The 288,358-nt window shown below is 42.1% G+C and overlaps 1 protein-coding gene across 1 annotated transcript; it reads left to right on the top strand.

The window, feature by feature from the left end:
* Positions 1-56,170: 56,170 nt before the first annotated feature.
* Positions 56,171-285,908, top strand: LOC126163903 (ovarian-specific serine/threonine-protein kinase Lok-like). The gene is made up of 8 exons (XM_049920194.1): positions 56,171-56,358; positions 114,211-114,477; positions 177,284-177,411; positions 178,750-178,875; positions 189,163-189,366; positions 209,763-209,968; positions 240,379-240,580; positions 284,880-285,908. The coding sequence occupies exons 1-8, from the start codon at positions 56,220-56,222 to the stop codon at positions 285,003-285,005; spliced, it is 1,398 nt and encodes a 465-aa protein (XP_049776151.1). The 5' UTR covers positions 56,171-56,219; the 3' UTR covers positions 285,006-285,908.
* The last annotated feature ends 2,450 nt before the right edge of the window (positions 285,909-288,358 follow it).

Here is a 288,358-nt window from a genome sequence, read left to right as displayed (position 1 = left end):
TTCACACTGACGGATTCTTTTGGCTATCCGAATAATCATATGGGAATCATAAAAGTGTAATTGCTAGAACGCTCAACTACCTTAATAACACCTCATTCTGGATTGAATATGACTCGGAAAGCGACGTTAATTTGACGTTTTCATCCATCTCCTGACGTCTCACTGAATGAAGTCTGAAGTGCACGCACAGTTGTGTTGCCTGCCGCAAGGATTCTGTGAAGTGTTGTGGCAGCTGGCAGTCATTGCTGAATACACACATGTGCAAATATCCTCACTGCTCTAGCGGAACTCGTCTTTGTTGCATTTTTTCCATACCGTAATTAGCACAATAACATAAGGCTTGTTCTGCTGAAGAACTTGATGCCCACAAGTCCTTAAATAAGAATCTCCTAGCGGGAGTAATACATGAAAGGAAACAGACTGTTGGACAAATGAATGGACAGCTCCCTGCTTTTGGCGTTGCCGATAGCGCCTACGATAAGAATCTGGTGTCATATTATGATTCAGAACTCTAAACTGTTTATCTTTTTACTTCATACTAAAACAAAAGTTGTGATATGAGAAGAGGAAATGACTTATATGCTTCTCAGGAACTTAAGTTTTTCGTGTTTATTTTCTCACTTCATATTAAAACAAGGGCGTTAATATGAGAAGAGGAAATGAAATATACGCTTCCAAGACATAATATTTCCTTGTGTGCTATTACTGCATACATGAAAGCCTTGCAGTTAATTTTTGTATGTCGGATAAATTTTGATATCACCTCACATTTCTTTGTGAGAAGGTTCCTATTTTCTTGGGATTCAAATAGAGTGGACATTTCATCACTGGTTAATATTCTGATGACTAATGACATGATACCCGTTGCAATTGCTCCGTGGCTCCTGTGAGTAGAGTCTCACGTTGGTTACTATAAGAACAGGCAGGCAGTGATATCCGCTCGCTGCAGTCAGAGCCAAGGTGATTTCTTTCTGTTTAGGGCGAAGCGTCTGCTGCAGTATCCACGCTCAGCCAACATAAACAAATCGCGGCGGCATTGGGCACTGCTAATCGCTGCACTTGTCACGAGCCTCGACAACAAGAGCGCACTGTCTCTGCTAACGATACTACGGAGTTAATACATCTTACTTAACGTAATACGCAGGTCGTGGGGTGGGTAAAAATTCAGTTTGTAACTTCCCATCGCATTAAAATACTTTACAGTCATATTTGATGCAATATTTATTGTTGGTTGTCTCTCTAATGTTAATAGTATTGATTCAGATTGGGCGTGAACACGAAAAACACACACACACACACACACACAAACAGTCATTAATTCGAGTGAGGGTGACAACTACTGTGTGTTGAACAACACATGCACCAGTCAGTTCCTCAGCTGGCGTCGAGTGGATGAGATTTTTCAATTACCTTGCATTGCAAGAATTTTAAGCAGGGGACTGAAAGTAAATGGACTTGCTGTATGCTAAAGACCTGCGACAAAGCAAAGCTTGACCGATTATTAGATAATTGTCCACATGGGTTTTGTGGACGAGTATACTTTCAGTAACCAACCGACCCACGATCATTATTTAAGATTTCTCGACGGCGTAGGGGAATTGCTTTCATTAAGTCGTCGACAGTGTAGCGTGATGGTTTACTTCCCACCATACGTTTTCTATATTCGTCCAAAGGTCGCTCGCATTTTTAGGGACACATGGCAATGACCTTGTTACCTCTGGTTGATGTTCGGTGATCGTGGAACAACCGGTTACAGCTTTATCCTCTCTTGGCCCTGTGTCGTCGTAACTGCCGTCTGCTTCACGTCTGCTGTGCAGCGAGCTACCTTACTTTAAGTATTAACTGTATTTTTCTTACTTGTCACTTCTTATTCCGTGTGTATTTGCTTTTAGAAAGCTTTAATTTTCGAGTGCTAGTGATAGTGTTCCATAGATTTCGTGTTTGTTTTGAATACAGTCAGAGAGAGTCCCTTTAGTCAGCCATAGTCAGTGTCAGTGTCGTCGTAACTGCCGTCTGCTTCACGTCTGCTGTGCAGCGAGCTACCTTAATTTAAGTATTAACTGTATTTTTCTTACTTGTCACTTCTTCCTCCGTGTGTATTTGCTTTTAGGAAGCTTTAATTTTCGAGTGCTCTTAATAGTGTTCCATAGATTTCGTGTTTGTTTTGAATACAGTCAGAGAGAGTCCCTGTAGTCAACCATAGTGCCAGTAGTGCTAGTGTTTGTTTTCAATACAGTCCAGAGACAGGTAGTGCTATTTTCATTGTTTTCTACAAGAAGTGGCTAGCAACCACAGTTTAGTGAATAAGCAGCCGCTTTTAGTCAATTAGCAGTCTAGTTAAAGGTTGATTAACTATCTTCAGTAAATTGTTTCCTTAGGATGGATAGGATGTGTGACTGCTGTGTACGGACGCAGGAGGAGCTGGCCACTGTTCGCGAACAGCTGAGCGTGTTGATGGCCGCGGTCAGCCGTCTTCAGGCTGCTACCTCGGAGTGTAGCGGCAGTGGGGAGTCTGGTGCGTCGCAAGGTACACCCCAGGTGTTACATGCTTCACCCACTGTCCCTGCTGTCGAGACATCTTCGCGGGTACCGGGCGCGGTTGGGCCACCCTCTCCCCAAGGGGAGTGGCGGGTTCAGCGGCGTTCGCGGCGCACGAGGCGGAAGGTCAATGTGGAGGCTGGCCGTGTGGCATCGCCCGCTCTGCCTGTGAGGGGACATGTGGCTGCTCCTTCAGCAAGGTCCGAGCAGGCACACGGGGGGAGGGGTTTATTAGTTATTGGGAGCTCCAACGTTAGGCGGGTGATGGAGCCCCTTAGGGAAATAGCGAGAAGGTCGGGGAAGAAGGCCAGTGTTCACTCTGTCTGCTTGCCGGGGGGTCTCATCCGAGATGTGGAGGAGGCCCTACCGGCGGCGATAGAGAGCACTGGGTGCACCCGACTGCAAATTGTTGCTCATGTCGGCACCAATGACTCCTGCCGTCTGGGTTCAGAGGTCATCCTCAGTTCGTACAGGCGGTTGGCGGAATTGGTGAAGGCGGAAAGCCTCGCTCGCGGGGTGGAATCAGAGCTAACTATTTGTAGTATCGTTCCCAGAACCGATCGCGGTTCTCTGGTTTGGAGCCGAGTGGAAGGCTTAAACCAGAGGCTCAGACGATTCTGCGGAGATCTGGGGTGCAAATTTCTCGACCTCCGCTATCGGGTGGAGAAATGTAGGGTCCCCCTGAATAGGTCAGGCGTGCTCTACACGCCGGAAGCGGCTACAAGGGTAGCGGAGTACGTGTGGAGTGCACATGGGGGTTTTTTAGGTTAGAGAATCCCCTCCCTAGGCCCGACAAGACGCCTCCTGAGACGCGGCAAGATAGGAGTAGGCAAAATGCAACAGGGAATAACAATATTAATGTGCTAATAGTAAACTGCAGGAGCGTCTATAGAAAGGTTCCAGAACTGCTCTCATTAATAAACGATCACAACGCCCATATAGTACTAGGGACAGAAAGTTGGCTGAAACCAGACGTAAACAGTAACGAAATCCTAAACTCAGATTGGAATGTATACCGCAGAGACAGGCTGAACAGTGAAGGGGGAGGCGTGTTTATAGCGATAAGAAGTGCAATAGTATCGAAGGAAATTGACGGAGATCCGAAATGTGAAATGATTTGGGTAAAGGTCGCGGTTAAAGCAGGCTCAGACATGGTAATTGGATGTCTCTATAGGCCCCCTGGCTCAGCAGCTGTTGTGGCTGAGCACCTGAAGGATAATTTGGAAAATATTTCGAGTAGATTTCCCCACCATGTTATAGTTCTGGGTGGAGATTTTAATTTGCCGGATATAGACTGGGAGACTCAGACGTTCATAACGGGTGGCAGGGACAAAGAATCCAGTGAAATTTTTTTAAGTGCTTTATCTGAAAACTACCTTGAGCAGTTAAACAGAGAACCGACTCGTGGCGATAACATATTAGACCTTCTGGTGACAAACAGACCCGAATTATTTGATAAAGTTAACGCAGAACAGGGAATCAGCGATCATAAAGCGGTTACGGCATCGATGATTTCAGCCGTAAATAGGAATATTAAAAAGGGTAGGAAGATTTTTCTGTTTAGAAAAAGTGACAAAAAGCAGATTTCAGAGTACCTGTTGGCTCAACACAAAAGTTTTGTCTCAAGTACAGATAGTGTTGAGGATCACTGGACAAAATTCAAAACCATCGTACAATATGCGTTAGATGAGTATGTGCCAAGCAAGATCGTAAGAGATGGAAAAGAGCCACCGTGGTACAACAACCGAGTTAGAAAACTGCTGCGGAAACAAAGGGAACTTCACAGCAAACATAAACATAGCCAAAGCCTTGCAGACAAACAAAAATTACGCGAAGCGAAATGTAGTGTGAAGAGAGCTATGCGAGAGGCGTTCAATGAATTCGAAAGTAAAGTTCTATGTACTGACTTGGCATAAAATCCTAAGAAATTTTGGTCATATGTCAAAGCGGTAGGTGGATCAAAACAAAATGTCAAGACACTCTGTGACCAAAATGGTACTGAAACAGAGGATGACAGACTAAAGGCCGAAATACTAAATGTCTTTTTCCAAAGTTGTTTCACAGAGGAAGATTGCACTGTAGTTCCTTCTCTAGATTGTCGCACAGATGACAAAATGGTAGATATCGAAATAGACGACAGAGGGATAGAGAAACAATTAAAATCGCTCAAAAGAGGAAAGGCCTCTGGACCTGATGGGATACCAGTTCAATTTTACACAGAGTACGCGAAGGAACTTGCCCCCCTTCTTGCAGCGGTGTACCGTAGGTCTCTAGAAGAGCGTAGCGTTCCAAAGGATTGGAAAAGGGCACAGGTCATCCCCGTTTTCAAGAAGGGACGTCGAACAGATGTGCAGAACTATAGACCTATATCTCTAACGTCGATCAGTTGTAGAATTTTGGAACACGTATTGTGTTCGAGTATAATGACTTTTTTGGAGACTAGAAATCTACTCTGTAGGAATCAGCATGGGTTTCGAAAAAGACGGTCATGTGAAACCCAGCTCGCGCTATTCGTCCACGAGACTCAGAGGGCCATAGACACGGGTTCACAGGTAGATGCCGTGTTTCTTGACTTCCGCAAGGCGTTCGATACAGTTCCCCACAGTCGTTTAATGAACAAAGTAAGAGCATATGGACTATCAGACCAATTGTGTGATTGGATTGAGGAGTTCCTAGATAACAGGACGCAGCATGTTATTCTCAATGGAGAGAAGTCTTCCGAAGTAAGAGTAATTTCAGGTGTGCCGCAGGGGAGTGTCATAGGACCGTTGCTATTCACAATATACATAAATGACCTGGTGGATGACATCGGAAGTTCACTGAGGCTTTTTGCAGATGATGCTGTGGTGTATCGAGAGGTTGTAACAATGGAAAATTGTACTGAAATGCAGGAGGATCTGCAGCGAATTGACGCATGGTGCAGGGAATGGCAACTGAATCTCAATGTAGACAAGTGTAATGTGCTGCGAATACACAGAAAGATAGATCCTTTATCGTTTAGCTACAAAATAGCAGGTCAGCAACTGGAAGCAGTTAATACCATAAATTATCTGGGAGTACGCATTAGGAGTGATTTAAAATGGAATGATCATATAATGTTGATTGTCGGTAAAGCAGATGCCAGACTGAGATTCATTGGAAGAATCCTAAGGAAATGCAATCCGAAAACAAAGGAAGTAGGTTACAGTACGCTTGTTCGCCCACTGCTTGAATACTGCTCAGCAGTGTGGGATCCGTACCAGATACGGTTGATACAAGACATAGAGAAGATCCAACGGAGAGCAGCGCGCTTCGTTACAGGATCATTTAGTAATCGCGAAAGCGTTACGGAGATGATAGATAAACTCCAGTGGAAGACTCTGCAGGAGAGACGCTCAGTAGCTCGGTACGGGCTTTTGTCAAAGTTTCGAGAACATACCTTCACCGAAGAGTCAAGCAGTATATTGCTCCCTCCTACGTATATCTCACGAAGAGACCATGAGGATAAAATCAGAGAGATTAGAGCCCACACAGAGGCATACCGACAATCCTTCTTTCCACGAACAATACGAGACTGGAATAGAAGGGAGAACCGATAGAGGTACTAAAGGTACCCTCCGCCACACACCGTCAGGTGGCTTTCGGAGTATGGATGTAGATGTAGATGTAGAAACCAATCTCGTACTGCTCTGCTATGATGGATGGGTCTTTGCTCCTGTAAATAATCTGTTATCTCGTTAGTTCATACATTTTTATTTAAATAACGTATTTGTAATAAGCACATTGGATTATTATTTTCCACGGTGTTTAAGAATTCATTCCCTGTCATAGATAAGTGATCTGGATTCAACAGTCCGATTAAGAATGTGGTTCACCCAGTCTATCATATGATGAGAGTCGTAGTCGAATATCCAAATTAAGACTGACTGGCTGAATCCGATTAGGACTATCTTCTATCGAAATGAAATTACAGAAATCGGATAATTTGAACGTCTGTATTGCAACAATGCTGCGCACATAAATTCCTATGATGGAGTAACAGCTAGCAACTGTCTAAGAAAAAGTGAGAAATATGTCGACTAGCAGCAATGTAACGTAATTATAACCCATATTTATCTGATGGAAATATTGAATCGAACAATACACATCTATTTCAGTGGTGGGAAGATACTCCATATCAGATTTGCTGATGACATAATGACAATAATAATAATAATAATAAAAATCCCGTGTGGCCGATAGGGGAAACCCTCCCCCATATGGGTGGTACCGAGAAAATCAAATACTTGGGGTGAACCAAATACTAACACAATCCTGAACGGCTACTCAATCCGTTGAACCCAAAATCCAGACACATCTGAGTGAAAATCACCGCTACTCTGGTCACCGTCTGTTATCTCAATGAGCTTGGCTGAAAATATTTGCTTCCAAAGGCTTCAACACCCTCTGGTCCTGTCTGGTCCCGGTATTACCCAGGTCAAACCAATGAAACACAAGAAAACATGAACTATGCAAGCAAAGGTAACTTTACCACAGGTGGTACACAACCTGGCCACCGATAGGCGGAAGTTGGATTTTCGCACACTGGGGAGTCCAGGTTAGCACGGCAGAGAATATCGAAGATCACTGGTAAATTTCCCTACAAGCAGAAAGCATTCATATGAAAACTAAACATCGATACATTGATCCAAACAAGAAACCTAAATAATCTCACAAAAGAAATCGTCCGCCAAAAAATTCTCATCCTTGCTCTTCAAGAACCATGATTAATTGAAAATTAAAACTTGCATTACGGAAACCATGGCATCTTCAAGAGCAAAATACAACAAAAGGTAGCGAAAGGCGCACTAATCTTCGGCATTGCATTTCTCGAACACAGATGTATCAACGACTCTGTCGAAGAAATCACGCCCATCAACAATCGAGTTATGACTATGGTCATTCAGAGCCCCTATAAAAAATATACACTCATAAATGCACATGCACCCACCAACATCGAAAATAAGGAAAACACCGAAAATGTCGAAAAATTGTGGAACACACTCGAACATACTATGAGCAAAATTCACCAAGATGACGTGAAAATACGAATGGGAGACTTCAACTCTCTATTTGGGACAGAAAAAACCTGTAGAAAAATCATTGGTACTAATTCAACACACCGAAACGCTTAGACCATCGGCACATGTCTGACTGACATTTGCCAACAATTCAACCGCAAAAGAATGTCTTCCCACTTTAGGAAGTAGCCTGTTCCCAAGAAACATGTTTGGCTACCAGGTTCAAGCTGCTTTCGTAGTTGTGTTGGTCGATGTTCTGACGCTGAGACCGAAAGGTGTCTCAGTTGTTGGCAACAAATTCCAGCTGTGTTGCACACAGCCCTTGGGGCAGAATTCGTAGCCCAAAACACACTTTTGGAGCTATCAGATGTAAAATATTATGTTCACACTACTGTTTGCTCGAGATTATGTCGTTTGGAGGGGCTCAGCCTTTCATTTCTTCTTAGGAAGTTAACGATAAAGACATCATAACACGTCACCAGTAACAGTACTGCATGCGAATGCTCAATGAGCGACCTGATGACGTTCAATAATAGTCACTCCGTTGATTTTTGTTGTTTCGAATTAGAGCATGCAGTGCTCCTACACCAGACTTCTGAACTTTGCCTGTTGAATGCAAATGTCGCATGATGGTAAAATGGTAATCTATCACATATATCAGTAGTCGAGACTTCCATAACGTGGAAAAATATTCATGCCAGAACGATCTTTGTTGAAACAAGAATATCTTTTTCTGGCGTATTTTTCCCAAAAGCACTCGCTCCACGCACAATTCAAATCTTTGTAGCTGCCTCCTCTGCATTCACCCCTCTGTTATACCAAAAGTAAACGTTGTGTTGCAGATGTTACACCTATTTCCACTTGCGACTCAATTTTACAATGCTTAACTGTAGTTCATGATTTTCTAGTATGCAAAATCCAGTGCTTAACTGCAAGATGATAACTAGAACTTCAGATTCGAAAATGACAGCTGATACATACACTGACAGCGTGGCGCCGCGTTCACCTGGGCGGCGCCGGACTTCAGGCGGCGGGTGGCGTCTGGCCGGTGGTCGGTAGCCGCTGCAGCGCGAGAAAACGCTCGAGCGTAAGCCGTTATGATCGCGGCGCAGCCATGAACTGTCCTGCGGAATTGTTTATGGAATACTGGGTATTGCTGGTGGGTAGAATGTTAAGCGAATTATCTTCGATGTTCAGTCAGGCTCATAACTTTAGACCGACTGTGGTAAAAAAAAATACCGTTGGACGCGAACAGACGACTATAAGTTAGAACGCACGACGCTTACCACTAGACCACGGGCTCACACACTGCGATAACGTCTCGGAAGTAGACAACACTTCCTCCTAACACTTCCGCATCTTACGGTGTTGCCAAATTGTGCTTATGGCCGGACTTAGAGTTGTCAGGGGCGGTCAGTTTTATTGGCCACCTTAAGTGAATGACTCGGACTTAGTCTCTGTGGCGGCCGGCCGGCGGTCAGTTTTATTGTCTAAGACTGTACATTACCATGAGGGGTGAGGTACACGTACACACGTGGTTTCCGTTTTCAATTACGGAGTGGAATAGAGTGTGTCCCGACATGTCAGGCCAATAGATGTTCAGTATGGTGGCCATCATTTGCTGCACACAATTGCAATCTCTGGCGTCATGAATGTCGTACACGCCGCAGTACATCTGGTGTAATGTCGCCGCAGGCTGCCACAATACGTTGTTTCATATCCTCTGGGGTTGTAGGCACATGACGGTACACATTCTCCTTTAACGTACCCCACAGAAAGAAGTCCAGAGGTGTAAGATCAGGAGAACGGGCTGGCCAATTTATGCGTCCTGCACGTCCTATGAAACGCCCGTCGAACATCCTGTCAAGGGTCAGCCTAGTGTTAATTGCGGAATGTGCAGGTGCACCATCATGCTGATACCACATACGTTGACGCGTTTCCAGTGGGACATTTTCGAGCAACGTTGGCAGATCATTCTGTAGAAACGCGATGTATGTTGCAGCTGTTTGGGCCCCTGCAATGAAGTGAGGACCAATGAGGTGGTCGCCAATGATTCCGCACCATACATTAACAGTCCACGGTCGCTGTCGCTCTATCTGTCTGAGCCAGAGAGGATTGTCCACGGACCAGTAATGCATGTTCCGTAGATTCACTGCCCCGTGGTTTGTGAAACCCGCTTCATCGGTAAACAGGTGTAACTGCAACGCATTTTCTGTTAATGCCCATTGACAGAATTGCACTCGATGATTAAAGTCATCAACATGTAATTGCTGATGTAGCGACACATGAAACGGGTGAAAGCGGTGACGATGCAGTATGCGCATGACACTACTTTGACTCTATCCACCGGCTCTCGCAATGTCCCGTGTACTCATGTGTGGGTTCATGGCAACAGCAGCTAACACACCAACTACACCCGCTTTTCCTGTGACGGGCCTGTTACGGACCCGTCTGCGTGCTACGACCATACCTGTTGCACACAGTTGGCGGTAGTTGTTTTGCAATGTGCGGCACGTTGGATGCTCTCTGTCCGGGTACCGTTCTGCATACACCCTGCAGGCTTCAGCTGCATTTCGTCGACACTCGCCATAGATGAGTATAATCTCCGCCTTTTCAGAGTTCGAATACACCATGGTCACAGTTCCTGCAACACTACACTATCACAGACGTCTGGTAACACGGTGTACTACTGTTGGTCTGCGTGCGGAGACGAATGCAGAATAACAATAGCAGCAAGCGCTACATGCGGACACTGCGACAGCTAGACCAAACCACAACAGTGCACTACAGCCACACTCGTAAACACGGTCGTCATCGTAAACATGTCCCTGCAGATGCTGCTCGCCGACCGTGGCCCGTGTTTGTTACAACACGCAACTGAACATCGGAGGTTTTAAGCGTCAACTGTAGGTTACAATATCTCCGGATGTAATTAACATTTTACAATGCAACAAACGGCACTGATTACGTATTTATTTATATGTTCAGATGTGCTAACAAAACTAACGTGGTTGCATTTTTAAAAAAACGTAGGTTTGTGTTAAAAAACATACTTCCGTGCGTTTTTTTATGGTTTGTATTAAACAATTACACTAGCCCCTATCCTCACGTTCGGTTTTTGGAATCGGTTCGTCAGTATTTGATGTGGCTTAAGAAATATATCCAGCGGTAACGTTAGGTGACTCACCCTATATATATATATATATTATTGTTAAATATTAACATTCATGTGACGAATTTTTCACAATATTTCGAAATTTCATATTATGGTCAAAGCCGGTAAAAAAGAGAATTTACCATCAGATTTCAAAAAAGAAGCGGTAAATCTAAATGAATCACTCATAGATTTCACTGCAAGTGAGTTAAAAACTCAAACCCCAGACTTGAACGTGGCCGCCGCGATTTCGGAGATCGCACCAAAAAAAAGTGGTTCAAATGGCTCTGAGGACTATGGGACTTAACGTCTATGGTCATCAGTCCCCTAGAACTTAGAACTACTTAAACCTAACTAACCTAAGGACATCACACAACACCCAGTCATCGCGAGGCAGAGAAAATCCCTGACCCCGCCGGGAATCGAACCCGGGAACCCGGGCGCGGGAAGCTAGAACGCTACCGCACGCCCACGAGCTGCGGACGGAGATCGCACAAGATAACGAAAATGGTCTTCCGACCACTGCAATTAATGAAACTGCACCGCATACGGATCAATCGAATGAAACGACGGAAGACAGTATTGCGCTTGACCCGCTTACTGCTTTCTGAAAAAGTTGGAATTACGCGATCGCGAAGGCGATCAGCCGGAAAAAGAACGGGAAGCTTCATGCGAAAAGAAACAGGAACAAAGAGACAAAGAGTTGAAAGACGAAATAAAAACCGAATTAGCCAACATCAGGTTCGAGTTAATGAATATGAAGCAACCTTATGCACCAATTTTGGACCAAGTCAGTAAACTGGACAGTGATGTTGAAAAATTAAAAACTTCGCATTCCGCAATAAAATTGGATGTGGAAGAAATAACATCTGACAGTTACAAATCTCAAAATAAATAATCAAAGGTTTTAGACGAACAGTTAGAATCTCACAAAACGTAAATAAATATTGGAATATCCAACTGGATAGCCCACTAAAGAGACGGAACTTGATACAAATATTAATGTTGCCGTCGACAATGTTGTGTTGCGCGTACGGGAAGAACATGTTCTGCCGTACAAGCGAATTCAGACGCCGCACACAATCCGCGAGACGGACAAAAGAACCAAATAAAGGAATGCCTATGTGGACTCGGGAAACAAACGCTGGCGTCCGTAAATTGGAGACAGCTGCTTCGACGGACAGCAGAACGGAAATGAATTTTCCTATGCAACCGCCGAACGACGATGTGGTGTCACCGCCAGACACCACACTTGCTAGGTGGTAGCTTTTAAATCGGCCGCGGTCCGCTAGTATACGACGGACCCGCGTGTCGCCACTGTCAGTAATTGCAGACCGAGCGCCACCACACGGCAGGTCTAGAGAGACGCACTAGCACTCGCCCCAGTTGTACAGCCGACGTTGCTAGCCATGGTTCACTGAGAATTACGCTCTCATTTGCCGAGACGATAGTTAGCATAGCCTTCAGCTACATTTGCTACGACCTAGCAAGGCGCCGTATTCAATTGATATTGAGATTATATTAATGTATCATCAAGAGCGATGTTCTACAAATGTGGATTAAAGTTAAGTATTCCAGAAGCTACGTACTTTTCTTTATAGCATTCATTACGTATCCTGTTACAGACCTCACGCCAGCCTGCGTGAGTTTAGGCGCGTGCCTTTCGGCTTCCTCTCATTGTGTCTAGGCTGTCTTGTCTAGACACAACATATTTGGCGACGAGTCTACCAAGGGTCTTCTTCTTCTTTCTACTTGCTTACTTTACTTGTGTAATGGCTTCGCCACAATCTCCAGATGTAATGTCCGAATTTTATCGCTTGCAGAATCAGCAGACGCAGGCCTTATTGGATGCCCTTGGACAGCTCGTCCAGGGTCAATGTGCACTGCAAAACGATGCGGCCGCCGCCGCTCCACCGCTACAGCAGCCACAACACGCAGATGCACCACCTTTTCGTCCGTTTCAGGCGGAAGTGGAAAGCTGGACGGAGTGGTCACGCCAATTTGGATTCCATCTCGCCGCCTACAGAATTCAAGGTAACGAGCGGCAGCCTCATCTCCTTTCTTGTGTAGGTGTGCCCACCTACCGTGTGATGGTGAAATTGTTTCCCTGACGCGACGTAGCAACTCTGTCTTACGAAGAAATTTTGTCTGCATTGGATGCCTATTTCAACGAAACAGTCACTGTAGTTGCAAAAAGGTATACATTCTTTCGTACAAAACGTACGGCCGGTCAGACTAATCGGGAGTGGGTTGCAACTTTGCAAGGCCTTACAAGGGATTGTGCATTTGAGTGTGAATGTGGACTCCCTTATTCAGATACTATGGTGCGTGATGCACTTGCACAGAACATTTCTGATGTTCGTATACGGGAATAGATTTTGAAACTAGTCAATCCCTCCCTTCAACAAGTGATGGACATATTGGATAGGCAAGACACGCTTGACTTTGCTCAGGAATCATTTGAAACTTCGCCAGCCATGTGCCAAGTTAACCGGCCCGCCGGGCGAGCTGCACGGAACGGTAAACAGCCCTCGCACACGTCCGCACAGCCACGTGTGCCGCGCCAGCGTGCAAATGCAGTGAAATCATGCCCGCGGTGTGCTACTAGACATTCGCGTGAGAAATGCCCGTGACGCCAGGCTATTTGTTTTTTCTGTAATAAGAAAGGTCACGTTCAGAGTGTGTGCCAGAAAAAGATCAGATCGGACACTCACAACCATTCCAGGCCCTTTGCTTCGCGCCGGAATCGAACCACGAATACTCGGGCTCGTGAACCTTCGCCCATGGAAATTAATGTAGTTCATACCACTCCGCCCAGTGCTACTCTCTCTAACAGTGACTGTGTTCGTCCCACAAAAAGTGTGCGTCGACATCGACGGAAATCACGTCAAGTCGCAAGTGATTCTGTACCAGTGTCTGTTCACGTTGCACAAAACAGTCGCTCTGGTCGTCTGCAGGACAATAGACTTTTTGTAGACTTGGACATTAATGGCAACGTGATCCCATTCCAGCTCGATACCGGAGCTGCAGTTTCCTTGCTCAATAAAGACACGTACAAACAACTGGGCACACCTCCGTTGCGTGCTGCAAATGTTAAGTTACATAGTTATTCCGGACAGCATATCCCTGTGTTAGGACAGTGTAGCCTTCTTGCAACATGCAAGGGACAAACAAAACTTGTGTCATTTTACGTTCTTCGTTCTTCTTCTGCAGTGAACTTGTTTGGTTTAGATTTATTTCAGTTGTTTAACTTGTCTTTAGTCAATCAGGTCCTATCAGTGAACCAGACTGTGCCTTCGGTTGCACTAAGAACTATAAAGCACACTTGGAACTGAAAGTAAACGCGCAACCGAAATTTTTCAGAGCGCGCAATGTTCCCCACGCATTGCGTGATGAGGTCGCAAGAACATTAAATGATTTAGAATCACAAGGTGTAACTGAACGTGTGCAGGCTTCTCTCTGGGCTTCACCCTTAGTAATTTTGCAAAAACCTTCCGGAAAATTGAGACTTTGTGTGGACTTCAAGGCAACAGTGAATCCACAACTTGTGACTGCAACTTTTCCTTTACCCCGCCCGGAAGATGTTTTTGACAAACTGTGCCCGGGTACATGTTTTTCTAAGTTGGACCTAGCAGATGCGTACTTGCAAATACCGGTGGACGAAGAATCCCAGCGAGTATTGGTGGTTAACACGCATCTTGGATTGTACAGATTCAAAAGACTGCCATTCGGGTGTGCATCCACCCTTGCATTGTTTCAGCAATATTTACAAACTGTTTGTGCGTCGGTCCCTACTGCAGTAAACTATCTGGACGATATTGCGATCTCCAGAAAGACGGAAGACGAACATTTAGCCAATCTCCGAACATTGTTTTAGGTGTTGCGACAAACTGGTCTTCGCTTGTGGAAGGACAAATGTGTGTTTTTTACTCGTGATTTGCCATATCTGGACATGTACTCAATGCCCAAGGCATACATCCCAGTCCAGAGCACCTTCGTGCCATACAAGACTTGCCTTCGCCGCAGAATTTGAAGCAGCTACAGAGTGTGCTGGGTAAAATAAATTATTACCATCGCTATATCCCCCATGCCTCTTCCATTTCAGGTCTGCTTCATCGCTTACGCCGTAAAGGTGTTCCGTTCGTCTGGTCGACGGAATGCGAACGCGCCTTTCGCCAGTTGAAATCGGCGTTGCTTTCTAATACTTGCCTTACGCCTTTCGATCCCCAGAAACCCCTTTTGTTGATGGTGGATGCATCGGATTTCGGGATCGGAGCTGTGCTTGCGCTCAAAGATGGTTCGCATGATCGCCCTATTGCCTTTGCGTCCAAATTGCTGTAGTCTACGCAACGAAATTATTCACAGATCGAGAAAGAAGCTTTGGCTCTCGTGTTTGGTGTTACAAAGTTTCACGATTTCTTGTATGGTCGTCACTTTACCATCATCACAGACCACAAACCTTTGACATCGCTTTTTCATCCGTCCAAGCCTGTACCTCCACGTACAGCGCAGAAATTCATTCGCTGGTCTATTTTCCTCTCGCAGTACCGCTACGATATCTTGTATCGGTCCACTGCTAAGCACGGAAACGCCGATGCGTTGTCCCGTTTGCCTGTTGCCGAGGATAGAGCATTCGATTCTTCTGAACTTGCTTGCATGTTCATTGATTCGGAAACCGATGACGTGGTCGAATCGTTTCTGATTGATTTTCGTCTTGTAGCTACAGCCACAGCTGCCGACCCTGTCCTTGCTACCGTTTTGCGTTTTGTTGCTACGCAATGGCCCTTGTCAAAGTCACGGATCGAGGATCCGTTGGTTCGCCGATTTTTTGCTCACAAAGAGAGACTTTTTGTACGACGTGGTGATTTGCTCTTGCGTTCTGATAATGATCAGTCCAGGGTCGTGGTCCCACGTTCGTTACGGTCCTCTGTCTTAAAGCTTCTCCACCAAGGACATTGGGCTATAGTGCGCACGAAACAACTTGCTCGTCAGCACTGTACTTGGTTCGGAATCGATGCTGCGATTACGAATATGTGCTCTTCTTGCATGGCGTGTGCCGACCAACAATCCGCACCACCGCGGAAATTCTTTGCATGGCCGAAAGCCACTTCCCCTTGGCAACGCTTACACATCGATTTTGCTGGTCCATTCTGGAATGCTCGATGGTTGGTTCTGGTCGATTCATTCAGTAATTTTCCTTTTGTTGTCAGGATGTCTTGCACGACGTCTTCTGCACCATCCAAGCGTTGTCCGCTATCTTTTGCATTGAAGGTCTTCCACAGACTATTGTTTCCGACAATGACCCCCAAAATTCATGTCCGCAGAATTTCAGTCATTCTGCAAGGCCAATGGTATTCAACATCTGACATCCGCACCGTTTTCGCCACAGTCAAACGGTGCCGCTGAGCGATTGGTCCGGACTTTCAAGTCACAGATGTTGAAGTTGAAAGAGTCCCATTCTCGGGAGGACGCGTTATTGCTCTTTTTGTCCTCATATCGCTCTCAGCCCCGCGATGGTCGCTCGCCAGCTGAGCTGCTCCATGGTCGTCCTCATCGAACCAAGATGTCTTTGCTGCATCCGCCGCGTCAGGTTCCTGTGCAGCGGCAGACACCTGCTTTTGCCCCAGACGACGTTGTCTATTATCGCAACTATCGCGGTTCACGGCGTTGGCTCGCAGGGCGCATTCTTCGCTGCCTCGGCCGCGCTATGTATCTGGTTTTGGGGGCCTCTGGTGAGGTGCGTCGGCATCTCAATCAGCTGCGCCTCTGTCGTCGCCTGGGTTCTGCCGCTCCCCGTCTGCTTTCAGCGACGGTGCCGTCCGGTCAGTGCCCTGGGGACCAATCTACTGGCTCGCCTCATCCCCAGGTGTTACCGACCCTGCCTTCCATTTTGCCCCATGGCGACGCGTCGCCACCGCCGCCGCCGCCGCCTGTTCTCCCGCCGGCGACGCCCGCAGTGGACGCGTCGCTGCAACCGCCGGGCGCCTCCCTGGGTCACGCGCCGCCGATCGCTTCCCGTGACCAGTTGTCCTCCGCCATGGAACTCTTGCCCGCTCCGGACCATCTGTCGTCTTCGCCAGTCGGGTGCTCCGACTCGATGGAGGTTGACCCTTCGGCCCCTCCTGACTATCTACGGGCGCATACACCTCATGTTGGCGTGCACCCTGGACTAGGTTTTCAGGCGTTTCCTAGCTCCCCTCGGACCGAATGGCCGGGTGCGGGTGGCACAGCCTCGCCTGTTGTTAGGCTCCCCACCTCGTCGCATGCGTCAACATGGGGTCCTCCCCACGGCGGGCGGAAGCCTTCTAACACAACCGTTCGCCGATTTGCGGGGGAGGAATGTGGTGTCACCGCCAGACACCACACTTGCTAGGTGGTAGCTTTTAAATCGGCCGCGGTCCGCTAGTATACGACGGAACCGCGTGTCGCCACTGTCAGTAATTGCAGACTGAGCGCCACCACACGGCAGGTCTAGAGAGACGCACTAGCACTCGTCCCAGTTGTACAGCCGACGTTGCTAGCCATGGTTCACTGAGAATTACGCTCTCATTTGCCGAGACGATAGTTAGCATAGCGTTCAGCTACATTTGCTACGACCTAGCAAGGCGCCGTATTCAATTGATATTGAGATTCTATTAATGTATCATCAAGAGCGATGTTCTACAAATGTGGATTAAAGTTAAGTATTCCAGAAGCTACGTACTTTTCTTTATAGCATTCATTGCGTATCCTGTTACAGACCTCACGCCAGCCTGCGTGAGTTTAAGCGCGTGCCTTTCGGCTTCCTCTCATTGTGTCTAGGCTGTCTTGTCTAGACACAACAGACGACAATGCACGAAAAACTACATTCGGAAATAAAAAATATTCCAATCACCCATAAAAAATATTCCAAGCACCCGTCTTGTCACCATCAAAATGTAATCACGAAGACGAACGTATAGTGAGTTCAGCGTAGATTGATCAAAGTTTGCTCAAGCATCGCCATTTTCAAATATTTTCCGAGGGCAAGAAGTCCATCCATCCAATTGTATTTATACGTGCTTTCAAAACTATCTTACCCAGATACTGGTCAGAATATCAAAAAATACAATTCGTGATGTCACACATCACCGGTGACGCAGCCCTATGGGCTAGCGAAACCTCTGCAATACGATTACTAGAATTCGAGAAAGCTTTCCTTGCAACATATTGGTCTGCAGGAATGCAAGAACGTTTGCACAAAGAAGTTTATACCCCCGAACTGTATAAACCGAAAAAGGGGAGCCTGCGCAAATATTTTGAACGATACATTGCGAAAACGAGATATTGGGATGAGCCTATCTCACACAAAGAAGTACTACGAATATTAAAGACAAAATTATCGTTCCATCTTAGGGAAAAATTAATAAATGCACCAGACGAAGATTTGGAGCATTTCCTTTCGGTGATTGACTCCTTAGATCTAATTCAAGAAGACGCAAAGTCCTACCAAACATTCACGAATAACTGCAACGACTGTCACAGTACTGATAATCCGAACAGTAATGAACAGAGTAAACGTAACTAACACAGAAAAGGTCAATACGACAATGTGAATGTGCCTGGTTACAATAATCCGAACCATGCTTCGAATGACGCGAATACCGGTTACGTAGCCAATAAATGGAATTATGGCAACGGTTAACCCGAGAAACGTCACGAGCCATAAGCGTAAATTCGGAGATGGAAATAATTACCATGACAGTTACCACGATAAAAGGACACTGTGGAAAAAGCCGAATGGCAATCAATGGGGTAACAACAACAGTCCTCCGAATCAGCGAAACACAAATAATCGGAACAAGATCCAATATCAGAATAGTAATAACGGCAATCAATGGTCAAACCAGCAACCAATTCTATGGTTCGGTAACTAGACGCCGAATGTAATGCAAGTGGTACCCGTCATTCCAAACGCGAAAGGTCAAAGTCACATTGACAGTAATCGTCCTACTTCAGCGCGAGAACGTGAAGTAGTAGAACAATCCGGCAAGCAGCAAGTCAAACTAGAGCCGACCGAGGACGGTCAGATCTATGAGTGGAGGCAACCCCACAATCAACCTGAAAGCGCTACGTTGCAACGACGGTGCCGACATCAGGGACGAATTATTAGAAGAAGCTTATGTCTGTAAACATGATGATGAATACATGGTGCAAGAAGCAGTTATGGTCACTATTAACGGTGTTAGTGTGTAAACAATCATTGATACTGGTGCCACTACAAGTGTTGTAAATCAGACCTTGTTCGACCAAATTAACTGCACAAAGAGATTCCTTATATTGCCCGTGCAAAATTGCCGAGTTTCAGGAGCATTAGACGCTGCCACACAGATAGCTAAGCAACAGGTGCAGGCCGATCTCTATGTAGAAGACGAGCAACTTACGTACCACTTCTTACTAATTAAAAATTTATCGGTTCTTTGCGTCCTGGGATGGGTTTTTCTACGCGGTAGAAATGCGAAGATTGATCTACCTGCGGGAAAATGCGTGGTTACAAAAAAGGGCAAAAGAATTGCACTACCCTTAATTAGGTCTACAAATACACATAAGAGATACTGTCGTAATGTTATTGTTAAATTGGTAGGCCCAAGAATACTCTACATTTCTAAGGATTTCGAGACGTCAGAATCTCTGCACTCGAAAATTAATGACGCAGCAGTACCTAACAATTCAGCATCAATTGTAGCAAAGTATCAGAGTAGACCTATCTGAACGAAACACAGAAGGAAGATCTCTCAAATCTCATTGAAGATTATGTGCCTATATTTAATGGTAAACCTGGCATCATAAAGAACTTTGTGTATAACATGGAGGCTGCCCCAAACGAAACATTTTTTAGGACATCATATGCCATGCCGTAGAGTAAAAAAGGAAGCTATCTATTGAAGATACTGTTCAGTGACAAAGTCAAGGGACTTTACAACCAGATAGATTTAAAAAAAGTATTATGAATGACCAAATGTTAGTAGACAAAGTGCTACATACCCACTTGAAGTAATGACCTTTGTTACATGTGTACTAGTATTTGTATGTAAACAACCGTACTGTGTATCTAACTTGTATACAGATTTCATGATGTATGCATAACTAATGTGAATCTCTTTCTTTCAGTATTTAGCTCGCAAGTTTTTCCTTTCATATTAGTTAAGTAAATAACTTCATTCAATAATGAAAGATAGCTTTTTTAAAAAGAACTTTTTCAAATGTTATTGCTTTAATGGCATGAATACTTAGTCATTACAGGAATGAAGCTAAAGAAACCTTTTAAACTTAGTTTACAAAGTCAAGGAGTAAACTCAAACTTTGAATCACTTGATGAATAGTAAATTTCATTTTTCCATTAATTTATAAAATAATTTCGACTTTGTGTGCTAATACGTTATTTGTCATGTGTGTATATTGAACCCTTAGGTAGCCAGTCTCTAGAGAATCAAAGATGTTACGTTGCTTAACCATTAGATTATACATCATTCTGATGTATACGTGGTAGCCTTTTGGCTAATTTTCGTTGCAATTTTAATTTCGTAAGTAGGAAGTAAAATCGCGCGATTTTCTCCACTAGACAGAGCAACGAATATCATTTGAATGAGAATGGAAGTTCTGCATTCTTCCCTGTGAATATGTAAATAGTTACGAGTAACTGAATTTTGAGTAATGTATATTTCTAATTTCATTGTAATTCTTTATGGACATTAATGATGATCTTCTGATCAGTGACTGTTACTGTGAAATCCAGTATATGAACCTCCAACGCGAGTATAGCTGAATGTACACAGCAGTGAACTGTCACAGACCTGTGTTTCAAAGAATACCGAGATATTGTAACTATAAAATTTACCCAAAGGGAATACGTTGATGAAGACTTTTAAAATAAAGCATCATCGTATTTTTCACTGAACAGTGTTGTGATTTACTGGACAATATATAAAAGCAACGGTTGTCACAACGAACTGTGTATAAAAATAATTCTATTTAATGAACGGTGGTACCACGTCAGGTTTTGTGTGGCGGTTTTTCTACAAGGCATGACAGTTGGTGACATTTCCCCATACATTACTGCGAGCGAACTGTGTGAACTGCTTCATTCAGTAACCATAAACTGCAACCAGACATAAAGTGATCTCCGAATTTTGTAACTTTACTGTCACAAAACTAAAAACAAGTGTGATCAAGAGGACAGAATCCGCCCGAGAACTGCAAATTTGATCAGCTTGTTAAAGACTATGTGTGTGTAGTCGGAACATTGAGTCAACGTTCTTGCTTTGGCATGAACATTTCCTCCCCAGCCGCCGCTAGCGTCGCCTGAACTATTGTTGGAAAGGTTTACGCAGCGCTGTGCGGAGCCAACTAACGCTTACCGAATAGTCTGTAGAGAGACTTGGCGCGCAACGGCTACCAATCGCGCTCCGCGCTCTGTGAAATGTTATGGATGAACAGCAAAATTTAGGACTCAGTACCTGTCTTACAACACAACTTACCTTTCAGGGCGATAAGCTAGCGTCTACAAATACAACTATTACAGCATGTACTTGTTTTTTTTTTTCATGACCACCTTGCAACGAGCTGCCACCCGTCCATAACGGGCCGCGTTCTAAAGAAATGCAAGTGCTCGTGTGCGAGAGGAAGGAAGGATGAAAGTCGCAGCCAGTCGGTGAACCACAGCACGTCCATCCGGACAACGCTACCTAAAAGACAAGGCCGCACAACTCGCCTGTGACGTCAGGAGCCTAGGGCGACGGGAGCTGGCAAGCTATGCGTTACGGATAGGTGCAGGAAAATTTCACGAAAACAATAAATAGCGCGAGTTGGTGGTTTAAGGTGAAATAACATGAATTTCAAGAAATAGCGTGATTCATGTCACTTTTTCGTATAAACAATAGCTGAAGAAGACAGTTGACGACATTTTCGTAGCTTTCAGTTTTTGAATGTTGAACTTTTCTTTTGCCTTTTTCTGCTCAAGGCCGTGACTCGTGTATTATCTCAAAATATAGTTCATTCCCCACGTAACAATCTATCATGTCATGTAAACAAAACAGCACTGAGATTGAAAAAATAAACCACCGAAACTGGCTAAAAACACAAAATTGGACAGTAAACCACTTTTACTTGGGAAAAGCAGCGAAATTGGCTAAAATAAGGAATTTAAAAAAGAATTATCATTGGTAAAACATTTAATTCTAGCAAAAAATAGCACCTGTGTTTGGCAAAATAAATTCCCAACTTATGCCAAAAATATTAGCAAAATTTGGCAAGAAATACACTGAAACAATTTCTTCCTGTCCCTAAGTATGGATGTCAAAGTAATGAATATGAGGTAATTAAGACGTTATTGGTCATGCTATCACTGACAGCAAGTACGCAACAAACAAGTGGTTTGTAAAGTACATCAGCTGTGAAAGAATGGATGCGTATCACTGTAACAAAACTTCTTTTACACTGCATTTGTTTCAAAATAATTGTTGTTTCTTTAACACTGACACAGATAACGACAAATTATATGAATAAATAATTACGAGAATTCAGCTACAAATCCCAAAGAAGTTTTAGACAGGTACAGCTTATGGTATAAAATGCTGTGTGTTGCTGTTGTCAACAGTTCTCTTTCAAAAAGTGTTCTGCAAATGCATTCTTCAATAAGAAATTTTCGGTATTGAAGAAAGTAGAGGTTTATCACTATACTCAAGTTTCATTTACGCTAAATATGTTTTATTAATACAGTTGGTCCATTAACATTAGACAGCTAAAAGAAAGCTGACATTTATTTCTTACGATAATTCCTCTGCAAACTTGTAAAAACTGCTTCTCTGGTAAGGCTTATTGCACAAAACCGTTCAAATTGCTTATTATTTTATTTTTCAGCAAAAAGAAATGAAAGAGCTGGTGTCAGTTGTCTCTTACAGCGGAAGTATTTATGAGAATAAAAGTGCCTCACTGAAAATAGCTGGGGAAATTAATGATGAAACTATTCAGACTTTTAAATCACATCTCCAAGACATGGACTGTAGACCAGTATATAATTTAGGTAATGCCAAATGCAAGTACAGTTTAATCTCTACATGTTAGTGGTCATACTAAGTTATGAATTGTAGTTTTTTAATTATTACCAATTTGTATTTCAAGCCTTTGTCTGTAGCTCTTAATGATAGGAACAAAATAATGAAACTACTATTTTGACTCATTCCACATCCATGCATTATCGCGCAATAATGGGTCTATGGAATATGTACCACAAATAAATAGATAAAAAACGCTAACAGATGAGCCAATCATGGAAGAACCATCTTCCTACAGTACTGGTAACAGTACAGCTCATAGGTAAACTTGTAGGCTTCAGTAAAACAAAAAAAAGCACTATCATTGTAAAGAGGATTATGTAGAGTAAAAACTTGTAAATAACAGGAATGAGTTTATTGTACTGTTTATTAATCATCTGGTAATACAACATGAAAAGAAGAGAAGTCAAATAATACATAACTACTTATTGCCTCTCTACCCTTAACAATTTATGCATTTTGAATCACATATCTCACATTTAAGGGAGGACACAAACTCATGGGAGTACATTGTAAACTTGTTTAACTGGTGCCATAAACTTACAGTTACTAAGTCACTGATAAATACACAAAAAACATAAAACTATGGACAGCTATTTTTAGTTTCAGTGTTTAAAATATGTCCTCGTGCAACAGTTTTCAGTTTTCTTTTATTTGAGGAATTTTGCACCTTGTCCTTTTCCATTAAACAATAGTTTTAAAAAGTATATTAGCACTGGTAAACACGATAGAGTCCCAAATTTCTGCTGATGAGTGTTTGTCACATACTTCTACCAAAAAGTCATCATCGTCTAGTAGGGAATCGAGGATATTAACTTGCTTGCTACTTGACGCTCGTTTTGAAGTCTAAAGAAGGACTCACTATGGTCATCTGATAACAGCTTTTGCATCCAGCAGAAAGAATGCATCACAATCAACACTGTAATATTGTGAGGATATTTCAAGCTACCCCTGTCTAAAGTTTTAATAAGTTTGTGCTCTGCACCACACGCCAGTTCTCCATCCACTGTGAGCAATTGAGCACAATTGTTACATTATAATTTTTTAAGGACACTGTGGCATCAATAACCTGCAATAAATGTAGGCACTGGTAATTCTGGGGTTATACATTCCAAATCAGCCTAGTTGACAATTATTTGACTCAAAGTATTTGGTACAGAGCTGTCAATAACTGTGTCGAGATATTCTGATTGATCACAACTGGGTAGAGATCTATTTATAATTTTCTTAGTTGAACCACTTTGTAAAGACAGCTCTAACAAAGAAGACATTCTCAGTTTCTTTTCTGCTTCATATATCTGCCTTATTGATACATGGTACTCGGTTCCTGAGAGCCTTCGATATAATCCAAACCTTGCTTCCCGTGCATCCATCTGAAACTTTCCTGGTGGTACATATGAAATTTTTAGTTCTGATACACAATAGGTTCTCAATTCTAGTAATGCATATGTGCTGTGCCTAAGTGCAGAATGTGTTTCTTTAGTGAGCTTACCTACTAACAAAATCATGGACTTCCATTTATCTAACCAATCAAGAAACTTCTCTAGAAATACACATCTGTCATCTTCTTGATGTTTTGTAAGTGGTTTCTGCATCACTTCCTTAAATCTTAGTCCTTTAAAAGGGGTCTTAACATTAACAATCTGCTACCAAGTGCTAATTATGTTTACAAATTCAGAAGTGCCTTCATAATATTCAATATGATATGTGGGTCCTAACTCAAGCAAACTACTCTGGATGTTTTCATTGTGAAATTTGGTAATCAAGCTTTACATTCTGTTTTTCCAGTGAAGATGGCCACAGTGCTTTCGAGCTTAAACCATAAGCAAAATTTAGTAATTTGTTGCTTTCAATTTCAAATAATGATCGTACTGCAGAAAATGAAGCTTGCATTGTAATAGATGTGTTTTCAAAACTGGGGAAATAGAATGTCATAAAATCATTTTTCAGGTTAATCCAATTATCCCTTATGCATTTGAAAACATGAACACTGTCAATAACATAGAACAAAGGCCTGGAATGATTTGCAGGGTGTGGGTAAGCAAAACTGAACTGTGGTGGAGTTGCAAAATTAGATATTGCCTTTCTACTAATAGAGTTGTTGTCTGTTGTAATACAGATAACTCTTAAACCTAAGTTTTCTAACCCAATCAATACATTTCTGATTACACTGTACAAGTTATCAGCAGTCATCTTATTTACAGCAAGATGTGAACAACATCCTTGAATGGTGACATTGAAACGTCCCCTTAGAACAATTTATATACGACTGTGCTTAAACTGACACACAATATTTTTAACGCAATGCAATCTGACTTTCAAAAATCCCTACAAAAGAATGGCCCTGACTAACATTAACCTATACCTTTCACAAATCACTTACCTCACAAAAATCTTCATTACTCGAACAACTGCAATACAGCAAGCGCCACTACTGCCAGCTAAATAAAAGATTCAAACTACGGAAGGCACTAACTACTGATAGGCATAGTTAGCAAATGAAAGATTTTAATAGAGAACAAACAATTTATTTACCTTAATAGTCATAATATATATAGCAGTTCATGACATCCAGTCTTACAAATTTCAAAACTCCGCCATCTCTCTCCCCACACCCACCACTGCTGGCGGCTCACCTCCAACTGCACAACGCTACGCGCTGTTCACATCCAGCTGCCGCTGCGCAACACTACAATGGCAGACAACAATGCAAACTAGCCACAGACTTCACACAGCACAGCCAGTGATTTTCACACAGAGCGCTATGTAACATTGCCAATAAGAAAACATAAACAGCCTACTTACATAGCCCCCACGCTCCCCACAAAAAATTTTACAAATTGTTTTGGGCAGTGGCCAATAATGATTTGATAAAATTTTTCATAATAACAATAACAAAGATATCAAATGCACACACTTATTGATACAATGTTGGTGAAAGGCTAAAATTTTCTCACAGTCCATAAAGACAGTCCTGATCATTCATCACAGTAAAATTGCTGTGTTTTTCTCAAAGTCTGAACAATAAAAGAAAATGCACACAGAAGTAGTGGATTTCCATGCAGTCTTGAAGAAGTAGTGTTGTCCTTCCAACGGAAAATCAGTGCTGATTCTTGACATGCTGACAGGTAATGGGCCACAACAGAGTAAACCCACAGCAGAGTCATTCGAAGTTTTGAAGAATATTGGTAGGTAGGTCATCACAGAGCACACTACTGTAGTCCTGGTAGAGAGTGTGGTATTGGTGGGCCACCAGAGGTGCAGACCCACTGCAGTCCTTGTAGAAATAATGGTACTGGTGAGTCAGCAAAGGTGTAGACCCACTGTAGTCCTCGTAGAAATAATGGTATTGGTGGGTCATCAAAGATGCAGACCCATTGTAGTCCTTGTAGAGATGGCTAGCAGCCATCTGTTGTGACTGTGCAGGTGCACAATCACCATTGAAGAGTCTCGCGGATAATATAGCAAGTCCATGAACCACCAATTGTGCACTCACAAAGTTTTTGGAATTGTCCTTAGAGCCAGCAATACTGTTATCCAGTCCCTTGCTGAATTATTAACACACATGCAAACACTAACAGTCCCTACTTCTCACATATTGTCCATATACTGTGACCAACAGAAACGTGTGCAGTGAAATGTAACTTACAAGTTACTTAATTTGATGAACTGGTGTCAATTACAATTTTATAACATAAGAATACAATAATAATGGTACAAAATACATCATTAAAAACATAACAGTACAGATAACATTTGTAGAAACACAGACTATACAAAAGAATAGAAATAAACATATACATTAGTGTTACAAGAATTATGACATAAGTAAATAAATAAAATAATGAGAATAGCTTTCAAAACATTAATTTCACACATGAGAATTGAAACAGAACAGAATTAATAATGTGTAAACATCTTTACAAAGAAAATGACATATTATAAATGCAAATTATATTTGAGGATAACAGTATTCCTCATCATTAGTGAATGTAGCTTAGTACCAGAAAAATTCTACAACATAGATCATATTAGTTAAACATATAAAGACAGGAAGAACATAAATACACAAGGGTACACAAACATATAGCGGAATAATACAAGGAAAGGACAGGGTTTGTTTTACTGCAGTATTTTGCAAACAAAACTTTCTTTACTTCTCGGAGATCTCCCTTCGTTCTTCATTATTTCCAAAAGTCCTATCTATACCTGCTTTCTGTACTTTTCTCGTATAGCCTCTCAGTGCATTTCTTCAAATTCATCGCAACTCATTCTCTTATAGGCTACCCCCTCTTAAGCTAACTTAAATCTACTGAGCTCAGATGCTAAACTAAGGGACGAGGCAATGCAGCAGCACAAAACAATTAACACAAACAGCAAGAACAAAAAAAAAATTGCAAATTGCAAAGCAAGCTACAGTAAATCTAAATTACCAAGCAATGCAACATTACAACTAATATGAGCCAATGTGCAGCAACAAGAAAAATAAATCGGTAGTAAAACTAGCTTAACAGAGTAATACAAAGTGAAATTTAGTAGCACTATGCCTGGCAAACAGCAGCAGCAAATGCAATAACTTATATCTGAACATGACATAGCTCAAGCAGAAAAAATATTACATTAAAGACAACAATGCAGACGAGGGAAATGTATATTCACATCTTAATGTCTATGTAATTAAAGTGGTGCACCACAAGAAGTTATTCTACCAAAAAAATTACCAAGTAGTTGAAAAGAAAATTCCGTATGCAAGTCCTGTGAAGGGAAATGTCTTTTTATGCTTCTTCGTTTTTTTGAATAGATCATAAAATTATTTACTGGATCAGTAGGCTTAAAATATTTATATTAGTACATCTATTAAATTTTATTTTAACCAATGCTGCTGCAGCTAGAAACTTGATATTAAACAAAATGAGTAAATAAATACATAAAGCAAGCCATATGGCATTTCTCTCAACTATCAAGACAATAGCCGTGAAATGTTTCTCATCGTTTCATTAGGCATTTCAGTAAATATTATAAATTAAGAGCTCCACAGTATAATCATATGTTTTTCAAGTTTGAGCATGTCGTATTTGCGATGCTTTCTACAAAGGAATGTCAATAGCGAGGATAATGGCCTCCCCTTTTTTTTTACCTGTGCCTCTGAAAAGGCACACACTAATGGCTTTTTCTCCAGGCGTCTGACACAGCTGGGTGCCCACGACGCATTACATGCAGGTGGTCACTTAACTTTCTTACGGAAATCTTTACGACAGCAGTTTCCGCTACAGTGACAGTCTCATATAAAAATATTTCACAGGTCAAGAATTTGCGTTACAAATCTGTAGAAACAAAATCTTATGAATATAACAGTGTCCAAAAAATTTTCGCTGGCATTGTGATACATTCACGCATTTAGACACATTTCATAACTCTTAAAGTACGATTCTTGGTTTCCAACATCCTTTTTCACAAGTCAGAGTCCCTAACCATTATTCATTGCTCCTTACCTTATTACACATATATATATTCGTCGACACGTCAATCTTGCGACGACACTTCAATATTTCATCATAATAAATACATAGCATAATCAAATTCCTCATATGGCATCAGCTTATTGATCATAAACATACCTCAACAGCATAATACACATCGTTGTTGTAAAAATAACATCATAACACCTCAGTCAAATCTCAAAATCGTCATAGCTTTCTACAATAATGTCAAAACCTAAAAAAATTCTCTGCTCATTTCAATAGTGTCATCTATCTCAAATGTACTTTAAAATCATGATCCCATACCAAAGTATGGTATCACAATGGTTCCGAAAAAATATGAACAGTTCACAAAGTACAGACGAAATACAATTTCATAATTGTGAAGTTATCCAACTGTATAATTGCGTAAACATCTGTCACTGACGTAGTAAAAAAAATGTGTTTGTCTCTCTCAGTTAAATAATCAGATAGCTGTGTAATTTTGTGTTACAGAAATATGGTACCGATGTGTAAAGTTGTATAAGTAAATACCGTATTAGCTAGGGCTCCTTGTGCCTGCCAAACACATGGTACACAAAGTAAGCGTGTACCCCCCTGAGGATCAATGTAATTATACCCTCAGGTGTTACAGATTACAGCAATGGAATGAAATGTATCACGGAAAACCTTTGTATCATTGTACTTCAAATATCTTTAAAAGTAAATGTTTTAAGTACAAAATTAATCACTCAAATACGTGTACTGTAGCGCTAAACTGTACGTTTGTTGTAGGATAATCTCTGTGTTAGTGTCGCAGGTATCGTCCTCCGAAAGCTAAGTTCTGCAGAAGTCAATGTACTTACCTCATGATACACAAAAGTGAAATGCTTTGCGTATAGATATCTTAGTTATTACGCTTATTGCTGTGATGAAGAAAGTACTGTGCTGTAACGTATTGTTGTGGTACGGAAAAGGCTGTCTCATTGTAGCTATACCACAAATGTTACTACTAAAACATGTTTTGCTTTACAGAAGAATTCAGAAAAACTGTGCAAATACAAAACAGATACACCGCAAAAGCAACATTGTAAATTGTCAGTCATTAGTAATGTCGTGATATAATCGTGTAGCTGTCACATAAACTAACCACTGTGTCATCTGGTATCTCTCAGAAAGTACTTTAATTCAGAATGTATTTTCAAGTAAACCAAAATGTTGCATTAAAATCTCGTTAGCAGTACAGGTACATGTTCTAAGTATGTCAGCCTTATGGTCGTTACGTAATCGTGCAACTAACAAGCAAGAATGTACACACACAATAACACTGTGTCATCTGTTCACTATAAGAATGCACTCGTAAATACTGTCTAAATATGTTCCCTAGGTTCTAGACTGGATAGTGAACTTCAAAACATTGTTGCATGTTAACAGTTTCTAAGTCTGACAAAGCATACTAGAAATGTGAAGTGAAAAGTTTTATGGCAAAGACAAAGTTAAAAAGCAGATTATCTTTCAATAAACGGTTTTACACGTGAAATGTGGTGTAAACCTTTACTCTTCCTAGTACGCAGAGTTTCAACTTCAACGCAGTTATCATGTTGTATACGTCGGTAAGGAATGCTAAAATTTGCTCGAGGTCAGCGTCTATGTTATTTTTCTCTGAGCCAGCCGTCGCACGTGGCTGCCTGCGGTGCGAGTCATTGTCTGTTTCTTTGATAGCGCGCGTCGTTATTGGGATTTGGAGGTCTAACTTCTACAAATTCACCTTGCCCAGAGGGCCCAGCCCTGTTTAAATCCCGCCAGTTCTGATGGAATTCAGGTCTGTCGTTTTGTCGGTAGTTTACATAGTTTCTTGTTTGTCGGTCATGTGGTGGAGAATGTCTCCCGGAATCGTAACTGCGCGCCGGACTGTTGCGTCTGAAGTTATTCTGTCTCCCTTGATAATAATTGTTTTTGTTCCCATATTGTTTGTTTCTATGGTAATCTCTGTCATATTCATTACTACGGAAATGCGATCTTTCTCTGTAACTATTACTACTCTGCCAACGGTTGTCATACGGGTGGTGTCTATTTTGGTCACGATTTGTGTTGTGAGAATAGCCTTGTAGCGTCCAGTTATTATTTCTTTCATCGCGGAATTGCGACGGATGTGACCTGTAATTGTTGTGTTCCTGTTTTCGCGTTCCGCGATTGTCAGTGTCAATTTCTAATTCTTGTAAGAGTCCCTGAAGAGCTTCAATGTCGTCTTTGCAACGTCCTGCTAAAATAATATGTCGTAAATGTTCAGGCAGTTTGATTAAGCAAATGCGGATGAGTTCTGAGGGGCTGTATGGGTTTGACAGGTACTGATTCTTGTCTTCATGTCTTCATGTCTTCAAAATATTTCACAAGACTGGAAAATTCAGATTGTTCGAAATGTTTCATCATTATGATGCCATGTTTTACTCGGTCTTGTGTGGCTTTAGACCAATATGCTGAGAGGAAGGCATGATAAAATTCTCCTTCACTGTGGCAATCGTGAATGACCGATCGCATTCTTACAGCTGGTTCATTCTCTAAGTAGCCACACATAAATTCTAATATGTGTTCTAATGACCAGTTGGGAGGAAAGCAATAAGAGAATTGATGAAGCCACGCTTGTGGATGAATGTCGTTGCCAGAATTCTTAAATGTTTTGAATTTGTGTGAAGTAATGAACAGCTTATAGACAAAATCATCGTGTCGGCGAGTCGCATGTCGGTGATTGTTGCGTCGTTTCGGCGGTTCCATTTCAAAATTCGGTGCACCTTGCCAATTTGTTTCACAATTTCTGAAATGCCCTGTGTTACTATTTTGTGGCTTTTCCGTATTTCTAAGTTCCTCTTCCCGTGTTGGAGCGCGAGTATCCTCTGAAATATGAAATTTTTGTATTACTTGTGCCAACTGATCTTGTACTTCCCGGATTTTTCTTTTGTATTGCGTATTAATTTGATTCAGATTTTGTTTGAATTTCTTAATTTGTTCGTACTCTTCTGTGTCAGTGATGGCTACAGGTCTTGTGTCATTCAGATCATCGTCTACCTTTGCAGATAAGTTATTGAACTGATCCGAAAGTTCTGCTACTTTCTCCGATAGTGTACTTATTTCCTCAGTGTGTTTTTCTGAACCAAGTTTTAGAGTGTCAATTTGTGTTTAAATCGTATCTACTGTGTCCTTTAAGTTTTCTTGAGTTTTTGCAAGTAGCGTAACCGAATCGGTAGATGCAACTGAGTCAATTTTAGCTTGCAAGGTGTCGTGATTTTCATGAACAATAGTTTGCAGTTTTTTTATGGCTGCTTCGTGATTCTGTAATGCATTTTCATGACGCGAAAAAATAGGTTGGAAATGCTCACAAATTTGTGTTTTTACGTCATTACAGACTTTTTGACATTTCGATTCGATGTTATGTAACTCAGTAGTTAAATCTTCACGTGTTTGTTCAAGCGTGGTGTCTAACTTTTGAAGATTTTGTTCCATTGTGTCTAACTTTTTAAGATTTTGTTCCACTGTGTCTAACTTTTGAAGATTTTGTTCTATTGTGTCTAACTGTTGCTGTGTTTGTCTCTGGTGTTGTTCCATTGTGTCTAAGTTTTGAAGATTTTGTTCCATTGTGTCTAACTTTTGAAGATTTTGTTCCATTGTGTCTAACTTTTGAAGCCTTTGTCCCATTTATTGCATTAACTATAATAACAGTGCACTGGTGTCTGAAACATGTTCCTCAGTGCTTTTTGGCAGTGAATTTGCACCGCCAACATTCACATTTTGACAAGCAGAAAATGTGTCTTGACTTATTTGAGAAAACGGTGAGGACCCAAAACCTGAATCTACAGTATTTGCGAAATTGTGTCCTGTCATTTCGGATTCCTGAGGCGAGCTGTTGCCGACCGATCGATCGATAATGCTTCCCTGTTCACTACCTGTTTCACTGTCTACACCATTATTTGCCGCCCACTCCATTTCCCTATGCACAATTACCAAGTTAAACTTCGAATGTCTGTTAATTCATTACACAGTGGTGCTGATAAGCTATGCTCATCGTCACTATTATTTCTCAGTTTACTGTGGAGCCTAGTGTTACGGTTTTCACCTGCCATTATTGTCACAATATTTCACATGATAACACAGAAAAGCACAATTTGAAGAGCAATAATAAGAGAACACATTAACATAGCACTGAAAATAATATGTAGTTAATTGCAAGCGCAGCTGCGAAATACTTGGTGCAAATCTACATGCATGCCACAACTGTTTTACTGTACAACAATGAAAGACTGCAACTACAAAGGAGATTCTCTCTACAATTACACACTAGCAATAAACAATAGCTACACTAATTACACAAACTACAAGAAAAAAATCAGAAGATTCCAGTGAGGTATCCTGGCAGGGTCGCCATATGAAACGTCCCCTTAGAACAATTTATATACGACTGTGCTTAAACTGACACACAATATTTTTTTAGCGCAACGCAATCTGACTTTCAAAAATCCCTACAAAAGAATGGCCCTGACTAACATTAACCTATACCTTTCACAAATCACTTACCTCACAAAAATCTTCATTACTCGAACTACTGCAATACAGCGAGTGCCACTACTGCCAGCTAAATAAAAGATTCAAGCTACGGAAGACACTAACTACTAATAGGCATAGTTAGCAAATGAAAGATTTTAATAGAGAACAAACAATGTATTTACCTTAATAGTCATAATACATATAGCAGTTCATGACATCCAGTCTTACAAATTTCAAAACTCCGCCATCTCTCTCCCCACATCCACCACTGCTGGCGGCTCACCTCCAACTGCGCAACGCTACGCGCTGTTCACATCCAGCTGCCGCTGCCCAACACTACAATGGCAGACAACAATGCAAACTAGCCACAGACTTCACACAGCACAGCCAGTGATTTTCGTACAGAGCGCTACGTAACGTTGCCAATAAGAAAACATAAACAGCCTACTTACAACATCACACCTTGCACCATAAAAACGTGTGCTGTTGTTGCATGAGCTGTACTGTCATGTGCCATTCCTACCAGATTTCCACCTTTATAATCCATGGCTGATTTAATGTGTATTTCATACAACATGAGTGTCACGAAACACTCCTGTGGTTTCAGATTCAATACTTTCTCCTTACTGTATGCCAAAAAGTTTGAACTACTAGGATTAACTTCAGCATCACCAAAAATGTTTCTGATTTTATTGGGATGGGGAAGAATAATATTCCCAGTACTACGTATAAACCTGTATGCATGACTTGAAATGGAAAACAACAGTGGTGCAAAAATTAATACATGAAGAGCAAATTTGTGTCTTTTAGGAGGTGAAAAGCTCAGTTGAAGCTGACTTGTTTAGTTCTGCCTTCACACTATAAATTGCACAGCAACTCAACAATAATATCAGGTAGGTGACCTTCTTCTTGAGTATGTATCAAACCTTCTGCAAATGTTATAAATTTCTCTATATCAAGAATAGTACTTACAGTTTTTGCAATTTTTTTGCAGGAGACTTCTTGGTCCTTGAGAAAAACACTTACGCTCAGATTTGAATTAATATCTACGTACAGATCATCATGTGATGTTTTCTCAATATCAAAATGAAAAAAAATGAATCCTTAACTGCTGTAGACCACTTTTCACTACACGTCACACACTCAAGTTTCTTCGTTACTTCTTCAAATGAGCTGAAATTTATCCTCTTATTGTATTCCTCCAGCGAATTAACACTGGATTCTATTGCTGACTTCAGTGTAGCAGCCTCATGTTTTTGCTGCTTTTCACGTGGAGATTCCATGCTGGATGGCATTTTCTTGGATAAGTAGGATGGGCAGTTAGGAAATTTGCACAGTACAACAGTTTTTCTGAGTTATGGCTTGCTCAGAGGTGAAGTTACTGTAAGTCCTGTCTTCGAATCTACTGCACCCGTTTCCCTGACATCGACAGATATACGGTATTGACATTCTAAAATTTTTACTACGAAACTACATTAAACTGTTAGGTACTTTCATCATACTAACAGTGCTTAAAATGAAAGATACCACAGAATGCTTGCTAGGAATATAATTAGCCCTTTTGATTGCAGATAACCATTTTCCACGCATTTCTTCATCTGAAGGGAATGTACATACGTGCACTTTGTTCTTATCGTTGTAGTTAGCGACACAGCCAGAAACACAACACTTGTTGACGATTGTATTGACTAAAGCTGAGCTGTTAAAGATACCTTATGCCTCAGAAACCACTACAGTGATTTCCAACAACATTTTAGTCCATTTCAGTAGCACAGATAAACCAAGGCCGTTCACAGGTTGAAACAATAAGCTCCTTTGGCGGGAAGGCAACTTCACATTCATGTAGAGTCGTTTCCAAACAAGCTACTGCCGTGGCTCTGGCTAGTTCCACCTAACCGGCATAGGTGGCGTTGCTGGAGCATAGCCAGTAGACCGTGACGTCACAGCCTGATTCTCAGTGAGTTGGGAGGCCTTGTCTTTTAGGTAGCGTTGATCCAAACCTAAGGCTTACTTCACAATCTACCCGGCAGCCGACAAGCCGGCATTGTTGCTGGGCCGACACAAGAGCCGCATCTCTTCACACTCACCCGACAGCAGCACAGCATGCCGTGCCGTGCCGCGCCGTCCTTCCGCCAGCAGTTGCTTTCAGATGACAAATGGAGCCCGACCAGTTATTAGCGTGGATTGTCTTGTAGAGACATTTGAAGAGAAGAAGAAGAAGGATGCATTGGGTTCATCCACTCATTATGAGAAGAGACGAAATGGGCGCATTCTTTGTTCTTTTTGAGAAATTAAAGGGAGATGAAGATAACTTTTTTAATTTTTTTCGGGTGAGTCTAGGTAGCGTTTACCATTTCCTTACCGTGATAAATTAATAGGAGTGTCCGAGGACAACATAAAGAATTTTTTCAGTTATGTTGATGAGATAGATGTTGTTTACAGAGATGAGATCAGGAATTTCAATCAATTGTATCCGATCCATCCAAACAATTCGCGTACGCACAACAGAAATGACAGAGGCTATTGGAATCCGCCTCCGACACCACAACAAAACACTCAAAGGAACAATTCACACTACACTGGGACAAATCCATTCAACATTAGGAGAAACAACTCGCAGCATTGGCAAGGAAACAGTAATTATTACTATAATGGTTATCCGAACAGTAATTACAATCAGAACAATAACAGTTATATTCAAAATAACAACAACACAAGGAGGAACCGAAATTATAGAGATCAAAGAGAGGATAACAGGTACCATCCAGGATATTTTCAGAGAAACAACATCCAACAACATCCAAACATGTATTGCAGGAATAACAGTAATGACAACACCAGTTACAGTCATGGGCGAAATAATGTATGGGGAAATCACAATGGACAACCGCCACGACACATGCAATACAGCAACCCTCAATTTGTACCTAACGGAACTCCCAATGCGACGCGGGGTAATGTCAACAACCAAACAGCTGATACTTCGGTGACGCGCGACAGAAATGTAAATATTATTGAGTTGGGCAATGAACCCAACCCGCAGCAACAACCGAATTTGCCGGAAAACGAACGACGACCGAGCTAAGCGCTCGAGTTACGGTCAGTAGGGAGCAGAGCGCAACAGAACCGACGATTTGTTTTCTCCGATATGATGACAGTAAGAAAATAGAAAAAGAATTATATCAGGATGTAGATTTTAATAGTACCAGTAAAACAAAGAAGATTATTCAGGCTATAACACGAGTTATGATTGGTAGTTATGAAGTGGAAGTAATGTTAGATACAGGAGCAGCAGCAAGTGTCATTTCAATGTCCTTATATAATGAACTCAAACGAATAATGAACATACAAACATTGCCAGTACAGAATTGTCACATTATAAGTGCCACCGGTAACAAATCAAAGAATGTGAAATTTCAAGTGCTAATTAACTTCACATTTACAAATATACCACTCAATTACAGTTTTCTGGTAGTAGACAAATTAGTTATGCATTGCATATTAGGAATTGACTTTTTGAATGAATATCAAGCAATCATAGATTTAGGAAAAGGGAAATGTCATTTAACCGTAAACCAACAACTGACAATAGAGTTAACACAGGGTAAAAACTTAAACAGTAAACAAGGTAAATTTGAACAGTTACATTTTGTGTATCCACCAGCAATAAACATATGTGATTTAACTTTTAATGAAGCTGTATCTCAGGGAATTAAACCTAATGATTTATATGAGAAATGCACAGAATCTGAATATCTGACGAAGGAACAACAACTTGAATTACTTGAAGTTTTGCAGCAATTTGCTGAGGTATTTGTGGAGAAACCTGGAATTATTAGAGGCTATACTTATGAGATGGATGTTAAACCACACAAAACATACTGTAGAACATATTATAATATTCCTTGGTCAAAGAAACCCGCAGTTTTGAAAGAGATTGAAAAAATGCAAGCTTGGGGTATCATTGAAAGGTCACATTCACCATATTGCAGTCCGATCCTAGCAGTTAATAAAGAGGATGGTAGTGTAAGATTAGTGCTGGATGCACGAGAAATTAACAAAGTTATAATCCCAATCAACACACGACCTATTAATTTAGAAGAACAACTTTTAAAATTTCATAATGTACAGTATTTAACCAATATCGACCTCCGCTCATCATTTTGGCAGGTGAACCCCCATAAAAACAGTCGTAAATACACTGCATTTCTATGTGAGGGACGTAGTTATCAATTTTGTGTTCTACCCTTTGGTCTACGAGTGAGTGCTGGAGTATTTATTGAAGCCTTAGATGCTGTTCTTGGACCACAATTGTTATCGCAAATCACAGTCTATGTTGACGACATTGTCATTGCCACCACTACTTGGGAAGAACATGTAAATGTTTTGAAGCAACTTCTGACTAAATTTTCTGATGCAGGTGTCGCTATCAATTTATCAAAGACGAAATTAGGGAGGAGAGAAATCAAATTCCTTGGTCACATCATATCAACTGAAGGCATTTATCCAGACTCAAGAAAAATTGATGCAATAAAGAATTTTCCATCCCCACAGAATTGTAAACAACTCAAAGCCTTTCTTGGTCTATCTTCATTCTTCAGGAAATTTGTACCTTACCACCTTCTTAACAGTCCACATCTTCTATCTTTACTCAAAAGAAATAATATTTGGAAATGGACAGAGTTCTGTCAGACAGATTTTGAAGCGATTAAGGATGCTTTAGTTAATGCACCGTTGTTATGTCATCCTGACATGATGTCAGACTTTTGCCTAGTAACAGATGCAAGTTCCTATGGGCTCGGAGCATTTTTATTCCAAATTCATGTAGAAGATGAACAAACAGTCATCAAACCTATAAGTTTTGCTAGCCGCACGCTCACTGAATGCGAAAAGTCATATTCAGTGACCGAGCGCGAAACACTTGCCATAGTATGGGCGTTTCGCAAGTTTCGCTACTTTCTATGGGGAAAACGTACTAAGCTTTATACTGATCATCAAGCTCTTTCTTTCCTGCTATCATGCAAGTTATTACATCCACGTCTTGCACGCTGGTGTGCATCACTACAAGAATATGATTTTGATATTATATGTATAAAAGGAGAATCCAACATTATAGCCGATGCTCTATCTCGTTTGCCACAAGGCCTACAAGAATTTTCAAATGTGACAGAACAAACATCAGATTTTAAAATTTTACTCATGTATGACGATACATTTGCACCTTACTACAAAAACATGTGCAGGAAGTTAGCCATATTGCAGGACAATGATCCCAGGTGGATCCAGATAAAGAATAAATTACGTGCAGGAACAGACCCACATCTTGAAAAATATTACACGTTACACAAAGAAGTATTATTTCACCGACGAAACCCTGAATCACAGCATTGGTGTGTTTGCTTACCTGAAGCTCATGTTGATGATTTTATTTTATTTACACACAGAACTTGGGGACACTATGGTGTAACCAAATGTACAGATAAGATTATACAATATTGCTATTTACCAAATTTAAGGCGAAGAGTATTGAGTAATATTAGGAAATGCATCTTATGTCAGAAAGCCAAATATTCTAATCGCACAAGCATGAATGAATTGCACCCAATCATACCTAAGAGGCCATTACAGCTAATTTCTTTAGATATTGCAGGACCCTATCCACAAGCACGTGGAGGAATGAAATACATCCTTGCTGTGTTAGATGTTTTCACAAAGTATTTAAAATTATATGCTTTACGTTCAGTTTCTACCACTGCTATTACCAGATGTCTATTAACAGATTATTTTGTAAGAATAGGAAAACCTGAAGTTATGATCACGGATAATGCAGCACATTTTACCAGTTTAAAATGGAAGACATTTATTGAAGAACAGAATGTTAAACATATTTTAATTTCAAGATTTCACGCAGCAGGTAACCCAGTATAAAGAACATTTCGAGAATTTGGACAGTTTATGAGAACACACACACCAGAGAAGCACACAAAATGGGTAGAATACCTAGCACCATTTGAACAAATAGTGAACAATTTAACTCACATTTCTACTGGATACACACCAACTGAATTAATTATGGATAAAACAGAAAGAAATGAATGGACAGACCCTCTACCTAAGTTTACAACAACAACAAATCATGTTAGTTTAGAAGAAAAGGTAAGACAAGCTTACACAACATTATGTGACAAAGCTAAGGAAAGAAAGCAGAAATATGACAGAGGTGTCAGGAAAGCACAAACATTTCAAGTTGATGAGTTAGTTTTACTAAGAACACATCCTAAACCCACAAAACTGAAACATTTAAACAGGAAATGGCAGATCTTATACCCTGGACCATACCGAATTGCAAATATTCCACACCCTGGCTGTTATTCATTAGAATATCCATTAACACATAAACCTAGAGGTCTACATCCACACAGACATTTGAAAAAATACATACAGTAAAATGTTAGCTACTGAGGAGAAGATAATTAATATGATATACAGTTATGATGAGCCTACATTTAAGTTATACAGATACTTACAATCTAATGAATGCAGGTAAGTCTAGAAAGTAATGTGAACCATCCAATAGCTAATAAGATATTTGGTTATAAGAGGAGTTGCTATTGAGGCATATACACATTAGAGGAGGCATATACACATTAGAGGAGGCAGAGAACTGAACAGAATTATTTTCTTTAGGAGGCATGTGATAATAGTAATGTTGATATGAGTGATGTGAGTGACTGAATGAGATGAGTGAATGTAATTTTAGTTTAATAAGAGGATAAATAGTAATATGGAGAGAGGTAAATGGAATATAAGATGAGAAAAGGGTATTATTATTGTTGTTGTTGTTGAAGTAAAAAGTAAGTGGTGATGAATAAGAGGAAAATATATATAATGCTGAGGAATAAGTATATGCTATTTTGTGAAGAATGAATAATGGGTAGCTGAGAATGTTATGAGTAATTGAGAATATGTTGAGAGGAGAGAAACTAGATTTGAACGCTATATCACATGTACTCATGGGATACAAATGAAAGTAGTGGAAAGAATATTATTTATTGAAAGATTGGTATGCCTGAGATAATAACTTACGTGGTGTCTTACATATTCTTATAACTAAAGGTGAAAGTATAGATTTATGTGGAGAGAATTACTTACAGCAGCCACTGTTGGAAATATACCAGAAGATTTAAATCTATAACACTTTAACACTAATCTAATGGGAACTTGTAATGAAATTTTTGGAGTTATGTGGGCTTGACACTTCAGATTGGAAGAATTATTTAAGAGAACATATTTAGCAGTCATCTAATGACATAATTAAAGTTCATCTACTGAACTGAACTGATGCACCATTAAATAGAAAGGAGAATAAGGAGAAAACAAAACGTCAGTCCTCTGTTGTGGCTCATACTCTCATCCCTTCCTTAGAAAAATTTATACATGTTGATGAAATATTTGACATTATATAATTCGTGATTATCTGACAGTATGGAGAGACATACACACATATTTATTTATGAATAGAATTTTACAGGTACCACAAGGTAAATACAGAATGGATATACAGCATGGAACGCAGCAGCAATTATCTAAGAAGATTTATTTATTTATTAAGTAAAACATTTAGTTATATTGCTCGACACTCATGAAAGGAAGGAGATGAACTACACAAACTTTATACGAACATGATTGACTTGAACTATATATATATATATATATATATATATATATATATGTGTGTGTGTGTGTGTGTGTGTGTGTGTGTGTGTACACTTATCACACTGATGTACATACTTGTAGGATCCTAAGATATTTAGAGGGGCACCACTCTTAGAAGCGGTGATGGAGGGGCGCCACTCTTAGAAACAGCAATAGTGGGGACACCACACTTAGAAACGGTATTAGGTATAGGAACTTCTACGTTATATTAAGTTAACATGTATTTTATTTTGTGTAGTCCATTGTAGGGGATCACTTTACTGGTATTTGTGAAGTAGTCAGCAACCATCCCATGAACCTATCCTCCTACAGAGGGCTGTCTTGAAGCTTGAAATATGTGTAAATTTTATTCCAGGAGGCAAGATGAAGTTGAATATTCCAGCGAGTTGCCACAATTATCTTCAAATGTTGCAAGTGTAACGAAAAAAAATAATAAATAAATAAAATAAAATAAAATAAAAAATAAAATAAAGAAAGAATGAGATAACAAATAAAATGTATATTTCAATCTAAATGTAATGTAATTCACATGTCAGCACAATGATATTGAATGTAACGTAAAAAAAATTGACTATATTTTTCATTTAATTCTGTATATGTACTATATGACAACAATGTATCTCATGTAATGATTAATTGTAAATATTTGTATATTCATGTACTTATTGTATCGAGAAATGTATTTTAAGGAGATGTTAATGAACTGCAAAGGACTTGTGCATGTAGCACATGATTCATATAAATGGAACAGAAAATGCAAAGAAGAAACCAACGTGATGGAACACTGGTCAAGAAATATTTACGTAGTGTCAATATGCTTTGAAGTGTACGGTGTTGTGGAAGCCGGCAGGTCTTCAGGTTGGTGTAAAAGACAAGCTCATCACCTGACGTAGGCAGTGAGGTGTTTCCTGTGCCCTCATTGACCATTTATACCCCGGCAGACGCCACCAAAATTCGACTGCTGGAGATCACAATTTCGTGTTGACAGATTGAACAAACTTTGGATTTTCTTCAAGTCACACGTAAGAGATCCAGGCAGTACACACACACTCAGAATCCGATACTACGTTTAAAGACATTGGAGCAATATAATAGAAACATTTATTGTTCGAATTAATTCCATTGTAAACATGAATCATGTGGATTGAATTCAAACGCTGTGCTAAGCAACGATTGTTGTTGTTGTTGTGGTCTTCAGTCCTCAGACTGGTTTGATGCAGCTCTCCATGCTACTCTATCCTGTGCAAGCTTCTTCATCTCCCAGTATCTACTGCAACCTACATCCTTCTGAATCTGCTTAGTGTATTCAACTCTTGGTCTCCCTCTACGATTTTTACCCTCCACACTGCCCTCCAATGCTAAATTTGTGATCCCTTGATGCCTCAAAACATGTCCTACCAACCGATCCCTTCTTCTAGTCAGGTTGTGCCACAAACTCCTCTTCTCCCCAATCCTATTCAATACCTCCTCATTAGTTACGTGATCTACCCACCTTATCTTCAGCATTCTTCTGTAGCACCACATTTCGAAAGCTTCTATTCTCTTCTTGTCCAAACTAGTTATCGTCCATGTTTCACTTCCATACATGGCTACACTCCATACAAATACTTTCAGAAACGACTTTCTGACACTTAAATCTATACTCGATGTTAACAAATTCCTCTTCTTGAGAAACGCTTTCCTTGCCACTGCCAGTCTACATTTTATATCCTCTCTACTTCGACCATCATCGGTTATTTTACTCCCTAAATAGCAAAACTCCTTTACTACTTTAAGTGTCTCATTTCCCAATCTAATTCCCTCAGCATCACCCGACTTAATTTGACTACATTCCATTATCCTCGTTTTGCTTTTGTTGATGTTCATCGTATATCCTCCTTTCAAGACACTGTCCATTCCGTTCAACTGCTCTTCCAAGTCCTTTGCTGTCTCTGACAGAATTACAATGTCATCGGCGAACCTCAAAGTTTTTACTTCTTCTCCATGAATTTTAATACCTACTCCGAATTTTTCTTTTGTTTCCTTTACTGCTTGCTCAATATACAGATTGAATAACATCGGGGAGAGGCTACAACCCTGTCTTACTCCTTTCCCAACCACTGCTTCCCTTTCATGCCCCTCGACTCTTATAACTGCCATCTGGTTTCTGTACAAATTGTAAATAGCCTTTCGCTCCCTGTATTTTACCCCTGCCACCTTCAGAATTTGAAAGAGAGTATTCCAGTTAACATTGTCAAAAGCTTTCTCTAAGTCTACAAATGCTAGAAACGTAGGTTTGCCTTTTCTCAATCTTTCTTCTAAGATAAGTCGTAAGGTCAGTATTGCCTCACGTGTTCCAACATTTCTACGGAATCCAAACTGATCTTCCCCGAGGTCGGCTTCTACCAGTTTTTCCATTCGTCTGTAAAGAATTCGCGTTAGTATTTTGCAGCTGTGACTTATTAAACTGATAGTTCGGTAATTTTCACATCTGTCAACACCTGCTTTCTTTGGGATTGGAATTATTATATTCTTCTTGAAGTCTGAGGGTATTTCGCCTGTCTAATACATCGTGCTCACCAGATGGTAGAGTTTTTTCATGACTGGCTCTCCCGAGGCCATCAGTAGTTCAAATGAAATGTTGTCTACTCCCGGGGCCTTGTTTCGACTCAGGTCTTTCAGTGCTCTATCAAACTCTTCACGCAGTATCTTATCTCCCATTTCGTCTTCATCTACATCCTCTTCCGTTTCCATAATATTGTCCTCAAGTACATCGCCCTTGTATAAACCCTCTATATACTCCTTCCACCTTTCTGCCTTCCCTTCTTTGCTTAGAACTGGGTTGCCATCTGAGCTCTTGATATTCATACAAGTGGTTCTCTTCTCTCCAAAGGTCTCTTTAATTTTCCTGTAGGCAGTATCTATCTTACCCCTAGTGAGACAAGCCTGTACATCCTTACATTTGTCCTCTAGCCATCCCTGCTTAGCCATTTTGCACTTCCTGTCGATCTCATTTTTGAGACGTTTGTATTCCTTTTTGCCTGCTTCATTTATTGCATTTTTATATTTTCTCCTTTCATCAATTAAATTCAATATTTCTTCTGTTACCCAAGGATTTCTATTAGCCCTCGTCTTTTTACCTACTTGATCCTCTGCTGCCTTCACTACTTCATCCCTCAGAGCTACCCATTCTTCTTCTACTGTATTTTTTCCCCCATTCCTGTCAATTGTTCCTTTATGCTCTCCCTGAAACTCTCTACAACCTCTGGTTCTTTCAGTTTATCCAGGTCCCATCTCCTTAAATTCCCACCTTTTTGCAGTTTCTTCAGTTTCAATCTGCAGTTCATAACCAATAGATTGTGGTCAGAGTCTACATCTGCCCCAGGAAATGTCTTACAATTTAAAACCTGGTTCCTAAATCTCTGTCTTACTATTATATAATCTATCTGATACCTTTTAGTATCTCCAGGATTCTTCCAGGTATACAACCTTTTTTTATGATTCTTGAACCAAGTGTTGGCTATGATTAAGTTATGCTCTGTGCAAAATTCTACAAGGCGGCTTCCTCTTTCATTCCTTCCCCCCAATCCATATTCACCTACTATGTTTCCTTCTCTCCCTTTTCCTACTGACGAATTCCAGTCACCCATGACTATTAAATTTTCGTCTCCCTTCACTACCTGAATAATTTCTTTTATCTCGTCATACATTTCATCTATTTCTTCATCATCTGCAGAGGTAGTTGGCATATAAACTTGTACTACTGTAGTAGGCATGGGCTTTGTGTCTATCTTGGCCACAATAATGCGTTCACTATGCTGTTTGTAGTAGCTAACCCGCACTCCTATTTTTTTATTCATTATTAAACCTACTCCTGCATTACCCCTATTTGATTTTGTATTTATAACCCTGTAATCACCTGACCAAAAGTCTTGTTCCTCCTGCCACCGAACTTCACTAATTCCCACTATATCTAACTTTAACCTATCCATTTCCCTTTTTAAATTTTCTAACCTACCTGCCCGATTAAGGGATCTGACATTCCACGCTCCGATCCGTAGAACGCCAGTTTTCTTTCTCCTGATAACGACGTCCTCCTGAGTAGTCCCCGCCCGGAGATCCGAATGGGGGACTATTTTACCTCCGGAATATTTTACCCAAGAGGACGCCATCATCATTTAATCATACAGTAGAGCTGCATGTCCTCGGGAAAAAATTACGGCCATAGTTTCCCCTTGCTTTCAGCCGTTCGCAGTACCAGCACAGCAAGGCCGTTTTGGTTAATGTTACAAGGCCAGATCAGTCAATCATCCAGACTGTTGCCCCTGCAACTACTGAAAAGGCTGCTGCCCCTCTTCAGGAACCACATGTTTGTATGGCCTCTCAACAGATACCCCTCCGTTGTGGTTGCACCTACGGTACGGCCATCTGTATCGCTGAGGCACGCAAGCCTCCCCACCAACGGCAAGGTCCATGGTTCATGGGGGCAACGATACTACGCTGCAATTTAAAGACATTAATGTTACGACTCCTAAAGAAGATACACACCAAAAAGACTGTATACAAAGACTGATATGCAAAGCGCAGTGTGCTCAGAAATATTTTTTGTAATATGTAAATTTCTTATTTTCTCATATATGTATGTATCTATGTAAATTTTCTATACTGCATCGCTCGCTTGCGGAGCGTGTCAGTAGAGGAGGCATTGTAATGGTACTTTGACTTCCGCAAAGTTATAATTTACGATCGCGCACGCAGAAGAGCGCTGCGCCAGCGACCGATTTTATAAATAATTTTGTTCTTTACTTTATTTTTGCGTAGTTTTTTGTTTTTAAGAACTAAAGGAGGACTCTCTCTCTCTCTCTCTTGTCTTGTGTATTTTTCGGCGACGTTGAATGTGCTTTTGGTGAAAATTAAAATTTCATTACAAAGTGATGTTGTTTCAATAGCTACTGAGAAGAAGATAAATAAAAAAGGTAACACTACAAGCTCTAGCAGTTCTTCAAAGTTTTTCAGTATTCTCAAGATAGTAGAAGCCGGCATAGTCCATCAAGTTGCTCACAGGGGTCATAGACCAGCTTGGTTGTTGACCCTCTCGCAGTATATGCTTCTGAAAAGTCACATCCTTTTGTTGGATTCCATTATGGTGTTTATTAAGTCCTTGGATAAAGCCATAATATCCCCCATAGACGTAAGATGGCGGAGACTGTCTACAGCTGCCAAGTCTAAACTGTGAGCAGTGCACACCGCATAACGTGCTTTTGGTTGTATATCAAAAACTAACTTTTTTAGTCCTTTGAAATTACCTCTCATATTCAAGGCACCATCATAGCGCTGTCCTCTTAAGTTATCCATTGACAAATCAAGACGAGTAAAAACATATTTTAAAATACTGAACAGAGTTCCTGATTCAGTGTTGAAGGTCTCATATAACCCAATAAAGTTTTTGTTGATGATTAAGGAATCATCAGCAGTATGAATACCAAATGACACTTGTTCGTGCATCACTTGTTTTGTCAACTATAATAGAAAAATGTCAACTATAATAGAAAAATGTTCAGTCTTCTTGATTGAAGCCAATACGTTTCTCAACACAGACTTTCCTAGTAGATCAATGATCTCGTTTTCAATATCGTAGGACGTCCACTTATACCCCAAATGTCCTAACAAATTTTTAAACTGAGATATGTCATTCTGCCAGAGTTCCAACAATTTAAAAAAACTTTGAGTTTACGTCTTCGTGCCTTCTAATTGCTAGTCCTTGTCAGCATAGAAATTGCACGGTAGTAAAAATTGTCTCAAGAGCTAAACGGCCATTCTGCATATCACTGTCTAACTGTTCATTCAGTTGGGATGCCACACTTCAATTAGTGATAGAATTTAGTTTCAGAACACCTTCTTTATGCATAAACGTATTTTCAAGAAGATGGAGCTTTTCCAAAGCTTTTTCCAATTATAAAACGCTACAGAAGTAAATGCATCTTCTTTTTTTGAAGAAAATTGTAATAGATTTTTAGCATCTGCCTCATTGCAAATTTTACAGAAAACTTTTTCGGTAGATGATTCATGTTCCAGCCATGTATATTTCATCAACCAAGACTTCTGAAATGATTTTCTCTTACCGTATTGTGCACGTTTCGGCTGTGAACAGTTCTCGCCTGAAGACGACTAAGCAATTGATGACACAATAATTGTTAGTGGTTGACTTGCAGTATCATCAACTTCCAAGCGCGCCATTTTGGTTCAAATGGCTCTGAGCACTATGGGACTTAACGTCTCAGGTCATCAGTCCCCTAGAACTTAGAACTACTTAAACCTAACTAACCTAAGGACATCACACACATCCATGCCCACGGCAGGATTCGAACCTGCGACCGTAGCGGTCGCGCGGTTCCAGACTGTAGCGCCTAGAGTCGCTCAGCCACCCCGGCCAGCGCGCCATTTTGGTAACACATTTATCCATTGCAAACTTAACTCACAATACACCAAGCGTGCCTTTTTGGTAACAAATTTATCCACTGCAAACTTAATTCACAATACACTAAGAGACTAAAGTAAACGAATAAAATATAGTCATATAAAATAGTCCACTAGACACTAAAGTCGGAACGCTAAACATGTCTGCAGCATGCACTGAACGAAACTATCCACACTGAATGGTTGCGACAGCAGGACGGGCTTTATATAGCTGCGGCGTCGTAATGTCTCGAAGTATCAAGGCGACACAAGGCGGAGGGTTCCAGGCATTTCTGCTCCAGTCCTTTTGATGTCACTGTGGCCGCAGTGCTGGCCCGCCGGCGCCAGACTTTACCCGAAGGTTAGTACACTGGGACAAATTCAAAGTGTGTCCGCAGCACTGTAACACTGTCATGATTCACATCACTCGTTTTCAGTTAACCTGCTTACTGCCATAATAATTATTTTTTAAACTCATTACTGAATGTATTTTAAAAGGTAACTATCGTCAAAGAAGGAAAATAAAAAATTCCAACATAATTTTGTGATTTTACAAAGCATAATATACGTAATAATTTTCTTAAATTATTGGGGGTCTTCGCCCCCACAAACGAATTTTTGAGAGGGGTCAGGCCCCCTCAGGCCTGTGGAGTCGGCGCCTGTGAGTTCAAGACACATTAAAAGTTCAAAATTATGTCCCCTATCAGACTGATAAGGCTGTTATTGTCAAAGTCCCGAACAGGCCTTGGGACACTCGATAGCGGTCAACAACGAAACCATTAACTTGTGCACCTCACACGTGTTTTACGTTGACAAGTACCGGAAAATAAATCCACGCGAACGTAAATTCTGCGTGGTCACTGTATCCAACCTGGAGGACCAAAAAATGTACACACGTTAGTACATTTGAGTTTGAGTGTATAGTGCGAGAGGACTCACTGTCCTCCCCTTATTTCCACTCACAGTAATTGGACAGAACACAATATCTGGTAGAAATGTTTATTCTAATAAACTTTACAATGTGCACAGGCAGCGATCCAACTGTGGTTGCTGGCTTAGCTGAGAGACATACATGCCTGTCTGTTATGTGGTCTCGAAGTTACCTGCTCGGCGCTAATCTTATCTGCATGCACAAAGGACCTGGGAGATCCACTTCTGCACGTAGGTTGCAAGGTCTCCTGACAGAGACGAGACTATACTGGACAGTCTGACCTGCCCAGTTTGGAAGCTGCCACTAGATGGCAGTTGGAGTAAGTTGCAGAGTCCAAACAGTATTCTTAATTTCACGTGAAAGAACTGTCAAAATGTTGTCCACTAAAGATCACTTCATTTGTATTTGTTTCAAGATGATGATGATGATGATTATGATCATTGGAGCATTGTATTAATGATCACTTCATTGATGCCCGTTTCCATTATTCCATCTGAAGTTCAATACTCTTTCTCCAGCTACAGCATATTTCTGCAGTAGCCCTGCCAGTCCTGTGCAGTAACTGAGAGGAAAGCAGCATTAAGAAAATTCTGCCTGAAATTGTGTTTTATTTTGGCCTAAGCCAATTCTGTCGGATTTAGCTCGCAATCGCAGGGCGGCAAACGCACTAATTTGTGGCCTCTGCTCTCAGTCATTTTATCCACGAATTACACTTCCGCAGCTGGTTTGTTTTCCTTTATTTTAGATAACTGTTCAGCCTTCCTCACTGAGTCATTGCAGTTTTTTCACCAGACTCGCACCACTCTAACATTGAAATGCTGAAATCATATTTATTAGGCATTCTGTAGAACTTCCGGCTATGATTTGACACATTGTTCATGCAATCAGTCAATTGTGTGGAATATTACGAATGGCCATATCTGCAACCCCCTTCCCAATCTACATCCGCTAGTTTCGTCACATTCAAGAAGTTCGCAAGTTGGTGGGAACTGTTTCTTGCATGAAACTTCCTGACAAATTAAAACTGTGTGCCAAGTCAGGTGCCAGATCTCAGTCCCGTCCTTGCATACAGTTTTAATTTGTAAGAAAGTTTGAAGGCAGGCCTAAGCTACTATGTGAAGTGAAAATTCGTTCTAGTTTCTTGCAGCATATTGGAAGTACCTACCGAATTTATCTTCTTGTGGAAGTTCTCAAATTTACAGAGCTTGTGCGTTTTCAGTGCTGTGCCAAAGTATCATTTTTGAAAAGAAGAATGGCACAAAGACAGATGGGCTGAAACAAATGTACCGTTGGGATCCCAAAACAGCTAAATGAGTTTACTAATGAATTTGTTTCACCAGAAACTTTTAAATGATTTTTTAATGTTACTGTATACATAAATGCAATACATCTGTGATAAAACTAGTAAATACTGCTTGCAAAAATCGAAGCGTAGTTAAAGAGCAGTCTCTCGATGAGATACCACTCTGCGTTTTTGTTTTCTGTTATCCAATACCTGATTACACAACCGAAAAGAAATGTCCAAAATTGACCTAGGATATCCTCAAAGTTTTTAACCTAAATGAAGCCCTCTGATTTTATTTAATTGAATAGTGTTTCGTGGTAACATCATATGTATTCCTCTAATATTTTTTCTGTTTTTTCTTTTTTAATTTTTGAGTTTCGTCACGGTTCTTATGCATTAATAATAATGCAACAACACTGGCGACTGCTCTGGTTTTTAAGAACAACTGCCCTTCTGTAAAAAGTACTTCTGGCGAGTTCCTCAAATAAATTTATCCAAGTGACCTGCAGAAGTAAACTTGACTATGTTTCCGTTCAACTCAGAAAGTGCTTACGAAAGTTATTTTTCAGCGGACGCAAGCCTTTTGTAAGACTTTGCATCCAGGGGCAGCATGATGTTGGCAGCACTTCGAGACAAATCAATTTCTTTCAAGTAATGCCGATTTTCTCCGCTTCTGGCAGCACTAGCGAAATCGTTAGTTACTGTGGTGAAACATTGCATCCGCCTTTTGTGTTTCCACAAAAGCAGACTTGACGTAATGGTCAAAGGGATTACTGATTCCTTTTCTTCTGGTGAGACTCTCGTTTGAGTCCCAGTCAGCACCAGGATTTGTCTCTTCATCACTTCAAAATTAGAAAAATAAAAACAAGCAATCCAAAACGCAAATCAAATTGGTCTACACAAAGCACGTAGTAGTGGCAACAGCGCAACTGTTTGCTGCAATTGGCACTGTTAGGTGTAGTCAGGCCTGGCCTCTACTGGTATTTTGATTTTTCTTGGCTTATCATGTCTGGTTTGAGAACATCAGAGAACAGATAAGTAATAATAAGTAATGATAATAGTATGTATCAGTTTATACAAACTTTGCGCGCTTGACAATGGCTTTTGCGTAAGGTCTGTCCATTTTAAGTCTGACTGTGGGTGATTTTTCTGAAAATATATCTTTATCAGACTGCGTAGATTCAACAGTTCCACTGTGTTGTTCGTACTGGACCTTTGATATAATTTGTAACACAGAACCTTTAGCCTTGCCAAGATGCTGTTTAATTGGAACAATAGCTTGCAACATAAATGAAACACAAGATTAAATAATATCGCTGTATTCACAAATTATTACGTTAAATTAAATTACATAGACACTAAAATGAATTCTGTTGCTGTGTGGAACTGTAAGTACAGTTAGTGAGATGTAAATAATGGATTTCAGCTATCAGTCGTCCTTTTTTAATTTTATTGGCAGATCTAGATTTCAGCTAGGAACTAGCCATTCTCAAGGCACTATCATTTTTGATCAATGCTTGTAACGCCTGTTGGGTGGGCTTCATCCACAGTTCATACCTATATTTGTGTCACCAAACAAATATTCATTGGTATTCAATGAACTGTGGATGAAGCCCAACCAACAGGCATTACATGCATTGATAAAAAACGATAGTGCATTGAGAATGGCTAGTATCTAGCTGAAATCTAGATCTGTCAATAAATATTAAAAACGACAACTGATAGCTGAAATCCATTATTTACAAGTCAATATAACAGTCGCTGTGTGCAACAGCCCTCTGAATGGAAGGTAACCTGATTTCGTGAGATTGTGTCTCAATAAAATATATTGATGGCGGCGTGCCAAATAATTATCTGCAGTGATGATAATGTATGCATCCTATCTGGACAGCTACCAGAACAAAAAAGGTGCCATATTCTCAGCAAGACAACTGAACTGCGTAATTATTCTAATGTTTCAGCGGTTGCACGCCACAATCGATACAACTGCTAATCAATATCTTAAATAATTCTTTATTTATATTCTGAATGTATATATACATTTTTGAAATATATCCACGCCCATTCTGCAAATGTGCCTTTAAATTGCACTCTGAATTGCGAAGTAAAGGGACTCATCTGCAGGCAAGCAGTTCACCCTAAAGCACATTCAGTCCAATATTTACATACATATTCAAATACAATTCATGGTATATAATATTTGAATGAGGCACGTGCGCCCAGAAGATTTCAATGTTGGTATTATAGCTGCCACACATGCACAGTCACATGTATTTCAATGTGGTAGTACCTGTTAGTTGAACATATGACATGGTGATCACAGTTTATATACAGTTCATATGTACATGTGTGCTAGACATCACTATGACATGTTATTCCAAGAAGATTTTACAAAAAATATGCACTAACATCTAAAACAGGTACAATATTCTTAAAACTATTACATATCTTAAAGCAAAATGCATTTCATTATTGGTCATTGTCTCTCATGGAAAGTATTGCATTTAAAATGCCTTTCTGTTTCAGATTAGCTTTCCTTGTACAACGTGTTATCCTTTGCAGTTCGTATTCATAATACATAAAATAATAACGTAAAGGTAAGCATTGTTTTGGTAGTTTACATAATGTAAATGTTATTGCATACTGATGTCACCATTATACAATCGATGTATGGGCATGTTCACTTGTTGTACTGTTTATTTTCACTGATAACTCTGTTCTTCCTAGGTCATGTGTCGCATGACTGAAGACCAGTGGATTTCCATTCCACAACATAAATTCCATGAAGGCATGGATGCAAAACTACAGATGGCAAACTGCTAGCATCGATGTCCAGGTGAGAGTGGCCATAATATTCTAAGAACATTACATTCCTGAAGTCCCATGAAAAATGCCTCCACCCGTGGAGTTGTATTCAATGTTTTTGTGCATCGCAACTGTAGGTCCAGTGGTTTACCAGTTCCTTATTTTGCACAATTGCATCGCAGAAAATGTCATTAGGCAAATGTTGTTGCACTCTATACACACAGTTCCATCGTGCTTACAGTTTATCGGGTGATGAACAAAGAATCTTTGTTAACAAGTTTGTACATAAGTATTTCATCATGGTCTTTCTCATAGCGGTATATGAAGAATAGTTTTTAACAATTTTGCACACATACCTCATCGCAGTTACAGGCATTGCAATTTACGTAGAATGTCTTTAAAGCAGTCTCTTTTTGTTATAAATCTCCTGGTTAAACAAATTTTGATACGTGTTACAGATTCTGATCACATGGAATAAAAAAATCTATAATGTTTGAAAAATTATGTAAAAACTAGCATTCCATATAAAGCCAAAATTTAATATATTTATGTGTAATTATCTATATTGATGCAAAGCAAAATGTAATATGTTAGTATGTAAATATGATCAGAATTTGTAACATCTGTAGTTTTGCATCCATGCCTTCATGGAATTTATGTTGTGGAATGGAAATCCACTGGTCTTCAGTCATGCGACACATGACCTAGGAAGAACAGAGTTATCAGTGAAAATAAACAGTACAACAAGTGAACATGCCCACACATCGATTGTATAATGGTGACATCAGTATGCAATAACATTTACATAGTGTCCAGAAGCCAATACCATAAATGGTCGGTGCCAATGATGAAGTCACACCTGACACCAAAGTCAGTCTGAGCCATCAGTGTACACAAAGATACTATCGCTAAGTTCTGTGCAAAGAGCGAGAAACTTACATCAACAGATGGAATCTGGAATAATGTCCTTAGGAAGTGAATGAAGTCCAAGGTGAACACGAGCCACGGCATGAAGCCAAGGTGGTGAAGGGTTCACACCCTTTGGGGAACTGGCAGATAGCTTCAAGATACGCTGCCAGAGCAATGGCCAAAAGCAATCTCCAGGAGGTAAGAGAGAAGAGCGACGCACCCTATACTGGCAATCAAAGGGGTCATCAAAGTAGGAGGGGTAGCATGGGTGGCTAGGCATGGCAAGCAAACTGCCTGCATATCTGCTGAGGAGAGCATCACATCGCTCTGACAGTGTAGCTCGGCGGCTTCTGCATACCTACTCTCAATTGGGTTAGTGTAAAAGGTACCAGTGGCCAAATGGATGCCACGATGTTGCATAGTACTGAGGCGGCATAGGAGGGACAGACGTGCAGATGCATAAACGAAAGAAACTCAAATCCACTGAGATAGAAATTGAAGTTTCATGTGACATTGAGGAAGATTCATTACCTGGAGTGACCATAAAATGATACTTGGATCCTTCTAATGCCCACCAGACTCATCTCCTGTTGTAACCAAAAGTTTTAGAAAAAACCTCAGTTCACATCTACGTCAGTTCACGGATCATACTGCAATCATGTTGCGAACTGATGCTGTATGTGCGCCACTGCAACTTCCAACTCGGTCCCTTACTGTGTGTTAAGATGCAGTGAACATATGGTTCCAATAGAGTACGACTGGTGCCTGACGGTATCATGGGAGCAGGTTAAGCCTGCATATGTGTTCCCTACAGACATGCTCACTCAACAGCAAGAGAAGAGGGCTACTGTACTCCCGATTACGACCCACCTGACAAGGAGGCAGAACACCGGCAGCTGAGCCACCTGCAATATTTCAAGCAGAACTGCAACCGATGACAGGAGGTCCACTGACATATGCAAGAGTATATTATCAAGTATGACATAAGATGGCACACATTCCTTGGTTTCCACTACACCACGGGGAGGGGGGGGGGAGGGTCTGTGCTGGAGACTCCATTTAAGGACAGCAAATGAAATGTTAATTATTCTTTAGCTAAACAGCTGAATTGTTTGTTCTCATTCATTCATTGTTTTTTAGTTGCTTGGCAGATCAGTTTATCGACTGCCAATTTAGTTTTCGCTCATGAAGAAGAGAGATAAAATTAATTACTATTCAGCATTCGATAGTGTTTTGATCTATAACATTAATTATGATTTACATCTATGGCCCTGTCCACATGCAACAATGTGTCCTGGCAAGTATCTGCGCACATCACATTGGTGCAGGGAGATCTTAGCGAGTGAACAGGAAATTTGCACAGAGAAGATGTGTGAGCAAACTGTTGTTGTTGTTGTGGTCTTCAGTCCTGAGACTGGTTTGATGCAGCTCTCCATGCTACTCTATCCTGTGCAAGCTTCTTCATCTCCCAGTATCTACTGCAACCTACATCCTTCTGAATCTGCTTAGTGTAGTCATCTCTTGGTCTCCCTCTACGATTTTTACCCTCCACACTGCCCTCCAATGCTAAATTTGTGATCCCTTGATGCCTCAAAATATGTCCTACCAACCGATCCCTTCTTCTAGTCAAGTTGTGCCACAAACTTCTCTTCTCCCCAATCCTATTCAATACCTCCTCATTAGTTACGTGATCTACCCACCTTATCTTCAGCATTCTTCTGTAGCACCACATTTCGAAAGCTTCTATTCTCTTCTTGTCCAAACTAGTTATCGTCCATGTTTCACTTCCATACATGGCTACACTCCATACAAATACTTTCAGAAACGACTTCCTGACACTTAAATCTATACTCGATGTTAACAAATTCCTCTTCTTGAGAAACGCTTTCCTTGCCATTGCCAGTCTACATTTTATATCCTCTCTACTTCGGCCATCATCGGTTATTTTACTCCCTAAATAGCAAAACTCCTTTACTACTTATGAAGTTGGAAATTTGAGCGAATCTGAGGGTTGAAATGACATCTATACAGAGAAGTTGGAGCGTGTGGACAGGAGAACGATGTATATGTAACGCTAAAACTTGTTTGAGTCAGCTGTTTGCTCAATCGAGTGTTCTCGTCTGTGTGTGCATAGTAAATTTTAAAATGGCATATACATGTGAGTGTACTCAGGGGATTGCTAGCATACTTTCTGTCAGTACTGTCGTACACCATAATTTGAGTTATGAGAGCGTAGCAAAAAAAAGTGATAATGGAAGATCTTGGAAGAGCGTCTTCAGGGACATGGCTATTATTACACTTATTTTACACCCTAATGTAGTATGTGTTTAACTACAAGAATTGTTTTAGAGATGAAGTATAGAATTCACTACCACAATACTGCAAGTAAGTCTTTCCAGATACACGGGACGGCATTTTATATTCTGATACAAAAGTTGCTGGTAGAAGGTAGGGAACTGGAAATCTCGGCTTAGAAACAAACTTAACTATATCTCATTGGCCATGTATATAGCTCCTAAGAATATACTGTGTCTCAGCTGTAAAAATATTGTCTGTAACTTGGCAGAATTGAGGTACAGTACTTTACTTGCTTCCTTGAAATCATCCTTCAGGGCAGCGTAAATAGCTTCACGTGTTGCAGGTATGATTACATTCAATGCTTTTTTTCGTAACTGCACTGCAGTAAGAAATTCTAGACACTTTTAACTTCTATTGCCAGTGATCTCAGCGGCAATCTCTCCACATACAAGTTTCATATACTTGGAGTAACGAATGTCAAAATATGATAACACTTTTCTAAATCCACACGCATGTAACTACGATAGTCGTCGAGTTCGTTCTACAACTCATGAAGTAAATTTACGTGCGATAACGCCTTCAGTTAAGGAGCCACTGTGTTGATCAGTCTTTCTGTTTCTGGCTTTTTGTTTCCATCTTTTAGCAGCACAGTTTGCAAACGCAGACCATACTGAAATTCATTCCATTTCTGAATAAATTAAATAGACCTTGAGGTTACGACAGTGTTCTGGCTTGCCATTGAAATTTCTGTTCTACACCGACAGATGGTGGACGAGCAGTAGATTGGAACTTACGTCGTGTATACATACTAGTTTTGCTGCGATCATGCATGCCCAGAATTATGCGGAGATATGTGCGCAGGCAGATCGTTGCGTGCATTCTTACCTTCATGGTTGCGTGATTACCTGCTTCTAGTATCGCAGGCTGTATACACTTTGGGCAGAGACATTCTGTAAAGTCCAAATAGAAGAAAAATTATTGCGACGAAGTTTTATCTCTCTGAGTGCCGGATTTAGAGTACGGGAGAGTGGGGAGTGGGAGGTATGAACAACAAAGCGATGGATGTTCCAAACAGTTTACCAGATACTCAGCAAAGTGATGGAATTAATTATAGTCAAGATATTGTTGATAATAATAGCTGGGGTAGGCTGTATGCCACAAGAAAGCAGTTTACCACTATTGGTAAGGCTAACATTTCATTTTCAGTGTTTTCCTCACTTTAAATTTGTTTTGTTGCTATAATCTTATTGACGTAGGATTACTTTTTTCATGTCTTTCCTTAAGTTTTTAAAACTGAGTGCTATATGCAGGTATCTTATGTTTGCTTTTAATTTTGTTATTGTGCAAAGGCATGTTAGTATATTTTATTGTAAAAACAATGAGTGTGTGGATGTAGTAGTCGTACACAACAAGATTGTTAAATAGTTGACAGAAAATGTATAGTCGAAAATATGAAGGCATTCATTGTTTAGTGGTCGCATTTGGCTTTTTATTCAGAATGTTCGTACGTGTATTTCTTCATCAGGATCTTGCATTCTTGTTTATGTGTCGAAATGGATAGCACGTTAGATTTTTCTTGAAACGTGTTTAACGCTCTAGACCTAGGTTAAATGCTGTACATAGCTTCCAAGGTTTTTCGCTGGAACGACCCTCACATGTTTCATGGCTTGGAAGATCCAGCTTCATGCCACTTAATGCATGGTTGCTCAATTCATCTAATTACACCTCTTCCATTGAATCTCATGGTGCATTTGTTCAAGGTGTTATTTGGTTTCTTTCAAGTTTTGTTTAATTATTCATGTCTACATTGTGGTACGGCATTCACATGAAGCCTTGATTGTGATGAGTCTGATCTACAGCATAGTCCAAGGTTGGAAAGTGATAATTTGGTTTTTGAGAGTTGCCAAAGACAGTTAATGTGAATGCAAGATAAACGTTGTTCTAACAGATTGCCCTGTAATGTAGTGTGGTGTGACCCATGTTCTGCAGGATAAATTCAGAAAAGCTAAATTAGAACATGTAAAAGTCTTACAGTATGTCGATACATGTTGTGTACATATACGTAGACCTAAATTTTGAAAGGTGCAGATATGCTCCACTACGTAATCCTCTTCTTCTCATGCCGTTACAAGCCTGCTTAGATCTTAGCCTCCTCAACACGTTTCCTTCATTCTCCACTCCCCAGCACAATTCTCCATTATCCTCTACTCTGAGACATTTTATATCTTCTTGAATATAGTATATCCATTCCTTTTGAGGCTTTCCTGTCTGTTTTCTTGTTCTTCCAGTGTCCATCCTAGAGACAAGTCCGAGCGAAGCTATTCCCTACTTTTTAGTAATCTTACAATGTCGCACCTCATATGGGATGACCCAGATTAGTGTTCCGTCAAACCATTGCTACTCTGAATTGCCCCATAGAGATTTTGCAGAACTTTACCTTCAAATATTCTGAGCTACTGTTCATCGGTACTCCTTAGTGCACATTTTTCACATCCGTAGGCTACAATTGGCCTTATCGTGACTTTGTAAATTTGCAGTTGCAGCTGTCTAATTACCTAAAGGCCCACAATCTCTTACGTGTTAAACATGTGAGAGTGTCTGTTATCCCTTACTGTGTGCGGTTTTATTTCAGTTGACACGGAATTTGTCATATTAATATTAGATCCTAGGTAGTCAAAATTATGCACATGTTCTAAATTGAAACCTGCTGCTGATAGTTAATCCAAGTTATCTTTCTTCCCCGTGAAAATCAAGTACTTAGCCTTCATTTTATTAAAAGCAGGCCTCTAAGTATTGCTGCTCTTTTTTTCCAGTTCACCCATTGTTCTCTGTAGTGAAACTCTTCTTCTACTAATTATTGCTACATTGTCAGCACATGCACATAGGTTTACATTGTGTCCATGTAACCAGATATTTCAAGCTTTTGAATTTCTGCTCAAAGAGTTGCATTAAAGAGCATTGTATGGAGGGTGTTCCCTTGTCTGTCTACTTTGTGAATTCTAAACCATTTAGTGAGTTATCCATCCACTCACACTGCAGCCTTGGAACCAGCCAATGTTGCTTACATTGGTGAAGCATACTTAGTCCACTCTTCCGGGATTCTTTCCTGATTTCAAATGAAATTGATAAGTTTGTGGACTCACTTACTGAGACCAGTTCCTCCATTTTTAACAGTTCTGCGGTTATTCCATTGAGTCCTGGTGCTTTGTAGTTTTTTTAAGACTGTGCACTACCTTCCATACTTCCTATGTTGTGGTTTCATCTGGGTTATTCCATCTCCAAATCTGACGAGATAAGGTGTGGGGGTTCTGTATGGTATTTGGTGGCTACATAACAGATTTCAGTTTAGTATCTTCAATGGTTGAATTCTCAAGGGATTTTAAAGAGAGGCAACTCACCTCCGCATCATGTACGGAGGTGCAAATGTGCCAACTTTGATGGCTTTTTTAAAAGTTCTATCAAACATTTGGTCATTTGCTTTAATATGCACAGACAATTTTTTATGTTGAATCCCACCATGGCAAAAATTAAGGATTTAGCCTTACAGATACAAGCCTCTAAAGTGGCTAAAAAATTCATCGCTCTATTCTGAGAGCCATGGTTTGACCGATCACTGCTACATTTCATATGAATCAATCACACCAATACTTCAGCGGGTTATTCATATCTATGATGTCTGTATATCGACCAGATTTAATTAACATTGGATGCCCAGATTGAAAGATATGCATCAGGAAAGTTGGCCAAAATTTTCTAATTGCAAATTAGAGGGTATTTTTTGGGGGCAGTATCTCAACTACATCTTCTTCAATCCTCTTTTTCTTGCTATAGCTGGAAAAGGTATGCTTTAAGCTTCCAAAGAAATATTGTTTAATTTCTGGAAGTTATTATCTGAGCACTTCGAGAAGATTGAAAAGTCGTATATTTTGCTCATTAAGTCCCATAATTAATTATTTTTATTTGAGTGTATAAGTCAGTTTCAAATATTAATTTATCACGACTTATAAAGAAGTATAGTACAAAATACAGCAAATTAGCAGAACAAAAATGCTAAGAGACCGTTCCATTTTCGGTTGAGCACTTCTACAATATTTTCAATGACAGAATGTGGATAACTGTATTGTCATCCTAGTGATGATGTTGATGGGGCTTCTAAATTCATGAAGATATGTTGCTAAGGAATCCAGCAGGTATCTTTAGCAGTCGGCTAGTTGAAGGAATGAACATGACCTTGTGGGTGCGTAAAGCTGATGGGGAAGTCTTGTTGTCCATGTGAAACTTCATATGTTCTAGTCCACCAAAAATTGCCATACTGTCCTGTAAACTTCGAACTGAGACTGCTGGAATTTCTTCATGTGCTTCAAAGGCATTAACTGTGAATGCTGTAGCATCATTAAAAACTCTGCTTACTCTGAGCTGATTACAATTAATTGATTTTCTCTTGTTCCAGATATACCCATGGTAAACCTTGTTTCTTGATCTGGGTGGATTTTTTCAATTTCATCTTTTGGTTCATAAAAAAGCTTTACACCTGGAATATATCATATGGAGCCAGTATTTGGATATCTAAGGCCCTCTGACAGGTTTCAGATAGATTATATAATGGTAAGACAGAGATTTAGGAACCAGGTTTTAAATTGTAAGACATTTCCTGGGGCAGATGTAGACTCTGACCACAATCTATTGGTTATGAACTGCAGATTGAAACTGAAGAAACTGCAAAAAGGTGGGAATTTAAGGAGATGGGACCTGGATAAACTGACTAAACCAGAGGTTGTAGAGAGTTTCAGGGAGAGCATTAGGGAACGATTGACAGGAATGGGGGAAAGAAATACAGTAGAAGAAGAATGGGTAGCTCTGAGGGATGAAGTGGTGAAGGCAGCAGACGATCAAGTAGGTAAAGACGCGGGCTAATAGAAATCCTTGAGTAACAGAAGAAATATTGAATTTAATTGATGAAAGGAGAAAATACAAAAATGCAGTAAATGAAGCAGGCAAAAAGGAATACAAACGTCTCAAAAATGAAATCGACAGGAAGTGCAAAATGGCTAAGCAGGGATGGCTAGAGGACAAATGTAAGGATGTAGAGGCTTGTCTCACTAGGGGTAAGATATATACTGCCTACAGGAAAATTAAAGAGACCTTTGGAGAGAAGAGAACCACTTGTATGAATATCAAGAGCTCAGATGGCAACCCAGTTCTAAGCAAAGAAGGGAAAGCAGAAAAGTGGAAGGAGTATATAGAGGGTTTATACAAGGGCGATGTACTTGAGGACAATATTATGGAAATGGAAGAGGATGTAGATGAAGATGAAATGGGAGATAAGATACTGCGTGAAGAGTTTGACAGAGCACTGAAAGACCTGAGTCAAAACAAGGCCCCGGGAGTAGACAACATTCCATTAGAACTACTGATGGCCTCAGGAGAGCCAGTCATGACAAAACTCTACCATCTGGTGAGCACGATGTATGAGACAGGCGAAATACCCTCAGACTTTAAGAAGAATATAATAATTCCAATCCCAAAGAAAGCAGGTGTTGACAGATGTGAAAGTTACCGAACTATCAGTTTAATAAGTCACAGCTGCAAAATACTAACGCGAATTCTTTACAGACGAATGGAAAAACTGGTAGAAGCTGACCTCGGGGAAGATCAGTTTGGATTCCGTAGAAATGTTGGAACACGTGAGGCAATACTGACCTTACGACTTATCTTGGAAGAAAGATTAAGAAAAGGCAAACCTACGTTTCTAGCATTTGTAGACTTAGAGAAAGCTTTCGACAATGTTGATTGGAATACTCTCTTTCAAATTCTGAAGGTGGCAGGGGTAAAGTACAGGGAGCGAAAGGCTATTTACAATTTGTACAGAAACCAGATGGCAGTTATAAGAGTCGAGGGGCATGAAAGGGAAGCAGTGGTTGGGAAAGGAGTGAGACAGGGTTGTAGCCTCTCCCCGATGTTATTCAATCTGTATATTGAGCAAGCAGTAAAGGAAGCAAAAGAAAAATTCGGAGTAGGTATTAAAATTCATGGAGAAGAAGCAAAAAATTTGAGGTTCGCCGATGACATTGTAATTCTGTCAGAGACAGCAAAGGACTTGGAAGAGCAGTTGAACGGAATGGACAGTGTCTTGAAAGGAGGATATAAGATGAACATCAACAAAAGCAAAACGAGGATAATGGAATGTAGTCAAATTAAGTCGGGTGATGCTGAGGGAATTAGATTAGGAAATGAGACACTTTAAGTAGTAAAGGAGTTTTGCTATTTAGGGAGTAAAATAACCGATGATGGTCGAAGTAGAGAGGATATAAAATGTAGACTGGCAATAGCAAGGAAAGCGTTTCTCAAGAAGAGAAATTTGTTAACATCGAATATAGATTTAGGTGTCAGGAAGTCGTTTCTGAAAGTATTTGTATGGAGTGTAGCCATGTATGGAAGTGAGACATGGACGATAACTAGTTTGGACAAGAAGAGAATAGAAGCTTTCGAAATGTGGTGCTACAGAAGAATGCTGAAGATAAGGTGGGTAGATCACGTAACTAATGAGGAGGTATTGAATAGGATTGGGGAGATGAGAAGTTTGTGGCACAACTTGACTAGAAGAAGGGATCGGTTGGTAGGACATGTTCTGAGGCATCGAGGGATCACAAATTTAGCATTGGAGAGCAGCGTGGAGGGTAAAAATCGTAGAGGGAGACCAAGAGATCAATACACTAAGCAGATTCAGAAGGATGTAGGTTGCAGTAGGTACTGGGAGATGAAGCAGCTTGCACAGGATAGAGTAGCATGGAGAGCTGCATCAAACCAGTCTCAGGACTGAAGACCACAACAACAACAACAACAAGGCCCTCTGCAGAATAGCGCAGGCTCAAGTCCTTTTGCTGTTCCCCCAATGCCGTCACAAGGCAATTTACCGTGTCTTGTTTTAAAAAAATTCCATTTGGCAGTAATACCAAAATCCTTTTCGTGCAGGCATAAATTGATGGAATTTTTGAAATTCTTATATTGAACAGCTGAAGCATCACTAAAGTAATTAATGTTCTTAATGTTTTCAGTCTTTGTCTTTAAATATGCTACCAACTTTATTTGAAAGGTGTGGACAACAGTCACTGACCATATGAATGCTAATACTCTGACATTCTTTGCCATCAAAATAGACATCAGATGGATGAAATGTGGGCTGACTATTCTCCCAGTGGAATCCTTGCACTCTCTCCTGAACAACAAATGAATATTTCTCAGCAAAATCTATCAATATAGTTAATTCATTTTCTGCAAGATTTCTTTTTAGCTGCTTAAAATAGAAAACTTTGGTGTTTTGACACAGTGATGGCTTCTTAAACTGGTAATTTTCAAAATCAATACCTCCATGAAATCTTCAACAGTTCTTTGGCAAGTCTCCAATGTGTGTTTGTCAAAATGGACCCATTGCTTGTATTACATTGTTTCTTCAGGGTCATAGTCTTTAAAAGAGTCTTCAAGAAAAGCCTCTAGTCGCATTTTTCATGAACACGCCTTGCAATGTTGCAGCATACAGTGTTTTTTATTACAAACTGCATACAGTTTTTTGTAGTCGTCTTAATTTGACATGTTGATGAATTGCCAATAACATACTGAATGTGATCCAGAAGCACCAGCTGTACTACACCATTTCGGCCTGAGCTCACAAAATTTTGAGAGGCTTAGTTCATTTCCATATTGCTTACAATAAGCAATGAACATTTCTTGTAGGTTACAAAGGAGCAGGCGTTTCTCTCCTTGTGAATAATTCCACATTTATTCTTACTGCAACACAGTCCTTTTTTCCTGGGCATAAACGAGAAAACTCCATCTTCAGAGCAAGTGAGGACATTTTGTTTTATTTCACCAATGAGCTTTTTCCTCTTCTCGGTTTGCAGGTGTTGCCAAAATCCCATCTTCCATCTTTAGTTTCCAAGCCTTCTTCACTGTTTTAGTTGAAGCAGCAAATTATTTAGCCATTTTTCAGTAGTGCAGCTGTTTGGGGCCAGGGTCAAAATTTGAAATTTGCTGCTATTGCTTGAAGTCTGAAGTATAATCTTAAGTTAAGCAATTAAGATGTCGAGTCAATGGAAGCGTTCGATTCCACCCTTTGGCTTTGACCCATGACGTCACGACGGCATGGAGTTTAGTTTGTGAGTGTGGCGTGTTTATAGGTGTCATTTTGATGCGGTCGATGGTGCTCTCTAGTGGTGTGTTTATGGGTTGCATGTTATGTGGTGTATTGGGTTTAGTTGCGTGTTAGTCCTTGATGCGTTCGGTATTGCTGTTGACTGTGGGTTTACAGGAATGGTTTTCAGTGAGTTAACAATTTAGTTTTTGTTGTATTTTTGTAGTTATTATAATGTTGTTTGCTGTTCGTCGTTTGTGAATTAAAAATTAAATTACTTTGTTTATACCTTTGTTAGGTATGGATATGACTGACAAATTGAACAGTGTGCGTTTGTGCGCACTACAGATGGGGAACAGTGCTTTGTCCCACATAAAGTTTCTCCAGCTTTTTGGGCTGTTGGCCGAAGGGGTGAAGTGCCTCTGTCTGTCAGGAGGAAATAAGATTGACGAAAATTCCAGTGTCTCGGACCAGGGATGGCTACATGTGGAGGTGCCGTAGTGATAACCTATGGCGCTCTATAAGGCAAGGTTCCTGGTTCGAGAAGTCTAGGTTGGGCATGCAAGAAATTGTGTTCATGACTTATTTTTGTTGTAGATCTTCTCACAATTTCTGTGCTCATGAGATTGGTGTGAGAGGACTGTGCTTGATTGGTTTTCATTTTGTCGTGAACTGTGTTCATAGTATATTAAGTACAGGGGTAAGTTGGGTGGGCCTAGGGTGGTGGTGGAGGTTGATTAATCGCAGTTTGGGAGGAAGTAGTATGGAAGGGTAAGTCTTTCGTTGGTGTATGGGTGTGGGAGGTGTTGTTTCAGGGGGTGGTTTTACAGAATGTGTATTTAGGGTTTTCAAGGGGCAGACGTAAAGGGAATTAGTGGGATTTCACAGAAGATGGGAGTACCATAGTTTGATGTGTTTTCATCTTATAGGGGGTTGGGTGAGCAGGGGTACAATCATTTAGTAGTTAATCATAGTGTTGAGTTGTAAAAATTATGAGACCGGGGTCTGTACTAATACCATAGAGGGGTTTTGGGGTGCCATTACGTCAGTTATTGGGAAGGGGAACAGGAGCTCTTCTAACCTTCAGTCTCATTTAGAAGAGCGTCCCTGAGGGCTATTGTGTTATTAGGTTTTTTTTTTTTTTAAGGACAGTTAGTAGGATGTATAGGCCGAAGGTTGTTGGTTAGGGAGGTACCGTGTGAGGGGGGGGGGGGTTAGTTGGTGGCAAGGTTTTCTGGAGGTAGGTGGGTGGGTGGTGGTGGTTGTTTTGTGATTTTGTTGCGGAGGATCTCTTTTGTTGCAGTTGCAGTTGTTGTTGAGTTGTAGTGTGTGATTGAGATTTTTTTGGCTTTAATTTGTTTATCGGTCTTTGATTTTGGGGGAGGCTGGGGGCAGGGTGAGTTGTGGGTTGGTTGGTAAATTTTTTTTTCGTGTGTGTGTGTGTGTGTGTGTGTGTGTGTGTGTGTGTGTGTGTGTCTCCTAGAGTGCAACACCGGAACTTTTTTGTGGTAAGTTGTTTTTTTTTTTTCTTTTTTGTCTGTTTAGATGGTTGGTGGCGTATTTGTGAGTTGTTTGGTTTGTGGTATTGGTGATTTGGTATCGTGAGTCGCTGTTGACCTATTTAGGTCAAGGGAAGTGTTAGATTCCAATTTGGTTTTTCTAGGTTTTTTTGTGGTAGCAGTAATTGTTGCGGTGGTGAAAGTTTTGGAATTTTATAATGTGCTATCAGTAGTTGCTGTTGAGCTATATAGGTCAAGGGAAGTGACCAGATTCCATAGGATATGGTGTGTAGTGGAATTTGGGAAGGTTGTGGGGTCATTTTATTTTGTCATTTTGTGGCATTTAGTATAGTGGTGTGTGTTTATATTTAGCTTGTCCCCCAATTTCCCATGCTTGTCCCGTTAGTTTCATTATATCTTTACAGGAAGATGTCTGTGATGGTTTTACGATCTATTTTCCTGTTTGTTTTCATGTTTACGTAATGACGTCATAGGCGCGACATAGGAGTATTTGTGAATGGTCGTTTCCACCATATTAGTGACATCATGGGTCAAAGAAGACGGGTGGAATCGTATGCTTCTGTATTCCCAAGACGTCCATACTCTTCCATTTGTATCTGACGAATAACTACTTGGCTCACACCAGCAACTGTGGCAATTACCTTAGTAATGCTGCCTTGGGCTTTCAGACATTTGCACTTTATGTATCCCATTGAATCGCTTTCGCTGATCCGTTGAACCTTTAGTAGTGATTCTCCATGTGATGATGATGATGAAGTATTATCAGTAAAACAGGCATAGACAACACCCATGTCTTCAGTGGATGATGATTTTTGCTTATCCTGGCAGGAAGATTCTTTTTGGGCATATCATGTCGACACTCGGTACAAATTTTCTGACCAGGTTTAGAAACTTCATTAGTCAGTAACTTCAACCTGTCAGACATTGGAGTGTTTACTGGTGTTCAAGCCTTCTTGGTTATACGTTTTTCGTTACCAAATCGGTTGCAGAAATTCTGCAGGAATTGAAAATTTGTCATCAACAAGGAATTCTGGTATGAAAAAATTTGGGCATCTTCAGTAAAACCTAGCCCAGACCTACACTGAATGAGCTCCTTGTCAACTGGTGATATCTCCTTAACTGATTGTAGTTCCCTCTTGCCATGATAAAATGCTGATGACTTCAGACAATATTCAGTGCTGTTTTTATATAAAATACATAATGGTGATGACTTCAGACAATATTCAGTATTATTTTTATATAAAATGTACAAATTAGGCTATCAAAACATCGTTTTATTGCTTACCTTGATCTACAACAAAAATTACTGACTACTCAAAGACTCAGTACTCAACACTAAGATTGTGCAGTGTCAACATCAAAGATTACACCACTCAAAGACTGATACTGTGAAAATTGCCAATAATGAAAGCAGCAATTGAAAGTGGTGATTCAGCAATGTATATCACTGCTGTGAGGATAGAGCCTTAAAAGAACTATTGCTGCTTTAAAATACCAATGGAAACTGAGTGACAGTGCATTTTAGGGTTACAGCCTTCTAAAGCAACATAGCATTTCATTATGATCTTCTAGATTTTTAATCTTCAGGGCACTTTCTGAGGTTTTATTATATTTATATTCTACACTGTAAAATAATGTAAAAACACATCTTATTAGCACAGTTACTTTCCTTTAACCACAGGAACATCCTATACTATTAAGACACTACAATTACACATTTTTTTGATTTACAACTTCATATTGTTTTAATTTTTGTATTTATCAGTAACCCATGTTCCCTACTTTTGATAGGTGTTCTTACTCAATAATATGCAAGATCCAGAAATTAAACGATATAGCTCTTGAAAGCTTAAAGGATGCTCTATCCAGCTGTGGCAAGAAAAAAAGGATTGAAGAACACACAGTTGTGATATTGCCCCTAAAAATACCATAAAATTTGCAAGTAGAAAATTTTGGCCAATTTTGCAGGTGCAACTCTTTAAACCTGGCCATCCAGAACTAATTAAATTTGATTGATATACAGACATCATATGTAGGAATAGCTACATACATCTGAAGTTTTGGCATGATTGGCTCATACCTAAAGTAGCAATGGTCGGTCAAACCATGGCTCTCAGAATAGTGCGACGAACTTTTTACCCACTTTAGAGGCTTGTATCATTATTTGGGTATGGCTAAATCCCTAATTTTTGCCATGGTGTGATTCAGCATAAAATTTGTCTATGTATATTAAAGCAAATGACCAAATGTTTGCTAGAACATTTAAAAAAAACCTAGCAAAATTGGCACATTTCACCTTTGTACATGATACTGAGGTGAGTAGCCTCTCTTTAAAATCCCGTAAGAATTCAACTACTGAAGATATTAGGATGAAATTTGGTATATAACCATCAAAGACCATGCTGAATCTTCACACCAAATTTCATTAGATTTGGAGATGGTAGAGTGGGAACACTTTTCAATAATGGTCCCTTTGCTGTGGAATGACCCTTCCCTCTCTGGATCTGCAGTGTAGTACAGTGGCTGCTCACTCCCTGTAAGACTGGCCTCCAAAATTCCCTTGAAGTATTCTCTCCATCTATCCAAAACATGGTTTATCTGTCAGCAAATTTTCCTCTTTTTCCTTACATGCTGCTAGTTTTGGTTTATATTTTTGAGTACCTTCTTTAATTTTCTTTTAAAATTTTCTGCTGTCATTCCTTTGGTAATGCTCTTCCATCTCCTCTACCTGTAACCATATGGCTTTCCGTTTTGTTTGTTTGTTTTCCTCCTACATATTCTTGCTGCCTCTGTTCTGTGTTCATTATATAAAGCCTGATTTGATCTTGTATTTCACTGTAAGAACTTGAGTCTTGCGTCCTTTTTCTTTCCCACTTTGTTTACATACATCATAATTCTAGTTTTCATTTCTTAATCTCTTTGTTTCCCCACATTACTTCATGTACTGGTGTCAAAGTGTAATTTGTTAGAGTTCCATTCTGTGTCTTTAAGGTCTTCACATCTTTTGTTTGTAATTCCTGTCTCAATCTGTTCTGATTTCTTTAATAGTAGACCTGTCTGTGTCATCCCATGTCAAATGATCTAGAGGTTCCCACATGACAATCATAGATTTTGATGAAATTTTGTGAGAGCATTCACACATATTCCCAGTGAACATTAGTAAAGTTTTTCTTCACCAGTATAATACTTGGTAGAGATGCAGTCATTTCATTGACTCCATAGTAAGCTTTCAGCAGTGCACCTATGAGTGTTTGGTAACAGTGAGGCATAGCATCTCTGGCAATATTTTCTTGAAAGAAACAAAAGTAAGCAACTTGTACAACTTTTTGCACTTTGATACAATAAAAATATTTCTTGAGCAGAATGAAATTCACACTCTGCAGTGAGTGTGAAACTTCCTGGTATTTAAACCTTTGTGCCAGACTGAAACTCGAACTCGGAACTGAGTTCAGGTCTCGGTCAGGCACACAGTTTTAATCTGCCAGGAAGTTTCACATGAGCACACAGCCTAAAAATGACAACAAAGTGGAGGTGAATTGAAAATATGTGCACATTCCATTGGTACTCAAATTAAATACTACTTTTTTTACTATTTTCTATGATTATTTAACTCTCCCAAGGAAAGGTAATATTGAAAGTCCAAGTGACTAGGAAGTGAGATAGCCAGAAGAACTCAAAAAAACTTCAAAAGGGGTGTCTCGCCACTCACCATGACACATCTCAGTCCCTTTTTTAACTGTGGATTACAGATGCACTGGACATCATGGTGGTAAGATAGTTGCATAACAGATGCAACAAAGCTCGTGTAAATTGGCTTAAAGTTTCACACCATTGTCACATAGTGTATATATTGGTGAACTTCATATCATATGACTTTTGTTATAGAGAAATTTGAGTGTCTTTTTTATTGTACAGTGCTATTGATTTGTGTAATGATTAAAAATTGAATAAGTGTTTTGCTTGGTCCATGGTGGCTTAACCACTGCTGGTTTCTTTCAAAGGATGGAAACAAGCATCCATGGACCATAGCAACACATTTATTTAATTTTTCATCATCATACTTATGGGTCACATATACCAAAAAGTATGTGAACACGGAACATCTTATACTTTAAACTGGAATTAAACCAGTGCATTCTTAACATTGTACAATACTTGAAGGCATTTTATACAATGTGTATTCCAGCTGTTATGCAACAATTTTACTACGATGAAGTCCAGTGCCTTGGCAATTACCGTTAAATTTTGAAGTTGATAACCAGTTTGATTCTGTAGTTATTGTAGCAGAAAAACAGGCTGAAATGTCATGATGATCTAAAACGAAAGACACTCCTGCACCCACTCCTACCCTCCCCCCCACCCTCCTCTTCCTCCAGACTCAATCTTACTTGCTAGTCATCAGGTCGTTTGATATTACCTCCCACAGAGAGTACTAAGTACTAAATACAAGCTGATAAGTGAACATTTCAATGATGTGACACTGAACATTATAAAATGTGTCAGTTTTAATAACTTCTGTGAACGGTCAACTAAAGATTTTGTTTTAGTATTTGGAAGATCTAATGATGCTAGCAAAAATCAAGCATCTGATGCAACCTCTGCTCTCCAGAGAATACTAGCAAACCTCACACGTACTAATGCCATAATAGTGAGCATACCCCATCGATATGAGTTGATGGAGACATCATATGTGGATAAAGAAGTATTGAAAATGAGTACTAAAGACAAGCAGATAGTGATCATTTCAATGATGTGACACTGATGAATACAAGTACTTCCAAAATACACCATTATACAAAACATGGTCAGCACTTCAAACTACTCTGGTAGGTTAGCCTTATGCAAAGCTATTGGAAAATGTGTAAGTGAAAAATTAAAATTCGAGGAAACGTCTAGTCTTGAACAATAGTCTCTTTCAGGGAAACTTTTGCAACGATGACCAAATCTTGTCTTCACACATCTGTCTATTAAGTTACAATCACTATCAATAACTACACAATCATGTAATGATAAATCTGTACTGCAATTAAAAGCTGAAGATGTCAGTGTGTCGTCTTGCCATATAGATACACAATCAGTGAGAAATAAAGTTACTGAACTACAAGATGTACAACTTTGCTTCTGCTGTTTTTTCCCCCAACATTTGAGGCTTTAATGAAACAAATTGGTTACACGTGTATCATTCAAAGTATTTTCCATTGCTGGTGACTACATTCTCTCATCTTTCGGGCAGTGTACGAAACCCGTGTTGAAAAAATTGTTCATCTTTTGAAACGATACACGAATCGATCCAATTTGTGACTTCTTCATGAGATAGGAAGTGCTGATCAGGCAGGCCACGCGCCATTGATCTGAACAGGTGATAGTCAGAGGGAGCAATGTCTGGAGAATATGGCGGGTGGGGTGGCACTTCTCATTTTAACATTTCCAATTACCTTTTGACCTCTTTTGCAACGTGGGGTCAAGCGTTGTTGTGCTGCAAAATCACTTTATCTTGCCTATCGCTGTATTGCGGCTGTTTGTCTTTTAATGCTCTGCTCAAACGCATTAATTGCATTTGATAACAAGCACCTGTGATTGTTTCGCTTGGTTTCAACACCTCATAGTACATGATGCCAAGCTGGTGTCACCAAGTGCAGAGCACGATTTTGGAGCTGTGTATATTCGGTTTGGCCATCGACGTGGAAGCATGACCGGGATATCCCCATGATTTTTTGTGTTTAGGGTTAGCGTAATGAACCCATTTTTCATCCCCGGTCACAATGCGATCCAGAAATCCCTTCCGTTTTTGCCTCTGAAGCAACTGTTCACAAACACACAAATGCCGTCTTTTGGTTTTAGATCACACAGGACCCAAGTTCCTTCTTTCTGAATCATGCTCATAGCCTTGAGACTTGAAATGGCTTGCTCTGTCACTCCCACTAATTGTACTAGTTCTTCTTGAGTTTGATGCGTGTCTTACTCAGCAATGTCACTAGTTCTGCATCTTCGTACACATTCTCTCTTCCACCACTATGCTGGTCTAAGATGTTAAAAGCACCATTCTTGAAGCTTTGAAGCCACTCAAGACACTAATAGTGTCCTTACTATACGTACTTGAGAACATTTGATGAGACTCAGCTGCTGTTTCCTTCATATTGAAACAGAACAGTAACACCTCCCGCAAATTCGAGAATTAGGCTTGTAAACTGACATTTTCAATCAAGAAGAACTTTATGATGCAGGCACAAATCGACTAATGTTTCAATGAGGTTATGTTGACCGAGGTCAAAGCTAACTGCCTGACGTCTGCGATTTATTTATTTATTTATTTATTTAGCATACAATAGATCACAGAGCACTGAAAGACCTGAGTCGAAACAAGGCCCCCGGAGTAGACAACATTCCATTGGAACTACTGACGGCCTTGGGAGAGCCAGTCCTGACAAAACTCTACCATCTGGTGAGCAAGATGTATGAAACAGGCGAAATACCCTCAGACTTCAAGAAGAATATAATAATTCCAATCCCAAAGAAAGCAGGTGTTGACAGATGTGAAAATTACCGAACAATCAGTTTAATAAGCCACAGCTGCAAAATACTAACACGAATTCTTTACAGACGAATGGAAAAACTGGTAGAAGCCGACCTCGGGGAAGATCAGTTTGGATTCCGTAGAAATGTTGGAACACGTGAGGCAATACTGACCTTACGACTTATCTTAGAAGAAAGATTAAGGAAAGGCAAACCTACGTTTCTAGCATTTGTAGACTTAGAGAAAGCTTTTGACAATGTTGACTGGAATACACTCTTTCAAATTCTAAAGGTGGCAGGGGTAAAATACAGGGAGCGAAAGGCTATTTACAATTTGTACAGAAACCAGATGGCAGTTATAAGAGTCGAGGGACATGAAAGGGAAGCAGTGGTTAAGAAGGGAGTCAGACAGGGTTGTAGCCTCTCCCCGATGTTATTCAATCTGTATATTGAGCAAGCAGTAAAGGAAACAAAAGAAAAATTCGGAGTAGGTATTAAAATCCATGGAGAAGAAATAAAAACGTTGAGGTTCGCTGATGACATTGTAATTCTGTCAGAGACAGCAAAGGACTTGGAAGAGCAGTTGAATGGAATGGATGGTGTCTTGAAGGGAGGATATAAGATGAACATCAACAAAAGCAAAACGAGGATAATGGAATGTAGTCGAATTAAGTCGGGTGATGTTGAGGGTATTAGATTAAGAAATGAGACACTTAAAGTAGTAAAGGAGTTTTGCTATTTGGGGAGCAAAATAACTGATGATGGTCGAAGTAGAGAGGATATAAAATGTAGACTGGCAATGGCAAGGAAAGCGTTTCTGAGGAAGAGAAATTTGTTAACATCGAGTATAGATTTAAGTGTCAGGAAGTCATTTCTGAAAGTATTTGTATGGAGTGTAGCCATGTATGGAAGTGAAACATGGACGGTAAATAGTTTGGACAAGAAGAGAATAGAAGCTTTCGAAATGTGGTGCTACAGAAGAATGCTGAAGATTAGGTGGGTAGATCACATAACTAATGAGGAAGTATTGAATAGGATTGGGGAGAAGAGAAGTTTGTGGCACAACTTGACCAGAAGAAGGGATCGGTTGGTAGGACATGTTCTGAGGCATCAAGGGATCACCAATTTAGTATAGGAGGGCAGCGTGGAGGGTAAAAATTGTAGGGGGAGACCAAGAGATGAATACACTAAGCAGATTCAGAAGGATGTATGTTGCAGTAGGTACTGGGAGATGAAGAAGCTTGCACACGATAGAGTAGCATGGAGAGCTGGATCAAACCAGTCTCAGGACTGAAGACCATAACAACAACAACAGATCACGTGATCTAGGATTTGTCATTTGATCACACGTAACACATAACAACACACACACATAATAAATGGGACTGATGACCAGAGCTATTAAGTCCCATAGTGCTCAGAGCCATAATAAATGGACAAACATGTACAAACAGCAAAACAAATTACATACACATAGTACATAAGTGGTGTACAAGAACGTATTACACAAAAAAAAGTATGTGCTCATGATAAACAATTATAGATCATGAAGTACGCCTTATACACGAAACGTATTACGGATATTTAACAGATTTTTCATAAGTACCATAATTACAAAGTTGAAAACATAATTAAAGTAGTTTGAATTTTTAAAAAATAAGTACAGGTTTCAATCCACAGTCGGAGACAGATTTTCATTTACACTGTAGTAGTATTTTTCCATCAAGTATTTTTTACTTCACATTTGAAATTATTTTTGCCTTTCAATTCTTTAATTTGAGATGGAAGTGCATTTAAAAGCATTATTCCTAAGTGGCTAACATAGTACATGGTACATAGGGAATGTGGAAGTATTGTGATCATGGTAGCTTGAGTTGGTTTGGGGATCACAGTTATTTTTACTGATCATTTCCAGGCATTTAAAAATATATATCGATGGTATTGTCAGTATCTTTAGTTGTCTGAATAAGGGTCTACAGTGAGTTTGTGGTGGGCTGTGTGTCATGATACGAATAGCTCTTTTTTGCATAATAAACATGTCATTTAGTCTTGACGGGTTTTTCCACAAAAACTTATGCCATAGCTTGCAACTGATTGGAAATAACTAAAGTACACCGCTCTAATACATTCTTTGCTACATACCTTGGATATTATTCTTAAGGCAAAACATGCTGAGCCAAGTTTCTGAGTAAGATGTACACTGTGTTCATTCCAGTTTAAATCTTGGTCAATTCGCATTCCTAGAAACTTTGTGGTGGACACTTTCTCTATTTGTTTGCTATCCAGCATAAGGCACATATTTTCCCCTTGACACTTGCTTCCATACTGTATAAAGTTTGTTTTCTTTGTATTTAATGCCAGCTTATTTGAATAAAACCATGACTGTATGTATGAGAGCATTTTTTTCTGCTGTAGTACACAATGATTCTTTTATATCACTAATTATGATACTCGTGTCATCTGCAAATAGTAGAATTTTGGCTGAGCTGTCTGGAGCCTGTATATCATTGATGTTGTTGTTGTTGTTGTTGTTGTTGTCTTCAGTCCTGAGACTGGTTTAATGCAGCTCTCCATGCTACTCTATCCTGTGCAAGCTTCTTCATCTCCCAGTACCTACTGCAACCTACATCCTTCTGAATCTGCTTAGTGTATTCATCTCTTGGTCTCCCTCTACGATTTTTACCCTCCACGCTGCCCTCCAATACTAAATTGGTGATCCCTTGATGCCTCATAACATGTCCTACCAACCGATCCCTTCTTCTGGTCAAGTTGTGCCACAAACTTTTCTCCCCAATCCTATTCAATACTTCCTCATTAGTTATGTGATCTACCCATCTAATCTTCAGCATTCTTCTGTAGCACCACATTTCAAAAGCTTCTATTCTCTTCTTGTCCAAACTATGTATCGTCCATGTTTCACTTCCATACATGGCTACACTCCATACAAATACTTTCAGAAATGACTTCCTGACACTTAAATCTATACTCGATGTTAACAAATTTCTCTTCTTCAGAAACGCTTTCCTTGCCATTGCCAGGCTACATTTTATATCCTCTCTACTTCGACCATCATCAGTTGTTTTGCTCCCCAAATAGCAAAACTCCTTTACTACTTTAAGTGTCTCATTTCTTAATCTAATTCCCTCAGCATCACACGACTTAATTTGACTACATTCCATTATCCTCGTTTTGCTTTTGTTGATGTTCATCTTACATCCTCCTTTCAAGACGCTATCCATTCCATTCAACTGCTCTTCCAAGTCCTTTCCTGTCTCTGACAGAATTACAATGTCATCGGCGAACCTCAAAGTTTTTATTTCTTTTCCATGGATTTTAATACCTACTCCGAATTTTTCTTTTGTTTCCTTTACTGCTTGCTCAATATACAGATTGAATAACATCTGGGAGAGGCTACAACCCTGTCTCACTCCCTTCCCAACCACTGCTTCCCTTTTATGCCCCTCGACTCTTATAACTGTGCCATCTGGCTTCTGTACAAATTATAAATAGCCTTTCACTCCCTGTATTTTACACCTGCCACCTTTAGAATTTGAAAGAGAGTATTCCAGTCAACATTGTCGAAAGCTTTCTCTAAATCTACAAATGCTAGAAATGTAGGTCTGCCTTTCCTTAATCTTTCTTCTAAGATAAGTCGTAAGGTCAATATTGTCTCACGTGTTCCAGTATTTCTAAGAAATCCAAACTGATCTTCCCCGAGGTCGGCTTCTACTAGTTTTTCCATTCGTCTGTAAAGAGTTCATGTTAGTATTTTGCAGCTGTGGCTTATTAAACTGATTGTTCGGTAATTTTCACGTCTGTCAACACCTGCTTTCTTTGGGATTGGAATTATTATATTCTTCTTGAAGTCTGAGGGTATTTTGCCTGTTTCATACATCTTGCTCAGCGGATGGTAGAGTTTTGTCAGGACTGGCTCTCACAAGGCCGTCAGTAGTTCCAATAGAATGTTGTCTACTCCGGGGGCCTTGTTTCGACTCAGGTCTGTCAGTGCTCTGTCAAATTCTTCACGCAGTATCGTATCTCCCATTTCATCTTCATCCTCTTCCATTTCCATAATATTGTCCTCAAGTACATCGCCCTTGTATAGACCCTCTATATACTCCTTCCACCTTTCTGCTGTCCCTTCTTTGCTTAGAACTGGGTTTCCATCTGAACTCTTGATGTTCATACAAGCGGTTCTCTTATTTCCAAAGGTCTCTTTAATTTTCCTGTAGGCTCTATCTATCTTACCCCTAGTGAGACAAGCCTCTACATCCTTACATTTGTCCTGTAGCCATCCCTGCTTAGCCATTTTGCACTTCCTGACGATCTCATTTTTGAGACGTTTGTATTCCTTTTTGCCTGCTTCATTTACTGCATTTTTATATTTTATCCTTTCATCAATTAAATTCAATATTTCTTCTGTTACCCTAGGATTTCTACTAGCCCTCGTCTTTTTACCTACTTGATCCTCTGCTGCCTTCACTACTTCATCCCTCAAAGCTACCCATTCTTCTTCTACTGTATTTCTTTCCCCCATACCTGTCAATTGTTCCCTTATGCTCTCCCTGAACTTCTGTACAACCTCTGGTTCTTTCAGTTTATCCAGGTCCCATCTCCTTAAGTTCCCACCTTTTTGCAGTTTCTTCAGTTTTAATCTACAGGTCATAACCAATAGATAGTGGTTAGAGTCCACATCTGCCCCTGAAAATGTGTTTAAATTTACCATTATATAATTTATCTGATACCTTTTAGTATCTCCAGGGTTCTTCCATGTATACAACCTTCTTTCATGATTCTTAAACCTAGTGTTAGCTATGATGAAGTTGTGCTCTGTGCAAAATTCTACCAGGCGGCTTCCTCTTTCATTTCTTAGCCCCAATCCATATTCACCTACTATGTTTCCTTCTCTCCCTTTTCCTCCTACCGAATTCCAGTCACCCATGACTATTAAATTTTCGTCACCCTTCACTATCTGAATAATTTCTTTTATTTCATCATACATTTCTTCAATTTCAATATCATTGATATAAATTAGAAATAACAATGGGCCCAGAATGCTGCCCTGTGGAAACACCTATTTCAATTTGTTTTGGTTCAGATATGAGTTTAAAATTGTGAAGATTGTTGGATGACCTCAGCTCAAGAACTTGTGACCTGTTTTGCAGATAAGATTCAAACCATTTTTTTAACAGTACCCCTGATGCCTATTGCTTCAAGTTTCCCTAGTAATATTACATGGTTCACAGTATCGAAGGTTTTGGATAAAACTAGATTAATTCCAACAATGTGTTTATTTGACTCCAAATTTCTTACTATTTCTGTTGTGTAGTCAAATATGGCTGTTTCTGTACTGTGCCCTGCTTGAAAACCATGTTGACTGTTATTTATTAGTTTGTTTTCCTAGATATTTTGTAACCCTGATTTTCATTAATTCCTCAAGTATTTTGGAGAAGGCTGGGAGGAAATATATAGGTCGGTAATTTTCTATTTTATGTCTGTCACCATTTTTGTATAGAGGTATCACTTTAGAGATTTTAAGTTTATCCGGAAATATCCCTTCACTAAGGACAAGCTTGCTATGTGCACTATAGGTTTGACAACACATGGAGCAATTTTCTTAATTATTGATACAGGTACATCATCCAACCCAGAGGACATTTTGGATTTCAAGCATTTAATGACTTTTAGAACTTCATGCTCATCTGTTGGGATTGCCATCATGCTGGTATTTACCCCCCAGGGGGTCCACAACTCTTTTGTGGATACATGCGTAGCGAGCACGGGACCCCGAGCTAATGTGGCCCTCCTTCCTTTCAGGGCTGCATACCTTCCCTTTCCGCATCCTTCCCTATCCCCCATCTTCGCTCCCCCTCCCCTCCCCTCACCTCTGGCTGTTTCCTTCCCTTTCTCCCTCTCTGGGAGTATGGTTTGTGCCTACGTCCGGAGACGGACGCTCGTAAATGTAACGCATTCTTCTCCTTCTCTGCTTGTATGTCTTAATCCTTCCTTTGTCCTTCTCTTTTCCTTACCTCTTCTCTTTACCCTTTTCTCCGCTGCGGCGTTTGAGACCTCTCTTCTTTCCTTTCCCTTTCTCTTTCTTCCTCCCTGTGCGTGTCTGAAGGCCGACCCACGCATTTTTGTTCGTAGCCGGTGACGGGGTAACGCGTAATTCCCCGCCCCGGGTAGACAGGTAGGACACGTACATACCCCCTGGTAACGGCCAGGTCCAGGGAGGGGTGATTACCCGAGCTGATACCTTCCGAAAGTGCCAATTGGTCCCTCCGTCCATTCGTCGGGAGGTGTGACCTGAGGTGTGAACAATCACCTAAGGCGGGAGTGCCCTCAGAGAGGGCCCCCACAAGGGAGGAGCGCGCTATCGGAGATGCCGGTAATCGTGGGGGATTCTTCCGCAATGGTTTCCTCACCTTCCACTATGTCTGCTCACAAGCGTAAGTTCACTGAGTCTCAGCCACAGACAGTTCTTCCATTGTTGCCACAGTTCCTTGTTGTTTCTCGGTCTGACGAAGGTCAAGACTTCTCCACGGTCAACCCTTTCATTATTCAGAAAGGTGTCGACGCAGTTGCAGGTCCTGTAAAGTATAGTTCCAGATTAGGGAATGGCACCTTGTTGTTCGAAACAGTCAGTGCCCTCCAGGCACAAAAATTGCTGCGTACTTCACTGCTCCACACCTTCCCTGTCCGGGTTGAAGCGCACCGCACTTTAAATTCCTTGCGTGGAGTCATTTATACACGCTCCCTCGATGGATTGTCTGACGAAGAAATTCAGCACTACCTGTCTGACCAGGGCGTAATGGCTGTTCATAGAGTTATGAAAAGGGTTGACAGGAACATCATTCCAACCCGCACTGTCTTCTTGACATTTGACAAAGTTCAACTCCCATTGAAGATCAAAGCAGGCTATGAGATAATTTCCGTTCGTCCTTACGTCCCAAACCCTACGCGTTGCTATCGGTGTCAGCAGTTCAGTCACACCAGCCAATCCTGTTCCAATCAGGCCAAATGTGTTACGTGTGGCAAGGATGCCCATGAGGGTGCTTCTCCACCTCCATTGCCTCGCTGCATCAACTGTATGGGTGACCACGCTGCTTCCTCTCGAGATTGGCCCGTTTTTAAGGACGAAAAGCTCATCCAGGAAATCAGAGTGAAGGAAAAGATGTCGACCTTTGCTGCTCGAAAATTATTCGCCAGTCGACAACCCACCGTGCCTCAGACAGGAAAATACAGCACTGTCCTTGATTCTCCTCGGCCAACAAAGGAGGCGGCCACGCAGACTTGCGACCTCACCTTTAGTGCCACGATCGTCAGATCGGCCAGCGCAAAGATCGCCCGTTCAACCTCACCACTTTCGCCTGCCCACTCTATGGCTCACCCTTCATCGGGTTCTGCTAAATCTTGAGCCCAAAAGTCAGACACCAAGACTTCGAAAAAAGAGCATACTCGTGAAGATTTTTTACGTACCCCAACTTCACAACCCTCGGTTCCTCCTTCATCTAAACATCATATTTCCACGAAGGCTACTAAGAAACCCAGTTCATTTCCTTCTCCGCCAAGGCGCGTCCCATCTACAGCACCACCTGGCAGAAATCGCCATCGGCTGTCTTCTGTGTCGCCGAGGCGCACTGCTGGCGGCCGATCAACCAGCCGATCGCTGGTGGCAGGAGCTGCTCCTGGACAACCTATGGATCAGGATCTTCTGCCTTCGGCTGAATGCCATTCCGTGCTGTCGGTCGCAAGCTCTGAGCAGTCGTTGAGTTGACGACAACCTCGGTCACGTTCCTCCATTTTCTGTTCACCCTATGTCCATTATCCACTGGAATATTCGCGGCATTCGAGCCAATCGGGATGAATTGTCTATCCTCTTACAATCCTACTCGCCGGTCATCTTTTGTCTTCAGGAAACAAAGCTGCGTCCCCATGACCGCTTTGTTCTCCCTCATTTTCAGTCCGTCCGATATGATCTCCCCTCTGTTGAAGGGACTCCATCCCATGGAGGACTCAAGATTCTTCTCCATGATACTCTCCATTATCACCGAATCCACTTAAACACTTCCTTCCAAGCAGTCGCTGTCTGTCTTTCCCTTTCTGGATACACGTTTTCTCTTTGTACTGTATACATTCCATTGTCCACACCAATGGCACGAGCTGATTTCCTTCATCTTCTTGGTCAGCTTCCACCCCCCCCCCCCCCCCCCACCCCCACCCCCTATTTGCTGGTTGGAGACTTCAATGCCCACCACTCGCTTTGGGGATCTCCACATCCATCTATATCTACATCCATACTCCGCAAGCCACCTGACGGTGTGTGGCGGAGGGTACCTTCAGTATCTCTCTCGGTTCTCCCTTCTATTCCAGTCTCGTATTGTTCGTGGAAAGAAGGATTGTCGGTATGCCTCTGTGTGGGCTCTAATCTCTCTGATTTTATACTCGTGGTCTCTTCGCAAGATATACGTAGGAAGGAGCAATATACTGCTTGACTCTTCGGTGAAGGTATGTTCTCGAAACTTTGACAAAAGCCCGTACCGAGCTACTGAGCGTCTCTCCTGCAGAGTCTTCCACTGGAGTTTATCTATCATCTCCGTAACGCTTTCGCGATTACTAAATGATCCTGTAACGAAGCGTGCTGCTCTCCGTTGGATCTTCTCTCTGTCTTGTATCAACCCTATCTGGTACGGATCCCACACTGCTGAGCAGTATTCAAGCAGTGGGCGAACAAGCATACTGTAACCTACTTCCTTTGTTTTTGGATTGCATTTCCTTAGGATTCTTCCAATGAATCTCAGTCTGGCATCTGCTTTACCGACAATCAACTTTATATGATCATTCCATTTTAAATCACTCCTAATGCGTACTCCCAGATAATTTATGGTATTAACTGCTTCCAGTTGCTGACCTGCTATTTTGTAGCTAAATGATAAAGGATCTATCTTTCTGTGTATTCGCAGCACATTACACTTGTCTACATTGAGATTCAATTGCCATTCCCTGCACCATGCGTCAATTCGCTGCAGATCCTCATGCATTTCAGTACAATTTTCCATTGTTACAACCTCTCGATACACCACAGCATCATCTGCAAAAAGCCTCAGTGAACTTCAGATGTCATCCACCAGGTCATTTATGTATATTGTGAATAGCAACAGTCCTATGACACTCCCCTGTGGCACACCTGAAATCACTCTTACTTCGGAAGACTTCTCTCCATTGAGAATAACATGCTGCGTCCTGTTATCTAGGAACTCTTCAATCCAATCACACAATTGGTCTGATAGTCCATATGCTCTTACTTTGTTCATTAAACGACTGTGGGGAACTGTATCGAACGCCTTGCGGAAGTCAAGAAACACGGCATCTACCTGTGAACCCGTGTCTATGGCCCTGTGAGTCTCGTGGACGAATAGCGCGAGCTGGGTTTCACATGACCGTCTTTTTCGAAACCCATGCTGATTCCTACAGAGTAGATTTCTCGTCTCCAGAAAAGTCATTATACTCAAACACAATACGTGTTCCAAAATTCTACAACTGATCGACGTTAGAGATATAGGTCTATAGATCTGCACATCTGTTCGACGTCCCTTCTTGGAAACGGGGATGACCTGTGCCCTTTTCCAATCCTTTGGAACGCTACGCTCTTCTAGAGACCTACGGTACACCGCTGCAAGAAGGGGGGCAAGTTCCTTCGCGTACTCTGTGTAAAATTGAACTGGTATCCCATCAGGTCCAGAGGCCTTTCCTCTTTTGAGCGATTTTAATTGTTTCTCTATCCCTCTGTCGTCTATTTCGATATCTACCATTTTGTCATTTGTGCGACAATCTAGAGAAGGAACTACAGTGCAATCTTCCTCTGTGAAACAACTTTGGAAAAAGACATTTAGTATTTCGGCCTTTAGTCTGTCATCCTCTGTTTCAGTACCATTTTGGTCACAGAGTGTCTGGGCATTTTGTTTTGCTCCACCTACCGCTTTGACATATGACCAAAATTTCTTAGCATTTTCTGCCAAGTCAGTACATAGAACTTTACTTTCGAATTCATTGAACGCCTCTCGCATAGCCCTCCTCACACTACATTTCGCTTCGCGTAATTTTTGTTTGTCTGCAAGGCTTTGGCTATGTTTATGTTTGATGTGAAGTTCCCTTTGCTTCCGCAGCAGTTTTCTAACTCGGTTGTTGTACCACGGTGGCTCTTTTCCATCTCTTACGATCTTGCTTGGCACATACTCATCTAACGCATAATGTATGACGGTTTTGAACTTTGTCCACTGATCCTCAACACTATCTGTACTTGAGACAAAACTTTTGTGTTGAGCCAACAGGTACTCTGAAATCTGCTTTTTGTCACTTTTTCTAAACAGAAAAATCTTCCTACCCTTTTTAATATTCCTATTTACGGCTGAAATCATCGATGCCGTAACCGCTTTATGATCGCTGATTCCCTGTTCTGCGTTAACTTTATCAAATAGTTCGGGTCTGTTTGTCACCAGAAGGTCTAATATGTTATCGCCACGAGTCGGTTCTCTGTTTAACTGCTCAAGGTAGTTTTCAGATAAAGCACTTAAAAAAATTTCACTGGATTCTTTGTCCCTGCCACCCGTTATGAACGTTTGTGTCTCCCAGTCTATATCCGGCAAATTAAATCTCCACCCAGAACTATAACATGGTGGGGAAATCTACTCGAAATATTTTCCAAATTATCCTTCAGGTGCTCAGCCACAACAGCTGCTGAGCCTGCTTTAACCGCGACCTTCACCCAAATCATTTCACATTTCGGATCTCCGTCAATTTCCTTCGATACTATTGCACTTCTTATCGCTATAAACACGCCTCCTCCTTCACTGTTCAGCCTGTCTCTGCGGTATACATTCCAATCTGAGTTTAGGATTTCATTACTGTTTATGTCTGGTTTCAGCCAACTTTCTGTCCCTAGTACTATATGGGCGTTGTGATCGTTTATTAATGAGATCAGTTCTGGGACCTTTCTTTCTATAGACGCTCCTGCAGTTTACTATTAGCACATTAATATTGTTATTCCCTGTTGCATTTTGCCTACTCCTACCTTGCCGCGTCTCAGGAGGCGTCTTGTCAGGCCTAAGGAGGGGATTCTCTAACCTAAAAAACCCCCATGTGCACTCCACATGTACTCCGCTACCCTTGTAGCCGCTTCCGACGTGTAGTGCACGCCTGACCTATTCAGGGGGACCCTACATTTCTCCACCCGATAGCGGAGGTCGAGAAATTTGCACCCCAGATCTCCGCAGAATCGTCTGAGCCTCTGGTTTAAGCCTTCCACTCGGCTCCAAACCAGAGGACCGCGATCGGTTCTGGGAACGATACTACAAATAGTTAGCTCTGATTCCACCCCGCGAGCGAGGCTTTCCGCCTTCACCAATTCCGCCAACCGCCTGTACGAACTGAGGATGACCTCTGAACCCAGACGGCATGAGTCATTGGTGCCGACATGAGCAACAATTTGCAGTCGGGTGCACCCAGTGCTCTCTATCGCCGCCGGTAGGGCCTCCTCCACATCTCGGATGAGACCCCCCGGCAAGCAGACAGAGTGAACACTGGCCTTCTTCCCCGACCTTCCCGCTATTTCCCTAAGGGGCTCCATCACCCGCCTAACGTTGGAGCTCCCAATAACTAATAAACCCCTCCCCCCGTGTGCCTGCTTGGACCTTGCTGAAGGAGCAGCCACAGGCAGAGCGGGCGATCCCCCCTGCGGGTCCGGGGATTAGAATAGGCCCGAGGTATTCCTGCCTGTCGTAAGAGGCGACTAAAAGGAGTCCATCCACCACCACCTAAAGAGAAGGCCGCGGCGCGCTCTTGTGACATCACGCAAAGCGGGCCAGGGTTGGCTTGGCGCTACGTTTAAAGAATAGAGACGCACGGCCTGCAAATATTTGTCAAACGGTTTTACAGAACCTATTCCGTAAAAAACAATTAATTTCTGAAATACTTTTAGCTTTATATGGCAGCTTCATGATGAAGTGCCAATCATTTCGATAATGGTCATAACTATTGTGGTATTTCACAGATGAGTATCAAATTTGAGAACGTTGCCATCAAAAATAGGGGTCGCTATGAATTTGTGTTTGATGCATATTACACATTCTATTGCTGAGTATGAAATACAGATGAGGTTTTGAAATTTTCGTAAAACTTTGGATCAATATCTGCTTCCAATCTCGAAAAAGTTGAGCATCTGCAGCAACTTACTTCCGATCGCAACGCGCGGGAATGAAATATTCATAACGCCTGTCATATCTCATAAACCGCTGGAGGTAACGAAACGAGATCTTGGCAAATGATACCAAGATAAGAGGAGAGTACTTTGCCGAATGGTTAAAATAAGTAACTTTATCAATCGCGATATAGCAGAAACTATAGTTTATAATTCTTTTTTACCGGTAATGTAATTGCATAAGACTTATCAATAGCCAGTGAAAACGTACGAGTGCGGGATGTAAATAATATTGCGATATACATGGTAAAACCAGGTACATTTGTGAAAAATGCACTGTGATAAAGTACATTCTTTCTGGACCAGACAACTATTATTTACACTCACTTGAAAAATTCTGCACTAATACAGTGTATAATATTAAATTCCTCTGCCTTCAGTATCCTAAATAAATATTGTGTAACTGTTTATAAAGCTCCCTCAGGAAAGCTGAGTACATTCCCCAAGCAAACAATCACTTTTAACTCACCTCACAAAAACAATTATGCGTTGTTATTGTAATGTAAATTTTCTTTCCTGTAAAAATATGGCAGATTTTGAGCATAAGTCAACAGTGAAAATCTACAAATCTTCAACAGACATTTGCAGCAATTGGAATGAGACAATGTGTCAAGCTAAAAACGTCAATAATAAATTTAACCTTTATCTAGATTAATTTGTTCCATTGTTTGACACATCGAAAAATAACACAGATATGCTTCATACAGAGATCGCTTTTGAAACATGAAAACAGCAGTTTCAACATTTGTTAGCACTCATGCTAACTAATGCGAGAGTGAAAAACAACACCCACTCACAAACAGAGAATAAAACGTATCGGTAATGCGTAACAAAATACGAACTGCAGAGAAATTTAAACACGAATAAAAAGTAACACGAGCCACAAATTTATATTTCGTTTTCAAAATCAAAATAAAGCCACTTGATAACGAATACTAGGCCTATTTACTGCGAACTTTTGCTCACAATTTTAGTCAAATGTATCCAAAATGCAAGATATTCCACCAGAAAAAAATAATAATTGTACTAGGTATATAGTTTTTACATACCTTCGTGTGCTCAGTGGGTTGGAAATTGTCCCGATGAATCGCTGAAAGACATTTCCAACGCAGATTCGCATCTTTCGGAAAGGAAAACATTACTTTCGGTCGAGTTCCGTAATTCCCACGACACCTTGGCACACAACACTTGTAAACCATGTTCACAGTAGCTTCACTACACGTAAACACTGTAATCGCTAGTTTTAAGCACGAATATAGCACTCGATCCAACAAACGTGTAGATAAACAAACGCTTCGAAACACAACATGGTGGCCTGCTTGGAGTGACGTCACGACCTGCTATGAATTTCGCGCCGCGGCCTTGTCTCTAGGTGGTGGTGGTCCATCCCCCTCACGGGGGTAGTTAGCGCCTGTGTCCGGAGACGGACGGTTCCACGACCTATAATCGTGGTCTTTTTGGTTTTTCACTTCTCGTTTCTTCCTTCCTTTTGTTGGTTCCTTTCTTTGCTCTTCTCCACCTCACTGTCTTCCTTACTCTTTCCCTTGACTTCTCCTTGCCTTCTCATTGCCTTTTTCTCATTGCCTTCTCATTGCCTTTTTCTCCTTGCCTTCTCATTGCCTTTTTCTCCTTGCCTTCTCATTGCCTTTTTCTCCTTGCCTTCTCATTGCCTTTTTCTCCTTGCCTTCTCATTGCCTTTTTCTCCTTGCCTTCTCATTGCCTTTTTCTCCTTGCCTTCTCATTGCCTTTTTCTCCTTGCCTTCTCATTGCCTTTTTCTCCTTGCCTTCTCATTGCCTTCTTCTCCTTGCTTTCTCATTGCCTTCTCTGGTCTCCGCCTTGGTGTTTGAGACAGTCTGTCCCCGTTCTCCCTCTCTCTCTTCTTTTTCCTCTTCTTCCTTCCTCCCTGTGCGAGCCTGAAGGCCGACCCACGCGTTCGCACGCGTAGCCGGTGACGGGGTAACGCGTAAGTCCCCGCCCTGGGTAGACATGTAAGGCACGCGCGTACCCCCTGGTAAAGGCCAGGCCTGGGGAGGGGTGATTGCCTGAGCTGATACCTTCTGACCATGCCGATTGGTCCCTCCGTCTGTTTCTCGGGAGGTGTGACCTGAGGTGTAAACATTCACCTAAGGCGGGAGTGCCCTCTGAGAGGGTCCCCACAAGGAAGGAGCGCGCCATCGGAGACGCTGGCAATCATGGGGGATTCCTCCGCAATGGATTCCACTCCATTTCTCTCGACTTCGACCCAAAAACGGAAACGTGACCAGCCAACAGTGACAAAAGTACTACCGCCTGCCCCACAGTTCCTCGTAGTTTCTCGATCTGAGGACGGAAAGGATTTTTCCTCTGTCAACCCTTTCGTTATTCAGAAGGGCGTAGATGCCATAGCCGGATCTGTCAAATCTTGTACCAGGTTGCGTAACGGCACCTTATTACTAGAAACTGAGAGTGCCTTTCAGGCACAAAAACTGCTTCGGGCCACCCTCCTGTACACGTTCCCTGTCCGGGTGGAGGCCCACCGAACTTTGAATTCGTCTCGTGGTGTAGTCTATACTAGCTCCCTCGACGGATTGACTGACGAGGAGCTTCAATCTTTCCTCGCTGAGCAGGGCGTGACGGCTGTCCATCGGGTCATGAAAAAGGTCAACAATGACCTTGTACCGACCCGGACACTTTTCTTGACCTTCGATAGTGTTAAGCTGCCATCGCGCATCAAGGCGGGCTACGAGGTTATTTCTGTTCGCCCCTATGTCCCAACACCTACGCGCTGCTACCAGTGTCAGCGTTTCATTCACACTCGACAGTCTTGTTCCAATGTGGCTAAATGTGTCACTTGTGGCAGGGATGCCCATGAGGGTGACTGTCCACCTCCGTCTCCTCGTTGTGTGAACTGTCAGGGTGACCATGTTGCATCCTCCCGCGACTGTCCTGTCTATAAGGAAGAACGCTGTATCCAAGAAATTCGGGTCAAAGAGAAAGTGTCCACCTCGGCTGCTCGCAAGCTATTCGCTAGTAGGAAGCCCACGCTGCTCCCAGCGGGGAAATACAGTATTGTCCTCGCCTCTCCTCGGACTACCCGGGAGGTAGCAACCCAGACATGCGATCTGACCTTCAGCACCACGGTCGTCCGTTCGGCCAGTGCTAAGATCGCGCGGTCGACGTCTCCTCTTCCTCCCATCACCCCACAGACACCAGCCCCTTCCTCTCCGGTTAGCTTTATGTTGGTTCCTGGCCATGTCGGTATCCCTGGGAACGAAGCTGCAGATGCCGCGGCCAAGGCTGCGGTCCTCCAGCCTCGGACAGCTTCCTGTTGTGTCCCTTCGTCCGATTTTAGCAGGGTCATTTGTCGGCGAATTGTATCGCTGTGGCATGCCGATTGGGCTGCACTTACCGACAACAAGCTTCGGGCCTTAAAACCTCTTCCCGTGGCTTGGACGTCCTCCTCACGCCCTTCTCGGCGGGAGGAGGTCGTCTTAGCCCGGTTAAGAATTGGACACTGCCGGTTCAGCCATCGCCATCTGCTGACGGCTGCGCCGGCGCCGTTCTGCCCATGTGGGCACTTGCTGACGGCTAGACACATTTTAATGTCCTGTCCAGATCTTAACACACTGCGCCTCGATCTTCACCTGCCAAATACTTTCGATGCCATTTTAGCGGATGACCCACGAGCAGCTGCTCGTGTTCTTCGTTTTATCAATTTGACAAACCTCGCCAAGGACATTTGATGATGCTGTTTTTTAATCCTATGCCTGTCAGTCTGTCTTTTATTGTGTTTTCCCTTTTAGTTGTTGTTGTCAACTTGTGCCTCGCGGTGCATTCTTAGAGTAGTCAGGGCGCTAATGACCATTGAAGTTGTGCGCCCTAAAACCACAAAAAAAAAAAAAAAAAAAAAAAAAAAAAAAAAAAAAAAAAAAAAAAAAAAAAATCCAACATGCACTCTCTTCTTCTCGCTTCTCCGCCCCAGGACCAGATGGTATCCACGTCCAAATGTTGCTGCATTTATCAACCCATAGTCTGCGTTACCTCCTTCACCTTTATAATCGAATTTGGACCGACAGTACTTTTCCCAGACGATGGCGGGAAGCTATCGTCGTTCCTGTTCCGAAACCTGGAAAGGACAAACATCTCCCCTCTAGCTATCGCCCCATTTCTCTCACGAGTAGTGTATGTAAGGTTTTGGAGCGTATGGTGAATTGCCGTTTAGCTTGTTGGCTGGAGTCCCACAGTCTTTTAACACCTGCCCAATGCGGATTCCGGAAGCATCGTTCTGCAGTTGACCATCTTGTTGCTCTCTCCACTTACATCATGAACAATTTTCTCCGGAAACGCCAAACAGTAGCAATAGTTTTTGATCTGGAGAGAGCATACGATACCTGTTGGAGGACAGGCATCCTCCGCACACTGTTCTCTTGGGGCTTTCGAGGTCAGCTGCCCCTTTTTCTTCGCGAATTTATGGCGGAGCGCACATTTAGAGTGCAGGTGAACACTACTCTCTCCTGTACTTTCTCCCAAGAAAACGGGGTACCCCAGGGCTCCGTGCTGAGTGTTGTACTGTTCGCCATCGCCATAAATCCAATTATGGATTGTCTCCTTCCTGATGTCTCGGGCTCCCTCTTTGTGGACGATTTTGCGATCTACTACAGCTCTCAACGGACCAGCGTTCTTGAACGACGTCTTCAAGGATGTCTCGATCGCCTCCACTCTTGGAGCGTCGAAACCGGCTTCCGTTTTTCTCCCAGTAAGACCGTTTGTGTTAATTTTTGGCGACGTAAGGTGTTTCTTCCACCCTCCTTACATCTAGGACCTGTCAACCTTCCGTTTTCGGACGTCGCTAAATTCTTGGGTCTTATGTTTGACAGAAAACTGTGCTGGTCCTCCCACGTTTCCTATCTTTCGGCTCGCTGTCTGCGATCCCTCAACACCCTCCGTGTCCTGAATGGTACCTCGTGGGGAGCAGACCGAGTGGTCCTTCTCCGCCTCTATCGCGCCTTAGTGCGCTCGACATTGGACTATGGAAGCATAATCTACTCCTCTGCTCGGCCGTCTATTCTTCGTTGTCTCGACTCTATCCACCACCGTGGATTACGTTTAGTGTCTGGAGCTTTTTACACCAGCCCAGTGGAAAGCCTTTATGCTGAGACTGCTGAACCTCCGCTGTCCAATCGGCGAGCTGTCCTTCTGAGTCGTTATGCTAGCCATCTGTCTTCCATGCCTGCTAATCCAGCCCATGACATTTTTTTCGACGCCTCCTTTGATGTAGGGTATGCAGGCCACCCCTCCTCCCTACTACCACCGGGAGTCCGCTTCTGTCAACTGATCCATTCTCTTTCCTTCCGCTTTCCTAAAACCTTCTTGGCAACCTGGGGTACAGCACCGCCTTGGCTCCGTCCCCAGATCTGCCTGCTTCGTGACCTTTGTCAGTTTGCCAAGGATGGTTCCCCTTCACTTGTTTATCGTCGGGCATTTTCTGCTCTGTGCACAAATGGAGGAGGCCACATTTATTTACACCGATGGCTTGAAAACATCGTTAGGTGTAGGGAGTGCCTATATTGTTGGCGACACCCCAGATCAATTTCGGCTTCCCGACCAGTGTTCGGTTTATACTGCAGAGCTTTACGCTGTTCTCCAGGCTGTCCACTACATCCGCCGCCATCAGCGGACACAGTATGTTATCTGCTCAGATTCTCTCAGCTCTCTCCTCAGTCTCCAAGCTCTTTACCCTGTCCACCCTCTGGTCCACCGGATTCAGGACTGTCTGCGCTTGCTCCACCTGGGGGGCGTCTCGGTGGCGTTCCTCTGGCTCCCGGGACACGTTGGTATCTGTGGAAATGAGGCGGCCGATATAGCGGCCAAGGCTGCAGTCTCTCTCCTTCGGCCAGCTATTCAATCGATTCCCTTCACCGATCTACGGAGCATTTTATGTCATCGTGTTGTTCTTTTATGGCACGCACATTGGTCGACACTTCCCCATAATAAATTGCAGGACGTGAAAGCTCTTCCTTGTGCTTGGACCTCTTCCTCCCGAACGTGTCGTCGGGAGGAGGTAATTTTAACTGGACTCCAGATAGGGCACTGTATTTTTAGCCATCGACATCTTTTAAGCGGCGATCCTCCCCCACTCTGTCCCCACTACTCTCAGCTGTGGACGGTAAGACACCTTTTAATTGAATGCCCCTATTTTACTCCGTTACGCGCCCATCTACAGCTGTCGCCCGATATATCGTCAATTTTAGCAGATGACATGCGCTCAGCCGATCGCGTTCTCGAGTTTATTAGTGCCAGTGAAATGACGTCAGTCATTTGAAGCTTGTTTTGGGGACAACCAACCCCTTTCTGTAGTGGATTTTAAGCCTTCCTTCTGCTTTTAGTTTCTCCAATTTTTTGAGTTTTGTTCCCATTGCTGCTGGTTTCCATTTTCGGTTTTTTACTGTTTCCTAAGTCACGGACCGGGCGCTAATGACCATAGCAGTTTTGCGCCCTAAAACAAAAATAATGCTGGTATTTACCATTGGAGTTGTCACTGTTGGTTGTTGCTTAAATTTACTACTTAAAGTAAGGGGAATATTTACAAAATAATTGTTTACATAGTTTGCCATGGCATCTTTTTCTATGGGGATATTTTCATTATTTTTAAGATTGATTTCCTGTTCTTTAGTTTGGCCCCCAGTTTCTTTTTTTACCATTTTCCACATCATTCTGGACTTGTTACTAGCCTGCCTTATTAATCTATCATTACTTAATAATTTTGCTTTTGCTATTACTTTGCGGTAAGTCTTTTTGTATGTCCTCACATACTCAACGAACTGCTGATCATGACATGTTTTTAACTTTAAAATTAGTAATTTCATGGTTTCACTTGACTTTTTAATTCTGGGGGTAATCCAGGTCCCTTTGGATCCAGATGATCTATAACTCAAAAGCTTTCTTGGGAAACACATTTCAAACTATGTCATAAAAGTGGAAGCAAATATATTGCAAGCATCATTTCTGTTTCTTTTGACTGCTACTTACCGTTGTCCTATCGGCAAACAGCCGAGGCACAGTTGTACACCTTGTAGAACTATTTTTAGAAGAATTGTAGTGTTATATACTGTGCATAAATGAGCACTGACTTAAGAACATGAATACAAGGTGTATATTGGAGTTGGGTTTAAATTTTGAACTGGTCATTTTACTTAAAATATGAAAAATGTTGGGTATCAGTAACAACCAAAACTGATCTCAGCTATATGGTTAAGATAATGCACTGTCCAGTCACATTAATATACCCACCTTTCAGAAGCCTGAATGGCCAGATTTTGCAGTGCAGACCATTGCGAGACCTGCAAAAAGAGAGAGTCAGTGAGAATTGTGTGTTTTCATGGTCGCGTACCTCTTAAATTTCATTTGAGTATTTCTTTTTAAGAGGTTTCATGTCATATTTTTAATTGTATGTGTAATTCCAGGCAGTCCATAACACAGTTCTTACTTCTGAGCAGCACTTTAAGGAATCAGTTCTTTGTCGACACCTACTAATCTGTTAGCCATATTCATTTTTGCTGCTTTTATCCCAATATGAGCTTAAATGGAAGTGAGCCACCGATAACCAAACAAGATTTATTTCTGCCCCCCCCCCCCCCCCCCCACACACACACACATACACTATGGGGCGCACCTCTATTTGGTGAGTATGTGATTGGATACCATGAGGTCCCAGCCTTTGCAGCATTGCTTTGATTCACAATTTTGGTCTTGATTTCTAGTTTTACTCCCAGCAATATCTTCACCTTCCATTAATGATTATATGGCTCCCATTATTGGGTTTGGTCTGCATCTTTTCCAAATTTTACAGACGTGCATGTTGAGCAGGGAAGTTCGCCCACTGTGATGTATGCTCTGCTTCTGTCTCTTTCCACTCTGGCACCTTCTTTCCTGTTGTCATAGTACACCCAAAACCCAGCATGGTAGCCATCCCATTGTAGGGGTGGGTGGGGTCGTCAAGTACCTGCACAGTGGTAGCCCACTGGGTATGCAGTGATCGCTATGTGGTGCCTACGCTGCACATTTCCCATGTATGCCATGGAGTGTGTGCCCATCATGACTGGGACATGGGGACTCCTGGCCATAGATTACTGGTCATGTAGCTGTTGCTGTGGCTGGGTGGTGCCTATAGGGAGAGCCCCCGTTTGGAGCTGGTGGCGCAATGGTAGATAGTTCACACATGAAGCAACTAAAACTTTCTCTTGCTAGTGGTATTAAGGCCCAAGAAGTCTCTTTAAATTGAAAGGTTTTGTTCTATGCAACAAAGTATGATCTCAATGTATTCCTTTCCCTTGCGACGTCTTGGGCTTAGATTATATTCAAGTTTTGTTCCATAGACCCAAAAAATGAGATGATTCTCATGGCTGTGCCGTCAGTGTCAGCCAGTTTGCCGTGGCATACGGAGCTCCATCGCAGTCTTTAACACTGGTAGCATGCCGCGACAGCGTGGACGTGAACCGTATGTGCAGTTGATGGACTTTGAGCGAGGGCGTATAGTGAGCATGCGGGAGGCCGGGTGGACGTACCGCCGAATTGCTCAACACGTGGGGCGTGAGGTCTCCACAGTACATCGATGTTGTCGCCAGTGGTCGGCGGAAGGTGCACGTGCCCGTCGACCTGGGACCGGACCGCAGCGACGCACGGATGCACGCCAAGACCGTAGGATCCTACGCAGTGCCGTAGGAGACCGCACCGCCACTTCCCAGCAAATTAGGGACACTGTTGCTCCTGGGGTATCGGCGAGGACCATTCGCAACCGTCTCCATGAAGCTGGGCTACAGTCCCGCACACCGTTAGGCTGTCTTCCGCTCACGCCCCAACATCGTGCAGCCCGCCTCCAGTGGTGTCGCGACAGGCGTGAATGGAGGGACGAATGGAGACGTGTCGTCTTCAGCGATGAGAGTCGCTTCTGCCTTGGTGCCAATGATGGTCGTATGCGTGTTTGGCGCCATGCAGGTGAGCGCCACAATCAGGACTGCATACGACCGAGGCACACAGGGCCAACACCCGGCATCATGGTGTGGGGAGCGATCTCCTACACTGGCCGTACACCACTGGTGATCGTCGAGGGGACACTGAATAGTGCACGGTACATCCAAACCGTCATCGAACCCATCGTTCTACCATTCCTAGACCGGCAAGGGAACTTGCTGTTCCAACAGGACAATGCACGTCCGCATGTATCCCGTGCCACCCAACGTGCTCTAGAAGGTGTAAGTCAACTACCCTGGCCAGCAAGATCTCCGGATCTGTCCCCCATTGAGCATGTTTGGGACTGGATGAAGCGTCGTCTCACGCGGTCTGCACGTCCAGCACGAACGCTGGTCCAACTGAGGCGCCAGGTGGAAATGGCATGGCAAGCCGTTCCACAGGACTACATCCAGCATCTCTACGATCGTCTCCATGGGAGAATAGCAGCCTGCATTGCTGCGAAAGGTGGATACACACTGTACTAGTGCCGACATTGTGCATGCTCTGTTGCCTGTGTCTATGTGCCTGTGGTTCTGTCAGTGTGATCATGTGATGTATCTGACCCCAGGAATGTGTCAATAAAGTTTCCCCTTCCTGGGACAATGAATTCACGGTGTTCTTATTTCAATTTCCAGGAGTATAGGTTAATACAATGCAGTAAACTGGAACAGCTAATATTTACAGAATTGACACTCTGTCAGAATGAAACACTGTTATGAACTATTAATAAATTTATCTTACACAATATACCTAATCTTGCCTGTTGTGACCAAGTGTTGTCAAAACTGAAATCTAACAAATATTTTTACTTAAGCTGGCTTAACAGTCTCTGTTAAGATATTCATCTATGGAGTAGGAGGAGTTGCGTATAAAAAAGTCTTTCAAACTCTGTTTAAACCGTTCTTTATCTGAAAACAAGTTTTTTATGGTTGCTAGCAATTTATTGAAAATGTGGGTTCCTGAATATTGTACCCCTTCTTGGACTAAGGTAAGTGATTTTAGGTTTTTATGTAGATTGTTCTTATTCCTAGTATTGATACTATGTATTGAGCTATTGGTTTTAAATAGAGATGTATTACTTGCAACAATTTTCATTAAGGAATAAATATACTGAGAAGTAGTGGTTAGAATACAAAGTTCCTTGAACATGTTTCTACAAGATGTTCTTCCACCAATGATTCTTGTCACACACTTTTGCACCCTAAAAACTTTTGCTCGGTTTGATGAGTTGCCCCAGAATATGATCCCATATGACATAATAGAATGAAAGTAAGCAAAGTATGCATGTTTTTTTGTATTTATATCTCCTACATTTGACATAATTCTCATCACAAATACAGACTTGTTTAGGCACTTAAGCAATTCTGTGGTATTCCCTTCCCAACTGAATTTGTTATCGAGTTGTAATCCCAGAAATTTAACACTGTCAACATCTTCGATATGCATGTCTTCACATGTTATACTCGTGCTGGAAGGAAATCTCTTACAGGTTCTGAACTGCATATAGTGGGTCTTCTCAAAGTTTATTGACAGTGAATTACCTTTAAACCACATATTAATGTCAGCGAAAATTTGATTAACAGCTATTTCTAAATCTGTACTTGACTTGCTACTTATTGCAATGTTTGTATCATCTGCAAACAAAACAAACTTAACATCTGGCAATGTAACAGATGAGAGATCATTAATGTACACAAGAAAAAGCAATGGACCCGAGATGGAACCTTGAGGAACACCACATGTAATTAATTCCCAATCTGATGAAGACTGACTGCTTACTGCAAAGGTATTTCCAGACGACACCCTTTGTTTCCTGTTAGATAGATAAGACTCAACCATTTCGCAGCATTTCTGGTGGTGCCATAATATACCAATTCACTTAAGAGAATGCTGTGGTTCACACAGTCAAAGGCTTTTGACAGGTCACAGAAAATGCCAGTAGCCTCCAATTTATTATCTAATGATGTAAGTATATTCTCGCTGTAAGTGTAAATAGCTTTCTCTATGTCAGAACCCTTCAGAAATCCAAACTGTGACGTGGACAATATATTATTTGCAGTCACATGCTTAAAGAGACTCTTGAATACAACCTTTTCAAATATTTTTGAGAAAACCGGCAAAAGTGAAATTGGTTGATAGTTTGATGGTATTTCCTTATCCCCCTTCTTGTAAAGAGGCTTAACTTCAGCATATTTTAGCTAGTCTGGAAATGTTCCACTGATAAGAGATTGATTACACAAATAACTTACGGTAATAGAAATGAAGTACTTGTGTAAGAGGTTTGCAACACTACATGTACTTGTTACCATAGTCTCATTTATTTTTAGAGTTATCTGTTCCTCTTCCTTTTTGGCCCCACCTGTCTCTGTCTTCATAATATCACATACAGTTTTTATTTTATTACATGATGTAATTACCTTTTTCTCATAATAAAGTTGCTTCGATTTCTGGATTACTTGCTGCAATATTTTGCAGTATTCTTCATAATACATTACAATTCTAACATCAGAGCTGTGTCTAGATATTACATACAGTCACTTTTTTGTTCTACATGATATCTTTATTCCTTATGTAATCCATAGTTTATTTTTTTACTTCTATGTGATTTGAGTTACCTTTAGGGGAAAGCAATTTTCAAAAGTGGAGGCAGCTTTGTTAATGAATGCTTTGTATTTTCCGTTTGAGTCAGACGCATTGTAAACATCTATCCAGTCCATGTCTTTGAGCAATTTCCTGAATTTCTCAATTTTTGACTTATTTGTTACCTTCCTGTACTCAGATTTAATAGATTTTTTCCCCCCCAAGTTTCAACGTTTAGCACAAGATGCTGCATGTCATGATCAGATAGCCCATTTACTATTGGTTTTGTGATATGACATTTTCCCCTAGATTTGTCTACAAAGATATTACCAATAGCAGTCTCAGAGCATATACATATCCTAGTTGCAAAGTTCACAGTAGGAACTACATTGAATGATGCAGACTAGATGACAAGGAGCAAAATCCTTCCCCCAATACTTGGTCTGTACCAGGACCGACAGTGACACCTTTTTGGCCACAAAGCTTTTATTTTCTGTGGGAAAACATTGAAGACAAATATAGGAAAGTTAGAGCCATTCTAAGATGATGAGTGGTTCCCTTGTCATTAAAACATAGTCTCCTGCCCAGTCACAGGTGCTGCTCTCTTTTCAAAAGGTAGATAACATTCCCTTACTGTTACTCCACACAAGTCTTAGTGTGACCCAGGGATCCTCCTCCTGAAATCTGACAATCCCCACAGGGGGCTCACCATTCTTTAGCGGGTTCGTGCTTGGTTACCACGGTGCCGCAGCCTTTGCAGCATCTTTTCCCTTCCGTGTTGCTCATCTATCCTCTTGCTATTCTTTTTCCGCTCCCTTTGAGAAGTGTGGAGTGTTATTGAGAATGTTCTGCATTGTCTGCCGCTGACGTGAGAACGGTCTTATTGCTAATCAAAATATCCACGGGTGTGCTGCCGGTCTATAGTGTCCAACGGGCACAATATTTCAGCGATCATACATGTCGCCATCATCAGGTGAACTGACGGACTGAGCTCCTGTGAACGTGCCGGCACGGAGATCCGTACGCTATGGCTGCTCAGAGGGAACTGGGTTCGGTCGCGGCGGCGGCCGATTTAAATACCCTCCGCCCGCGGCGTGCTCCCTCCGCCATCCGCGCCCCGCGCCACTGTCGCGCGGTGGAACAGATTGCGACGGCGTCTGAGATGACGTCGGTGTGATGGCTCTGTCCGCCGTGGTTGTCACAACTATACGTTTGCTCGATTTACTCTTGATTAACCCAATCGCTGGTTCCCAAGCCTTGCTAAGATTATAGCCACAGTCACGGTTTATGAGGTCGTCATTGGTGCGAATTTCGATGGCCTCTCTAACAACGCTGTCCCAGTATCTCGATGCCTCTACCAGAATCCTCGTGCGGTCATACTCCATGGCATGATTTTCCGATAAACAATGTTCAGCGACCGCCGACTTGCTCGGATACATCAGTCGAGTGTGCCTCTGGTGTTCACGGCATCGATCCTCGACGGTACGCATCGTCTGACCAATATACGACTTGCCACATTGACACGGAATCTGGTACACGCCGGCATTCCTCAAACCGAGGTCATCTTTGGCGCTCCCCACCAGAGCACGAGTTTTATTTGGAGGACAAAACACAGTTCCGACCTGGTGTTTCTTCAGAATGCGGGCGATTTTCCCCGAGAGTGCGCCTGTGTACGGAATAAATGCAGTGCCTACCTTCTCCCTCGTGACATCATCCATCTCAACAGGTTGTGCTGCAGTGGTTGGGCGGAGAGCACGTTGAATCTGCCATTCTGAGAACCCATTTTTTCGAAATACAGTTCTCAGGTGCTCGAATTCCTGGGGTAGACTCTCAGCGTCAGAGATAGTGCGCGCCCTATGTACTAGAGTTTTAAGTACCCCGTTCCTCTGTGAAGGGTGGTGGCAGCTGTCTGGGTGCAAATACAGATCAATGTGATGTGATCACATCATACACCCGTACAGGGAGGAGATGTATCGCAGCATGAACAAATTTGAAAAGTTGCGCCACCGTAGATGTCGTTTGCTAAGTACTCTTGCCTTTCCAAAGAGATGTCGTTCCGAGAATGTTGTTCCAAATTTTGCTAAGGTTATGCATCACATCGATTCTGCAGCAGCTAAGAGAATCAAGAAAAGAGCCAGCCTCGCATTGGTATGTGAGAGAGTGCAATTCACCCGCCGGAGCCTTGAGTTTATCTCACAGGAATTGCTCAAACTACATTTGCAACTGGCTAGTAAGTTCACTTCTTTTTCCTGGGATTGGATTGATGGTGTCACCTGGGTGTCAGCTGATTCCGCCTATAAGAAGGCTACGGGACGTCAAACAGCTAAGTTCTCACGTCTCCTTGACAAACCATCTCTGCAGGTTCCGTGCAAGACTGTCATCAATTTGAGTGGCATGGTGTTGAGTGATGATGCGGTCTCGGTTTTGCAGAAAGGTCTCAACTTCGCTCCCACCCCCAAGTTCACTCCGGTCGCAGAAATTGTTAGTGCTGTTGAACAGGTTGCAGCTCGACTTCTGCCAGAATCAGCCGAGGAAATACGTCGTGAAACTTGTCGTGCGTTGACGAAATCAAAGCCCATGAAGTCAAATATCAGCAGTAAAGAGAGGGCGGCCATTCGTGATCTGAGGGAGCGCTCTGAAATTGTTGTCTTACCGGCTGACAAAGGCAATGCTACAGTTGTTGTCTCCCATAAGGACTACACTGATAAGATGCAGAGCCTGCTAAATGACGATTTCTACCGGAAGATCAGTGTTGACCCTACAAAGAAGGTGGAGAACAAGACGAGGGCGCTTCTCAAGGACGCAGATTTACCGGAGGGTGACGCTAAGAAATTTTTACCCCAAGGCCCGGTACCGCCTAGACTATATGGACTCCCGAAGGTTCACAAAGAGGGGGTACCATTACGCCCCATTGTCAGCAACATCAGGGCACCTACATATTTGTTGGCCAAATACCTGACTGGAATATTAAGTCCTTATGTGGGTAAATGCCCTCATCACATCTGTAATTCCGTGGATTTTGTTAAACGCCTTGATAGCTTCAGGTTGGATGAGTCAGATATCACGGTGAGTTTTGACGCCGTTTCCTTGTTTACGAGGGTACCCCTTTGAGAGTCACTAGAATTGATTAGTCAGAAGTTTGACGAGAAGACCACTGAACTTTTTAGGCATGTCTTGACATCCACATATTTTCTTTTTAATGGAGAATACTACGAAAAAACGGAGGGAGTCGCCATGGGTAGCCCACTCTCACCAGTGGTAGCGAATTTGTACATGGAGAAGTGGACGACACGTTCGTCATCTGGCCACATGGTATGGATAAACTCCTTGACTTCCTTACACATCTAAACTCCATACACCCCAACATCAAACTCACTATGGAGACTGAAACGGAGGGTAAATTACCTTTCCTTGACGTCTTGGTCAAGAGAAGGGCTGACGGCGCCCTAGGTCATGGGGTGTATCGGAAGACAACGCACATTGATCTGTATTTGCACCCAGACAGCTGCCACCACCCTTCACAGAGGAACGGGGTACTTAAAACTCTAGTACATAGGGCGCGCACTATCTCTGACGCTGAGAGTCTACCCCAGGAATTCGAGCACCTGAGAACTGTATTTCGAAAAAATGGGTTCTCAGAATGGCAGATTCAACGTGCTCTCCACCCAACCACTGCAGCACAACCTGTTGAGACGGATGAAGTCACAAGGGAGGAGGTAGGCACTGCATTTATTCCGTACACAGGCGCACTCTCGGGGAAAATCGCCCGCATTCTGAAGAAACACCAGGTCGGAACTGTGTTTTGTCCTCCAAATAAAACTCGTGCACTGGTGGGGAGCGCCATAGATGCCCTCAGTTTGAGGAAGGCCGGTGTTTACCAGATTCCGTGTCAATGTGGCAAGTCGTATATTGGTCAGACGATGCGTACCGTCGAGGATCGATGCCGTGAACACCAGAGGCACACTCGACTGATGTATCCGAGCAAGTCGGCGGTCGCTGAACATTGTTTATCGGAAAATCACGCCATGGAGTATAACCGCACGAGGATTCTGGTACAGATGTCGAGATACTGGGACAGCGTTGTTAGAGAGGCCATCGAAATTCGTACCAATGATGACCTCATAAACCGTGACTGTGGCTATAATCTTAGCAAGGCTTGGGAACCAGCGATTGGGTTAATCAAGAGTAAATCGAGCAAACGTATAGTTGTGACGACCACGGCGGACAGAGCCATCACACCGACGTCATCTCAGACGCCGTCGCAATCTGTTCCACCGCGCGACCGTGGCGCGGGGCGCGGAGGGAGCGCACCGCGGGCGGAGGGTATTTAAATCGGCCGCCGCTGCGACCGAACCCAGTTCCCTCTGAGCAGCCATAGCGTACGGATCTCCGTGCTGGCACGTTCACAGGAGCTCAGTCCGTCAGTTCACCTGATGATGGCGACATGTATGATCACCGAAATATTGTGCCCGTTGGACACTATAGACCAGCAGCACACTCGTGGATATTTTGATTATCAAATACGCCGGGAGAAACTCAAGAATCACAGTCTTATTGCTGTTTTTCATTCCCTTTTTCTTTCTTTGTTTCCCTTCTCCTCTCATTCCTCTGCTTTGGCGATTGAGGTTCCTCTTTTTCTTCCTCCCTGTGCACTCCTGAAGGCCAGCCCATGTGTAACGCATGAGTGGGTAACGCGTAATTCCCAGCCCCAGATTGACAGTTAGGGTTTGCATGTATCCCCTGGTACAGGACAGGCCCTGAGAGGGGTGATTGCCTGATCTGCAACCTTCCCAAATTGCCAATTTGTCCATCTGTCTGGTGTTCAGGAGGTGTGACCTGAAGTGTGAACAATCACCCTCATGTGAAGAGGGCCCCCAGTTGGAAGGAGTGTGCCATCAGAGACGCTGCCAATCTTGAGGGATTTTCTTGCAGTGACCTATTCTTCTGCACAATCAATCTCTACGAAACGTAAATGGAATGAGGCTAACAATTCAAAGACCTTTCCAGCTGCACCACAGTTCCTTGTGTTCTCATGTCTTGAGATGGTCTGTCCTTTGCCATGGTAAATACGTTTATTATTCAGAAAGGTGTTGATGCAATTTCCAGCTCTGTGAAATCCTGCTCTCGTTTATGGAATGGCACTTTGCTTTTGGAGACTACTTCTGATAGCAACTGCTTGCTGCCTCAGTTCTCCATGGCTACCCTGTTCGTGTCAAGGCCCATAGAACTCTGAATTCTTCCCGTGGTGTTATTTGCACTAGGCTGCTTGACTGTCTGACCAAGGCCGAAATCCGGTCTTATCTCTGATCAGTGTGTCATTGCTATCCGTTGAATGATGGAAAAAGGTAGATTCATCCTTAGTGGCCGCCCGCACTCTTTTTCTTTTTTTACCTTTGATAGTGATGCTACTGTCCAAAATCAAAGCGAGCTATGAAATTATCACAGTCCGACCGAACATTCTGAACCAGATGTGCTGCTAGCAGTGTCATTGTTTCAACCACACTAGACTGTCTTGTCGACACACAGCCAAATGTGTAACCTGTGGTAGGGATACGCATAAGGGCAATTGTCCGCTTCCTCCTCCATGCTGTATCAACTGCAATGGTGGCCATGCCGCTTTCTCTCGGATTGTCTCGTGTATCTTGATGTGCGGGCTGTCCAAGAGACCCGGGTAAAGGAAAAAGTGCCTTACGCAGTCACTCATAAGCTATTGGCTAGTCATAAACGCTGCGTTCTCCTGCCTGGCACCTGTAGTTCTGTTCTTGTTACCCCTCACGCCATGAAGGACATGACCATGCAGACATGTGACCTCGAATTCAGCTCTGTGGTTGTGAAATCACCCAGTGTCAAGGTAGCATCAGCATTGCCCTGTCCAGCTGTGCAACAAGCCATCAAACTCTCACCTCAAGGGGCAAAGCCATCGGCTACACAACTGGTTGGCCGAAAAGGACAGGAGGAGTACTCTCGTGAAGGCTTTCCGTGAAGGCTTTCTATGTCTCTCCAGCTAAACAACACCAGAGTCTTCCTGTGATAACTGGAAAGGCTTGAAGAAGTCCACCAAAGGCAGACAGCCTTCTCCTTCACCAACTCGGAGGTCCTCTTTGACAGTGGTGCCATGTGATACCTTAGCCCGGCCAGCCTCCACGTCGTCAGTGTGCACCACCAACTGTTTTTTTGTGTTGGACTCCACAGATTGACAGCAAAAGTAAGCTGATGCTTCTGTGCCCTGTAACAGTGACTCTTTGCAGGCTGTCACTCAGCAGCCGCCTAGGTGGCACCCCTTTATCTCTTCCTCATCATGATTCTCCTCCAATAGAACGTTTGTGGTCTTCGGTCCCACAATTAGGATTTACGACTGCTTTTAGCATTGCAGCGTCCCCTTGTACTCTGCCTTCAGGAAATGAAATTGTGTCCCCACAACTGCTTTGAGCTTTCCCATTTCTTCCCAGTTTGTTTTGACCACCCCCTGAAGTTGGCATTCCATCTCAAGGGGGCATCATGCCACTCATACGAGATGACATTCATAGTCAACCCATGTCCCTGGCTACCCATCTTCAGGTTGTTAGAGTATGCCTTTTCCTTCCTCACCTGACTTTTCCCCTCCGTACTATTTATGTCCCTCTGTCATTTGATGTCATCAGGGCAGACTTTGTTCAGCCTATTGGGCAGCCACCTCGTCCATTTCTGTTACTCGGTGACTTTAGTGTGCATCATCCCCATTGGGGTTCTCCCAGGACCTGTCAGAGAACTGCCATCTTAGATGATGTTCTTAATCAACTCAACCTCTTCTACCTTAACAATGGAGCACCCACATTCCTTTCTGACTCCTCGCACACCTATTGTTATTTGGACCTATCCTTCTACACTGCCCAGCTTGCTCATCATCTTGAGTGGTCCGTTCTGACAAGTTCTCGAGCGACCATGTCCCATGTGCTATCTGTTTGCTGACTCCTACCCCAGTTGCATGCACACTCAAATGGCAGTTTACTAAGGGTGACTGGTGGCTTTATTCCTCCCTGGTGAACTTGGAAGAACAAGATTTCCCCAATTTGAGATGACCAGGTTGAATATCTCAAACGTTATGTTCCATTCCTCCCACTTCCTCTTTACTATGCTGTGTCCCAGTCCCTTGGTGGACTGAGGCATGCCGCGACTCAATTTGCGAATAGAGACCTGCTCTCCGCCTTTTTAACCATCATCCTACTATGACAAACTGCATTCATTATAAGCAGATGAGTGCAAAGTGTCGTCACATTCTTCGGGAAAGCAAAAGAAGTAGCTGGCTTTCATTTGCTAGTTCTTTTAACAGTTCCACCCCTTCCTCTGTCGTGTGGGCCAACTTCCAACGTCTCTCTGGGTCCAAGATCCATTCCATCAATTTCAGACCTGAAAGTAGCAGACGATGTTATTGTGGACCCTCTTGCTATCTCCAACCTCTTGGACCCCTATTTTGCAGACATTTTGAGCTCTTGCCACTATCACCCTGCCTTCCTTCATCAGAACGAGTGTAGGTGGCTTGGACGATACACTTTTCTTCTCAGAACTTTGAGTGCTACAATGCCGCCTTTAGTATCAGGGAGCTAGATCATGCTCTCGTTTCATCCCAATCCTCCGCCCCAGGGCCAGGTGCTGTCCATATTCAGATGTTACCTCTCTCTTGCAGGCAAGCACTTTCTGCTTAACACGTACAACCGCATCTGGGCAGAGGACACATTTCCTGCACATGTGCAGGAAATACCTAAGCCCAGTAAGGTCAAAAACCTTCCTTCTAGCTACCACCCCATCTCTCTCACCAGCTGTGTTTGCAAGGTGATGGAACATATAATTCACGCCAGTTTGGTATTATAGCTCGAGTCTTGCAATTTACTAATGACAGTGTGGCTTTCGAATATGGTGTTCTGCAGTTGACCATCTTGTTACTTTGTCCACCCATGTCATTATCAGTTTTCTGCGGAAATCCGACTGTGGCCATGTTTTTGATTTGGAGAAGGCCTATGGCACTTGCTGGAGAACTGGTATCCTCTAGACTCTTTACATGTGGGGCTTCCATGGCCACCTGCCCTGTCTCCTTCTGGAATTTTTAAAAGACAGAGTTTTGAAGGTGCTTGTGGGTTCTGCCTTGTCGGACACCTTTATCCAGGAAAACAGTGTGCCTCAGGGTTCCGTCCTGAGCATCGACCTCTTTGCTATCGCCATCAACCTGTCTTCTGCCAGGCAATTCCGGCTCCCTTTTTGTTGACGATTTTGCTATCTATTGCAGTTCTCCATGGACCTGTCCACTGAACGGCATCTTCAGTGGTGTTGTGATTGTCTTTACTCCTGGAGCATTGACAATGGCTTTTGTTTTTCCACTGCAAAACATCTGTGTGAGTTTCTGGTGGTGCAAATGGCTTCTCCCACCATCTTTACATCTTGGGCCTGTTGCCGCCCTTCCATTCATTGAAACTGGCTTTTGTTTTTCCACTGCAAAACCATCTGTGTGAGTTTCTGGTGGTGCAAATGGCTTCTCCCACCATCTTTACATCTTGGGCCTGTTGCCGCCCTTCCATTCATTGAAACTATGAAATTTCTGGGGCTTCGATAGGAAACACTCTTGGTCCTCACATGTGTTTTTCCTGGCAGCCCGCTGTACGTGGTCCTTCAATGTCCTACATGTCCTCAGTGATACTTCCTGGGGTGTCGATCGAACTGTCCTCCTCCTTTAGTACTGGCCCCTTGTCCATTCGAAACTCAACTATGGGTGCTTCGTTTATGTGTCTGCACGTCCATCCCTCTTACACCTTCCCAACATCCCTCTTACACCTTCCCAACAGTATTTATCATTGTGGCATCCGTTTGGCCACTGGCGCCTTTTACACTAGTCTGGTTGAGAGTCTATATGGTCTGTATGCTGAAGCTGCTGAACTACCACTGTCCTACTGCCGTGACTTTCTCCTCAGTAGGTATGCATGTCATTTGTCTGCAATGTGTAGCAACACATGCTGTGCCTCCTGCTTCTATGTTTCCTTTGATTGTCAGTATTGAGCACAGCCCTCTTCTCTGTTACCTCATGGAATCTGCTTTCGGCACTTGCTTCGGCAGCTTAACTTCACACTACTTGCAACTTTCTCGGTGGGTGTGAACCCTTCACCACCTTGGCTTCGTGAAGTGGCCCATGTTAACCTTGGCCTTCATTTACTTCCGAAGGACACTACTCCAGCCTCGCTCTGTCGCCTTCAGTTTCATGACCTTCGCATGGAATTTCGCGATAGTGCCTTTGTGTACACTGATGGCTCTCGGACTGACCTTGGTGTCAGGTGTAACTCTGTCATTGGTGCCCACATCTTAGGTATCGGCTTCCGGCTCACTGCTCAGTATTTACAGTGAATCTTTTCGCCCTGTATCAGGCCATGGAGTACATCCGGCGACACCAACTTTTCGATTGTGTCTTCTGCTCAGATTCTCTCAGCGTTCTTAAAGTCTGTGTGCTGTACGCCGCCCATCCCTTAGTGCAATGGGTCCAGAAAAAATGCCACTTGCTCTCTCTTGGTGGAGCCACTGTGAAGTTTATGTGGGTTCCTTGTCATGTTACCTCAGCCCACTAGTTCATATATTCCCTGTGTTACCATCTGTCAGGAGGTGGTGTCCCTTTGGCATCGCCATTGGTCCTCCCCTCAAGGGAATAAGTTCAGGATTATTAAGCTTCTCCCATTGTCATGCACGACCTACTCTCGACCCTCCAGCTGGGAGGACGCCATTTTAACCCGGTTGCATATTGGGCACTGCCTTGTTAGCCATCATCATTTGATAAGTTGCACTCCCCCACCACTTCGTACACATTGCACCCAGGTGACGGAATGCCCATTTTTTAACTGTTTACATTCCCGCTTGGGTTTGCCGTCTGAGTTATCGGCCGTTTTAGCAAATGGTGCCCAGGCTGTTGACCGCGTTTTACTTTTTGTCTGTCAAAGCAATATGGCCTTCATGCTATTTAATTTTTAATTTTGGGTCTCCATTTCTAACTGGTGTGTTTAGTAGCCCTTTCTCCATGTCCCTGTTTGTAGCTGTCTTCTCTTATTTCAGTTGGGATTGACGTTTAGCCATTTTTTAACTCCTCTCTGTTTTCGTGTTGTATAGTTTTGACGTGGGCGTGTATGACCCTAGTTGTTTTTGCGCTTTAAAAACAAAACAAACAAAAAATGACGATGAGCTGCAGGTCAACTTAGAGTGACGAGGTGTGCACTTCATCTATTGTGTCCATGGGGGAACAATGGAAAACAGATTTCCTACTGCGGGCTTACCTTGGCTTTCGAGGATGATGCATTGCATGAGAAGGTTGATGTGATGACCTATGGTGTGACATGAAAACCCAGCATTTCTCTGAGCATTATGCTTGGGCATGAGAAGTGAAAACCACCCTCCTGCCTTTCAGCCCATAGAATAGCTAGTGGAGAAAAAGCACTTATCTTTTACTACTCACAACCTGGAGCCATATAGTGCTCCAGTCAGTGAATGACTCACCCGTGCCATAGCCCATTGCTTTCACACAGTCCCAGGCCCAGACTGCATCCTCAACTAAATTCTGAAACATATCTCAGTATTTTGTCAGCATCACATCCTTCCTCATTTTTATTGGATCTGGAATGAGGGTGAGTTTCCACCTTAGTGGCGAGAAAGTACGATTGGGGTAAGAACCCCCCACATATTGACGTTCTCTGTAAGTTGCTCTAATGTGTGGTGAACAAGCGACTGTTGGCTCCGTGAGTTGGTGCCTTTTGGCTGCTCCTCAGGGTGGTTTTCACAAAGACAGCTGCTGTGCTGATAATTTGGGTCTCTTGGAGTCCACCATCCGTTCGGCCTAAGCACACCATCAGCACCTCATCACTGTCTTTTTTGACCTACAGAAGGCTTAGGACACGACATGGCATTACTACATCCGCACTAAGTTACATAAGTGGGGTCTCCAGGGTCCACTGTGCGTACCGGGTTCAAGTACCCCCATATCCAAGAGAATGGGGTCCCATAGGGTGCTATACTGAACAGCCCCCTTTTTCTGGTTGCCATCAATGGTCAAGCGGCAGCTATGAGGTCTTCAGTATTGCCCTTCTTGTATGCCAATGATTTTGCATTTATTATTGCTCCTCAAGCATGGTTCTTGCTGAGTGTCACCTACGGCACGCCGTATGAAAGGTGCAGTGATGGGCTCACCCATGGCTCCTGGTTTTCTGGCGCCAAGACTCTTTGTCATGTAGTTCTGTTGCCATCATACTGCCCACTCACACCCAGACTTTACCTACATCATCAATTACTTCTTGTCATTGAGACGCACCATATTTTGGGACAGGTCTTCAATTCCAGTCTGACATGGTGTCCCCACTGTGACTGACTTAAGCGAAAGTACTGCTGACACTTCAATATTCTTCACTGCCTCAGCGATACTAACTGGCATGCAGATTGTTGTAGTCTTTTGTGGCAAAGTCATGATTCCGTCCCATCTTGATATGGGAGTCTTCCACATGGTTCACCATCAGCCTCAGCATTGCAGATACTGCACCCCCATTCATCATTAGTGGAGGGGGGTGAGGGTGTCCTCATGACAGGAGCCTTCCGAACTAGCCCTGTGAACAGTCTACCAGTCAAGGCTGGAATCCCTCCATTACCTATCAGGAACCAACAACAACAGCTACTGAATTAATGTAACACTTCATAGCTTCCCTGAGCATCCCAGCTGCTGTGTCCTTATCCTTGGAAGGGAGTTCCACCTCCCACAATGGCAACTTCGTCCACTGTCACCTCTGGTCAGGGAGACATGGCATATACCCCCACGGCTTGTGGCCTGACCGCAGACTTGTCTCGAAGCCTTCTTTCGTCCAGAAGATCCTATACACCTAACAATATTTTACCACCTGTTCTTGGCTGTCCTTAAGATGTATTCGGGTTGGGAAGTGGTATTCACAGATGGCCGAACAATTGACGGATGAAAAGGCTTGCGCGCACACACATGCACGGTGCATTGAATTCCACTCTCTACCAAATGGCTGCAGTTCCTTCACTGCTGAATTTATAGCCATCAAACTAGCCCTAAGCCATGTTCTGTCTTGTGCTGGCAAGAGTACCCTAATCTGTAGTGACTCCCTTAGCAGCCTTCAGTGTGTAAACCAGTGAAACTCTCCTCACCCCCCTCTTTATGGCTACCCAGGAACTTGTCTCTGTCCTCTGTCAAGCTGGTCAGCTACTGGTATGGTGGGATTTCAGGAAATGAATGAGCTGACTGGTTGGTCAAGCCAGCCAACATGATTCAGGTTCTGGAAATGGGGGTCCCAGAACTGGACCTTTGGTCATTTATATGCCACGGATAGCTGCAAGTGTGGTATCAGAATGGTCTGCCCTGATCTCCCCTTTGCAGCGCGATTAAGGAGACCATGAGAAAGTGTCAGTTTTCCCTGTGTGCTCCTTGCAGGGAATCCACCATCCTCTGTCGATTGTGCCTTGGCCACACTTGGCTGACCCATTGCCACATTCTCTGATGGGAGGATTCCCCTCACAGCCAACGCAGAGCCTGCCTGACGGTGGCCCAGTTGCTCATAACCTGTCCTAATTTGGCTGCTCTGAGGCAGGATCTTAATCTTCTTGGTGTGTTCCCTATGATGCTAGCAGCCAATATCAAAGCAGCTGATCTGATGTTATGTTTTGCCTGTGAAGGTGATTCCTATTTGTGCCCTTGTGCCTGTAGAGTAGGGCTTTTTGGCCTCATTGACAGCCTGAGGGGTTGGTGCCTGCCCCCCCCCCCCCCCTCTTCACCCCTTCCTGTGGAGGTCCCTTTTTCCACTTTTTTATTCTCTGTATTGTTTTCAGTTCTTAGTTTTAATGCCTTGTCTTGACTAATTTTTTCTTGACTTGTGTATGCTGTCTTCTTTCTGGGTTTTGGCTCTGTTTTTTTGTGTGTTAATTACACTTAGCTTTTTGTGATTTGCATTTTGCCTCCTTTCTTTGAGGACTACTCCTGGTTTGCCACTTAATGAAGGAACAGATGACCCTGCAGTTTAGTCCCCTTTACTCCACCAACCAACAACCAGTAAGTAACAACAGCATAAAGGCATTCTGTTTGCCAGCTGACCAGATGTAGGTAATGCTACATGGCAGTGTTTCGCTCAAGTTTCACAGCTGTGTGTACTGCTGATTGTATGTTCCATTACGCATGCAACTCTGCAGTATTATTCTTTATAAAATCTGCATCACACTGTATGGGCACAGTGGTTGCAACTTCTTATAACTACAAAAGAGACCATCAAAACTAATCCGTCCTTTCTGTTGTTACGTTTGTTGTGTCGATCCAGGGGTAAGTGATAAAGATGAAGTGGCACTCAAACACAAAAGAGCAATGAGACGAACAATACTTAGTGCACAACAGTCTGATATTACTTAACTTTTAGAGGCAGCATCCTGATACACAACAGGCCTCAATACATGCAAAGTGTTCAATAAAGCAACTCCAATCTGTTTAGGCAGAAGTCACAAAAGTCAAAGTAACAATGACTGATTAGCAGGCCATGTTAACCATGTCTCATAGTGTGTCTCGTAGGCTTGCTAGTCCACACCTTTTCAATCATTTTGACATTGCAGCCCTGCCTGCAGAAGCTCTCCCTGCTGGACGATTCAAATAGGTGGCAACTCACATGTCTTAGGGTGCCAACCTCTGTGAGTGACCTGGCCGGTGGTGAAGTTGATAGTAAAGGACTCCACAATGTTTATCCTGGGCTGAGAAAAAATTACTTTTGAAAAATCATAAGAACTTTTTTGTTTAACTGAAGAAAACTTGAGATTTCCACTACCAATATATGTGCCTATAAACTATTAAAATTTCATAGAAATTGGACAAATTCATTTCAAGCTATATAGTTTTAAAGTGAACAGTTCATAGCAAAGATGGTCAGAACTGGACAATCATTGCAACAATCTAAAATAAAAAATATGTATTGAACTTAAAACTAAATTACTCTGTATAGCCTAATGTGAAATAAAACAACAAAAATATTGGTGTGACTTATTTTGTGATAGGCCCATTGGTTCACTTGTTGAGCAGAATGGATAATGCTTTGAAAAATAGATGTAAGATGAACATCAACAAAAGTAAAACAAGGATACTGGAATACAGTGGAATGAAATCAAGTAATGCTGAGGGAATTAGATTAGCAAATAAGACACTTAGTCATAGACAGGTTTTGTTATTTGGACAGCAGAGTAATTGATGATGGCTGAAATAGAGAGGATATAAAATGTAGACTGCTGATGGCAAGAAAAGCATTTCTGAAGACGAAAAATCTGCCAACATTGAATATAGATTCAAATGTTAGGAAGTATTATCTGAAAGTGTTTGTGTGGAGTGTAGCCATGATGCAAGTGAAACATGGACAATAAACACTAGACAGGAAGAGAATAGACGTGTGGTGTTACAGAAGAATGCTGAAGATAATATAGTTAGATCACGTAACTAATGTAGCGGTATTGAATAAAAATGGGGAGAAAAGGAAATTTGTGGCACAACCTGACCAGGAGGAGGACTCAGTTGATAGTATTGGGTGGTGGTGGTGGTGGTGGTGGTGGTGGTGGTGGTAAAATCATAGTCAAACCAAGAAATGAATACATTAAGCAAATTCAGGAGGATGGTAAGTTGCAGTAGTTAATCAGAGGTGAAGAGGCTGGCACAGGATAGAGTAGCACGGAGAACTGCATCAAAACACATCTTCTGACTGACGCACATCTTCTGACTGACGCACATCTTCTGACTGACGCACATCTTCTGACTGACGCACATCTTCTGACTGACGCACATCTTCTGACTGACGCACATCTTCTGACTGACGCACATCTTCTGACTGACGCACATCTTCTGACTGACGCACATCTTCTGACCGACGCACATCTTCTGACCGACGCACATCTTCTGACCGACGCACATCTTCTGACTGACGCACATCTTCTGACTGACGCACATCTTCTGACTGACGCACATCTTCGGACTGACGCACATCTTCGGACTGACGCACATCTTCGGACTGACGCACATCTTCGGACTGACGCACATCTTCGGACTGACGCACATCTTCGGACTGACGCACATCTTCGGACTGACGCACATCTTCGGACTGACGCACATCTTCGGACTGACGCACATCTTCGGACTGACGCACATCTTCGGACTGACGCACATCTTCGGACTGACGCACATCTTCGGACTGACGCACATCTTCGGACTGACGCACATCTTCGGACTGACGCACATCTTCGGACTGACGCACATCTTCGGACTGACGCACATCTTCGGACTGACGCACATCTTCGGACTGACGCACATCTTCGGACTGACGCACATCTTCGGACTGACGCACATCTTCGGACTGACGCACATCTTCGGACTGACGCACATCTTCGGACTGACGCACATCTTCGGACTGACGCACATCTTCGGACTGACGCACATCTTCGGACTGACGCACATCTTCGGACTGACGCACATCTCCCGACTGACGCACATCTCCCGACTGACGCACATCTCCCGACTGACGCACATCTCCCGACTGACGCACATCTCCCGACTGACGCACATCTCCCGACTGACGCACATCTCCCGACTGACGCACATCTCCCGACTGACGCACATCTCCCGACTGACGCACATCTCCCGACGGAAGAAGAAGAGGAGTTGGAATCAGTAAATTCGTATAAATACTTGGGTGTAATAAATAAGTAGGGACATGAAGTGGAATGATCACATATTCTCAGTTGTGGGTAAATCAGGTAGCAGAATTCAACTTATTGGTAGAATACTTGGGAAATGTAATTGGTCTAGAAGGGAGATTTGCTTACAAATCACTTACACTATGCATTCGAGAATTTTGCTTAAGTATGTAGTACCCATAGCAAATAGGACTTGCTGGGGATATTGTGTATATACTGTGAAGGGCAGCAGAAATGATTCCAGGTTTTTTTGATCTGCAGGAGTGCGACACTGAGATGTTGAAGGAACTGTGCTGGTAGATTCATGAAAATAGACGAAACTAATCTTAGAAAGTCATCTAACATGGTTTCAAGATCCAGCTTTAAATGATGACTCTAGTAATATACTACAATGACCCTATATATATCACTCTCAAAGGAATTGTGAGGATACGTCTTAACTACTCGGACAGAAGCAGTGCAGTGGGTAGCACACTGGACTCACATTCGGGAGGATTTAGGTTTTCCATGAGTTCCCTAAATAGCTTCAGGCAAAGGTCAGGATGGTTCATTTGGAAGGACACAGCCTATTTTCTTACCCATCCTTGAAACAATCTGAGCTTGTGCTCCATTTCTAATGACCTCGATGTCGACAGGACGTTAAACTCAATCTTCCTTCCTTAAGACTAATTACAACATGCACAAAGGCATTTAAACAATCATCTTTCCTGTGAATGGCAAGCCCTAATAACTGATACAGTGGTACGTGCCTGATGCTGTTCACTTGATCGTGATTGACAGAGTATAAATGTAAAGGTACAATGTCCTTTGTCACCTTGTAGGTATGAATGTGAAATGTGTCTGTTTCTCCATATTTGTAGAAATTTCATTTCCTAAGATGACAAACTGGTTGCTTAATTTGATGGGGTGTAGTATTCTATTCATAGACAAATTCTCATTATCTACATTTCTTACTTCCTGTCTGATGTGGTTTTTAGTTTTATAGCTACTTCCAATCTGCATCCGATGATGTGAGGTAATTCCATGTGAACTGACATAATCTGAAAGGTGCTTAAAGCTCAACCATCTTCGATTTTGTTGAAATTTGTACAGAATATGCCTGAGGTACCTGAATGGACTTTGAGGCAAGTTCATGCTATGTATAGTTTTAGCATGCGAGACGGAGATGAGTCAGACACACATTAAATTTTTTGGCAGCTTAAATGACCATCACAAAATGGTCAGGATGCGAGGCTCAGGGAATGGTAATTTTAAATCAGGCATATACTGGTGACTTGATCACACTTGATTATTAAATTAAACACACATAAGGTAATTACTAAATTGTTTAAAATCACCAAGTGAATCAAACACTTTAAATATAAACATAACCACAAAAGACATCATAATAAAAAAAAAATCCTTGCAACATTCTGTTGCCACACAAGACAGTTGAAAACAAAGTGAAATTTGCACCAAGATTCCACCTGGGGATGCAATAATTTAAAGATTAAATTAAATCTCAGGAACGTATAAGTACTGGATTGCACTCTGTTGTGTACATAGTTCCGTGTAGTCAGTGCGTACACAACTTTCCCACTAGAGCGCGCCCCGCTAAGCACAACAGCTCAGGCGCAGCGCTCATCCATCTCTGCACTACGAGATGGCGCTGTATTAGAGACGGACCAAATTCTGCTTCCGCCGATCCACGTATTAATATGTAACGCAGCCAATGAGATTGCTGCTAACGTAGAACCTTTTCTCCTCGCGGATCACACTCGCGCAGTGATACCTTAACACTCGAGGTATTATAACGAGTGTACAGGCCTCCGAGCAGTCAGTCTGCATTAGTCTGTAGCCAAGTTTCAGTCTGCGCCTAATAAGATTATCATATTCCTGTACGTAGCCATGAAGAGAAATGTATAGACACTTTGTCAAGTATCAGAGATATGTGAGAATAAGATTAACGTACCAATACCAAAGGAACTTCAGATTGTCAATTGTAAATAGCATCCAGAATCAAGTTAAGTAAGGCTTATGATTGTTATTATTTTAATAAATGTGTGTGTAAATTAATCAAGTTCTGTTTAAAGTTGGTCACCGTCAATCTGCTACTCTAAACGTGCAAGTGGAATTTCTATCGTCTGACCTAATGGCAGAAGATAAACATGCCACGATAAGACCACGAGACATATTGCTGACTCTCGCCTACTTCGCTAGAGCGACAAGTCAAATAATCTGATGGTGTGTGTACCGAAGGTCTTACAGTACGCACACCACACACTCCCTTCAGAATCTGAAGTAAAAGGAACACAAATTTAACATGTACCATAATAACTGATACCTGATTTTTAAGTGTCAAACACAAATCCAGTTTTTGTCATCACATAAATGATGAGTCAGCTGATTTCGTATGGGCATTTTTGAGGTTTACTGATGCAAGTTCACTAGCTCTATTAAGATGTAACTCGGCAAAAAGAAGCTCACATACTAATTTCTGTTCTAGGATGATAATGACTGCCACAGCAATTTCACACCAGGTATCCTTTGAACTACTTTTGTGGCAGGAGCAGACCTGGATCCACTACATGGAAATGTTCCACATAAGCAACTTAAACACCATGAAATGACCGATGTTGTATGTGGCTACCAATCATGTAGCCAGCTCCAAACTGAAAAATCCACCACCTTTTCGAGTTGGCAGTCAGCACCTTGTGTGGGTGATGTTAACGTGCTCATCACTGCCAGGAGACTCCCTGGCCAGTGTACCTCTAAAATCCCTCTCCGGTGCCACACTCATGCACTGTTTGAAAACAGACGTGTGTGGAAATCAATCCCTCTTGTGTGGTGCCAAGAAAACTGTAGACACTGAAGCAAGCTTACAATATATGAATGTATCGCTTTGAACTGGTACACCAGCCAGTCTGAGTGTGGTTTCTATACAATTTTCAACACTCTTATAGGGAAATACTGATGTGGTTCCCAATATCTGCCTCATGAGTTACGATAACACACAGAATAAAACTTATGACAGACAGATGGTACACACACATTCCCAATCTTAGGTATCCCGTGGCTGTTAAGACAGTATGAGCATCTGGCCACAAAGTTAAAATAAAGTGAATGTGCCAAAACACGAAAACAGCAGATTATCTTGTACGACAGGATAATGCACTGTGTGTGTGTGTGTGTGTGTGTGTGTGTGTGTGTGTTTTATAGGGGCATTTCTGTGTGTGTGTGTGTGTGTGTGTGTGTGTGTGTGTGTTTTACCACCTTATATTTTTCAAGTTCTTGAATTACTTTGCATGCTTTGTTTGTAATACTGTGCTAATTCGTAATGGTTTTATTTCAGAATTAACAAAGGATGAGTACACTGTTGGACGATTGCCAAATTGTGATGTAACAATTACAGAAAGAGAAGTTAAAAAAGAAGTGCTGACAACAATAAGCAAATTGCATTTCAAGATAAGGAAGACGAAAGTAGGGGATGCACAAGCTGTATACCTGGAAGACTGTAGTTTTAACGGAACATTTGTTAATGGTGAGAAAATAGGGAAAGGCAGAGTAATAGTGCTACAGAGCAATGACCAAATAAGCCTTGCTGCTGCACCTTTTCGTGGTAAGTGTTGAATGAACTTGCCATATTTAGTCTAGATTTTCACATAACTTTTTATTATTTGTTTTTATTTTTTAAAATTATTATTATTATTATTATTATTATTATTATTATTACTACTACTACACTTGAATTTGTTTTGAGAATAATCCCCCAAAACTCTATACCTACTACTTTCTTCTTTCCTAGAATTGGAAGAATGCCTTGCTCTTTCACTAATTTTCAGGTTAGTTTAACCAAAGGATGAGAAATGTTGAATTCATGAACTGTTTTTTATCTTTACCATGAGTCGGGGAGCAAACTTAAAATTATAATTTTTCGTTCTGTAGATGTCACTGAACATTTAATTTTTAATTTCTCTATTAAGCTCAAATATTCAGTGTCAGATGATGCTAGTGGTAGGTTTTCTTCTTCTTTAGAAATAATGTTGGTATCTTCAATAGTTGCTTTTATTTTTCTGCTACTTAATTTTATTATTTTTGAAGCAGGAGATACGTCTAACTTAACAACAAGCAAAATCAAATATGTTAACAGCTTCCTCATTAGGAATATAAATGTCATTAACAAGGTTACGTATTTCTGGTTCTGGATTCACAACAAATATTTTTGAGTAACAACTTGAACACAAGGAGTTTCCTGGAATCGCATTACGTTTCACTTGGGAAGCTGTTTCACTCTCACATAACTAGGACAAATGTTGAAGTTTTACTTCCCTCAAACCTTTAGTAATAGGCTTTTTATGAAGTGGGTCACAGCATTTCCGTCCAAAAATGTAATTGTACATCGGAATATATTTCTTCTCATGATACTCACACACTCATGTTACAGAACAACTTACTCGAAATTTAAACTAAGTTTGTCTAACTTCAACAAAGTCATTGACATATTTCAAGTTTTTTGAAACTGAACTGTAAACTGTTTTGTGACACACTTCACTTGCTATATGTCCAACAGAGCACTGTTCATCCATGTTATTGCATTCCAGTTAATCTATCAAAATTAATAACAAATTACACACAGAACAAAGCACATAACACATTCTACACTCCCGATGAAGTATGTACACCCACTCTAACAGAGGTTTCAGAACAGACTGACTACAACAATGCCACACCCAGTAATAATGTACTTCTTTGTTCACAATAAAGCTAAATGTAAACGGCATTTTTATTACCATAGAATAAAAGCAAAAGCTCCTATTGTTTAATATTGCATTATTAAAAATAAATAAACTACATGAATATTGTGTGAAAGTGTTAACTAAATATATGTCACAATTAAATTTTATTACAATGAAATAATAAACCATTTAAATAGGCAACAGCCATAAGATCAGTTGTAGAGTAATGTGAATTATTTCCTCATTTTCAAAAATTCATATCTTTGTTCAGTCAGATATCGATGTTGAAATTTTTACAGTACATTTCTATCATATACGTGTACAAACTGCAAAAATCATATTTTTTATATTTAGTCTCACCTGAGATAACTAACTCCAAACTTTACAAAAAATGAAAATTTTCAAATTTCAAAAATTCATAAAATTAAGGAAACATTTCTAAGTGTTATTGCTGGGTCATTCCATGCCAAGTGTTCTAGAGGCTCCCACATGACCCTCATGGATTTTGATGAAATTTTGTATGAACATTCACACGTGATCTCAATGAACACTGGTAAAGTTTCAGTTTCAGAAATTCAATACTTTCGGAGATACAATCACTTGTTTAAGATCATAGCACAGCTTTCTATAGTGCGTCCTTGAATTTTCATCAACTTTGAGATATCTCTGCAAGTATTTGTATGAAAGAAACAAAACTGGGCAATCTTATACAACTTTTAGAGCTCTTTAAAGTAAAATATTAAGAAAAGGATTTCTGAGCAATTTTCATATAGATAATTTGAAGCAAAGTTGGGCGAAAAATAGCTCTTTAAAAAAAAAGTGGATTTTAGTTTTTTATATCTCCAAAAGTAATTGTGGGATGTACATGAAACTTTGCACACCATAACTCACCAACACAAGGTCTTAGAATATAAAATTTCATTCTCCTATTGCTTTCTATTATTTCAAAAATCTAGGGTGAAGTTGATGATTTTTCAAAAAGTGCTAAAAATGGGTATTTTTGTCAAATTTTTCAAAAAAGTGTTTTCTTCAAACTCTTCTAAACTATGGTCATTAGAAAGAGCATATTCTAAACTATCTAGAAAAGTGGATTTGGTTTTGCAATGCAAGCTTATAAGGCCCTAAAAAGTAGCATCATCAAAGAGGTGCACTGGAAGTTTGAACGCATTTTTCTGGCACGCAAATTATACCTGAAATCTTTTATTTTGCCTTACACATGTTTATTAATGTCTGGGATAAGTGAAATAAGAAGTCCTGATGAATAGGACCTAGCTTAAGTCTGAATAGCAAAAGAATAAAAATAGAAACAATGTTATTTCTTAATTGTCACCTGCCCCCCCCCCCCCTCCCTCTCTCTCTCTCTCTCTCTCTCTCTCTCTCTCTCTCTCTCTCACACACACACACACACACACACACACACACACACACACACAATTATTATTAAGAATGAGTGTAAATCGTAAAATTTATTTGCATAATCATCTAATTATTCCAGAATGAGATTTTCACTCTGCAGCGGAGTGTGTGCCGATATGAAACTTCCTGGCAGATTAAAACTGTGTGCCAGACCGAGATTCGAACTCGGGACCTTTGCCTTTCGCGAGCAAGTGCTCTACCAACTGAGCTACCCAAGCACGACTCACGCCCCATCCTCACAGCTTTACTTCTGCCAGTACCTCGTCTCCTACCTTCCAAACTTACCAGAAGCTCTCCTGCGAACCTTGCAGAACTAGCACTCCTGAAAGAAAGGTGCCGGTGCGGCACACAGTTATAATCTGCCAGGAAGTTTCATCTAATTATTAGTTGACTGTTGAATGAACAACACCAGCTTACTGATGGAAAAGAAGTGTATAAATGAGTTGCTATGGTCCATGGTGGCTTCACCACTGCTAGTTTCATTTCACCTGAGAAAACCAGCATTCCCATTGCCATAGGGGCCACGCCTGATAACTTAGCAACAACAGCCATGGGTGGGTTTCTTTACCACAGGATCCCAAGCCTGATAGTAAAATTATTTAAGTGCCCTGTGTAAAATTAGAAGGCACTCCTGGGTTCCTTAGATTGTTTCCTCTAAACTATTTCAATTTTTGATATGCTACATTAATTTTCTTATGAATATTAAGAGGAATGGTGTATTGCCGGCCAGACGAATTTACTGATGGAGCTGGAATAACTGCAATAATGTGGTGTTCCGGACCCCAGCACTTGTCACTTCTTGGTGGCCAATAAAATGAATTTGCTGGACCATGTGGGTGCATAAAGTTTATTAATGCACCCCTTTGCTCTGTGGAGGTCTCACAGATATTCCCAATCCACCACACGTTTTCATAGATGCATGCAACATATTGTCTTGGTTGGAGAGCAGACATTAATATGCCTCCTTCATTAATGTGACCCATTTTAGCTAGAAAAGATGAACAATTATTTGAAACTCTGCTGACCTGAATTGTTGTTTCATCAATAGGTAAAAAGTGATGATTTTCTCTAGTGCCTGCTACAGTTTGTCCAAGTTTAAACCTCTCTTCTTGTGATACAATATTTTTTGTTCAATTTCATCTTTACTGATGAAAACAAATGTAATTCCATTAATGTTTTTAGAGCAGAAGTGAAACAGATCTAGGGGAGTAAGAATTTGTCCATTAAGTGGCCGTTGCAAGCTTGCTCTTGATGCTAACCGCTTTGTTGTACCTCCAATCCCATCACAAGGTGATTTCCCGTGACTAGTAGAATTTTTAGCACAAATTTAGGGAGCATTGGAGCCATCACTGAAATAATGAATGTGGGATATCTGTGCAAACCGTGCTTTTATATATTTGATGAGCTCCTTGATAAAAACGTGAACTGTAATAGTGTCATGCCGCAAACAATCACTGACAATGCAAAAACTTAAAGATTCTACTTTCTCATTTTGACGAAAGTACATAACAAATGGATGAATTGTTGCTTGACTATTGTTCCAGTGGAAGCCTTGCACAGCATCCTGAATGATAAAAGAATAATTTTCTGCAAAATCCATTAGGACAACAAGCTCTTTGTCTTTCAGGTGACATTTAAGGCCTTTAAGATGCAAGCTTTGATGTTTGGCAATGTAATGGTGGCATGACAGACTCCATATTTTATTTTTTACATCTTCAATAAATTCATCCACTACCATTTGCTTCGTGTCCAGTGTGGCCCGATCGGTATGTATCCATTGCTTAAACACAATAACTTCTGTGGCTCATGATCTAGGAAGTAGCTGGCAATTTCAGATGCTATAGCTTCGGGCCCAGGACACCTTTCACAGCGATGTAGCATGCACTGTTTAGAGTTCAAACTGCAAACTGCCTTGCTGAGAATCTCCTTATAATTTTCATGTATACCAGCTCTGCTAAGCATAAGTTTAACATTTTGGTGAATTGCACAGACGCAAACTGCATGCATTCCAGCTGATCCTACTGTTACACACCATTTGGGTCTAAGTTCACAAAACTTTGAGAACCCTATTTCTGGACTATTTATATTCTTATAGTTAACATATATTTCCCGTAAATTGCAAAGTAACAATCTTTTCTGCATGTATGTCTTTCTATCTAAAAGTCTAACTGAAATACTATCTTTTTTTCCAGGGCACACCCTACTATACTCATCATCTTCAAAAAACATTTCGCACTCTACTAGCAACTTCTGCTGGTAATTTCCTGCTTTGCCTATTTTCGGGAAGTGCTAGAATACCCTTCTCTGCCTTAAGCTTCCGAGCGTTCTTCACCATTCTTTCGGACACGCCGAACTGAGCTGCTGTTTGTCTGACTGTCCAACTTACAGGTGCCAAGGTTAAAATTTGCATCTGTTCTTTATGAATTGCATTCTGCATCTTGGCTTTCAGTTCAATCAGCAAATGTCCATAGTCGGCACAGTTTCCACATTCCTTAATTTAACTAGCATCTTCAGTTTGTCGGTTTACTCCCATTGCATTTACAATTCTGTTTTTAATCACATTTTGAGCCTTTTGAATTTTCTTCTTCACATATTGGGGCTTATCACTGTAGCTCACTGTTCTCTTCAGGGGTGAAATACCGATAGACAACAAGCTACTATTTAACTCTTCTTTTGGTGTAAAGTCCTCATCAGAATGTGATGATGAGGCTGATAAAGCTTCGTCCAAGTGTTTATTTAAGGTAGTCCTGCAAGCCGGACAAATTTTCTGACCTGGCTTTATGTTATTAACAAGCTGCTTCTTAAACATATCAGAAGCCTTATTAGCTGTTTCAGTACCAAGAGTGCGAATTCCTGCCTTAACATTATGATTCACCTTCCCAAAGGGATTGAAGATTTTGTTTTTGTAACCTATCATATTGTGTCAATAACAGGGCTTCATGGTGTAGGCAAACTTGAGAGGTATTGTCCAGCTTTGCTTCAGCACGTTGGACCAACAACTCTCTTTCCTCATCACTAAAATCAGCAAACCATTTTAAAGCAGCTTTTTTGGCAAAGAAAGTGACATGACATTTTGTTCCACTATCTCCTTGCCCAATTGAGCAGGAAGTATGCTGTTCCCTTCTGCATCCATCTCTAATCAGTAACTAAATAATGTATTTGGCCTCTAAGTGCAAATTATAATCTGCTTAAATTTCAGACAAATTGCTACTGAAATGAAATCCACATCCTTTCGTCTTTCCCTCTCCTTCCCTCTTTCCTGACGAAGCAACCATTTGTTGCGAAAGCTTGAATTTTGTGTGTATGTTTGTGTTTGTTTGTTTGTGTGTCTATCGACCTGCCAGCGCTTTTGTTTGGTAAGTCTCATCACAAGCCACACTAAGTCAAGAGAACCCACTCACTATGCTGCAAACACACCACTGAAATACTGATTGTTCAAACAAGGCTCACAATAATGAAACAATCTGATTGTTAAAGTAATTGTTGCCATTATATTTTCTATAAACAGTGAATCTTGTGAATTTTCTCTGTGAAACTAGTGGTTACGTATTTACCAAGGTAGTAGGCTACATTTAAGTGTGATTAAATACAAAATTAAAAATCTTAGATGTTTAACCAACCAATTTCACATGTTCCCCTAATAACTTTAAGACAAAAATTCACAGGTTACAACACCTAGGTATTAAAATCTCTGCAATATTGATTGGAAAATTTACATCACTTGATGCATGATTCAAGCAAACAGATTCTTTTTTGGAAAAATGTTTTATACAATTCAATCCAAAAAGTAGGTCTTCATTTTCCACTTGTAAATACTTACAAAAGGTAAAACCTACATCCTTTCGTCTTTTCCTCTCCTTCCCTCTTTCCTGACGAAGCAACCGTTGCGAAAGCTTGAATTTTGTGTGTATGTTTGTGTTTGTTTGTGTGTCTATCGGTCTATCGACGTGCCAGCGCTTTCGTTTGGTAAGTCAAACCATCTTTGTTTTTAGATATATTTTTTTCCACGTGGAATGTTTCCTTCTATTATATTCATATATATATATAATCTTCTTCTTTTTTTATTTTTATTTTTTATACAAATGAGAAGAGTATTATGCAGATGAACACTTACACAGTCTCATTGCCTATTTACCAGATCTTTTTATTTCAGTTATTCAAGGCACTAATAAACATTTATTAGGCATAATAAAAGGTTTCAGGTATAATTGAGAGCCAGAAAAATGTGTTCAAACTTTCAGTGCGCCTCTTTGATGATGCTCCTTTTTAGGGCCTTATATGCTTGCATTACAAAACCAAATCCACTTTTCTAGATAGTTTAGAATATGCTCTTTCTAATGACCATAGTTTAGAAGAGTTTGGAGAAAACACTTTTTGAAAAATTTGACTAAAAATACCCATTTTTAGCACGTCTTGAAAAATCGTCAACTTCACCCTAGATTTGTGAAATAATGGAAAGCAATAGGAGAATGAAATTTTATATTCTAAGACCTTGTGTTGGTGAGGTATGGTGTGCAAAGTTTCATGTACATCCCACAATTACTTTTGGAGATATAAAAAAAACTAAAGTTCGCATTTTTTTAAACAGCTATTTTTTTCGCCCAACTTTGCTTCAAATGATCATATGAAAATTGCTCAGAAATCCTTTTCTTAATATTTTACTTTAAAGAGCTCTAAAAGTTGTGTAAGATGGCCAAGTTTTGTTTCTTTCATACAAATACTTGCAGAGATATCTCATCTCAAAGTTGCTGAAAATTCAAGGATGCACTATTGGAAGATGTGCTATGGTTTCAAACAAGTGACTATATCTTTGCAAGTTTGAATTTCTGAAACTTTACCAGTGTTCATTGAGAACATGTGTGAATGTTCATACAAAATTTCATCAAAATCCATGATTGTCATGTGGGAACATATCTCGATGTTAGACCACTTGGCACGGAATGGCCCTGCTCTATATGGGGCTAGTAGTGTATGATTTCTAACTATAGGGAAAAAGTAAACTCTCATAAATCACTCCTTGTTTGTTATTTTTGGGCCTAAAAAGTGTATTTTTGAAAATTTGGATACCAAACCTTGGAGGTAATTTTGACTGGTTATTTTTGAATTTAGGATATGTTGTGTAATAGACAGTGGTGTAGAGGACACTTTTCTAAAAACAATCATGTCAGTTGCAATGTTGTAACTTAACCCAGTGCAGAGATATTCAAATTTTCGCTAATGTCTCCAGACTGAAAAATCGTCACATGCCTACAAATAAAAATGGTTGCCATCCAGTAAAGGTGTAAGATAAATTACTTGAAAAAACTGTTTTGAACTTGTAAAATATGGAGCATTAATATAAAAAAATTAAAATATTTAAAAATGGTCAAGCAACAATCACTGGACCACTTCATATGGATTGACCCATAAATCATTTATCTTTTGTTGAAGTGATGTTGAATGAGTCAGTTTACAGGATATGTATACAAATTTAGTGTAAGCATTAATGAACACAGTATTCTTTTGTCCTACGTATGCATAGTTCAATCATGGAATAATAGTCCAGGAGAAATGGTTTTGGAATTAATGTAAAACTTTCTTAGTGAGGTCAGAGATTTGATACTATTGGGCCGCATGTTGAATTCCTTTCTGAGTCCCTAACAGTTTTAATAATTGGTAGTAAAGGTTTTTTTTCCCCTCTGGTGTTGTACGAGGTGCATTCAAGTTCTAAGGCCTCCGATTTTTTTTCTAATTAACTACTCACCCGAAATCGATGAAACTGGCGTTACTTCTCTACATTAGTAACTCCTTCCATATCAAACCTACCAACTGCCAGCAAGACCTCTACTTCAACAGCTGCCAACCATTCCATACCAACAAGTCCCTTCTGCATGGCTGTCACATTTGTAGTGACGAGCATCCCTCTTGAAATATATCAAGGACCTTACTAGGCCTTCACAGATCAAAATTACTCGCCCGACCTTGTACAGAAACAGATCTCCCATGGCTTCTCTCTCCAGTCACCCACTCTCTCCATAGCCCCATCATTCAGACACAGAGGAGCACTCCCCTCATAAATCAGTACCACCCAGAATTGGAGCAACTGAATCGCATTGTTTGCCACCCCAGACGGCGCTCTGTTCTTTGTGAGTTTGTGTGGCCCCAAGCTATTGCAGCCCATTCTTCCTTCCCGTGCTGCATTCCCTTCCCTGTGCCCCTCCCTCCCCATACTTGCTCCTTCTCCCTGCTCCCTCCTTCACCTCTCTTAGTGTTCTTACTTATGTTGACCTGGCTATCAACCTGGTCTCCTGTCTTCCTTGCGGTTTTATTCTGCTTGCATTCTGTCTTTCATCCTTCCTTTTTGGCATTATTGCTTCCCTTTAGAGTTTGATCTTCACTTCTAAATTTTCTGTCTGTAATGTGAACCATTTGGGAAAAATTCTCTCCCTATGTCAACAGCATGGGTTCCTATCCCCCCCATCCATCCCCTCTTCCTTCACTGCTGTAGGCATCCCTTTCCCTCACTGCTCCTACAAGGTGTTCGTTTTGTTTGCTGTGTGTAGAAAGATTGTAAGGACAACCATACAGATAACAGCACCTCTATTCCATCTTTTGAGGGAGGTACCCGCCCCAACGAGGTAAAGGTTGTGTGTTTCACTGTAATGTGAAGCCATGTCTCGCCACCCATTTCATCTACATCTACATGACTACTCTGCATGGCATTTGGTGCCATGGATGCTTGTGTATCAGGCACATCTTCCCAATGTACAGCAGACCCACTGTGTGTTGACTGTGGATACCCTCTCCATGAGGGAAGCTTATGTGTTCCACAAACTACATGTGTAAATTGTCACAAATTTCACTCTTCACGCACACCAGATTGCCCGGCTTACAAGAAAGAAAATGAGATAAAAGTCCATGGATCATTTATCTGACAATGAGTCTCATCAGAAATTTGACCAATTTGTGTTGATGGCTTTTACTTTTATTTCTCTTATGACCTTCCCCTCCTCCCTGTTCCTTACTCCAGTCCCTTTGCCCTTTCCTCTCCCCATCCTGTGGTTCCCTGCCCCCCCCCCCCCCCCCTCTCTGGATGATCCTCCCTAGCGAAAGAAGTGCCCCTCTCCCACCGCCCTCAGCATCTCTCGAACTGGAGGGTGCTCAACAACTCAGCTATGGGACACACAGTCTGTACGACTCTAGGTTGCCCAATCTCTTTTGGTTCCAGATCTCTCCCTCTGTGTCCCACCCTCCTCAACCTATGAAAGAGGAGGAGAACAACAAGAAATAGAAACATAAATCCCAAGACAAGCCCCCTCGTGCCCCTTGGCAACTTGAGTCTGACATCTTATTTAGGGATGTCTCCCTGTTGACATTCTTCACAGAGCACACCTGGCAGTGTGATGGTGTCCAACCTGTTCGGCTCCCATTTGGATATGCCCGCTCTGTGATTATTCAGTGGAACTGTAATGATACTACTGTCACATCCCAGAGTTCCAATCCCTTATTGTCTTTCACTCTGCAGCTTTTGTTGTTCTCCTGGAATCTCCTTTTACTGGTGCTCACTCACTGAGCCATCATGGGTTATGTGCAGGTCTTCTGGTGGCATCTGCATGGTGGTCCACCTGGATATTGGTAGTATATGTATCCCAGTTCATACCCTATTGGAAATGGTTGACATTCGCGTTCATGGTTTGCAATCTCTGATCTCCTTCCTGACAAGCCACTGACATCGCTGCCCTATCTGCTCTCCTTCAGCAACTCCCCTCCCCTGTCCTCAGTTTGGAGATTTTAATGTGCATCACCCTGTATGGGGCTGTATTTCTTCCAGTTGGTTGCTCCTCACTGACCAGTTTCTTGTGGACCACGACCTGCGACTTTTTATGATGGTTCCCTACTAATTTTAGTGCCACAAATGGCACATTTTCTGGCATTTATTGTCTTCCCCTCTTCTTCTCCCTTCCTCGGAGTGTTCACCATATGATGACCTCTATGATAATGACCACTTCATGTTGATTCTCTCATTCCCTTCCCACCTTGCAGTGACCAGGTTACCCCACTGGTCTTGCCCTTTTGCAGATTGGCTTCTATATAACTGTCAGGTCGTGTTTCCAGCTTCTTTGTCAGGTTATATCGATGAAGTCATGTGTGATCAGTCTGATAAGATAATCCGTGCTGCTGGCAGTGCCATTCCCCACTTGACGGGTCCCTTTTGCTGTTGGCCAGTTCCATAGTGGCCCTTGCAGGGGGCATTTGTGCAGATCTATCAGTTCTCGCTGAACACCTCATGACCCATTTTGTGACGGCATTGGTGTTGGCCTCCAACCCAGCTGCCTTCCTCCTCCAGAAACAGCTGGCTGAAGCTACCCACTAATGTTTTCCCCTTGTTAGGCGAAATGCTACAATGAGCTTCTTGTGGACCTCTCTTCTTCCTGCGATCAACACATATCCCTGATTCCATGCCTAACCAGTTCCTTCAACACCTCAGTCCTCCACAATGCCAATATCTACTCCGGGTGTTTAACTGTATTTGGCTCAAAGGCATTTTCCTCTCTCAATGGAAGGAGGGATAGTGTTGGGGTTCTAGTCTGTAAGCCTAGCATGGGTCTGTCATCCCTTGATAGCTACTGGTCCATCACTCTGACGAATGTCCCCTGCAAGTTACTAGAACAGATGGTGCCTCATTGGCTCAGTTGGGTCCTTAGAACCTTTTATCTCCATACCAGTGCAGCTCTTGGGAAGCACAGTCTCCAATCGATCATCTGCTTCAGTCGGAAACTGCAGTTCGGCAGGCCCTTTCTCAACACCGCCATCTTCTCGCAGTTCGTAAGGCCTATGACACAGCCTAGTGCCATCACAGCTTCCTTAGGCTCCATGAGTTTGGTCTCTGGGGCCCCATCTCGATTTTTGTTCACCAGTCCTTGTCCAAGTCATTGAGAGTTTGGGTTGACACCACTCTCGATCTCAGCAGACCCAGGTGAATGGTATTTGACAGGGCTCAATATTAAGTATCCTTTTTCTAATCACTATTAATGGACATCTGGCCTCTGCCAGACTGTTGGTCATATCTGCTCTGTATGCAGACAATTTCTGTATTTGGGCTAGCTTCCTCTTGATGGCCTCTACGGAATGACAGCTTCTGAGTGCCATCCGGCACACTTCCACATCGACACACTTGCATGCTTTTCAATTCTCTCATCTTTAGTTGAAGGTTGTGCATATTGGAAAGTATGGATGATAAGATAAATAAAATTGTGGCAATCACTGGTAGTTTGTATGCTATGTACTCATGTATTCGCCCCCTGCAGGTTCGGGGGTTAGATTAGGCCCAAGGTATTCCTGCCTGTCGTAAGAGGCGACTAAAAGGAGTCTCACATGTTGGCCTTTATGTGATAGTCCCCTGTAGAGTTTGACCTCCATTCCTCAAAATTTTCCCGAAGAGCGAGCCAATTGGGAAGGGCGCCTTTCATGGTGCATTGTGTCCATCATGCATCGAGATATTTAGCCCACTTTCTCATCGTTACATTGCAGTCCCACCCATACTCCATTTCTTGTGTGAAGACACCTACCTGGGTGTGTTTTCCACCAGGCACTATGCAGTGTCACTTTCTACATCGACGATGACCATGGACTTGTTTGCACCTGATACCCAGCATGGTAGGCAGTCCGTGTGGTGGGGCCGCCATCTACCCTGTTGGTTGTAGCCTTCTGACCACACACAGATCGCTCTGCTGATGCCTGCGCCATTAACTCCCCACATATGCTAAGGGGTAGAGGCCCATTCCCCTGGGGCATTGGGACTCCCAGCAATTGCCATCTGCCAAGTGGCCTTTGCTGCAGCTGGGTGGTGCCCGTGGGGAGGGTCCCTGGTCGGAGTGGGTGGCATCAGGGCGGATGACACATTATGAAGTGTAGTCAATCATCTCTTGCTGGTGGTGAAACACCGGCGGTCTCTAAGTGTTCACGAGCTCAATTTAACACACAGAAGTACTTCCCCAAATCATTCCCCTCCCTGGCCACAGCATGGGAGGAATGTGAGACTAAGGATGGCAGCAGATTTTATTCACCCCGGTACCTTGTATGTTTGAGAGCTGGTGGAGAACCTTTCACAATGCTGAAACCTCAGTTTTTTGTTGAGCAGTTAGAGGACAAGTTTGGGGAGGTGGAAGGCTTGTCCAAACTGAGATCTGGGTCAGGCTTGATCAAAACAGCATACTTTGTCCACTCACGGGCGTTACTCGCTTCTGACAAGCTGGAGGATATTTCTGTAACCATCACGCCCCATAAGAACTTAAATATGCTCCAGAGTGCCATATTTCACAGTGACCTTTTGCACTCTGACGATGAGCTGCGTGCCAATTTAGAGTGGTGAGGTGTACATTTCGTTCAGCGTGTCCTCCGGGGTCCGAGGGATGATCAGGTTGCTACCAGTGCCTTCATCTTGGCCTTTGAGGGTGATACATTGCCCGAGAAGGTCAAGGTGATGGTCTTCCGCTGTGATGTAAAGCCCAATATCCCTCACCCAATACGGTGCTTTAAGTGCTGGAAGTTCAGCCATGTCTTCCCACTGTACTTCCAGTGTCACATGTTGAGATTGCGGATGCCCATCTGTGTCTGATGCGGAGAGCACCATTCACCTTGCTCACCAGACTGCAGGATTCTCCAGAAAGAAAGGAAAATCGTGGAGCACCAGACCCTGGACCAACTGACCCACACTGATGCTAAGAGAAAATTTGAACGCTTGCATCCCGTGCTTATGACAATGTCTTAAGCTGCCCCTACAACAGTTCTGGCACAATCAGCTCCATCAACCCCTGTCACCTCTCAGCGCTAGAAGACTACACCTGCTCCCTTGATGGTGGGGGCACTTCCCTCCCTATTGCTCCTGCACCGCCCACTTCAGGAACAACCCCCCCCCCCCCCAACCATTGTGGACATTCATCCCCACTTCTAAGCCGGAGAAGCATAAGTCTTCTTCGGCTTCTCTCTCTAGGGAGGGGTCCCTCGGATCATTCCCATCCCAGGTTTCAGCTAGTGGGAGAGATGGCACCTGCCAGTGGCGGAAGAGCCCAAAAGCAGCTGGTCATATGTCTTCACGTTCATCCTCAGTCCTGGAGACTGAGCCAGTGAAGTCCTCCCAGCCAGGGAAACCCAAGGAGCAGGAGAGGAATCCAAAAAGAAAACCCTTAAGACAAAGGAAATTGCAGCGGCACCCTAAGCACCGCTCCATACAAGCTCTGCGGCTGAGGATGGGGTAGAGATTTTGGAATCCGCTGGGGACCTAGATCTTGCCAGACCATCAGACACAATGGACATAGACTGCTCAGGCAATAAATCGGTGGCATCAGGTGATTCTGAGGTGTAAACTGCCCCATTGAATGTTCCATGCCCTCTCAGTCTGACGATGTCATCCTCCAGTGGAATTGCGGCTGTTTTTTCCTCCACCCGGCTGAGCTACAACAACTGTTAAGATTTACACCTGCTATCTACATTGCCCTCCAGAAGACCTGGTTCACAGCAATGCAGACCCTTGCCCTCTGCGGCTATAAGGGATATTACAGGAACCATAGCGACTATAATCGAGTGTCAGGTGGAGTTTGCGTTTATATCCTAAACTCTGTCTGAAGTGAACATGTGCCCCTTCAAAACTCTCTTGAAGCTGCAGCTGTCAGAATGACGACGATGCAAGAAATAACTGTGTATATCTTCCTCCAGATGGTGCAGTACCCCTGAATGTATTAGTTGCACTTATTGATCAACTCCCTAAACCTTTCCTACTTTTGGGAGATTTTAATGCCCATAACCTCTTGTGGGGTGGCACCATGCTTACTGGCCAAGGCAGAGATGTCGAAATTTTACTGTCTCAGTTTGGTCTCTGCCTCTTAAATGCTGGGGCCGCCACACATTTCAATGTGGCACAAGGTAGCTACTCAGCCATTGATTTATCAATTTCCAGCCCAGGACTTCTCCCACCTATCCACTGGAGAGCACATGACGACCTGTGTGGTAGTGACCACTTCCCCATCTGCCTGTCACTGCCCAGGCGTCAAACCCACAGACACCTGCCCAAATGGGCAGACTGGGGAACTTTCACCTCTGCTGTCACCACTTAATCTCACCCACACAGTAACAACCAATGTGATGATTGAGCAGGTGAGTAGCCCAATTGTTTCTGCGGCAGAAAACGCGATACCTCGCTCTTTATGTTGCCCGAGGCGTAAGGCAGTCCCTTGGTGATCGCCGGAAGTCACTGAAGCGATTAAGGAGCTTTGGCAAGCTCTACAGTGGCATAAGCAGTACCCTTCCCTAGAGCATCTCATAGCTTGTAAATGTCTCTGTGCCCGTGTTTGCTACCTTATCAAACAACGGAAGGAGGAGTGTTGGGAGAGATACGTCGCCACCATTGGGTGCCACACATCACCTCCCCAAGTCTGGGCAAAGATCAAACGTCTTTCCGGTTAAGAGGCCCCAACAGCTGCCCCCGGTGTTACTATAAATGGCGAGTTATGTACCGACGCGAACAAGATTGCCGAGCACGCACACTCAATTGGTGGCTGGAAGGGAATGCCCTCTTATTCACTACACGCTGCAGTGAATCCTATAAAGCCCCATTTACAGAGTGGGAGATCCTCAGTGCCCTTGCACATTGCCCTGACACAGCTCCTGGGCCTGATCTCATCCACAGCCGATTAAACCTCTCTCATCTGACTACAAGCGACATCTTCTCATCGTCTTCAACTGGCTCTGGTACGATGGCGCCTTTCCATCTCAATGGCGGAAGAGCACCATCATCCCGGTGCTCAGACTCGGTAAAAACCTGCTTGATGTGGATAGCTATTGGCCCATCAGCCTCACCAACATTCTTTGTAAGCTGCTGGAACATACGGTATGATGGCGGTTAGGTTGGGTCCTGGAGTCAAGTGGCTTTCTGGCTCCATGTCAGGGCGTCATTCACCAGGGTCGCTCTGCCACTGATAATCTTGTGTCCATCAAGTCTGCCATCTGAACAACCTTTTCCAGACGGCAACACCTGATTGCCGTCTTTTTTGACTTACGTAAAGCGTTCGACACAATTTGGCGCATCATATCCTTGCCACATTGTATGAGTGGAGTCTCCGGCGACCACTCCCGATTTTTATCCAAAACTTCCTGTCACTCCGTACTTTCCGTGTCCAAGTGGGTGACTCCCGTGGTTCCATCCATATCCAGGAGAATGGTGTCCCGCAGGGCTTCGTATCGAGTGTCTCTCTATTTATAGTGGTCATTAACTGTCTAACAGCAGCTGTCAGGCCCTCCGTCTCACCTCTGTACGCAGAAGGCTTCTGTATTTCGTACTGCTCTTCCAATACTGGTCTTGTTGAGCAGTCTGTACAGGGAGCCATTCACAAGGCACAGTCATATGCTCCATGGCTTCCAGTTTTCTGCCACGCAGTCTTGTGTCATGCATTTCTGTCAGTGTCACACCTTTCATCCAGAACCAGAACTTTACCTTAATGATGATCCACTCACTGTAGTGGAGACATATCAATTCTTAGGACTGGTTTTCGACACGTGATTGACCTCACCTTCATCAGCTTCAGCGGAAGTGCTGGCAGCACTTCAATGCCCTCTGCTGCCTAAGCAAGACCAACTGGGGTGCAGATTGCTCTATGCTGCTGCAACTCTACAGAGCCGTTTTTCATTCCCACCTCGACATTCGGAGTCTGGTTTACGGTTCGGTGGCGCCCTCAGTATTGCGTTTACTTGACCCAGTGAACCACTGTGGCGTTAGATCAGCGACGGGAGCTTTTAGAATGAGTCCGGTGACCAGTGACCTGGTGGAGGCCGGAGTCCCTTCATTGAGGGTTAGGCATGCCCAACTACTTGCCAGTTATGTTGCAAATGTTCTTAGTTCTTCTGTGCAGCCAAGTTACTGTCTCGTATCCCAACCACGGCAGTTCGTCTCCCGCATCAGCGGCCCAGGTCAGGGCTTACAATTGCGGTTCGCGTCTGGTCCCTTCTGTCTGAACTGGAGTTCTTCCCGTTACCACCTCTCCTCAAGGTCCATTCATGTACATCTCCATGGTGTACACCTAGGCCACAGATTCTTCTGGACCTTTCGCCTGGCACTAAGGACTCAGTTAACCATGCGGCTCTCCACTATCACTTCCTCTAGATTCTTGACATGTACTGAGGCTACGAAGTGATTTACACAGACGGTTCGATGGCTGATGGTCATGGAGGACAAACTGAACAGCACTCCATGCCAGATGGCTGCAGGGTTTTCACTACAGAGCTGGCGGCCATACCTGGTGCCCTTGAGCACATCCACTTGTGCCCAGGGGAGTCATTTCTCCTGTGTACTGACTCGTTCAGTGGTGTTTGTGTGGACCCTCAATCTTCATTAATCATTGTCCATCACCCACCTATACCTTCCCTGTTTCCACTCGACAACCTTCTGTTCCACAAGTGCACCCATAATCTTTTTTCTTCTCTCCTTTTATGCTCCCTCCCCTCCCCTCCCCTCCCCATTATTCGTCTAGCCTCCTGACTACACATAGCTGCCTAACCCACCTCCACCTCAGCCCTGTATGCTCACACAAATACCACTTTGTCTCCCACCTGTACCCTGCTCTCCCACCCACTTCCTGATCCAGCCTCCTCCTTACCCCCACCACCCAGATTGCTTCTCCCATCATGCACAGATGCTTGCAGTTTGGCCCTGGCAGCCAGAGACAGTGGTCTCATGTGTATATGTGTGTGTGTGTGTGTGTGTGTGTGTGTGTGTGTGTGTGTGTGTGTGTTTGTGGGGGAGGGGGGGCATGCACATGCACATGCAGTATTTCAGGAGGAGGCCTTCTAGCTGACTGCTTGTGTGTTTATAGTCTTTTTGTTGTGCCTGTGTGCGACTCAAGATCTCTGCCAGGTGTTGAATAGCAGACTGGCCTTTTCAGAATATTGTCTTTATTCCATCCTGGGTTTTGTATTTTTTGATACAAAGGAGAAAAGTGGCTTGATTAGATTGTCTGAAACATTCACTAATATGTTTCTTCCAGTTAAAGTTTTCATTAACGTGTACATGGGAGCATTGTACCATATCTACTGGTTCCACGTAATGTGCTACATTAATTCTTGGTATGACTTTGGTTCAGCAGAGATAAGATATGCTACAGTTAGAAAAGTTCTTATTTCCGAAAATGAAATTACAGCCTGGTTTACGTGTATCCCATCTTCAGATGTGTCTGTAAAGTTATAAATAAATAATGATGCCAATGCAAATTTTTAGCATTAAAAAAGCTAAACAAAATGTACACCGAAATTCTTAAGGAAGAACTACGTGTACATACAGAAAATGAGTCCATAAAAGTCGAATAATAGAGTTTAAATTATGTTAAAATAGTGGATCCCTGGTACATGGCATGAAACAGGAAACCCTCTCAATTACGAGGCCTGCTGGAAATCTCACCACAGAGCAGGATCTACATAAAGATAAAGGTTCGTAACTAAAAGAGTGGAACCATTGTAAATAAAACCGTAATAAACCTATTATAGGACCAAATGTCACATACTCCTCATTCCAAACTTAGAAAGGTCGGGCTTAAGTGCTTGCCAAACATGGATCTGTATAAAGTGAGATAGGTGGTCTCTCAATCACAGGAACGAACCCATAGTCCATATCAATTCAGGCAGGCTAGGAAAAAATCTTACCTACATAGTCTCGGATGTTATTGAATTTAGCAAATGTGAGGCTGTGTAGCTGCAACATAAGGGAGTACAATGTTTGGGCCAACTGAAATGACATGTAATTCACAATACTGCCGCTAGGAGACTAGTAAGCAGCAATGGGTGACAATGGAAGACTGAGACACAGCAATGATTGACAATTGTGTTACTTTTTCATGAAATGAAAAGCCTTCTTGTGACTCGGAGGCGTTTTCGACAACAGTTTAACACACAATGGGTCCCTTGCAAGAAGACCATTCACAGCTTGTACAATAAATTTGTACAGGAAGGAACAGTATTGGAAGCGAAGTGACCTTGGCCTAAGCCTGTTTGTTCACCGGAGTATATTGAAGCGGTACGAGTTGCTGTACAGAGAAGTCCCGGGAAATCATGTAGAAAGGCAGCAGTGCAACTGAGAATATCCAGACGCTTCGTTCAATGCATTTTTAAGTGACCTCCATATGTACCCATACAAGGTGACCTGTGCACAGAAGCCTACTAAAGAACACAAGCAGCAGAGACTACTGTTTGCTCAGTGGGCGGAGGATAGGGAAGAAACTCTCAACAAAGTTTGGTTTTCAGACAAGGTGCATTTTCATTTACATGGTGTGGTTAACAAACAAAATGTATGCTTTTGGGCTACTGAAAACCCACAAGTGCTTCATGAACGACGACATTATGCTCCGAGGATTACAGGGCGGGCAACAATGTCCAGCCTGGACCCTTTTTCTTTGAAGAAACTGTGAACAGCGAGCATTATTTGAGCATGCTTTGCAATAGCTTCATTCCACAGCTTCTTGCTACTGCCTTGCCCTTCAATCCACAGTGGTTCATGCAAGATGGAGAAAGGCCACATACTGCAAACACTGTGTTGGAGTTTTTACACGAGCATTTCGTCATGCGGATCATTTCACTCAGGTTTCCAGGTCGCTTCAATGATGGACAAATTGTCCCCCCAATAGTCCAGACCTCAATCCATGTGACTTTTTACTTTGGGGGTACCTAAAGAAAAAAAATTTCCCGAAACGTCCACGTGTTTTAATGGAGCTCAGAAGACTTATTCTTCAAGCTTGCAGTGAAATTACGGAAGACATGTGCCATAGGGTAATCAGTAACTTCAGTGTTCGTTTGAAGGAAGTTAGGAAACGAAATTGTGAACATATTGAGCATGTGCTGAGTTAGAACAAATCTCCATGGATGGCTCTTCATTGTAGTATATGTTCCTTTCAGATTGTATTGACAATAAAGTTTATATTTAAATGATTAATGGAAAATCTCATATAAAGATGTGAAACAAATACTAACAAAGAGATAGGGGGGCTGGCCAGTACTTACCTCAGCTCAGTACAGCCGATAGATACACATAAAACAGAACTGAAAATTTACCTTCCTAGCTTTCGGAACAAATGTTCCTTCATCAGGGAGGAGAGAGGGGAAAGAAAGGGAAGCAACAGGGAAAGGAAAATAGGGAGGGTAGCAAGGATGGAGGCATGGTTGTCAGAGGGAAGCCAAAGATATTCTACTGTAAGTACTGTGCCAGCTTCAAACCAAAGAGGATGCATACAGAAGTAAAGAGGTATATAGTATAAAGGTAAACACAACTATGTAGGATGAAAAGATGCGTGAATGGCTAAAGAGGAAAGGGAAAGAGGAGAAGACTGAAGAGTAAATGGGAGTGAGACTCTTCTCTAAATATTGTATTTTGCTGGTTTATTGTGGAAAACCTTCATTTTCGTTTTGAACTGAGTATTATGAGTTTGACTTACATTCAGCCTACATGAAGATGGATAAATTGAAAATGTACACTATCCAGAAATTTGACAGTAAAAATTTCCAACTGTGGAAATATCAGAGGCAAATTATTTTTCATGCTGAAAAAGTGCTTGATATCGTCGTGGGGAAACTGAGACCAAATGAAGCTGGTGAGAGTCAAACCGCTTGGGACAACTTAAGTGCTAAGTAAGGTGATGCTCGTTCTTGCTAAGTAAGGTGATGCTCGTTCTATCTACTGTAATGGAATTTGACTAATTGCAATCTGTTATGACGTGCACAAATGCAACAGAAATGTGGGCCAGACTAAAGACTGCTCATGAACAGCAATCTGCAGTAAGTAAATTGGCCTTGAAGCAGTTTTTGATTACAGAATGTTGCCAACAGACGCAATCGCATAACACATCAGTCGAGTCGAGTCCTTGGCTCAAGCATTAACTGATATTGGGGAACCTGTTACAGAAGCTGACAAAATGTCTAAAATTTTGGGAAGTCTGCCAGCAAAGTTTGCAACTTTTTCAACTGCCCAGGACTTGACTTGTGTTCTGAAGATCAACAAATGTTCGATAATTTGACTTTAAGGTTATTGAAAGAACAACAAAAACTTTTACAATGCAATGAAAACTCAACAGCCTTTGCACCAGTTAATGTGGACAAAACATGCTAGTTCAGTTCAAATACTGGTAACAACAATGGGTTAACACGGTCAGTAGAAAAGACGTTGAATGTTATTACTGTCACAAAAAGGGACATTTTAAATCTGAGTGCAGGAAACTGTTAACAAAACTTAATACAAAAACTGATACGTCAGACCACCAAGCTTTGAGTGCAGAACATGCGTATGTTTTTTTCTCCAGGTTGCGAAAACATTCTGTTAGCTGACAGTGCTGCATGAAAACATATGACGTCATATAAAGAGTGGTTCAAAACATTTAAGCCTATTCAGTCGGATGACTAATTTGTTCAAATTGGAGACAACTTGAGTGTCAAAGCAGAAGGCATTGTTTCTATTGAAGTATTGTCATTAGTTGAGAGCAAATGGCCACCTCACACTTTGCAAAACACATTACATATTCCTAAGCTAAAGAAAAATTTATTTTCAGTGGGAGCAGATGAATGAAAGTTATTTTTGACGACAAGAGAATAGAAGTTCGCAATTCAGGTCTAATTGCAGCAGGAATTAAGATAGGCAATCAGTGGTATCAAATGTAGTTTAAATGTTCAAATGTACGACAGGCAAATCCTGCTACCCTGAATTCCACCATGATCTGGCATGAGAGACTTGGGCCCATTAATTTCAGTGGTCTCAAGAATATGGCTGATACCTAGTTTCAGTTGGAAGAAAGTTGAAAATCTACATTGTGAACTGTCAGTATGACAAAATAAAAAGAAAATCTTTTAATTAAAATTTGGAATCACGATCGGTAGTTCCTGGTGAATTTATTCATGTAGATTTGAGTAGATGGATGAGAAAACAGTCTCTTGAAGGTGCACAATTGTACATAGTTTTCAAGGAGGATTGCACTTCATACAGGTTCATGTATTTTATTAAAAGTAAGCATGATACTTTCCCTGTGTTTTTGGAATTTCAGAGACTGATTGAAAGACAAACTGAAAACAAAATCGAAGTTCTGAGAAGTGACAGTGGGCCTGAATTCATAAATAAGCAATTTGAAGATTATTTCAAGAAAAGTGGTATAATACGAGAGGAAAAAAGACCCTATAAATCACAGCAGAATGGCCAATTGAATGAGAAAACAGGTCCATTGCTGAGTGTGCACGCATGTTATTAAGTACTGACTTGTCTCACAAATTGTGGGCTGAGGCTGTAACTGTGCTGCATATATCTTGAACTCACCAACCATGTAAAGCAAATGACAATGTTACGCTATATGAAAACTGGTTTGGGAAACCTCCTTCTTTAGGACACATGAGGAAGTTTGGATCAGCAGCATACGTACATGTTTCTGATAAATTTAGATCAAAATGGGATAGTAAATCAAAGAAATTGACCATGGTTGGGTATGATGGGTATAGTACCAATTTTGCCTCTACAATCCTTAGTCAAAGAAAATTACAATCTCCTGCAATGTGTCTTTCAATGAAGAACAAACCCGTAGCTTAAACATAGAACAAAGATATACTGAATTTTACCTGGGAGACCATGCTGCAGAAGATGTTAAAGAGTGATCTGAAAAGGATGATACTGGTGAACAAATGAAAGAAAATCAAAAATTTATAAGAGATGAAAGAAAATCAAAGGATAAATCTGAGAGATCAGTCTAATCTGTGAGCACTTGCTCATTTTTGGGACCAAGATATAGTTCGTTCTGCCATTATCTTTGAACTTCAAACTTTTGAAGAAGCAATGGCATAAAGAGTCATTAAAGTGGAAAAAAACAATGGAAGAGGAAAATACATCCTTGAAGAAGAATAAAACTTGGGATCTAGTACCATTACCACACAACCACAAGGCAGTTGGATGTAATATATGTCTATAGTGTGAAGCAGAATTCTGAGGGAATAATTTACCATTTTAAAGCTAGATTATGTGCAAAAGGTTATTCGCAATTAGAGGGCATTGATTATGAAGACATTCTCTCCTATAGTCCGATATGATTCAATCAGACTTTTATTAGCCATAGCAGCTTCACAAGGTATGGAAGTTGGAAGTTAGACAGTTTGATGTTAAGACTGCATTCCTGAATGGGAATTTGAAAGAAGTTTACATGGAGCAACCAAAAGGTTTTGTTGTAGAAGGCCCAAATAATGCTTGCAAACTGAAGAAGAGTCTATATGGACTCAAACAATCACAACCTTGTTTGAATCAAAAATTTGTAGAGTTTCTGACAATGTTTGGCTTTGTGCAACTGAATGCAGACAAATGTGTTTTTCCATGCTTTAACAGATGACACATGTTTACCTGGCACTTTATGTGGATGATGGCTTGCTTATTTGTAAGTCTCCAAAAATAATGGAAAATTTAATTTTATCCCTATTTTGCAGCTTTCAACGTGACTGTATTCAATACACTCCAGGTTGTTGTTGTAGTTGTAGTGGTGGTCTTCAGTCCAGAGACTGGTTTGATGCAGCTCTCCGTGCTACTCTAACCTGTACAAGCTTCTTCATCTCCCAGTACCTACTGCAACCTACATCCTTCTGAATCTGCTTAGTGTATTCATCTCTTGGTCTCCCTCTATGATTTTTACCCTCCATGCTGCCCTCCAATACTAAATTGGTGGTCCCTTGATGCCTCAAAACATGTCCTACCAACCGATCCCTTCTTCTAGTCACGTTGTGCCAAAAACTTCTCTTCTCCCCAATCCTATTCAATACCTCCTCATTAGTTATGTGATCTACCCATCTAATCTTCAGCATTCATCTGTAGCACCACATTTCGAAAGCTTCTATTCTCTTCTTGTCCAAACTATGTATCGTCCATGTTTCACTTCCATACATGGCTACACTCCATACAAATACTTTCATAAACGACTTCCTGACACTTAAATCTATACGCGATGTTAACAAATTTCTCATCTTCAGAAATGCTTTCCTTATCAATGCCAGTCTACATTTTATATCCTCTCTACCTCGACCATCATCAGTTATTTTGCTCCCCAAATAGCAAAACTCATTTACTACTTTAAGTATCTCATTTCCTAATCTATTTCCCTTAGCGTCACCCGAGGTAACTCGACTACATTCCATTATCCTCATTTTGCTTTTGTTGATGTTCATCTTATATCCTCCTTTCGAGACACTGTCCATTCCGTTCAACTGCTCTTCCAGGTCCTTTGCTGTGTCTGACAGAATTACAATGTCATCGACTAACCTCAAAGTTTTTATTTCTTTTCCATGGATTTTAATACCTACTCTAAATTTTTCTTTTGTTTCCTTCACTGCTTGGTCAATGTTGTTGTTGTTGTGGTCTTCAGTCCTGAGACTGGCTTGATGCAGCTCTCCATGCTACTCTATCCTGTGCAAGCTTCTTCATCTCCCAGTACCTATTGCAACCTACATCCTTCTGAATCTGCTTAGTGTATTCATCTCTTGGTCTCCCCCTACAATTTTTACCCTCCACGCTGCCCTCCAATACTAAATTGGTGATCCCTTGATGCCTCAGAACATGTCCTACCAACCGATCCCTTCTTCTCGTCACGTTGTGCCAAAAACTTCTCTTCTCCCCAATCCTATTCAATACCTCCTCATTAGTTATGTGATCTACCCACCTAATCTTCAGCATTCTTCTGTAGCACCACATTTCGAAAGCTTCTATTCTCTTCTTGTCTAAATTATTTATCGTCCATGTTTCACTTCCATACATGGCTACACTCCATACAAATACTTTCAGAAATGACTTCCTGACACTTAAATCTATACTCGATGTTAACAAATTTCTCTTCTTCAGAAACGCTTTCCTTGCCATTGCCAGTCTACATTTTATATCCTCTCTACTTCGACCATCATCAGTTATTTTGCTCCCCAAATAGCAAAATTTCTTTACTACTTTAAGTGTCTCATTTCCTAATCTAATACCCTCAACATCGCCCGACTTAATTCGACTACATTCCATTATTCTCGTTTTGTTTTTGTTGATGTTCATCTTATATCCTCCCTTCAAGACACCATCCATTCCATTCAACTGCTCTTCCAAGTCCTTTGCTGTCTCTGACAGAATTACAATGTCATCAGCGAACCTCAACGTTTTTATTTCTTCTCCATGGATTTTAATACCTACCCCGAATTTTTCTTTTGTTTCCTTTACTGCTTGCTCAATATACAGATTGAATAACATCGGGGATAGGCTACAACCCTGTCTCTCCCCCTTCCCAACCACTGCTTCCCTTTCATGCCCCTCGACTCTTATAACTGCCAAACTGCCATATGGCTTCTGTACAAATTGTAAATAGGCTTTTGTTCCCTGTATCTTACCCTTGCCACCTTCAGAATTTGAAAGAGAGTATTATAGTCAACATTGTCAAAAGCTTTCTCTAAGTCTACACTCGAGGTATAAATTAAAAAACGCCTTCAGTCACAACTTTTCGTGGTTCATCCATTACACGATGCATTTCTGACCCTGTGGGTTCATCTTCAGGTGTAATTCGTCTTAATACACGCTTTTTCTCATCTCCTGGATGAGATGAAATGCATATTCCTGTCACAAAAAGGTTTGATGTTCGGTTACGAATTTCATAAGCCAAACACAGAAAATATTTATGAACTAGTGGAAAACATGAACAGTGTAAACTTACCAAATAATTCAAGAAAAGTGTTTTTAACTTTTTAGCAACAGCACTCTTTTTTCCTCCATCGTTTCCAAATATATCAAATATATCACTTCATTCAAGAGGCACATTCACAAACACCTGTTTGTAAACACTTGACAGAGGTTTTTGTACATGGTATGGGCAAAGATGAATTTTTCATTTTGCTAAAGATATAATTATTAAGCAATTGACATATGCAAGAAACAATTGACACATGCAGGAAGTAACTGAAAAAGCTGTGCCTTGCGAAATCTGTTTGTTCATTTAACATCGATTCTGGTTTTTTGATTTTGTGGAGGTATATCTCCAGTTGCTCTAACGGATTTAGATCTTACCATTGACTGCATTATGTAATACTACCAAATTATTTTCCAGATTGTTGATGACTTGTTTCGTTTTCAACATATGTTGTGCAATGACTGATTTTTCAAAGTGGTTGAGCCTTGAAAGCATTTACATGTTCTTGAAACTGGGTTTTGAAGTTTCTGCCTGTTTTCCCTACATAGTAGGCAGGACGACTAGGGCATGATACTTTGAAGACTCCACTGTTGTATGTTTGCATATTTGATTATATGTTATGGATGAGTGTTTCCTATCTCTTTGCCTTTTAATATGTCTGCTTGTGTCTGTATATGTGTGGATGGATATGTGTGTGTGTGTGTGTGTGCGCGCGAGTGTATACTCGTCCTTTTTTCCCCCTAAGGTAAGTCTTTCCGCTCCCGGGATTGGAATGACTCCTTACCCTCTCCCTTAAAACCCACATCCTTTCGTCTTTCCCACTCCTTCCCTCTTTCCTGACGAAGCAGCCGTTGGTTGCGAAAGCTAGAATTTTGTGTGTATGTTTGTGTTTGTTTGTGTTTGTTTGTGTGTCTATTGACCTGCCAGCGCTTTTGTTTGGTAAGTCTCATCATCTTTTTTTTAGATATACAATCCCTATGTTTATTCCTAGAGTAATCATCCCCCCCACCCCCCTCTCCCCTATGAACCATGGATCTTGCCATTGATGGGGAGGCTTGCGTGCCTCAATGATACAGATAGCCGTACCGTAGGTGCAACCACAACGGAGGGGTATCTGTTGTGAGGCCAGACAAATGTGTGGTTCCTGAAGAGGGGCAGCAGCCTTTTCAGTAGTTGCATGGGCAACTGTCTGGATTATTGACTGATCTGGTAACACTAACCAAAATGGCCTTGCTGTTCCAGTACTGTGAACGGCTGAAAGCAAGGGGAAACTACAGCCGTAATTTTTCCTGAGGACATGCAGCTTTACTGTATGATTAAATGATGATGGTGTCCTCTTGGGTACATTTCCGGAGGTAAAATAGTCCCCCATTCGGATCTCCGGGCGGGGACTACTCAAGAGGACGTCGTTATCAGGAGAAAGAATACTGGCGTTCTATGGATCGGAGCGTGGAATGCCCGATCCCTTAATCGGGCAGGTGGGTTAGAAAATTTAAAAAGGGAAATAGGTAGGTTACAGTTACATATAGTGGGAATTAGTGAAGTTTGGTGGCACGAGGAACAAGACTTTTGGTCAGGAGAATACAGGGTTATAAATACAAAAACAAATAGGGGTAATGCATGAGTAGGTTTAATAATGAATAAAAAATAGTAGTATGGGTAAGCTACTACAAACAGCATAGTGAATGCATTATTGTGGCCAAGATAGACACGAAGCCCACGTCTACTACAGTAGTACAAGTTTATATGCCAACTAGCTCTGCAGATGTCGAAGAAATTGATGAAATGTATGAGGAGATAAAAGAAATTATTCAGGTAGTGAAGGGAGACGAAAATTTAATAGTCATGGGTGACTGGAATTCGAGACTTGGAAAAGGGAGAGAAGTAAACATAGTAGGTGAATATGGATTGGGTGTAAGAAATGACAGAGAAAGCCCCCTGGTAGAATTTTGCACAGAGCACAACTTAATCATAGCTAACACTTGGTTCAAGAATCATGAAAGAAGGTTGTATACATGGAAGAACCCTGGAGATACTGAAAGGTATCAGATATATTATACAATGGTAAGACAGAGAGTTAGGAACCAGGTTTTAAATTGTAAGACATTTCCAGGGGCAGGTGCGGACTCTGACCACAATCTATTGGTTATGAACTGTAGATTAAAATTGAAGAAACTGCAAAAAGGTGGGAATTTAAGGAGATGGGACCTGGATAAACTGAAAGAACCAGAGGTTGTACAGAGTTTCAGGGAGAGCATAAGTGAACAATTGACAGGAATGGGGGAAAGAAATACAGTAGAAGAAGAATGGGTAGCTTTGAGGGATGAAATAGTAAAGGCAGCCGAGGGTCAAGTAGGTAAAAAGACGAGAGCTAGTAGAAATCCTTGGGTAACAGAAGAAATATTGAATTTAATTGATGAAAGGAGAAAATATAAAAATGCAGTAAATGAAGCTGGCAAAAAGGAATACAAACGTCTCAAAAATGAGATCGACAGGAGGTGCAAAATGGCTAAGCAGGGATGGCTAGAGGACAAATGTAAGGTTGTAGAGGCTTATCTCACTAGGGGTAAGATATATACTGCCTACAGGAAAATCAGAGAGACCTTTGGAGAAAAGAGAACCACTTGCATGAATATCAAGAGCTTTGATGGAAACCAGTTCTAAGCAATGAAGGGAAAGCAGAAAGGTGGAAGGAGTGTGTAGAGGGTCTATACAGGGGTGATGTACTTGAGAACAATATTATGGAAACGGAAGAGGATGTAGATGAAGATGAAATGGGAGATATGATACTGCGTGAAGAGTTTGAGAGCATTGAAAGACCTGAGTCAAAACAAGGCCCCGAGAGTAGACAACATTTCATTAGAACTACTGACAGCCTTGGGAGAGCCAGTTCTGACAAAACTCTACCATCTGGTGAGCAAGATGTATGAGACAGGTGAAATACCCTCAGACTTCAAGAAGAATGTAATAATTCCAATCCAAAAGAAAGCAGGTGTTGTCAAATGTGAAAATTACCGAACTATCAGTTTAATAAGTCGCAGCTGCCAACTACTAACACGAATTCTTTACAGATGAATGGAAAAACTAATAGAAGCCGACCTCGGGGAAAATCAGTTTGGATTCCGTAGAAATGTTGGAACACGTGAGGCAATACTGACCCTCCGACTTATCTTACAAGAAAGATTAAGCAAAGGCAAACCTACGTTTCTAGCATTTGTAGACTTACAGAAAGCTTTTGACAGTGTTGATTGGAATACTCTCTTTCAAATTCTGAAGGTGGCAGGGGTAAAATACAGGGAGCGAAAGGCTATTTACAATTTGTACAGAAACCAGATGTCAGTTATAAGAGTCGAGGGACATGAAAGGGAAGCAGTGGTTGGGAAAGGAGTGAGACAGGGTTGTAGCCTCTCCCTGACGTTATTCAGTCTGTATATTGAGCAAGCAGTAAGGAAACAAAAGAAAACTTTGGAGTAGGCATTAAAATCCATGGAGAAGAAATAAAAATTTCGAGGTTCGCCGATGACATTGTAATTCTGACAGAGACAGCAAAGGACTTGGAAGAGCAGTTGAACGGAATGGACAGTGTCTTGAAAGGAGGGTATGAGATGAACATCAACAAAAGCAAAACGGGGATAATGGAATGTAGTCGAATTAAATCAGATGATGCTGAGGGAATTAGATTAGGAAATGACACACTTAAAGTAGTAAAGGAGTTTTGCTATTTGGGGAGCAAAATAACTTATGATGATTGAAGTAGAGAGGATATAAAATGTAGAATGGCATTGGCAAGGAAAGCGTTTCTGAAGAAGAGAAATTTGTTGACATCGAGTATGGATTTAAATGTCAGGAATTCGTTTCTGAAAGTATTTGTGTGTAGTGTAGCCATGTATGGAAGTGAAACGTGGATGATAAATAGTTTAGACAAGAAGAGAATAGAAGCTTTCGAAATCTGTTGCTACAGAAAAATGCTGAAGATTAGATGAGTAGATCACATAACTAATGAGGAAGTTTTGAATAGAATTGGGGAGAAGAGTAGCTTGTGGCACAACTTGACTAGAAGAAGGGATCGGTTGGTAAGACATGTTCTGAGACATCGAGGGATCACCAATTTAGTATTGGAGAGCAGCGTGGAGGGTAAAAATCCTAGAGGGCGACCAAGAGATGAATACACTAAGCAGATTCAGAAGGATGTAGGCTGCAGTAGGTACTGGGAGATGAAGACGCTTGCACAGGATAGAGTAGCATGGAGAGCTGCATTAAACCAGTCTCAGGACTGACTACCACAACAACAACAACAACAACAACAATCATTTGAAGCTCGTAGTTGGTTTTGTTAATAGACTTTCTCGGGATAGTTTACATCTATCTTCAAGAGTCCTCCAGTTCAGTTGCTTCAGTATCTATGACAGTTCCCACAGATCAAAGATACCTGTGACCACCCGTTCTGCCCTTCTCTGTATACATTCAGTATCCTCTGTTAGTGCTATTTGGTATGGGGCCCACGCGCTAGAGCAGTATACTAGAACTGGTCACACAAGTTATTTGTAAGCAGTCTCCTTTGCAGAATGACTGCACTTCCCCAGTATTCTACCAATAAAGTGAAGTCTACCACATGCTTTATCCATGACTGAGCCTATGTTATCATTCCATTCCAACTCCCTACTAATGTTACACTCAGATATTTGGATTAGTTGACCATTTCCAACAGTGACTCATTGATATTATAGTTGTTTGGCACTATGTTTCTTCATTTTGTAAAGTGAACAGCTATGCATTTTTGAACATTTAAAACAAGTTGCGAATCTTGGCACCACTTTGAAATCTTATCAAGATCTGACTGAATATTTATGCAATTTCTTTGAGACAGTTGTAGCTGCTGTGGGCTTGAGTCCTGAGACTGGTTTAGTGCAGCTCTCCATGCTACTCTATCCTGTGCAAGCTTCTTCATCTCCCAGTACCTACTGCAACCTACATCCTTCTGAATCTGTTTAGTGTATTCATCTCTTGGTCTCCCTCTACGATTTTTACCCTCTTCATTGCCCTCCAATACGAAATTGGTGATCCCTTGATGCCTCAGAACATGTCCTACCAACTGATCCCTTCTTCTAGTCAAGTTGTGCCAAAAAATTCTCTTTTCCCCAATCCTATTCAATACCTCCTCATTAGTTATGTGATCTACCCATCTAATCTTCAGCATTCTTTTGTAGCGCCACATTTCTAAAGCTTCTATTCTCTTCTTGTCCAAACTATTTATCGTCCCTGTTTCACTTCCATACAGGGCTACACTCCATACAAATACTTTCATAAACGACTTCCTGACACTTAAATCTATACTCGATGTTAACAAATTTCTCTTCTTCAGAAACGCTTTCCTTGCCATTGCCAGTCTACATTTTATATCCTCCCTACTTCGATCATCATCAGTTATTTTGCTCCCCAAATAGCAAATCTCCTTTACTACTTTAAGTGTGTCATTTCCTAATCTAATTCCTTCAGCATCACCTGATTTAATGTGACTACATTCCATTATCCTCGTTTTGCTTTTGTTGATGTTCATCTTATATCCTCCTTTCAGGACACTGTCCATTCCATTCAACTGCTCTTCCAACTCCTTTGCTGTGTGTGACAGAATTACAATGTCATCGGCAAACCTCAGTTTTTATTTCTTCTCCATGGATTTTAATACCTACTCCGAACTTTTCTTTTGTTTCTTTCACTTCTTGCTCAATATACAGATTGAATAACGTCAGGGAGAGGCTACAACCCTGTCTCACTCCCTTCCCAACCACTGCTTCCCTTTCATGTCCCTCGACTCTTATAACTGACACCTGGTTTCTGTAGAAATTGTAAATAGCCTTTCGCTCCCTGTATTTTACCCCTGCCACCTTCAGAATTTGAAAGAGAGTATTCCAATCAACACTGTCAAAAGCTTTCTCTAAGTCTACAAATGCTAGAAATTTAGGTTTGCCTTCCTTTAATTTTTCTTTTAAGATAAGTTGAGGGTCAGTATTGCCTCACAAAGTGTTCCAATAATTCTACAGAACCAAAACTGATCTTCCCCAAGGTCGGCTTCTACTAGTTTATCCATTCGTCTGTAAAGAATTCGCGTTAGTATTTTGCAGCCGTGACTTATTAAACTGATAGTTCGTTAATTTTCGCATTTGTCAACACTTGCTTTCTTTGGGATTGGAATTATTATATTCTTCTTGAAGTCTGAGGGTATTTCGCCTGTCTCATACATCTTGCTCACCAGATGGTAGAGTTTTGTCAGAACTGGCTCTCCCAAGGCTGTCATTAGTTCAAATGGAATGTTGTCTACTCTCGGGGCCTTGTTTTGACTCAGGTCTTTCAGTGCTCTGTCAAACTCTTCACGCAGTATCATATCTCCCATTTCATCCTCACCTACATCCTCTTCCATTTCAATAATATTGTCCTCAAGTACATCGCCCTTGTATAGACCCTCTATGTACTCCTTCCACCTTTCTGCTTTCCTTCTTTGCTTAGAACTGGGTTTCCATCAAAGCTCTTGATATTCATGCAAGTGGTTCTCTTTTCTCCAAAGGTCTCTCTGATTTTTCTGTAGGCAGTATCTATCTTACCCCTAGTGAGATAAGCCTCTACATCCTTCCATTTGTCCTCTAGCCATCCCTGCTTAGCCATTTTGCATTTCCTGTCATTCTCATTTTTGAGATGTTTGTTTTCCTTTTTGCCTGTTTCATTTACTGCATTTTTATATTTTCTTCTTTCATCAATTAAGTTCAATATTTCTGCTGTTTTCTGTTACTCAAGGAGTTCTACTAGCCCTCGTCTTTTTACCTATTCGATCCTCGGCTGCCTTCACTATTTCATCCCTCAGAGCTACCCATTCTTCTTCTACTGTACTTCCTTCCCCCATTCCTGTCAATTGTTCCCTTATGCTCTCCCTGAAACTCTGTACAACCTCTGGTTCTTTCAGTTTATCCAGGTCCCATCTCCTTAAATTCCCACCTTTTTGCAGTTTCTTCAATTTTAATCTACAGTTCATAACCAATAAATTGTGGTCCGAGTCCACATCTGCCCCTGGAAATGTCTGACAATTTAAAACCTGGTTCCTAAATCTCTTTCTTTCCATTATATAATCTATCTGATACCTTTTAGTATCTCCAGGATTCTTCCATGTATACAACCTTCTTTCATGATTCTTGAACCAAGTGTTAGCTATGATTAAGTTATGCTCTGCGCAAAATTCTACCAGGCGCCTTCCTCCTTCATTTCTTACACCCAATCCATATTCACCTACTATGTTTCCTTCTCTCCCGTTTCCTACTACCGAATTCCAGTCGCTCATGACTATGCTGTTTATAGTAGCTTACCCGCACTCTTATTTTTTTATTCATTATTAAACCTACCCCTGCATTACCCCTATTTGATTTTGTATGGATAACCCTATATTCGCATGACCAAAAGTCTTGTTCCTCCTGCCACCGAACTTCACTAATTCCCACTATATCTGACTTTTACCTACCCATTTCCCTTTTTAAATTTTCTAACCTACCTGCCCGATTAAGGGATCTGACATTCCACGCTCCGATCCGTAGAATGCCAGTATTCTTTCTCCTAATAACGACGTCCTCTTGAGTATTCCCCGCCCGGAGATCCGAATGGGGGACTATTTTACCTCCGGAATATTTTACCCAAGAGGATGCGATCATCATTTAACCATACAGTAAAGCTGCATGCCCTTGAGAAAAATTACAGCTCTAGTTTCCCCTTGCTTTCAGCCGTTCGCACTACCAGCACAGCAAGGCCGTTTTGGTTAGTGTTACAAGGCCAGATCAGTCAATCATCCAGGCTGTTGCCCCTGCAGCTACTGAAAAGGCTGCTGCCCCTCTTTAGGAACCACACGTTGTCTGGCCTGTGAACAGATACCCCTCTGTTGTGGTTGTGGTTGCATGTACGGTATGGCCATCTGTATTGCTGAGGCACGCAAGCCTCCCTACCAGTGGCAAGGTGCATGGTTCATTGGAGGGGGGGGGGGGGGGGTTGTGACAGTATGTCTCTAAAAATAATGTGTCATCTGCAAAAAGTTTGAGGTTACTATTAATATCATCTGCAAGGCCATTAATATACAACATGAACAGCAAGAGTGCCCACACACCTCTGTGGGGCATACCTGAAGTTTCTTCTACATCTGATGATGGTTCTCCATCCAAGATAATATGCTGTGTCCCTACTGAGAAGTGCTCATTCCATTCGCAAATTTCGCTTGGTGCCCTGTATGATTAACTTCTGACAATCAGGTTAAATGTGGTACTGAGTCGAATGGTTTTTGGAAATCAAGAAATACTGTATGTAGCTGTATGTGTTGATCCAAAGCTTTCAGTATATCATGTGAGAAAGATGCGAGTTGTGTTCCACATGATCAGTATTTTCTAAATCCATGCTGATTGACATTGAGGTGGTCATTTTGCTGGAGATACCTCATGTTGTTTGTGCTAGAATATATTCTAAGATTCTACAACAAATGGATGTCAAGGATATTGGACAGTTGTTTTGTGGATCACTTCTACTACCCTTCTTGTGGGTGGGTGTGACCTGTGCTTAAGAACTCCTATTATGCTTATCTCTAATGGGATTTTTTTGTAGCACTAATACTGTCTGCAAAGGTTTGTCTTGTGTGAATGTCAATTCAGCCGTACAGGTTCTGTTTGTGATCTCTTCCCAGTCACTAGAATTTTCTAGCTCTTCAACATTTTTTGAATTATTCGTCACAGCTTTCTCCATTCTGTTTAAGTATGAAACCAGTTATGTGCAAAGCCATCTAGTCCATTAAACTTAAATTTTTCTTAAATCTTTAATATGATCGTTAATATGATCAGACACTTTCAGAAGATCACAAAAACCACCTGCTGGTGATATTTTATTATTTAAGGCTTGTAACATTTGGTAGGTGAATGTGTAAATAGCGTTTTCAGTCGAGACTGGAAGGTTGTTGACAGTTGGAGCCAGGTTGACACAGTGGTCCACAATTTGCAGAAGGTATTCTTGAAGGTTGTTGGTCAAACATAGGAACAATCATTGTAATAGTTGTAAATTCTCATATCTGTGTTGGAAGAGAATCAGAACTCCAATTGCTGATAGAAAGCACTGACCTCGAATTGTTGGAGGCACTGATAGCAGGCAAAAGCTGGAAACAAGGGTAGCCAAAATTTTTACAGATGACCTTACGATGTTCACAGAGCATAGATTCAACACAGTTGGTGGTGATGTGTTTGTGGCTGTTGGAAGTAGTTTATCATGAAGTGAAATAGATGTATATAGTTCCTGTATGTTGAGATGAGTAAAAATTGTACTAGACAACTGGAATACATTAGTAATTGGCTCCCTTTGAGTCCCCTTACTCAGATGATACAACTGCTGAAAGGTTCGAAGAAAACCTGAGTCTCACTTCTTGTAGGTATCCCATGCATAGAATTATAGTTGGTGCTGACTTCATCTACCCTCGATATGTTGGCGAAAGTACATGGATTGGAACTTAAGTAATGGCAACACTGCTGTGGAGTCACTATGCAATGGAATCTACTATTGTCGCTGATAGCACACATTGTTGACATACCTACCTTACCCCCCGAGCAAATGGACTCACCCGTCCCACATCACTGGCGTGCGCGCAGTTGAGGGAAACACAGTCACTTGTGAGTCAGTGGTCTAATGTAATGGTGTCACTATGTTTTCGCAACTTGAACAACAGAGTTGGATCAAGATTGAATGTGCCAGAGGTCGTACAGCATGAAAGTGTCACCAAGGTCTTTAAGAGGCATGTGGGGAATCAGCATTGCTGTACAGAACAGTGGCACATTGGGTAAAAGCCTTCAACAAAGGTCGGAAAACTGTGACAGACATGCATTGGGCAGGTCATCCTAGCGTCTCTGAAGTAGTAGTGCATGCTGTTGCCACTTTAGTGGACAGAGATTGACACCATAAGATTTGTGAGCTCGCCAACGAAACAGGATTAGCGCATATGACTGTGCTTCCCATTCTGAACGAACGCCTGGGCATACGAAAAATTGCATCACGATGGGTTCCGGATGACTTGATGGAAATGCAGAAAGGGATGCGTTACGACGCTGCCAAGAAGCACTTGGAGCACTGAGTGGCTGCCTTACAATACGGCGTAACACTGGATGAGACATGGGCCACATTGTACGAGCCAAAACTGAAATGCCAAACCAACGAATGGCGTCATTATGAGTCGCTGTGAAAGTCGAAAGTGCGTCAGAGCCCCATTTGTGAACGTTATAGTGATTCTCGTGTACGACTGTGATGGTGTTATCCTAACTCATTACGTTCCTCCACGGCAGACTGTTAATGCACAGTATTACTGTTTGTTTTTGGAACATCACTTGCAACCAGCTTTGCGATAGAAGCAGTGACACGTTCTATGCAACCCACCCATCATTTTGCATGACAATGTGCAGGCGCATGCAGCCCAAGCCGTGGCTGCTCTGTTTGGTTGATGGGACTGGGAAGTACTGCACCATCCACCATACTCCCCGAACGTAAATTCTTGTGGTTTTGATTTGATTCTGAAGATGAAGGAACCACTTCGTGGCATTTGATTCAGAACTGTTGCAGAGATTCGACAGGCAGTAGACCGCTCCATTCGCATCATCAACAGAACAAGCTCTGCTAACGGTATACTACACCTTCCACATCACTGGCAATAGGTTCTACACAATGCTGGCGACTAATTTGAAGGACAGTAACAGGTGAAAACATGTAACTCTTTTGTATCGGTTGTGAAGCAATAGTTGCCACTTTTCAAGATCCAACCCTTGTATATGTTTGAAGTGAAGTGAATCGTACGCATAAAATGTCATCCAAAATATGCTGAATGTGGTCTCAGAAAATTATTTCGAACAATTAGTTTAGGAGCCCAAACAAAATGTAAACGGCTGCAAAAACATATTTGACTTCTCAGAAGCAAATAACCCTGAGCAAATAGAGAGCATTGTGATAGATGAGGATTAATGATAACAAGATCTTTGTTGAGAGACTAAATAAACAATCAAAAATAAACATAAATATATCTATTTTAAAAAGCAAGTAACAAATCGCTTGCCGTCTTCCTAAGAGACAGTCTACACTCCTTCCAGTCTGACTATGTAAGCATAGACAATATGCGTTTGGAATTCAAAAAAATAGTATGAATGGAAATTGAGACGTATGTACCAAATAATTTAATAAAAGATGGAACTTATCCACTGTGGTACATAAAACTGGTCAGAGCAATGTTGCAGAAGCGATGGAAAATGTGTGCCAAATTTAAAAGAATCAAAAATCCTCAAGACTGGCTGGATTTTTTTTGAAGCTTGGAAGTGAGCATGTGCTTCAATTTGAGATACTTTTAATAGTTTCCGCACAAAACGCAGTCTTGATATCTGGCAGACAACCGAAATAGATACTGGTTGTATGTAAAGTACACCAGAGGTAACACATGATCAATATCTTCACTGCATGAAAGCAGTGGTAATGTTACCAATGGCAGTGTCATGAAAGTGTAATTGTTAAACTTGGTTTTCCAAAAATGCTTCACCATAGAAGACAAAGTAAATATTTTAGATTTTGATTGGAGGAACTGCTGTCAAGATGGGTCACTTAGAACTAGACATCCTCAATGAAGTGAATCATCTTAAATTACTTACTAAACGCAAGTCTCCCACTTCAGATTGTATACCAATTAGGTTCCTTAACCCTGGAATGGTACCCTTCGTCGATGCGACGAACATGCAAGGATGTTTACTAAGCCACAGTACCGCTGCCTAGCGTCGTGCGCGCTCAGCTATGCTTCGAGTGATCAGTAGTCTACGTGACCTTGGCACGAGCAGTCGGTGGCACGCAGCCCCTGGTGAGTTTCCTTCAATAGTTTAGATATCAGTTCGTCAAATCGACGAATGGGTACCAGTGATCGTCAAAAATTCTTGGGTAGCATTCCAGGGTTAATAATAATAATAATAATAATAATAAACCCCGTGGAGGCCCGGGAAAAGAATAGGCCTCCGGTATGTTCTGCCAGCCGTAAAAGGCGACGAAAAGAACAAACCACTAATAGGGCTAACCCCCCTTTAGTGTGATTACTTGGTTCAGGACAGAACTAAAGAAGCCTCGGACAAGCGCCGTCATGGTCGGGGATGACGCTTGAACCCTATGCTCGCCCACAATGGTAACGACACTGCTAGCCAACTGGAAAATGATTTAAATCCAAATAGAGGTGTTTTGCAGGATATGCTTCCTGCAACCACCCTAGAAGGAAAACAAAGACATAGGATGAGATGGTCAGATGAAGTTAATCGACACCTCATGTTCTGTTATTACCAAGCAACAAACCTAGGAACCAACACAACTGGATACAGATCACAAGTATACACAACATTTATTACCAGATACCCGGAATTAAAATTTTTAACAGAACAACGACTAGCTGATCAGATAACAGGATACCACAGTCAGAATTAGAAAACATCAAACAACAAGTACAACAAATACTGGGACAAAATAATGTGCAATTAGAAGAAGAAGAAAATACAGTAATGGACTCAAACATCCCAGAGAAAACAAACAAAGAACAAAACGCGTCAATTAAACAATCAGAGGAAAACGAAATCTTAAGACAGCCAACAGAATAAGCACAAATAGAACATGAAGTGACACACATGTTAGATATAGAAGAAAAATTTCAGTTGACATATATAGAATACAAAGACACAAATACAGACATTAGACCATTCTTGCATAGACCACCAAATAACCCACAAGTCGAAACAACAACAACTATCAACACAATCATACACAACAAAATAAATGAAAATACAACTATGGAAGAGTTACAACTACTGGTTTATGTAGGAGCACTCAATACACTAAATATACACACTAGGCAGAGATCAGAACCAACCAACACACAGAAGAAACCCACAAAACCAGCATGGCAACACAGGCTACAGATCAGAATAGAAAAACTGAGAAGAGACATCGGACAGCTAACACAATTTATAAGAAATGAAATATCAGACAAAAAACTAAAAAGGTTAGGTAAAATCTCACAACAAGAAGCAATAGAGCAATTAGATGAAAAGAAGCAGAAATTACAAGCATTGGCCAAACGACTTAGAAGATACAAAAAAAGTGAAAATAGAAGGAAACAAAACCAAACATTCAACACAAACCAAAAGAGATTTTACCAAACAATAGATAACACATACATTAAAATAGACAATCCACCAAACATAACAGACATGGAACACTTCTGGAGCAACATATGGTCAAACCCGGTACAACATAACAGGCATGCACGGTGGATACACGTAGAAACAGACACATACAAGATGATACCACAAATGCCTGAAGTGATAATTTTGTAACATGAAGTCACCCAAGCAATTAATTCTACTCACAGTTGGAAAGCCCCTGGAAAAGATAAAATAGCAAATTTCTGGCTAAAGTAGTTCACCTCAACACATTCACATCTAACTAAATTATTTAACAGTTACATTGCAGACCCATACGCATTCCCTGATACACTTACACATGGAATAACTTACCTGAAACCTACCGTATTTACTCGAATGTAAGCTGCACTCGAATCTAAGCCGCACCTGAAAAATGAGACTCGAAATAAAGGAAAAAAAATTCCCAAATCTAAGCCGCGCCTGAAATTTGAGACTCGAAATTCAAGGGGAGAGAGAAGTTTTAGGCCGCACCTCAAAATCGAAACAAAGTTGGTCCATTGTAATATGAGACACAATTTAGGTCGAATGAATGACGATACAGCTACAGTAGTTTGGTTCGAGTCGAAAGCTTAGCAGTTAAGCTTTACCAGGTAGCCATTGCTATGCGTCAGGCGCTCCGTCCGTATTTATACGGATACCTTCCTTTTTCACGTGCTTCGTCTGGTTTGAATCGATTGCTTTATTTTGCTTTGATCTGATAAGTGCCGTTTTCTATGTTATAGGTGTTTACGTCAGTCACTCCAAGCTGAAAATGCATTACTATACTGTGTCATGCTTTGTTTGTCGCATTCTGATAGTGCGTGTTTACGGCCTGTCGCTGCTCGCGGCATGGCTTGCTTTTGTGCGCGCTACCGCCGCCTACAATTAAAAAAAAGAGAGGAATCGTCTCATTAGCGAAACAATGGCAAGAGACTGCTATTTGTTGTTACTTACACTGCTGCTTTCTTTGATAATGATCAACAAGAAGCAAATAATAGACTGCGTAATATAGAACATATTCTGAATGAGAGTTTGGCGAAAATTTTTCTCCGTTTGAAAATCTTTGCGGCCGCTTCTTTAGTACATCAAATTCTGCACAGAAATTAGTCATCTTAGATTTAAAAATCTAGTCAGTTGCCGTGCTTCATTTCTGACTATATCACTATTAGGCATAAGAGTAATACGAATATAAACATGACACGATATGTATATTCAGCCGCGTTTGCTATTGTCTCACTCTAGTTTCGTAGTTTATTTGGCAGACAGGATTTAAATGAGATAGAAGCAAACACGAAAGAATACATGGCAAAATGTTTATATTCGTATTATTCTTATGGTGAAGAGAATAGTGCATGTGATTCACATTTCATCAGGTTCCTATTAGCAACCATCTCTTCTCACAGAGGAAAAAATTCAGAACGTAGAGTTGGCCATATTGACAAAAATCCCAGTATTACCAGCCGGATTTTCGTAGTACATTGAAATTCGAAGATGAACAATACGGAATTTGTATTTACTTCGTTGGATAATGTATGAAAATGCAGTGGTTGAAACTCGGGCGGAGAAAAAAAGCTCGTCTTCCAATTTTTTTTTTTAAATTTTATTTATTGACGCAGAGGTTTTGGCGCCAGTATTTATCTTTGTGTCTACAAAGGATGCCTGTGTAGCGCTACATATATTCGACGGCAGAAGTTAGTTGTGGCGGCACCTATCAACATTTTTCAGAACTTCAGCGTGCTTTGCACTCGATTCTAAGCCGCAGGCGGTTTTTTGGATTACAAAAACCGGAAAAAAAGTGCGGCTTAGATTCGAGTAAATACGGTAAAGATCAAGCAGACACAGCAAACCCAGCTAAATATCACCCCATAACATGCCTACCAACAATATAAAAAATATTAACTTCAGTCATTACACAGAAATTAATAACACATACAACACAGAACAAAATTATAAATGAAGAACAAAAAGGCTGTTACAAAGAAGCACGAGGATGTAAAGAGCAACTGATAATAGATGCAGAGCTGACATATCAAGCTAAAACTAAACAAAGGTCGCTACACTACTCATACATTGACTACCAAAAAGCTTTTGATAGGGTACCCCACTCATGGTTACTACAAATATTGGAAATATAAAAAGTAGAATCTAAACTGATACAGTTCCTAAACGTAGTAATGAAAAACTGGAAAACCACACGTAATATCCAAACAAATTCTAATAATATCAGATCACAGCCAATACAGATTAAGCGTGGAATATACCAAGGAGACTCATTAAGCCCTTTCTGGTTCTGCCTTGCTCTGAACCCACTATCCAACATGGTAAATAATACAAATTATGGATACAATATTATTGGAACATACCCACACAAAATCACGCATTTGCTATACATGGATGATCTAAAACTACTGGCAGCAACAAATCAACAACTCAACCAATTACTAAAGATAACAGAAGTATTCAGCAATGATATAAATATGGCTTTTGGAACAGACAAATGTAAGAAAAATAGCATAGTCAAGGGAAAACACACTAAACAAGAAGATTACATATTGGATAACCACAGCGACTGTATAGAAGCAATGGAAAAAACAGATGCCTATAAATATCTAGGATACAGACAAAAAATAGGAATAGATAATACAAATATTAAAGAAGAACTAAAAGAAAAAACATAGACAAAGACTAACAAAAATTCTGAAAACAGAATTGACAGCAAGAAACAAGACAAAAGCTATAAATACTTATGCTATACCAATATTGACCTACTCATTTGGAGTAGTGAAATGGAGTAACACAGACCTAGAAGCACTCAATACACTTACACGTTCACAATGCCACAAATATAGAATACATCACATACATTCAGCAACAGAAAGATTCACATTAAGCAGAAAGGAATGAGAAAGGGGATTTATCGACATAAAAAACCTACATTATGGACAGGTAGACAATTTAATGAAATTCTTTCTAGAACGAGCAGAAACTAGCAAAATACACAAAGCAATCACGCATATAAATACATCGGCTACACCACTGCAATTTCATAACCACTTCTACAGCCCTCTAGATCACATAACATCTGTTGTGGCGTAACAAGACAGCCACGCCACTCGGAAGTAGCAGAAAGGCACGCGTTAAGCTCACGCAGATGGGCGTGAGGTCTGAAACAGGATACGTAATGAATGCTATAAAGAAAAGTACGTAGCTGCTGGAATACTTAACTTTAATCCATCATTTGTATACAGCATTCTTGATGATAAAAGTGAGACTCTTTAGATACATGCAATGTAATGCTAATGGCGCCTTGCTAGGTCGTAGCCATTGACTTAGCTGAAGGCTATTCTAACTATCTCTCGGCAAATGAGAGAAAGGGCTTCATCAGTGTAGTCGCTAGCAAAGTCATCGTACAACTGGGGCGAGTGCTAATACGTCTCTCTAGACCTGCCGTGTGGTGGCGCTCGGTCTTCGATCACTGACAGTGACGACACGCGGGTCCGACATGTACTAATGGACCACGGCCGATTTAAAGCTACCACCTAGCAAGTGTGGTGTCTGGCGGTGACACCACAACATCAACAGATACAAAGAAAGTAAATTGGAAAAAGAAAACACTACATGGCAAGCACCCGTATCATCTAACACAGCCACACATCGATCAGGACGCATCCAACACATGGCTAAGAAAAGGCAATATATACCGTGAGATGGAAGGATTCATGATTGCAATACAGGATCATACAATAAACACCAGATATTACAGTAAGCGTATTATTAGAGATCCCAATACCACAACAGATAAATGCAGACTTTGCAAACAACAAATAGAAACAGTAGATCACATCACAAGCGGATGTACAATACTAGCAAATACAGAATACCCCAGAAGACATGACAATGTAGCAAAAATAATACACCAACAGCTTGCCTTACAACATAAACTTATAAAACAACACGTTCCCACATACAAGTATGCACCACAAAATGTACTGGAGAATGATGAATACAAATTATACTGGAACAGAACCATTATAACAGATAAAACAACACCATATAACAAACCTGACATCATACTCACCAATAAAAAGAAGAAATTAACACAACTAATTGAAATATCCATACCCAACACAACAAATATACAAAAGAAAACAGGAGAAAAAATTGAAAAATACATCCAACTGGCTGAGGAAGTCGAGGACATGTGGCATCAGGATAAAGTTGACATTATACCAATTATACTATCAACTACAGGAGTCATACCACACAATATCCACCAGTACATCAATGCAATACAGCTACATCCAAACTTATATATACAACTACAGAAATCCGTAATTATTGATACATGTTCAATCACCCGAAAGTTCCTAAATGCAATATAACATATACCGTACAGTTAAAAGGAAGTCACGCTTGATCAAGGTCCGCGTCACTTTCCATTTTTGACCAGACATAACGTCTGAGAAAAGAAAGAAATAATATGACAGAAATGATCTATTGACTCGTAGCATGGGTTCAGAAAGCATCCGTCCTTGTGAAGCACAACTAGCACTTTATTCGCACAGAGTAATGAGTCCTATTGATAAGGAATTTAAAATTGATTCCATATTTCTGAATTTTAAGAATATGTGTGACACAGATCATCACAAGTGGCTTCTGATCAAACTGTGTGGCTATTGAGTATCATGTCAGTTGTGAGACTAGGTACATGTTTTCCTGTCAGAAAGGTTGCAGTTCGTGGTTATTGATGGAAGATCATTGAGTAAAGCAGAAGTGATCTTTACCAGACCCTATGCTGTTCTTAATCTATCTAAACAATTCAGGAAATGATCTGAGCAGCCTTCTTAATTACCATGTAATCAAGTTGTCAGAGATCAGAACCAATTGCAAAATGACTTGGACGCGATATTTGTATGATGTGAAAACTGGCAGTTGACTCTAAATAATAGTGTATGGTCATCAACACAAATCTAAAGGTTGTCAGTTCAACTAAATACTGTGGGATTATAATTAAGAACAACTTAAAAAATTGATCACATAGAAAATGTTGTGGGGAAGATGACCCAAATGTGGTATCAGCTATCAGTACCACAACACGGGCATCAGTGTAGACAAAGGAATTGCAAAATACCATCAGACACTGATAGCGGAGCACACTGAGCCGTTCCTCCAGCGGCTATGGACTATAACTGCCCTCTGCTGCTGCAGTATAGGATGGCCAGCAGAAGTCACCCAGCCCATTCTTCGCTATGTGACAAAATGCAGACAATGCCTAATCATGGCTCTGACACCATCGTCAGTGATTTAGTACAGAGGGCCTCTTCCTTGTTGACATTGGGAGCTTGCTACATTATTTGTAATGAGTCTTTGTATACTCAAAGAAATGTAATTTAAGTGAATCTTCTGTTTACTGTGTTGACCTCTTCGCTAATCATTTCTGCTCCCATGCAGATTTCCTACTACGGCAATTGTCCCGTGACTCCATAGCCCACCTCTCCTTAATATTGTGTAGGAAGTCATACACAACAGTAATAGTTGTGTTTATTGACAGAATACTTTGAAGAGATAACAGATCTGCTAGAGAGGCTGCCCGCAATATGCGTATATTGTGGAGTACTGTTACATGGTCTGGGGTTTTTTACCAAACAGGATTGATGGACACCATTGAGAAAGAACTTCCTGGCAGATTAAAACTGTGTGCCCGACCGAGACTCGAACTCGGGACCTTTGCCTTTCGCGGGCAAGTGCTCTACCAACTGAGCTACCGAAGCACGACTCACGCCCGGTACTCACAGCTTTACTTCTGCCAGTACCTCATCTCCTACCTTCCAAACTTTACAGAAGCTCTCCTGCAAACCTTGCAGAACTAGCACTCCTGAAAGAAAGGATATTGCAGAGACATGGCTTAGCCACAGCCTGGGGGATGTTTCCAGTGTGAGTACCGGGCGTGAGTCGTGCTTCGGTAGCTCAGTTGGTAGAGCACTTGCCCGCGAAAGGCAAAGGTCCCGAGTTCGAGTCTCGGTCGGGCACACAGTTTTAATCTGCCAGGAAGTTTCATATCAGCGCACACTCCGCTGCAGAGTGAAAACTCATTCTGGAACCATTGAGAAAGTTCAAACAAGGGAAACTCGTTTCGTGTTACTGTGAAATAAGGAAGAAAGTGTCATGGATATGATAACTGTGATAGAGCGCAGTCATTAAAACAGAGGCATTTCTCACTGTGGTGAGGTCTTGTCATGAAATTTCAGTTACCAGCCTTCTCCTCCAAATGTGAACATATTTTTTTGTTCTTCACCTACATAGGGAGAAATGATCACCATAATAAAATCACAGAATCGAAGCACACATGGACAAATTTAAGTGTTAGTTTTTTCCGTGCACTGTTAGAGAGTGGAACGATAGAGAAATAATGTGAAGGTGGTTCAATGAACCCTCTGCCAGTCACCCAAATGTGAATAGCGGTGTAGTCATGTAGAATACAATTACATGGTGTATACTCCCCGGGACAACTGGGAGATGCAGGAAAAATGGGGGTAATTTTTTTATCTGGGAAAAACTCGGGAATTTTTTAGATTTGTGGCAATTTTTCATTGTTTTAGTTTTCAGTTAAATTTTTGTAATTTTGACTGGTAGGAACTGGTACTCTAACAATGAATTTTACTGTAGCAAGCTGCTACAGTATTTTAAATAAATGTGTATTAGTTATCTTTTTTATTTTTGTTATTTTACACATCTCGTTTCACAGGACCAAATTGCGGAGCAAATTTCCAAAGTCATGGAACGTGTCAATGCATGAAATTACAACGTAAAAGTAATAACAGGTAAAATAAAATGTTTATGGACCCAAGAAAATACAGGCCATAAGTCTATGTAAACACAATCGACATACATCACAGAATCAGCTTTAAGTTTCAAGGAAATCTTCACAGAATAGGAATAGTGACCCATGAGGTGAGGAAACTGTTCAGTTTCTATTTGAAAGTGCGTGGATTTGAATTCTTGTGGTAGCTTATTGAAAATGGATGCAACAGTAAATATACTGTACGCCTTCTTGCACAGTAGTCAAGGAAGTGCAATCCAAATGCAGATTGGATTTCTGCACGGTATTAACTGAGTGAAAGCTGGTAATTCTTGGGATAAGTCGATATTTTTAACAAGAAATTAAAGGATTTTACATTGAGAGGCCAGTGTCAGATTACCCAGACTAATGAACAGGATCGACAAAGGGTTCACAAACTCGCACCACTTATTGTCCAAAACGCTCGTATATTAGCCAAAAATATCCTTTGGGAATGGGAACAGTTACCCGAAAATAGAGTACTACATCATGAGTGAATGAAAATAAGCAAAGTAGACTACTTTTCGCGTCAAACTATCACTTATTTCAGATACCGTTCAAATAGTAAAAAATGACACCATTAAGTCTTTGAACAAGATCCTGAACATGAGCTTTCCGTGACAGTTTAATGTCTTAACATCTAGAAATTGGAATTGTTCAGTGTCATTAATTATATGCCCATTCTGTAAAATTAAAATATTGAGTTTTGTTAAAAGTGTGTGTTAGAAATTGTAAAAACTTAGTCGCTCTTTGATTTAGTGTTAATTTATTTTCTAAAAGCCATGAACTTAGGCCTTGAAGTGCACTATTTGAAACTGTACCAATGTTGCACACAACATCCTTTACTACCAAGCTAGTGTCATCAGCAGACAGAAATATTTTGGAATCGCGTGTAATATTAGAGGGAGTATCATTTATATAAATAAGGAACAGGAGTGGCCCCAGCACTGATCCCAGGGGGAAACCCGCATTTATCCACGCACCTCTGACCACACAGCATAGCCATTCTCAACACTGGGAGAACGACCTTTTGCTGTCTGTTGTTAAAGTAAGAAGTGAACTAATTGTGAGTTGCTCCCCGTATTCCATAATGGTCCTACTTCTGGAGCAATATTTTGAGATCAACACACCTTAGTTAAATCAAAAAAGATGCCTAGCATTTGAAATCTTTTGTTTAATCTATGCAGTACCTCAGAGAGAGAAGAGAATATAACATTTTCAGTTGTTAATCCACTTCTAAAACCGAACTGTACATTTGAAAGCAAATTACGTGAAATAAAATGATAAAGTATCCTTACATACACAGCCTTTCAGTAACTTTAGCAAACATTGATGGCATAGAAATACGTCCAAAATTGTCTGCATTATCCCTTTCTCCTTTCTATAAAGCAGCATTACTACTGAGTACTTTAATCATTCAGGAAGCTGACAATTCTTAAAGGAAAAATTACAAATATGATTAAGTACAGGACTAATATGTGCAGCACAGCACTTTAATATTCTACTAGGTACTCAATCAATCAATGAGAGTCCATAGTCTTCAGTGATTTAATTAAGACACCAGTCTTCTAAAGGCATTTTCCAAGAAAGTTACAGGATTCCCTCTAAAACTAAGTTATCATTTAAATCACCAGCAGTGCTCAGAAAGTGATTATTAAATACGGTACATATATGTGATATATCAGTAACAGAAACTTTTGTACTACGAACTGACTGTATTGTAGACCTTTTGCTGCTGACCACACTTTATTCACGACTGACCATATGATTTTAATTTTATCCTGTGAATTAGCTATTATTTTTGCATACCACATACTCTTTGTCTTCCGAATAACATTTTTAAGCACCTTACAGTACTGTTTGTAATGGGGTACAGTAGCTTGATAGTGACTATCTCTAACATTTTGATATAATTCCCACTTCGTTCTACATGATATTTGTATCCCACTAGTCAGCCACCCTGACTGCATTTTACTGCTAGTACCTTGTTTGGAACATTTTAATGGAAAGCAACTTTCAAGGAGCATGAGAAATGTGTTAAGGAAAGCATTATGTTTGTCTTCTGCATTATCGTCACTATAGACAACTTGCCAGTCATTGTTCCATAATGAGATTTAAAAAAACTCTCTATTGACAATGGAATAACTTTCATACATAGATTGTAATTATATGTAATATTTGTTTGAGCACAAATACCTTTTAGTGTTAAAGTTTGTGCATCTTGGTCTGAAAGGCCATTCATCCTTTTACTAACATAAAGCCCGCCTAGTAATGAAGAATGAATAAAAATATTGCCGTATGAATCTGCCAGTGCATCGTGGTTGGAAAAAACACAGCCTGCATCATATCATACAAATTGAGATTTTCCAGTATCCTTTTCCTTGCTCAATATTGTACATAATTAATACCAAAGTCACCACATGTAACTAGTATTTGGTGCTTCCTATAAAGTGAATCATGAACCCTGTATAGCTCGAGCAGATATGCTCTGAAGTCAGAGTTGGGAGATCTATAAATAATAACAGTTAGAAGTTTAGTGTCACTAAATTTGACTGCCCCTGCATGACATTCAAATACCTGTTCAGTTCAGTGCTGTGATGCATCTACAGACTCATATGAATTTTTTTTTTCTTTTACGTACATTGCCACTCCCCCATTCTGCAAACAGCTCCTTGAAAAACAGCCAGGTAATTCATACCCTGGTAAAGGAAGCCTCTGAATTGCCAGATTATTTAAGTGGTGCTCTGATATACCAATAAGGTCAGTCATCTATAAGCAGTTCACTAACTTTACCTATAATAGCATATTTCAACGAAATATAAGAGCTAATTCCTTCACTACCTGAACACCTGATCACCTCTGAACGTGATTCCTTTGTTGGAGAGTTTTCCTTTAAGCAGGGATACCTATCAGCTGACTTCAGTCTAAAAAGAGGTGCAGCTGTAACACCAACTAGTACAGGAATTTTCCCTTGAGTGATCCCACCACTGCCCACTACACTGTCACCTATGAGCTTTGCCAGCCTCCCGTTCCCATACCTATTCATGTGCAAGCCATGCCTAGTGAAACCTGATCTGTTGATAGATTCAACTGGAGCCACTGCAATGTAAGCCATGCCTTCCTCCATCGGTGCTTTCTCCAGCCCCATGTTAACATGCCTAACAGGAGCATTAAGATGTTGCCGATCATGATACTGCAACAGCTGCATGAAGTACACATTAGTGCCACCAGTTTGAGTAGCTATCTTCACCAGGTCCCCGTCCCTATCAAGACTAGTACCAGCTCTACCCACATCACTAACTAATTCTCTTTTGTAAAATTCCCATGTAACTCCCCGTGTTAAGTCACCTGAGCCAACCCTGCACTAGGTTTCACAATGCTGGTGACAGGGTACCCACTCCCCAGCACTTCCTCCAACTGCAGGCCCACTTCTCTGCCTTATGGACTACCTAACAACAGAGTAATCTTCTTTCTGTTAGAATTTGGAACTGAATTAAGCTCACCTTCTGCTGAGGACTGCTGCATGTTTCCTACACCTACAGGAGCAAGAGGCTCCTCTCCACTAAATTGTAATAGTTGATCAAATCTATTGGTTATAAGCAAAATAAAATTGTCTGTATATCTCCGTCTCCTAGTTGCCTTCTTACCAGCTGGCAGTTCCCATTCCCCAGTGCCCTTCATCCTCCTCGTCCTATCTAATTCCTCATTTTCATCTTTTTAACTGCACCTGAAGGGCACAAATCTCACACTCCTGCTCATCCATCATCTTATTTCTGCTACATTTCCAGGAGGGGTTCTCACTAGAATGCCCAATGGCTTTCCCACAGAATTCCTCAAATAAAAATTCTTTAAACAAATCTGACACCGTAACCCATTACTCACAAATCTGCGATACAGCCCACACTTCTCTCTCACAGTAAAATGTTAACACTTAGTGAGGAAATGAAATGTCTGTGTTACCCAATTTCAGTTACTATGGTAGAACCATTTAAAGAACTAACAATAGTCATCTCAAATTTTGCTCTCTACTAAGAAAGCAACTACTTTATTAATACTACTAAACCACAACTGTTACCAATACCACAAAACTTCACACAGTTTATCATCTATAACCAAAAATTTAAGCAATTACTGGAACACTCAATGAAATTAAACACAGTGAACAAAAGTTGGACTGAAATATTTCACTGCAAACAATAAGAAACCTTAGCTGAAACTGCTTTACTAAATTTAGTAAATAGCTACAATCTACAAACAACTCTGTAAAACACAGTGGGCAAAAGTTTGTGAAACTGTTATTTCACCAGAAAGAGCATGAGACACCGTTGAAAACTTCTAAATTTAATAACTGAAAATTTAATAACTGAATAACAGTGCACAAAAAACTTTGTTAGAACTTAAGAACTGCCGCAGCTGCAATTGCACGCTGCAAAATGTAAACACACTTCTAATATTTGGATGAATGATTGAAAACTATAAATTTAATATTCGAATACAGTGTGTGTGTGTGTGTGTGTGTGTGTGTGTGTGTGTGTGTGTGTGTGTCTCTCTCTCTCTCTCTATATATATATATATTTGCCTTTACAAATGTCTGCTTGTGTCTGTGTATATGCGGATGGATATGTGTGTGTGTGCGAGTGTATACCTGTCCTTTTTTCCCCCTAAGGTAAGTCTTTCCGCTCCCGGGATCGGAATGACTCCTTACCCTCTTCCTTAAAACCCATATCCTTTTGTCTTTCCCTCTCCTTCCCTCTTTCCTGATGAGGCAGCCATTGGTTGCGAAAGCTAGAATTTTGTGTGTATGTTTGTGATTGTTTGTGTGTCTATCGACCTGCCAGCGCTTTTGTTTGGTAAGTCTCATCATCTTTCTTGTTTTTTATATATATATATATATATATATAGACACACACACTCCTGGAAATTGAAATAAGAACACCGTGAATTCATTGTCCCAGGAAGGGGAAACTTTATTGACACATTCCTGGGGTCAGATACATCACATGATCACACTGACAGAACCACAGGCACATAGACACAGGCAACAGAGCATGCACAATGTCGGCACTAGTACAGTGTATATCCACCTTTCGCAGCAATGCAGGCTGCTATTCTCCCATGGAGACGATCGTAGAGATGCTGGATGTAGTCCTGTGGAACGGCTTGCCATGCCATTTCCACCTGGCGCCTCAGTTGGACTAGCGTTCGTGCTGGACGTGCAGACCGCGTGAGACGACGCTTCATCCAGTCCCAAACATGCTCAATGGGGGACAGATCCGGAGATCTTGCTGGCCACTTACACCTTCTAGAGCACGTTGGGTGGCACGGGATACATGCGGACGTGCATTGTCCTGTTGGAACAGCAAGTTCCCTTGCCGGTCTAGGAATGGTAGAACGATGGGTTCGATGACGGTTTGGATGTACCGTGCACTATTCAGTGTCCCCTCGATGATCACCAGTGGTGTACGGCCAGTGTAGGAGATCGCTCCCCACACCATGATGCCGGGTGTTGGCCCTGTGTGCCTCGGTCGTATGCAGTCCTGATTGTGGCGCTCACCTGCATGGCGCCAAACACGCATACGACCATCATTGGCACCAAGGCAGAAGCGACTCTCATCGCTGAAGACGACACGTCTCCATTCGTCCCTCCATTCACGCCTGTCGCGACACCACTGGAGGCGGGCTGCACGATGTTGGGGCGTGAGCGGAAGACGGCCTAACGGTGTGCGGGACCGTAGCCCAGCTTCATGGAGACGGTTGCGAATGGTCCTCGCCGATACCCCAGGAGCAACAGTGTCCCTAATTTGCTGGGAAGTGGCGGTGCGGTCCCCTACGGCACTGCGTAGGATCCTACGGTCTTGGCGTGCATCCGTGCGTCGCTGCGGTCCGGTCCCAGGTCGACGGGCACGTGCACCTTCCGCCGACCACTGGCGACAACATCGATGTACTGTGGAGACCTCACGCCCCACGTGTTGAGCAATTCGGCGGTACGTCCACCCGGCCTCCCGCATGCCCACTATACGCCCTCGCTCAAAGTCCGTCAACTGCACATACGGTTTACCTCCACGCTGTCGCGGCATGCTACCAGTGTTAAAGACTGCGATGGAGCTCCGTATGCCACGGCAAACTGGCTGACACTGACGGCGGCGGTGCACAAATGCTGCGCAGCTAGCGCCATTCGACGGCCAACACCGCAGTTCCTGGTGTGTCCGCTGTGCAGTGCGTGTGATCATTGCTTGTACAGCCCTCTCGCAGTGTCCGGAGCAAGTGTGGTGGGTCTGACACACCGGTGTCAATGTGTTCTTTTTTCCATTTCCAGGAATATATATATATATATATATATATATATATATATATATATATATATATATATATATATATATATATATATATATATATCTAAAAACAAAGATGATGTGACTTACCAAATGAAAGTGCTGGCAGGTCGACAGACACACAAACGAACACAAACATACACACAAAATTCAAGCTTTCGCAACAAACTGTTGCCTCATCAGGAAAGAGGGAAGGAGAGGGAAAGACGAAAGGATGTGGGTTTTAAGGGAGAGGGTAAGGAGTCATTCCAGTCCCGGGAGCGGAAAGACTCACCTCAGGGGGAAAAAAGGACGGGCACACACCCGCGCACACACACACACACCCATCCACACACACACAGACACAAGCAGAAATATGTCTGCTTGTGTCTGTGTGTGTGTGGATGGGTGTGTGTGTGTGTGCGGGTGTGTGCCCGTCCTTTTTTCCCCCTGAGGTGAGTCTTTCCGCTCCCGGGACTGGAATGACTCCTTACCCTCTCCCTTAAAACCCACATCCTTTCGTCTTTCCCTCTCCTTCCCTCTTTCCTGATGAGGCAACAGTTTGTTGCGAAAGCTTGAATTTTGTGTGTATGTTTGTGTTCGTTTGTGTGTCTGTCGACCTGCCAGCACTTTCATTTGGTAAGTCACATCATCTTTGTTTTTAGATATATTTTTCCTTCGTGGAATGTTTCCTTCTATTATAACCATATATATATATATATATATATATATATATATATATATATATATATATATAGAGGGAAACATTCCATATATATATGTGTATATATATATATATATAATAGAGGGAAACATTCCACGTGGGAAAAATATATTAAAAAAGAAAGATGATGAGACTTACCCAACAAAAGCGCTGGCAGGTCGATAGACACACAAATAAACACAAACATACACACAAAACTCTAGCTTTCGCAACCAACGGTTGCCTCGTCAGGAAAGAGGGAAGGAGAAGGAAAGACAAAAGGATTGGGTTTTAAGGGAGAGGGTAAGGAGTCATTCCAATCCCGGGAGCGGAAAGACTTACCTTAGGGGGAAAAAAGGACAGGTTTACACTCGCGCACACACACACACCTATCCATCCACACATGCACAGACACAAGCAGACATTTGTAAAGGCAAAGAGTTATCAGTCGGGACGGAAATACAGAGGCAAAGATGATGTTGAAAGACAGGTGAGGTATGAGCGGCGGCAGATTGAAATTAGCGGAGATTGAGGCCTGGCGGATAGCGAGAAGAGAGGATATGCTGAAGGGCAAGTTCCCATCTCCGGAGTTCTGACAGGTTGGTGTTAGTGGGAAGTATCCAGATAACCCGGACGGTGTAACACTGTGCCAAGATGTGCTGGCCGTGCACCAAGGCATGTTTAGCCACAGGGTGATCCTCATTACCAACAAACACTGTCTGCCTGTGTCCATTCATGCGAATGGACAGTTTGTTGCTGGTCATTCCCACATAGAACGCTTCACAGTGTAGGCAGGTCAGTTGGTAAATCACGTGGGTGCTTTCACACGTGGCTCTGCCTTTGATCGTGTACACCTTCCGGGTTACAGGACTGGAATAGGTGGTGGTGGGACGGTGCATGGGACAGGTTTTACACCGGGGGCGGTTACAGGGGTAGGAGCCAGAGGGTAGGGAAGGTGGTTTGGGGATTTCATAGGGATGAACTAAGAGGTTACGAAGGTTAGGTGGACGGCGGAAAGACACACTTGGTGGAGTGGGGAGGATTTCATGAAGGATGGATCTCACATATGTGTGTGTGTGCGAGTGTATACCTGTCCTTTTTTCCCCCTAAGGTAAGTCTTTCCGCTCCCGGGATTGGAATGACTCCTTACCCTCTCCCTTAAAACCCAAATCCTTTTGTCTTTCCCTCTCCTTCCCTCTTTTTCCTGACGAGGCAACCATTGGTTGCGAAAGCTAGGTTTTGTGTGTATGTTTGTGTTTGTTTGTGTGTCTATCGACCTGCCAGCGCTTTTGTTTGGTAAGTCTCATCATCTTTCTTTTTAAATATATTTTTCCCACGTGGAACGTTTTCCTCTATTATATATATATATATATCCTGCAGATAATTATGCTGCTACATTTTTTCCTTCATATGCTTCATCCCAGGTTTAGTTTGCCAGTTGTTTTAGTGACTGGAAGACTAGATGGAAATTCCATTTGGATGTGGGCCCAGATTTGTGTGTTATCCCACAGATTTGTGTGTTATCCCACAGATTTTTCTGTAAAATTTCCGACCAACAACTTTGTTCTGCCTTTCTGCTCCTAACAATTTATTAACAGCCACTTACAGTACAGAACATTTTTAGCTGGACTTGGGGTTGCATCGTGCCTTCATTCAGAATTTTACTATTGTGGATGTCATGGAGCCTATAATTGGAGCCGACTTCCTGGCTTCTTACTATCTGTTACCTGAGGTAGCAAATACATGACTTATCGATTGTGTCAGTGCACTTTCTGCTGCTGGATTCTGACGCAGTGTAGATTGCAGAAAGCAGGTAAAGTGAGATGCTCGACAACCTAGTGCACTGAGGGAGGTACATCACAACACTGTGCATTTTATCGAAACCACCTCTGGCCCGCCAGTTTCGTACTGTCCTAGATCGTTAGCTCCCGATCACCTCATGACTTCAAAGACAGAGCTTAACTTGATGCTCAGTAAAGGTGTTATTTGTCCTCATAGTCCTTGGTCTTCACACCCAAAATAGTTGGCATGTAAGGTGTATGTGATGATTACTATGTGCTTAATGCAAGAACAATTCCAAACAGATACCCAGAACCACTGTTAAGGGATTACAATTGTACTCTCTGTGGCGCAGATATATTTAGCATTCTGCACTGTGTAAAGGCTTTTATGCTAATTCCTGTGGCAAACAAAGGTATTGCAGAAACTGATCACTTCGTTTCACTTATTAGAAAGTCAAAAAGAGCAAACACCACACATATAGTTGTAGAGACACACCTCGATGGGTAGATGACTCTTTCAAAGCAGATGCACACCATTATTCATCTTGTCATGGGAATACGGTGAAGTTGTGAGCAATGGGGAAAATAAATGGGGCACAACTTTGGTAGCAAACAGCACTCGGGAATTTGGGTTGGAAGAGAAGTGTGTCCAGATGCCCGGTTAAGGCAACCTGTTCCAGAGAAGCAGAGTATCTGAATTTGAATCCCAGTCCGTCACAAATTTTCAAGTGCAGCTGTCGAATTATTTCAACATCCAAAGGCACTATGGTGTACCAATTTCCCATTAGTTATGAATGTAAAGCTGCAGGAGTTATTCATTGTTGTCTGTTCTTTTTACATGTCGGAAAGAGCACATATGACTTACATACTGTATAAATTCATCTCTATGGTAGACAACTCTCAATGTGGATGTATACTATTGTATGTCTCCTTAATGAGAATGCATTGAGGCTGCAATTAATGCGAAAAATGGAGGGGCTCACATCAGTTGTGAACAGCACTTGGGAATTGAGGTCGGGTTAGAGTCCTGGTCTGTGGTGTGACTGTAGAAATGCAAAACTTGCATTTTTGTGGGAGAGAAGTGAAAGACATGGGAAATTTTCCAAATGAAGCCCCCCCTTGGACAGCACCTTGGAGCTGATGTTCAACCAAGGCTACAGATTGGGAGCTTGCTTGCAGCTGAGATTACATATTGGGAGCTATACCAAATGCAAAAGTCACTGGCATACAGTAGAGGGATGATCACTGGTCCGCTGGAGGTAACTAGCTTGTTTATATTGGTAAGGAAGGGTGTAACATTCTGCACGGAGTCCTGTGGGACTTCATTCTCTTGCACCTGTGGGAGGCTAATTGATGTACCAAGTCCAAGCAACAACAAGCATGGTGATAAAAACTGACAAATGGTAGAATGTCTTGTCCGAGGTTACTATTCGTATTGCCTGCAAGGTCATTGGTATAGAACGTGAACAGTAAGGGTCCCAACACACTTCCATGGGGCAAAAGTATTTCTGATGATGATGATTCTCCATCCAGGATTACATGCTGCATCCTCCCTACCAAGAAGCCCTCAATCCAATTACAAATTTCACTTGATACCCCATATGATCTTACTTTTGACAATAAGCATAAATGTGGTACTGAGTCAAATGCTGTTTAGAAATCAAGAAATATTGCACCTACTCGACGGCCTTGATCCAAAGCTTTCAGTATGCCATGTGAGAAAAGTGAAAGTCGGGTTTCACAAAATTAATGTTTTCGGAATACATGCTGGTTGACATTAATGAGGCCATTCTTTCAGAGATACCTCATTAAGTGTGAGCTCAGAATATGTTCTAAGATTCTACAACTTATCGATGTCAAGGGTATTGGACTACTACCCGTAGTTTTGTGGATTATTTCTACTACTCTTGTTGTAGACTGGTGCGACTTGTGCCTTTTTAAATTTTTTCAAAGACTGGACACATTTTCTTCCTCTTGGGATCTAAGATCGGAGAGGGGCCAACTTGAGAAATGTTGTTCAGGGGCTCATGGGTCATGCAAATGCAATATGTAACAGTCCCAGAGCTGTGAGGCAAGTTGGGCTAGGTAGCAATATGTGCTACAGAAGTAAGAAATTAGCCCCAAATGATAAGATAAATAAATGTTCATTTCGTTGTATTTTCATCAAATAGGAAAAGATATGAGTAAGTATGTATGCAGCAGAAGGAGGTATCAATCTCGACCAGAAAGTTTCATATCAGCGCATGCTCCGCTGCAGAGTGAAAATTTCACTCTGGAATCTAGACCAAACACAAAATGTTTATTTTGTTGAGTACTTCTCTGTTACAATAAAAATATATTTTTTCTGAATTCATGCAGTAACTGTGTAATTACCATCTTAATTGTCACTGATTTCTAGACTTAATGCATTCTAAAACATTTTGATTCATTGCTTAAGAGAAGTGCTGTACTGAAACATGTTGGTTGGAAACCCATGGGAGGGCCAGACAGTACTTTGAAGTACCAGCTTTGTAAAATGGTAAAAAAATAAATGTAGAATTCTGAAAAAAAAATTCAGTTACGTTACTATTTACTGCTGTGATCCATAAAAAAAAAATTGTTAATTTTCATAGTCAAGGCAACAAAGGGTTGACATTGATATTGATAATTATGATTGTTTTATAGATGATGTGTGGCGGTGATGCTGTGGCGTCTGATGACATTTTTGTACCATTTTACTGTTGTGCCTGTGGTTTATAGCTAGCTCCCATCTGGTGGACATGATGCGAGTGTGCATTGTCCACATTTGACAATGTTCTCGCTAGTGAGCTATAATTCTTTCTGTAACTAAATAGTTTTGAAATTATAAAGAGACATAGCACATGTGCATGTTTTAATAAAGCTTCCGTTTCCATTAAATTTGTTATATGACTTGCAGGCACAATCGTTTCCATTTTATCTTCTACATTTTCTTCCATAGAATTTGCACAAAGTTTTCTATACGCTTGAATATAAGGAATATAATAGAGGGAAACATTCCACGTGGGAAAAATATATTTAAAAAGAAAGATGATGAGACTTACCAAACAAAAGCGCTGGCAGGTCGATAGACACACAAACAAACACAAACATACACACAAAAATCTAGCTTTCGCAACCAATGGTTGCCTCGTCAGGAAAGAGGGAAGGAGAAGGAAAGGCAAAAGGATATGGGTTTTAAGGGAGAGGGTAAGGAGTCATTCCAATCCCGGGAGCGGAAAGACTTACCTTAGGGGGAAAAAAGGACAGGTATACACTCGCGCGCACACACACACATATCCATCCGCATATACACAGACACAAGCAGACATTTGTAAAGGCAAAGAGTTTGGGCAGAGATGTCAGTCGGGACGGAAGTACAGAGGCAAAGATGATGTTGAAAGACAGGTGAGGTATGAGCGGCGGCAGATTGAAATTAGAAATTAGCGGATATTGAGGCCTGGCGGATAGCGAGAAGAGAGGATATGCTGAAGGGCAAGTTCCCATCTCCGGAGTTCAGACACCAACCTGTCTGAACTCTGGAGATGGGAACTTGCCCTTCAGCATATCCTCTCTTCTCGCTATCCGCCAGGCCTCAATCTCCGCTAATTTCTAATTTCAATCTGCCGCCGCTCATACCTCACCTGTCTTTCAACATCATCTTTGCCTCTGTACTTCCGTCCCGACTGACATCTCTGCCCAAACTCTTTGCCTTTACAAATGTCTGCTTGTGTCTGTGTATATGCGGATGGATATGTGTGTGTGTGCGAGTGTATACCTGTCCTTTTTTCCCCCTAAGGTAAGTCTTTCCGCTCCCGGGATTGGAATGACTCCTTACCCTCTCCCTTAAAACCCATATCCTTTTGCCTTTCCTTCTCCTTCCCTCTTTCCTGACGAGGCAACCGTTGGTTGCGAAAGCTAGATTTTTGTGTGTATGTTTGTGTTTGTTTGTGTGTCTATCGACCTGCCAGCGCTTTTGTTTGGTAAGTCTCATCATCTTTCTTTTTAAATATATGAATATAAGGAATGTACTTCTTTGATATCAAGTAAACAGGCATGTAGTAATGACATCTAGCAGCATGGTGTTCTGTATGCCACAAGCGTCACACATTGGAGAGTTCTCTTGCTGAAACAAGGAGCCTTGCTTCATAGGACTGTCGCCTATGCAAAGACAAGTAAGGAGGACCTCATCCCACCTGTGTGGCTGGAAGGAGGTATACCACCACCACATTGTGCACCTAACTCGCTTTTTTACGTCAGTGGATGACTCTGTACCATGACGGGCAGTATTGACACAACCAGTGAAAGATTGTGCAGAAGCAACTTGAACAGTTAAATATGTTGAACCACCATTTCAGATCAGCACAAGCATCTGGCACATATGACCTCGCATAAAGTAAAATTCCTAAGTTGGCTTTTACATATAGATAAATGTGTGAAATCCACAAGTTTTTTTACTTAGCTGAGTCTGTGACAACTGCTACATTGGTGTGAAAGCATGCACATTGTAGCATCAGTTTCTTGGTCAAAATGCAAAAATGTGCAGCACCAACAAAGCATGTCTTCTGCGTGGAGATGCTCACAATACTTTCTCAGAGTATGAGTTCCATTTTGTGAACAGTGCTTCTGACAGTAAGTACACAGGCAACTTAGGCAGACATGAGACTTGGGAGTGAAGATTGAAGTATATAATCCATCGCTGTACACCACTGAACTGCACGTGCAGTTTCAGTGATGAATTAATCTGCTTAACTTCTTATTGAATAACCGTTAATTCAATATCGTCAATTCAATATTCTATCAGTGAACACAAACATTTTGATACCTTTGGTATACCTATTCGTCGCTGTATTGATAGCAGATTCCAAGTCCGTAGCCTGGTGTCAATTTGTGCTAATATAAAATTGAACAACATAGTAACTGGTGTTGAGACACTGTTATATTACAGTGAAACTGAAATCTAACTCTATTTTGGTGTTTTTCACTTCATTGATGAATCCTCAACTGATGATGTTGGAGGAATTGCAATTATTGGAAGAAATTGGCCACTTCATTCTTTGTGACGCTCATTTATATGGAACCTTAACTGGCAATTACTATTGGCTGTGAGCTACACACTCCAAACTACTTCAGGTTTAGAGTGCTCAGAGAAGAAGAAAAGTGGTTCCATTTTCCACGACAATGCTTCACTGACACTCATCTCAGTCCTCATGTTCACCGAGAAAAAAGAAAAGCTATGGGAGCATCAATTTTGTACATATGAGAAAGCTATAGTTTTATGCATCAGTATTAAACAATATTACTTGAGAAGTGTGGCCTGGTATTTGTTGTTGGTGATTACAAAGAATAGAAAATGTTACGTACTGTGACAGGGAGTATTTTGGGGAAATAATTCTATAACTTCTGGAGTAAATTTATTGTAAATGATCCAGTTAATCTACTCTGCTCCTTCAGCACTTATGCACAGTATCCTTTTCTCCTCTGTTCCTTATCTTAGTGATGAAACTCAGTAAAACAAAAGCAAATATTGCTAACACAGTTTTCACTTTCCCTCTCATGAGTCTTCCCCCTTTGCTCATCTGATTATTTTCCTTTCTTATAACTTGTATTGCAGATATGATTCCTGCTGCCTCTTACCTTTCTTGAAATTTTCTTTCGCTCCCCAACTAGTAGCATTAGCTATTTGTCCTGTAGTTCTCCCTTATTCATTTTATGTGCCTCCCTGTGCATTCCATTCTTTTTTACTCCTCCTTATCCTTTATGGATGATTATACATTGCAACTTTGTTGGTGGCATTGTAAGTTTTTATTGTGCTCCATGCCTAACTTTACAGAGAGAATTGGTACATTTGGAAAATGTTCAGTACATTTTATCACCTTTCATTTTAACTTTTTCGTTTATTTTTGAAGTTTCTATTCCTTTTCCCTTCTCATTAAGGTTACTTTGCCCTCAGTTTTGCATCATTTGTGTAATAAATATGAATAAAGCAAATGTAATTATCTAGAGTTTAATATTGCAGTACTGATTAAATAAATGGTAGTTTGTGAGAACTCTTTCTCTTTAGACAGTACTAAAGTTTGTAAGTACTTTGCTGCATGGACATTTCATGTGCCTCCAGTTCTTACCAATAGTTCCAATTTATGAGTGCCCTCCTGTGTTATGTGATCAATTAAAATTCAAACTGCTTGTGTGGTATTTCTCCTTCGATTTTAAGAGTAAAACAATATTATTATTATTATTATTATTATTATTATTATTATTATGAAGATATCATCATAGTAAACAACAATTTTTTTTCTGCTACCTGTTTTCAATTATTGCCTATCACTACAGTGAGGAATAGGCCTTTAATTTGATGACTCTGTTATCTCTGTTAGTAATATGAGGGTAATTTCGTGTGTGTGTGTGTGTGTGTGTGTGTGTGTGTGTGTGTGTGTGTGTGTGTGACGATTTCAACCAAACTTGGCACACAAAGCACCAGCAGCCTATTATTGGGTTGGGGAAACAAATTTGCGATGGAGAGAGAGTGTGGGGAGGAGGAGATAGACATGGAGGAGGAGGGGGATGGGGATGGAGATATTGACGTAGAGGGAGGAGGGTGATCGATTTAGTAAAGGAAGGGAAGTGAGTGACTTAGTGAGGTGATTGGCTTTGAGAGGGGGAAAAGGCGGTCATTGACAGTGTTTGGAGGGAGTAGGTACACACATCCTCTCCCATTTTCTGTCCATATACACACTAAGGTGACAAAGCCTAATATCATATCGGACCTCTTTTGCCAGGTGCAATGCAGCAACTCAACATGACCTGGACACAACAAATCATTGGAAGTCCCCTCCAGAAATATTGAACTGAACTGCGCTGCCTCTATAGCCATCCATAATTGCAAAAGTGATGCTAGTCCAGGACATCATGTACAAACGTGACCTCTCAATTATGTCCATATTGGGCAGTCTGGGTAACCAAACAATTTGTTCAAATTGTCCAGAGTGTTCAAACCAGTCACAAACGGTTGTGGCCAGATAACATGGCGCAGTGTCATCCATAAAATTCCATTGTTGTTTGGGAATGTGAACTCCACGAATGGCTGCAAATGTTTTCCAAGTAGCTGGACAGAACCATTTCCAGTCAACGATAGGTTCATTGGGACCAGAGGACCCAGTCCATTTCATGTAAACACACCCCACACCATGATGTAGCCACCACAGGGTTGCACAATGTATTATTGACAGCTTGGGTCCATGGCTTTGTGGGACCTGTGCCACACTACCATCAGCTCTTCTCAACTAAAATTGGAACTCATCTGACCAGGCCACAGTTTTCTAGTCGTCAAGGGTCTATTCGATATGGTACTAAGCCCAGGGAAGCACTGCAGGCAATATCGTGCTCTTAGCAAAGGCACTTGTCGATCGTCTGCTGCCATAGCCCATTAACGCCTAACTTCGCCGCACTGTCATCATGGAATGTTCATCATATTTCCACGTTGATTTCTGCAGTCATTTCAGTCAGTGGTGTTTGTCTGTCAGCACTGACAACTCTATGCAAACTCCGCTGCTCTTGGTTGTTAAGTGAAGGCCATTAGTCACTTCATTGTCTGTACTGAAATATTTGGTAAATGTTATACCTGAGAGTCTTTTTGTTGTGCCTACCTGCCACTCAACATCTTTGCTATATGGTGAGTAGCAACTTTCCTTCTCATAATATTGTTACATGCCATTCATGATTTTCCATTGTTTGATTTATACCTGATATTTGATATTCTCGTCACACTGTTGGCACTGTGAATCATGGAATATTGAGTTCCCTAACCTTTTCTGTAATTGCATATCTGATGCGTCTACCTCCAACTACCGTTCCATGTTCAAAGTCCGTTAATTCCCGTTGTGGAGCCATAATCACATTGGGAACCTTTTCTCATGAATCATCTCAGTACAAATGACAGCTCCACTAATACACTGCCCTTCATACATTGTGTACATGATACTATCACCACATGTATAAGGGCATATTGGTATCCCTGGGCTTTTGTCACCTCATTTTATTGGCAGAACACTTAGCAGATGCAATTGATCTACTAAAGGGACTGTCAACACTATTCTTGTTTGTTCTCTGCTAGAGCATTTTTGTGCTGAATGGGGGTCCTTACTAGATAGGGTTGACAGATGACGTTGTAAAAGTTCAAAGAAGGCTAGCTTGTTTTGTATTACCACAAAGTAAGGAGGGGTTTGTCACGGGTATTATAATCGACTTGGGATGACAGTCATTAAAACAAAGGCGTCCTTTGTTGTGCTGACATATTTTCATGAAATTTCAGTCACCAACTTCCTCCTCTAAATGTGCAAATATTTTATTATTGTCAAACTACATAGGCAGAAAAGAAATAGGAGTTCATGGAAGAAAAAAAAATTAAGTGTTGATTTTTCCCACGTGCTGTTGGAGATGAAATGCTAGACAAATAGTCTGAAGGTGGTTCAAAGAACTCTCTGCCAAGCCAGACACTTAACTGGTGAGAGAACTAGTAACATAGGATTGTAGCAGCAATGCTAGTCAACCTTGTTCACATGGTTCACAGTAGTTCAGTAGAATCCTGCTATGTTGCTTTTAAAGGACGTTTGCCACGATCTATATAAGTTTAATTTGTCTTGGTTGTAGAGAGTCCTTATTCTGATACGTACCTTAATAGCACCTATCAGTGACAGTTAACTTTATCGTACAATTTGCAGTTTATCTCTTCATGAGTGCCAGCTCTTACGATTCTTTGGACTATCCTGAAGCTGTAAGATCTCGATACGTGATATCTCGGAAGCTAGGTGCTGGAGCATGTGGCGAAGTGTTCCTGGTGTTTGAGAAGGTAAAATACAATCCTTTGCTTGTAAGGAAAATGAGAGCATAATGATAAATAAGTTGTACATACGAGGCAGCAGTAGATAGACACACACACACATATATTGACACAGAACTGGAGATTCCTTCATCCAGTGTAGCAACAGAGTGCTCTATTCTTCAGTAGTCAGAACCATTATGTTTATATCACCTATGCTTCTATTTTCAGTCTGGCCGCCATTTATCTCCGCCTTATCAACTGCCCTCTATGACACCTAATTTTTAAATCTGTCTTGGCAACTGGTTTATCTCATTGCTTTCCACCTTCACAACCTTAAGTACTTTAACTGAATGAAGCAACCTCTGATTGCAGAAGTTAGTTTTCATATGTAAATTTGCAGTAAGTTCATTTTGGCAACTACTTTTGGTTTTAATAAGCATAAGGTTTTGTGGATTTGGAAATGAATTCATATGTTTTGGCACCAGTAATGCTCGTAAGACAGGAGCTTTTGGGAATAATATCCTGCACATTCAGTTCTATTGTCATGGTCTCATAACACATCTTCATCAAGGTAAAAAAAGTGTTAAGTGTTCATGTGCTTAATGTTTGTGCCTTTGTCTGCATCTGCCTTGTAAGTAGAATTTCTTTGAACATTTTGATTTACCTGTGTAATTTTAAAGTAATTTGTAAAAACAAGCATGCCCTGTTATTTCTATTAAATTTTTGTGGTGGTAATTTCATAATATCCATTAATAATAATAATACATTAATCAAGTTGTTAATATGATGCTGAAAGTTTTCTCTCTTTTTTTCTTTATTATTTACAATCTACTGTCTTGGTTATTGACTTTATTTTTCCAGCATTTTTTAAAAAATACATGACTTCATTTATGCGTTATTTTTAAAGTATTACTTTTTTTACACAGAAGGCTGTATTATGTTTCCATTATACAAGTCTCATTTTATTTAGTTCCGCACAAAAGGCAATGAATCTCTTGTTTGTTTAACATTCGGGAGAGAAAGAAAAGACACGAAAGTGAAGAATGTATATGCAGTGGAAGAGCTGTGGATCCAGTGAGTGATTGTAGGGGAATATTGTTAAAAATCATGCTGTTAGATCATTACTGACAGAATATTAAGAATAGTTCATTTTCATGTACTTGAGAGTAACTACTAAATGATAAATTGTGACATTGAAGTTTGCATAAGAATGTGACATTAAATGCGGTAGTGGTTGAAGCATTTCATTTGTGTGTAATGTGGGTGGTGCCTATGCCTCGAGCTACACTTTAGTGAATAGAAATTTTGTACTTTTTCTCAGCTCTTTTTTTTTTTTTTTTAACTTTTTACTTTATGTATTCACAGAAAACATGTAACAGGTTTGCGATGAAGGTTGTGGAGAAAAAACGATTAACAAAAGGAGGAAGACATTTATTACTGGACCCAGAAAAAGTAATGAATGAAGTAAAAATACTGACATCCTTGAAGCACGTATGTATGAAATACATTCTGGGTTGTTATTTTGTAGTAACTTTATTTTGATAACAATATGAAGAGCAGTTGTTGAGAAATAGAATATTATGGACTCTTGACAATGTTAAGCAACTGGAAAGTGAAGATCACTATGACTTGCTTAATTCATTAGATAAGGAGGTTAGTACTGGAAAGAAATTGTGTTGCTGAGTAAGAACTGTAATTACTGAAACATTATAGACTGCCTTGTTCTTATACCTTAATAATTAGTATTGTACTAGCAAGTAAGGACTTAACGGATGAAGCTGTGACAGATAGATGAAAAGCATATTATGAGGTTCATACAAATTAAACCTGGTCAGTGCGTCTATGATGCGTGCATGCTGTTTGATGTTGCATAGCACCAGTGTGGTTTCATGCTGAAGATAAGGTGGTCACACAAGTTATCGTCCATTATCGAACATGCAGGCGAGTAAGTAGAAACAACGAGGAATGATTAGATTTTTGGTGGCAGAGGGAATTGGAGGCTGTGATACATACTGGTGCATGAAGGCTGTGTACGGTGAGTACAGTTTGAGCCGTTCAAGTGTCGTGGAATGGCACAAACAATTCCTTGAGAGGCACAAGTCACTGGGAAACAATGCTCACCCTGGACAGGCTCATCGTGTCGTCACACTGTAAATGGTTGCGGAAGTGAATGCTTTAGTTTTGGACAACTGCAGAATCACTGTGGACGATATACATCGGTTACTGGATATTAGCGTGGGCACTGCCCACACCACAATGCATCAGGACTTTCAAAAAATCTGTGCCCAGCGGGTTCTCCACCAACTGACCGCCGAACAGTGCTATACTCAAATGGTGCTGTCTTTGAGTCATCTGCAACGTTATTATGAGGAGGAATATGGCTTTTTGTTGCATATTGTCACAGGTGACGAAACATGATGTCACCATTTTAAACCGGAAAGCAAGCATCAGAAGAAGCAGTGGAAACAGGCGATTTCACTACCTCCAAAGAAATCAAAGGCCATGCACACCAGTTCTGGTAAGGTCACGATAGCCTTCTATTTTGACCGCGATGGCCCACTGCTCGTCGAGTTTCTGGAATGGGAACCACCATCAATGCCCAGCGTTATCAAGCCATTTTACAGAACCTTAGACGAGCCATCAAGTCGAAACACCAAGGCATGTTGTCCAATGGCATTATTCTCCTGCACGATAATGCCTGCCCACACAAGGCCAATGCGTCGAAGACAGCATTGCAGCAGTTTCGGTGGGAAACACTGGAACATCCACCGACAGTCCTGACCTTTCACTGTGTGACTTGCATGTGTTTGGACCTCTGAAACAAGCTATTCACGGACATCAATTCGCAGACATCAATTCGCAGTGGATGACGAAATGTGTGACTGGGTCCAGGCCTGGATCCGACAGCAGCCTACTAGCTTCTACAAGGATGGAATCGACCTGCTAGTGTCACAATCGGATAAATGTGCCAAAGGTTTTGGTGACGATTTTTGGCTGTGTACTGTGTATAACTACATTTTTGAGTTAATAAAATGGTTACCATTACTTTGCACTTGTGACTGGGTTTCATTTGGCTGCCCATTATATATGTATGAGATGAGTCATTAAAGCCAAGAAGGAAATATAATAAGAGATTTACACAAAGTGACAAAAGTCATTGGACCTCCTAATATCATGTCTGACCTCCTTTTGCCTGGCATAGTGCAGCAGCTCAACATGGTTTGGACTCAGCACATCATTGGATATTCCTAGCAGAAGTATTGAGCCATTCTGCGCCTATAGCCATCCATAATTTAGAAAGTGTTGCCAGTGCAGGATTTTGTGTGCAAAATTTCATCTCCCAGAAGTGGGTCCCATAAATGTTTGAAAGGATTAATGTGAGGTGATAGAGGTGGCTACATCATTCACTCAAATTGTCCAGAGTGATCTTCCAACCAATTGCGAACAACTGTGGTCTGGTGATATGATACTCGTTTGGGAACATGAAGTTCACGAATCACAGCAAATGGTTTCCAAGTAGGTGAACATAACCACTTAAGTCAGTGATCAGTTCAGTTTGACCAGAGGACCCAGTCCATTCCATGTAAACACACCATTATAGAGCCACCACCAACTTGCACAGTGCCTTGCTGATAACCTTGATCCCTTGCTTCTTGAGGTCTGCGCCACATTTGAAACCTAACATCAACTCATAATAATTGAAATCGGGACTCATCTGACCAGCCCACTGTTTTCCGGTCATCTAGAATCCAATTGATATGCTCACAACCCCAGGATAAGCACTGCAAATGATGTGATGTTAGCAATGGCACTAGTGTCAGTCACTTGCTGCTATAGTCCATTAATGCCAAATTTTGCCACATTCATTGGACATCCCACATCGATTTCTGTGGTTATTTCATGCAGTGTTGCTTTGCTTGTGTGTTACTACTCACAACTCTACACAAACACCGCCACTTTCGGTCATTTAGTAAAGGCCGTCGGCTACTTTGTTGTCTGTGATGAAAAATAGTGCCTGAAATTTCGTATCTCAGCACATGCTTTACACTGTGGATCTTGGAATATTCAATTCTGTAATGATGTCCAAAATGGAATACCCATGTGGCTAGCTCCAGTTGCTGTCTGTTAATTGCCAGTGTGCAGCCATAATCACTTCAGAAACCTTTTCACAAATGACAACTCTGCAAATGCATTGCCCTTTTATACATTGTGTATGTGATACTACCGTCCTCTGTATATATATGCATATTGCTATCCCATGGCTTTTGTCACCTCATTGTATATCTTAGGTTTCAGTCCTATAATGGTGCAGCATTAAATTATATGTGGCGGTGATATAATACTCATAACTGTTCTAATTAGAAAGAAAAAAAATGCTTGCTTTGACAGTACTGATGCCAGTAAATGCTTCACTTAGGGATGTTGAGAATAAGTTGAGGGAAACCAAAACTGTGGCAGAGATGGGAAATGAGGCACATATGTGGCAAATCAAGAGATTGTTGCAAGCAGGGGTTTTTGTGCCGTTACTGATGTATTTTACCATTTGTAATGTAGTTGAAATTGAAGCATTTATATGTGGTAACTTTCATGAATTCGACGTGGGTCGGAGTACGAATAAACGGGTTAAGCAGTTGATTATGACATTTGGGGATGCCCAGTCTTCAGTTAGCTGAACAGATTCAGTGATTAATCTTTCGACGGTCGAAGTTGGTATAGGTGCCCGACGACAGCTCCTAGTAATGCATACGTTTTTTCTGTTTGTGCAGAATGTTGTAAGAATGCAACTTACTATTTATATGTAGGACAGGCCACCTTCAGAAAAATATAGCTGTGCTATTATAGCATGTGAGATTTGTAGCTGGGCTGTTGTAGCACTGGCCACATTTCCTTGGGAGAAGAAAGCAGAATTCCCATTTGCCACTGTATCAATGTGAGTGACCAGTACTACAGAGCAAAGTGCCCTCTCATCAGCTGAGCTGACAAAATGTAGTAGCTTGCAGGACTGGTGCTCTGTATTTAATGGTGAATTAGTGAGTATTATAGTTGCATGAGCCTTCGTGTGTTTGGTTGCTTGCCTGTTTGATGGGGACAGAATGTCAGTCAAGGTGATGATTGCTATGCCAGATATTGACTCATTGCTGTATTCAGAGTGTATTGCATATGCCCCCATAAATTTGGCATCTGGCAAAAGGGACCCCCCTCCCCCTCCTCTCTCTCTCTCTCTCTCTCTCTCTCTCTCTCTCTCTCTCTCTGAAGTTTCTCGCCAGCATTCAGCATTTGTGGAGAAGAAATAGAAATTAAATGAATTCACTGCAAACTCCATCTACATACTCACCAGGGTGTATCCTGTCTGCCAGGTGCTAGTGGCAGCACCACATATCTGCAGTAGTGTTGGAATGCCGGTGGGCGTGTTGCCCAAAGTCAGTGTCAAATGTTGTTGCTGGTCACAAGTGGAGCTTGTATCATTACTGTGATACCTGCTGTTTTGTCAGGAGGAAGAGTGGCTGGAACTGATAGAAAATAAGTTATGCTTGGTGCAGTCAACAGTCCGAACACAGACATAGGATGAAGTGTTACTGACACCAGTTTGTATTGAAAACAGTCCCCTGACCTTTAGGTTTCACCAAAAGCAAGAGGACAGCCCTATAATTAATTACCTGTGGACTCCTTGTTTTAACTGATGATTAGATTGGTGTAGCATTGTATGAGGTTATACAGGGTGTACATGCCTCAGGAAATTCTGGAAAAATGGGAATCATCTGGTTAAAACCTGAGAAATTTTTAGGATTCCGGGGAGTTTTTGTTCTTTTAATTTTCAGTTAAATGCTGCAGAATAATACTGTAGCAGAAAACATACACTCCTGGAAATGGAAAAAAGAACACATTGACACCGGTGTGTCAGACCCACCATACTTGCTCCGGACACTGCGAGAGGGCTGTACAAGCAATGATCACACGCACGGCACAGCGGACACACCAGGAACCGCGGTGTTGGCCGTCGAATGGCGCTAGCTGCGCAGCATTTGTGCACCGCCGCCGTCAGTGTCAGCCAGTTTGCCGTGGCGTACGGAGCTCCATCGCAGTCTTTAACACTGGTAGCATGCCGCGACAGCGTGGACGTGAACCGTATGTGCAGTTGACGGACTTTGAGCGAGGGCGTATAGTGGGCATGCGGGAGGCCGGGTGGACGTACCGCCGAATTGCTCAACACGTGGGGCGTGAGGTCTCCACAGTACATCGATGTTGTCGCCAGTGGTCGGCGGAAGGTGCACGTGCCCGTCGACCTGGGACCGGACCGCAGCGACGCACGGATGCACGCCAAGACCGTAGGATCCTACGCAGTGCCGTAGGGGACCGCACCGCCACTTCCCAGCAAATTAGGGACACTGTTGCTCCTGGGGTATCGGCGAGGACCATTCGCAACCGTCTCCATGAAGCTGGGCTACAGTCCCGCACACCGTTAGGCTGTCTTCCGCTCACGCCCCAACATCGTGCAGCCCGCCTCCAGTGGTGTCGCGACAGGCGTGAATGGAGGGACGAATGGAGACGTGTCGTCTTCAGCGATGAGAGTCGCTTCTGCCTTGGTGCCAATGATGGTTGTATGCGTGTTTGGCGCCGTGCAGGTGAGCGCCACAATCAGGACTGCATACGACCGAGGCACACAGGGCCAACACTCGGCATCATGGTGTGTGGAGCGATCTCCTACACTGGCCGTACACCACTGGTGATCGTCGAGGGGACACTGAATAGTGCACGGCACATCCAAATCGTCATCGAACCCATCGTTCTACCATTCCTAGACCGGCAAGGGAACTTGCTGTTCCAACAGGACAATGCACGTCCGCATGTATCCCGTGCCACCCAACGTGCTCTAGAAGGTGTAAGTCAACTACCCTGGCCAGCAAGATCTCCGGATCTGTCCCCCATTGAGCATGTTTGGGACTGGATGAAGCGTCGTCTCACGCGGTCTGCACGTCCAGCACGAACGCTGGTCCAACTGAGGCGCCAGGTGGAAATGGCATGGCAAGCCGTTCCACAGGACTACATCCAGCATCTTTACGATCGTCTCCATGGGAGAATAGCAGCCTGCATTGCTGCGAAAGGTGGATATACACTGTACTAGTGCCGACATTGTGCATGCTCTGTTGCCTGTGTCTATGTGCCTGTGGTTCTGTCAGTGTGATCATGTGATGTATCTGACCCCAGGAATGTGTCAGTAAAGTTTCCCCTTCCTGGGACAATGAATTCACGGTGTTCTTATTTCAATTTCCAGGAGTGTAATTCAGAGAATAACACCAAAATAAAACTTTTGTTGCAAAGAAAATGCCCCATTTATGACAATAATACACAATACATGCACAAGCATCTGCTAACAGCAAAATGTGTCATAGGCTTTAAGACGAAGACTATGCAATACTTCGAACAACAAACTCCTTTCAGTGAGCGTATTGTCACAACTGTTTACATTTTAAACAGATCACAGGAAAATATTACGAATGGTGGTACGAGAAGCGTTACTTTCAAAATAAATTTCCTTTTACACAAGATGGATAATGTAGTGTGTGAGAAAGTGCAATGAGCGTTTGACACTCATTCAAAACATAATGCTTTGAGGACCAACCACTTAGAAAAATTTTGGGGCCAGATGACTAGCCATTTATGCCATTATTTAAAATTTTATTGGCTCATTTGTGTTTGATATATCTTAAAGGGTAATGCATGCTAAAAAAGACTAAGCCTCAGTTTTAGATTTTTGTATTTATTTTAGATCTTTTGTAGATCACAAATTACATCAATAACCACAGAAAATGGTATAATTATCCTTATTTTAAAAAAGCGCGAAGCGAGTTTTTGAGCAGTTTTACATGTAATTGGCTTTTCTATGGAAAACCCAAAGTGCTCAGTGGAACAGGTACTCAGTCAAGGAACCCACAAAATGTTCAGTGCACAGCAATGAAATTTGTAATTTGTAATCATGCTTGTCAGATATATTCAGCTGCTACAGTTTAAGCTGTGTTCTTAGGATCCTGCTTAACCACAAACTTGGCAAAAAACAGCAAAATATTTATGATGACCTGTCTTTCTTGTAGCTATACTGTATGCATATAAACAGTGTAAGAAAAGATAGAATGCTTCATACTGTGAAAATAACAAGCAAAGTTGCAGACAGGTACAATTAAAAGAAATAAAAAATTCTTTCATCAACGAAGGCTGTGGCTGAAAGTCTATGTGTAAGTGTCTTTTAATTGTGCTTGTCTGTAACTTAGCATGTTATCATTGTGATAAGCAGCAACCTCTCTTTTTCCTGCATTGTTTGTGCTGCATATATGTCAATTTTAGCCATTAACTTTTCCTATTTGTGCGATCGCACTACTTAACAGTGATGTTGCTATTGGCTGGTGAGGCCACATGACATCAGCAGTGGTTAGCTGTCAAAAGTGCATCACACAGTGCAAAGTAGATGCTTCAGAAGCATGCTGTGCTTGGTGGAATTTGTATTTATACTTTCATAATAAAAAAAAGTGCTGAGTACATGTTGCCATGCATCACAGATATTTCCAAAGTGCATTGTGAACTGTATTTTAACCAGGAAATCCAGAAAATATCCAGGTATTTTTTTTTCTTTCTCATGTTCATTCCCTGGGTTATAGGACTATTCCAGAACTTATGCCATAGATTTTAACTGATGTATATCAGTGGTCAGCTAGCCAAAAGTAATTTGTGAAAACCAGGGTGTATACGACCCAGGACAACTGGGACATCCAGGAAAAATGCGGGAATTTTTTCACCCGGGAGAAAACTGGGAAAAAACCGGGAATTTTTTTTTAGAATTCCATGAATTTTTCAGTGTTTTACTTTCCAGTTAAATTTTTGTAACTTTGGTAAGAACCAAAACTCTAACAAATGATATTACAGTATCTTGCTGCTGGCAGAATAATACTGCAGCAACAAAACAGGAATGAGAGAGAGGGGGGGGGAAAAAAAAAGAAAAGAAAATTTAAGTCGCAACGGAAATGCTCCATATACAACAACAAAATACAGTGCTCATACATGTGTATGCCAACAGCAAAATGTGCCAAAGGCTTTAGGAAGACTGTGCAATGCTTCATAACAACAGATTGCCTCCAATGAGCATGACACCACAATTGTTTACATTAGATTTGTTTCAGCAGTTGCGAGTGAGCTCACACATATGCGCAGTTGACTTGCGTATGAGTAATACCTTCTCCCGCTTCTGGCTACAGAAGTGTGGCAGTTAGCTGTATAAGCAGTAGCAGCAGGCTGCCAGATGCAAATTTTACTGGTGTGCTTAAGCAGCCAGATTCATGTATGCGGAACTAGGGTGTGGGACAAACCGGGGTATCTGCCCCGGGTGGCAATTTCAGTGGGGTGGGAGGACCAAATTGTGGAAAAAGACCTTGTTTCACAAAGCGCCTAGCATCCAGCGCACGTTGGTCTATCAGTTACTCATATGATTTTGAAACGCATCCCTGTTGATTTTTGAACAAATTCTAAGTTGAATTCTGAATGAATCGTAGGTTGATTTTTGAATGCATGCATAATGTATGTGATGTCTCTGCCAAGGGAATCCCCATCGCATCTAGAAATAAACTTCCCTGCAGATAAAAGGGGACGGGGCTATAAGAGCTGTGCCTTATAAAGCCCAACGGGTGAGTGACGATCGCTGATTGTGTGGTTGACTGGGTTTACAAATGATCAGCGTTGTTATAATTACTAGTGAAATCCACAGATTTAGCCTACCAGAGTGGAAATAAACGACTAACAGGAATAACAGGTTATAAAGATTATGTATTATCTTCTGTGTGTATCCAAGAAAATGAAATTTTGAGGGAAAATGTTTGGCCAGGCTGCTACACTACTAAGGGACAGTTATACAGTCCCCGGCTAGCAGCCACTAAAATTCTGTTCTGGGAGTAGCGTGGAAAACACATTGTATGAACATTTAATGATGAACTGGAGAATAAACTCAGGATCATTAAACCGGTGATTGTGGCAAGGTTTGTGAAGTTAACCAGAGGATAATTATTGACCCTGGCAGAAATCGTTATAGAATTAGTGACGACAATATTGTTTGTAAGAATGAGTAAGGAGAAGAAATGGAGACTCTCAAAGTATGGAAGAATATGACGATTCCAAATTTATATTAAAATTTAATACTACCACTTTTCGACCTCATGCTTCAGAAGCTAGAGAGTATGAATGAAATGTGAAACTATTACCTAACATAAAACTTCTTCCATGTAGTTGGAGTAATAGGCATTTGATATTGGTACTTCATGAATTATATTCTGTCATGTTATAAAAATAACCATTATTGCCGGAACAGTCTCGTTCATTTGGTGTGTGTAACAATTGCTGCAATATTGGGCAGGCCTATTTCATTTTTCTAGCAGACAGTGACAAAATACATGTAATCAGATCGGGTAACCACACCAGTCTTGGGTACTATTTGTATTAACAGCTTTTTCAGTATTAGACGACAACATTTTGATTTTTCATGTAGCGACGAACTTTGATGAGGTAATTGTTCTTTCGCAGAAAAGAAAGCACGCCATGGAAAGCTGTAGCAAGATCAGAGAGAAAAATCGCTAGGATCTAAGGATTGAAGAAATGTGCACTGTCTTGTCTTTACTGGTTTTGGGTACCCTATATTTAATTTTATGTCACACAGAAGAACAAGTTATTAGCTAATAGGCAATAAAGAGTCCAGATTTTCTGAAGAGTTCTTGTCCCGATTACAAATAATTTTTATTTTTTTTTATTTTTTTTTATTTTTTATTTTATTTTTTTATATAAAAAGGATACATATTATAATTCCCAATAATCAATTTATTACATTTTGTATTAGCTGATTGAAAGGTAATTATGTCCTGCAAGTTTGATGTACTTTTAGTGTTACGACATGACAGAACAACTGTTGTCCAGTATAGTTGTGGGAGTTTTGGTTTCTGTGGCCGATCGTGTTGTTGAGCTATGGCATATGAGATATTTTCTCTTTATTACAAGAATGATAAAAAGATTTATTTAACTTGATCCAATCAGTTGCCACAGGTATGTGCCAAATATTTGCAACTGTCTTTGAAATTAAAGGATCACTTGATACACATATTTAGTAAAAACTTCTGCCAAAGTACAAAGTTCAGAATGACTGTTCAATGTAAGACAAAGTAATGCGTCTCCTAATGGGATGAAGATGTCTGCTTGATCAGAGGTCACAAACTGAGTTGAGCCTCTGCTCAGCTGTATATCGGCCTCCGTGTGGGGCCATTTTGGGGCTGGGAGAGGGGGGTGTGGCTTCGCCAGTGTCCCCCATTCATTCTTGCTTTATGCAGCGAGATACCATTCTCTTTTTTGGTGTCAATGGAGGTTTTCCAATTTTGTTACATTAACGAGATCTGTAGACAATACCACAATGAAGAAATTGTGTTTGTAGAATGTGGAGTAATACTGGCATAAACGCCACAGTATAGTGCGTGGTAAAAGTCAAACGAATTTACAAATACCATGCTTATGAATGGCAGTCAGTCTTTTGCCATTTTGCAATCTGCCTAAAACGTCTAGTTTCGGTAAAAAAATTTTCGATGGAGTTTTTTAAAATCTTAAATGAGTTTCCATGTAATTGCTTTATTAAATTACGATGTGGAATTGTGGATGAAATAGCAAAGTAACACAGGTAGTGAAATTTTTTTATGACCATTTATCTTGATTTTAATTTGGAATATGAATGGGATTTGTGACAGATAATCCTTGTTTCAGCCATGCATTATAACAATCCATGACATTGTGGATACATCAAATAAAGTGTACATGTTTCTGGAACTGATGGAGGGAGGTGAGCTTTTTGACAGGATCACCAAAAAAGAACAGCTTGGTGAACCAGAGGCAAAGCTGATATTTTATCAGATAGTTGTAGCTGTTCAGTATTTGCATTCAAAAGGAATAACTCACAGAGATCTTAAGGTAAGTAATAATAGTTTGTTCTGTCTCAAAAACAATCTTACCAGTAACATGATAAAGCATAAGTGTGTGTGTGTGTGTGTGTGTGTGTGTGTGTGTGTGTGTGTGTGTGTTGGGGGGGGGGGGGGGGGGGCAGTGAATGTGTACATGCGCTCTATGTAACTATCGCGTGTTGCAAAACTAAAACTTCCTGGGACATCATCTTCATGTGATGGTTGTTTTATGTTGGGTGATTTTATTGATCCTTACAGTAAGGGGTGGGGGGGGGGGGGTTGTGCTTGTGCCCACCTTTTGTTAATATTGTAATTTAAGTTGGTGTTTCATGTTTTAAAATTCTGATAAAATTATTTTCTGCTTTTTATTTTTTCCTCAACCAGATTTTATGAACACAAATCTATTCAGCAAAACTTGAGCCATCAATTTTAGTCTAATGAAGTTGTCATAAAGTTTACTTCCTTGGTAGTAGATGTGACTTGACAACAAATATCTTTTCCATAAATTGTAACATTTCAGCAGTGTAGACCCTCTGGGCACTGAATTTCTGTGTGTGGGTAGCAACAGTGGTCTTAACAATGATGCATTTCTCTTTCACATCTGATTCTCTCTTGTTCCATTTTATACAGTGCTGTTTTGTCCAGTGTTAGGAGACAACTGAGACTGAAAATGTACCCCAGCTCTCTTATGAAAGAGCAATGTTAGGCAGTTTAGAAGAATGTACAGAATTTGGTGGTAGTGGTGAATTGGTGAGTGCAAAATGGCAGACTAGCTCTAGTTACCTGCAGTGGATGATGACACAGCTGGTTGGGTCAGTGAGAAGTATTTTACAACCACAGGGAAGGAACGATTTTACATCCAAACATCCTCATATTACAAGGTGAGTAACATAAAACATAAAGAAACAGCGAGAAGGCATGAGAAAAGAAGATAAAGTAGGAACAATAAGAGAATAATTTGTAAAGAATTTTTCTCCAGAAGTTGTTAACACCATAATAAAGCTTACTTGTGAAAAAGCATCAAGACAGAACTTCAGGAAGGTTTGTGTATACTGATACTATGAGTAGAACCAGATTTTGTCAGCTTACTAAAATAGTAAGATTTGATGATGACAGAGAGATGTGAAATGAGTGCAGGGAGCATGATATGTTTGCTACAGTGCAACAAGTGTTTGATAAAATGAATTAGTTACTGCCAAGATATTTTGTTGGGATGTACACTGTTATTGATAAATCTTGTCATTGTTATGTGCCAGATGTCCCTTCAAAGTCTTTCTGAAGGAAAAACCTGGAAAGCATTTAATTTACGCGAATGCTCACACACTCTAAAACCAGATATGCTCTCAGCATGGTGCCATATGCAGGGAAGAAAAATGATAGTCCATAACAATCAAATTCAGCTGCAGCTGTAGTGAAATACCTGGTTGTTCCCATACATAATTCAGGGCACAATGTCACCACAGGCAGATATTACCCTTCGGTTGATTTGGAGGAAGAATTGTTGAGGAAAAACCACAAGCCGAGTCTTGTGGAAACATTACAAACTAATAGCAAGCATATACTTCAACACCTGAAAGACATTTCAAGAGGAGAATTATATTCAACTAATTTTTTTTTCAGTGGTTCTAGCACTGGAAATACCCTAGTCGCAATTGTTTCTTGTATCCCCACACCCTGCCCAAAAAAAAATTTCGTTGCTGTCTATTCAACATGATGCTGCAATTTATTCACCTACTGACACTAAGAAGAATATCAACAATGTAGGAAAAGATTAGACACATTAAGTTGCAGAGAGGCACAATTAAAAAAACACTTACATAAAGTTTTTTGCCATAGCCTTCATCAGCAAAAGAGAAACACAAACCATTCATACACACAAACAAGCACACCTCACACACACGACTGCCAACCCAGCATTTCAGGCCAGAATGGATTCTGGCCCACGCTGAAGTTGGCGGTCATGTGTGCGTGAGGTGTGCTTGCTTTGTGTGTGAATGGTGTGTGTTTCTATTTGGCTAATGAAGGCTGTGGCCACATGCTTTATGTAAGTGTCTTTTAATTGTGCCTGTCTGGAACTTAACGTGTCTTTGTGCCCCTCCCCCCTGCAGGTTTGGGTGTTAGAAAAGGCCCTAGGTATTCCTACTGTTTGTGAGAGGTGACTAAAGGATTCTTCCACCTTCCAGCCTAATAAGTTATGGTCCCCTTTTATGATTTGACCTCCATATCTTTCAAATTTTTCTGACATGCAGGCAGTTTGAGAAAGGACACCTTATGTGGTGCATTATATACTCATTGTGCATTAAGATTTTCTGCAACTTCACCCTAATCCAGGTATTTGGGTGAGGACACCTCGCAGGATGTACCATCCACTTCCATTGTCCTCTGTCTTCTTCTGCACCCATGATCGTGATGGGACCTTTCGCACCTGATATCCAGTACAGTAGCCAGTCTGGTCTTGGAGGGGTCACCATGTGCCTTCTTGGTTGTAGCCCCCTCACTACACAGGGATCACATTGCTGATACCTGAGCTGCAACCTCCCCACATATGCCAAGGAGTATGTGCCTGTCATCTTAGGAATCAGGACTCCTGGCAATGGCCATTGTGCCAGGCTGTGCTGGTGGTGCCCATGGGGAGACTCCCTTATTGGAGTGGGTGGCTGGGGGTCAAACAGCCTCAAACGTCTCCAAGTGAGGTAAGGAGCACTTTAATGCTGAGAGACACAACCCTAAAGTATTCCCTTCCGTGGCTACGCTATGGAAGGAATGCAGGGCTCATGATAATGGACAAACTTACTCTCCCCGATACTTGGTTTACACTATGTCTGATGGCAATCCTTTTTAATGACAAAGCCTCTTTTTTTGTTAAGCACTAAGTAGACAAGTTTTGGGAAGTAGCAGGAATATTCAAAATGAGGAGTGGTTCGGTCTCAATACAAACCAGTGTCCCCAAGACAAATTGCTTGTATTTTTCACCTGTGGTAAACTGGGTGATGTTCTGATCTTCATCATCTCACATAAGAGCTTAAATATGGTCCAGGTTATTATATTCCATAGAGATCTCCTCCTCCAGTCCGATGACAAGTAGCATGCCAATCTACAGCCATGATTTGTACACTTTGTCAGGCGTGTGTATAGGGGGCCTGAGGACAACAGGGTTGCTTCTGGTGCCTTCATCGTGGCCTTCAAAGGTGATTCGCTGCCTGAAAAGATAAACCAGTGTGACGTTAAACCATATGTTAATTCTCCTATGTGGTGCTTCAAATATTGGAAATTTGGGCATATGTCCTCTCGTAACACCAGCCCCACATGTCGGGACTGCGGACGTCTGTCACACAAAGTTCCTTGTGACCCCCTTCCGGTTTGTGTCCGCTTGGAGAGCACCATTCCTCCTGTTTACCGGACTGTGCCATTTTTCAGGAAGAGCAGAAAATGGAGTATAAGACCTGGACAGACTGACCTACACAGAAGCAAAATGGAAATACGACCACCTAAATCCTGTGAACGTGATCTCCTATGGTGTAGCTATGATGAACGTTGCCATCTCTGGCAACAGTAACCCCACCACCTGTTCCTCGAAAAGTGGGCCTTCGGTCCTGCCAGACTAAATCTGCCTTCTTGTTGCTTGGGGGCACTCCTCCCATTCCTACCCAAACGTCTACTTTGGGAGCAACGCCACCCCGTCCCGCTCACCATCAGAGACAGTGGTTCCCACCCACCCCTCTTACTGAGAAGCAACAGCCTCCTCTGGCTCCTCTCGCAAGAAAGGGGTCCTTTGGGACATTGCCTTCCAACAGTTCTGCTGCGGTGAAGCCAGACACAGGCCAGTGGCTAAAGGAGCCCTAAGCTGCTACTTCCCAATCATCTCCTGTTCCTGTCTGTGTATGTATATGCATGTATATTACATGCAACTGAGGGAGACAGGACTTCAAAAAAATGGTTCAAATGGCTCTGAGCACTATGGGACTAAACTGCTGAGGTCATCAGTCCCCTAGAACTTAGAACTACTTAAACCTAACTACAGTATTTGCTCAAATCTAAGCCGCACTTTTTTTCCGGTTTTTGTAATCCAAAAAGCCGCCTGCGGCTTAGAATCGAGTGCAAAGCAAGTGGAAGTTCTGAAAAATGTTGGTAGGTGCCGCCACAACTAACTTCTGCCATTGACTATATGTAGTACTACACAGGCATGCTTTGTAGGCACAAAGATAAATACTGGCTCCTCTTCAGTAAATACATTAAAAAAAAAAAAGGGGGGGGGGGGGGTTGAAGACGAGCTTTTTTTCTCCGCCCCGAGTTTCGACCACTGCATTTTCATACATTATCCAACGAAGTAAATACAAATTCTGTATTGTTCATTTTCGAATGTAGCAGAATTTCAATGTACTACAAAAAGACATGCAAGACTGTTTGGAGTGTTTGGCAATATGGCCAACTCTACTTTCTGAATTTTTTCCTACCTGTGAGAAGAGATGGTTGCTAATAGGAACCTGATGAAATGTTAATCACATGCAGTATTCTCTTCACCATAAGAATAATACGAATATCAACATTTTGTCATGTATTCTTTCGTGTTTGCTGCTATCTCATTTAAATCCTGCCTGCCTAATAAACTACGAAACTAGAGTGAGACAACAGCAAACGCGGAAGAATGTACGTATCGTGTCATGTTTATATTCATATTATTCTTATGCCTAATAGTGATACAGACAGAAATGAAGCACAGCAACTGACTAGATTTTTAATTCTAAGATGACTAATTTCTGTGCAGAATTTGATGTACTAAAGAAGCGACCGCAAAGATTTTCAAACGGAGAAACATTTTCGCCTAACTCTAATTCAGAACATGTTCTATCATACGCAGTCTATTATTTGGTTCTTGTTGATCATTATCAAAGAAAGCAGCAGTGTAAGTAACAACAAATAGCAGTCTCTTGCCATTGTTTCGCTAATGAGACGATTACTCTCTCTTTTTTTTTTTTAATTGTAAGCGGTGGTGGCGCGCACAAAAGCAAGCCATGCCGCGAGCGGCGACAGGCCGTAAACACGCACTATCACAATGCGACAAACAATGCGTGACACAGTACAGTAATGCATTTTCAGCTTAGAGTGACGCAAACACCTATAACAAAAAAAAAAAACAGCACTCATCAGATCAAAGCAAAATAAGCAATCGATTCAAACCAGACGAAGCACGTGAAAAAGGAAGGGTACCCGTATAAATACGGACGGAGCGCCTGACGCATAGCAATGGCTACCTGGTAAAGCTTAACTGCTAAGCTTACGACTCGAACCAAACTACTGTAGCTGTATCGTCATTCATTCGACCTAAATTGATTCTCATATTACAATGGACCAACTTTGTTTCGATTTGGTGGTGCGGCCTAAAACTTTACTCTCCCCTTGAATTTCGAGTCTCAAATTTCCGGTGCGGCTTAGATTCGGGATTTTTTTTTCCCTTTATTTCGAGTCTCATTTTTCAGGTGCGGCTTAGATTCGAGTAAATACGGTAACCTAAGGACAGCACACCCATCCATGCCCAAGGCAGTATTTGAACCTGCGACCGTAGCGGTCACGCGGTTCCAGCTTGTAGCGTCTTGAAGGACTACAAAAGTTGAAGATGTTATTACAATTTTTAATTACTTATGTTCTTAGCACATTGTTATTGCAGGTTCAAGCTTCATGAATCATAAAAAAAATCTTTCACCGAAGTCCTCAAAACAAACAAGCAACCTCAACGGGTTCCTAAAATAATCAGAAGCATTAACCAAAAATGACTCATACATCAAGCAGCAGCAATCGAAGCAGATAAAAGGAATAGCCTTTGAATAAAGAAACAAAATGACTACATAAGAACAGTACTAGAATTTTTGACGGGAAACAATATTACAGAAATACTTATAAAACCAACTAACAAATACGCTTCCGAAACCAAAAAAGTAATAAAAAGTAATGTTACATGCAGTATAATGCTGTGTGCGAGTGATTGCCATTTGTAATTATTATCTCTGGTGCAGTTTCTGACTTATATTTTTCTTGATTTGTTTATATGCTGTTCTGTTGTTTAATTTTCTAGTAAAGGAGTCGTATGAGTTATGTATGGTTATTTTTTTTTTTTTTTTTAAATGTTGCAATCAGTTAAATATAACTAGTACCACAACAGTAGCAACACATTTCTCACTGATTGGGAAGAAAAAGCAATACATCTCTATGAACCCAAGAACACCCACACTTCACACACAGACTAGGATCCATAAACCCCAAATTCCAATATGGCCTCTAGTCAACTGGATAGATAATCCAACCTACACAATTATCAAAAAATTAAATAGTCTCTCAAACAAATATTACACTTACCAGAACTTACCACAAAATCAGACATACAAATAACAAAGAATGGAAAATTTGTATCTTTCGACATCACAAACCTGTATACCAACATTCCAATAAATGAAAGAGTTGATATAACAGAAAACAACCATGTACAATACTGAAAACTGCCAGTCTCAGCAATACTAGAAATAATAGAGCTACTGAAACTAGTACTCAACCAGAAGCATTTCGAATTTAATAACAATTGTACAACCATAAAGACGGAGCCGCCATGAAATGCAGTATAGAAGGTGCTATCGCTGATATTTTTCTCAATACCTTTGAATGAGAACTATTCAGCCCTACAAACAAGGGACTAATAAAATCATATACTACTTTCGTTATGTAGATGACACACAGCTTCTAATAGATGGATCTGACAGAGACATACAACACATCCACAATACATTAAACAATCTGCACCCAAATATGAAATTCAACAGAGAACTAGAAAATAAAAAGTCCATTCATTTCCTAGATCTAATGATAAAAAACATACACAACAGGCATGAATTCGAAATTTACAGGACACATACCACATCAGACAACATCATAGATGCATATTCATGCCATCCCGAATACACAAATACACATATTTCCAAACCAGATAAACAGATCCCGGGGTACAGGTACACCAAAATACATAGCAAACACAAAGAACTATAACCCCACTATAGTAGACCAACTATATGAAAATTGCACAAAGCCAGTACACAACATAATACATAATGACACAAAACTTACCAAAAGAAAAGAGGAAAAAAAAAATCACCTACATGCTGCAGGCATATGTGATACCCACATCTGACAAGTTAAAGAAAATATTAAAGAAAACCATAGTAAGATTTGCATTGTGCACTGTACACATCATCAAAACACAAGTCCGATCTGAAGACACAAAACCACCAATCCACACTCATGCCGGTCTATATATAATCAATTCAGCGACTGTGACTAATTCTATATAGGCCAAATAGACAAATTTCAAAATATGATATTAAGAACACACAAAGACATAATGACACAAACCAATCCACAGACTTTAATCACATCAGAACAGAAAATGCCACGTAAACCAGTTAGAACATGCTATAGAAATCTTGCACGTAACACTGAAGGGCCCGACACTAAATCTTCTCAAAGAAATGGAAATTTACACTCGTACTCGCACATATCCCAACCAACTCTTAAATGAACTAACTTAATTAAAACATAAAAACTATATTGACAGTTTTATTGAAATCATTCAAAATCGATCTTGGGTGAATAAATGAAACACAGATAACACCACCAATAAACAAAACAAAAGATAACAAAATCGTACAAATTCACAGATTAATATTAAGAGACATAACCATAGTACCAATAAACAGAATGAAGATTATATCTACTCACAAACCCATAATATAAATCAGAGACATAACAATAACTCCAGCAAACCCATAGAATAACAATCCAAAGTTGTAACCGTACTACATCATGAAAAGCGTTCAAACATGAAAATAATTGACCATCTTAAAAGTAGTGTGCAGTACCTGCATAAACTGACAGCTAATGCATCTCCACCTGTATTAACATTTCGACAGCACTTGCAATAATGATGTGCTAAGTATGTAAGTAATTCAAAATTATAATTTGTAAGTAACAAAAATGTGTGTTTCGGGATTGATTTTTTTTGAAGATAACTTGAAAGTGGTCACGGGGTTCAAAATGAGCTCGCAGCAATCAGAACAACTCAGTAAAAACATTCTAGCAGCACAATTGGTTTTTCAGTCTCCTCTTAGTCATTGTCTTGAGAGTTGAAAATACAGTGGCTTGTGAAGTTTTATGTATGGTTAGCCCATGAGTAGAACTACTGTAAGGCCATGTGAAATTTTATTGTCTTCTTTAATCAAAGGCATGATGACATTAGTTGCTAGTGGGCATTGAATTAAATTGGGGGAAAGTTGAAAAGTTGTGCATGACTGTGACTGAGACTGACTGACTGACTCGAACCTGTATTTTTCCATTCCCTGCGAATGTTTGCCTCGACCCCTGACTGACCCGATTTCACAACTGATCTGCACACTACTGACATAATGCCCCTGCCCATTATCTTAGTTTAATACATTACCCACCAGCAGTTAATGTCGTTATTCCATTATAGTGCCCCTGCCCATTACTTTACAGGGTGTTTCAAAAAAGACTTTACAACTTTGAAAATTCACGTAAATTAATTTGTAATACCTACAGAGGTGATTGTAGTGTCAATTTGTAGAGAAATATATCACATTTTTGTCTTGCATAGTTCGCTAGTGCTGAATCGCACCTTCAGGAATGCTAGCGGCAGTTGTGTTAAAAGATGGCTGCCTTCACTGGGCCTGAGCATGCTAGCTGTGTGTTTTGGTTTGAAGAATCAAATTCGGCAACAGCAGTTCAGTATAATTTCCGTACAAAGTACGCTAAAGATCTCGTAGTAGGCCTACAATTTATGAGTGGCATAAATGTTTTAATGACATCTGGGATTTTCTCAGTGACTGCTTTCAGGGTCAATGGATTGGCCGTGATGCGCCAGTTGCATGACCTCCCCCCCCCCATGTTCCCCAGACCTGACACCACTCGACCTTCCCTTTTTTTATTCATCAAGGATATTGTGTTTGTACTCCTGTGCTGGCTTCTCTACTTGACCTGAGAGCACGAATTTACGCTGCCACTGACCACATTACACCTGCAATGCTGCAGCGAGTTTGGGAAGAAATTGACTTATGATGGGATGTATGCATCATAACCAACAGAAGCCACATACATCGTCTTCAGATTAAGGTAAAAATGTCCATGTGCTTCCTTACAAAATGACACTAAACTCAGCTCTATATCTTCATTCAACAAATTTATATTAATTTTTAAAGTTCTAAAGTCCTTTTTGAAACACACTGTACTTTAATTCACCCCAGGGTGTGTGTGTGTGTGTGTGTGTGTGTGTGTGTGTGTGTGTGTGTGTGTGTCTATATATATGGTTTTGTTGCAGGCTTATGAACTCAGTATGTGGCAAATTAATTTTTAGTTTTTTGCATGTAGATATCTTAAAGATCTGTTCAGGTGGTCACAGGAGTGGGAGTGTTTATTGCAGTTGACAAAAATATTCTCTCTATTGAAGTCGAAGTTGAGTGTAACAATAAAGTTATCTGGTCGTGTATAACCGGCCTAGGTGAAACCAGGCTAGTTGTTGGATGATTTTACAAGCTGCTTGGTTCTGCTATGATAGTTCTAGTCATTTAAAGAATGTCTAAGGGTAGTTGAGTTTAGTTCCAGTATGATTGATGCAGGAGAATTACAGTCAGAGTTTTAGCACATTGTAAATCATCATCTAGAGAATTATGTGCCAAGTAAGTGGAATACGGGCAGAAAAGACCCACCGTGGTTCAACAATGAAATTCAGAAAATGCTGAGGAAACAGAGGCTGTTCCACTCGCAGTTCAGAGTAGAAGGCACAATTGACGGCAAGCAAAGGTTGCTAGTGATTTGTGCACGAGTGAAATGGTTTATGTGTGAAGCATACAACTGCTACCAGCGTCATATCATAGCAAAAGATCTGGCAGAAAACTGTAGAAAATTCTGGTCCTATGTAAAATAACTGAGTGTGTCTAAGGCTTCCATCTGGTCACTTGTATGTTGTCATTCTGGTGTGGCTGTTGAAAGTAGCAAAATGAAAGACAGAGTTTCAAATTTCACGTTTAATAAATCTTTCACACAGTAGAATTGTACAAATGTAAAGTTGTTTGACCATTGAACGGAGTCCCATATGGGTGACATAATAATAACCACCCCTTACGCAGAGAAGCAGCTGAAGGAGTTGAAAACAAGTCAGTCTCCAGGTCCAGATGGAACTCCAATTCAGTTTTTCAAACAGTGCACTATGCTATTGGCCCCTTACTTACCTTGCATTTGTCATAAATCTCCAGCCCAGCACAAACTCTCAAGTGACCAGAAAAAAGTGCAGGTGACTCCCGTTTATAAGAAGGGCAAAAGAATTGACCCACAAAATTACAGAGCAATGTTCATAAGTTCAGTTTGCTGCAGAATCCTTGAACATATTGTAAGTTCGAATATAATAAATTTTCTTGTGACAGTGTCATATTTCCACGAATCAACATGGTTTTAGCAAGCGTCACTGGTGCGAAACTCAGCTTGCCCTTTTCTGACGTGATACACTGCCAAGTATGGATGAAAGGCAACAGACAAGATTCCATATTTCTTGCTTTCTGGAAGCATTTTACACGGTGTACCATTGCAGGCTGTTAGTGAAGGTATGAGCATATGGAACAGGTTCACGAATATATAAGTGACTTGAAGCCTTCTTAAGTTATAGAACCCAGTATGTTGTCTTCGATGGCGAATATTCATCAGACACAGGGGTATCATTTGGTGTGCCCAGGGAAGTGTGGTAGGTCCACTATTATTAACTATATCCATAAATGAATTTTTGGATAGGATGAGCAGCAATGTGCGGTTGTTTGGTTGGTGAGTTGAATGGCAGCTAGCTCTAAATGTAGAAAAATGCAATTTAATGCAGATAAGTAGAAAAAAACTGGTAATGTTTGGATACAGCGTTAGTAGCATCTTGCTTGATGCGGTCACGTCATTTAGATATCTGGGCATAACACTGCAAAGCGATATGTAATGGAACAAGCACGTGACGATTGTGGTAGGTAAGGTCAATGGTCGACTTCAATTTATTGGCAGAATTCTAGGCAAGTGTGGAACATCTATAAAGGAGACCACATATAGGACACTAGTGCAATCTATGCTTGAGTACTGCTTGAGTCTGTGGGAAAAATGAAATGAGCGTGTGGCATTGTTGGCCAGGAGGCCCCATCCGGGGAAGTTCAGCTGCCAATTGCAAGTCTTATTTCAGTTGACACCACATTGGGCGACTTGCATGCCGGTGATTAGGATGAAATGATGATGACAACACAACATCTAGTCCACGAGCAGAGAAAATCTCCAATCTGGATGGGAATCGTACCCGGTCCCACTATGCGGTAGGCAACCATGTCACCACTCGGATAAGCAGAAAAAGAAAGACATTGAAGCAATTAAGAGGTGGGCTGCTAGATTTGTTACTTGTAGGTTCGAACAACATGCAAGTGTTACAGAGATGCCTTGGGAACTCAAATGGGAATCCCCAAAGGGAAGGCTACATTGTTTCTGAGGAGCACTATTGAGAAAATTTAGAGAACCACCATTTGAAAGTCACTGCAGAATGATTCTGCTGCCTCAAACCTATATTACGTGTAAGGATCATGTAGACAAAATACAAGAAATTAGGGCTCATACGGAAGCATATTGACAGTCATTTTTTCCCTCGTTCTGTTTGCTAATGGAACAGGAAAGGAAATGACTAGTAGTGATAACGAGGTACCCTCCACCACGCACTGTATAAGATGGATTGCAGAATATAGATGCAGATGTAGAGGTGACTGTGGAAATCTGTCACAGATCACTTTCAGACAACTTCCACGGCAGTTTGAACATTTTCTACTGTGGTGTTTTAGTTGCTTACAGTCTTTCAAAAAGCCCATCAAACTTACGCAGCGGATTCTCTCTCTGGCCACTGTAATATCCCTTCCCCAAGTTAGCTGAAATTAGGACTAATTATCTCTTGAATGAATGTGTACTGTACTCTCTGACTGTGCAAAATAAAAGAGAATGTAATGAATGTTTGTGAAGTTAAATGCAGGACTTTCCCTAACAAAAATCTTGAAGATCCTCTGAAAATAACTAATTATTATTATTATTATTATTATTATTATTATTATTATTATTATTATTATTCGTGGATGGATCACTTAGGACCACGCGTAATTAATATTTATTGGCCTTCCTTTTCGCCCAGTATTCCTTTATAAACAACGAATGGGCTAGCTTTCATTGCGTAGACCACGTATGTCGGTTAGTTTTTCTCTCTTCTTCCTCAAAACCCCATGTGTTTGTGATTTTTCTGATTTCATTTCTATCATGTAGATTTGGAGACCCTAATTCTCTCAGGTCTTTTTCCATCTGTTTGTACCAGTTCGGTCTTGTAGTTTTGTTCTTTAAAAATGTATGGATTTTGTGCGTTAACCTGTTTGAGTCCATTCTTTCTAAGTGCCCCATGAATTGGATTCTTCTCATGCGCATTGTGTCTGTTATTTTGGAGATATTTTTATATATTTCTGCATTGGGTTTTGGATAAAGCACATCATCTTTAGTTCTTGGTCCTAGGATTTTCCTCATTATCTTACGTTCTTTCACTTCTAATTCCTTTTTTAGTGTTCTGTGTTGAAGGTTTAGGGTCTCAGATGCGTAGAGAGCTTCGGGTCTAATTACTGTTGCATAGTGTCGTATTTTGCAGTTCCACGAGAGAATCTTTTTGTTGTAAATGGTTTTTTGTTAACTGAAACATCGTCTCCATTTTGTGGACTCTTGATCTGACAGATTTCTTTTCATTACAATTTTCTGCCATCCATTATTATGATTATTATTGTTGTTGTTGTTGTTGTTGTATCTCCAGCAATAGAGATTCGTTGGAGTTAGAATTCTTCTTCTGAATCTCAGCAATGTCGATCCTGGGACTCCACAGCTGTGGCAATCGATGATTTAGCATTGATGGTTTTGCACAATCTCAAAGAAAAATGGGAGGGGAATGAAAATGGCAGCAGGTCCTTAATCATTGTAGTGAGAATAAATCCATTTTCGGGCTATTGAATATTACTTTTGAGAAAAGATGGCACTGTCACTCGTCACTGGTTTTGATCTGTGTTGTTATAAATTCGATGCAGGCTCTTGAAATTATTTTTGTAACAGGATGTAAATCTCGCTGGGAAGACTTAAACATATATAATGTCCAATGTGAAGTTTTAAAAGAATGAATTACCTTTTCCTGTTTTGTTGTCTTTGACGATGATTATATTCGCTATTTGTTCATCAAGATGCACTCTTTCGAATTAAGAGTTTTTAATCCTTCCATCTTTTCTATGTAGACACCAAACATTAAAGTCACAATTCTGATTCCAATGGCGGACTATCCCTTTCATACAACAATATTTACCTCTCTCTCGTCCCACTAGAAAGACAACACAGCTGACAAAGCCAGAGATACAATGTACAACAGTCTCTTTTTTAGCATTGCTGCTGCCACTCGCAGCCACTGTGAGTGTCAATATTACCATTCTAGGTTTTTACATATAAAACAATGTATAGATTTTTTACTGTGTCCAAATCGTCGTAAGAAAAAAACAATTGTGCATTTCATTGCATTGGTGGCGACTTCAATTTGCCCTCGATATGTTGGCAGAAATACATGTTAAATCCAGAGGTACGCATAAATCATCATCCAAAATTGTGTTAACGCATTTTCTGAAAATTATTTCGAGCATTTAGTTCTTGAGCCCACACGAATAGTAAACGGTTGTGAAAACACACTTGACCTCTTAGCAACAGGACACGTACGTACCCCCTGGTAACGGCCAGGCCCAGGGAGGGGTGATTACCCGAGCTGATACCTTCCGAAAGTGCCGATTGGTCCCTCCGTCTGTTCGTCGGGAGGTGTGACCTGAGGTGTGAACAACACCTAAGGCGGGAGTGCCCTCAGAGAGGCCCCCCACAAGGGAGGAGCGCGCCATCGGAGACGCCAGTAATCATGGGGGATTCTTCCGCAATGGTTTCCTCACCTTCCACTATGTCTGCTCACAAGCGTAAGTTCACTGAGTCTCAGCCACAGACAGTTCTTCCATTGTTGCCACAGTTCCTTGTTGTTTCTCGGTCTGACGAAGGTCACGACTTCTCCACGGTCAACCCTTTCATTATTCAGAAAGGTGTCGACGCAGTTGCAGGTCCTGTAAAGTATAGTTCCAGATTAGGGAATGGCACCTTGTTGTTTGAATCAGTCAGTACCCTCCAGGCACAAAAATTGCTGCGTACTTCACTGCTCCACACCTTCCCTGTCCGGGTTGAAGCGCACCGCACTTTAAATTCCTTGCGTGGAGTCGTTTATACACGCTCCCTCGATGGATTGTCTGACGAAGAAATTCAGCACTACCTGTCTGACCAGGGCGTAATGGCTGTTCATAGAGTTATGAAAAGGGTTGACAGGAACATCATTCCAACCCGCACTGTCTTCTTGACATTTGACAAAGTTCAACTCCCATCGAAGATCAAAGCAGGCTATGAGAGAATTTCCGTTCGCCCTTACGTCCCAAACCCTACGTGTTGCTATCGGTGTCAGTGGTTCAGTCACACCAGCCAGTCCTGTTCCAATCCGGCCAAATGTGTTACGTGCGGCAAGGATGCCCATGAGGGTGCTTGTCCACCTCCATCCCCTCGCTGTATCAACTGTATGGGTGACCACGCTGCTTCCTCTCGAGATTGGCCCGTTTTTAAGGACGAAAAGCTCATCCAGGAAATCAGAGTGAAGGAAAAGATGTCGACCTTTGCTGCTCGAAAATTATTCGCCAGTCGACAACCCACCGTGCCTCAGACAGGAAAATACAGCACTGTCCTTGATTCTCCTCGGCCAACAAAGGAGGCGGCCACGCAGACTTGCGACCTCACCTTTAGTGACACGATCGTCAGATCAGCCAGCGCAAAAATCGCCCGTTCAACCTCACCACTTTCGCCTGCCCACTCTATGGCTCACCCTTCATCGGGTTCTGCTAAATCTTGAGCCCAAAAGTCAGACACCAAGACTTCGAAAAAAGAGCATACTCGTGAAGATTTTTTACGTACCCCAACTTCACAACCATCGGTTCCTCCTTCATCTAAACATCATATTTCCAAGAAGGCTACAAAGAAACCCAGTTCATCTCCTTCCCCGCCAAGGCGTGTCCCATCTACAGCACCACCTGGCGGAAATCGCCATCGGCCGTCTTCTTTATCGCCGAGGCACAATGCTGGCGGCCGATCAACCGGCCGATCGCTGGTGGCAGGAGCTGCTCCTGAGCAACCTATAGATCAGGATCTTCTGCCTTCGGCTGAATGCCATTCCATGCTGTCGGTCGCAAGCTCTGAGCAGTCGTTGAGTTGACTGCACCCTTGGTCACATTCGTCCATTTTCTGTTCACCCTATGTCCATTATCCACTGGAATATCCGCGGCATTCGAGCCAATCGGTATGAATTGTCTATCCTCTTACGATCCTACTCGCCGGTCATCTTTTGTCTTCAGGAAACAAAGCTGCGTCCCCATGACCGCTTTGTTCTCCCTCATTTTCAGTCCGTCCGATATGATCTCCCCTCTGTTGAAGGCACTCCAGCCCATGGAGGACTCAAGATTCTTCTCCATGATACTCTCCATTATCACCGAATCCACTTAAACACTTCCTTCCAAGCTGTCGCTGTCTGTCTTTCCCTTTCTGGATACACGTTTTCTCTTTGTACTGTATACATTCCATTGTCCACACCAATGGCACGAGCTGATCTCCTTCATCTTCTTGGTCAGCTTCCACCCCCCTATTTGCTGGTTGGGGACTTCAATGCCCACCACCCGCTTTGGGGATCTCCACATCCTTGTCCACGTGGCTCACTATTGCTAGACGTCTTCACCAAGCGGATCTAGTTTGCCTCAACACTGGGGTCCCTACATTTTTGTCTGCCTCCACAACAAATTTATCTCATTTGGACCTAGCGGTCGGTACTGTTCCACTAGCACGACGCTTGGAATGGTTCGCCCTTGATGATACACACTCAAGTGACCACTTTCCATGTGTCCTTTGATTGCAGCCTCAACTGCCATATATGCGCCCGCGACGCTGGAAGTTTGCCCAAGCCGATTGGACAGTTTTTTCATCTGTCGCGACATTCGATGACTGTCACTTTCCTAGCGTCAACGATGAGGTCACTCATATAACAGACGTTATTCTTACAGCTGCGGAACGTTCAATACCACGCACCTCCGAATTGCCCCGGCACCCCCCAGTTCCTTGGTGGAACGAGGCATGCCGTGACGCAATACGTGAGCGGCGGCGTGCTCTTCGCGTTTTCCGCCACCATCCTACTTTGGCCAACTGTATGCGCTATAAGCAGTTCCGTGCGCGATGCCGTCGTGTCATCCGCGATAGCAAGAAGGCAAGCTGGAAATTCTTTATTAGCTCATTTAACACTTACACTCCCTCCTCGGAAGTTTGGAGTCGGCTTCGACGGTTCTCAGGCACGCCTAGTTTCTCCCCGGTCTCTGGACTCACTGTCGCCCATGATACATTAGTGGACCCCGTCGCAATTTCTAACTCATTGGGTCAGCACTTTGCTGAGATTTCGAGCTCTTCAAATTACCCGCCAGCGTTTCTCCCGAAGAAATGTGCAGCGGAAGTGCAACATCTTGCTTTCTCCTCTCAAAATCGCGGAAGCTACAATACTGTTCTCTCCATGCAGGAACTCCAACATGCACTCTCTTCTTCTCGCTCCTCCGCCCCAGGACCGGATGGTATCCACGTCCAAATGTTGCTGCATTTATCAACACATAGTCTGCGTTACCTCCTTCGCCTTTATAATCGAATTTGGACCGACAGTGCTTTTCCCAGACGATGGCGGGAAGCTATCGTCGTTCCTGTTCCGAAACCTGGAAAGGACAAACATCTCCCCTCTAGCTATCGCCCCATTTCTCTCACGAGTAGTGTCTGTAAGGTTTTGGAGCGTATGGTGAATTACCGTTTAGCTTGGTGGCTGGAATCCCGCAGTCTTTTAACACCTGCCCAATACGGATTCCGAAAGCATCGTTCCGCAGTTGACCATCTTGTTGCTCTCTCCACTTACATCATGAACAATTTTCTCCGGAAATGCCAAACAGTAGCAATATTTTTTGATCTGGAGAGAGCATACGATACCTGTTGGAGGACAGGCATCCTCCGCACACTATTCTCTTGGGGCTTTCGAGGTCGGCTGCCCCTTTTTCTTCGCGAATTTATGGCAGAGCGCATATTTAGAGTGCAGGTGAACACTACTCTCTCCCGTACCTTCTCCCAAGAAAACGGGGTATCCCAGGGCTCCGTGCTGAGTGTTGTACTGTTTGCCATTGCCATCAATCCAATTATGGATTGTCTCCTTCCTGATGTCTCGGGCTCCCTCTATGTGGACGATTTTGCGATCTACTACAGCTCTCAACAGACCAGCCTTCTTGAACGACGTCTTCAAGGATGTCTCGATCGCCTCCACTCGTGGAGCATCGAAACCGGCTTCCGTTTCTCACCCAGTAAGACCGTTTGTGTCAATTTTTGGCGACGTAAGGAGTTTCTTCCGCCCTCCTTACATCTAGGTCCTGTCAACCTTCCGTTTTCAGACGTCGCTAAATTCTTGGGTCTTATGTTTGACAGAAAACTGTGCTGGTCCTCCCACGTTTCCTATCTTTCGGCTCGCTGTCTGCGATCGCTTAACACCCTCCGTGTCCTGAATGGTACCTCCTGGGGAGCGGACCGAGTGGTGCTTCTCCGCCTCTATCGCGCCTTAGTGCGCTCGAAATTGGATTATGGAAGCATAGTGTACTCCTCTGCTCGGCCGTCTATTCTTCGGCGTCTCGACTCTATCCACCACCGTGGATTACGTTTAGTGTCTGGAGCTTTTTACACTAGCCCTGTGGAAAGCCTTTATGCTGAGACTGCTGAACCTCCGCTGTCCAATCGGCGAGCAGTCCTCCTGAGTCGTTATGCTAGCCATCTGTCTTCCATGCCTGCTAATCCAGCCCATGACCTTTTTTTCGACGCCTCCTTTGATGTAGGGTATGCAGGCCGCTCCTCCTCCCTACTACCCCCGGGAGTCCGCTTCCGTCAATTGCTCCATTCTCTTTCCTGCCACTTTCCGAAAACCTTTTTGACAACTTGGGGTACAGCACCGCCTTGGCTCCGTCCCCGGATCTGCCTGCTCCGTGACCTTTGTCAATTTCCCAAGGATGGTACCCCTACACTTGTTTATCGTCGGGCATTTGCGGCTCTATGTGCACAAATGACGGACGCCACATTTATTTACACCGACGGCTCGAAAACATCATTAGGTGTAGGGAGTGCCTATATTGTTGGCGACACCCCAAATCACTTTCGACTTCCCGACCAGTGTTCGGTTTATACTGCGGAGCTTTACGCTGTTCTCCAGGCTGTCCACTACATCCGCCGCCATCAGCGGATACAGTACGTTATCTGCTCCGATTCTCTCAGCTCTCTCCTCAGTCTCCAAGCTCTTTACCCTGTGCACCCTCTGGTCCACCGGATTCAGGACTGTCTGCGCTTGCTCCACCTGGGGGGCGTCTCAGTGGCGTTCCTCTGGCTCCCGGGACACGCTGGTATCTGTGGGAATGAGGCGGCCGTAATGGCGGCCAAGGCTGCAGTCTCTCTTCCTCGGCCAGCTATTCAGTCGTTTCCCTTCACCGATCTCCGGAGCGGTTTATTTCGCCAAGTTGCTCATTTATGGAATGCGCATTGGTCAACACTTCCCCGTAATAAATTGCGGGAAGTGAAAGCCCTTCCTTGCGCTTGGACCTCTTCCTCCCGAACGCGTCGTCGGGAGGAGGTAATTTTAGCTAGACTCCGGATAGGGCACTGTCTTTTTAGCCATAGACATCTTTTAAGCGGTGATCCTCCTCCACTCTGTCCCCACTGCTCTCAGCCGTGGACGGTCAGACACCTTTTAATTGAATGCCCCTATTTTAATCCGTTACGCTCCCGTCTACAGCTATCGCCTGATCTATCGTCGATTTTAGCAGATGACACGCGCTCAGCCGACCGCGTTCTCCAGTTTATTAGTGACAGTGAAATGACGTCAGTCATTTGAAGTTTTTTTTTGGGGTCAACCACCCCCTGTCTGTAGTGGATTTTTAAGCATTCTTTCTACTTTTAGTTTCTCCAATTTTATGAGTTTGTTCCCATTGCTGCTGGTTTTAAATTTCGGTTTTTTACTGTCTTAAGTCACGGGCTGGGCGCTAATGACCATAGAAGTTTTGCGCCGTAAAACCAAAACAAAAACAAAACACAACACAACACACACACACACACACACACACACACACACACAGACACACACACACACACACACGACCACTGTCTCTGGCTGGCCTCGAGGCTGCTGAGCCAAGCCAGATATGGTGGTCATGTGTGTCAGTTGTTTTGCCAGAATATGTGTGTGTTGGCAGTTTTATTGTTGTGCCTGTCTGCTTCTCATTTTAATAAAATTGTTGTTATTCCGTCCTGGGTTTTCCGTTGTTTGATTTTTGAGTTAGAATGTTTCCTGAACAGCTAATATGCAGACTAAAACAACTGAGGGCTCAACCTAGAGGGAAAACTATGCATTGAAGGGTGAGAAGGAGTAACCCAAGTTTCATGGTTGCAGCTTGATTTTTGTTCTATGGTGGTGATGAAAACTTGAGGACTACCCCTCGTAGCATGCATGAGTCACCTGGTAGATGAAAGAACCTCGTTGGTATATTACCTCTTGAAGAATATCTTTGTCTAATAGGTGAATTATTTCTGCATTCACATACAGTTACAAAACATACGAAGTACAAGGAAAAAAATTAACAAGTTATGTCCTTTGCTTACAATAGACACATGAAAAGCGTATTGGCACAGCCTTGACATTTAAAGAGTTTTAGTCTCACGGTAGTTACTGATATTGAGTAGACTTTCTCGTATCGTGTATCATATAGTCCTAAGTCAGTGGAATAGCACAACACAAACCACTTTTGCATTATCAGATACCACCATAATACATAGCACGTTGAAGCACTGTAATGTTACAGACATAATGGCTTTATGTTTTGTGAATTAATACCCTATGTTGCTGATCTTTGAATAGACTAATGTATAATATTCCTCGTTCTCCTTTCTCTCATTGGAATTTATCTGAGAGGTGGTAAAAAGAAGAGTATCCACTATTAATGCAGATGGGTCATTGATATTTCTTTTCGAATGTAGCCCATATACTGTACTTGTTTAGTATTGTTTGTTCAGTTTCTTGATAAACTACTCATGGTAAACACTTATGCACATCAATTCAAATGATACAATAGCATGTTTTTGAAATTTTATTTTCAAATTGTTTTGCAGCCAGAGAACATATTACTCTCCTCTGACAAAGAAGAAACTCTGATTAAGGTGTCAGACTTCGGTTTATCAAGATTTGTCACCTCGGAAATGACAACAGTCTGCGGAACACCTTTATATGCTGCCCCAGAGGTACTTGTAAAAAATGGAAGAGGGGGCTATACAATGCAAGTTGATGTTTGGAGCCTGGGTGTAATTTTATATGCATGGTAATTATCTTGAGCTGATACAGTTAAACCATTTTCATTTATAGCTCTTTATTTGTAATACAGGGATATTATAATGACTTGAAAGCAAATGAGAACATTGCAAAAACCCATTAAAAGTTCATTTTTCAAGTTAATGTGTATATTAAACAATAGTTATAACAGGTCAGATACTACCAGGAACTGACTGAATTGTTTGTATAGTTACAGCTTATCCTATAACTGCAGTTTGACAACAGCTCGTTGTTGTTGTTGTTGTGGTCTTCAGTCCTGGGACTGGTTTGATGCAGCTCTCCATGCTACTCTATCCTGTGCAACCTTCTTCATCTCCCAGTACCTACTGCAACCTACATCCTTCTGAATCTGCTTAGTGTATTCATCTCTTGGTCTCCCCCTACGATTTTTACCCTCCACGCTGCCCTCCAATACTAAATTGGTGATCCCTTGATGCCTCAGAACATGTTCCACCGACAGATCCCTTCTTCTGGTCAAGTTGTGCCACAAAATTCTCTTCTCCCCAATCCTATTCAATACTTCATTAGTTATGTGATCTACCCATCTAATCTTCAGCATTCTTCTGTAGCACCACATTTCAAAAGCTTCTATTCTCTTCTTGTCCGAACTATTTACTGTCCATGTTTCACTTCCATACATGGCTACACTCCATACAAATACTTCCAGAAATTACTTCCTGACACTTAAATCTATACTCGATGTTAACAAATTTATCTTCTTCAGAAACGCTTTCCTTGCCATTGCCAGTCTACATTTTATATCCTCTCTACTTCGACCATCATCAGTTGTTTTGCTCCCCAAATAGAAAAACTCCTTTACTACTTTAAGTGTCTCATTTCCTAATCTAATACCCTCAACATCACCCGACTTAATTCGACTAGATTCCATTATCCTCGTTTTCCTTTTGTTGATGTTCATCTTATATCCTCCCTTCAAGCAACCATCCATTCCGTTCAACTGCTCTTCCAAGTCCTTTGCTGTCTCTGACAGAATTACAATGTCATCGGCGAACCTCAAAAGTTTTTATTTCTTCTCCATGGATTTTAATACCTACCCCGAATTTTTCTTTTGTTTTCTTTACTGCTTGCTCAATATACAGATTGAATAACATCGGGGAGAGGCTACAAACCTGTCTCACTCCTTTCCCAACCACTGCTTCCCTTTCATGCCCCTCGACTCGTATAATTGCCATCTGGTTTCTGTACAAATTGTAAATAGCCTTTCACTCCATGTATTTTACCCCTGCCACCTTCAGAATTTGAAAGAGAGTATTCCAATCAACACTGTCAAAAGCTTTCTCTAAGTTTACAAATGCTAGAAACGTAGGTTTGCCTTTCCTTAATCTTTCTTCTAAGATAACTCGTAAGGTCAGTATTGCCTCACGTGTTCCAGTATTTCTACGGAATCCAAACTGATCTTCCCCAAGGTCGGCTTCTACTAGTTTTTCCATTCGTCTGTAAAAAAATCGTGTTAGTATTTTGCAGCTGTGGCTTATTAAACTGATTGTTCGGTAATTTTCACATCTGTCAACACCTACTTTCTTTGGGATTGGAATTATTATATTCTTCTTGAAGTCTGAGGGTATTTTGCCTGTTTCATACATCTTGCTCACCAGATGGTAGAGTTTTGTCAGGACTGGCTCTCCCAAGGCCGTCAGTAGTTCCAATGGAATGTTGTCTATTCCGGGGGCCTTGTTTCGACTCAGGTCTTTCAGTGCTCTGTCAAACTCTTCACGCAGTATCATATCTCCCATTTCATCTTATTCTACATCCTCTTCCATTTCCATAATATTGTCCTCAAGTACATCGCCCTTGTATAGACCCTCTATATACTCCTTCCACCTTTCTGCTTTCCCTTCTTTGCTTAGAACTAGGTTTCCATCTGAGCTCTTGATGTTCATACAAGTGGTTCTCTTATCTCCAAAGGTCTCTTTAATTTTCCTGTAGGCAGTATCTATCTTACCCTAGTGAGATAAGCCTCTACATCCTTACATTTGTCCTCTAGCCATCCCTGCTTAGCCATTTTGCACTTCCTGTCGATCTCATTTTTGAGACGTTTGTATTCCTTTTTGCCTGCTTCATTTACTGCATTTTTATATTTTCTCCTTTCATCAATTAAATTCAATATTTCTTCTGTTACCCAAGGATATCTACTAGCCCTCATCTTTTTACCTACTTGATCTTCTGCTGCCTTCACTACTTCTTCCCTCAAAGCTACCCATTTTTCTTCTACTGTATTTCTTTCCCCCATTCCTGTCAATTGTTCCCTTATGCTCTCCCTGAAACTCTGTACAACCTCTGGTTTAGTCAGTTTATCCAGGTCCCATCTCCTTAAATTCCCACATTTTGCAGTTTCTTCAATTTTAATCTACAGGTCATAACCAATAGATTGTGGTCAGAGTCCGCACCTGCCCCTGGAAATGTCTTACAATTTAAAACCTGGTTCCTAAATCTCTGTCTTCCATTATATAATCTATCTGATACCTTTTAGTATCTCCAGGGTTCTTCCATGTATACAACCTTCTATCATGATTCTTAAACCAATTGTTAGCTATGATTAAGTTGTGCTCTGTGCAAAATTCTACCAGGCGGCTTTCTTTTTCATTTCTTACACCCAATCCATATTCACCTACTACGTTTCCTTCTCTCCTTTTTCCTACACTCAAATTCCCGTCACCCATGACTATTAAATTTTCATCTCCCTTCATTATCTGAATAATTTCTTTTATTTCATCATACATTTCTTCAATTTCTTCGTCACCTGCAGAGCTAGTTGGCATATAAACTTGTACTACTGTAGTAGGTGTGGGCTTCGTGTCTATCTTGGCCACAATAATGCGTTCACTGTGCTGTTTGTAGTAGCTTACCCGCATTCCTATTCATTATTAAACCTATTCCTGCATTACCCCTATTCGACTTTGTGTTTATAACCCTGTAGTCACCTGACCAGAAGTCTTGTTCCTCCTGCCACCGAACTTCACTAATTCCCACTATATCTAACTTTAACCTATCTGTTTCCCTTTTTAAATTTTCTAACCTACCTGCCCAGTTAAGGGATCGGGCATTCCACGCTCCGATCCATAGAACGCCAGTATTCTTTCTCCTGATAATGACATCCTCTTAAGTAGTCCCCGCCCGGAGATCTGAATGGGGGACTATTTTACTTCCAGAATATTTTACCCAAGAGGACGCGATCATTATTTAATCATACAGTAAAGCTGCATGCCCTCGGGAAAAATTACGGCCGTAGTTTCCCCTTGCTTTCAGCTGTTCGCAGTACCAGCTCAGCACTTGCTTTAATTTTGGACACCAGTATACATGGGGAGGAGTACTCCAAGTCAAACCATCTCGCTATATGTGATGGCTGTAGAGTGGGCAGTAAATTTTTATTTTTTCTCAGGTTTAAAAAGTCCAGTATAAGTAACCACTCTGACAGACAGCAATAAGAATTTGAATGGAAATTGGGGCCATAAGGCAAGGCAAATCTTATGGGGTGTCATGTAACTCACACCATGTACTGCAGTATACAGACAAAGAGGATTATTATACAGCAGGTGTCGCATAAGACTCAAATTTCTATGATATGTTTTATGTCATTGGAGTGCTTGATGTAATGATTGGTGGAAAGGGTGGCGTTTATGTTGATACAAGATGCAATCGACCCTTGTCTGGCTGATTTCACATTTCTTGTCTATATGTCTCGTGCCACAGTGCAGTGATAAATGTAGTCTGAACAGACTCTTCATGTGCTCTGTCAGCTGCAGTACTACTACTCCTGTGAAGTTTTAGCATAGTGTTCACACCAGTGTTTTGAGAAACCATCTTCACTGTGCGTCGCCCACAAGTGATGAGGTTAGATGTCTCCATGCTGTCATAAAATTCTGATGGAATTTCTTAAAACATTCACCATACAGAGCAGCATGTCTAACTTTTCCTCACCAGTGTAAAACTCTGTGCCCAAGAAGCATTGAAGCAGAAATGAGAGATGTCATATGGTAGTGGATAAATTGACCCACAATAAGATTTATTTGTTAGCTCTGTTGGAAAGATAACTGCAACCTTACAAAAACATTGAACACCAATTTTAAACGTGGATTACGGAATGTAGTTGAATTAAATCAGGTGATGCTGAGAGAATTAGATTACAAAATGAGACACAAAAAGTAGTACATGAAATTTATTTATTTATTTGCTTATTTCGCCTGACCAGATTAGGGTCTCAAGGCCCTCTCTTGCACCTGACCAGGAACAACAAACACAGATATATTACCAAAACATTCATGAAAATAACAATCTTAGAGATGCTAATAATAATAATAATAATAATAATAATAATAATAATAATAATTCCTGTGGAGGCCCGGGAAAAGAATAGGCCTCCGGTATGTTCTTCCAGTCGTAAAAGGCAACGAAAAGAACAAACCACTAATAGGGCTAACCCCCCTTTTAGTGTGATTACTTGGTTCAGGACAGAACTAAAGAAGTCTCGGACAAGCGCCGTCATGGCCGGGGACGACGCTTGAACCCTATGCCCGCCCACAATGGTAACGACACTGCTAGCCAACTGGAAAATGATTTAAATCCAAATAGAGGTGTTTTGCAGGATGTGCTTCCTGCAACCACCCTAGAAGGAAAACAGACATAGGATGAGATGGTCAGATGAAGTTAATCGACACCTCATGTTCTGTTATTACCAAGCAACAAACCTAGGAACCAACACAACTGGATACAGATCACAAGTATACACAACATTTATTACCAGATACCCGGAATTAAAATTTTTAACAGAACAACGACTAGCTGATCAGATAACAGGATACCACAGTCAGAATTAGAAAACATCAAACAACAAGTACAACAAATACTGGAACAAAATAATGTGCAATTAGAAGAAGAAGAAAATACAGTAATGGACTCAAACATCCCAGAGAAAACAAACAAAGAACAAAACGCGTCAATTAAACGATCAGAGGAAAACGAAATCTTAAGACAGCCAACAGAATAAGCACAAATAGAACATGAAGTGACACACATGTTAGATATAGAAGAAAAATTTCAGTTGACATATATAGAATACAAAGACACAAATACAGACATAAAATCATTCTTGCATAGACCACCAAATAACCCACAAGTCAAAACAACAATAACAACTATCAACACAATCATACACAACAAAATAAATGAAAATACAACTATGGAAGAGTTACAACTACTGGTTTATGTAGGAGCACTCACTACACTAAATATACACACTAGGCAGAGATCAGAACCAACCAACACACAGAAGAAACCCACAAAACCAGCATGGCAACACAGGCTACAGATCAGAATAGAAAAACTGAGAAGAGACATCGGACAGCTAACACAATTTATAAGAAATGAAATATCAGACAAAAAACTAAAAAGTTTAGGTAAAATCTCACAACAAGAAGCGATAGAGCAATTAGATGAAAAGAAGCAGAAATTACAAGCATTGGCCAAACGACTTAGAAGATACAAAAAAAGTGAAAATAGAAGGAAACAAAACCAAACATTCAACACAAACCAAAAGAGATTTTACCAAACAATAGATAACATACACAGTAAAATAGACAATCCACCAAACATAACAGACATGGAACACTTCTGGAGCAACATATGGTCAAACCCGGTACAACATAACAGGCATGCACGGTGGATACAAGCAGAAACAGACACGTACAAGATGATACCACAAATGCCTGAAGTGATAATTTTGCAACATGAAGTCACCCAAGCAATTAATTCTACTCACAGTTGGAAAGCCCCTGGAAAAGATAAAATAGCAAATTTCTGGCTAAAGAAGTTCACCTCAACACATTCACATCTAACTAAATTATTTAACAGCGACAATTTTCTCTTTATTTTCTCTTTATTTTCTCTTTCTGTTTTTACCAGTAGATACTTCCCACTAACACCAACCTATCCGAACTCCGGAGATAGGAACTTGCTCTTCAATATATCCTCTCTTCCCGTTATCCACCAGGCCTCAATCTCCGCTAATTTCAAGTTGCCGCCACTCATACCTCACCTGTCATTCAACATCTTTGCCTCTGCACTTCTGCCTCGACTGACATCTCTGCCCAAACTCTTTGCCTTTAAATATTTCTTCTTGTGCCTGTGTGTGTGTGTGTGTGTGTGTGTGTGTGTGTGTGTGTGTGTGTGTGTGAGCGCGCGCATGCGCGAGTGTATACCCGTCCCTTTTTCCCCCTAAGGTAAGTCTTTCCGCTCCCGGGACTGGAATGACTCCTTACCCTCTCCCTTAAAACCCACATTCTTTCGTCTTTCCCTCTCCTTCCCTCTTTCCTGGTGAGGCAACAGTTTGTTGCGAAAGCTTGAGTTTTGTGTGTATGTTTGTGTTCGTTTGTGTGTCTGTCGACCTGCCAGCACTTTCATTTGGTAAGTCACATCATCTTTGTTTTTAGGTATAAATTATTTAACAGTTACATTGCAGACCCATACACATTTCCTGATACACTTACACATGGAATAACTTATCTGAAACCTAAAGATCAAGCAGACACAGCAAACCCAGCAAAATATCGCCCCATAACATGCCTACCAACAATATACAAAATATTAACTCCACTCATTACACAGAAATTAATGACACATACAACACAGAACAAAATTATAAATGAAGAACAAAAAGGCAGCTGCAAAGGAGCACGAGGATGTAAAGAGCAACTGATAATAGATACAGAGGTGACATATCAAGCTAAAACTAAACAAAGGTCGCTACACTACGCATACATTGATTACCAAAAAGCTTTTGATAGTGTACCCCACTCATGGTTACTACAGATATTGGAAATATACAAAGTAGATCCTAAATTGATACAGTTCCTAAACACAGTAATGAAAAACTGGAAAACCACACTTAATATACAAACAAATTCAAATAATATCACATCACAGCCAATACAGATTAAGCGTGGAATATACCAAGGAGACTCATTAAGCCCTTTCTGGTTCTGCCTTGCTCTGAACCCACTATCCAACATGCTAAATAATACAAATTATGGATATAATATTACTGGAACATACCAACACAAAATCACACATTTGCTATACATGGATGTTCTAAAACTACTGGCAGCAACAAATCAACAACTCAACCAATTACTAAAGTTAACAGAAGTATTCAGCAATGACATAAATATGGCTTTCGGAACAGACAAATGTAAGAAAAATAGCATAGTGAAGGGAAAACCCACTAAACAAGAAGATTACTTATTGGATAACCACAGCGACTGTATAGAAGCGATGGAAAAAACAGATGTCTATAAATATCTAGGATACAGGCAAAAAGTAGGAATAGATAATACAAATATTAAAGAAGAACTAAAAGAAAAACATAGACAAAGACTAACAAAAATACTGAAAACAGAATTGACAGCAAGAAACAAGACAAAAGCTATAAATACTTATGCTATACCAATATTGACCTGTTCATTTGGAGTAGTGAAATGGAGTAACACAGACCTAGAAGCACTCAATACACTTACACGTTCACAATGCCACAAATATAGAATACATCACATACATTCAGCAACAGAAACCTACATTATGGACAGGTAGACAATTTAAGAAAATTCTTTCTAGAACGAACAGAAACTAGCAAAATACACAGAGCAATCACGTATATAAATACATCGGCTACACCACTGCAATTTCATAACCACTTCTACAACCCTCTAGATCACATAATATCAACAGATACAAAGAAAGTAAATTGGAAAAAGAAAACACTATATGGCAAGCACCCGTATCATCTAACACAGCCACACATCGATCAAGACGCATCCAACACATGGCTAAGAAAAGGCAATATATACAGTGAGACAGAAGGATTCATGATTGCAATACAGGATCAAACAATAAACACCAGATATTACAGCAAGCATATTATTAGAGATCCCAATACCACAACAGATAAATGCAGACTTTGCAAACAACAAATAGAAACAGTAGATCACATCACAAGCGGATGTACAATACTAGCAAATACAGAATACTCCAGAAGACATGACAATGTAGCAAAAATAATACATCAACAACTTGCCATACAACATAAACTAATAAAACAACATGTTCCCACATACAAGTATGCACCACAAAATGTACTGGAGAATGATGAATACAAATTATACTGGAACAGAACCATTGTAACAGATAAAACAACACCACATAACAAACCTGGCATCATACTCACCAATAAAAAGAAGAAATTAACACAACTAATTGAAATATCCATACCCAACACAACAAATATACAGAAGAAAACAGGAGAAAAAATTGAAAAATACATCCAACTGGCTGAGGAAGTCGAGGACATGTGGCATCAGGATAAAGTTGACATTATACCTATTATACTATGAACTACAGGAGTCATTCCACACAATATCCACCAGTACATCAAGGCAATACAGCTACATCTAAACGTATATATACAACTACACAAATCTGTAATTATTGATACATGTTCAATTACCCGAAAGTTCCTAAATGCAATGTAACGTATACCATACAGTTTAAAAGAAGTCACGCTTGATTGAGGTCCGCGTCACTTTCCATTTTTAACCAGACATAACGTCTGAGAAAGGAAAGAAATAATAATAGTAATAGTTCAGAATAACTAAAATAAAGATAAATGGCAATATAAATGGCAATAATAACAGTAATAATGAAACAAACTGCATCAAAAATAATATATACTAGTTTAGAACAACTTAAATCATGTGGAGAACAACTTAAATTTTGTTTAGTACTGTCAGAAAAAGAAAGGAAGAAGAACAAGAAAATCGGAATGACAGTAATAGTGGCTGTTAGGAGAGGACTTGATTTAAGTAAATCACTCTGTATGTGAGAAGCAGGGATAAAAGTAGGGGGAGGGGGAAGTGTGGGCTGCAGACCAGTATGTGGGAGAGATAGCTATTGCGAGGGAAGGTGAGCCATTAGCTGCTTTTGAAGCCTGGAAGTGATTTAATTTCTCTGATATTTTGAGGAAGATTGTTCCAAAGTCTGGTTCCGGATACAGAAAATGATTTAGAAAACATGACAGTGTTGGGTGGTGGTACTGAGAGGATCTTACTTTGTTGAGATCCAGTAATTCTGCTGTGCTGTTCAGATAGTAATGTAATAGCTGAGGATAAGTAAGATTATTGAGAAGTCGATGGAGTAAACATAAAGTGTGGTAGTCCCTAAGTTTATCAGCACGTAGCCGCGATAATTGTTCATAGGCTGGAGTGATATGATCATAATAACAAACATCACAAATATATCGGACGCAAGCATTCATCGCCAGTTCGAGCCTGCGAGAGTTTTCATACAAAAGTCCTTGAAGAATAGCATCGCCATAGTTGAGAATAGGAAGTGTTAGAGATTCTACGAGCTGCTTCTTAAGCTCGAATGGAAATACTTTTTTATATGCCCATAGACAATGAAGGGATGCAGAAACTTTCTTGCAGACTGCAGTAGTGTGTTCAGTCCAGTCTAAGTGGTGGTCCATGATTATCCCCAAGTTCTTAGCAGAAGGAGAAAAGGTTATTTCTGTGCCATTTAAAATTAAGCATGGAAGAGATTCTCTGTGCTGTTTTGTAATAAGTCTTTCATGCTCAACTAAGATTGCTTGCGTTTTGGAAGGGTTTAGTTTCAGACTTAAGTTCTGCAAACATTGTGATAAAGAAAGTAAGTCAGCATTTATATTATCGATGGCTGTGTGCAGGTTTGTTGGACTTGCACTGTGATACAACTGAAGGTCATCAGCGTATAGGTGGTATCTGCAGTGGGAGAGAATAGTTGACACATCATTAACATATAATGAGAAAAGTAATAGGCCCAATACTGATCCTTGTGTAACCCCTGGTACAACATCATTTCACTGCGACCTTTTAGTACCTACCATTACACACTGCTGGCGGGATGTAAGGTATGAGTGGAACCACTGTACAGCGCTTGAAGAAAAATTTTGACGAGTCATTTTAGTAAGCAGAATGTCAAACTCAGCAGTGTCGAAAGCTTTGCTGGAGTCCAGGAAGCACATAAAAGTAGTCTGTTGTTTGTCCATGGCATGTTTTAATTCGTCAGTCTTTTTTATAAAAGCAGTCATTGTGCTGCGATTTTGCCGGAAACCGGACTAGTATTCATGTAAGAGGTTATTCAGTGTTAAATAATTGGTAACCTGTTAGTGGACTATGTATTCTAATGCCTTGGAAAGTGCTAGTAGAATGCAAATGGGCCTGTAATCAGAGGATTGTTTGGCAGATTCCTTCTTTGGTAATGGTTTTATGAGCCCCTTCTTCCACACTGTAGGAAAAATGCTGGACGTCAGAGAGCGGTTAAAGATGTCAGTTATTTTGGGCAGTAATGGGTCGACAAGAAAATTGATCATTTGCACCATTATATTATCATGTCCTGTGGCTGCCGAATGGATTCGCGCCTGACCGTGTTAGGGTTTACTGGCTGCAGAAAAAAAATTTCAGTTGTATCACACACTGAAATTTGCTATTTGGACACCAAAATAACTGATTATGGCTGAAGTAAAGAGCATATCACACGTAGACTGGTTGAGGCAAAGAATGTTTCTTAAGAATGGTATTTTGTTAACATCAAATATAGACTTCAGTATTAGGTAGTTTTTACAGAAGTTACTTGTCTAGAGTAGTCTTGTATGGAAGTGAAATGTTGGTAATAAACAGTTCAGACATGTAGAGAAGGAAGATTGTGAAATGCGGTGCTACAAAAAGATGCTGAAGATTTGAAGGTACATCATGTAACTGAGGTGGTGAGGAAAGAAACGTGTGGCACTACTTGACAAATATAAGAAGGAATCATCAGTTTAATATTATAGAGAAGTGTGGAGGGTAAAAATTGTAGGAGTAGACCAAGAGATGAATACAGTAAGCAGTTCAAATATATGTAGGTAGCAGTACTTATTCGGTGGAGAGCTGCATCAAACCAGTCTTTGGACTGAAGACTGCGACAATGTATGAGTGTAATTATTTTTTCAAAAGCTTATTAATGCCATTGACAAGTATAATATTCCGTTCAGAAAATTGTATTTCTGTTCTCAGGGTGTATATGACCCAGGACAACAGGGTGATCCAGGAAAAAACCCAGGAATTTTTTCATCCAGAAGGAAACAGGAAAAACCCAGGAACTTTTTTTTTAGAATTCTGGGACTTTTTCATTGTTTTTGTTTTCAGTTAAATTTTTGTAATTTTGACTGGTAAAAACCAATACTTTAACAAAGTATATTACTGTATTCCGCTACTGCAGAATAATACAACAGGAACAAAACAGGAACGAGAGAAAAAAAAACGAAAATAAAACTTAAGTCGCAAAGGAAATACTCCAGATACAACAACAAAATAAAATGCTCATACATGCGTCTGCCAACAGCAAAATGTGTCAAAGGCTTTAGGAAGACTTTGCAATGTTTCATAACAACAAATTGCCTCCAATGAGTGTGACATCACAACTGTTCACATTAGATTCGTTTTAGCAGTTACAAGCGGGCTCGTGCGCAGTTGAGTCGCACACGAGTAGTACCTTCTCCCACTTTTGGTACAGAAATGTGGCTGTTCGCTGTGTAAGCAGTCACAGCAAGCAGCTAGATGTTATGTAGGAAAAAATTTACGCCCAAGCTGCCAGATTCACACATGCGCAGCAGCCCCGGATGTAGGAGAGGAGAGCTGGGCGCCAAATTCATATTCTTGATGGGGGGGGGGGGGGGGGGGGGGGAAAGTTTGTTTCACAAAGCATGTAGCATCCAGTGCACGTTGGTCTCGATTATTCATATGAGTTTTAAATGCATTCCTGTTGGCTTCTAAATTGATTTCTGAATGAATCGTAAGTTGATTCGTGAATGCGTGCATAGTGTACGTGATGTCTCTGTCAGGGGAGTCCTCCTCACATCCAGAAATAAACTTTCCTGCAGACAAAATGGGCTATATGAGCACAGTAGTGTAAAGCTGAACTGATGAATGCCAATCGCTGTCTGTTTACGTGGTCGATTGGGTTTGCGAAAGATCAGCATTGTTATAATTACTAGCAAAATCCATAGATTCAGACTACCAGAGTGGAAATAAATGACTAACAAGAATAACTGGTAAGAAAGATTAGGTATTATCTTCTCAGTATATCCAAGAAAATGAAATTTTGACAAACATTTTTCGCCATATCCCCATAGTATGGAAATTCTGTGTGGCTAGGGCCTCCTGTCGGGTAGACCATTCGCCTGGTGCAAGTCTTTCAAGTTGACGCCACTTCGGCGACTTGCGTGTCGATGGGGATGAAATGACGATGAGGACAACACAACACCCAGTCCCTTAGCGGAGAAAATCTCTGACTCAGCTGGGAATCGAACCCGGGCCATTAGGTGAGAGATTCCATTGTCCTGGCCACTCAGCTACCAGGGGTGGACATCCCCATACTGTCCCTGGCTAGCAGCCGTGTAGGTTCTGTTCTGGATGTAGCATGGAAAACACGTTGTACGAACATGTAACAATGCCTAACTGGAGAATAATCACGGGATAACGAAACCGGTGATTCTGGCAGGGTTAGTGATGTTAACCAGAGAATAAGTTTGACAATGGCAGGAATATTAGCAGAATTAGTGATGACAAGATTGATTATTAGAACGAGGAAGGAGAAGAATGGGGACATCATGCAAATTATGAAAGAATATGATGATTCTAAATTTACATGAAAATTTCATACTACTATTTTTCGATCTCATGCTTGAGAAACTGGAGTGTACGAATGAAATGTGAAACTATTTCCTAACATAAAGATTTTTGCTTGCAGTAGGCCTAATAGACGTTTGATATTGGTACTTTGTGAATTATATTCCGTCATGTTATAAAAATGATCATTTGTGCCAAAACAGTCTTGTTTATTTGGTGTGCGAAGGAGTATTTTGTTTTTTATATAGCAGACAGTGACAAAATAGACATAAATAGCTCGAGAAACCACACCAGTTTTGGGCTTTATTTGTATTAGTAGCTTCTTCAGTATTAGACAGCGATTTTCGATTTTTCATGTAGCAAGACGTTTGATGAACGTTGATGAGGTAATAGGTTCTTCCTCACAAAGGAAAGCACTCCATGTAAAGTTGTAACAAGATTAGAGAGAGAGAGAGAGAGAGAGAGAGAGAGAGAGAGAGAGAGAGAGAGAGACAGAGAGAGAGAGGATACTAAGAGCTAAGGACTGAAGAAATGTATACTGTCCTGGTTGTCTCATGTCTTTGCTTGTTTTATGTTCCTCTATTTAATTTTACGTCGCACAAAACAGCAAGTTATTAGCTAACAGGCAATAAAGAGTGCAATTTTTCTCAAGTACTCTCTTTCTCCCAGTTGCAAATAATCCCATCCAGTATTAATTGTGAGGTTTTTTAAAGAGGGGTAGGATGTCAAATCAGCTGACTAGGATCAGGAGAGGCACCACAGGACATTTTATCCTGAATATAGTTTGATGCCATCCATTACAAAATGTAGATGTTTCAATTCCACAGAGCGAAATACAGTGACATGCGATATAAGTATGCTTTGTGAAAAGGTGTGGCACTGCACTTTGGCACACTTAAGACCAAATAACATGTCTTACATTCCCTGGAACACATACGTTTTGTGTTTCAGACTTTTTAGAAAGATGTGCGCAACAAGATGAACATTTTTGAAAAGTCAATTTTCTAATTTTTGGCCTCCTGCCTCAAACGCTCGAGGGAAGGGGGGTGGCCACTATCTAGTATTGCCCGGTTTGGAAATATCGTAGATCTGGACCTGATGCACAGAGCAGTCGTGAGTTTTAGTGGGGAGTCTCCACGTGACCCTTGTTTACGTTTCATGATTTTGTTGTTTCCTCTTCGTTTATTGCTCTCACTTCAAATGAAAACAAAATGGATTTTTGTGGCTTGGATCTATCAAGTGAATTAAAATACATTCACATAATTATGGAAGTTTCAGATTTTATTCTATTTCTATCCTTCTGACAGTCAAGCATTAATCGCCTCGCAGAACAGTGTAGTTTTTTTTTGTACAGTTTGCTAAAGAAGTTTGGCTTTTATTAATCATTTCCCGCTGAGGCAGTCAATGTATCGATGTGTAAGCGTTGCCAAGGGGAAGTGGCTTTCGGTCATGCAAAGAATTTCCGCGGTGGTGCGGATTGTTGTTCGGCACACGCCATGCAAGAAGAGCACATTTTCGTAATCGCAGCATCGATTCCGAACCAAGTACAGTGCTGACGAGCAAGTTGTTTCGTTCGCACTATACCCCAATGTCCTTGGTGGAGAAGGTTTAAGACAGAGGACTGTAACAAACGTGGGACCACGACCCTGGACTGATCATTATCTGAACGCAACAGCAAAACACCACGTCGTACAAAAAGTCTCTTCTTGTGAGCAAAAAATCGGCGAACCAACGGATCCTCGATCAGTGACTTTGACAAGGGCCATTGCATAGCAACAAAACGCAAAACGGTAGCAAGGACAGGGTCGGCAGCTGTGGCTGTAGCTACACGGCGAAAATCAATCGGAAACGATTCGACCACGTCATCGGTTTCTGAGTCAATGAACATGCAAGCAAGTTCGGAGGAATCGAATTTATCTATCCTCGGCAACAGGCAAACGGGACAACGCATCGGCGTTTCCGTGCTTAGCAGTGGACCGATCCAAGATATCGGAGCGGTACTGCGAGAGGAAAATAGACCAGCGAATGAATTTCTGCGCTGTACGTGGAGGTACAGGCTTGTTCGGATGAAAAAGTGATGTCAAAGGTTTGTGGTCTGTGACGATGGTAAAGTGACGACCATACAAGAAATCATGAAACTTGGTAACACCAAATACGAGAGCCAAAGCTTCTTTCTCGATCTGTGAATAATCTTGTTGCGCAGACGATAGCAATTTGGACGCAAAGGCAATAGGGCGATCATGCGATCCATCTTTGTGCGCAAGCACAGCACCGATCCCGAAATCTGATGCATCTACCATGAACAAAAGGGGTTTCTGGGCATCGAATGGCGTAAGGCAAGTATTGGAAAGCAACGCCGATTTCAACTGGCGAAAGGCGCGTTCGCATTCCATCGTCCAGACGAACGGAACACCTTTACGGCGTAAGCGATGAAGCAGACCTGAAATGGAAGAGGCATGGGGGATATATCTATGATAATAATTAATTTTTCCCAGCACACTCTGTAGCTGCTTCAAATTCTGCGGCGAAGGCAAGTCTTGTATGGCACGGACGTGCTCTGGACTGGGATGTATGCCTTGGGCATTGAGTACATGTCCCAGATATGGCAAGTCATGAGCAAAAAACACACATTTTTCCTTTCGCAAGCGAAGACCATTTTGTCGCAAGACCTGAAATAATGTTCTGAGGTTGGCTAAATGTTCTTCTTCCGTCTTTCCGGAGATCACAATATCGTCCAGATAGTTTGCAGCAGTAGGGACCGACGCACAAACAGTTTGTAAATATTGCTGAAACAATGCAGGGGCGGATGCACACCCGAATGGCAGTCTTTTGAATCGATACAAACCAAGATGAGTGTTAACCACCAATACGTGCTGGGATTCTTCGTCCACCGGTATTTGCAAGTACGCATCTGCCAGGCCCAACTTTGAAAAATATTTACCCGGGCACAGTTCGTCAAAAAGATCTTCCGGCCGGGGTAAAGGAAAAGTTGCAGTCACAAGTTGTGGATTCACTGTTGCCTTGAGGTCCACGCAAAGTCTCAACTTTCCGGAAGGTTTTTGCAAAATTACTAAGGGTGAAGCCCAGAGAGAAGCCTGCACACGTTCAATTAGACCTTGTGATTCTAAATCGTGTAATGTTCTTGCGACCTCATCACACAATGCGTGGGGAACATTGAGCGCTATGAAAAATTTTGGTTGCGCGTTGACTTTCAGTTCCAAGTGTGCTTTATAGTTCTTAGCGCAACCAAGGCCCAGTGCAAAAATGTCTGCAAATTCTTCGCATAGATGAGAAACACTGGCTGAAGGCACAGTCTGGTTCACTGATAGGACCTGATTGACTAAAGACAAGTTAAACAACTGAAATAAATCTAAACCAAACAAGTTCACTGCAGAAGAACAAAGAATGTAAAAAGACACAAGTTTTGGTTGTCCCTTGTATGTAGCGAGAAGGCGGCACTGTCCTAACACAGGGATCTTGTGACCTGAATATATAGTTAGCTTAACATTTGCGGCACGCAACGGAGGTTTGCCCAGCTGTTGGTACGTGTCGTGATTGATTAATGAAACTGCAGCTCCGGTATCGAGCTGGAACGGTATCACTTTGCCGTGAAAGTCCAAATCTACAAAACATTGGTCCTGCTGACGACAAGAGCGACTGTCTCGTGCAACATGAGCTGTTTCTGGGACAGAAGCACTTGCGACGTGACGTGATTTCTGTTGATGTCGACGCACACTTTTTGTGGGATGAACACAGTCACTGTTAGAGAGAGAAGCACTGGGCAGAGTGGCATTAACTACATGAATTTCATGGGCGAAGGTTCACGGGCCCGAGTATTCTTGGTTCGATTCCGGCGCGAAGCAAAGGGCCTGGAATGGTTGTGAGAGTCCGATCTAAGCTTTTTCTGGCAAACACTCTGAACATGACCTTTTTTATTACAGAAAAAGCAAATAGCTTGGCGTGACAGGCAATTCTCACGCGAATGGCTAGTAGCACACCGCGGGCATGATTTCACTGCATTTGCATGCTGGCACGGGACACGTGGCTGCGCGGAAGGGCGCGAGGGCTGTTTACTGTTCCGTGCAGCTCGCCCGGCGGGCCGGTTAACGTGACACACGACTGGCGAAGTTTCAAATGATTCCTGAGCAAAGTCAAGTGTGGCTTGCCTATCCAATATGTCCATCACTTGTTGAAGGGAGGGATTGACTAGTTTCAAAATCTGTTCCCGTATACGAACATCAGAAACATTCTGTGCAATTGCATCACGCACCATAGTATCTGAATAAGGGAGTCCACATTCACACTCAAAAGCACAATCCCTTGTAAGGCCTTGCAAAGTTGCAACCCACTCCCGATTAGTCTGACCGGCCGTACATTTGGTACGAAAGAAAGTATACCTTTTTGCAACGACATTGACTGATTCTTTGAAATAGGCATCCAATGCAGACAAAATTTCTTCGTAGGACAGAGTTGCTACGTCGCGTCGGGGAAACAATTTCACTATCACACGGTAGGTGGACACACTTACACAAGAAAGGAGATGAGGCTGCCGCTCGTTACCTTGAATTCTGTAGGCGGCGAGATGGAATCCAAATTGGCGTGACCACTCCGTCCAGCTTTCCAATTCCGCATCGAACAGACGAAAAGGTGGTGCAACAGCATGTTGTGGCTGCGGTAGCAGTGGAGCGGCGGCTGCCGCCTCGTTTTGCAGTGCACGTTGACCCTGGACGAGCTGTCCAAGGGCATCCAATAAGGCCTGCGTCTGCTGATTCTGTAAGCGATAAAATTCGGACAGTACATCTGGAGATTGTGGCGAAGCCATGACACAAATAAATTAGTGCAGCAAGTGGTACAAATGCGATTTAGCTCGTCACCATATGAAGTGTTGGCAGAAGAGGGCAGAAGAGCCAACACTGTGTTTTTATAGTAGGCCGAAATGCACGCGTTTAATTACACGCTGACTGGCGTGAGGTCTGGAACAGTTAAGGGAATTAATAGTAGCAAATGAAGTACGTAGTTGATATAATACTTAACTTTAATCCACAATTGGTGTACATCTCTCTTGTTGCTACATAAGTACTATCTCAATATCTATACTGGTAATGGCGCCTTGCTAGGTCGTAGCAATTGACGTAGCTGAAGGCTATGCTAACTATCGTCTCGGCAAATGAGAGCACTATGTGTCAGTTCCATCTCTGGCTAAGTCGGCTGTACAACAGGGGCGAGTGCTAGTACGTCTCACTAGACCTGCCGTGTGGCGGCGCTCGGTCTGCCATCACTAACAGTGGCGACACGTGGGTCCGTCGTATACTAGCGGACCACGGCCGATTTAAAAGCTACCACCTAGCAAGTGTGGTGTCTGGCGGTGACACCACAGGGTGCTGTGGGACATTTTTGAGAAAATCTCTAGCGGCAGTAGAAGGGCGGTTTAACAGTGAGCTGAAGTGCTCTTTCCAACGATTTAAGATGTCCTGACTTTCAGTAAGAATGGTGGAGTTGTCAGCAGCTTTCAGTGTTCCTGATGAGGAGCGGATAAGTCCATACAGCTCTTTAATACCAGCGTAGAAGCCACGCAGGTTCCTTGCATCGGGAAGATTTTGGAGTTTTGTGGCTTTCTGTTGCCACCATTTGTTCTTGATTACTCGTATTTCACTTTGACATTTCTGCTTGAGTTCTTGAAAGTGTGCTTTCTTTTCTGCGCAGGACGGATCTTTAGCAAGGGATAGGTAAGCATCCCGCTTTGCATTGATGATGGCTTGGATTACTCCATGGTTGTCATCAAACCAGTCACTTTTTTCCGTGCACTAAAACCAACAACATTCTCAGCAGTTTCTTTGATGATGTTCTTTAATGTGGTCCATTCTTGTTCGACATCATCTGTGGTTGCTGGAGCTTTGTTAAGTTGTTCAGACAGTATGTCTTGGAAGTGTGAGCGAACTTTTTTGTTGTTCAGGTTGCTTATTTTGAATTTTCTGCGTGGTGGGTTTGAAAAGTGGGATTGTGGCTTGCGATACTTTGGTACTCTCAAACAGCTGACTAAAAGTCTATGGTCAGTCCAGCACTCATCGATGTTCAGTGCTGCTTTTGTGATGAGAATGTCTTTCTTGTCACGCTGTCGCATAATAACGTAGTCTATAAGATGCCAATGTTTGGAGCGTGGGTGCATCCATGTGGTCTTATAGCGGTTACGCAAACGGAATTGGGTATTGGAGATGAAAAGCTCGTGCTCAGCACATAGACCAAGAAGTAACAACCCATTTGCATTGCAGTTTCCCACCCCTTGTTTACCCATGACCTCTCTCCAAAAACGATTGTCCCTTCCCACTCTGGCATTGAAATCACCAAGTAAAATTAATTTATCTTGAATGGGTATTTTAGAGAGAGTACTGTTCAGTTGGTGGTAGAACTGATTCTTTGTGTCTTCATCACTGTCTAAAGAAGGAGCATATGCAGAGATGAAGGTGATGAATCTGCCTGAACCAATGGGTACTCTAAGAGTCATCAGTCTTTCATTAATTGAGACAAGTGTAAGTCGAAGATCTTTCACTATTTTCATTTTTACGGCAAATCCTGCACCATGGATGCGCGGTTCCCCTGTATCCTTTCCCTTCCGGAAGATGGTGTACCCTGAACGTACCTCACTAATGTGTCCCTCATCTGAGAGTCTTGTCTCACTCAAGGCGGCTATGTCTATATCTAGCCGGGCTAATTCTTGGGTGATAAGAGCGGTTCTTCTCTCTGGCCTGTAATTGTTCACGTCCAGGAGGGTCCTGACATTCCATGTCCCTATTGTCATAATCATTTCATTCTTCTTTTGTTTTCGTCCGCAGTATAAGGAGTGACCTACTGGGTGCGGATTCCCAGCCCGGTTAAAGTGTGACTTCCGATGTTTAGCCCACATTTTCTAGGGCCTTCCCCATTCAGGGTGGGCAGCGTGTCATCCTAAATAGGCCTGCCCAGTTGCAGATGCAAGACCGGATTCCCGAGTAGTCATACAGGTTCTCAGGAAGGCGACCATCGCACACCTGCCGCCAATGTGCAGGTCCAGACTAGTAGCTTCCAGCCTCACTCGGAGCCTGCTACCATCGTCCTTATCCCATCGCCATTGGTCTTTAGAGAAAATGACAGGAGAAATTGCCATTTGCGTGAATTTGTTTAAGGTGGATTACAGCTTGCGAGGAAGTGACCCACACACTATGATTCTGGAACTGTTCATCACGGCACATATGTATGTGACATGTGACTTCCGGTACCAGAACTGCAACGAACTGCCGCGAGCTCAATGATGGCTGAGCGGCGCCTTTACAGCTAGTTCGTCTGGCATGACCTCTTCCGCCTCCACGATCGTTGAGAACCTGGGATATGAGATTCTTCTTCCGCTCGCTTTGCCGTTGGGTCAATCAGACATTTATGTCATTACTAAAAACTATACTGGCACATTTGTGTGATATATCTTAAATGAAAAGATCAACATTATATGTGAAAGCTTAGCTTCTCTTGCAGCGTATTAACCTTAGAGATCAATATCATTTTGCAGCAACACTGTATATTAATTTAAACCATTAACTTTTCCTGTTTGTGTGTTCACGCTACTTAACAGTGATGTTGCTATTGGCTGACTACATCACGTGTTCTATGCCCTGATGCCCTGAATATCCGCTGTCATTGGCTGGCGAGATCATGTGATATGAGCTTTTGGCTGGCTTACAAAAGCGCATCACAATCTCGATTTCAATGCTTCAGAAGGTTATTAGCGATGTTTGGTGGAATTCGAATTTGTACTTTCGTAACAAAAATACGCAGCGTACATGTTGCTGCTCATCAAAGATCTTTCCAAAACACGTTTTTTGCTGTGATTTTAGTTTTCTAAAATGTCGTGAAATTCTACGCCCGTGTATAAAACCATCATCATTCGAAGGATTGATAGGTTTTACAATTCCGAGGGAAAATATAGTGTCACCACAGAAAAAGTGTGTTTTTACCCGCGAAAAATCCCCCCCACCCCCCCCACCCCCCGCACCCTGCTGTCCGCATATACACCCTGATCCTGCATCTCTGTTGCTAAAAGTTTTGATGTGTATTGACAGTGACAGAATTGTTTAATCTTTGTGTATTATCAGTTGCAACAAGACATGTTCGTGAGGGAAATTGGTTGTTATATCTTGGACAGCTCACCTTGTTAGCATGTTACTTTTCACATTTGTTACGAAGAACAGAGAGAAACAGAAAAAGAAAATGCTTTTTGCTATTCATCCTAACAGAAAACAATATTTTGAAATTAACGTAAAGGTTGTTCCTGTGCACTTCTTGTGGAGGCCTAGGTTGACACCTTTGACAGTATACAGGGCGAGGCAGCTCAGACAGGTGCAAAATTGTGTTCACAAGAAATTTAAATTTTTATAGTTTAGAACTGCCAATTACGACATTGAATATATATATATATAGTTATAATAGAAGGAAACATTCCATGCAGGAAAAATATACCTAAAAACAAAGATGATGTGACTTACCAAATGAAAGTGCTGGCAGGTCGACAGACACACAAACGAACACAAACATACACACAAAATTCAAGCTTTCGCAACAAACTGTAGCCTCATCAGGCTGATGAGGCAACAGTTTGTTGCGAAAGCTTGAATTTTGTGTGTATGTTTGTGTTCGTTTGTGTGTCTGTCGACCTGCCAGCACTTTCATTTGGTAAGTCATATCATCTTTGTTTTTAGGAATATATATATATATATATATATATATATATATATATATATATATATATATATATATATATATATATTTAAAAAGAAAGATGATGAGACTTACCAAACAAAAGCGCTGGCAGGTCGATAGACACACAGACAAACACAAACATACACACAAAATCTAGCTTTCGCAACCAATGGTTGCCTCGTCAGGAAAGAGGGAAGGAGAGGGAAAGACAAAAGGATTAGGGTTTTAAGGGAGAGGGTAAGGAGTCATTCCAATCCCGGGAGCGGAAAGACTTACCTTAGGGGGAAAAAAGGAGGGAAAAAAGGACAGGTATACACTCGCACACACACACATATCCATCCTCATATACACAGACACAAGCAGACATTTGTAAAGGCAAAGAGTTTGGGCAGAGATGTCAGTCGGGGCGGATGTACAAAGGCAAAGATGATGTTGAAAGACAGGTGAGGTACGAGCGGCGGCAAATTGAAATTAGAAATTAGCGGAGATTGAGGCCTGGCGGATAGCGAGAAGAGAGGATATGCTGAAGGGCAAGTTCCCATCTCCGGAGTTCTGACAGGTTGGTGTTAGTGGGAAGTATCCAGATAACCCGGACGGTGTAACACTGTGCCAAGATGTGCTGGCCGTGCACCAAGGCATGTTTAGCCACAGGGTGATCCTCATTACCAACAAACACTGTCTGCCTGTGTCCATTCATGCGAATGGACAGTTTGTTGCTGGTCATTCCCACATAGAACGCTTCACAGTGTAGGCAGGTCAGTTGGTAAATCACGTGGGTGCTTTCACACGTGGCTCTGCCTTTGATCGTGTACACCTTCCGGGTTACAGGACTGGAGTAGGTGGTGGTGGGAGGGTGCATGGGACAGGTTTTACACCGGGGGCGGTTACAGGGGTAGGAGCCAGAGGGTAGGGAAGGTGGTCTGGGGATTTCATAGGGATGAACTAAAAGGTTGCGAAGGTTAGGTGGACGGCGGAAAGACACTCTTGGTGGAGTGGGGAGGATTTCATGAAGGATGGATCTCATTTCAGGGCAGGATTTGAGGAAGTCGTATCCCTGCTGGAGAGCCACATTCAGAATCTGATCCAGTCCCGGAAAGTATCCTGTCACAAGTGGGGCACTTTTGGGGTTCTTCTGTGGAAGGTTCCGGGTTTGAGGAGATGAGGAAGTGGCTCTGGTTATTTGCTTGTGTACCAGGTCGGGAGGGTAGTTACGGGATGCAAAAGCTGTTTTCAGGTTGTTGGTGTAGTGGTTCAAGGATTCCGGACTGGAGCAGATTCGTTTGCCACGAAGACCTAGGCTGTAGGGAAGGGACCGTTTGATGTGGAACGGGTGGCAGCTGTCATAATGGAGGTACTGTTGCTTGTTGGTGGGTTTGATGTGGACGGACGTGTGAAGCTGGCCATTGGACAGGTGGAGGTCAACGTCAAGGAAAGTGGCATGGGGAGAGGAAATTCTGGAGTTCTTCTTCACTGTGAGTCCAGATCATGAAAATGTCATCAATAAATCTGTACCAAACTTCGGGTTGGCAGGCCTGGGTAACCAAGAAGGCTTCCTCTAAGCGACCCATGAATAGGTTGGCATACGAGGGGGCCATCCTGGTACCCATGGCTGTTCCCTTTAATTGTTGGTATGTCTGGCCTTCAAAAGTGAAGAAGTTGTGGGTCAGGATGAAGCTGGCTAAGGTAATGAGGAAAGAGGTTTTAGGTAGGGCGGCAGGTGATCGGCGTGAAAGGAAGTGCTCCATCGCAGCGAGGCCCTGGACATGCGGAATATTTGTGTATAAGGAAGTGGCATCAATGGTTACAAGGATGGTTTCCGGGGGTAACAGACTGGGTAGGGATTCCAGGCGTTCGAGAAAGTGGTTGGTGTCTTTGATGAAGGATTCACAAACCCAATCATCCCGGCCGTCCCATTGTAGCTGGTTACCAAGCCCCCACCGAACGCATCTCTGCCTACGTAGATCAACACCTTCAACCCATTACATGCAGTTCACCCGACTCCATCAACCTCCTGACCCCACCAACACCCCGCACCCCTACCTTCTACCTTCTTCCCAAAATTCACAAACCCAATCATCCCGGCCGTCCCATTGTAGCTGGTTACCAAGCCCCCACCGAACGCATCTCTGCCTACGTAGATCAACACCTTCAACCCATTACATGCAGTCTCCCATCCTTCATCAAAGACACCAACCACTTTCTCGAACGCCTGGAATCCCTACCCAGTCTGTTACCCCCGGAAACCATCCTTGTAACCATTGATGCCACTTCCTTATACACAAATATTCCGCATGTCCAGGGCCTCGCTGCGATGGAGCACTTCCTTTCACGCCGATCACCTGCCGCCCTACCTAAAACCTCTTTCCTCATTACCTTAGCCAGCTTCATCCTGACCCACAACTTCTTCACTTTTGAAGGCCAGACATACCAACAATTAAAGGGAACAGCCATGGGTACCAGGATGGCCCCCTCGTATGCCAACCTATTCATGGGTCGCTTAGAGGAAGCCTTCTTGGTTACCCAGGCCTGCCAACCCGAAGTTTGGTACAGATTTATTGATGACATTTTCATGATCTGGACTCACAGTGAAGAAGAACTCCAGAATTTCCTCTCCAACCTCAACTCCTTTGGTTCCATCAGATTCACCTGGTCCCACTCCAAATCCCATGCCACTTTCCTTGACGTTGACCTCCACCTGTCCAATGGCCAGCTTCACACGTCCGTCCACATCAAACCCACCAACAAGCAACAGTACCTCCATTATGACAGCTGCCACCCGTTCCACATCAAACGGTCCCTTCCCTACAGCCTAGGTCTTCGTGGCAAACGAATCTGCTCCAGTCCGGAATCCTTGAACCACTACACCAACAACCTGAAAACAGCTTTTGCATCCCGTAACTACCCTCCCGACCTGGTACACAAGCAAATAACCAGAGCCACTTCCTCATCTCCTCAAACCCGGAACCTTCCACAGAAGAACCCCAAAAGTGCCCCACTTGTGACAGGATACTTTCCGGGACTGGATCAGATTCTGAATGTGGCTCTCCAGCAGGGATACGACTTCCTCAAATCCTGCCCTGAAATGAGATCCATCCTTCATGAAATCCTCCCCACTCCACCAAGAGTGTCTTTCCGCCGTCCACCTAACCTTCGCAACCTTTTAGTTCATCCCTATGAAATCCCCAGACCACCTTCCCTACCCTCTGGCTCCTACCCCTGTAACCGCCCCCGGTGTAAAACCTGTCCCATGCACCCTCCCACCACCACCTACTCCAGTCCTGTAACCCGGAAGGTGTACACGATCAAAGGCAGAGCCACGTGTGAAAGCACCCACGTGATTTACCAACTGACCTGCCTACACTGTGAAGCGTTCTATGTGGGAATGACCAGCAACAAACTGTCCATTCGCATGAATGGACACAGGCAGACAGTGTTTGTTGGTAATGAGGATCACCCTGTGGCTAAACATGCCTTGGTGCACGGCCAGCACATCTTGGCACAGTGTTACACCGTCCGGGTTATCTGGATACTTCCCACTAACACCAACCTGTCAGAACTCCGGAGATGGGAACTTGCCCTTCAGCATATCCTCTCTTCTCGCTATCCGCCAGGCCTCAATCTCCGCTAATTTCTAATTTCAATTTGCCGCCGCTCGTACCTCACCTGTCTTTCAACATCATCTTTGCCTTTGTACATCCGCCCCGACTGACATCTCTGCCCAAACTCTTTGCCTTTACAAATGTCTGCTTGTGTCTGTGTATATGAGGATGGATATGTGTGTGTGTGCGAGTGTATACCTGTCCTTTTTTCCCTCCTTTTTTCCCCCTAAGGTAAGTCTTTCCGCTCCCGGGATTGGAATGACTCCTTACCCTCTCCCTTAAAACCCTAATCCTTTTGTCTTTCCCTCTCCTTCCCTCTTTCCTGACGAGGCAACCATTGGTTGCGAAAGCTAGATTTTGTGTGTATGTTTGTGTTTGTCTGTGTGTCTATCGACCTGCCAGCGCTTTTGTTTGGTAAGTCTCATCATCTTTCTTTTTAAATATATTTTTCCCACGTGGAACGTTTCCCTCTATTATATATATTAACTGCATCAAAAACCTCTGCCCTGCTGTTAGAAGAGGTGGTTCCACAAAGGTCTGCCCCATTATACCAGGTATGACTTAAGTTTGCTACAATGACTGTTATACTAAATGTTGAAAATGTTCACCTTTAGCCTTGCAACACTGTATAAAACGATTCTGGAGAAGCAATATTGCACATTGAATATCATTTGGAGTTAGTGGCAGGGTGGAGTCATAAAGCATTTTATGCCTTTGGGAGCGTTCATGTTTCCTTTGGTTTAATTTTTGCCACAGATAAAAGTATACAGGCATTAAATTTGGAGAGTGTGCAGGGCATTTTGAGTTGCATGAATGACTGTTCCACTGCCCTACAAATATTCTCGTAGGAGTGTCTGTACTTACATGTGCGGAATGGGAAGGATGTACATCGTGTTGGTACCACACTGATTGTGTTGTATCCTGTCTTCAAAGAACTGCTGCATATCATATGAACTTGAGATAATTAGGTTAGGTTCCTGTCAGTAAGAGAAACCAATGATGCAGATGTAGGAAAACATACACCAGATGTCGACAGACAAAAAGTGTTGTTTTTATCCCCTTTTTGAATTATTGTGGATTTTGAAGTGACAGTTAGTGCATATTGCGAAGATTGACGTACCCACGATATGTTAACTATTCTTCTTTCTTAAACAAAATTGGGTGTAGATATGCCAAATCAATTTGCGCTTTTCGTAGATCACTTGGAACCATATCAACTTACACTTTTTGTAGATAAGTCAGAGAACAACATCAATTTGCGCTTTTCATAGATAAGGCAGAGAATTGTAACCAATTTTGAAAGTCACTGGCATGAAGCTGTAGGTGCAGAGAAATGTGAAGAGGATGAAATGTGATGGAATGTAGTGTTTGCAGTCCACTCTTTTGTTTGATCCATCTCATACTTCCAAGATGCCTATTGGTGACATTTGCTTTGTGTGTTACTGCTGTTACTATGTTAGGATCAGTTCTTCTCTCAGTTCTTCTTTTTTCTTGGTGTATTTTATTTTCCGGACTTCAAGCTTCTAGAACTTTTTTATAATACAGGGTGATTCAAAAAGAATACCACAACTTTAGGAATTTAGAACTCTGCAATGACAAAAGGCAGAGCTAAGCACTATCTGTTGGCGAATTAAGGGAGCTATAAAGTTTCATTTAGTTGTACATTTGTTCGCTTGAGGCGCTGTTGACTAGGCGTCGGCGTCAGTTGATGCTAAGATGGCGACCGCTCGACAGAAAGCTTTTTGTGTTATTGAGTACGGCAGAAGTGAATCGATGACAGTTGTTCAGCATGCATTTCGAACGAAGTATGGTGTTAAACCTCCTGATAGGTGGTGTATTAAACGTTGGTATAAACAGTTTACAGAGAATGGGTGTTTGTGCAAAGGGAAAGCTAAGGTGCTACTGTAACTGGACTACAGTATCTGGAGATGTTAGAGAATTGGCTGTTCCCTCAGCTCGAACAAGAAGCACAACAATTCATATTTCAGCAGGATGGAGCGCCACCACATTGGCACTTATCTGCCCGTAACTACCTGAACGTCAATTACCCGAGGCGATGGATCGGCCGCCAGGCAGCCCGTGACAGAGCACTTCATCACTGGCCTCCAAGAAGCCCTCATCTTACCCCCTGCGATTTTTTTCTTATGGGGGTATGTTAAGGATATGGTGTTTCGGCCACCTCTCCCAGCCACCATTGATAATGTGAAACGAGAAATAACAGCAGCTATCCAAACTGTTATGCCTGATATGCTACAGAGAATGTGGAACGAGTTGGAGTATCGGGTTGATATTGCTCGAGTGTCTGGAGGGGGCCATATTGAACATCTCTGAACTTGTTTTTGAGTGAAAAAAAACCTTTTTAAATACTCTTTGTAATGATGTATAACAGAAGGTTATATTATGTTTCTTTCATTAAATACACATTTTTAAAGTTGTGGTATTCTTTTTGAATCACCCTGTATTTGCAAAGGCAAAGTGTGAAATCTTGGAGAGATGGCTACTCTTCAGCCTACAACTACACCGCTGCTCTAATAGTTGACAACATTTGCCAGAAACCGTATTCATATTTTTGAGAGTCATATATATTGTAAATGCCTCAGTAGCTTTACGACTGATGGGCTTTTAAGAACAGGTAAACGTAAGGTCTGTACCAGAGTTACGTGTTTTCTTACATTTGGTATAATAGGGCAGATGTTTGTGGAACCTCTTCTCCTGGCAGTGGGTTAGTGTTTTTGGTGCTTTTAATTTGATACTATTTGATAGTCCCATACATGTTTACATGTATGTCATTGAAGTTCTCTTTGAAGCTTCTTCCAAATGCCAAAAAAATTGTTGATTGGAAAAACAAGACAATGTTGTAATTTGGTGATTATAATCGTTAAAAATTACTGTGAAACGTCAAGAAATTGATCATGTTGCCTCCTATCACTTGGCGAAAACTGTGCATCGATATATTTATTCATCCTAGGTGTACTTCGGGTGTTTGCTAACTCGTCCTGTATATTATATTGCTGAAATAACTCTTCATTGTTGTGTACAATGGTGAGCCACAACAAAGACAAAACAATGCTTCCATTATCTCAAATCATTAAAGGATAATTTGCAAAATTAGTCATGTTGTACCACAGAAATTATGATGGATCGTGTCTTGGACGTCATCTTATACCTGGTATCGTTTTTAACTTACTTGGAAGTACACAGTCTGGAAAATTCCTGATTTTTTCCCATCCTCCCCCTCCCCACTCCCAGTTGGAAATACACTGACTAGACTATAGTGCCTACAAGCACTCAGAGGTAAATTGATCCTGGACAACCAGTAGCACTACTGCCAACTTTCAGCTACAAATGACAAACAGCTGCAAGCAAAAAACAACAGCCATGTACACAACTCCGGCAACACTGAGGCATTGCCATTGAGATGTTTACAAAATTGTGTAACGTGTTTCATTACAGTAAGTGTATGAAGCTGCTGTGCTCAGCTCACTCCCACTGTCGGGGACCTTCTTACATTGACTCGATTATAGATTAAATGTCTTGCCAAGTGATATCTCTTTTTCTCTAGCAATCTGCTGTGGTAAGTTATGGATGTTTCTTATTGTCGAGTTTAATTTTTAGAAATAGAGCAACATTTAGCAATCAAGGTTTGCCTGAAATGTGGAAAACTACATTTAAAAAAGTAACAATACGAGAGAAGGAAAGTTGCTACTCACCATATAGCGGAGATGCTGAGCTGCGATAGGCACAATAAAAAGATTCGCACAATCATAGCTTTCGGCCATTAAGGCCTTTGTCAGCAGTAGACACAAATACACACACGCACACACACATTCACACGAGCGCAACTTGCACACACATCTGCAGTCTCAGAAAGCTGAAACTCTGAGACTACAGATGTGTGTGCAAGTTGCACTTGCCTGAGTATGTGTGTGTATGTGTGTCTACTGCTGACAAAGGCCTTAATGGCCGAAAGCTATGACTGTGTGAATCTTTTTATTGTGCCTATCGTGGCTCAGCATCTATATGTTGAGTAGCAACTTTCCTTCTCTCGTATTGTTACATTCCATCCTGGATTTTCCATTGTTTGAAAAAAAGGTAAGCAGACATAATGTATATGGAGAGATGCAGCAGCTGCTGGAAAGTTATAATTAATTCTTTCAGTCACAGCCAATATTTTCTGATTCTTGAGCTCAGTGACAGTGTAACACATCAACAGTGTCGCTGTGCATGGCTGCCTCAATATTAAAGCTCTAGGTATGAACATCCAGGCAGGTTGACTTGAATATAGACACAGCCATTTTAATGTTGAGACAACCATACACAGTAACAAAGTAGATGCATTATGTTGTAACGAAGTTGAGTAGATCTGAAGATGGCTAATGATGGCCAAAACCTGGCCTATAGTAGATCGCAACATAAAGCATTTGAAGTGACATAGGGTGTGTGGCCAAAATTGTTTTGTGGAGGGGGACTCAATGAGCACCAAGAGGTTTTATATACAGTGACAGTTGAAAGGTGACCCATTGAACTGACATTGATCCGCAAACACCTCAAGAAATGTGTGTAAACAATGAAGGATAAACTTGAACAAACATATGTAAACTATGGCAGATATTAGTCTTAACAGCCTACATTGAATGTGCAGTTCCATTACCACCAGGAACACTGTTTTACATGTAATTTTGCAAACCTTGTGTAAGGTGCACCGAATCAAGTAGTAATCCAATTTTCCTGACTACATCCTTTGCTGATGCTGAAAGTGTACTGTCTGTTAAATATCAGTTCAGTGAATCAATAAAAACTGTAAACCAGAACCAACAGACATTGGAACTGTGAAACTTATGGTAAGTATGATTATTATCAGGTTCATAACAATGTAAGGAAAAAGGTAGACAGCTACTCACTGTAACGATGTACACTTAGTTGCAGCCAGGCACAATGAAAAGGCTGTTACATATTTAGCTTCTGGACAAAGCATATTTGTTTGTAAAATTACTACAGAGCTAATATTTTGTTATTGCTGTTCATAATGCATTTTTATTGGGTATAGTAATATATGTAATGGGAAAAGTCATTGGTATTCCATTCTGTAATTAGGGAAAATGCATTTATTGCAGCAATCAAGATGGTTTTGATGGCCTATCAATAAAAGAATCTGTCTTAGCTTGTAGCAGAGATGTTGAGTTGCAGACAAGCACAACAAAGAGACTATGAAACACACAACCTTTCAGCCAAAAGGCCTTCTTCTGAAATAGAAAACACGCGCACGCATACGCACACGCTGTTTCTGATTGTCTCTGTTTCTTTGGCTTGACATTTTCCAATCTTTGGCTTGACTTGTAAAAACTACAAATGTGTTTCTCTTTCAGCTTGAGTGGTTATTTACCTTTTTCACCTGACAACAAGAAAGTCCCATTAAAAGAACAAATTAGGAAAGGCAATTACTCCTTCCCAATACAGTACTGGAGAGGTGTGTCTCCAGAGGCTATTGATTTAATAAAGAAGATGTTAACTGTGGACCCTATTCAGAGAATAACAGTTGACGGTATTGTGAATCATTTATGGCTTCAGGTGAGTATTTAAGTGACTAAATAATTATGGGAAATTCATTCCTGTTACTGCTGTAACTGATATGTCTGACCACAGTTGTCCTTGGATACACAGAAAAATATAAGTTATGTATGGTCAGTACCCCCACCTCAACTGCCCCTTCTTCACCCACCCCTGTCCATCTTCCTTTGTCATTTGTTCCACTAAATCGCTCGGTAATTCATTGTCACTTCCGCCTTCCCCCCTCTCGCTCTTTCTATGTTTCGAGATGGCACCTGTCAAAAAGTGCAGTGACATAATGCTGTATGCCGTACTTTTATTAACAGTGCAGCGTGTAAAAATTGTTAGAAATAGGTTGTAAAAAAATTCTGTATGTGAAGTGCAACTTCTAGCTACATGAAAAGTTTGCCAAAATATGCCTCAAATTTATTAGCAACGATATTCACTGTTCATCCCTAGACTGTTTGTAGGATGAAAACATGAAACTGGCTTTCACTGTGAGCTCACGGGAACAAAATTATTAAAGTGTGTGAAGTGCAACTTAAACTTCCCTACAGCCTAGGTCTTCGTGGCAAACGATCTGCTCCAGTCCGGAATCCTTGAACCATTACACCAACAACCCGAAAACAGCTTTCGCATCCCGCAACTACCCTCCCGACCTGGTATAGAAGCAAATAACCAGAGCCACTTCCTCATCTCCTCAAACCCGGAACCTCCCACAGAAGAACCCCAAAAGTGCCCCACCAGGGTGTATACGGCCCGGAACATCCGGGAATTCCGGGAAAAAATCGGGAATTTTTTCATCCGGGAAAAACCTGGGAATTTTTTAGAATTCCGGGATTTTTCGTTGTTTTAGATTTCAGTTAAAGTTTTGTAGGTGTGACGTGTAAGATCTGATACGCTGACAAAGAACTTTAGTCCACTACTGCTGAATAATATTGCAGCAATGAAACACAAATCAGAGAGCAACACCAAAATAAAAGTTTAGTTGCATAGAAAATGGGTAATTTACACAATGCACAGACCAGCTTACCGACCCCGTTAAGTGTCAAAGGCTTTAGGTCGAAGATTATGCAGTACGTCCATAACAACTAACGTGCATTCGATGTGTGTGACGTCACAATTGTTTACATTTCTAACAGATCACCAGAAAATATTACGAATAGTGGCTTGAGATGCGTTACTTTCAAAGGAAATTTCCACACAAGATGATTTATGTTACGTGTGAGAATCTGCAGTGAATATCTTAAATCACAGGGCGTTATAACTCTCATTCAAAACGTAACACTTTGAGGATCAGCCATTTGAAAAATGTCGGGCCGAGAAGATAAGTCATTTATGCCACTATTTAAAATTTTACCGGCACATTTGTATTTGATATGACTTAACGTGTAACACACGCTAAAAAAAGACCTAGCTTCAAGTTAGTTTTCATATTTAATGTTGTTTTTACATAGATAAAAATTATGCGATCGATGGCAAGAAGTGTAATTGACCTTCAAAAAAATGTGCATAATGTGTTACTGGGTAATGTCACAAGGCTCTTCATGCCAGAACACCTCGACTTTTCTACGCAACTGATAATCATTTTGGCACGATTTTAATTGCCAAATTAGAGCCTGTTAGTAGGCCTACGGACTTCCTATCATTGTAGGACTAATATCAGTGAATGCCGATAGACGATGCAATTCTCGTTCGTACATACACATCTACTTACGAGTTAAGCGCTGTAGAAACGCACTTTGCTGAGTTCAGCGAGCTCGGCTCACGTTCGTAACGTACGCGTCGCGGCCTGTCTTTCTCGTAGGCCTCGTGCTCTGAATAACTGCCGTCATTCGCTAGCGAGATCATGTGACATGAACTATGACTGGCTGACAAAAGTGCATCGCTCAACGCAGTCTGTATTTTAGAGTTTCGGAAGCTACCGTGCTGTAATTTGTGGAATTTGTGTATATACTTTAGCAATACGAAAATAAACTCTGTGCATATTGTCTCGCATCAAACGACTTTCCAAACGCATTGTTTTTCCTAGATTTCGTTTTCTTAAATGCTGGGACGTCCTCCGCCGGTATAAGACCTTTACGATTCAAAGGACTGATAGGTTTTTCAGCTCCGAGGGAAAGTATACTGCTACTTAACACGGATGTATTTTCACCCGCTTTATACGTAATTTCATCCGGGAGAAATTGTGTTTTTAACCGGGAAATCCGGGAAAAATCCGGGAATTTTTTTTTCTTGTCCACGTAGACACCCTGCCCACTTGTGACAGGATACTTTCCAGGACTGGATCAGACTCTGAATGTGGCTCTCCAGCAGGGATACGACTTCCTCAAATCCTGCCCTGAAATGAGATCCATCCTTCATGAAATCCTCCCCACTCCACCAAGAGTGTCTTTCCGCCGTCGACCTAACCTTCGTAACCTCTTTGTTCATCCCTATGAAATCCCCAAACCCACCTTCCCTACCCTCTGGCTCCTACCCTTGTAACCGCCCCTGGTGTAAAACCTGTCCCATGCACCCTCCCACCACCACCACCACGACCACCACCACCTACTCCAGTCCTGTAACCCGGAAGGCGTACACGATCAAAGGCAGAGCCACGCGTGAAAGCACCCACGTGATTTACCAACTGACCTGCCTACACTGTGAAGCCTTCTATGTGGGAATGACCAGCAACAAACTGTCCATTCGCATGAATGGACACAGGCAGACAGTGTTTGTTGGTAATGAGGATCACCCTGTGGCTAAAATTGCCTTGGTGCACGGCCAGCACATCTTGGCACAGTGTTACACCGTCCGAGTTATCTGGATACTTCCCACTAACACCAACCTGTCAGAGCTCCGGAGATGGGAACTTGCCCTTCAGCATATCCTCTCTTCTCGCTATCTGCCAGGCCTCAATCTCCGCTAATTTCTAATTTCAAATTGCCGCAGCTCATACCCCTCACCTGTCTTTCAACAACATCTTTGCCTCTGTACTTCCGCCTCGACTGACATCTCTGCCCAAACTCTTTGCCTTTACAAATGTCTGCTTGTGTCTGTGTATGTGCGGATGGATATGTGTGTGTGTGTGTGTGTGTGTGTGTGTGTGTGTGTGTGTGTGTGTGCGAGTGTATACGTGTCCTTTTTTCCCCCCTAAGGTAAATCTTTCCGCTCCCGGGATTGGAATGACTCCTTACCCTCTCCCTTAAAACCCAAATCCTTTCGTCTTTCCCTCTCCTTCCCTCTTTCCTGATGAAGCAACTGTTTGTTGCGAAAGCTTGAATTTTGTGTGTATGTTTGTGTTTGTTTGTGTGTCTTAGATATATTATACCCACGTGGAATGTTTCCCTCTATTATATTCATATAAATAAATAAATAAATAAATTTATTAATTAATGTTTTTGCAAGGTAGCTGAGGTGATTGACGAGAGAGAGAGAGAGAGAGAGAGAGAGAGAGAGAGAGTGGAATGATATGTCGGTAGGGTGGAAATCTCAAAAACTGAAAATAAATGTAAGTGGACAAGTGTAACGTATAGAAAAAGAATTCATAGCATCAGAACAGTAAAAATAAATTTCCTGTTACAAAGAGTTCTTTGCCCAAAAATGTGAAAAATGTGGTAGTGCAAAATTCCGTAGTAGACGTTTGCCCCGGAATCAGGATCTGCCAGTTAAAGAAACACTTTGGCAATATATGTAGTTCGTAGGACGGTTTGGCAGAGGCATCTTGGAAGAATTACGAAGGAGTGTTTCTCCATGTGAGTATCAAGTTTCAGTTCTCTATGGAGTGGCACTGTAGAAGAAATTGTAGAGAAACAAAAAAAATTAATTTAAATTTGTTGGTTACCTGTACAAAACGTACAGAATTGCAGTGAGTTGTACTGTCTACAGGAGATCTGTCAGTGATTGGTCTATCAGGGTCACCACATGTTCTGGAAATCAGGGAATTTCAAATGTATCAAGTAAATCATGGAAATTTGGGGGAAAAAAAAACCACCAGAAAAATCTCGGTTTTTGCCTCAGTAGCTTGAAATTGTTTGTTTACTGAGGTGTCATGCTTCATTGCTGGCAGGGTGCAGCTGAGTATGTGTGCCACTTCCCTACTCTCTCATTTTTACTGCTCCCCCCCCCCCCCTCCCCCCTCCTCCAGCTTGCAGTCAGTGCTGCCACCACTGCTTGCTGCTAGCTTAGCAGCTGCCAATGAGAGGCAGCGAGGTGTGGGAGTAGTTTGTTTGGGTTTGATTCTCAGACTGTTGACGCAGTGGCTGGAGACAACAGTTATGCGTGCATGAGTTGTGTCTGAGTGGTTCTGTGAATTTGTGTGTGCTCTTGTTTTTTGACAAAGGCTATAGCCAAAAATTTAGTTGTGAGAGTGTGATTGTCTTTTCTATGTTACTGTCTGTGGCTCAGCGATCATCTTTATAGTGAGTTGCTACATATCCTCATTAGTATTGAGTCTCAAGAGTATTTGCGCACGTTACCTATTGCGTGGGTGATCACCACAGTCTCATTTCATTAACATGGTGCCTGTGACACGTGAATAGCTGGCCACACAAATGGACTTCCATGACGGGTCAAAATCTCAGGCCATTTGTGTGGATATCTCAAGTGGATCGGGCCTGCCAATCTGAAGCCCATAGTTTCCCACTAATATGCGGGTCCTGCCTGTTGGATCTAGTCTCACCGATCTGTCCGCTGGCTGTGTCTGTCTTTGTGTAGTATAATGTGATAGATTTTCATGGTTTATCCATGGACTTGGGACTGTGGTGCTCCACAGCAGACCAGAGGCCATGGGCGATTGATTTCAGGAATTGCGACTGCCTCACTGCAAGTACATTGTACAGTGCAGTGTGTTTTATAGACATTTAATTTATTCTAGTATATAGGGTGTCCCACTCAAACCTCCCTGATTTCAAGGCCCCAGGAGAGAAAAATCACAGTAGATAAAACAATGAAAGATGCACCACATTGTAGATTATGTCAAAGATTTTTTATATTCCTACATCAGAAGTGCCAAGTATCGTCGCCAGACTGCTGCATGGTCGCATGAAGTGAAAATGGCGACTTCACAGCAGTGTACGCAAGCAGTAGTGTGTTTTGCAGAAACAAAAGTGCTGATTACTGTGCAGAGAAATTATTGTCGTGTGTATAAATGTGATCCACCTGATGCGAAAACAATTAAGGAATGGTGTAGGAAGTTTCTGGCAACGGGAAGGGTTCTGAAACATTCTGGCAGTGCATGTTACACAGTTTCAGAAGAGACAGTGGAGGACATTCGACAAGCGTTTATGAGAAGCCCATGTAAGTCAATTTGTCAAGCATCTAGGCAAGTTGATGTACCTCAATCAACATTGCATTGTGTAGTTCACCAGTGCCTTCGTATGTGTGCTTACAAAGTGCTAATTCTGTAACATCTGCCGACAAACCACACCGACAGCAACTTGCTGCGGATATGCTGCAGCATATTGATATGGATGCCAGCTTCCTGGAAAGATGTTCATTCTCACGTGAGGCAACCTTTCATCTATCAGGAAGGGTTAATAGGCATAACGCTTGGATTTGGGGTTCGCAAAATCTGCACATTGTTATTGTACATGTACGTGATAGCCCTAAACTAAACATCTGGTGCGGGCTAATGCACGACAGGATTGTTGGACCATTCGTCTTTGCAGAACAAACAGTGAATGGGTCAGTGTATCTGGACATGTTGTAGCAGTTTGTGTACCCTCAGATACAAGACTTGCAACCCAACATCATTTTTCAACAAGATGGGGCTCCACCGCTTTGGTCAACAGCTGTTTGCAAATTCCTGGATAGGAAATTTCCCAATCATTGGATTTTACGTGTAGGACCCATTGCCTGGCCACCACATTCACCTGACATTTCTAAAATGTAGACTTTCACGGCCAGAAATGTCATGTCCATTATAATTATCCGGGCTGTTATGCCATGGTCGGTTGATGAATTCTGTGTCAATTCCCAACGTTTCGTCCCCGTCTACGGAGGACATCTTCAAGGGGGTCTGTAGCTCGATGGAAGGTCCAACACACCCACTGGTTGCTACTGACTGCCGCTAAATTCCGTGTCCGCAAGCTCCCGCGCCGAGGCGTGACGTCACGTCTTTTGAAAACGTCAGTGCAATTGGCTGCTGTCCGCTGCCGTTGATTGCTGTTGGTATCACCCAGTAGTGGACGAGTGGTACACATCTTCTTCAACACCAGCATCCAAATACCGTTTAATTTCACGCCCTCCTCCTTTCGATTGAAATTATTAGGGTGTTTGGTGATTTAGTTTGCCTCCCTGTAGAGCCTTTCGTAATATCCGTTTGTGGTCGCTAGTTCTTGCGTCTCCTCGAAACAAATATGGTGGTTACCTGGCTGGAAAGCATGCTCTGCAGCAGCTAATCATTCGATTTCTCCTCTTCTACAGTTGCCCTTCCAAACGTTTTGAAACAGTTCTTTTAGTGGTACCCACATAAACATCTCCACAGCTGCATGGGATCCTATACACTCCAGCTTTTTCCAGTGGTTTGCGAGTGTCCTTGGCAGGCTTATGGTATTACTGTAAAAAAAAAAAAAAAAAAAAAAAAAAAAAATCTTCCTGGTGGGCTTGTAAATTACGGTAATATTCCGCTTCATCAAGATCCTCCCTATTCTTTCCGTTACATATGTCTGCTTGTGTCTGTATATGTGCGGATGGATATGTGCGTGTGTGAGAGTGTGTACCTGTCCCTTTTTCCCCCTAAGGTAAGTCTTTCCGCTCCCGGGATTGGAATGACTCCTTACCCTCTCCTTCCCTCTTTCCTGATGAAGCAACCGTGGGTTGCGAAAGCTTGAATTTTGTGTGTGTGTTCGTTACTGTTTCTATCAACATACTAACGCTTTCGTTTGGTAAGTTACATCCGCTTTAAAAAAAAAAAGATGTTATGACTTACCAAACGGGAAAGAGCTGGTAGATAGACTCAATATAAAACAAACACACACACACACACACACACACACACACACACACACTAATATCAAGCTTTCGCAGCCTACGGTTGCTTCATCAGGAAAGAGGGAAGGAGAGGGAAAGACGAAAGGGTGTGGGTTTTAAGGGAGAGGGTAAGGAGTTGTTCCAATCCCAGGAGCGGAAAGACTTACCTTTGGGGGGGGGGGGGGGGGGGGGGGGGAAGGACAGGTACACACACACACACACACACACACACACACACACACACACACACACATCCATCCATCCGCACATATGCAGACATATGTAAGTGCAAAGAGGTTGGGCAGAGATGTCAGTCAAGGCGGAAGTACAGAGGCAAAGATGTTGTTGAAAGACAGGTGAGGTATGAGCGGCGGCAAATTGAAATTAGCGGAGATTGAGGCCTGGCGAATAACGAGAAGAGAGGATATACTGAAGGGCAAGATCCCATCTCTGGAGTTCTGACAGGTTGGTGTTAGTGGGAAGTATCCAGATAACCCAGATGGTGTAACACTGTGCCAAGATGTGCTGACCGTGTACCAAGGCATGTTTATCCACAGGGTGACCCTCATTACCAACAAACACTGTCTGCCTGTGTCCGTTCATGCGAATGGACAGTTTGTTGCTGGTCATTCCCACATAGAAGGCTTCACAGTGCAGGCATGTCAGTTAGTAAATCACATGGGTGCTTTCACACACGGCTCTGCCTTTGATCGTGTACACCTTCCGGGTTACAGGACTGGAGTAGGTGGTGGTAGGAGGGTGTATGGGACAGATCTTACACCGGGGGGGGGGGGGGGGGGTTCAATGGTTGGAGCCAGAGGGTAGGGAAGGTGGTTTGGGGATTTCATATGGATGAACCAAGAGGTTACGAAGGTTAGGTGGACACCGGAAAGACACTCTTGGTGGAGTGGGGAGGATTTCATGAAGGATGGATCTCATTTCAGGGCAGGATTTGAGGAAGTCGTATCCCTGCTGGAGAGCCACATTCAGAGTCTGATCCAGTCCCGGAAAGTATCCTGTCACAAGTGGGGCACTTTTGGGGGTCTTCTGTGGGAGCTTCTGGGTTTGAGGGTATGAGGAAGTGGCTCTAGCTGTTTGCTTCTGTACCAGGTTGGGAGGGTAGTTGCGGGATGCAAAAGCTGTTTTCAGGTTATTGGTGTAATGGTTCAGGGATTCAGGACTGGAGCAGATTAATTTGCCACAAAGACCTAAGCTGTAGGGAAGTGACCGTTTGATATGGAATGGATGGCAGCTGTCAAAATGGAGGTACTGTTGCTTGTTAGTGGGTTTGATGTGGACGGATGTGTGAAGCTGGCCATTGGACAGATGGAGGTCAACGTTGAGGAAAGTGGCATGGGATTTGGAGTAGGACCAGGTGAATCTGATGGAACCAAAGGAGTTGAGGTTGGAGAGGAAATTCTGGAGTTATTCTTCACTGTGAGTCCAGATCATGAAGATGTCATCAATAAATCTGTACCAAACTTTGGGTTGGCAGGCTTGGGTAACCAAGAAGGCTTCCTGTAAGCGACCCATAAATAGGTTGGCGTATGAGGGGCCATCCTGGTACCCATGGCTGTTCCCTTTAATTGTTGGTATGTCTGGCCTTCAAAAGTGAAGAAGTTGTGGGTTAGGATGAAGCTTTCTAAGGTAATGAGGAAAGAGGTATTAGGTAAGGTAGCAGGTGATTGGCATGAAAGGAAGTGCTCCATGACAGCGAGGCCCTGGACGTGCAGGATATTTGTGTATAAGGAAGTGGCATCAGTGGTTTCAAGGATGGTTTCCGGGGGTAACAGATGGGGTAAGGATTCCAGGCGTTCGAGAAAGTGGTTGGTGTCTTTGATGAAGGATGGGAGACTGCATGTAATGGGTTGAAGGTGTTGATCTACTTAGGCAGAGATACCTTCTGTGGGGGCTTGGTAACCAACTACAATGGGGTGGCCCGGATGATTGGGTTTGTGAATTTTAGGAAGTAGGTAGAAGGTAGGGGTGTGGGATGTCGGTGGGGTCAGGAGGTTGATGGAGTCAGGTGAAAGGTTTTGTAGGGGGCCTAAGGTTCTGAGGATTCCTTAAACCTGTGCCTGGACATCAGGAATGGGATTACCTTGGCAAACCTTGTATGTAGTGTTGTCTGAAAGCTGACACGGTCTCTCAGCCACATACTCCCGACGATCAAGTACCACGGTCGTGGAACCCTTGTCAGCCGGAAGAATCACGGATAGCCTGGGCCTCAGCAGTGGTGATGTTGGGAGTAGGATAAGGGTTTTCAAGAAGGATTGAAGGATTGAGAGGCAAGGCTGAAAGTGAGAAATTCCTGGAAGGTTTTGAGAGGGTGATTTTGAGGAAGAGGAGATGGGTCCCACTGTGACGGAGGACGGCCTATTAAGCCGAACGGATGAATGCCAATCGCTGTCCGATTATATGGTTGACTGGGTTTGCAAATGATCAGCATTGTTATAATTATTAGCGAAATCCATAGATTCAGACTACCAGAATGGAAATAAACAACTAACAGATGAGGAAGATTACATATTATCTTCTCGGTGTATCCAAGAAAATGAAATTTTGACAGAAAATCTTTGGCCAGATGGCTGCACTAGTAAGGTCCAGTTGTACAGTCCCCGGCTAGCAGTCACTTAAGTTCTCGAAGTAACACGGAAAACGTGTAGTGCAAACATATGAGACGCCTAACCGGAGGATAATCATGGGATAACTGAACCTGTGATTCTGGCAGGGTTAGTGAAGTTCATTGGCAAACAGATTTTGACAATGGCAGGAATAGCTACAGAATTGGTGATAACAAGATTGTTTGTTAGAACAAGGAACGAGAAGAAATGGGGACATCATTCAAATTATGGAAGAATAAGACGATTCCAAATTTATATAAAAATTTCGTAATACTACTTATAGATCTCATGCTTGAGAAACTGGTGCATACGAATGAAATGTGAAACTATTTCCTGACATAAAGCTTTTCGCTTGTAGTAGGCCTAATAGACATTTCATATTGTTGCTTAGTGAAATATATTCTGTCGTGTTATAAAACTGACCATTTGTGCCAAAACCGTCTCGTTTATTTGGTGTGTGTTACAAAATTGCTGCAATATTAGAAAGGCCTATTTTGTTTAATCTAGCAGACAGTGACAAAGTAGACGTAATCAGATCGAGAAACCTTATCGGTCTTGGGTATTATTTGTATTAACAGCTTTTCTAGTATTATATAACGACATTTTGTATTTTTCATGTAGCAACATGTTTCACAAACTTTGATGAGGTAATAGATTCGTTCGCAGAAAGTAAAGCACGCCATGTAAAGCTGTAGCAGGATTAGAGAGAAAAATATGCTAGGAGCTAAGGATTGAAGAAATGTGTACTTTCTTGCTTGTTTTTTGTCTTTATTGGTTTTATGTCTCCTATATTTAATTTTGTGTGTCACAAAACAGCACTTTATTAGCCTAATAGGCAATAAAGGAGAGCAAATTTTATGGAGAGTTCTTGTTCTCCCAATTACAAATAATCCCATCCGCTATTAATATGACTGGGAGCAGGAGAGGCACCACAGGACATTTCAATTTCCACTGTCTGGAATATAGTTTGATGGCATCCATTACAAAAGACACACATTTCAATTCCACAGAGCGAAATACAGTGACGTGCGATAGAATGCTGCATGAAGAGGCGTGGCACTGCACTTTGGCACACTTAAGACCAAATTACAAGTCTTACATTTCCCCGAACACAAATGTTTTAATGTTTCAGACTTTTCAGAAAGATGTTCACTACAAGGTGAACATATTCTTGAAAATTCGATTTTTGTATAGTGTTGACCCAGTTAGCAAATATCGTAGGTCTGGGGCTGATGCGCAGAGCAGTCAGAGTTAAAGTCTCCATGTGACCCGTGTGTACATTTAGTGATTTTGTTGTTTCCCCTTTGTTTACTCTCACGTCAAATGAAAACAAAATGGATATCTGTGGCCGGGAGCTATCAAGTGAATTAAAATACATTCACATAACTATGGAAGGCTAAAATATGTTATTGGTTTCAGATTTTATTTTATTTCCACCTTTCTGATAGTCAAGCATTAGTCGCCTTGCAGAACAGTGAAATTATTTTTGTCTGCTAAAGAAATTTGACTTTTATTAACCTTTTCCGCAGAGGCAGTCAATGCATTTGAAACAAAATGTTTAATACCGCAGTACTGGCTAGTTTCAACTGTTCACTGCATTTCAAGTGCACGTTTTCATCTTCCTGCATGTATGGCATTATGGCATAATAAAGAACCAAACGTGGTATAATACAGTACTGGTGCTCCAAGAAAATTTACACTCCGAAAACAACACTGGTCGAGGTCTACTTCATTGGGAATCAGGACATACAAATGTGGAACATATAAATGTGGACTCTTAAGTATGCACTTTAAATGTGCACGTTTTAGTATGGTGCACAAAATTCAGAGAATCCTCTGATATCTTGTTTCTTTTATAACATAATGTATGATCTTTCAATGTTTTACGCGTACACACATACGGGCTTCCTACGTCATGGTAGCTGTGCAATCATGGTGATGCCTGTTATCTGCGCTCTCTGGCAACTGCTGAAGCGAACCTATTTCTAACAGGTCGCAGGAAAATATTGCGAATGGTGGTTTGAAAAGCAATCCTTTCAAAGTAAATATCCTTTTACGTAAGTTGCACTATGTGCGAGAATGTACTGTGAATTTCTTAAATCACAGAGCGTTTGACTCATTTAAAAATCAACTCTTGCTGACATGCCATTTAGAAGAATTTTCAACCCTGAAGATCAGAAATTTATGCCATTATTAAAAATTTTACTGGCCCATTTGTGTGATATATCTTCAAGTGTAACATGCGCAAAAAAGATCATTATATATGAATGGTTAGCTTTTCTTGCAGCTTATTAACCTTAGACACCAATATTATATGTGAAAGCTTTGCTTTTCTTGTAGCAGCACTATGTACATTAATTTAAAACTATTAACTTTCCCTGTTTGTTTGTTCATGCTACTTAATAGTGATGTTGCTGTTGGCTGACTACATCATGTGTCCTATGCTCTAAATATCCGCTGTCATCGGCTGGCAAGATCACGTGACATGAGCTATGACTGGCTTACAAAAGCACATCGCAGTCTTGATTTCAATGATTTGGAAAGTAACTTGTGGTGTTCGGAGGAATTCCAGTGTAAACTTTCGTAGTACGAAAATATGCTGCGTACATGTTGCTGCACATCAAAGATATTTCCAAAACATGTCTTTTTCCCTGAGTTTCGTTTTCTAAATTGCTGGGAAATTCTACGCCCGTGTATAAAACCATAACCATTCAAAGGATTGATAAGTTTTGCAGTTCCGAGGGAAAATATACGGTCACATAACACAGAAAAAGTGTGTTTTCATCCGGGAGAAAGTGTATTATGAACTGGTAAAACTGGGAAAAACACAGAAATTTTTTTTTCCTTGTCCGTGTATACACCCTGTCCTCCTCCGCACATTTTTGTTTCCCATGCTAGGCGTTATGGATGTGGGTCAGGTTTCTGCATCTGCTACTTGGGGGCATGCTCATATTTCTGCCTTTATGCTGTCATCTGCCCAAATTTCTGTTGAACTCCCTATCAAATCATAGGTTATTTTTGTTGAAGTATTTTCCCGATTTGTCAAATCAGCCAATTTGGAAATTCTGTTTACACAAAACCCACCTTTTTCGTCTCCTTGTTCCCATCCCATTATGTTAGTCACCAAAACATTTACAACACTTGCATTGTAGAATTTTCTCTGTCCACTGGCTGCTGCATAGTGTGACTTCCTCTTGTTCCCACAGTCTGCTGTGAATGTTTGTGAGGCATCTGCTTGTTGTATCCAGATTCCTCGGAATCTGTACATGGTCCGCTATATTTTTTTCATCACATTCATTACTTATGGTTCAGTTCTCAGAATTCTTGCAACATTTGCAAGTCCTGTTTCACATGCCCCCTTTTTTAATAATTTCTTGTACTTCTTCCAAGGAAAATCTATCTGTTTTGTGTTAGGCAGCTAAAATGGGAATCTGATGCCCACAGAATATGTGCCAAACTAATTAGCTCTGCCCATGTACCTAGTGGCACATGTCCTTTCTTTCATTTTCATCTCCTGAACAGATATCTTTAGTTCCTTCCAAATAATTGTCATTAACGTGAACGGGTAGCAAAGATAAAATCTGAATATTGAAATACCATCTCTTTATTATTCAAGCAAATAACATCACACTTGTATTCCCTATCTGCCCTCACTCTTTCATATTAACAAGCACTTTCACACAGGCTTTGTATTTATTGCTGCTAAAATCTGTGTAATTAGGCACTCACTCTACTGTTCTATCTTATCATTTTGCTGGTTACTACCTGATTGCCTTCCCACACCCTGCATGATGGTCAGCGCCAAAGCTTTCGGTGCTTCTAGAATGATGTTCCCTGAATCATCGGTGGTACTTACAAGAGGCAGTGGCATGGAAGAGTAAAGTCATTGATACTGAAACAGTGTTGTCTGTACCCTTACAGTTGGCAAATCAAGTGAAAAGTCTTATTTCACTTACAGTTTCCTCTTCAGTGTTTCTTGTAAGAGAATCCATACCTCCTTTGGTGATGACTCATTTGTAATTCTTCCACGATGACACTGATGAACCATCCTGTGAGTTGTTAAAGTTTCCAATGTGTCCCTTCAGCTGGTGGGTCTTGATCTGCATCTGTTGTGGAATTTGATTTATTTTCAGAGTTTGAGACTTTCACAAGAGTTTCTTCAGTAGGTTCCAGAGACTCTTTGTTTGAGCTAACAGATGTATCTTTGTACCTGTTTTTGATGTTGTCTTCGTCTATTTCCTCAGCTGTTTCTCAAAAACCATTTTGTCCCACATTTCAGGTCACAACTTTCTTGCTTCTGCACTGATAAATAGACTTTTAAAGTGTTAATGGTGCTACATAGCATTTTAGTAGTTTCTTCATGTGAGCTCACAGTGGAAATTAGTTTATGTTTTCTTCCTACAAACAGTCTAGCCATGACCAGTGAATATTTTCACTAGTCAGTTTTAAGCACATTTTTACACATTTATCATGCAGCTAGGAGTTGCACTTCACACACAGAATTTGGACCCCTGCAGCTACAACAATCATCGGTCTTTGACAGCTAGTTTGTTTAATGGCTTCAGTATTTGCAGTTACATCTGGGTCATTATATATATACGACCATAAGCAGAATAAAAAGCGTGATCTGTTCAATCCATGTAGTATTTTTATGCCTTCTGCCTATTATCCACATAATGTAGCATTTTGTTGGTGACCTATGATGACCCTGTTCACGTTTAATTCAGGACTTTTACAGTAATTGAATAGCTACAATCCTTCTGCCATACCCTCACTGTGCTGCCCAATGCTTCTGGATGGCAGCTCTTGTACTACTGTAACTGTAATTACAGAAAATACCTTCAAGCATCTCAAGTTATCAAAAGTGACAGTGATACACCCCCACAAAAGTGCACCAAGAACGAGCAGTGGAGTGTGTTGGACAGACTACTCTGTCTCTGTGAAATGGAGTCCATTGTAAAACAGACAGGGGTAACTCGTGAGCCACATCAATCCAACCAGTTGGTTTGTATTTTCTCACTTTGGGCGAGGTGTCTTCCATGCCACACACGATTTCATTCACACTTGCTTATGTGCAACTGGCTGGATTGTCTAACAATTCGCCTACATGGTATCAAGTCATGCCATGTACAGAGACTACTTGCACAGCTGTTTTTCCTCTACTGAACTGTGAACTCATTTTAAGCTGCCACCTTTTTGACCGGATGAACCAACCCTATTTGCAACTGTGTGCATCATTCGTGTGACATTGTGACAGCTTGAAATTTGTTGCACTGCTTAAACACATGGGTCACCATGTGGATACGATCAGTAATATCATCCTCACCCCACCCACTGATAATAAATCTGCATGCCCCTGCTACCTCACTCACTCTGTGTAGGAACAGTTACACTGCATGACAAAGAGTGAAGACAGAATTGTCACAGCTGTAGTGTTCATTAAGCACTGAAATTGATATATACCTCATTCTTGATCATTCCGTATGGATCTTATGGATCATGAGCTGTCCGCATAAGTGCAACTGCCCACAGCTGCCCATAAGTAATAGCTGCAAGAGACGTACAACTCAATCTTGCGGATAGAATATTTTCCATCGTTCAACACCGATAATGAATTAAGAATGCAGACAACAATGGTGTTGAATATGACTAACAACTGCAGGGGGAACACAGCTGACCTGCCACCTACCATGACCTCACCTGACCTCCACTAACCCTAATGTCACCTTGCCTCGCTGAAGTGAAGACCTTTGTGCTGCCACAACCATCCCCACCCACCCACATACTGCATCACACCGCCACTGCTGCACTCGTTTCTGCATGGAATTGCTTCTCCTGGTACTATGAAGATTTTTGGTAAATCTGCTTGCAACTGTCATTCACCCTGTGACTTCCAAAATTCGACACACTGTTTGCTGGAGGTGCACTGAGGGATATTTGAATCACCTAGACCCTCACAATGATGATGACTCTTTATACTTGACATGACAATACTCTCTTTATACTTGACAGCATCAGCAGCCAACACTCCGGCTCAGAAGTCAGCAATTTGCCAGCCTCTTCGTCATCCGTGATTCCATCCAGGTCACGTAGCTTTGTGCAGCAAATGACTGTAATCTGAGGTTATGGATATTGGACCCGCACTCTTGACCTCTGTTTTGATGACATTTACACCTGGACATTTACAGTTACAGTTGCTGATTTGAGTGAACTATTACTTGGCACAGAGTTTTTCCATCACTTTCGTTTGGATACTGATCTGTCTGGCGGCATGTTGAGTCACATAACTAGTGGCCGCTCTGCCACACGCGCCATCAGCCATACCCTCTTGATAGTTTGGCACAGTGGTGCAGCCCACTGTACGCAGCACCTCCCACCACTCACAGAAATGTCCAACTGCCTTCACACTATTTATCACTCTACTTCAACACACATATAACAAACTTCCACCTTCAACATGACAACAATGCTCTTCGACACAGAATTCAGATGTCGTGAAGAAAGTCCACACGGCACAGTGGTGCCTTGACCAACTATGTTTTCTGCCTCCGGTCGATCCCAACATCCCATTGGTCCCTCTGCACAGTGCCAACACCGAATCCCTTAGACATCTATGGACACACACACAGCACAATTTCTATCTGTGGTCACAATGATCATTATGTGCTTTTCACTTGCCCAACCCCCAATGTGTGTTTGAGCACTTCCTTGCAAGACTAGTTTGTGCAGTGTGCTATTAAAATGTGAATAGTTCATAAGATTATCACTATGTGTGGCCCCCTGTGCATCGCAGACCATGTAGACCTCTGCTGGATTTACTCCATGCCACTAAGGCAGTGGCAGATAAACTCCTTCAAGCTGACCTTCAGACAGTTGCTGTGGGCTTCATTCACCAAATATCCCCCACCCCCACCCCCTCACCCCCACCCCCCACCACCACCACAAAATAAAGATAGACCTGTCAGGTTGTGCTGTGATGGAAGAGTTGTCAATTCTTGCACTGTAGTGGGCAGCTACCCAGTTCAGAACATCCAGGATTTCAATTATTATTTGGCGGACAACTCTGTGTTTATAATCGCACTGACTGCAAGACAGTATGCCTGTAAGTCCATATGTTCCCAGACAGTATTCACAAAGTGGCTCGTTTGAGTCTTTATTGATGGTGTGCTGTTCAAGTTTCCATTTTGTTATGTCTATCTTGATGATATCCTAAGTTTATTGTCATACAGTGCCTTCCGTAACTTGCATCTCAAGTTCTTGATGTGCTCTCTGACAGTGGAGTTGTGTTCAAAGGGTAGAATTGCCAACTTCTCAGGTATGCAGTAATTGCCTTTGGCATTTGCACTACACCACAGTGTACAGAGACCATTCAACAACAGCTGCCACGACAGCACTACTAAAAACTGCATTGGTTTTAGGGCATCGTAAATTTTTTATCGAAGGTACCTCCCACAGGCAGTTTGGTGTCAGGTGCCACTCACTCAAGCCCTCACCAGCATGAGTATTACTGCCAAACGCAAACTTATGTGGATGTCAGAGATTCAGTCTGTTCTGAACTCATTAAAGATTGCCTTGTCATAGTCATTACTTTGGTGCGCCCTCTCCCCGACTCCCAGCTCTTCGTAACTGCTGACGCAAGTGACTCTGCTGTTGGCACTGTCCTGCAACAAGAGGTGGGGGAAGGGGAGATGCTCAGAAGCTTCTCTGATTTTTCTCATGCAAGCTGTTGCGTTCGCTATGCAAGTAGTCAGCATATGCTTCAAAGCTACTAGCAATCTGGGTAGCAGCACATTATGTATGGCAAAACATCAAAGGAAGCCCTCTTATTATTTCAAAGGCCACTGTCCGTGTGCTGACTCTATCCAAAACCTGCCGAAGGACCTTGCCCCCAACAGTTTCAACAGACGTATGTCATTTGAAAGGTGTCGAAAATGTCATGGCAGAGTACTTCTCGTACACCAGTGCCATGTCATTCTAGTTTGACTAGGAACATTTTGCCAAAGTGCAACAGCAAGATCAGTACTTACAAGCTCTTTCCCATGACCCCTTGATGAAGCTATGGATCAAATTTCAGCCTATCCTGGGTGTGACCCATCCGATTCTCTTAGGCTCCCTCTTGTTCCCCATGCATTCAGCCATGTCATCTTCAAACAGTTATGTAACTTGGTACAACACAGGGTAAGTGACTGGCGTAATGCGCAGGAGGATTGTAAGCATTGGACTCATGCTTGTGTGTGGTGCCGAAAGAGCAAACTGTCTCTTGGTTACTTTGAAGTCGCAAGAGGACGTTTTCAACCTGTGCACATTGACTTTGTGGGACCCCAATCCATCTCCGAAGGCTATTGCTACATTCTGTCAATGACCAACCACATCATGCAATGGGTAAAAGCGGTACTGCTTAATGATATGGCCAAGTCCACCACCAAAGCCTTTATTGACTGCTGGATTTCGCACTTCGGCTTTCCTATGTCAATCACAACTGACCAGGTTCAGCAGTTTGAATCTGCCCTCTTTCTTGAATTATGCAACATATTTGGCACCTGTTAATTTAGTATGACTACGTATCACCCACAGAGCAACAGACTCGAGTAGTGGCAGGTAGCTCTCATGTACCACAGTGGACTATTATCATGGTTACTTCTGCAAGTTCATATGGCCCACAAACACAACCTGGGAGCTTTGCTTGCTGAATTTCCGTACAGTGAAGTTCTGTGCTTGCCAGTGGACTTTGCACTCCAAGAACCTTTAGTAACACATCGAGACCTCCCCAACATTGTCCGCCGCTCGTGGTCTCGCGGTAGCGTTCTCGCTTCCCGAGCACGGGGTCCCGGGTTCGCTTCCCGGCGGGGTCAGGGATTTTCACCTGCCTCGAGATGACTGGGTGTTTGTGTTGTCCTCATCATTTCATCATCATCCAGGAAAGTGGCAAAATTGGACTGAGCAAAGATTGGGTAATTGTACGGGCACTGATAACCACGCAGTTGAGCGCCCCACAAACCAAACATCATCTCTCCCCAACATTGTCTCAAGAGTTCAGCGACACATCATGCACACCTGTCTCCCTCCCCCCTCTTCCACACACACTGCCTAAAGTTTTCATTCACAAGACTCTCAAAGACTATGGGTTCGTTGTGTTACGTGAGGACACGGTATGAGTAGTGTTACAAGCCCTGTACTTGGGCACACACAAGAGAGATAGAGATAAATATACGTTTTAGATATTCTTAAATGTGAGGCCTAAAACAGTATCTGTTAACTGAAGGTCAACATAGACCAAGCTTGTGATCCACGTTTGCAGTTTTGTCTGGCTTGTACAGCCTTAAGCAGAATAAAAAGTGTGCTCTGTTGTATCTGTGTAGTAGTATTACTATAGCTCCTATATACACTCCTGGAAATGGAAAAACGAACACATTGACACCGGTGTGTCAGACCCACCATACTTGCTCCGGACACTGCGAGAGGGCTGTACAAGCAATGATCACACGCACGGCACAGCGGACACACCAGGAACCGCGGTGTTGGCCGTCGAATGGCGCTAGCTGCGCAGCATTTGTGCACCGCCGCCGTCAGTGTCAGCCAGTTTGCCGTGGCATACGGAGCTCCATCGCAGTCTTTAACACTGGTAGCATGCCGCGACAGCGTGGACGTGAACCGTATGTGCAGTTGACGGACTTTGAGCGAGGGCGTATAGTGGGCATGCGGGAGGCCGGGTGGACGTACCGCCGAATTGCTCAACACGTGGGGCGTGAGGTCTCCACAGTACATCGATGTTGTCGCCAGTGGTCGGCGGAAGGTGCACGTGCCCGTCGACCTGGGACCGGACCGCAGCGACGCACGGATGCACGCCAAGACCGTAGGATCCTACGCAGTGCCGTAGGGGACTGCACCGCCACTTCCCAGCAAATTAGGGACACCGTTGCTCCTGGGGTATCGGCGAGGACCATTCGCAACCGTCTCCATGAAGCTGGGCTACGGTCCCGCACACCGTTAGGCCGTCTTCCGCTCACGCCCCAACATCGTGCAGCCCGCCTCCAGTGGTGTCGCGACAGGCGTGAATGGAGGGACGAATGGAGACGTGTCGTCTTCAGCGATGAGAGTCGCTTCTGCCTTGGTGCCAATGATGGTCGTATGCGTGTTTGGCGCCGTGCAGGTGAGCGCCACAATCAGGACTGCATACGACCGAGGCACACAGGGCCAACACCCGGCATCATGGTGTGGGGAGCGATCTCCTACACTGGCCGTACACCACTGGTGATCGTCGAGGGGACACTGAATAGTGCACGGTACATCCAAACCGTCATCGAACCCATCGTTCTACCATTCCTAGACCGGCAAGGGAACTTGCTGTTCCAACAGGACAATGCACGTCTGCATGTATCCCGTGCCACCCAACGTGCTCTAGAAGGTGTAAGTCAACTACCCTGGCCAGCAAGATCTCCGGATCTGTCCCCCATTGAGCATGTTTGGGACTGGATGAAGCGTCGTCTCACGCGGTCTGCACGTCTAGCACGAACGCTGGTCCAACTGAGGCGCCAGGTGGAAATGGCATGGCAAGCCGTTCCACAGGACTACATCCAGCATCTCTACGATCGTCTCCATGGGAGAATAGCAGCCTGCATTGCTGCGAAAGGTGGATATACACTGTACTAGTGCCGACATTGTGCATGCTCTGTTGCCTGTGTCTATATGCCTGTGGTTCTGTCAGTGTGATCATGTGATGTATCTGACCCCAGGAATGTGTCAATAAAGTTTCCCCTTCCTGGGACAATGAATTCACGGTGTTCTTATTTCAATTTCCAGGAGTGTATTATCTGCATAACATAGCACTACAATCTGTTAAACTTTTGCACCACTGTCATTTTCATTAGAGGCCTACATTTTTGCAGTGTAATGCATTGTTTTATCTTGTCACATGACATCCTTTAGCATGTAGTTGGGCTATAACTGTCCTCCTTGAAAACCTAAATCCCTACTCTCACTCTTCAGCCAAAATTATCCAAAACAGTTCCTACACAACTGTTTTCTAGAACAAAATTCCTGTATCAGCAAATTTGTTACTAAATGGTATTATGTTTTATACTTACAATGCTATTTCTCTGTGCACATTTGCCACTCAAATAATAAAGGTAAGTTAAAATCGACACTTGATATTTCAAAATTGCTTCTGGCATCAGTAAAACTGGCAAACACTATAGTAACTGGAATCGGACACAACCAGAAGACACTGACCGACCAGCTGACTGTGTTGATGGTGAGTGGCCAAAATCGCAGAAAGACAACAGCAATGATGGACAGACAATGGAGACAACACGACAGAATGAGAAATCCGGAGAGCGAATTGAATTGAGAGCCTAGATGTAGTCAATATCATGAAGAAAGCAACCCTGATTACAGTAGTCAGTACAAGAGGGCAGTCGGAACATGAACTATGTCTAAACCCGTGCACTACTAGGTTTATTATGTTGCCATGGACACGCCAATATGCTGGCATGTGTGGCATGGCTTCCACCAAGTGCTGAGGTGGTGACAGCAGCGCTCGCAAATATTAGTAGTGCTGCCTAGTGGCTATCACCTAGGTCCACGTGTTCTGGCAGGCTTTCAGACTTATCAGTCCGGGATACCAGTATCTCATCAAGAAATTTTATTTTATGTTGACATCAATACATTATGCTAAAGGTAGTGGTAACCGTTACAATTGTCAGAATTGCTTGTAGTTATTGTACATTCGAGGCTTGGTTATTTTCAGGTGGATATCACAAATGAAGACACACATATAGGCATAAATACAGCCACCATTGCAAACTGCAAATGGGAACTGGTGTTGTCCAGATCACTCAGTAGACATATATGCCCAAAACCACAATAATAGTTTGTATGTATTCTATCACTCATATTGGTCTGCTTGATAGTTGGATTACAGATCAGCGAATTTCCAAATATAAAGGGTGCCGTATAGAAATGTTACATGATAGTTTTGTGCATCACTGTTCTGAAGAAAGCTCATGCTTATTTGGAATAATGGATGTGGTTATAGCTGTGCGTGTATTTGCATTTATAATATTTGCTGGAAAATGACAAATGATTGAAATAGGAATTGCAGTAATTACCAAGCTTAATGAAGCAGAAGTCTACCTTAATGACCTTCAGTGTGATGGAGTCTTATCACTTTTTGGGACTGGTCTTTGATGCCCAGTTGACATGGCCTCCCCAGCTTTGACAGCTTAAGTGAATGTGCTGGTCATACCTTACTATTCTTAACTGTCTCAATAAAACCAGCTGTGGCACAGACCAACTTTTGCAGCTGTACAAAGCTCTGATCTTGTCCTGCCTTAATTATGAGAGCCTGGCATATGGCATGGCACTGATTTGAGCATGGTTGATGCTGGACCTGGTACACAATTGTGGGGTCTGACTAGCGCCTTTCGGACTAGGGTGTGTAGAGCCTACTTAAAGAAGCTGGAACCCCTCCCCTATAAATCAGGTTGCAACAGCTGCTGCTCATGCAATACTGATTTTGTGGTCTTCTGAGCATCTGAACTTCCATACCCTACCTTTCACAACAGAGACCAAAGGATGGAGTCATGATTGCAGTTCGCTTATAGTGAACTCCCAACTACCCCCACTGTCGCCTCTTGTTAGGGAGAAATTGTGTGTGCGCCCATGATGTGTACCACGTCCTCGGATCTGCCGTGAGCTATCCTTTGGGCCAAAAGACTGTGTAGATCTCCTGGATTTTCACCTCTTGTTCCGGGGCACCCTTGACACATTTCTACAGTCATAAGCATTATACATTGATGGCTTTACAGTTGATGGATGAACCACTTCTGCTTACACAAATGCCATGTGCAGTGAACTACACTCCCTGCTGAATGGATGCAGTGTGTGTATTTGCTGCAGAATTGGTGGCCACTGCTTGAGTCCTCGGCTGTCTTTATTCCTTCAGTGGTGAGGTACTCTTATTCGACAGTGACTCCCTGCGTAGTCTTAAGGCTATTGACTGGTGCTGCCCTCAACACCCATTAGTTGTGACTATCCGTGATCTCCTGTATGGCTTCCACAAAGCTGGATGGTCAGGATACCAGGGAATGAACATGCTGATCAGTTGGTCAAGTTGGCTACCAGGATGCCAGCTATGGAGATGGATGTACTGGAACCACATCTTTAGCCGACTATGCTGTTAAATGTTGGAGGCTCGGAGTATGGTTTGATGTGCCCTGGTTTCTCCAAACAAACAGTGGACCATAAAAGAGAGCACAACCATGTGGCAGTCTTTCCTTCATCCTTCTTGGAGGGAATTCACTGCTCTGTCGGCTTCACATGGCTACACTTGGCCTCCACACAACCGCATCCTCTGACACGAGAATCCACCCTGCTGTCCGTTGTGTTGCCAGTCTCAAGAGTGGCCCACATCCCACTGGACTGTCCTAATTTGGTCACCATACAGCAAAACCTTAAAGTTACTGATTTGCTACCTCTGGTGCTAGTGGATGACACCAGAGCAGTTAATATGGTTGTACATTTTATCTGTGAAAGTGGTTTCACTCCATCTGAAATAGGGGACATTAGCTGCTTGAAGGATTGGAGGCATGCCCTTTTACCTGCTCCGACCCAGAGGATCTGTGGCTGCACTTGCGATGATCTGACTGAGCTCGTACTCTTCCACCTTTTTAATTCTTATTACTTTACAGCTGTCATTGGTTTACCATCATGTTGTTGTCAGTCTCCTTCCTGAGTAAACTTGTGTACATAGTTGGTTTTCTTGTGCTGATGGATGGTGTGGAAGCACCAGTTGGAGAGAGAGGGTGCGTCCCCTCACGTAACGTGTCAGAGATGCTTCCAGCAGCTTTCTGTGTGGAGACACTCTCCTGCCCTCACCCTTTCACCCCTCTCTCGCCACTTCTTGTTTTTATCTCTTGATTTTCTTGTTTCTCATCTACAATTATGTTCATTGTGATTTCTCTTTTGTGCTCTTCCTCTCTGAGGACTAGTCCTGGCTGGACACACAGAGGCTTGAGGTACCGATGAGCTCGTAGTTAGGTCCCTCAAATGTTGGACACAGGAAGCGAAGTCAGTGTACTCATCACCGTCAGTTTTCTGCTATTTTAGCAGGTCCTTTGCTTCCCCATTTTCTGCGATCCATTGCTTCCTTCTTAAGGCTGCTGTATGTTGTACCGTCCATCACGTCATCCAGTATCTGAAATCTCTTCCTTCCTCGCTTCCTTTTCCCTTCTACATAACCTTCTAAAATTGTTTTTATCAGTTCTTAATACACTCCTGGAAATTGAAATAAGAACACCGTGAATTCATTGTCCCAGGAAGGGGAAACTTATTGACACATTCCTGGGGTCAGATACATCACATAATCACACTGACAGAACCACAGGCACATAGACACAGGCAACAGAGCATGCACAATGTCGGCACTAGTACAGTGTACAGTACACCTTTCGCAGTAATGCAGGCTGCTATTCTCCCATGGAGACAATCGTAGAGATGCTGGATGTAGTCCTGTGGAACGGCTTGCCATGCCATTTCCACCTGGCGCCTCAGTTGGACCAGCGTTCGTGCTAGACGTGCAGACCGCGTGAGACGATGCTTCATCCAGTTCCAAACATGCTCAATGGGGGACAGATCCGGAGAATTTGCTGGCCAGGGTAGTTGACTTACACCTTCTAGAGCACGTTGGGTGGCACGGGATACATGCGGACGTGCATTGTCCTTTTGGAACAGCAAGTTCCCTTGCCGGTCTAGGAATGGTAGAACGATGGGTTCGATGACGGTTTGGATGTACCGTGCACTATTCAGTGTCCCCTCAACGATCACCAGTGGTGTACGGCCAGTGTAGGAGATCGCTCCCCACACCATGATGCCGGGTGTTGGCCCTGTGTGCCTCGGTCGTATGCAGTCCTGATTGTGGCGCTCACCTGCACGGCGCCAAACACGCATACGACCATCATTGGCACCAAGGCAGAAGCGACTCTCATCGCTGAAGACGACACGTCTCCATTCGTCCCTCCATTCACGCCTGTCGCGACACCACTGGAGGCGGGCTGCACGATGTTGGGGCGTGAGCGGAAGACGGCCTAACGGTGTGCGGGACCGTAGCCCAGCTTCATGGAGACGGTTGCGAATGGTCCTCGCCGATACCCCAGGAGCAACATTGTCCCTAATTTGCTGGGAAGTGGCGGTGCGGTCCCCTACGGCACTGCGTAAGATCCTATGGTCTTGGCGTGCATCCGTGCGTCGCTGCGGTCCGGTCCCAGGTTGACGGGCACGTGCACCTTCCGCCGACCACTGGCGACAACATCGATGTACTGTGGAGACCTCACGCCCCACGTGTTGAGCAATTCGGCGGTACGTCCACCCGGCCTCCCGCATGCCCACTATACGCCCTCGCTCAAAGTCCGTCAACTGCACATACGGTTCACGTCCACGCTGTCGCGGCATGCTACCAGTGTTAAAGACTGCAATGGAGCTCCGTATGCCACGGCAAACTGGCTGACACTGACAGCGGCGGTGCACAAATGCTGCGCAGCTAGCGCCATTCGACGGCCAACACCGCGGTTCCTGGTGTGTCCGCTGTGCCGTGCGTGTGATCATTGCTTGTACAGCCCTCTCGCAGTGTCCGGAGCGAGTATGGTGGGTCTGACACACCGGTGTCAATGTGTTCGTTTTTCCATTTCCAGGAGTGTATATGCCCAATCCAATTTCTCTTTCTTCTTTTCATTACATTTAGTAACTGTCTTTTCTTTTCCACTCAGTACCTCTTCATTTTTTACTCTGTCCGTCCAACTTATTCTTTCCATCCTCCTCCGCCATGTCCACACCTCGGAAGCCTCCAGCCTTTCTTAGTTTTTTAGTTTTAGTTATGTCGTGTTCTGTAGATTATTTTCCAGAGTATTTTATCGATATGATGTGGACCAAGTCAGATTACAAGATATATACATACATGAATAGTGCTAATATTAATATTAGAATTTTTAGTTCTACACATGCAACTACATTTAGAGGTACACTTTTTTTACCAGTTCTAAAACGAAAACTCATCCATGGAATAGAAGGAGTTGTCAAAAAGAAATGATTTTAATCTAGATTTAAAACTTGATCTGCTACCTGTCGGACACTTTATGTTGTTGGGCAAATGATCAAAGATTTTTGTTGCTGAATAATGTACTCCTTCTTGAGCAACTGACAGCTTCAAAGTCCATGTTTCAGTGCCATACAGAACAACTACTCCATACAAAACATTTTATGAGACTTTTCCTCACTTCTCTGCAGAAAATTCTCCTTTTCTTATAAAATGCCTCTTTTGCCATTGCTATCCTTGTTTTAATTTCTGTGCTGCTTCCATCCTGCTTCGAAGATACTTAAAATTTTGCACCTGTTCTAGCATTTCTCCATTCAGCATAATTTTTATTTCTTTATTTCCTTGTAGTACCAATACATCCGATTCAGTTTGTACTTTCTCCTCTCACTTAAACTGAGGCTTTTTGATCCAAATGTAAAGAGTTTACAAGTCTTCTGGTTTTCCAGTCCACTCTCTTTACCCTCATTATAGTCGCCAGCTTGCCCCAAGCCACATTGTCAAATGCCTTTTCTAGATCGATGAAGCACATATAGAGGTCTCTTCCTTTTTCAGTAAACCTTTCTCCCAAGATTCGTAGGAGCCCTATTCCATCTCTGGTGCCCATATTCTGTCTAAAGCCAAACTGCTCCTCGGCAAGATTCTTGTCCATTACTTTTTCAAGTCTCATATTATCTTATTAATTATTCTTAACATCACTTTGGCTGCATGTGAAATGAGGCTGATTGTCCTGTGCTCACTGCATTTCATGATTCCTTTTTATTTTATTTTTTATATATGTTGTCAGAAAGTCCTCAGGCTGTTCACTACTGTGATACATTTTATTATATAACCTCAGTATTCCTCTAATTCAATCTTGGTTCAAGTATTTTAATATTTCTCCCGGTATTGTATCTGCACCTACTGCTTTGCTAATTTTCATTGCAGCTATGGCAGACTTTACTTTTTTCATTATGATGGTTGGTCCTTTTCTGTCATCACTTACACTGTTTCTGGTTTGTGATCTGTGCCATATAGCTCTTTTAGATATTCTTCCCATCTCTGGAGGACGTCGCCGTGATCTTTGTACAGTACCTCTTTGTCTTTACTCAGAATTTCCATAGTAGCCCTTCCTGCTATGTTTTGATCCCATGTCATAGTCTTTACTCTGTTGTATAGTTAGTCGTATCTTCCCTTTCTGTCCAGTTCTTCAATTGCATCATATTCCTCTTTTAGCCATTTTTTCCTGGCCTGCTCCATTTCTCTTCACTGTTCATTATTTAACCCTTGGTACACCTTTCTTGTATCTTCAGTGTTCTACTTTTTAAATTTTCTTCTCTTCTCCATCTTGGAAATCTTTTTTGTGTGACCCATGGTTTTTTTGCCATGTTCTCTTTTACATATCCTATATTTTGCTGTCTTGCTTTAATGATTCCTTGTTTCAGATAATCCGGTACTCATTGACATTATCAGGTGGTTCTTTGTCTCGTAATGTGTTAAGAAATTCACGTGACAGCATTTCTGTAATTTGTTCCTTGTTGGATCTTCTTTAGATCCCACTTCTTCACCATGGTCGCCTTCTTCATTTTTTTAAATTCTCGTTTCTATTTCTGCCACAAGTAAGTTGTGGTCGCTATTAATATCTGCACCTGGTAATGCTTGTACATTCTTGATTCCATTCCTGTATCTTTCCTCTACCAGTATAAAATTGATTTGGTTTCTGTATTTATCCAAGGGTAGAGCCTCCTTTTGTGGTTCTTGAACCATGTATTTGCCATTTTCAGCTGACTTTCCCTGCAGAAGTCAATTAGCCATTCACCTCTATCATTTCTCTTTCCAAGACCATGACTGCCTACTATGTTTCCTGCTTTCCCTTTTCCCACAATGGTGTTCCAGTCTCCTATTACTATTTTGCAGCATTTTATATTTTTGTCCATTATTCTCTCTATTACAGTGAATGTTTCCTCTACAATTTGGTCATAATGTTCTGAAGTTGGCATATACACCTGAACAATCAGTAAATCTTTTTGTGCTCCTTTCAGCCTTACGCCAACAACGTGGTCATTTGCGTAGTCCACATATTCCACACATTTAGCCAATTCCTTTGTCATAATCATTCCTACTCTATTCATTCCTTTTACTTCTCCTCCTGAGTAGTACAATACATATTCATCTGACTGTAACTCTCCACATCCATTCCATCTTACCCCAGCAACTCTTACAAGGTCCATATGATTCTTTCCCATCTCTCTTTTAAGGTTTTCTAGTTTTCGTACTTGTAGCAGAGTTCTAAAATTCCAGGTACCAATTCTCATTTTGATTTTTTGCCTCCTTTCAAGTTGTCCCATCCCGGAGATCGGATTGGGGGACTATTTTACCTCTGGATACTGATGTAACATGAGAGGATGCCATTTTTGTCGGTAAAATGGACTCCATTATGCAGGGAAGATAATCTGTGGTGGTATTCCATTGCCTTCGGCAGTTCTGGAGGCTGCCCTAGCATGGGATACAGATGGCTTTCGCAGCTGCATGCTCTGGATCAGATGCTGCGTGAGAAATATAGGTTGGAAAATGAAAGACCCCCCAGCACTTGAAACCTAATAGCATCAGGGTCAGAGAAGAAAAATGGTTGGCTGAGGGTGGCCAGATAGGAAAGATAAAAGTGAGGAGCCTGGCATAAGTAAGTGGAAGAAATGCCAGGACGCAGCTAGGGGCCGTGTGGTCGCCAGTCACATACTCACTAGGTGTGAGTCCCTGAGACACGGGTTCAGGTAAGGACTCTGGGCAGGCTGGTCCATTTCGAGAATGTTATTGTCCACAAACCACTGCCCGACAGATAAAGGGTGAACTATCATGCTGATATAATCAATGTCTCCAAACTGATCCTACTGGTGTACACAAAACACAGTGCTGTAAAATGTGTTAATGTTGTTGTGCGTTTGGCATTTTATTAAGAACAGTAAGGGGAGTACACTCTAACTACGCAGCATAACACCACCATCTCCATACTTCACTGTTGGACTACAGGTGAGGTAGGTAACATTCTGCAGGTATTCACCAAACACAAACCCTTCCATTGGATTGCTACATGGGATAGTGTGATTCATCACTATAATTCGTGTCATCTCCAACGGAAGCTTTGGCTTGTGAGGAGTTGCTCCACTCTTGTACCACATCATTTTTAACTCCTGTGGACAGTCATTGTTGCAGCCATACTCCTAGTAGCCCTAGCAACTCATGAGTGATTTCTTTCTGTGATTTTATAAGATATTCTTCAACCACTGTTGATTTTATACGATGTTGTTCTACCACCCACCGCAATGCTCAATGGTCCCTGTCTGTAAGTACATAACATCTCTTTGCCTGGGTTATCTGTGGTTGTATCTTTGCCTTTCCGCTTCACAATCATGTCATCAACAGTTGACTTGAGCAGATGTAGAAATGTTGAAATAACTGATGGATTTGTTACTCAGGCGGCATTCGATGACTAGCCCACATTCAGTCACAAGCTTTCCAGACTGGCACATTCTGCTGTTAGTGCTTCTCTACTGACAAAACAATATTCCTGTCCTCCTTTTACACTGATGGGTCTACCTCTTGTGGCATGTAGTGGTTAATTCCACCTCCGTTTCCAACATTTTCTATTCAGTGTGAGCCATTTGGGGATGATCTCCCAACCTAGTTTTCCCCTCCCTTTTCCCCTTACACCCTGGCCCCCTTCCTGCTAGGTCACCTGCGCAGTAGGTAGCCAGTCCGTGTGGTGGGGCTGTTAAGTACCCACTTGGCTGAGCCCCCTGACAACACAGGGATCACACTGCTAGTACCTGGCTGTTAACGCCTCATGTGTGCCAAGGAGTTGATGCTCATCACTTGGGGCATCATAACTCCCGACATTGGCCACTATGCCTGACAGCCCAAGGGGTGAGCCCCTGGTCAGAGTGGGTGGTACTAGGGCAGACGCCTTGCACGTGAAGCGACAAACGTGTCAACATCCTGGCCATTCTGTGGCCGTCCCTAAGAGTGACAGAAGACATGACACTGCTTCTGATCCTTCGGCCTTCCCCTCCCTGACCACCTCGTGGGAGGAGGGTCAAGCTCGCTGGTTTGGGTTGAAACCTTTCCCTCGGTACCTGACTTGTACCAGGACAGATGGCGAAAGTTTTGTCATGACCAAGCCTTTATTTTTTGTGGAGATGATAGAAGATAAGTATGGCGAAGTGGAATCCTTGAGTAAAATGCGATCCGGTTCTTTGCTTATAAAGACATCTTCTGCTTCCAATCTGAAGCACTGTGTGCTTGTGACCATTTCTGTGACATCCCAGTCTCCATTGCACCCTACCAGCCTTCGAACTTGGTTCAGGGCATCATTTTCCACCGGGATTTTCTTCTCCAGACTGACGAGAAGCTCCGTGCAAACCTCGAGTGGCAAGGAGCTTGATATATCCGCTGTGTCCAGCAAGGCCCTAAAAACAATTGCACTGTACAGGTGCCTTTATCCTGGCCTTTGAGGGGGATGCCCTCCTAGAGGAGGTCAAGGTGATGCTGTTATCGGTGTGATGCAAAACCTTACATTCCACCACTGATGAGATGCTTTAAATGCTTATGGTTTGGACACGTCTTCCCGCTGTACCCATGATCCCCTCTGCGGTGACTATAGGGGAGTGCTCGCCTGCCAGTGTGCGTAAATTGTAATGGGAAGCATCCTCCAGGCTCGCCAGCATGCCCGGTGTACGTGAAAGAACGACGGGTTCAAGAGTACACGACCTTAGATCGACTTACCTACACCGCGGCTTGTCGAAAGTGTGACCGGCTACATCCCAAGCCTATAACTTCTACTTTTGCTTCAGTTTCGTCCATTCCCTCTCCTACCCCTCCTCTTCCCAGCCCCGATCCATTAGCCCACACTTTCCTCCTCACCCTCCCTCTTCCACTCCCCTTCCGCACCCATACCCACCCCTCCAGGTGCTGCTCCCCCTCCCCCCCCCCCGGAGAAGCGCTCCCCTTCTTTGGCAGCCGTCGATGTTGGAACTTTGGAGCTCCCTCCTGGGATTCCTCATACGCAGACCGCCCCCCCCCCCCCCCTCCGAGCCCGACTTCGCTGCTGTCTGCCCTTCTTCCTTCACTAGGGAAGAAGCAGAAACACAAGAACAAGGGTGAGGCCCCTCCAGTACCCCCTTAGGTGCTGCCTTCCCCTCCTGCAGCCAATGAACCAACAGTGTCTGACCCCACCTATATGGACATTACCCTATCCTTATAGGTGACGGATGGTAACTCGGTGGCGTGACCGGCTCCGGTCCATTCACTTCCCATTTGGACTCCAGCTTGAGAATCCTCCAGTGGTATTGTAATGGACATTTGCATCACCTCCTGGAGTTGCAGCCCCGTCTTTCATCCTACTCTGCTGCTTGTGTTGCTCTCCAGGAGACCCATTTTGTCAGTTCTTACTCATCCACCCTTTGTGGGTTCCACGCTTTGTCAGAACCAGATTGGCCCCTTGCGGGCTTCTGGTGGTGTTTGCACCTTGGTCCACAGGAACATTGTTAGTAAATGGATTCCCCTCCATACCGTTCTGGAAGCAATTGCTGTCAGGGTCCATCTGGCCACTCCAATCACAATCTTTAATCTCTACCTCCCGCCTGACAGGCCGCCCACATGCCTTGCTCTAACCACTCTTTTGCAACAACTCCCTTCCTGCTTCTAGGGGACTTTAATGCCCCCAACCCTCTGTGGGGTAGTCACACGACTACTGCCCTGGCAGGACAGTTGAAGCTGGCAGGGCTTGCTTGACCTCTGTCTACTAAAACACCGGCACTCCCACACACTTTAGTGTGGTACACGGCACTTTCTCTGCCATTGAGCTCTCCATCTGCAGTCCTGGCCTTCTTCCCTCCATTCAGTGGAGTGGCCACGATGACTTACGTGACAGCGATATTTACCCCATTATTTTGACCTTCCTTCAGTGTATCTCACTCTGTCACCCTCCCAGGTGGGCCTTCTCTAAATGTGATTGGGGTGTCTTCTCCTCTGCTACCGTCCCCCCTGTACTACCACATGGCAGTATTGATGAGCCTACACAGACTTTGACTGCCACCATTCTTTCCACAGCTGTTTCAGCCATCTCTTCTTCCTCGGGTTCCCCCATCTGAAGATGGTCCCTTGGTGGACTCCGGAAATCGCTGCGGCCATAAAAGATTGCCGCCGTGCTCTACAACACTTCAGGCGGCACCCTCTGCTTCTGGTCTTTAAATGATTGCGTGCCTGGGCCCATTTACTAATCAAATTTCAGAAACGTATTTGCTGGAAATGATATGTTGCTGCCATAGGACTGCACACCCCCACTTCACAAGTCTGGGCGAAACTTAGGCGAAATTTTATCCATCGTCCTCCCACTGGCATTGGAGGAATTTGTGTGTGTGGTGTTGTCCTTACCCATCCGGACTTTATTGCAGAGCATTTTGCTCAACACTTTGCCCAAGCCTCTGCATCGACTCAATATCTGCCCACATTCCTCCTCTTGAAAGAGCACTCAGAATGACTGTCTTTGTTTTTTGTTTCTCGCTGCTTGGAGCTTTATAATGCCCCATTTAGTGAGTGGGAAATCGCCAGCGCCCTCGCCCTAAGTCCTGACACAGCTCGTGGACCGGATCACATACATAACCAAATCCTCCAACACTCATCGGTGGCTGGCCACCGTCGTATACTGACCCTTTTCAACCATCTGTGCGGTGGGGGGGTATTTCCTACCCAGTGGCAGGAAAGCATTGTTATTCCGGTGTTGAAGCCTGGGAAGCCACCTCTTCAGTTGGATAGCTCCCGTCCACTTAGCCTTACCAATGCCCTCTGCAAGCTCCTTGAACACCTGGTAAGTCGGTGGCTATTTTGGATCCTTGAATCCCGTGAACTTTTGTCATCGACTCAAGGTGGTTTTCACTGTGGCCACTCTAAGGTGGATAACTGGGTCCACCCGGAGTCTGCTGTCAGGTCAGCTTTTGCCCATTGGCAGCACGTCATTGCAGTCTTCTTTGACCTGCATAAAGCCTACGACACCACCTGGCACCACCACATCCTCACCACCCTTCACAAATGGGGCGTCCATGGCACTCTGCCCTTTTTTATCTGTAACTTTCTTTCTTGTTGCTCTTCCCGGGTCCAAGTTGGTTCCTTCTACAGCACTTCCCATTGGCAAGAAAATGGAGTTCCACAGGGTTCCGTGCTGAGCGTCCCTCTCTTTCTCGTAGCCATTAATGGACTGGTGGCGGCTGCTGGCCCAACAGTGTCTCCCTCTTTGTAATCTGACGATTTTTGTATCTATATCACTTCCTTCATCATGGGAGCTGCAGAATGCCATCTACCGGGCACAATCTTGGGCTCTCTCCCATGGTTTTCACTTTTTGGTGGCCAGGTCGTGTGTCATGGATTTCTGCTGTCGCCGTACAGTCCGTCCCCATCCGGACCTGTTCCTCTGTAGCCAATCCCTCGAGGTGGTGGACATCCATCGCTTCTTGGGTCTGATCTTCGATGCCCGGTTGACATGGCTCCCTCATCTTAGCCAGCTGAAGAGGACGTGCTGGTTACATCTCAGTGTTCTTAGATGTCTCTTTAATACCACCTGTGGTGCAGACTGCTCCATTCTACTGTGATTTTACAAGGCGCTGGTCCAGTCTCGTTTAGACTATGTGAGTCTTGCATATGGTTCTGCGTCACCTTTGACATTGTGGATACTAAACCCCTTGCTCCATAGTGGGGTACTACTTGTGACTGATGCCTTCGGACTAGCCACATGATTAGCCTTCTTGCAGAGGTGAGGATTCCACCGCTGTGATTTTTGTGCCAACAACAGCTGATATCTTATGCGCTCCGCATTCGCTGCACCCCAAAGCACCCTAATGATGGTCTCCTTTATCCAGACATCAACCTCACACAGCGACGGCCACCATGTGGGCTTACCATGGCAGCCCGCATTCAGTCGATCTTTTCTGAGCTCCAGCACTTCCCTTTACCGCCTCTTTTGTCTGCTCATACATGTACCCCTCTGTGGTGCATCTCTCGGCCACAGCTCTGTTTTGATCTCTCAATCAATTCAAAGGATTCTGTCCCTCCGGAGGCCCTTCACCACCAATTCTACTGTCTCCTCAGTTCATTCCAGGATTCAGGAGTGATTTATACTGATGGCTCCATGGTTGCTTGTCACACTGGTTATGCTTACACAGGGTGTATACGACCCAGGAGATCCGGGAAAAACCTGGGAATTTTTCTATCTAGAAGAAAACTGGGAAAAACCCTCAGAGTTTTTTAGAATTCTGGCAATTTTTCGTTGTGTTAGTTTTCAGTTAAATCTTTGTAATTTTGACTGGTAAGAACCGATACTCTAACAAAGGCTATCAGTTGATCCCGCTACTGCAGAATTAAAACATGAATGAGAAAAAAAAAATGACAATGAAACTTAAATTGCAAAGGAAAGGCGCCATATAAAATAACACAGTGCACGTACAAGCATCTGTCAACAGCAAAATGTGTCAAAGGCTTTAGCAAGACTATGCAGTGCTTCATAACAACAAATTGCCTCCAATGAGCGTGACATCACAACTGTTTACATTTGATTCGTTTAAGCAGTTTATGCACACCCGCAGTTGAGTCATGTATGAGAAATACCTTCTCCCGCTTCTGGCTACTGAAATGTGGCTGTTGGCTGTTTAAGCAGCAGTAGCAGCAAGCAGCCACATGGGACACTCAGAAAAATTTTACTGCTGCGCCCGAGCTGCCAGATTCACGCGTGCGCAGCAGGCCCGCATCTAGTGGTTGGGTGGCAAATTCATATTCTTGTGGGAAAAAAACCTCGTTTCACAAAGCACCTAGCATCCAGTGCACGTCGGGCTATCGTTTTATTCATACGATTTTGACACGCACCTCTGCTAGATTTTGGAATTTCTTGAACACAGTCTAAGTTGATTTCTGAATGAATCGTAAGTTGATTTTTGAATATGTGCATAGTGTATGTGATAACTTTGTCAGGGGAATCCTCGTCGCATCTAAAAGTTAACTTTCCTGCAGACAAAATGTGACGGTGCTATACGAGCTGAGCGAAATAAAGCCGCTGCTTGTTTATGTGGTTGATTCGGTTTGCAAATGTTCAGCGTTTAACATATTTTAAATGTTCGGATAATAAGTTGCCGTCTCTTTATCTAAGAATAGGTGATGAATGCAGCTAGCCGCTATCTCTGTGTAATGTCTTGTCTGTATAGACATGTATCTGTTGCCTTTAAGATCCCTTCGCCTTCACACACAAATCTATACAGTAAAGCAAGGCCTCTTGGCTGATCCGAGGTAAGACAGGCGAAAAATTAGACTAGTGGAGGATTATTAGTATTATCTCTATTTTCATTCGCTCTCTCTCTCTCTCTCTCTCTCTCTCTCTCTCTCTCTCTCTCTCTCTCTCTCTCTCTCTCTCCCCCCTTTGTCTATGTACAGTTTTAATATAATATTTCATTACGTGAAATCAGCCAAATAGGATCTTTGGTGGAGTCCTTCGTCTTGGTAATCAGCGGCTGGCTTGCTGTAAGAGATCTTTACATTTATTATTACTGTTAAACACTGCAGTCAGTCGGGAGAATCAATCGTTTGGACAATTTGTTCCTTTTACGAAAGATTGTGAATTCCAGATGTGTATGAAGCCTTTTTGGACGATTTAACACAGACTCAGTGATTGCAGGCTCTCTTCGACACAGCTGAAACTTCCCCACTAATTACGGGGCCAGCGTGATCATCAAATGATTCAGAAAAAACTCATTCGTTCATTCACTCCAGAACAAAAAAGTCACAAACCTTATTTATGGAGGAAATTGTGTATTTAATCCATCTCCATTACATATCCAGATCTCCGGTGATTCTACGCCTTAATTATTTTCCTTTTACAGTCTCTTTCTCCTCAAACAAACCGCTAGTGGCACAAATGTTAATTGGGTCACTTTAGCGAGAAGAAAAGCAGAATATGTATCTCTCAGAAACACGCCAATCCCTCAACAGATACTCCAGAAGCTGTCCTAGTTACCACTCTAACAACCATGGAGAGTGCATATATGCATCTCTGTTATTTCAAAGAATAAACGCACTAGAAAATACTTTGGCGTCATCGAGCTGTCGTCGCATATATTACGAGAAAATCAGATAAGATAACTTTTCCAAAGTGAATGAATGTGGATGGTTTGATTGAAAATGATTAATTGGTGCGTGGTAGAGGGTATTTTCTGTGGGGACATTACAAGCGTTGTTATAATTACTAGTGAAATCCGTAGATTCAGACTACCATAGTCATGTCTGACATGAACGTGAATATTCAGCACACTATAAACTGTCTTAACACTTGTCAGTAACATTACTTATCATGATTCAGTATAGTGTTTTATCGAGAGTCGACCCTTGGTAGTAGGAGGGACATTCAGCCGATATAACACTACGCATTACTCACTGGCTGACAGCTCTGCCCCGATTACTGTTGCATTCACTATTTGTCTCTCGTGGCACTTGACAATAGACTCTGCCTGCCATTGACCTATGTGAGTCATCTCTTTGTAAGGGATCATGGACCCCTTACGAAATGTTCTACTGAAACAGCAGCCTCTCCATGTTAATGTTTTCTTGTGTGTTTTAGAAACTATATTACAGCCAAATATATTATTAATGCTCATCTTTTATATAATAAATGTATTTTGGGTTTGATTATTTGAACAGGTAGGCATTTTTTAACGTAGCATGTCTCTCGTGGCACTTTTAAGAGTGGTAAAAAGCAAAAACACTAGTTTTCTATTCCCCACATGTAAGACTGACAAACAAACCAGCAAAGACTGTGTATGCCTAGCAGATATTTTGCCCTATGTTGATAATTTTTGGGGGTGGAGAGGAACGGGGTGCTAACAGCAAAGGGAGCATGGAGAGGAAACAGTATTCACAGCTTTGGGGAGGGTAAGGAATAAGAAATACTACAGTTAACACAATTTATTGCTGTTCACTTGTCTTGAAGACCACACACTGACAAGTCATTTGCAGCAGTGACAATACTTTCAACAAACGTTTTTGAGACGCCTTGTTCTAGAATGCCATTTTCTTGTAGATTTTCAGCCTCACGTATACACTCGGTTCAGATTTCCACTGTGACATCATCAGTTGCTTCCTGTAGTAAATACTGCACATTCTTGTTCTCAATGCGCAATTTCTGGTTGCGATTGTCCCTTTCACTAAGGCCCACACATTTTCTGTGGGACTGTATCTTCAGTAGTAAGTGGGCAGCCTCACAACCTTGTGGTCCATTTCTTCCATAAAGTTGTTCATATTTTCATAAGTTGCTAATCTCGCCTGACTTCCTCCAACACTTCTGTTGCAGCCTGAAATTGAAATACTTTGCTGTTCTAACCACTGTGCAAGTTCTTCCTCCTTTGTACTTAAATCAGAAAATTCTCCTTTTTTTCTGGTATGATAATTGGTGTTATCCATAATGATCACACAGTGCTCTTCTAAACCATGTATTAAATCTTTTAAAAAAAAGTATTTAAATGCCTCACTATTCATTTCTTCATTATAATTACTGGATTGGCACTTCTTTTTAGCCATATTCGGATGACCCTTTTTGACAGATAAGAAGTCAGTTTCCTTTGCAAGTCAGTAATTTCAACCTCCCAGTGCCTTTTGAATCCTGCCAGAAGTGCTTTTTGGCACAATTTTGATTGAGCCAGATCTCGAGATAAATATAACTCTTTTGTGGATACGTGCATGGCGAGCACGGGGCCCCGAGCCATTGCAGCCTTCTTTCTCTCCAGGGCTGCATTTCCTTTCCCTTCCCCTCCTTTCCCCTCCATGCTCCTTTCCCCTCGCCCTCTCCTCTCCCTCTCTTGGTGTCCTTGCTTATGTTGGCCTACGCTATCCTCCTGGTTCTGTTGGTTTTACAATTCGACTTTGTTGCTTTGTCCTTCTTTTGGCATTCCTTGGTCCCCCTCAGGGGTTTGACCTCCATTACAAAATTTCTCCTCCGTAGTGTGAGCCATTTGGGGAAGAGCACCTTACCTAGTGTGTCCGACGTGCGCCCTCCTAGTACATTCCACCTTTTCTTTCACGTCGTTGTCTGATACTAGGGTGCATAGCCAGCACGGTAGCCAGCCCGTGTGGTGGGGTCGCTATGACCCTTTTGGTTGAGCCCCCTGAACACACAGGGATCACACTTCTGATACCTGAGCTGTGACCTCCTCATGCATGCAATGGTTGCTCGTCATCCTGGAGCATCGGAACTCCCGGCAATGGCTGCCGTGCCAGACGGCCCTTGCTGTGGCTGGTGGCGCCCATGAGGAGAGCCCCTGATCGGAGTGGGTGGTATCAGGGCGGACGCTATGCAAATGAAACGCATATGGGTCCAGAACTCTGGCCGTTCTTCTGCGGCCGTCTCTCTGCGTGGAACTGATTCCTCAAGTGCTGCTTCTCTTGCCCCTTCGGCCTTCCCTTCCGTGGCTACCCCCTGGGAAGGGGGTCAGGCCCGTTGGCTTGGGGCAAAACCTTTCCCCCGTTATCTAGTTTGCCCCAGGACTGATGGAGATACTTTCACCAATACCAAACCTTTATTCTTTGTGGAACACATTGAAGACAAGTTTGGCGAAGTGGACTCCCTTGCTGATAAAAACTGCTTCAGCTGCCCAATCTGCGGCCCTTCGTGCCTGTACCCATCTTGGCACAATAACTGTGTCCATTACCCCCCACCAGTCTCTAAATATGGTACAAGGTGTGATTTTTCACAGGGACCTCATCCTTCAAACTGATGAGGAACTTCGGGACAATCTCGGACGGTGGGGTGTTAGATTACGGTCTATCGCTGTGATGTGAAGCCGTACATCCCACCGCCTATGAGGTGTTTTAAGTGCTTGCGTTTTGGACACGTCTTCCCGCTGTTCACAGGCCCCTCTCTGTGGTAACTGTGGACGTCCACTCCATGAGGGGAGTCCCTGTGTTCCCCCTCCTGTCTGTGTAAATTGTCATGGTAGTCATTCTCCATGTTCACCAGATTGCCCAGTATATAAGAAGGAAAAAAAGATACAGGAGTATAAGTCCCTCGATCGTTTAACCTACACAGAGGCCCGTAAGAAATATGCACGACTCCACCCTGTGTCCATGACATCTAGTTACGCCTTGGTTACATCTTCACCCCTTCCTCCCCCTTCCTTACCCCCATCCCGGACCCCTCTCCTCCCCCCCTCCCCTGCGGCTCCCACACCTTCTCCTATGGGCGCTGCTCCCCCTCCCCAGCCGGAGAAGTGTCCCACTCCTTCGGCGTCTGCCGGTCAAGGGCGCCTCTCCCGGGATGCCCCTTCCCGGCACCTTCCAGGCCAAAGGTCTGCTGCCGCGCGACGACCACGAGAGCCGCGGTCTGTCAGCCCCCAGGTCGCCCGGTCTCTTTCTGTTCCTGATCTTGCTGCAGCTGGCTCCTTCATGCCACACAGCCCTCCTCAATCTCAGCCTGAACGGAAGAAGAAACATTAGTCCCGGGACAAAGAGCCTCTGGTGTCACCGGAGGTCCCTTCCCCGACTTCACAACCGGATTCTGACCTGTCGTTCATGGATGTCGCCCCCTCCTTGTCGGTGACGGCTGGGGACGCGGCGGTATGACTGGATTTAAAGTGTTCAGCCTCCATTTAAACCATCGTTCTGTGGTTCTCCAATGGAATTGTAATGGATACTATCGTCACCTTCCGGAATTGAAATCCCTTCTTTCGTCCTACTCTGCAGCTTGTGTGGTTCTCCAGGAATCTCATTTTACTGATGCTCACTCACCAACCCTCCGTGGGTTCCGTGTTTTCTGTCGAAATCGGGTCGGACCCCTGCGGGCTTCTGGTGGCGTTTGTACATTGGTGCGTACAGACATTGCTAGCACGTGGATTCCTCTTCAAACTACATTGGAAGCGGTTGCTGTTAGGGTCCACTTCGACTCTGCAATCACAGTCTGCAATCTTTATCTCCCTCCTGACAGGACTCTTACACTTGCTACCTTAACCGCCCTTCTTCAGAAACTTCCTCCTCCCTTCCTCCTCCTTGGGGATTTTAATGCTCATCATTCTTTGTGGGGCAGTGCCTTTCCATCTAGACGAGGTCTTCTTATAGACCAATTTATTGCAGACCACGACCTGTGCCTTCTTAATGATGGCTCCCCTACTCATTTCAGTGCCGGTCATGGTACCTTTTCTGCCATTGATCTTTCTCTTTCTTCTCCCTCTCTCCTCCCTTCATTACACTGGTCGCCACAAGACGACCTTTGTGATAGTGACCATTTCCCGTTGATTATCACGCTCCCTTCCCGCTCCCCGATGGACAGGTTGCCTCGTTGGTCTTTCCAACGCGCCAATTGGCCTCTACACACTGCACAGGTCGCGTTTTCTCCCTCTTTGTCGGGTTGTATTGATGACGTCCTACGTGACGTGTCTGACGCGATTGTTCGCGCTGCTAGCCTTGCTGTGCCGCGCTCATATGGACCATTTCGTTGCCGGCAAGTCCCGTGGTGGAGTACGGCTATTGCCATTGCCATCCGTGATCGCCGTCAAGCTTTGCAACACTTTAAGATCTGTAGCCAGCCTTACTACCTTTAAACGCCTTCGCGCTAAAGCCCGTTATTTAATCAAACAGAGCAAGCGGATATGTTGGGAACAATTCGTTTCTTCCCTTTGTTCTACTGTCCCTCTGTCACGGGTATGGGCTACCCTTCACTCTCTCCAAGGTTGCCATCGGCAGTCCACCCTCGCAGGCCTTCACCTCCCAGATGGCATTTGTACGGACCCATTAGTTCTTGCAGAACATCTAGCGACCCATTTTGCAGTGGCATCAGCGTCAGCCTCCTATCCAGCTGCTTTCCTTCATCAAAAACAGCGGGCTGAAGCTTCCACCTTATGTTTCACCCCTTGTGAGTCAGAATCTGGCTCCAGGGTGACTTCCCTTCTCAGTGGAGGGATAGCATTGTGGTTCCTGTCCTTAAGCCTGGTAAGAACCCCCTATCTATTGACAGCTATCGGCCAATTGGTTTGACCAATGTCGTTTGTAAGTTACTTGAACGGATGGTAGCCCGTCGGCTCAATTGGGTCCTCGAATCTCGGGATCTATTGTCCCCTTACCAGTGTGGCTTTCGAGAGGGACGGTCTCTGATCGATCATTTACTCCGCTTGGAATCCGCAGTCCGGCAGGCTTTTTCCCAGCGCCGCCATTTGGTTGCAGTGTTTTTTGACCTTCGCAAGGCCTATGACACGGCCTGGCACCATCACATCTTACTTACCCTTCATCAGTGGGGTCTTCGGGGCCCACTCCCGATTTTTATCCGCCAGTTCCTGATCCATCGGTCATTCAGAGTCCGAGTTGGTACTGCTTTCAGTTCTCCATGGACCCAGGAGACGGGCATCCCACAGGGTTCTGTCTTGAGTGTCCTTCTTTTCCTCATTGCTATCGATGGACTTGTGGCCTCTGTCGGTCCCTTGGTTGCCCCTGCCCTGTATGTGGATGATTTCTGCATTTGGGTTAGTTCCTCCTCAATGGCATCTGCAGAACGGCAGCTCCAGGTAGCTATACGGCATGCCTCTGCATGGACCCTCTCACACGGGTTTCAATTCTCTCCTTTAAAATCGCGAGTGGTCCACTTCTGTCGCCGTACTACGATCCACCCTGATCCAGAGCTCTATCTCGCTGCACAACGATTGCCTGTGGTCCCACAGTTTCGTTTCTTGGGTCTTCTTTTCGACAACAAGCTCACTTGGCTGCCCCATATCAGACTCCTGAAGGTAGGATGTTTCCGTAAACTCAATGTCCTTCGCTTCCTTGCCCACTCCTCTTGGGGTGCAGACCGTTCCCTCCTCCTCCGTCTTTATCGTGCTCTAGTTCTCTCGCTTGGACTATGGTTGTCAAGTTTATGGTTCAGCTGCTCCTTCCACACTGCACGTGCTGGATCCAGTCCACCATCGTGGTATCTGTTTGGCCACCGGTGCCTTCCCTAATAGCCCTGTTGATAGTCTCCTGGTTGAAGCTGGGATCCCCCCTCTTTCTGCTCGGCAGTCCCAGCTTCTGGTTCTTATGCACTCACTATCCGTTCCTCTCCACTCATCCTTCCTGTTCTGTCCTGTTCCCAGACCACGGACGTCGCCCACCCGATTCCCGCCCTCGGGCGGGTTTACCGGTTGGGCTGCGCCTTGCGTCTCTTTGCTGTGATTTTCAGCTTCCTTCTTTGTCCTGTCTTCCTTGCTCCCTCCCCTCTACCCCTCCTTGGTTAGTTCCTCGGCCTCGAATTCGGATGGATCTCCGCCGAGGTCCGAAAGATTCCATCCCCCCGGTGGTGTTCCGTTCCTTTTCCCGCCAAATTTTATGGGAGTTTTGGGATGCTGTTGTTTTTTACACTGATGGCTCTAAATCTGCTGATCATGTTGGGTATGCCTTCACGTCCTCTGTTGGAACGGAAAGTCATCTGCTGCCATCTACATGTGGGGTGTTTACTGCGGAATTGGTGGCAATTTCCCAGGCCCTTACCTTTATTAAACAGTCCCAACACAACCGCGTTTTGTTATGTACGGACTCGATGAGTGGCCTTCTTGCTATTGACCGGTGTTTTTCACGCCATCCCTTGGTCTCTGCCATCCATGACCATCTCGCTGATATTCACCGTGCTGCTTGTTCCATTGACTTCCTTTGGGTCCCTGGCCATGTGGGTATCCCGGGTAATGAGCTCACTGATCGTTTGGCTGGGGGAGCAGTTACTTACCCCCCGTTTTCTGTAACCCCTCCTGCAGAAGATTTACGGCTTCACATCAAATCCCACTTCGCACAGTCATGGGCCAATTCTTGGGAGGCTACTCCCCTGTCTAATAAACTTCGTGCAATTAAGATGACACCAGGCCCGTGGAGTTCTTCCTTTTGCCTCTCCCGAAGGGACTCAACCACACTGTGTCGTCTCCGCATTGGCCATACCAGGCTGACCCATGGTTTTCTTTTGCGTGATGAGCCACCCCCACTATGTGGTTGTGGAGCCTTCCAGTCAGTAGCCCACATTTTGGTAGAATGGCCCCCTTCTTTTGGCTCTGCGTGCTAATTACAGACTCCCCCGCACTTTACCTTTGATGTTGGCTGATGATTCCTGGATGGTCTCTCTGGTTCTCGGTTTCCTCCAGGAAAGTGGTTTTTATTCTCAGTTTTAAGGTTTTTAATCTCTCTCTGGCGTTGGGGCAGGGCGGTGAGTGTTTGGATGTCTCCCACTGTAAGCAGTGTTCGGAGATTCCCGATTCCTCTCCCTGACCGAAATCCTCTTTTCTTCCCCTTTTACTCTGTTTTTACCCTTTTTTTTATGGCTTGGTTAGTCTTTCTATTCCCATACGTACTTTCTACATTCTAGCAGTGGTACCTTTTACATCACAGGTGGTCTTGCCTATGCTGCTTCAGCATAGTGTTGGGTTCGTTCTCTTGCCGACTTCCCTCATTTTGTTTTTTACCAATGACAACATGACTGCCCTTTTACGTTTTTACCTTTTTCCGTTTTATTTTTCTGACTTTACTGAGATGTCCGATTAGCGGAATGGAGCCTATTTGAAACAAGGGACTGATGACCTTGCTGTTTGGTCCCTTAAACCTCAAACAACCAACCAACCATAAATATATTGTGATGATGATTGTCTCTACTGATATGTATTTTTCTCAGAAAAATATCTGTGGCTGCTACAATATTTCATCTCCCCATCAGAATGGATCTTCTGTCATTGTGTTTTCTGCACATAAATCCCAAAACTTCAAAGTTCTTGCATTCAAATGGTGCCCCCTGTGGAAACAGCCTTGTCATTTAAACTATTACCTATATTTTGGCTATAGGATATTCATCACAATCATAAAATTCCAGTACAGTACAATGAAGGCGTCCTTCAGGTAATTGTACAAATCCATGACATATCTTCTTCCACTAGTATCTTTTCTCATAGATTGAAACTCAATTTCTTGACCACAAGTTTGCATTGCCCATAGTTCTGCAAATATTCTCTGTACAGTTCATAGTGAAACATCACGTACCTTTGCTCTTGCAGTCTGAGATGTCGATAGGATGTCACCTCTTATAGCAGTGTCTTTGAGTTTGCAGACATGTAACACCCTTTGTTGGGCTCTTATGTCAATCGTCTTAACTTGCAAACAAAAATAGCAATACTATCCAAAGAAAATCACAGCTGGCCTCACAGACATATGGTTCCATGCAGTGCAGAGACAAGCAAATGCTGTAGTGGATAGCAACAGAGCATGCCAGCAGCAGCAGCACAAGGAACGAAGTGCCGTATTGCCACATAAGCCTTGTTAATCATAGGTATTTGTTTGGCAGCCATTGCTTCTTACAATGTTACCTGAATAGCACCTGTGGTGGAAATTACACTATGACATTGTGTGAGCATAGAAACGTATACAAATCCAGATTAGATCAAAGGATGGAAGGCAAGAGGTGGGAGAATCCTTCTCAGCTCACAATTTTGTTCCTGTGTATAGTTTACCTGTATGTTTGAGCCCTTTGGTTCTTATTTGGGTAGCAAAGTTCTTATCCTGTTTTCCTTTGATCCAGGTCCGTAACTGAAAGAAAAGCTTGCTAATCAAAACCTAATTTTTTTTAGCTGACTTTGGAGTATACTTAAAATATTTTTTTCTGTTCTAGGATGAATTAATGCGAAAGAAAGCAGATAATCTTATGAGAGAAGGCTTGCATGGCATCTGGCCAGATGAAAATTCTGACCCCGTTACATGTGGACCTCATCTTGCCAAGAGACCAAGGTTAGATTGATGGAATTAATTAACCCACAGCGAGAGGAAAGTACAAACGCTACCTGTACAACAGAAGTCATAAGAGTGATATCGCACTTCGATAGCTACATGTTACCTGCATTAATTTTCATGTGTTAAAACATGTGAATACACAATTAGACATAGAAAAATCGTATGTTAAATCACAAGTGATAAGGATTGTTTGTTTATATTGCAGTTGTTTTGCATCACTTTTTTGTAAGATTATTAATTTTGAAAATTTTATGTACATACATTGCTATGTCATTATTGTGACTTTGATACGCTAAATATTTCCTTATAGGAAGTTATGTACTGAGCAAAGTATTGTCAGATCTGAGACTAGGACTTTAGAAGATAAACAGTGTTTCTCTCTCTCTTTTTATTTATTTCTTTTTTTTTTAATCACACCTTAACATAGTGTTTGATATACATGTTTTGCATGCTTCACTTTGCTTTTGTCATCATATATTTAATTTATCCAATTTTGTTGCACATTGGTGCTGTTTTGTATGTTTATAAGACACTTTACTTTGTATCTTCTTGCTACAGTTTGTTGTTGTCGTTACTGTAAACATTATTGTTATTTTTTATTTTGATATTTTTATGTTTATCTCTCTTCTTTCTATGCCTCTTTGTGAAATGAACCATTTAGAAGTTCCTACTTACAAAAGCTATCGTATTTTTCGATATATGTGAAATCCTAGTGACCTGTAAATGAATTTTTTTGGAGAAGAATTTCTTGGTGTTCTTAGGAACTAATTTAACTTGAAATAGCAGCCTGGATGAACCAGAATGTCAAAATAAACTGTACATATGGACTTTCGTATGATCTGTTTTGTTCCTGTGACCTGTCTTGTAATGCACTTGTTTGTTTAATTTTTATATTAAAAATATTAGACAACTAGCGTGTTTCAATGGTGTACCTATATTAGTACAGCTGAGATGCTGCATATTGACTGTGTTATTACTAACTACTGTTGTTAGGAAATTTGCTTCTGTTAATCTTACCCTCTGACATGCACCTCTTTGTTATAGTATAAAAATATATAAAATACTGCAGTCAGTATTGCAGTTGTAGTATATTGAAACAATGCTATTACATGCAACGAATTCAGAAAGCATGTAATTGATTACTTTTTGAGGTGAAACATTCAGAAGCTTCAATAATACTGAGTGGCAGCCATCTAATTATAACCTCAAGATAATTGAATTTTGTGAATAGCTCGAAAGAACTGTTAAATTTTAAAAACAATTTAAATGAACAAATATATGATAGTAAGGTTGATTTGCAAAACAGTCTTTAATTTTTGATTGTAATACAGTCTTATTTATAACATTTGTCACAAATTTTTTATTCTGGTATCAGCAGTTTATATTCAGGATTACTTAAAAAACATTACACACTGTCTTTTGCATTTTATACTGCAAGAGTAAGCCTTCATATTGAACACAAGGTATAATGACTTGCTGGCTTACATTATGGGTGTTATTAGATCATTGTCCATTCATTATCATGCTAACAACAAAGCAACAAATGCCTAGTTTCCGTAATCCCAATTGTTTTAGTTCTGCCATGCTGAAAACAAATGCATTACATTTATTCACTACATTAGTTTATGAAGCATTTCAACATGCCGCATGTTTGCCATTTAGAATTTATGGCAGTTCAGCAAGTTGCCTCACAACCATCTGAAGAAAAGCACCATCAGTAGAGCAAATGAAGTCCTTTTTTTTCCTGCTGTAAGCATCATGGGAATTAGAGGTTACTGGATTAGAAACATAAGAAACTAGCAGCCTGCCGTGGTTTCGCATGGGTAGCACCAAGTACCTTTGGCCATATGACTTGTCTGGTATAGCTGTAATAAATTATGTACACAAACCTTCCTCTTGAATCAGTCTACCTGTTTTTGAACACTGTATCGAAATCTCTACAATATTTCCTGAGATTAGCCCTCATATAGTCAGTTTCATTTATATTTGTAGATGGCTGTCTCAGTTACAGTCCCCAGTATTGCTGAACATTATGTATATTATGTACATTTACTCAGTTTAGTATGTTGTGCTAGTTGTATCAAAGAATGACATGTTATCACTATTTTACATATATTTTTGTAAATCCTGGATTTTCCATTGTTTGGTTACATATATTTTTGAAGGATATTACGTATATGGTAAATAATATAAGCACTGAGATGAGGAGTGAAGTTAATCAGTGTAGTGCTTTCACATTTAAATTCCAGTGTATTCTGTAAAAAGTGATATGAATGCAGATTTATTACTTAAAATATTTTGCTACAGATGTTTGATATATGTTTGAAATTTAATGTTCAATGCATTGTCTGTAACACCAGTGACAAGCTGAACAAGAATGATTGTCATCATAAAATTCCTTATGTTATTTTGCAAATTGCTTGTAATTTTTATTAGTTATATTGAAGCAAACCAAATGGGTCTGACTATTATTGTCATTTTGTTTGACTAACATGATTCATTTAATGCTATGGGTGAAGAGTCTGTTGTGCTATGGGTGAAGAGTCTTGTGTAATGTGCCAATTGAGGGAGCCTTTTTTTTGTGACAATATGAAATTTCATGTAGAATGTACCATAAATCTCCAGAAGTGTGGTCCACTTTGGTGTGTTTATAATCGAAAGAGTTCTCATTGTTACATAATATGATTCTTGCTAGAACATGAAGTTATTACTATCTATCTGAAATGTCTATGGAGAGTTGTTCAGCAAGTACAGTTGTTTTGCAGCCACTGTCTTGTAGCCGACTGTTCAAATAAAAATTGAAGGTAGAGTTATGTTTGCAAATTGACTGATTGTTAATAAGATACTTTCTAATTCAATATTAACAGCAGGCCTTAGGTATTTCAGAATCACAGAGAATTTCTATTCATGTTTGGTAATCATCCAATCTTACACTCAAATGCTGACTTCTGGGGTCTTACTTTATTTGTTACTCTCATTTTCTTTTGACAGCCTCCTTGTTTTCATGTCCTTTGTGAGCGACTACCCTGTGAATACATTTTGCCCCCCCCCCCCCCTCCCCCTCAGTCAGGATGTGAATTGATGCTATATTGTGTCTTAAGCATGATATTTATTTGTCATTGATGTGTATATAAATTTTTTTGTGTAGAGGATGTAAGTAATGATGGACTTAAATTATTTCTTCATTGTTAATGGAATAACATGAATAAGATCTCACTCGCTTAATGAATAAGATAGTGTAGCTGGTACATGCAAAACACTGCCTGTTTTTAGTTTTCAAATGTTGCTTTGTGTGTAATTAATTGAACTCAAAATCATTGTTACATAGTGCATAAAACCTATGTAACTGTAATAATAGAC

The sequence above is a fragment of the Schistocerca cancellata genome, chromosome 1 (genome assembly GCF_023864275.1).
Source record: "Schistocerca cancellata isolate TAMUIC-IGC-003103 chromosome 1, iqSchCanc2.1, whole genome shotgun sequence".
Classification (NCBI taxonomy): Eukaryota; Metazoa; Arthropoda; class Insecta; order Orthoptera; family Acrididae; genus Schistocerca; species Schistocerca cancellata.
Note: the sequence above shows the minus strand (reverse complement) of the source record. Positions and strands in the feature narration are given on the sequence as shown.

Bases quoted from the DNA above. Each gene is read 5' to 3' on its own strand.
- LOC126163903 (XM_049920194.1), top strand. From the start codon at position 56,220: ATGAACAACAAAGCGATGGATGTTCCAAACAGTTTACCAGATACTCAG. The intron at 56,359-114,210 runs GTAAGGCTAACA...GTTTTATTTCAG, and splicing joins AAAGCAGTTTACCACTATTG to AATTAACAAAGGATGAGTAC. The intron at 178,876-189,162 runs GTATGTATGAAA...TCCTTGTTTCAG, and splicing joins TACTGACATCCTTGAAGCAC to CCATGCATTATAACAATCCA.